At 35.4% G+C, this 244,820-nt stretch overlaps 18 protein-coding genes across 22 annotated transcripts in view; 9 read left to right on the plus strand and 9 right to left on the minus strand.

The window, feature by feature from the left end:
- LOC136803730 (serine/threonine-protein kinase 32C-like) overlaps positions 1 to 4,603 on the minus strand; it is a 6,423-nt gene extending 1,820 nt beyond the window's left edge. Inside the window, exons 1-7 of the mRNA XM_067060449.1 lie at positions 4,486 to 4,603; positions 3,627 to 4,008; positions 3,018 to 3,055; positions 2,532 to 2,725; positions 1,856 to 2,203; positions 404 to 486; positions 1 to 38 (exon numbers count right to left, since the gene is read on the minus strand). The exon at positions 1 to 38 is cut by the window's left edge and continues 1,820 nt beyond it. Coding sequence (XP_066916550.1) covers positions 1 to 38; positions 404 to 486; positions 1,856 to 2,203; positions 2,532 to 2,725; positions 3,018 to 3,055; positions 3,627 to 4,008; positions 4,486 to 4,552 — 1,150 coding nt within the window. The 5' untranslated portion in view covers positions 4,553 to 4,603. The remainder of the gene's footprint in view (positions 39 to 403; positions 487 to 1,855; positions 2,204 to 2,531; positions 2,726 to 3,017; positions 3,056 to 3,626; positions 4,009 to 4,485) is intronic.
- A 22,557-nt stretch (positions 4,604 to 27,160) lies between these two features.
- On the minus strand, positions 27,161 to 35,690 carry LOC136803731 (sialin-like). Its single transcript, XM_067060450.1, has 9 exons — positions 34,343 to 35,690; positions 33,921 to 33,954; positions 33,275 to 33,474; positions 32,663 to 32,846; positions 32,206 to 32,327; positions 31,291 to 31,440; positions 30,667 to 30,796; positions 28,408 to 28,646; positions 27,161 to 27,441 (listed from the first exon to the last, which is right to left on the minus strand). The coding sequence occupies exons 1-9, from the start codon at positions 35,225 to 35,227 to the stop codon at positions 27,298 to 27,300; spliced, it is 2,088 nt and encodes a 695-aa protein (XP_066916551.1). The 5' UTR covers positions 35,228 to 35,690; the 3' UTR covers positions 27,161 to 27,297.
- A 6,708-nt stretch (positions 35,691 to 42,398) lies between these two features.
- On the minus strand, positions 42,399 to 55,247 carry LOC136803732 (palmitoyl-protein thioesterase ABHD10, mitochondrial-like). Of its 3 annotated transcripts, none has more exons than XR_010846196.1 (3): positions 55,224 to 55,247; positions 43,687 to 43,810; positions 42,399 to 42,801 (listed from the first exon to the last, which is right to left on the minus strand). XR_010846196.1 is itself a non-coding variant. In XM_067060452.1 (3 exons), exons 1-3 carry the CDS (start codon positions 47,150 to 47,152, stop codon positions 42,438 to 42,440), a joined length of 774 nt encoding a protein of 257 aa, XP_066916553.1. In that variant the 5' UTR covers positions 47,153 to 47,215; the 3' UTR covers positions 42,399 to 42,437. The 3 variants fall into 3 exon arrangements, 2 of the variants coding, with proteins under 2 accessions (XP_066916553.1, XP_066916552.1); XM_067060452.1 differs by lacking the exon at positions 55,224 to 55,247 and adding an exon at positions 46,867 to 47,215; XM_067060451.1 differs by lacking the exon at positions 55,224 to 55,247 and adding an exon at positions 45,189 to 45,824.
- Positions 48,248 to 50,057, minus strand: LOC136803733 (palmitoyl-protein thioesterase ABHD10, mitochondrial-like). Its single transcript, XM_067060453.1, has 3 exons — positions 49,777 to 50,057; positions 49,376 to 49,499; positions 48,248 to 48,811 (listed from the first exon to the last, which is right to left on the minus strand). Exons 1-3 carry the CDS (start codon positions 50,039 to 50,041, stop codon positions 48,490 to 48,492), a joined length of 711 nt encoding a protein of 236 aa, XP_066916554.1. The 5' UTR covers positions 50,042 to 50,057; the 3' UTR covers positions 48,248 to 48,489.
- LOC136803735 (ribose-5-phosphate isomerase-like) lies at positions 53,054 to 55,173 on the minus strand. Its single transcript, XM_067060454.1, has 2 exons — positions 54,873 to 55,173; positions 53,054 to 53,620 (listed from the first exon to the last, which is right to left on the minus strand). Exons 1-2 carry the CDS (start codon positions 55,107 to 55,109, stop codon positions 53,159 to 53,161), a joined length of 699 nt encoding a protein of 232 aa, XP_066916555.1. The 5' UTR covers positions 55,110 to 55,173; the 3' UTR covers positions 53,054 to 53,158.
- A 13,792-nt stretch (positions 55,248 to 69,039) lies between the features above and the next one.
- On the minus strand, positions 69,040 to 76,044 carry LOC136803736 (exodeoxyribonuclease-like). Of its 2 annotated transcripts, none has more exons than XM_067060455.1 (11): positions 75,955 to 76,044; positions 75,740 to 75,805; positions 74,938 to 74,996; positions 74,693 to 74,750; positions 74,239 to 74,328; positions 73,827 to 73,927; positions 73,446 to 73,561; positions 73,075 to 73,105; positions 71,756 to 71,868; positions 70,069 to 70,249; positions 69,040 to 69,258 (listed from the first exon to the last, which is right to left on the minus strand). In XM_067060455.1, the coding sequence occupies exons 1-11, from the start codon at positions 75,967 to 75,969 to the stop codon at positions 69,138 to 69,140; spliced, it is 951 nt and encodes a 316-aa protein (XP_066916556.1). In that variant the 5' UTR covers positions 75,970 to 76,044; the 3' UTR covers positions 69,040 to 69,137. The 2 variants fall into 2 exon arrangements, with proteins under 2 accessions (XP_066916556.1, XP_066916557.1); XM_067060456.1 differs by lacking the exon at positions 69,040 to 69,258 and adding an exon at positions 69,610 to 69,689.
- A 19,603-nt stretch (positions 76,045 to 95,647) lies between these two features.
- Positions 95,648 to 114,572, plus strand: LOC136803737 (transcription elongation regulator 1-like). The gene is made up of 17 exons (XM_067060458.1): positions 95,648 to 95,880; positions 96,047 to 96,337; positions 97,060 to 97,286; positions 98,055 to 98,278; positions 98,876 to 98,989; positions 102,167 to 102,385; positions 102,627 to 102,678; positions 103,030 to 103,240; positions 103,644 to 103,852; positions 104,611 to 104,761; positions 106,350 to 106,514; positions 107,064 to 107,390; positions 110,222 to 110,398; positions 110,836 to 110,919; positions 111,191 to 111,288; positions 113,817 to 113,877; positions 114,095 to 114,572. Exons 1-17 carry the CDS (start codon positions 95,662 to 95,664, stop codon positions 114,236 to 114,238), a joined length of 2,973 nt encoding a protein of 990 aa, XP_066916559.1. The 5' UTR covers positions 95,648 to 95,661; the 3' UTR covers positions 114,239 to 114,572.
- A 720-nt stretch (positions 114,573 to 115,292) lies between these two features.
- Positions 115,293 to 125,487, plus strand: LOC136803770 (zinc finger protein 701-like). Its single transcript, XM_067060497.1, has 2 exons — positions 115,293 to 115,415; positions 124,221 to 125,487. The coding sequence occupies exon 2, from the start codon at positions 124,255 to 124,257 to the stop codon at positions 125,485 to 125,487; it is 1,233 nt and encodes a 410-aa protein (XP_066916598.1). The 5' UTR covers positions 115,293 to 115,415; positions 124,221 to 124,254.
- Positions 125,488 to 131,239: 5,752 nt separating this feature from the next.
- LOC136803738 (gastrula zinc finger protein xFG20-1-like) lies at positions 131,240 to 133,037 on the plus strand. Its single transcript, XM_067060459.1, has one exon. It carries the CDS (start codon positions 131,278 to 131,280, stop codon positions 132,676 to 132,678), a length of 1,401 nt encoding a protein of 466 aa, XP_066916560.1. The 5' UTR covers positions 131,240 to 131,277; the 3' UTR covers positions 132,679 to 133,037.
- Positions 133,038 to 133,887: 850 nt separating this feature from the next.
- LOC136803739 (uncharacterized) lies at positions 133,888 to 140,206 on the plus strand. Of its 2 annotated transcripts, XM_067060460.1 has the most exons (4): positions 133,888 to 133,989; positions 135,666 to 135,792; positions 136,498 to 136,853; positions 138,709 to 140,206. In XM_067060460.1, exon 4 carries the CDS (start codon positions 138,774 to 138,776, stop codon positions 139,974 to 139,976), a length of 1,203 nt encoding a protein of 400 aa, XP_066916561.1. In that variant the 5' UTR covers positions 133,888 to 133,989; positions 135,666 to 135,792; positions 136,498 to 136,853; positions 138,709 to 138,773; the 3' UTR covers positions 139,977 to 140,206. The 2 variants fall into 2 exon arrangements, 1 of the variants encoding a protein (XP_066916561.1); XR_010846197.1 differs by lacking the exons at positions 133,888 to 133,989; positions 138,709 to 140,206 and adding an exon at positions 137,289 to 137,778 and having other exon boundaries at positions 135,681 to 135,792.
- Positions 140,207 to 148,366: 8,160 nt separating this feature from the next.
- On the plus strand, positions 148,367 to 149,281 carry LOC136803772 (beta-1 adrenergic receptor-like). Its single transcript, XM_067060498.1, has one exon. It carries the CDS (start codon positions 148,367 to 148,369, stop codon positions 149,279 to 149,281), a length of 915 nt encoding a protein of 304 aa, XP_066916599.1.
- A 5,587-nt stretch (positions 149,282 to 154,868) lies between these two features.
- LOC136803773 (uncharacterized) lies at positions 154,869 to 160,925 on the plus strand. Its single transcript, XM_067060499.1, has one exon. The coding sequence runs from the start codon at positions 154,869 to 154,871 to the stop codon at positions 160,923 to 160,925; it is 6,057 nt and encodes a 2,018-aa protein (XP_066916600.1).
- A 22,442-nt stretch (positions 160,926 to 183,367) lies between these two features.
- Positions 183,368 to 194,954, plus strand: LOC136803743 (cathepsin O-like). Its single transcript, XM_067060464.1, has 11 exons — positions 183,368 to 183,694; positions 184,332 to 184,440; positions 185,059 to 185,221; positions 185,498 to 185,534; positions 186,195 to 186,208; positions 186,690 to 186,840; positions 188,616 to 188,689; positions 189,176 to 189,220; positions 192,826 to 192,920; positions 193,689 to 193,859; positions 194,828 to 194,954. Exons 1-11 carry the CDS (start codon positions 183,392 to 183,394, stop codon positions 194,863 to 194,865), a joined length of 1,200 nt encoding a protein of 399 aa, XP_066916565.1. The 5' UTR covers positions 183,368 to 183,391; the 3' UTR covers positions 194,866 to 194,954.
- Positions 194,955 to 195,450: 496 nt separating this feature from the next.
- On the minus strand, positions 195,451 to 213,910 carry LOC136803742 (major facilitator superfamily domain-containing protein 10-like). The gene is made up of 11 exons (XM_067060463.1): positions 213,403 to 213,910; positions 205,990 to 206,093; positions 204,324 to 204,482; positions 203,878 to 204,069; positions 202,862 to 203,061; positions 200,618 to 200,673; positions 200,164 to 200,216; positions 198,874 to 198,964; positions 198,345 to 198,392; positions 197,879 to 197,968; positions 195,451 to 195,772 (listed from the first exon to the last, which is right to left on the minus strand). Exons 1-11 carry the CDS (start codon positions 213,623 to 213,625, stop codon positions 195,654 to 195,656), a joined length of 1,335 nt encoding a protein of 444 aa, XP_066916564.1. The 5' UTR covers positions 213,626 to 213,910; the 3' UTR covers positions 195,451 to 195,653.
- A 5,462-nt stretch (positions 213,911 to 219,372) lies between these two features.
- Positions 219,373 to 221,054, plus strand: LOC136803740 (FERM, ARHGEF and pleckstrin domain-containing protein 2-like). Its single transcript, XM_067060461.1, has one exon. The coding sequence runs from the start codon at positions 219,418 to 219,420 to the stop codon at positions 220,585 to 220,587; it is 1,170 nt and encodes a 389-aa protein (XP_066916562.1). The 5' UTR covers positions 219,373 to 219,417; the 3' UTR covers positions 220,588 to 221,054.
- Positions 221,055 to 222,190: 1,136 nt separating this feature from the next.
- Positions 222,191 to 237,163, minus strand: LOC136803741 (progressive ankylosis protein homolog). The gene is made up of 13 exons (XM_067060462.1): positions 237,021 to 237,163; positions 236,304 to 236,523; positions 235,444 to 235,562; positions 234,795 to 234,878; positions 233,734 to 233,901; positions 232,681 to 232,833; positions 232,233 to 232,325; positions 231,065 to 231,145; positions 229,275 to 229,404; positions 224,770 to 224,893; positions 224,078 to 224,189; positions 222,818 to 222,849; positions 222,191 to 222,539 (listed from the first exon to the last, which is right to left on the minus strand). The coding sequence occupies exons 1-13, from the start codon at positions 237,120 to 237,122 to the stop codon at positions 222,482 to 222,484; spliced, it is 1,476 nt and encodes a 491-aa protein (XP_066916563.1). The 5' UTR covers positions 237,123 to 237,163; the 3' UTR covers positions 222,191 to 222,481.
- Positions 226,418 to 228,132, plus strand: LOC136803746 (S-crystallin 4-like). Its single transcript, XM_067060465.1, has 4 exons — positions 226,418 to 226,630; positions 226,966 to 227,183; positions 227,566 to 227,679; positions 227,859 to 228,132. Exons 1-4 carry the CDS (start codon positions 226,495 to 226,497, stop codon positions 228,000 to 228,002), a joined length of 612 nt encoding a protein of 203 aa, XP_066916566.1. The 5' UTR covers positions 226,418 to 226,494; the 3' UTR covers positions 228,003 to 228,132.
- A 5,463-nt stretch (positions 237,164 to 242,626) lies between the features above and the next one.
- On the minus strand, positions 242,627 to 243,860 carry LOC136803747 (transgelin-2-like). Its single transcript, XM_067060466.1, has 2 exons — positions 243,558 to 243,860; positions 242,627 to 243,309 (listed from the first exon to the last, which is right to left on the minus strand). Exons 1-2 carry the CDS (start codon positions 243,634 to 243,636, stop codon positions 242,810 to 242,812), a joined length of 579 nt encoding a protein of 192 aa, XP_066916567.1. The 5' UTR covers positions 243,637 to 243,860; the 3' UTR covers positions 242,627 to 242,809.
- Positions 243,861 to 244,820: the final 960 nt, after the last annotated feature.

The following is a 244,820-nucleotide window of genomic DNA, read 5'->3' on the forward strand; positions in this document are numbered from 1 at the left end:
CCAGCGTTTCACTTGACATATCTTCCGATGAATTGAAACTAAAGGGGGGAGAGAAAGAAGAATAAAATATAATGAGTTACTCTTAGGAATGTGACTGAAATTCATATCGTCAGACATTACTGGAATATTGAAGTTATTAGCCGAGATAACGCCAAGATACTATTCAATTTATACTGATTGTAAAATAGAAAAGTCAAAGATAGATCCAACAGTCAAGAAAAATACGTCAATCGGTGACTGATCTCAAAATATATCGCATTGATTAAAGATTATTCCATCACTTCATCACTTCCAGAGTGCTTTGAGTATATTAAAATTTGTTTGCGCAATCTCAATATCTTGAGTACGCGCACCACTGGAAAAATGAACATACTTTAGCAGCTACTAAATTACTTTTACTTACTTTCCCCGTTGAAATGAAGTAAATTTATTGGTCAAATTTTGTATTGAAAGGACGACAGGATCATCCGATGGAATGATTGGAGTCTAAAAAATTTAGAAAAAAATAAATCCGTTATATTTTGTATTAAATTATGGCGTGTAGACAGCATAAAAAACACATTTTAATATCTCTTAAGTGTGATAGCATGGTGATAGGTGCCGAAGAAGAAGTGAATTTCTTGTCTTGGGATAGTTTTGTGTTGGTTTTAATTTCAACGTCGCCTCAATGCCTAATGGTGGTATCAAAAAATATCTAAATAACTAAATCAAGGGTTTTTTTCTAGCTGAAAAGCTTTAACAAATCAGGGAAATATAAAACACATATTGCTATTTTCACAATATTTTAGACTTCCCATATCGAAAATATGTAGACCAGACCAGACGGTAAAAATATATTGCTCTAACATTACACAAAATGAACTTCCTCATCGTAGATGAAGTGTTGGCTAATGGCTTAAATTGGAGTATAATTTGTGCAATTCAATGAAACATTTGAAAATTGGAAATGAGTTTTAAAGATAAATTCAGTTTTCTTCTTCAATATTGAAGGCGAACAATTACCATTTTAGAGAGCAATACACGGGTTGCAAAATTATATCAATGCAGTCAAAACATGTGATTACTCGAAAAAGTTCACGTGATTTTATTCCCATGTTACTTGCTTTACAACTTACAGCTGATAACTTCATTAGTGTCAATAAATTCCAACCAATCAGAAATGAATGTCATGTAACAAGCGCATAAAAATTTCGAGTAAAAGCGTGATTTGTCCTTAGACTTTAATTTTGCAACATGTGTATTTCTTCAAATTTTCCGTAACAAGCCCTTATATGAGAACCTATGTTTGATTTTTTTTTAAACTAAGTACCTCACTGAAAAAAAGGTATCCTGATGGTTAGCATCACACCAGTCACAGATTTATTAAACCCGAAGGGCTAGATGTCGTGCTTTGGTTTAAAAGTGTACCGTATTTCGGTAGAAAATCCTACCGAGTTCACGTGACATTACAATAGAATTTCGCCACTTGACCTATCAGAAGCTGCCCTGGTTTTCGAAAATAGCAGCAATATTTTTTTTTGCGATATTCACTTTTTTTTGCTTGTAAAAGCTTAAAGCACGACATCTAGCCCTTCGGGCATTACAGAAATCTGTGATCCCAGTACCTATTTTCAAAATTTTTGAAGCCTTGGGATGTTAACTTTTTGAGTTTTAAACCTAAAAATGTTCTTTAACTTTTCGCCATTTTTTGAGTATTTTTATCCATTTTCCTAAGAAATCGGATGTTTTAGAGTCCACAAAGCGTTAAAATGTTCTTAAATTGCTCTTAACATTTTGGCCATCGAAGCCTTGTTCTTATGTTCTTATATAGTTTGCTCTTATAAAAAACGTGTACTTAAGCATTAAACATACTTACATTACTTTTCCTTCTTTTCCTGCGTTTCTTTTTATGCAACGGTCTCGATTCGATCATGATTTCTTCCAATTCATATGTAGGATCACAATTCAATCTATCATTACTCGGCGTAAATTTCGCTGCAACTAATTGTTTCTCAACACTAGTAAAATCTAAACATTTCAACGCTTGATAGTTTTTCAGTTTTTGTAATGAATTTAAACGTTTCCTTGGATTTGTCTGTAGAAGATCTGTTAGTAATGTAACCATGGATACCGACAGGTTGCTTGGCATCAAAATCACCAAGTCTTTTTCGAAAAGTTTACAGGTTGCCTCGATTTTGCTTGATGAACTGATGTGGAATGGACGCTGTAAGGAGAAAAATAAAACTTAAAATCAAAAAAAATTCTGGCAAAGGTATGGAGCTCTCCCATTTGTTACATTTGATAGACAGCTAAAGAAAAGGGAGCCTGCGGGTCGTCCACGATGTATAGTCATAAACTTTTTTACTACTTTACTAATGACAAAAAGCTATTATGAACGTCGGATGAGCGTTATTTTGAGAATTTTGATCCACTGGCCATTACACCAAATCAAAAGGTGGTCTCTTTGAAATGAATTTAGATAAGCTGCGATTTCATGTCTTTTTTAGTAAACACTCGAGTAAATTACAAACTATCAAAATAAACATTCTCACCTTTCCACGGACGAGTTCACAAAGCGTGACACCCCAGCTCCACCAATCAGCTTCAAAGGAATAACCTGGTACTTTGCCGATACTTGATAAGAATACTTCAGGTGCAAGGTATGGTCGTGTTCCACTTAAAGATATTGCAATCTTCCCTTCGGGAACGTATGTGGCAATGTTGAAATCTGTAAGATGGATATGGCCTGGAAGAAATAGAATGTACATTTAAGAATATGCTAAGAATTCAATGAAATTTAGCAACTGAACCCAAGAATACCTGTATATTGACAATTAACACTAGAAATTAAGACTTTCACAAAAATGCCATATTTTTCGTTTGAGGTAATGTTAAATTTAGGTTGAATTTGGATCCTAACCCTAATTTATACCGTATTAGATTTTTTTAGATGAATTTTCCCTTAAAAGTTTAGACTAGATCCATGATGAAATGGAAAACACAATTCATATAAAAAAGCGTGAATTAGAAGTTCTTACCATTGGAGTCTAAAAGGACATTGTCGGGTTTGATATCTCTAAAAAAAGAAAATAATATGGTAGGCTATTAATTTGAGAAAAAGAGGTAATTTGAATTGTGTGTGAGAAAATGGACTCATTAAATATACATCAACGCCTTAAGGGGGCAACAATATTTTAGATTTGTTTGGCTCAAGTCCAATAAAAAGTCAATTTTGTGAGTGGTATGAAAAAAAGTCATGTGTGTGTCTTGAATCACATGCCAAAAGCTTTTTTTATATAAGAACTGTACAAGAACATAAGGCTTCTATGGCTATAACATCAAGGACTAGTAAGAACATTTTAAGACTTTGCGGACTCTAATTTTCTGATTTGCTTAGAAAGTTGCTTAAAAGTACTCTAAAAATGGTGTAAAAAGTACATGTTTAAGAGTATTTTTAGGCTTAAGAATTCAAAACCGGAGGTTTTAAGAATTTCTGTTTCTCATGTAAAAAGATGCGTGTATTTTTATAAGAACTTTTTTCTTAGTAATAAAATGAGAGAAGATCCAATCATTCTTAATTTGTTCTTAGGTTCTAAACCAGAATTGTTCTTATTTAAAAAACATGTGTGAATAGTTTTTATATTCACCTGTGGAGTATACGTTTACTGTGCAGATAATCCAGCGCTAATCCCATCTCAACAATATACAATGCAATCTCTTCCTCGGAGAACAAATGTCCTTGGTTCAAATGGTATCTTAAATCACCACCCAACATTAAGTCCAGAACCATAAACATATCCTCGTCATCTTGAAACGAATAACACATATTCACCAGGAATGGATGATGTAACATTTTTAAAATTTCAACTTCTTTTAAAACGTTTCTACTGGCCGAACGTTCTATAATAGCACGTTTTGACATATATTTCAATCCATATAAATGTTTAGTATCTTTCTTCTGTATGATGCAAACTTTACCAAATGCACCTCTGCCCACTGATCTTAGTATATGGAAATCTTGAAGACATACTGAAAAGAAAGAATATAGTAAGTTCTTAACCCTTGAGAATTACCAGGCACGAATTTGATCGTATCCGTTAGAGGAAGCAAGCAACTAACACACCCCCTTCTCACAGATCCGGTAGGATTTTTCCAGCCAGTGGGAGTTAAAAATAACGGACAAAAAACTCGATGGTGATCGATTTCCCATGCTTTTTATGGCTGGGGATTTGAATTCCAATGTTCTCGAGCCGGAAAATTCAGTGGGGGTTTGAAAAATAACACAATATTCTGCAGTGATGATTTACTTAGGGGTCTCAATGGTTCTGTGAGCAGGGGGTGTCCTAACGGATCCAAGATAAATTTCCCTCTTTTCTGGCCCGCCCTTGCGGTGTCAGTAAACTTCAGCCACCCCAATATCAAAACACTTCCTACGGCACTTTGAATCATTATATATGATGATTCGGATAGGTTAAAAAGAAGCTGAAAGTAAAGAAAATTACTTACCTTGCTTGGCACCTTTGCTAGTGTGATGGCTATTCAGTTTTTGATTGGAATTTATTGCACCCATCATTACAAAGGTTAACAATTTGTTTTTTTTTCTATTGGTTCATATTATGTGTTTCTACTGAAAATTTAAAAAACTTCATGAATTATTATGATTATATAATAATATTCCACAGTTAAAGTGAACTGCTTTTGTTTTGATTTCTAAATCCCCTTAAAGCAGTTTGTTAACATACTGTTAATATTCACTTGCCCCGCAGATTCTGGCGCAAAAGGGAGATCTCGATAAAATCTTTAACTTGAAAGATTTTATGAGTGAAGGTAGAGAGTCTATCACCATATATCCCTAACACCCTGCCTGGAAGAGCTTGGGATTCGAACACAGTCCATTACGGTGAAAGTCTGTGATCGAAATCTTCATTGAAAGATTTTCTTTTCCCAAATGATTGTTCGAGTTATAGAGACTATTGGGTTAGACAAGCATCAAGTCCATTTCAATGCTACATACACTCTTTGACAAATAAACTTGAATCTTATTTCCGAGGAGATTCCGATAAACGTCGCACAGCACGTATTTAAATGTCATGGTTCCGTAAGGAGGTTAGGGACTGCTTTGATATTTTCATGTAGGTTTTTTATGAATATTAAATGAGCCCTTTATCACCATGATTTGCTAAGGTAAGACCATAATACCATACCACATTCCTTACAGTGTGGTGTGAGCAAAAAGGATGGATGTTTCTTTTTTCAATAAGAGCAAACAATATAAGAACATAAGGCTTCGATCACCAAGATCTTAAGAAAAAACTAAGAACATAAGTCTTTGCGGAACCAATTTCTTAAGAAAATGGACAATAGTACTCAAAGAATTATGTACTTATTAACTTTATTTTCATTTAACCCGTCAAGCTTTTAACTCTAACATTTACTTTCGAGAAACTCAGACAGAAACCAAAAATCAAGCTACACATCCGACTCCCATTTTAACCATCCAACCAACACACAAGAGGCCATTAAGCATAAAACTAAAAATGATTTTTATGACGCGAACTTTAAATGAAAAATCTACAATCTGATGATTGTGAAATATTAATATAATATTTAGAAATCGATTGAAATAGAGATTTACAACGAAATATATAAACAAAACAAAAAAGAAAACGAAGAATATAGTGAAAAAGGAGAAGTGAAAACTAATAGCCAAGAAAAAGAAATGAAATTAAAAAAGTAAATCGCGTAAAATAAGGGGAAAATGAAAAAAAGTGAAAAATTCCATCAGCCTAGGGTTCCATTATAAAAATTTTAAAATCAGTTTTTTTTCAACAGCTATTGCTCAATAACAGTAATACCATTAAAATCAAATTATATTCCATTAGAACGAACAGCTCTTCTTCACCTGTCTTCTAAATCTTCTATCTCCTAATAAAAAAAAACAAAAAAAAAGGATGAAATATTCCATGTCTTATAGCATGTACATGACGAGCTCAGGTTCAGGAGCCTTGGAAAAAGAATCCCCTTAATATTAAACTTCCTTTCATGAGATAATTCCTTGTCATGCGCCAGATTAACTAAAACATACAAATATCAACAACAGGCCAGACTGCCGACAAAAAAAAAAACAAAACAAAAACAATCCATGAACAAGAGAGAGAGATAGAAGAGTTTAATGATTATAAAAGCAAATTTTGTTTAGTGTTGTCTTTTAAAAGAGAAAAAAAACCTTTGATGCCAACTAAATAGAAGCAAGGTATGAGCAATTAACATCTAAATCTATTACCTCGTTCATAATACCATGAAAACAATAGAGAACAATAGCCTACTCTTTCCTGTCGTTCACAACCTCCATTATCCATTGCGAAACAATTTTTCAATCATTGATACACGTTTTTCATAAGAACATAAAAAACTTTTGAAGCCTTGGGAGGGATGTTCTTAACTTTTTGAGTTTTAAGCCTAAAAATGTTCTTCACATGTTCTTATTTTCACCATTTTTGTGAGTGGTTTTGTCCATTTTCCTAAGAAAATCGGTGTTTTAAAGTCAGCATGTTCTTAACTTGTTCTTAATATTTTGGCCATCGAAGCCTTATGTTTTTATATAGTTTTTCCTTATATAGCTTGTTCTTATAAAGTTTGTTCTTATAAATAAACGAGTACACGTCTTTGTTTTTATAAGGAACAAGCTTATAAGGAACTTGAGGCTGAAAATGTTCTGAAAAATAAGGAATTGTTAAAGAACTGCTCAGGCTGAGAGTAAGAAAACAAGTTAAGGAACAGAGAGTTTAACTTGAACTTGCACACATTTACAAAAACCTAAACAAAAAAGATGGCAAATATTGAGGAAACATCATTCATACCTAGCTTTCCAGCAAATCTAATTTAAGCAGCTAAGTAAATAAGAAACTACTACTACTAGACTGAAACCCCAGGAACCCCGGAGCCAACTTAAGGTTCCTTATAAAAAAACGTATATGTGGCTTTAGTTATACTAACTACTATATACCAATAGCTATCGATGAACAAAAAAAGGAAATTAAGAAAGATCTTAAAACCAATTAAATAAGGATTAGACAGGAATTTGGGCGAATGGTATTTAGTGTCATTGTGATTGATTGAGAGTATACAAAGAGACAAAATGATGATGACAATTAAATGTGGAAGTGTGGGTTGGCTAGATGGTTTTTTGAATGCGAGTTAATATTATTTTAAGACGAAATAAATTTTTATTTTTAAAATAGTGATTAATTATATCATTTTACTTTAACCCTTTCAGTGCCACAGCCCTTTTTTCTAAGTTTTTTAAAGAAAATCGCTAGTCTCTTCTTTTTTTGGGCGCCTTCAGGAAGGGCGGGGTGGTCGGGCAGGGCAGTGGCTATGGGGGGAGGGGGTAGGTTAGGGGAATTAAAGATGCGCGGATATGACTGAATGATGGAAAGTTGCCCAGTATTAAAACTTCAAATTAATTCGCTAGAGGACAGAATCAAGTAAAGCAGGGCCAATTTGGAGCTTCTTGGATCACTCGTTGACACCGAAAATGGTTAAAATCTCAAAAAAGTGAATTTTTGTCAAACTTTTGCATTTCTTTTGACTTTTTGGCTTATAATCTCGCTGGAATCTCCCTCTTTTGATTGTTTATTGCTTGACCATGAAGCTCAGTCCAATTCCTACGAGTTAGACCAAAAATTACGATTACTAACTCAAACTCGGCATTACAGAAGGGCAGCCCTCCTGTATAGCCCATGTGCCGATACACCCGACATCGGCAATAAAAGTGTTAAAAAACAGTAAATTTGGCTTATTTTCTATATTTGAAGCTTTTTAGCCTTAAATTTTTCTCGTTAGCTTTACTTTACCCCTTAACGACGATTAGAGGCACTGAACTATAATACACTTATATCTCTCATAAAAAGTTTCCCAATCTTTAATGCGCCCACTCTAATTAATGATGAAATACTCCGCCCATTTTTTTAACATTGGAAACCCACTATTAATGATCATGTAATCATAGTGTAAATACATATGTTACATCGTTTAGTAACCAAAGGTCAGAACAGGAGAAGGTCCACGCCTTTTTATAAGAGCCTTTTGGCTAATGACCTTTCATCACAAATGTTAACTTCTTTCAAACAAATACTTTTCCTTTTCAAATGTAAAATAGGTCTTTTCAAACTCTTTTACAAATACGTTTACAGACATACACGTTTTTTTAAGAACAAATTATATAACAACACAAGGCTTCAATGGCAGAAATATTAAAATAACAAGTCATTTTAAGGCTTTGGGCTTTCACAAAATAGTGAAATTAAGAACATTCTAAGAATATTTTTAAACTTAAAACTCAAATAAGAACAGCTTCAAAAATTTTGGATGTTCTTATAAAGAAAACAACGCGGAATTCACCCAACTTGCTTAGCCTTTTAACTCTTAAAGTAAGATTTGTTACTTCTTATAAAATAGTTTGTCTATCAAAAGTTATGACGCATACAGATTTTCCTAGATACTGAATTTTATATTCATTACATTTAAATATGATGCAATTAAAATCAAAAGCATTGCCTTAAATCATTCACAATTTAAACCTAATTCCATGTCGGTTTATCATAGATAATGACATCATCGGACGTTCATTAGATGTTCTCTCTTTGGCATCAACTCTCAATAGTATGACTACAGAACTTTAAACGGTTATGAAAATCCATTTTGGCAGTGTACAATTAACTGTAACAGATATTGAGTAACTTTTGAAAATATTGCGAAAAGAAATGCCAAAAGATCAACTATACGTGAGTGACATGATCGTCATTCTATTCTGCAATATCGAAAATGCATTCGATTGCAGCGATAAAGAATGTTTCAATGACAGCCCCGATGGAAGTTTTGACCACAGCGGGGACTAGACAGACTTTCTATCCAAATCCCAATGGATATAGAAAGTCTATTGCTCAAAGCTAAAAAAATCCAGTGGTTTAGGAGTGGAAATTTTTTCATCGAATTTCGAATGGAGATAAAATCAGGGTCAATTCTCAAAAGAAGGGTCCATAATCTTTGCACCAGGGACGAAATTTTGACCAAATTATCCAGTGGGGCAGCGGGTTCACTAGGTCTGTGATACAGGGTTGCTCATTCAGGTTATGCAAGTTTATGTATAGACGGTGTTATCGTCCGTGCGGGAAAATATTATACGCGCGGAGTTTACTGCCGTTTAAGGCGGTCGGTATACGGAAAAAAATCGTTGAGAGAGTTTCGAAGTAACGACTGGCAAACTCTTTTCGGCAAAAAGCCTGTTTGCGAATTTTCTTTTGCTTTTGGGCTTATTTCTTAGATAGTGATTTGTTTTAGACTATAGCATAGTCTAATTTATGTAAATTGTAAAAAGGCAGTTCTCCTTATGAAAATTCAAATGCTTTATACCATAATGGCATAAATTATATATGTTAACCAAACCTGAAAAACGTCCATTGACAAGGGAAACTATTTTTATGAAAGCGCCTATAATTGAAAATTAAAGCTTCAATTCCACAGAGATCTTACAGACGACATGACCCATTTCATCAATCTAGTAAAAACAACCATGGTTATAATCATTCTATGTTACATAACCAGCATAACGAACCACCATTTTTTATAAAACTGTCTTTAGAAGAATACGAAAGAATGAAATACCTTGCATCATTTTCACAAGAGCAAACACAAACAAACTCAAAAAGTAGTTATTGCCTACACATATCAAACTTTGGCGTGATCTCATAAAACATCCTTATCACTAACAGCTACGCGACCAAAAACAGTTTTATATCACTCTGGCCGACCAATTTCATCTTTTTATTGTTTTGAAGTAAAGACTTATAACATTCTTAGTGTACAGTATTTCGCTTGGGATATTTTTTACCGCGTAAAACACACATGAGGGAATTACGGGGGACAAAAACGTAATGGGACGTGATATAAAGGACGGTCACATATAATATAGTACTCGAAGGTAGAGCATTCAGCTATGATGCGCAGGATCTTGGGTTCAACCCTGACCAGATTATACCAAAGACTTAGTACAAAAATGGTAATAGGTGCCTCTCTGCTCAATCATGTTCATAAATTAAGGAAAAATATAAGTGTAATTGGAGCAATCTACATAGTGACAAAATACTTGGCACAAAAGGGAAATTCACCGGGGTGTTTTGAAACCACAATCGATTTGTAAGTTCTCTAAAGTAGGTTCGAAGGGTAGAGTTTTAACTCTGAGTTTTAACACTAGACTTAAGAGACTTCAATTTTCAAAAAAAGGGAAATTAGCCAAAAGTGCCAATATATGATGGCACTGATTGTAGAGAGAAATAGCTACGCCAAAGAGATAGTTATCGAAAGAAGAGTCTTAGGCTCGTCTCCGACTGCGATCACAGACTTACTTACTTAGAGGATATGGGAATAACCGCGAAAAATGTAAAGTAACATACTTTTAAAACCACTCAGTTTTTATTTAGTTTAATTGAAGAAGTTTTTGAAGCTGAGGTGGCTTAAAAGAACTGATTCTCAGTCAAGACTAAATCAATGTACTATTCTTCTAACAGGTAACAGGCATTTTAATAAGTATTAAATAAACATTAATAAAATTGTATTGCCTCTATTAAGTAGCCCTGTAAAAAGGTGCACAAGTTTAAGAATGAAATTGCAAATATCCGAGAACAAATTAGGAATAATCCACAGCCTGCAAGTAAAATCGATTTTAAAGGCTTTAGTTTTACATAAGTGTTCCCGTTTCATATCAGACACATATTTCATATCAGGACAGTGTCTTGCTATTGTTATATTATGCTGATGTAAGCAAAAAATGTTTTTCTTTTCCTCTTTCAGATCAATCTTGCTCCACATCTGTGTCGATCCAATATGAAAAAGCTTAAGAATTAAAATTGATGAGTAAGCAAACGATATCACTCTTATTTAAAAACAAAACATTTTAAGCATCTTCTAAAATCTTTAAAATTAGAAAAAAAGAGCCGCGGCTGAACCCAAATCTACTGGTGCTTAAAACAATTATATCGTTTAGTTTAAAAATATGTATTTCGAGGCAACTTTAAACGACTGTTAATAACAAGTTCAAACTGTCGGCATCATCTCCAAACCACTGAGAAAGACAAATATAAATAAGCTTTTCTCCTACAAACAAACAAACGAACAAGCAAGGCTCACAAACAGGCAAACAAGGATAAACCTTTAAAAAACAAACATGCATGCGAAGCGAATCCAAAGCGATTTTAAATTGGGATAATTAATTATTGTATCATCCATAAGTACTATATAAAAGTTCAATACAACACTCCCTCCCTCCCTCTTTATACGCAGAGAACAATAGAAATAAAGTCATTCCACTGACCTTTATATATCCGTCATTAGGGTTACACTTTTCAAAAAAAACTCAGATCAAAAATTTTGCTTGGTCGGTATTGAGAAACTTGGTCCAAGGTTTATTAAGGTCAGTGAGTTAACCTGCTTAACCTGCTTCTCCCCCTCCCCGCTTGGAAAAATTCTGACTAATTATATTATAGACATTTTAAATAAAACCATCTCTGTGAACCAATACGAGCCTTGTCTTTTTCTAGAACCGACATAATCCAAATCTAGCTAAGATTTTTAACTAACTGTATCAGCTGTTGCAGTCTTTGACATAGTGTTCATGGGTGATAAAAATAAACCGCTTCCTTGTTAAATCTTAAAGAAAGAGCCCTTCCTTCCTAGTACTAAAGTGAAATTAATGAACTAACTTTGATAACGATAAATCATCAAGAATTATGACATTGCATTAAAACAAGAAAAAATTTGCATCATCGTGTTAATTTGATATCTCGCATTCTTCTTCCTTCTTAAAAATCTACGTTAAAAAGAACTGTCTAAAATAATCGAATCGGATTAACTTTCGCGAGATTAAATATTTTCGCGAAATCAAAACTCGCGAAAACGCGTGAGATTCCTGACTCGCGAAATTAAATCCACCACAAAATCGCATTTTCGGCGGAGAAAGCAGTCTAAAAAATGGCTATTTTTCAGCTGTTTTCAGGCTTATTCGCGAAATTAAATCCACGCGAAATTTTGCAAACCCCCGACTCGCGAAATGAAATCCAGATAATTTCGCGAATTACCTCATTCAATCCCAGCCGGCACACAACATCAAAACAACGTCCATGTGACATTCATAACGTCCAAATAACGTTATTTGAACGTTAAAACAACGTTGTGTGCCAGCTGGGAAACTCAACATGAGGTAAAAACTAAACAATAAAAATATGTTTGCAACACTTCTTTTGTCAAAAACACAAAACACTAGATAAAGCTGCTCTGCCCCTAACTGAGGCAAAATCATGTGTTATATCACCTGCTGTTGCTTGGTAAATACAGAGTAGCTCTATCTAGTGTTTTATATAAGATATCTATGCTTTCATTTGCAAAAAAATAAAACATCATGATTTAATTAATATACCAGATTATGTATCTGGCAATGGTAGTAGTTGAAAATTGTTGTATATGGTGCATGCTTCAACGAAACTAAAAATTGATTTTAAACATCCACCCACGTTAGTTTATTGCAACCAATTTGATGAATAATCTATTTTACTAAAACACCCTTTACCTGCTGTAACAAACTTTAAGCACACAGAAATATACCGGTATAGCAATCATTCAAAATTGGAAATAATTATATAAATCTAGTTTCGTTTAGAAATGAGGTTAAGACTGGAGTTATCGAAACTATCCACTGCAAAACAAAACCCTTAAAAACCTAAACCAGGCCGTGCATTGCCAATGAATGTTATAAACAACGAACTGCGATAATTGAAGATCATTAATGATTCATAGAAAGTGCCCACCACACAAACACAGTGTACCCAGAAAAAACCCTTATTTTAAGCGAGACTTTCCAGATCTGACATGAAACTAATCTCATAATGGATTTTCCAGGCGGAGCATACCGGGGCGAATGTGACAATCTGACCTAGTTGTTGAGTCAAAACATTCAAAACCACGTTGCTTCTTGCTTGAAAACGAACGAGAAAGCGACTGGGTTCTAAAGTAAAATTTACGTTTGTGATTGAGGTTTGTTTTGATGCGATTCTTTTTTACTTTTATGCAATAACTGCAATCTAAGGCTCATTTGGTACTTTTCCAAGTTCTGTATAAAAAAGCTCATAATCTACAAGTCTATCTTCTAAGGTCACCTCCTAAAAATAACGCTACAATTCTTCCAAAAACTCTCCTAATCACAAGCATCTGTGAACACATACCATGGCAAAATTCGCGCTGTCATGCGCGGCAGAGCAGTTACACAGTCAGTATAACGGTGCTGCTCCGCGTGGCATAGAGTAAAAATACTACGAGGTAAGGCTCGTTGAGTACTGTTCCAAGTTCTGTATAAAAAAGCTTCGGTCCGACCTGGCGCCCGACCTAGGTAGGTAGATAGGTATAAAACTCAAGCAGATTCGCCAACCCGACCAGATCGCTTACGGAAGAGCCATGGCCTTTATAATACGTGCTAGCGTAGAAAAATCGCAATGAAAAGTGAAAGCTCAGAACAGAAATATTTTCCAAAACCACAAAAATTATCATTTTCAGTATAAGGATAAAAATAGCTGACAGATGCACAAAAAGAGAAAAATATTTTTAAAATGACAAGTAACCCTACCACGTTTTTGACGACATAACTGATGAAATCCTTCAATGTAGTGTCACCATACTGACATTGTTTGAAACATTCCCCATCCAAGTATATAAATACATATGTTTTTTATAAGAACATCCTAAATTTTTTAAGCCTTTGGATGTTCTTAACTTTAATGAGTTTTAAGTCTAAAAAATGTTCTTAACGTGTTCTTATTTTGACCATTTGTTGACAGTTTTATTTATTTTCCTAAAAAACCCCGAGTGTTTTAGAGTCCGCAAAGCCTTGTTTTTAATATTTTGACCATCGAAACTTTGTGCTCTTTTTATAGTTTGTTCTTATAAAAAAACGTGTAATGAATACGAGAACTAACAAGCTTTATGATGCTTACCATACAGCAAAATTTCGTGTGTTTCATTTTCCCAACTTCTGAATAGGGGACAAGCGTCCGATCACAGCTTCCTTTTCTCTTCTCATCAATTCTATTGAATTGATACGAGCTGACGAGCTGATTCAAAATAATTCTTTGTAACGCTTTCGTGTGAAAATGATAATTCGTCCCATCCAATTCAAGGCTTTTTTTCTGAGGGGGATGGGTTGTAAATATTTCTGGAACCAATGATTAAGAAATTTGAGAATATTTGAGGAAAATATAATCGTTATATCACTCTTGTAAAATTTCAAAATATAAATTGCGTAAATGAAAGTTTCAATTTTTATTCCAGTTCGTGTTACGAAATACTCTCTTTTGTAAGAAGCAATAATTTTGCGAGAGTCGGATGTTCTAAGCCTCCTAAACACATGATTGTTCTAATCGTGAACACCTAATGTGGTCCTTGTGTTTCTATTAATTTTTTCGGAGGCAAATTTGTAGCATTATATGCTTTATATCCCAGTTATATCCCAGTTTTACTTTCTCATTACACCCTTCGTTTGGTTTGAACATAGACATAATAACATAGAGTAAATGTTCATATGTCTATGCTTTGAATTCATCCATTGGGCTATTCCAGAAAAAAAAAGGATATTGGGGGTGGAGGATATCACATTTTTTGGAAATTTACTCCCCCGAACAAGCATCAGTTGACCCCCCCCCACCCCCGCACACTAAAAATCACCCCTAATCAGAGAAAGTTTGCCCCTAAAACAAGGCAAATTTTCCAGATTTTTCACTACCCCCGGGACAAAATATCCAATATATCCTCCATCACCCCTCCCGTGTACAAATAATTTTCTAGCAGAGCCCATTCCAGACTAACTATAAATGTTTTCCAAATGAATCTGTTTTATTAATTGCCATTTTGAGTTCAAATAAAACAATCTGAAGGTCAAGTGGCCGCAGTTTTAAAATATAAAAATGAAACGAACTGAAGCAATTGCCCGAAATCATTGATCAATACACCCCTTCTCACAGGCCCACTGGGGAACCCTTCCCAATGGAAAAATTGGTTAAAATATCATCCCCACTGGAACATTAATACATTATTGTCCCCGCTAAAAATAATCAGATTAGCAAATCCTCACTGCAAAATATTGTGCTATTTTTTCCATCCCCCACTGAATTTTCAGGCTAGAAAGCAAGCGCATTAAAATCCCCAGCCACAAAAAATATGAGAAGAATAATTCCCATCGGTTTTTGGTCCGTTACTTTTACTCCTATTGACTGATAAAATCCAACCGGGTCTGCGAGAAAGGGGTGTATCAATCTTCTTTACATTATTACAGAATAAAAGAAATGTTGACCTCTTGTAGAACCTTTGCAAAAGTAAGAGCTGGAACTAGCGCCAACATGTTATATATGAAAGAAAATTCATAATTTACAACCGTAACACAATCTCATAATATTATCATATGACAGAATACTATGAATTATATCATATACTTGGGACAGACATATTGAAGAACTACTCAAATTCTATTGTCCAAAAAAAAAGGTGTAAACTTTCATACGAAAATGATAAATTGATAGCCTTTCTTCTCTATACTTTCTACAAGGTTACACGTTTTTTTTTTTATAAGAACGTCAAAAATTTTTGAAGCCTTCGGATGTTCTTAGTTTTTTGGATTTGAAGCCTAAAAATGTTCTTAAAATGTTCTTATTTCCAGCATTTTTTGAGCATTTTGATGTAATTTCTTAAGAAAATGCATGTTTTTAAGTCTCCAAAGCCTTAGAATGTTCTTAGAATGTTCTTAAATTTTGGGGCCTCGAAGCCTTATGTTCTTATATAGTTTGTTCTTATAAAAAAAAAACGTGTAGATAAAGTGAGAAATAAGAATAGAAGTGGACCAAATTAATCTAAGGTATTAGAACTACAAAACTTCTGAATTTAAGACCCTTTAAGCAAATAAGATGAAGAGTAAGTGTAAAAACCATTTTAAGAATACTCAGCATTTAAGCCAAAGAGTTTTGAAAAAAGTATAATAAATTTACCAAATACTATTCCTAGGGGAGTGCTAAACACTCCAATCATCACAGTCAAATATTAACCAGAGATTTCCTTGCAAGTGCTCAGTTGCACAGCCAAACTTGATGCTTAGTTAAAATTTACTGGTGTGCTTGTACAAAAAAGGGTGTTGCAAGTTTCGGAATTGCGTTTCTATGCTATAATCTTATGCAATACTTAAAGTTATTACAACCGATCAAACAATCAATTAATACTGCTATTGTATACAATATCATTCGAAATTGCACCACCCTTAAAGAAATCTATTAAATTGCTTGAAATAATTAAGATAAGCTGCACCCAGACCTACCAGAAGTCTTTTTAACAAGCCAAAATGACGCTTGGCTTTTTGGGCTCTAAAACACCTGTTTTCTTAGGAAAATGGACAAAAATACTCAAAAAATGCTGTTTAAGGCTTGAAACCCGAAAAGTTTAGAATATCTGAAGGCTTCAAAGATTTTTGATGATGTTCTTATAAAAAACGTGCACCATTTACAATCTACTGAGTTTAGACTTCTAGGTAATTGACACCTTTAGGGAGCGAAATGGACCCTCAAAGTCTAACGTCCGAAAAAAAAATTTAAAAAATTGACATACAATGCATTTTATTCTTCCAAAACAAAATTGATCAATCGATTTTCGTTTGATATTCTTTACCATCAAATCAATTTTGGTTTAGAAGTGATTAAAAATGCTGCTACACGTTTTTTTCTATAAGAACAAACTATATAAGAACATAAGGCTTCGATGGCCAATATGCTAAGAGCAAATTAAGAACATTTTAAGGCTTTGCTGACTCTCAAACGCTCAATTTCTTGGGGAAATTGACAATACTCACAAAATGGAGAGAATTTTTCACTATAAAACTCAAAAAGTTAAGAATAAATCCAAAGGCTCCAACAATTTAGGATGCTCTTAAAAAAACGTTCATTAGGCAAATACTAATACTGCAGTCGAGCCAAATGATTAATGCAATTCAACATTGCGTAAAATATAAAACAATCAATTTGATTGATTCCAATAACAAGCGGTCCCTTTGTGGCGAATTAAGGACGTCTAAAAGACATTATGCCTAATATGACGACAATGAGTTACAATGGGAAAGGCACATAATTGGTTGGTTAAAAATTATCAAGAGATGACGTAATTCTTGGTTTTGATTGGTTGGCTTTGATGAGAAGCTAAATTGCGCAATTTCAAATTAAGGTTAAGGTTTCAGTTCATGGAAGTTAGTTCTTTTTTTTGATTTGGAAACAATTTTCCATGTACTCTTTTGGAGTGATGACGCATTTCACTTTAAAAAGGAAATTAAAAAATTGGCCAGCTTATACTTTTGTATGAAGAGAAGTTGATGTTGCGTAATGAATTTCCAAAATGTCAATTTTTGGAAGAGACCTTTCGATAAAGTACTCGCAACTAATCTTGATCAAGGAAATTCATATGTCAAGGACTAAAAGGATTGCGCGGACCAATGGATGTTGAAAGTGACCCTGAATGACAGCGGCTGAACCTGTCCGGATTTATAAAGGTTCGACAGGCACTCCAAAGGGAAAAAAATAGTGCTACCTTTGCCAACTTTTTTCTTATGGCCTTTAGATTGGGAATACTGGAAAAATACTTATCTGTTTAAACAGTTCTGACATAATTTTGATCAGAAAGCGATTGTTCAAATTTCAACAACTACACAGTACACGTTTTTTTTTTATTAGAATCTAGTTTATAAGAACATATAGGCTGAAATTCGTCGAAAAATTAAGAACATCTTAAGAACATACCCTGCCTCACTTTGGAAAAACATGACAAGAAACTACAATTTTTTCCTCTTTTTAAGCAGTTTTAACCGAATTTAGGGGTGGATCTTCAAAAGTCGAGAGTCAAATATTGTCCAAATTTTGCCAAATTTAAGTGCTCTTTATTTTGTATCATATTGTCGATTTAGAGTAGTCTGAAAAATTAAGAACGCATTAAGAACATTTTAGGCTGAAAATTACTAAAAAAATAAGCACATCCAGGCTCAGCCAAATTTTAGGTGTTCTAATAAAAAAAAAACGTGTAGTGACTTGCCAAACATCGTCAATCGGAATCTGTTTGGTAATCTTTCTTAGAACTACCAGCACAGAACATGGACTTTGAACGTTTATGCAACATTATTTGGATGTCAGAATGTTTTCTGATGCCAGCTGAGTTCCACTGGAAGTACTAGCGAGTATAAGTGGGCGATTTTGAAACAGCTTAACAACTTACAACAATGACATGTTTTGTCATCATCATCAGGCAGCACACTTTTTTTATAAGAGCATGCAAAATTCCCGAAGCTTTGGGATGTCCTTAACTTTTATAGAGTTTTAAGTCTTAAAGTTTTCTAAATAAATTGTTCTTAATATCACGGTCATCGAAGCCTTATTTTCTTATATAGCTTGTTCTTATAAAAAAACGCGCAATATAAATGTTTTGCAGTAAGACAAGTGGGCATAAATTGAATTATTCGCGCTGAAAGCTAAACTCTTAAATAAGAATATCAGCAACAAATACACTTTTGAGTAACTATGAGGATATTTCTGGCTTTTCAGTAACGCAAAGGTTCGAATGTGTTTTGTCCTCTTGTAGGTGTAAAATGAAGTTTTTCTAAAAAAGCAATAACGCTTATGGTCGTAATTTTCCTCGTCAGCTATACCTTGAAACTTAAACTGCAAAACTCCTAGTCTGAATCGCAGACCTCTAAAAAACCGCAGGTAGTATAGGGAGTCTATTATAAGGAGCAAAAATCCGTTAGTGGATGCCAGCAGCCTACAAAACGCCTAGATCATTATTCTGAACGTTTGTATCAGTACAACTATATCGACATTACTGGCCAATTACATATTTCGCAAGTTTCTCGAGTTTTCTCGAAGACTCGCCAAATTTGATCCTCGTGAAAATTAATTATTCACAGTTTGCCCAGGTTTGTCTCCTGAAATCTCAAAAACCCTTAGGAAATTGAAAGAAATTAGTCAACAAAAGGCATCATCTCGCGAAAATAAATCCCCTCAAATGTTAGTCTGAATCGCAGACCTCTACAACACCGCAGGTAGTATATCAATAAGAAGCACAAATTCGTTAGAGAATGCAAGCAGCCTACTCAAATGTTAAAAAAAAGTTTGCACTCTACCACGAAGATTCAGGATATTTTCTCTCATAAGAAAAGCTTTAAAACGTTTGAAATATTCGATACGAAGTGCCACACGCCGAGAAAACATTTTTCTTTGTAAATTCATTCAATCTTCTCATAAAAGTCGACCGTTATTGGTTGATGGGTGGATTAATGGTATTATGACAAAAAAGAAAAGAAAATTAGGGTCAATGAAGAAGGAAGGCTAGTTTAAACCGCATATTACAACAAATTTACACACAAAGTAGAATAACTTCTATCCCAAGGATTGCCCTCTAATTTCAATATACGCACGCACACGTGACCCTTGTCATTAAAATCAATTTGTCAAAACGACTGTAAATTAAAGATTTCGTAATAAAGGGACGATTATAAGGTGAAACAATTGTTTCATTACATGGTGAGATGGTTTGAGTGGTTACGTCACTAGGGTTAATGCTGAGTATAATGACTATTATTAGAAACCATTAAGCCAAGGTGAATTGGTAAAACCGATCTGTTACCTTGTGTAATTTCTAGGTATATCCTTTATTGGAAGCTAGGTGGGTCGGATACAGGAGGTAGACTATCTTATTCATGGAGAGTAATTAGTTTCCATATAAGGTAATACGATAATAAAGTGCACTCTCCTCTATTGGTTATAGCCTCCTTCTGTATCCGAGTCTGTTAAGTGTTACAAAAAAAGTTACAGTTACGGAAAGTTTTTGGTTGTTCTCTTAAAGGGCACTTTGGTTGTATTGTCTTAAGCAAAGAAACTTGGTGACTTACTAAGGCTTCTAAACTTAAACCGCCTCGCCATGTGCATGAAATCAAACTAGTAAGGGTCAGAAACTTTTGGAAAAATGCACTGTAAGGGTCCGATTTTGAAATCCACTTTTTTGGAGGCACATGCCGTCGTTTAGAAATCGAGTGCCCCCCCCCCGGGCATCAATATAGAGCGCTCCGATAAAAATTTATTCGATTTGGAATATTTTAGATAACACACTCTTTGAGTATCTTCATACTGACGTGCTCCTTAACTTTGACAAAAAGCTCGTTTAGAGTTCGGAGAAAGGAATATTTCACCCTCCCTTGCTTATTTAATAATCTAATACCCATTGAGTATTTGAATACAACGCCTTAAATTTCGTACCGGGCTGAGGTAACAAAAATTACCACTTTTTCGTGCACTTGAAAAAGAACACTCACATGAAAATTATGCGCGGACTGCCAATTTTTTTGGAACAGACTTGTGTCTAAAACGTCTAAAGTCGCTTATCTCACCTTGCAAATCTTACGAAAGAAGAAAAATCTTCAAAAATTCTCATAAGTTTGTTCAAAAACCCAAAAAAAATGAAAGTGGTTTACCCCTCTGTGCCAAACCATAATTTTAGACAATCGTCATGTTAATATACCAAGTGTCCAACATTTTTCATAAACCAAATCAATATAGACTTTTGACAAAAACCAACCAACGTCCGTAACATCAAAAAATAATCCAAAATGAACAAAATTGCAAAAGTAAAAGAACAGAGAAAAATCTTCGCAAATCGAGAAGACAAATATTATATTTGATCCTCTTTTCATATATAGAGAGGCTTTACCAAAAGACCTCTTTTATTCTTTCATATCAAAAAAATCATTTTGACTATTTAGGCAGATCTGAAAAAATATACACGATTTCTGTTAATTATAAGAATCAATTCACAGTTAGGTTGGCACTATGGTAGAATGTCTAGCTTTTAGGTCGGGGAAAGAAAGAATGTTTTTATAGTCATTACCTGTCAGGACCGTCCACATATCTATGATAAATCAAAACAATTTCTGACGTTCATATCTAGACTATGCTAGACAAATTAATAAGAAATAAACCCAAAGCTGAAGAAAATTCGTAAAAGGGTTTTTTTTGCTGAAAAGACTCTACCACAGTTTTTTCCGTACCCGGCATGACGGCTGTAAACTCCGCGCATATATTTTCCCGCCTTTACTATCCCCGTAACAAACAATAACATCGTCTAGTTTATATCTGAGTCGAAAATAAAATAGAATTCTTATAAATCGAGAAAATCATATCAAAGCTAAGCTTACGAAATTGTATTATAAGCCGTTTTACTAAAGACTATATGGTTAAAGCGAAAGGTGTTCCTATTTTCCCCCCAAAAGATGTTGCAATAACCTTTTTCTAGACTTATTATGACGTAGGGCTTTTGCTGGATGAGTACCGCTTAAGAGCTTTGGAATGGCAAATTAGAATGGATTTTATTATATCGAACCAGACAGCGGGGTGTCGGGGTTTTGGTAAAAGATGAAAAGCAATGACTCAGGGTCATTGGAACACATGATGTTGAAAGAATACACTCTCGCCAACTCTAGTCACTTCAAATAAATCTTTTATCTTATAGTTATGATAAAACATCTATTTCAACTATAAATCTTTGAAGTTAAAACATAATATTTTATAGAAAAAAGAAAATTGGTGAAATTCATATCGTTTAAGTTCATTACTAATTTGAAAATCTTTCTAGAGCGAAAAAATGTTTTTTTAGCCAATCTTTCTGATTCAATTCTATCCGGAACGGAAGAAATTTCCATTCTTAGAACGCATTTATTTTTGACTCATTACAGTACAAGACACCTTATACTGGTCATTATCATCTATAATTGCGGTTATCGACTAGGAATTCACCAATGCTCTAAACTGAAACATTTTTCTCTACCCAGGTGAAAATCGAGTTATAAAAGTTCTCACCCCATTGAAATTTTGAGATGTCAAGAAAGTCAAACCCGGTAAAATCTCATCTCATTGATGGATTTTACATCTTCAACGGGTCACTGAGACAGGGGTGTAGAATCGATTATCAATCAATTTCACACCCCTGTCTCATTGTCGATTTTGCATATCCCTATCATCATTGATTAAGAAAGATGGAGGTGGAGGTCAAGGAGAATCGCGAGGATCAATTTTATTTAACCAACAACTTTGACTGATTTATGACACTTCTTTAACGTCAATACACGCTAAAAAAAAACGTTCCAGAAAGCCAACAGCCATCCGACCACAAAAAATGTACAAAAAAATGTCATTTCGGTTAACCCACAATTATCCAACTAAGCAAAATGATCAAAACATAAATCTAATAAATGGTGAAACAAATCACAATTTTTTGACATGACCGGGGGTAAAACCTGTATGCGTATTAAACGACCTCAATACTTCCATTGCCAAACTGTAAACATAAGAATAGTAATACCTAAGGAAGGAGGACTACGAATAAATAGTACACGTTGCTTTTTAAGAAGATCCAAAATTTTTGAAGCCTTCGGATGCTCTTAATTTTAAGAGTTTTAAGTCTAAAAATGTTCTTAGCATGTTCTTATTTTCATCATTTTTTGAGCATTTTTGTTCATTTTCCCAAGATATCTGGTGTTTTGAGTCTGCAAAGCCTTAAAATGTTCTTATAACTTGTTCTTGACATTATGGCCATCGAAGCCTTATATTCTTATATAGTTTGTTCTTATAAAAACAAAACGTGTAAGGCGGCTTACGGAAGTAGTACCATTAGTCTTCGGGCCCTTGAACTTTTTTACCCTTGCTTAGAGAGGATTCGGTAAAGTAGTGTCAGTCCCCTGAAAGTACTATTTACCCGGATTTAACTGAAAAACCATGACACCAGCAGGGCAGTCGATTTTTCTTGGGTTGGAGGGGGGGGGGGAGTTGAGGAGGTTTGAAAGTTGAAGAGGGGTTAGTGTAGTCTCCAAATTTAGCACAACTTTGATTTTTAACCTTTAGTTTGAAGTTTTTTAGCCAAATGGATAATTATGATATCGAAATAACACATTCAAGAGAGGAGCTAAATATGTTAGAAAACTAGGTGGTTGGATTTTGAACACCTTGTATCCATACACCCCTAACGACCAGATAATTACACTGGCATAGATTTCTAGCTTATTTTACCTAAAGAATCAAAATTTGAGGCTTGGGTTTAACTTTGTTCTTAGATTTTGACCTATAATTCCAGCCTCATACATGTTATTATGAAATTGTTTTTACGAAAAAGGCGTGAAAAGTTTTCAAAATATTTCGAAAACCTTGCAAACTGAATTGACCAAATCACAGACATCATGTGATTATACATCAGACTATTGAATACACCTTTTCGACCGTGTTGCACGGTTAGGCTCGTGCTATTTATTATTTAACTTACCACCCTAAACTCGATCCAATACTTTTTTGACACTTTTTTCTATTGTTTTTAGGTGCTAAAAAGGACAGGGACGGTTTAAGGGTGGTAAAACGGAGAAAAAAAATGCCCGCGCGGCAATTGGCAGCTACGGTCGAAAAGGTGTATTTAAAAGCTTACCTTTCCTTGCAAAAAATTAACATGGCATGGATAGCACGATATCCTTGTATGTCTTTATGAAGTGTAGTCGACATGGCAAATTGAAAACAAGAGATTTTTCCAATGATAAAAAATAGTAAATCCGCGTAGGAGATAAGAAGAGGATGTGGGCGTTCCACTGTACAGCCTCTTGGGAAATCCCCAATGAAGGAAGAACAAAATATGATACGTGATGTAAACTTTTAATCTCTGATAAGAAGATTATTTTATACTTAATCAGGAATACACGTGGTAAGGAAGAAAGATATAAGTTTTATTTTCCTATTCCATATAGGGTCATGTCCAAGCCTTTTATGGTGATTTGAATTCCAAAATTGGAGATTTTTCATTCTAATTCTTTTTAGTGTAAGGAAGACAGTGTATTGTCTGATTTATTGTTGTGCATAATCATTATAAACATAACTTTAAATGAGAAGAATGATTTACACAAACAAACAAATAAAAATCCTGATTTCCTATCGGATTATATTTTGTATTCATAGTATAAAGGTATAAAGGAATAAAGTTATGTAAGATTATTCTAAGCTTTTCCAGAAAATGTTGGTAGCTTTATGAGTTTGATATTATCCAGGGGTAAATTTGAACCATCCAGTAGTATTATTGGTGGCATGAAGAGGTTAGAGGGGCTATGTGGTCCTCCCGATTTTGCAGTATTTTTTACAGTATAGTATTCAATAGTTATACTCTGCTTCACAGAGGATGAGAACGGGTGCATGTCTTTTTTTAAAAGCAGGCTCACGTTATCCTTGATGTTCTTTTAAACAATATAGTCATTGTTCAGGTACCGAAAACTGAGCCTGCATAAACGTTATGCTTACAGAAAAAAACTTAAACTGATCCAAAATGAAACTCTCTATTTGGGGAGGAAAAATATGATCAATTCGCATGTAGGCTGGCTTTCATGAAAGCTTTAGCTGGATCGGTTAAATGATCAAATTTGGCAAAAAAACATACACAGCGAGGTATTATTTGTTTACGCTTGTTCATAGATTGCTGGTGACAATGTGTGTGGGAGAAAAAGAGGTTGTTAATTTATGTTTTAAATACTTAAAAGGAGCAATCTCGTATTAAAGAAGAAAATATTTAAAAGCGTGGTATTTGGTTGGGTATTTGCCAAGAAAATCAAATGCAGTAGAGAGTGGGTCGGGTAATTTTTTTCACAAAAGACATTAATTGAGAAAATGAGTTTTCAGCAAAAAAATACATCTTCTTTTTAAAAGAAAAATAGTTTTATATTCTAGTAAGAAAGACTTGAAGCAATCTTATAAAAAACAAAAATACTAAATTAGAACTAAAATTATTTACATTCTCATTAATTATAATCAAAAAAATATTGGAGTCGGGAATGCTTAAAGTATACAATGTAAATCTAGCGCACCGCGCTGAATCTAAAAATAGATTTTATTTTTGACCACACCCTAGGGTAAAAAGCGGAAACCATTTGGGCCGACAGGGGTGTGACGTAGAGGTTGGAAGAAGGACCTTAGATTTTCTCGGAAAAAGGTGAGGTATCATCCTGAATATGAGACAAATTGTCCAGAGGGATTTATTGGTCAGCCTATCTAAGCTGAGCATTCAAATAGGTAAAATTTTCCAGTTCCACCATAAGACGACAAAAAAAAAATCCGATTTTCCGATCTCACTTTGATTTCTAAACTTTCTTCCGATCGGGTTAACTTTTTGGGTACTTTTAGCGTGCGTTGTTTTTACAGGTCATAATGTAGTGTTTCAAGATGGCGGGCGGCTCAAGCGATAAAGTCAGATTTGATAAGTCAGTGTTGTATCAAAGTATTTCCAGTGTAAATCTGTTGCAAGCTTCAATTTCTGTCATTTATTTTTTTAACTCGGAAAATCAAACACATGATTTTCATCAAGGGGATTCCTTTTCTACATCTTTTGAAGGTTTAAAGCCGTTTGCTCAAGTTTTTGTTTATGTTGAATTTTCTGATACTTTCTAATTCTATTGCTGCTTTTTGATAGTTTTTGCAATAAAAACATATTTTTCTTGTTTGCATCTAGGGGGATTGATGGTGTTATAATGTTATTGGAATTTGATAAAGTTTACAAAAGTACAGCTACTGTATAAATTTGATAAAGACTGGATCCAATCGTGCTTTTTTGGACTTGGTTTGGACGTGTTTGATAAGGCGAATCGCAAAAAATTGTTTGGTTCCCGTCATTTCTACTTTAAAAAGTGCGGGGTCATTCGGTCGAAAATATTTTTCTTTTAAGAAGCAGCTACATCTTGTTGAAAGGGAATCCGTGTGGACTGATCCGAATTTTAAAATTGAGAAACCGTAGATAAACTGGTTTTCGGTTTACTCTCAATTAGCATGCGGCTCGCTACTTCGATTTGAAAACTTGTAAACACAGAGCGTGCAGAGGTCGACAGTGGAAATCCAGCAAAGCAGCGGAAAAGCTTTCCGACTCTCCAACTCTACCTGCTGACCGTAAATCAGGGTCAGTCAGATGACGGGAACCAAATGATGACATCACATCTCCTATTATTGGACTTGCAAAATTATGACAAATGGTCTTTGGAATTTGATCAATTATATTAATATTAATACATACAGTTCTTGTTGAAATTGATCAAACAATTTTTCACGCAGTTCCGGACGCAGATTGTGTTTTTCTAACCTTGGCGCACGTTTTGACTGAATGATGGAATGGAATGAATGGCGATAACAGTTTATAGATATCTCTTATCAGACTTGCAGAAAGCGGGCTGCCGTCAAGTTACACAACATGCACATTCTGGTCACAACTTGCACAGCCATAACAAACAGATCAAGCTGGTCTTCATTTAACATTGTTTTAAAGTTTAAAAAACACTGCCCGTGCTTGGTACAGAAGAGAGGACTCCCAGTTGAAATTAATTGCTACACCGCTGCCCTGTTGAATTTATTTATTATGGTCGTGTGTTTCTTCCGCCAAGGCGGTAAATCAATCGCCCAAATTCATAGACCAATCAAAAGCGAGTTTAAAGCAAAACGGGGGAAAAATGAGCTAGTTATGAATATTAAGTTTTGCTTTCGATTATCATTTGCGACCAGCATAGTCTTCAAGATGGTTGTGTGCATGTTGTGTAACTTGACGGTACTAAACTACAAAATTTATTTATGCAGACTGCTGACGTTTTGGCAATTTTCTTATTTATTTCTAGTACAACACTTTGGTCAGATATGGATATTGTCTACATCCAACAGAAAAAATGTATCATAACTGACTGGAATGAAATTAACAAAAAGTTTAATTACACTATGTTTCTCTTTTATTTTGTAGTAATGAACTATAGCTTAATTGTTTGATGTCATAGAAACAGTGCTACAGTGCTAAAGAGAAGTATACTTTGAGCTTCTCGTGGGGGGGGGGGAGTTGGAGGAGCTCTCAGGCTTGTTTTAAATAATTTTAAATCAAGTTATCAAATGTTTCACATTTTGTACATTATTCAACATTTTTAGTCTACTCTGTTTCAGTACATCTCTTACATCTGTTAACCCACTTATTAAAGCTATCTAGCTAAGCTCTATTGGCTGACCTTCCAGCCTCGGCTGGTTTATTTCCTTTGTTTTATGTGTGTTTGATGTTTATGAGGTGAAATTCTTCTGTGACCAGGGACGAAATCCCAAACTTTTCGCCTAGAATTCAACCCGGGAAAATGCTACCTGACATTACCCATAATCCACTTTATCATGGCTACATATTATCTCTAGCTTCTTCGTCTTCATCATCCATAGACCAATGTTGTGCTTCCCCTGACAACATTAAACAATACAAAATGGTACCAATAACGTAAATAAAAAATGTCAACCAAAATACGACGATCCATTCTGAGCGAAGCTGAAAATGATAAATGTAAAGAATAGGTGAATGAAGATGATCTCACTGACCTTTGTATACCCTAAATTTGGTATCCCTGGACCAAATTACGCAATGCCGGCCAAGCAAAATATTATGATCGGAGTTTTTTTGAAATTGGTACCCGCGGAGAGAGCGCTAGATCTAGTTTCGCTTGTACACTAATGATGTAGCACCGTTTATCGTTGGGCAAAGTTTCAAACACTACAATGGCTTCTTTGCGGGTACCAACAACTGACCTTTATATACCCTGGACCAAGTTTCTCAATCTCGGCCAAGCAAAATGTTTGATCGGAGTTTTTTTTAAAGTGGTACCCTAATGGCGACACTTCTCAATAGCGGTGTAAATGCATCGAGGGTGCTAGATCTACTTTACCTCGATAGCTTTTGATGATGTTAATTTTTTTAACACTGTAATGGATTCTTTACGGGTACCAATTCAAAAAAAATTTCGATCAAAGATGGCGGATATAGCTTGGTCCAGGGATTATAAAGGTCAGTGGTACCAACTTTAAAAAACTTCGATCAAAGATGGCGGATATAGCTTGGTCCAGGGATATATAAAGGTCAGTGGATGATTTTCCCGATTGCTCTCCGCCCCACGGTAAATTTTTTAGAAAGACAAAAGTCTAAAATCAGTAGTTTTTAACCACCAAAGTAAAGATATTTTTAGCTAGGAGGCACTAAATGACAACTTTGGAAACTTGTCCCCCAAGTTTTCTCCAATTTTAGTCGAACCGCGGTATGTTGAGTCCTTTAATTCTTCAACCAATAGAATAGAAACGACACGTCATTTTGGGCGAGCCACCAAGCTACTGGATATGTAATAGTTTGTCTCCACTCGATTCATTTACAGTGCGCAAAAGGCAATTTCAGTTCAAAAACAGTAGAAAAGAAATAGAAAGTAAGTAGAGTCTTTTGTTTCAACCACTAAAATAGAAACCTCACCTTATTTTCTGTCATGAATCCAACAAAAAGCGGGCTCAAGAATCCAGTGGTGGTTCCGGCAGTGTTCGTAATACCCATTACGATACCAGACAACCCAGGGGCGATATCCAAAATATTGACCTCATAACCACTGTGTAATAAGCCAGACATGGCCACACCCAAACACATGCTGACCACTGCAATAATTGGCGAATGAGAGTAACCAGTGACAACAATTAAAATGGCAGCTGATATTGAGCCTGAATTGAAAAAAAGATGTGGAAGTATTAATCACGTGTTTTTTTCTAAAAGCATATACACGTTTCCAACATTTATTGAAGCCTTCGGAAGTTCTTAACTTTTTGAGCCTAAAAATGTTCTTAAAAAGTTCTTAATATTTTCTTATTTTGACCAGTTTCTGAGCATCTTTTGCCATTTTCCTAAGAAATCGAGTGTTTTTGAGTCTGCAAAGTCTTAAAATGTTCTTAATTTGTTCTTAACATTTTGGCCATTGAAGCCTCATGTTCTTATATACAGTTGACGCTCTCTAATTCGATCTTCAAGGGGAATCGGATTTTCATCGAATAAGGGAGGTTATCGAATAGTAGAACGTCGTTTATGAGAGTTTCTTGTTGACGGGGACTTTAAATTTCATCGAATAAGGGAGCCTATCGAATAGTAGAACGTCGGATAAGAGAGCGTCAACTGTAGTTTGTTCTTATGAAAAAACGTGTAGCTTATTTACTTTAGACGGGTCTCTGCTGTTCTAATTTACAAGTTACTTTACCTTTAGATGAATTAAATGATCAGCCATTCTAGATATCACAGTAGAGTCTCTTTGACTCAAACCTCTATAACTCAAGCCACTATAACTCAAATATCTCCTTAATTCGAACAAGTTTTATGGTCCCATTCAGTTAACGATGCCTTATAAAACTTTACTCCATAACTCAAAATTTACCTAAGGGGCCGTCCACATAGTACGTACGCAGTAAAATTTCGAAAATCGAATACCCCCTCTTTCCCCTGTACGCAAGCGTACAGAAATGGCTATAACCCCTCCTGGTAAGTATGTACTTTTTCATTCACCCCCCCCCCCCCTCAGTTGAAGAAAATTTCAAGTTCAAATCGCTTGATTCGGACCTTTATTTCATACATGAACTCGATGTTTATTAAGAAACTTTTTCTTTTCATTGATGCGTATATGATTAATGAAGCGTATAAAAGTCGACAAAAAACAAGCAAAAAAGGGTTATGAAAAATTTTTCTCTGCGTACGTACATTTTCCTTTGACCCCTCTCCTCCCCCTGTACGCAAACATACACTTTTAAGAAGACCCCCTCCCCCTTAGTGCGTACGTACTATGTGGACGGCCCCTAACTTGAACAAATTGTGGTCACCATACGTGTTCGAGTTATGGAGACAAAAAATTTTTTTTGTTCCCTTTGCTCAGCATTTTCCTAACTGTTTAGTTTCTTAGACTGACAATGCTGGTGTTCCAATACTATTATTCGTTAGTAAAACATGCATATTATGCAACCCATTTGTTTGAGACCGATATGTTTAAAGGTGTATTAAGAAATCTAGGGACAGGCAGTAATCGAAGAAGTGCGTTACACACAGTGCAATATCTCTCTAAAAAGCATCATTGATTTGAAATACAATATCTAATTTGACCAAGATTGAGGATGACCGCATTTGGTTAAAATTAGTAAAGCTTTAACAGGTGAATCAATTAAAAGTCAAAGTGTTCAATTAACAGAACCAAAAAGCCGTAAAGATCGGTTAAACGAGGCAGTACATGCTTGCGCAAAAGGTCTGGTACAATCCAGGCAAAATTCATTTTTGACTTTGTATTCCTACCTACTTGATCTTCCTGCCTTTTAGCCAAAGCCATTTGGCTCACCCTAATTTGTGCAGCCCTTGTTGTTTATGTTTATGGAATATCCAGGGGGTACCTAGGAAGGGTACCAGTGAATGGTACAGATATGTGCCTTGTGGAGAAATCTCAGTCAGATTAAGGGTCGGAAAATATCCCTAAAAACATCGAAGTTTGGCCAAATTAGTCCTAATAAGAGTCGTAAAATTCACAACATTTTCCAGTTTTTCCTCCTTTTTAGTCCCGTTAAGGGTCCTAGGGTCGAAAGTTGGGCGGCACATACCCGCCCGCTCACAACGATCTAGTACCCTCTCCTCCCCGGGTGGAATATTTTCAATCGAAATTCTTCAACTATTGTTCACATACTAAAGATTACGTCATGAATATCACAAGAAACTTACCGAGAGCGAAGAACAATCTTCGGACGTTGATGGTAGACATGTATTTGTAACGCAACAAATCAGCTATCACTCCTCCCAATGGTCCAACGATTGCTTTCAACAAAAATGGTAGCGATGCTATGAAACCCATCTATCAAAAAGAGACAGTATTAGAGATACTAGTATTATGTAAAGAAATCAAAAACCTAAACGAAACGGGGTAATGTTACTTGTTTGACGGTTTCATTTTTTGGCATTTGAAAGTAACAATTGAACAACTGAACCATCAGAAAGTTAAAATTTCAATAGGCTAGTGAGAACTACATTTCAAGTGCCAAATGTGGCGATATGGGGGAAAAATCAAATGGTCTATCAGTGGATGTATAAAAAATACAAGAAGAGTCGTTGTGATTGTATCCCCGTCATTACTTTATCGGCCCTTTTTACGCCGAGAGCCTAAAAATAACGCCAATAAGGGCCGGCGTAAAAAGGGCCAATAAGGTAACCAAACTATATCTATTTCAATTACTCCAAAATGTTTGCTCTCATTTTCTAAGTTCTTCGTTGAAAAGTCAAAATCAGATATTAAAATGCTGAGTTGTCAAACCATCATAATCCACATTAGATTTTTCCAACCAAACTTACCGTTTGAATGTCAAATTTCATGATGTCCATAAGGAAGATCGGTAAACAAATCAAGATGGTGTACAGTCCCCAATCGTTGGTGATGTTACCGATGATGACAGCCCACACAGCTTTGGATGATAACATCGTGCACCATGGAATATTTGTGCTCTGTAAAAAATTTAAAGGAAAGATAAAATATACGTTCTGACAACCCAGTTATGAATCCGGGCCCGGGGGTACGGGGATGTGCCGCTGGTCAGGGTACCTTATTTCAACTTTCAACTCCATGTGTCCCACGTAGGGACGTAGGGTCACTAAAACACCAAAATAAAAAAATCAGTCCCTCGTAGGGTACCTTTTTGGGGGAGTTTAAGAAAATTATGAAAATTTGAATAAATTTTTGAATTACAATCCCATTCAGGGTCACTTTTTTTTCACAAAAAAAAACGAGTCCCACGTAGGGTCCATTTTTCGAACTTCAGCGGCATACCACTGTCGGTCGGCAAGGGTAGTACCCCCCCCCCTCCGGGTTATGGATATCTTTTCAAAATTTTCAGCCAAGTTTTATGAACATGGGTTCAGTAAAGTTTCCAGTTAAACCTGACAAACTTTGGTAGCCCGGACGAATTAGGTCCCCTAGAAGATTTGGCTCGAGTTAGACCTCCCCACACTGACAAAAAGATTTTTCTTCAGTCATTCCTAAAATCTTCATCTTGCGCATCCAGTACTCGTTTTACATCAAGAGTCACCCATGATGTTATCTACTTTACGGAAACATATGAAAAATAGCGGGCGTTTGCCACCAGTTTCATTATTTAAATTCAAAACTGATGACAAAGGCCCGTTGTTTTTCGGGTGTTTCCGTATAAAAGATTACGTCATGAATATCAAGAATTGCCAATAAAATTCATGAACAATCTGTTTATGAAATACCTTTCTAGGGACGGTATGATTTTCAATGTATTGTCGTTCTTTCTTGGAGATGGTTGGATGAGTTGCAGGCGTGGAATGAACCACCAAAAACCATAAAATGTACCACACGATACCAAATAAACCTGAAAAGGTGAAAAAGATTTTAACTTAGTGCCATTAAACCACAAATTAAAAGTTTTAAACACATTTTGTTTCACGGACGCAAGCCTTAAATAAGATATTTTCCCACTTTCTTCTAAGATTTTATTCGGGCGGGGTCAATGGGAACAGGGCGACATATGAATTTTTGCGCTGATAGCTGATGATAGCTGATTATGTTAATCTAAAAAAGGCAAACACAGAGAGTATAATAGCAAAATTCTTTGTAATATTTTGGGAAGGACCCTTACTTTTGAAACTTTTCAAATATAATCAAAGCCGAGATACGATTACAAAGAGTATGTAAAACAGTTAATACCAAAACAGTAGAATACGGAAGCCCAGCCACCATCAAATCCATACTTTGTCAACAGTCCTGTCAACGGCATAGTAACTACTGTCCCTACGTTCATTCCAGCAAGGGCAATGGTAACGAGGGTGGTCCTCTCAGGTAGTGGCGCCCAGCTCGCCCATATCTGATGGTTACAAGGTAACATGACACCCTATGGAAAAGAAATAAAATATACAATAATGAAAATGGAATAGAAAGAAAAGCACCAGTTTTCTGCAAGAGCATATATCAATTGCATGATGACACTGGCGGTCTTGGAATACATGTTTTAAAGGTTTTGTTTTAAAGATTTTGTCATGTGATTAATAAAACTCGCTGACAAAAATGAACGCATGGCCAAAGTATAGATAAGTGTAACAAATTGAATCGCAGAGAAAAGGTTTGTGATATAAATGACGTTGCTCGAAAGACAGTAGTACTAAATTTAACCAATTTGATCTGAACAGCCCCTAACAGCCCCTAACAACCCCCTATAGATTATGTAATCATTTTAGTTTATAGTCGAGCACTCTGACATCATCCATTCGTCTAACCTTGATGAACAACCCCCTTATAAAAACATAAGCCAGACAAACTCACCAATACTAAACCTTCTAATATTCTCAACACAACCAGTGCCCAAACACTGTAGCGTGTTGCGATCGGTGTGAAAATGGTTAGTATGGACGCTAACAACACACCGACACCAAAGATGCGTGTCCCACCGAACTTGAGAGCGAAATAACCACCCGGAATTTGTAGAAACATGTAACCATAGTAGAATGATCCAAGCACGACTCCTGGAAAATGAAAACAGTTCATTGGTGAAAGAGTGTTTATGTTTACACAGAGAATGGTAAGACAGAAAAATCCTCCACGCTAGAAATCTTTTTGACGCCTGGAGAAGAGACCGGCGTCACTATTTATTTACCATAAGTTGGTCTAATACCAACATCCCTCTTCTAATTTTGACACCCTTCTTTGCAGATAGGAATAATAGGAAGGTCGGGATTGCTGATAGAAACTTTTTTCCCTTGCTTAGCTATCAGATTGGACAAAATCTTTTGTCTATCAGTGATCCAGACCTTCGGATCATTCCTATCTATAAAGAAGGGTGTCGAAATTAGAAGGGTGTCGATATTACGGTAGTATTAAAGGGGAAGCAATCTCCTCACATCAGCTTTGGCACCAAATCTCGTCTTTATTCTTCTGGTAGATAGGGAGAATAATATGGAGCTTTACTGACCTTGCAGCCTTGAGGACCAGTTGAATTCTGGAGCCTATGGAGAAAACGAGGAACAGTTTAAATGTAAAAGTTTAGGAAAAATCCAATGGAACAAAGTGGAAGTACTGAAACTGCAATCCTCACCCGATCATAAAACTCTGAAAAAACGTTAAAATACCCAAAAGTGCCAATATATTTCGGCGCCGATTGTAGTCCTAAGGCTTAGGCTATCTTTAGATTCATTTCTTTAATCACCTTATAACTCATACAAACAGAAAAGATAACAGAGTTGTTCGAGTCACGGAGTATCCATTACTAGTAGAGTGTCGTTCATAAGGAATTCTATACTCGATAAAAATAGTTCAAAATATAAAGCTTCGAGCTGCGGAGGGCTAATTGAAAGGGTCAGTTAAAATCTTTAAGAAATATGATTTCTAACATACCACAGTGATGGCGACACCATTTTTCACGACTGTATGATTGTTGACCATTGCTCCTATGGCAACGTTCAAATTGACACGCACAGCATACATGTTGACAAACCCCATGAACATCATGATGGCTAGAATGTACCGTTTCGGTAAGAAAACATCCGGAGCTTCCGCATCGTTAATAGAAGACGATGTACTATCTGCCCCAGCGGAAGTACCCGGTTTCCGGTCTCTTTCCGGTGTTCCGATACGCCGGACGGATAAGAGTTTAGCGTTTTCTCCGGTTTCGTCTATGTTCGTTGGTGTTGAGTCTGAAGCTGACGAATCGTTAGCCCCTTTTGTTGTGTTTTTAGAGTTTTTTGTGTCATCCAGGCTAACTTCCTCTTCTTCAACAGGTTTTGAATTTCCGTTTTCGATTTTATCGTTATTATTTTTACGAGTTTTTTTATCGCCATTGTTTTTATTATTTTTTTCACTTTCAAATATACCTTCAAAAGCAATCGAATTCGATAGTCGTCGGCTTAGGTGTTCTTCAACAGTTAGCCTTTTGTCGGGTATTATAGGCAATGCGATGGAGTTCGATAGCTGTTTATGAATCACTCTTCTAGGTGATCTTCTCTCTTCTCCTGAGAGGTGACTTCGCTTACCACGAGAAGTCGAATAAACATTTCCAGATCCTGGGCCTCGCTTTGGTGACCTACTAGCCTCGTTTTCGCCTTCATTGTAATATGTTTTAGTCTCATAAGTACGGTTATGTTCGGGACTTGATTTTGGTGATCTGGTCACTTGGTTTGTCCGCTCACCCGTGCTTCTCCGGGGACTCTGATCATAGTAATAATACGAAACACTACCATTTGGTGTTCGAATCGTACGCTCAGGACTTCTTGGACTCGACATTGTATCAGGTATTTTTCATTCGCATATTAAAACCATATCAAAGTCTTTAAGAAGTTCTGAACAATAAACCAAAAAAATGCCTTCGTATCAAATATATTGAAAAAAATGCCGGTACGAACAAAGCTTTAATGTGTACCACTTTAAAGATTTTGACTAGAGAATAATCTAACTGCAATCAAATTAAGAAATTCCAAAACCTTTCAAAATCTCATTTAAAACAATTTAACTAATTTTAAATCCACCTGTCTCTTTCGCGAACAGCTCAACATTTTTTTCAGTCCACTTTAAAAGTTTATGCGCTTCATTAGAGAAACATTAGTTTGGTCTGTTTCGCGTCTTTTGTGCTGAAAAATAGTAAATTTCTACTATGTTAAAACTTTCATGAAATACCCTGATACGACTTTTTGCAAGCCCTAAACTACTCCGCGAGACAAGAATAACTCCAAAAAATTCAATTTCAAAGTAACTAAATTTGCAACTTTTAATGAAAAAAATTAAAATTATATTAAACTTTAAAATTTAGTGAATAGGCCACTTTGATCTTGATAATTTGAATCAATCAATGCTGAACATGAGCTGACTTTTTCAATTTGAAACTTTTGAAACAAACTATTTTATAATACCGACCGCGCGAACATTGTTAATTACATTTTTTTGCCGCGCGGTCCCTTATTTCAGACTCAAACAAAAGAAAAATGAAATTGATTTATAGTTCTTTTAAGCAATCCAAGCTCTTTAATATCACAGATATTCTACACGTTTTTTTATATAAGAACAAACTATATAAGAACATAAGGCTTCTATGGCCAAACTTTTAAGAACAATTCTTAACTTGTTCACTTCAAGGCTTCGCGGACTCTAAAACATCCGATTTCTTAGGAAAATGGACAAGAATACAGACAAAATGATGAAAAAAAAGAACATAAGAACATTTTTAGGTATTAAACTCAAAAAGTTAAGACCATCCGATGGTTTCAAAAATTTTCTTATAGAAAAACGTTGTAAGCTAGATTATGAGCAATTTCAGGCTCAAAGTGCCAAAAAATAAGAATAGCCAAGTCTTTTCAAAAAAAGTACTGGTGAGTGGAGTATGAGTGGGAAAGCCAAGTTTACCAGAAAACAGAAAGAATTGACTTTGAGTCTTTTTACTTTGCACAAAGGGGGTTGAACACTAGAGTATTGGGAAACGCCTTGATGTGAAATAAAGGCCGAAAGGTGTGAACGAAAAACAACAATGAAAATTTCAAAATACAGTACCATAATTCACACCTAGGCGGTTGCACTAAAACAAACAAAACAACAGCGGGAGATTTAGAAGATTTTTTCATAAGAAAATGTTCATGTACACATGGTTTCTCAAAAATTTTAGATTTTTCCAAAACGGTAGTATGTAACTTTAGGGTGAAATTGGTAATCTTTCGTTAGAATGAAATACACGTTTTTTTTATGAGAGCATCTAAAAGTTTTGATGCCTTCGGATGTTCTTAACGTTTCGAGTTTCAAGCCTTAAAATATTCTTTTTAACTTGTTCTTAACATTTCTGCCATTGACGCCTTATGTTCTTATATAGTTTGTTCTTATAAAAAAACGGTTTATTCTTTTTTTTCGTAAAACAGTCATTCTGACACGCATAAAAAACAATTAAATAATATTGGATTTTTAAACTTAAAACTATAAAAAATATATCTTAAACAGACCTCATCTTCGTCTTCTTCTTATAAAAAGTCTAAATATAATCTTAGCATCTACAAAGGAGAGTTAGTCTGAGAGAAATGGAAATAATACTCTCCCTTACTGTATAGAAAATTACGTTTCCTTATTGCAGCTATTCACTCCAAGGTGTGAAGTAAAATAAATATGTATATCTTTGATAGGCGACAGTTAGGTGTGAAGAATTTGATAAATAATCGTTCCCTCCCCTTTGTACATAGAGAAAATGTTTAAATTTTTTAAAAGATTCTGGCGCCGGGGAAGTTATGCTTTCACGCCTGGTAGGCAATGCGGTGTCCTTGCTGAATAAGATGTCTTTTAAAAACATTGTGTTACTCAATGTAGTCTATCACGTAACCCTGTTTACCAGCGTGTGGTTGAAACTATTGAAAAACAACGCATGCTCCAATGAAGAAATCGTCATTTCCCTTGTTTTCACACGAGGTTGTTAGTATAAATTTCGTAACGAACTGTGTCTACATTTGTGAGAAGTGTTATTGAACATCATGGCAGCTGCTCATATAAGTAGGAGGAGATAGGAAAGTTAAAATGTTAAAATAATGTATTTTCTTGTTGAAGAGAGTTTATGGTTGGTGGTACTGGTAGAGGATTTTAAAACTTTAAGAGTCTTCTCAGAGAAGAAAGAAAAGAATTCAAGTGCAAGTGTTAGGCGATTTAATACAGTTTTTGAAACATGTTGATTGCAATCGAGAAGAAATGTAATTTTATAAAAGGTCTATATGGAAGGTGTGATTTCAAGTATGGGAACATTTTCAACATCACTTCAAAATGTAACAGCAAAGAAGACTTTTTTTGGGAATCTTTATAATAGAGTTTACTGTATTATTGGGATTTCTTCTCGATTTGTTTATTAAGTAAAAGTTTTGCACGAAAATGGATGATCAAGTTCATCATTATACACGTTTTTTTTTTTATAAGAACGTCAAAAATTTTCGAAGCCTTCGGATGTTCCTAGTTTTATGGATTTGAAGCCTAAAAATGTTCTTAAAATGTTCTTATTTCAGCACTTTTTGAGCTCTTTGATGTAATTTCTTAAGAAAATGCATGTTTTTAAGTCTCCAAAGCCCTAGAATGTTCTTAGAATGTTCTTAAATTTTTGGGCCTCGAAGCCTTATGTTCTTATATAGTTTGTTCTTATAAAAAAAAAGTGTAATAAGTAAAAGTTTTCCAGGAAAATGGATGATCAAGTTCAATCATTATAAAAGCGTACAAGTAGGATGGGTTGGGAGTGGTTTTTACACTTTTCCTCGAACCCATCATGTACACGTTTTAAGCAAAGAATTGCAAGTAGACTTTACTTGTAATTCTTTGTTTTAAGTAAGTTCCCTTCTTTCCCAGAGAATTTCAGCCAAGTTTCCTTGTCGGGTTTTGTATTAACTTAGCTGCTTTAGTAAATCTGTGCGAATTCAAGATAAACTCGTACTTGTTTTCTTATTCTCAGCTTGAGCAGTTGCTAAAAATTTTCTTATTTTTCGGACCTTATTTTTCTTTATTAAAAAAAACGTGAAGGTAAAAAAACAAAAGGCTGACCGAGATAAAAAAACTCGATCTCTTTTCTCAGGAAAAAGTTAAGTTAAATTTGAGTTTGAAATAGATTTTGAGATTTTGAGATTTGATTTTGAAAATAAAATTCGAGAATTTCAAAATTTCAACAAAATGTCAAACTGAAGATTTTATCGTTAAAAGAATTTTGTTTGTTTACAAGAAAAAGTGAGTTAGAATGTGAGTCGAGTAAACTGTATGATTAAAAATCGAACGTTTGTTTGATAAACTCTATTTGATTCGAACGAATTTGTAGATTTTGTACAATTTCAATAATATTTGATAGAAATATGATAGTGTTTTCGAGAATATATTCTGTCAATTAATAAGAAAATCGCTTTGGAGACATAATAATTTTTCATTATTTTGTGTGAAAATCTTTGAATAATCGAAAGAAGAAAGTGAAAGAGAGAAAGAATGTCTTAGGTCATATGGGAGCCAACAAAATTACGAGTTGTTATTCCAGGATGAAAGAAAAAAGTTTCAATTCTCAAAACAATTTTCACTAGATGTGTCAAACCGATTATCGGTTAGTAATTAACATCCTTTGTCTATTATAATTATGTGAAATTAAAGTGTTCATTACATTCATCTCCCAGAGCTAGAAAAAGTTTTGGAAAGATTGTAAATGGAACAGTTAGTTAGATAACATTGCAGACAGTAAATTTACTGGCAATAAAGAATTTCCAGTGTGTATTTTTATAGATCAGTATAAAATTCGTAAAAGAAAAAAAAGGGTCAGTATTGAAGGACTTTCAACAGAATCATTTGGTCGTCTTTTACAAGGTCAAACATGAGTCGACTTTTGGTACACAACAAAGTCATGCATTATGGGGTTGTAAGAGTTTACGCGATACTTTAACCTGAATGTTAATCAATGGTACTGCTGGAAAGGTTAAACATAATTTCTAATATTTATAAATTTTAGAAAAACAAAACAATTGAAACAAAATGAGCCCACCTGTACCAATGCACATTCTTTTACATCAGTGCTGGACAGAACGCTTACATCAATGTTGCCAGTATTGTGGTGAGATCAATGTCCAACACTCACCAATCACCAATCAAGGGAGATCTTCCACACATCCATATCAACACCAAAAACGTCAGCGTACTCAGCGGCGACACCCTGTGGGAGCAGAACACGAAAATGACATCACGAATCTGATGAACGACGATGAAGAGATGACGAGACACAACTATTTAGAAAGGTATAGTTTCATGAAGCTTCTTGCGAAAGCGAATTTTCAATCAGGGCCCGTAGAGAGTATTTTTTATAAGAACAAACTGTATAAGAACATAAGGCTTCGATGGCCAAAATATAAAAAAAAGTTAAGAGCATTTTAAGGTTTGTGGTCTCAAAAACACCCTATTTCTTAGGAAAATGGACAAAAATATTCACAAAATGGTCAAAATAAGAACATGTTAAAAACATTTTTAGGCTTAAAACTCAAAAAGTTAAGAACATCCGAAGGCTTCAAAAATTTTGGATGTGCTTATAAAAAAACGTGTATCATATTCATTTATGTGGTCTAGAGTGAAGTTAACCCTTTTAATAAACACGATAAAAAATATGCTCTATCAATTATGAAAAAAACACCTTATTTCTGGAAGTTTGTATCGTCATTATCTTCTTCACTTTGATTTCTTCAGCATCTACCAGGACTGGGAAGAGCAACCTGTACAAGCAAAATCGAAAGCAAACAATAAAACTTCATCGTCTGTCGTAAGGTACGCAAGGTAAACATTTCCTTCGAAAAAAACTTGCCTGAAAATTCATCTCTTTGAACTCAACGACCAAGATAGCTTAAATCTTAAGCTTTCTTGGCTCAAGCAAAAAGCGAAGATATCCAATGCTATGAGAAAAGTAATATTTGATAAGGAGGGGTTTATTCAGTTTAACTGTTTATTGGAAAAATAGATTAACGACCAAGATAGATTTAGATCTTAAGCTTTCTTGGCTCAAGCAAAAAAGTGAAAAATGCTTCCAATGCTAAAAATGATTATGAGAAAATCAATATTTGATGAGGAGGGGTTGATTCAGTTTAACTGTTTATTGGAAAAATAGATTATTTATATTTTGATTGCCTTCATCTTCAGACTGGTGTATTCCAAACAATCATACAACAATTACCGAAAAGAAGCTGAACAGTTGTTAAATCAATTACCATTCCCTGCTCGTTACGAACTAGTCGATGATGACACATCACAAAACGAAAGTCTTGATGAAGATATGGATTTGATAGCTGATCTCTTGGATGCATACGATTTAGAATCTACTTCAATAACATCCAATATTTCTAATTTTAATGACCAAGACGCTGAAGCTCTGAGAGAATATCTGGAAAAATTGAAACAGAATTTATGATGAGTTCTTGAACCTTCAATAATTAGTTCAAACAGTTTTTTTGTTTTGTTTTTCGCTACCATTTCTAATTTTAATGACCAAGACGCAGAAACTCTGTGAGAGAATATCTGGAAAAATTGAAACAGAATCCATGATGAGGTTCTGCTGGTTGAAAGCTTTCAAATACAGTTGTCTCTCTCTAAATCGATCTTCAAGGGACTAAAAACTGTATTCGAATTAGAGAAAGTTTAGTAATGAAAATCACTTCTCAGCTGAGGGGACCAATATTTAGTTCGAATTATAGAAAGAATCGAATAATAGAGATTCGAATTAGAAAGAGTTGACTTTATTACTTTTGTTGTAACCTTTCAATATTCGGGATTTTCAAAAAATTAGTATTTGCATGAATACGTCTGTGTCTTTTGCATTAAGGGAATTTAAAAGTTTTCAAAATTAAAAGTTCTAATTAAAGAATCTTTCTGAACATTTTAAAAAGGAAATCAAATCTTGACTTAGCTTAGGGGTTCAAAATTTTTATTTAAAATTAACATTTTAATTAATTCCTCTTAAAAGAATACTTATAATTTTAGTCACTTTTACTTAGGTAATGTTTTTAATTGTCAATATTTATACAATGATTTTTAATTATAAATAATTCGTTTGATAGTTGATGTTTATGCAGTAGTCCGTTAGCTTTTTTGAATTGAAAAAATAATATTAAGATTTGAACGTAACTTACACCTCTTCCTTGCTTGCAATGATGATATTAATTTAATGTCTTGATTAGACATAATTTTCTCCTTATTTTTGTGGTCTCTTGTATGACATTGTTTTAACTATCTATTGAGCATTTTTTACTAAAATAAGAAAAGAGCTTTATAATCCTCAGTTTTGGTAAAAAGAGAAAGGCAATCCCACAGGAATAGACCTTCCCATGTATTACGATACGAACATCATTTGCCTCGTTTTGAAATTATTGCCATGGTGATTAACTTCCAGCGGATTTTATTAAAACTAGTTCCTATTCACAAAATAATCATTTAATGTCTCGCAAGAGACATAATCATCACGTTAAATATTTGAATAGGAAAAGGTCTATTTCAAGGAAATTTATTAGGGTCATCAAAAATCTTCTTCTTCCTCTTCGAAGCTGATGATGGTATAAGTGACAAGGTAAATAAAAGAAAAATTTAAACGCAAAAAAATGTTATGGTCATCTTCAATCGTTGACGTGAAAGTTTGTCTATTCATATTCATTTATTTACAATTTTTGGAGATTTTAAATGATAAAATATTGTACTCTTTTAATTAGATCTAAAGGTTAGAGCCAAATTCGATAAATGATTTGGTTTGCTTTTTGTAAAAAAAAACAATAATACCTAATTGATATTACTGGTTGCAGCTTAAAATTTTAAAAATATGTATAGAATAATGTGTGGCGTTAAAAGTTTTAGTAAGTTCACAAAGTCTATTTATCATCTTCATCAAAACTACAGCGCAATGCTTAGTGAAGGAAACCATCAAAAAGAAAAAAGAAAAATGGGAAAAATATGTAAATTTGAAAATCATATTATTAGCATTACAATACTTTTACAATTTAGATTTATGGCTATCCATTCCAACCAATTCATTCAAAGTCTCTTTCAGTATATTCAACTCGTTTTTAGAATTAAATCCATGTTTTGCTGTTTTCACCAGTTGAACTTTGACATCTTGACTAACAACCTTCTTGGCTAACGCCACAGAGACTTTCCAATGTATAGTTGTATCAGACATACCATGCAAGAAACGTATAGGACAATTCAGGGCGATTTCTTTAACAGAGTCGTGCACGAGTAAGTGGTTTTTACTGTCAATGCACAAGTCATAACAAACAACATGATTTACTCTGCTCATGAAGTAACCTTTATCTTTGACCATTTGTCTCTCTTCATCAGTTCTGTGAATATGAAAGCTATGAAACAAGAAAGTATCATATGAAATTTGTTCCTTTTTCAAATTTTCGTTTTGGTCAGTAAAATGAGGTGTAAAATCCAGGGTGGTCAGTAAAACGAGGTAAAAAATCCAAGGTGGTCCACAAAATGAGAAAAATAATCCAAGGAGGGCTTGATACTTGAAAAAATCCAGGAGGTCACCTTTCCCAAAAAAAACCTCCACAACATTAGGGGTACAAATTTTTCTGGAATAGCAAGCCCAATGAAAGTACGACACGATTACAGCGTCGATATCCTCCAGAAATTTTCCATTTAAAATTATCCAGTTCTAAAAAATTAAGAAAGTGTGGAAGAGATACTCGCCACAAGGCTCTACTTCTTTACATTTTGTCAAAAAAAAAACCAAGAGAGAATGAAATTTATTCCTCATAATTCACATGAATTGATTAGTCCCTCTTTTCAAAAACACATTTTTATTAATTATCTTTGAAATTAATTTTCAAGATCTCCTTTAATTGTGAAAATAAACTCGGTATTGGTAAGTTTTGGGATTTATTATTCAACAAAAAAAATGTATTTGGGCCTGGTAGAAAGTATAATTTGTCTTTTTGTTGAATAATAAATTGTCTCGCAGTCCCTGTAAGAAGTTTTCTCACAATGAGAATTTTTCTTACAGTGGGGATGAAAATTTCTATCAAAATCTCAATTGGGATAGAAATTCTATTGTTCCAAAGTCGAAAAAATCCAGTAGGTGTTCTTTTGAGTGCAATTCTTTCCCTTGAATTTCAAATGGGGGATAAGACCAAAGTCAATTTCCCAATGGGTTAAAGTTTTGGCAAAATTATCAAGTGGGGGTAGGGGTCCCAGCAGGTCTGTGTCACAGGGGTGTTGAAGGCGATTCCTACTTGTTGTAAGTTGCATCAGCAGCATTTGAAATTGAAATAATGCTATGGATTCTCTCTGGTCGTTCCAAGGCTCCAACAAATGAAACCAAACCGCCAATACTAAAACCAATGATGATTTGTGGGCCTAAAATAATAATGTTTGTGTTATTTCGCGCACTTTTACAGAAATTGATACCTATAAACCGGATCGGCAAAATCCAGTTATGGAGTATCTTCAAGTAAACCTCACGCAAGCTATCTGTTCCTTATTGATATAAATTTCACCTACAAACAAACAAAAAACTTTATTTCCAAATGGAAAAATATTATAAGACTTTGAGCTATCAAGGTTTTACTGAATCATCATGTACATATTCTTTCTACCATGTCCTAGAAAAATGGCTAATTGTTGGTGAAAATGAGGCCACATGGAACCAGTCTATTAAGATCATTTTGAAACCACTTTTTAACGGTTAGTGTAAAACGCAGGTCACAGGTCACAGGTCAGTGTTGACAGGTCAGCTTTGATTACTGTAAAACACAAAGAAAATGTTTGAAAAACAGTTGTTAATGTCAATGATATAATTCCAAAGGTATTTTATTGATCTAGAACTATTTTAAAGCTAAAATTCTACCCACGTGCTTACCACGTGATTTTGCGTTTTATGCCGTGTATAACACGGACCTGTAATACTTGTATTATATATTACATCTATATCACACATGCAAAAAAGTTATCTTTTCAATGTTATACGCATGTTACGAATGTTATATACAAAGAATAAAGAAATATTCGAATATCGATCTCACCTTTGCCTTAAACAGCTCCTAACAGGAAAATAGCTATTTCACGATCACTAATGTCATATCTCATTTTATCTCCTGCATCACCTTGGGTATGATAACAAGAATTGATGAAAATAGCGTCAATGGGATTATATTTTATAAATGTTTTAATATTTTTATCCCCTGCTTAGTATTTTTGATAAAATGACGTCACTATTTTCATCTCTCTAAAACAGCTCTCTTGGAGTATTTATTGTTTTCAAAACCTGTCAATCTATATCCACTTGTAGCGTCGGCATCCTATTACGCATGATAAATATTTTATTGTTAATTGGTGTACAAAACCTCATACTTTGAGATAACATCATTATTTACATAATTTAGGTGTCATTTGTTGTCAATTTTTGGGGTTGATGATTTGTCGTTTAAGTCTTCTAAATACCATATTTTGATATTACATTTCCTTTACATATAATATTTTCAGAAACTTTTGTTATGAGTTGTATGTTATGGGTTGTATGTTACGAGTGCGTTACAGTTTTCCGGTCTGTAATTTGTATGACCTGTGACCTGTGACCCGTGACCTGTGACCCGTGACCTGTGACCTGTGACCTGTGTTTTACACTAACCGACTTTTTAACGTGAATAATCAGAAATGATTATGCTCTTATAACGACTTTGGACGCCTTTGATTATGACCCCCAACAAAACCTTGAAAAATAATGAGAATACATTACCCTGAGTTAACTTATCCAAAACATCAAGAAAATTTTGTTTCATTTTAGATAACGTCAAATCATATAAGGTACCACTCGATTTTCCATGACCATAAAAATCAAATCTTACAAAAGATAAACCATTGTCAGTACAAAATTTGTCTAGAAATCTAGCTTGTCGGCAATTAGAGTGGGATTCATAACCATGTACATAAATAATCCCATGTCTGGTAAAGTTTTGGCTTTTTCGCTGGATATAATGGATATAATCTCCATTTTCCAGTTCTAATCTCCCTTCAATTGACATTCTTAATCAATCACGCATTTCATTGATTGTTCAGATTGATTCTTTTTTGAAATTTAAAATGATTTCTTGATTTTTCTAAAAATGAATTAATGATTTTATCATCACTTGTAATCGTTAAAGGTTTTATTTTTGCATAAGTGTTTTCGTTTTATATCAAACCCATTATTTCATATCAGGGCAGTGTCTGCCTTTTGTTATATTATGCTGATATAAGCGAAAAAATGTTTTTCTTTTCCTCTTTCTGACCAGTCTTGCTCCACATCCGTGTCAATACAATATGAAAAGCTTGTGAATTAAAAATGATGAGAAAGCAAACTTTATCACTCTTATTTAAAAACAAAACCTTTCATCAAGGTTCTAAGTTGAGAAATATGCTGCATATTTCTCTACAGATCACATTGTGTACCCTTTCATGATAATTAGGAATAATCAAAGCTTAGAAGGTGCTTGTAAATAAACATCAGAATCCAAACCAACCTTAACCATTTCGTCTAAAACTTTGCTCAACAATGCCAAGGCTTCATCAGAGTTCATCATGTGATCAAAATGTTTCACCAAATGAACTTCAATATCATTACTGGAAATCATTTTGGAAAGTTTCAATGATACTTGATATGGAACTACATCATCACTCATTCCATGTAAAATACGAATGGGACAATAGATTTGAATCTGCTTTTCCTTTACAGTCATTAGCGTATTATCAATACAACTTTGTAAAAAGTTGTACCCAAATACAGAACCTGTTTTTGGGCCAATCCAATACCCTTGTTGCTTTATGGTGTTTTTCTCGTCTTCTGAAAACTCTTTAAACCTAAAGGCAGAGCGTGTTCTTTGTGTTAAACTTTTGAATATATCAATTTTTTTACAGTGTTAAAAGAAGCTAATAACTTGGAAAATAAGTTTAGGGCAACTAGATTCAAAATCTGTGCAAACTAAAAAATATTAATTGCTTTTATATGAGCTAACCTATGGTACATTGTATCAACAGCACTTGCAATTGAGATTATACTATGAATTCGATTTAGTCGATCAAGAGTGCCAAGTATAGCCACCCAACACCCCATGCTTGAGCAAACAATGATCTGCGGACATGGATAGAAAATACACTTTTTTGGATGAATTTAAGATATTCAAACAGTAAAAGAGAATTTAAATTTACTGCATTTAAACGTTAGAAAGAATCTAATTTCTAGCTTCACTTTCTTTATAATGTTATACACACCAAAAATTATAAATTGAATAAATCTTGCAATGGGCTATTCCAGAAATAATTTGAATATGGGGGGGTGGAGGATATAACAATTTTCAGTGATTTACCTCCCGGACAAAGTAACTTTTGGCCCCCCGGACAGAGCAAAAGAGCCCAATAGATAGCTAAATTTTAATCACCTGTTGTTAATTTGTCAAGAATGTCAAGAAAATTCTGTTTCCATAATGAAAGTGTTGCATCTACAAGATTTCCACTTGAATGAGTATGACCAGAATAATCAAATCTCAAACAAGATAAACCATTCTCTGCACAATACTGGTCTACATGTTTGGCTTTCTTACAATTCAAGTCAGACCCGTAACCAGCTAAATATACCACACCAGGTTTTGAAAGATTGATAGCTTTTCGTTGTTTGTAAAAGATAAAACTGCCATCTTGAGAGAGCAATTTGCCTTCAACAATCATTTCAAAATAACATATTATTAATGTATCAATAGTCCCATTAAAATTAGGAAATATGTTTATTGTTCTAAAACAAAGCTAAATAAAATTAATGAAAGGCTATGCATTTAAAAAGTGGCCTACAGACGAAAAAAAAGGGAAAGCAAGGCAATGTATAAAAAATGATCAGGTTGAATAATAATTTCTACTCCAGACAGAAGAGTGAAGAAAATCAATCAAAATGCCTCGAAGCTTTAAATTTTGCTCAATTTTATAAAAATTTAGCTACTTTGGTGTTCTGTGGTGTTGACTCTCTCCCCTTTTGTTTGAGAGCTAATAATTTTGTCAAAGTTTTAAAAAATCGTTATAAGTTCGTTTTGAGAGAATCATAGAGTGCAGAGGGGTTGAAGCCCCCCCCCCTGAAGGTTCAGCCCCCCCCAGAGATTTAGCCCCCACCAAAATTCGAAATAGACAGCCCCCCTACCAAAATACACAAAAAACAAAAATGTTAGAATGGAAAAAATTTCAAACAATGCAGGGTCTTCATTTTGCATGTCCACACAAGAGAAAGAGATACCAAATGTATAATGTCTTCTTTGAAATTCTTATCAACAAACGTCAATAGTACGACTTCATTATTACACCCGGGGGGGGGGGCACTCAAGGTTTAAATGCCTACCATACGTTCGGCCCTTAAGGGTAGGTTTTTCATAGTTCAGCTAGTGCACTGTAAGGGTAGGAAATTACAAAACTGCACTGAACTGCACTGTAAGGGTAGGAAATTGTGATAAAAGGCCGATTTTTTGGTAAAATTGGTACAAAATTGGTCAATTTCAGAGGAAAAATTCCACATTTTCTTGGAAAATTTTGAAAAAGTGCACTGTAAGGGTATCAAAAATAAGAAGTAAGAAAAATTTCTTAGTTCTTGGAAAAAGTTGTTAGGTTAGCCCCCAGTCAACAGACCTAAACAAATAGCCCCCCCCCTGAGTAAGTAGCCCCCCCCCTGATCTTAGGGAAAAAGAGCCCCCAACCAGAACTTTAGGCTCTAGCCCCCCCCTAAGAACCAGGGGGGTTGCATTCTATGAGAATGCTACGGAAAATGTTATCACCATGGGTAAAATATCTTTGACCTATAAAAGTTCACCTGAATTTGCTTTTGGCTGTGGGATATGTACAAAACACTATGTTGAACTAATATTTGCAAAAAAAAATTTATACACACGTAGAAATTACCTAGATATATTTATTAAATTCAATATATTTATTTATTATGAATAATTCTTTTAGACCATCAACTCCAACTGATTCCAAACAAAACTTCACTTCACTTCAACTCGACATTATTTGAATAATATCAAAAATCATAAAAGATCATCCAGAGTTCTGCTCAGCATTGTCAAATTTTCCATTGTACTCATTCTGTGATCTCCATTTTTAACAAGTTGAACTAAAACATCATCACTTGCAACTTTTTCTGCAATTTTTAAAGAATTTTGATAAGGGACAACATCATCAGCCATTCCATGAAGCAAACGTACTGGACAATGGATAGGGATTTTATTTTTTGAATCTAAGAGTGTGTTTTTGACGGTATCAATTATGAATTCATATCCTATAGTAATGCCATATCTTGGATCAGTGTAACATCCAACCTGTTTTATTGATTCCAATTTGTCATTGTACCTGATGAAAAAAATATGTACGCTGTAGTTAAAACCACATTACAAATAAATAATTCAAAAAACAATTCTAAAGGTAGGTAAGTTCTCATCATCATTGGCTACTATGTAGGAGTTGACAGTTCTATTCCCACTAGGTGAAAAGTTTCACTTGGCAAGTGACTAAAGTTAACCTCATGTCAACCCATGATGTAAGAGGGGTTGACCAAAATATGGCATTATGGTGTATGGCGGCACATCTTTTGCTGTGCGTATATACTACTACTACAAAATTGGCGCCAAAGAATATTGGCAATTTTGGGTATTTTAATGTTTTTCAGAATTTAAATCTTAGACAAGAACTGCAGTTTCGCTACTTTCACTTTGTTTAATTGGATTTTTCGATTTCGGAGGGGTTAAGTGGCTTCCAGGCTATATTCTCAGCCTTTTTAGAACATTTTTGAGCATCTAGATCCTGAGATCCTAAGATCCCAAGTCTTTAAGTCTAATGTTAAAACTCAGCTAAACTTTGTTTTATTCTTCTTAAGAGTGAGAATAGTCAAAGTAAACAAGAAAGCAGCATTTATACCTGTGAGACATGAGATCAGTTGCATTTGCAATTGAGACCAAACTATGTATTCTATCAGGACGCTCAATTGCACCAAGAATGGATACCCATCCACCTATACTAGAACCAACTACAATTTGTGGACCTAAATTTAATAAAAAATCAATTGTTTTACAAAAAAGATCAATTAAGTAGTTCAAAAGTAGATAAATAGCAACAACTCAATTCCAATGTTTGAACTTATTGGTATAATAAGTGAATGATTCCAAAGAAATTTCAAGTATGTTCAAATCTGAAAGAAAAACACATTCACACCATAAAAAAATCTGTTATAACCAGTCCTATGCTGGTGCCCTGTCCTGTTTTACCGTTTCATTGCCCCCTCAATGCTACTGGAAATAGAATAAGGTTTTCATAGTTACCTGTTGTAAGCTTGTCAAGAACGTCAATAAAATTCTGCTTCCATTGTGACAGTGTAGCTTCCACAAGTTTTCCACTTGAATATGCATGTCCGAAATAATCAAATCTCATATAAGACAAACTTCTTTCATTACAATAATTGTCTAAATATTGAGCTTTATTTCCATTCAAATTAGACTCATAACCTGAGCAAAATATGATTCCTGGTTTTGATTGGATGCCCTTTCTTTGCTTATAAAATACATAATTTCCATCTGGATATTTCATCTTTCCTTCAGTTGACATTTTCAAGATTCCCTTTGAAATACTTGGACGCGTTTGTCTTGTTAATAAAAGAAGCTTCCTTCTAATAATCATCTTAGCATCTTTAACAAACAATTTTTAAATGAGAATAATACAAATCATTTCAATTTATAATTTGGTTGAAAAAATTAGAGGTATTGAGTGATACTAAAAATGACTTTAAATTATGCGTGGTGATGTAAAAAACAAACAAACTCATAGAATCATTTTTAAATAAAATTAACAAAGAAAATAAACAAATTATTCTTCTTGGTGATTTCAACATTAATCTTCTCAATGCTCCTTCCGATTCTAACATATTATCTTACCTGAACAACTTTGGATCACACTTTCTTATACCTAATATTTTCCTTCCTACTCGTATTACTGACCACTCTATGACACTTATTGATAATATCTTTTCCTCAATTTCTGAAAAACACAGTTTTTCAGGTAATCTGCTTTATTCCATCTCTGATCATCTTCCCCAATTTCACCTTATCTGTGGTTCTTCTAACAAAACCAAAGCCTGGTAAATCTTCTAGGAAAGATTGGAAAAATTTTATTCTAGACTTTCTTGGCACTGATTGGGCAAACAAATTATATCACATAACAGATGTTGATCAAGCTTTCAAAACATTCTATGATCTAATTCAAAACCTAATTGATCAACATGTTCCAACTGTAATTGTGACAAAACGCCAACAAAAAACCAGAGCTAAACCATGGATCACCCCTGGGATTATCAAATCAATTTCTCAACGCCAATATTACTCAAGGAAATATATCAAAACCAAAGACCCAATTATGAAAACTTTTTATTATCAACGGTACAAAACTTACAAAAACCTCATAGTTACTCTTACACGTAAGAGCAAAAATAATCATTATTCCAGGTTTTTCTCTGTCCATGCTACTAATATTTTGAAAGTCTGGGAAGGTATCAGAGAGATCATTGGCTCAAATTCTAAATCATCTCCCTCGTCTATTCGTGTTAATGGTCATCTTACCTCAGATCCAAAAGTTGTTGCCAATGGCTTCAATGACTTTTTTACATCCATTGCAGAGACTGTTCGCTCCAAAATTGGTCCAACCAACCATCACTTTTCCCATTATCTTAAGAACCGCATCAGAAATTCTATTTTTCTTGACCGTGTCACCCAGCTGAAGTTTTATTAATTATTAAATCCCTTCCCCTAAATAAATCATCTGGTCCCAATAGCATCCCCCAAAAAATCCTTCGCCTTTTAAAATTTGACCTTTCTGGACCGCTATCTTTTCTTTTTAACCTTTCTTTTGAATGTGGTTCTTTCCCCACAATGCTTAAACTTTGCAAAGTAATTCCTGTTTTCAAAAACAAGGGCTCCCCTCTTGAGATCTCTAATTACCGCCCAATTTCTTTACTTTCCAACATCGAAAAAATTCTTGAAAAACTTATGTACTCTCGTATCATTACTTTTCTAGATTCTCATCGCGTATTTTTTGAACGTCAATTTGGCTTTCGTAGATCTCACTCAACAATCCACACTTTGCTTAACATTGTTGAACGTATTTGTAAATCTCTTGATAGTGGTGACTTTGCATGCGGTGTGTTTGTTGATTTGCAAAAGGCTTTTGACACTGTTGATCACTCTATTCTGATTTCAAAATTAAATCATTATGGAATCAGAGGCAAAGCTAATGAATGGTTTAGATCGTATCTATCCAATAGATCTCAGTTTGTTTCCATCTCCTCCACTGAGTCTTCTATTAAAATAATTCCTCATGGAGTTCCACAAGGCTCTGTTCTTGGACCCCTTTTATTTTTAATTTATATAAACGATCTTCACAATGCCATCTTTTCAAGTGAAACTTTTCATTTTGCTGATGATACCCACCTCTTACATTTTAACCCTGATCTGCTTTCATTATGCAACAGAGTCAATCGTGACTTGAGATCCCTCCAAACATGGTTGAAAGCGAATAAAATTTCCCTTAATGCAGGGAAAACAGAATTTTTAATCTTTAGACATTGTCGCAAACCTCTTCCTTTCATCCCTTTTCTTAAAATCGGAGGTAAGAAAATCTTTCAAAGCTCCCATATCAAATATCTTGGTATTTTGATTGATTCGCATCTCAATTGGAAAGCTCACACCACTTTTTTGTCAGCCAAACTTGCTCGAGCAAATGGTATCTTATCTAAGCTCAGGCACTACGTTCCAACAAAAACTCTAGTTAACATCTACTTCGCTCTATTTCACTCTCATCTCCAATATGGTTGTCAGCTCTGGGGCCTCACTGAAAACACCACATCCAAACCTATATTTATTCTTCAAAAGAAAGCCTTACGTCTCATGACTTTTAATTCCTTTCAATGTCCTTCTTCTCCACTCTTTTCTGATCTTAAAATTCTTAAAATCTTTGACCTAGTCAAATCTCTTAATATTTCATTTGTTCACAAATTCTTGAACAATAGATTACCCCAAGATCTTCTTAATTTTTTTGAATTTGTTCAGCTTGAAGCTGAAGGTGACGATAATCAAGGTACCAGAGGAGCAAGATTGAAGCTCCTTTTTGTTCCTTCCTACAATACCATTACTTTTGGTAACAAATCTTTTTCTAAAATCTGCATAATACAATGGAATAGTATTCAGCGATCTTATCCAAATATTACTCTGAGCTCATCTGATTCTAGCTTTGTCAAATCTCTTGCCTTTACTCACTGTGTTAGGGAATACTGAGCACACTCCCTACCCACAGCTTATCTTTAATCCGTAAATAAATAAAAATTTTCAAATTAATCTACTGAAATAATTTATGTATTTTACAATTGTTACTTGCACTTAGGTGGCCGCATCTTTATGATTAGTCCAGGCTATAAGGCGGTCTCCATCCTTTTTTATTTTGTGGATACCGTCTCATGTATTTTAAGTGTTCAAATGGTAAATAAATAGTTACTTACTTACTTACTTACTTATGTAAACATTAAAACATTTATCAAATCTACACAAGGTCTCATTATACTAAACAACTTTTTTCTTTGATTTTCTAAGAAAAATAAATAATAGCAAAAAATAAGTCTGAATAAAAAAGATACAAATTTTAAAACTCAAAATATATATTCTATAGATTTACAGTAGTTATGGAACCATCCTGGTTTCCAAAAATGGCACATTTGTGCATCTTAATGAAAAGTCCAGTTTCTACAACACCTGGTATGTTGATGATCTTATCATTCATCGATTTCCAATCTGAAATTTCATCGAATCCAAAATCAATAATAAAATTTCCATTGTCAGTCACAAGTGGTCCTGCTTTGGATTTTGCCATTCTTAAGATTGGTTTCAAGCCTAATTGTTCTAGTTTTAACATTACAACTCTGTATGCCATAGGTAATACTTCAATTGGAACCCCTTTCTTCCATTTTTCCCCAAGCTTAGTAGAACTTTTTGTAGAATCAGCAATGACAATGAAAGTTTTTGCACATGATGCAACTATTTTTTCTTGGGTTAAGCAACCTCCACCTCCCTTGATACAATTTCCCTCTATATCAACTTCATCTGCTCCATCGATTGCAATGTCCAGCTACAGAATAAAAAAAATAGAAGTTATTTGATATCGGCCATCGGAACCTTTGCTATGCTGCAGTGAGAGAGTCAAGTCTGAAAAAAGCTCTCTACAATAATCCTATTACTTTGGGATATTAGTTTTGGACAGGGGGGGTCAGTACTAAAATGTAATACATACATGAGTACTAAAAGGATTTTCGCAAATTTTTGACATACCCCCACCTATTTTTCAAAAATGTTATTTTAGGACACATGTACTAAAATTATTTTGAGCAATTTAACATAGATACCACCCATTTTTTGCCCTTTTACGGCTTTAAATTTACTAAAATGGGGTCATTGTTACAAAATTATTTGAATTTAGTGCATCAATCTGCAAAATAATATAATTTTTTTACTAAACTGTGCTGAACTGTACATAAAAATATTTTTAAAAAATATTTCAAAAATTGGAAAAATTCTGAAAGATTTCTGAAGATTTTTTCGAAAAGTCCTCAAGAAAAAAATCAATTTTTTTCCAATTGTTAAAAAAATGCTCCATTTTGGCTGATTTTAGAACAAAATACTAAGATTTTTCAAAAACTTCTTTTTAAAGGGACCACCCTTTTTGGTATTTTAGTACACATGGTACTGAAATTATTTTTGAGCTTTTTTGCAGTACCACCACGTCACTAAATGTCATGATGTCTGAGATTTTAGTACCGACCCCCCCCCCTGTTTTGGAAATATGTAAAAATTTTATTTAAAAATCTGCAAAACTTTGTCCCATCCAAAATTATATTAAAAATAATCAAAGCATGATTACATTGAACCTGATAAGTTTGAATAATATCTCGAGTGTCTTGGGTTTAAGTATTCAAGAGCATGTTTTAGAACATGTTTTTTTTTCACTGCAAAATATTACACATTTTCCATCCACACTGAATTTTCTGACTTGAAAACAATTAAGAATTGACATCCCTAGTCCAGAAGCTGGAGCTCAACTACTTTTGCCTTTAAAAAATCTGATGGGGGGATAAGTGAGCCGTTAAAACAATAAAATAAAAACTTGTTTATAAAAATGGACTTTATATTCCATGTACCATGATGATTTCAGATGGGCTGGGACACCTTTACGTTTGATGATTGCGCTTTGATGCAATATCAGTTTGAAGCTTCTTGTTTGATTAATAACGCTCTAAATCTTAAGAAAAATTGATTGGAATGCTCAAATTTTTCTTGAAAGAATGATATGTTCAAACTGATCAAAAGAATGGAAAGCTTCATACCTCTAGGGTCTGTTCAAGGTCACTCAAAAACAAATTGTTTTCTGTTATCAATTGTTTTGCTTGAAATGATGTTGGAACACATTTCACTTGCAAATTTTCTGCAGTAACTCTTTCAGCCAATCTCTTTACAGCGAACACGATGGTGGATCCACTTCCTATCCCAATGTTTTGGTTGTTTGTGACAAACTTATTCACTGCTTCAACTGCAGCTGCATTTTTGCCCGCATTCAAAGACATTTTTCAACAACAAGCCAACATAAACAGAAGTTTCCTATTTTGGTTTCGTACAGTCATACATGTAAAAGATTGATTGGGAGAAAAGATTCTTACAAATGAAAATATAATTCTTACTTCAGATTACCAGACTAAAAAGATGAAGACAAAAAAACCTCGTCATGATGATGATCAGCTAAAAAATTTTGATCCTCGCGTTTGATTGGTAGGTGATAACTACTATCCGTATATCTAACACTCCTTCTACTCCTTTTCCTTTCCTATCTTTCTTCTGTATCTTTGCTTCTACTGACTGTTTGAGACTGAGTTTCTCATTTCTGACTAAGTTTTGATACCTGTCAATCATTTTTCGACCAATCAAATCATCGCACCGGGTCGGATTCGAACCACCACTAAAGAAAGACCTTCGGATTCTGAAGCCAACACGCTAACCGTTGAGCCACACTCGCACAGCAGAAGACAAAATTTGGAAATACTTATAGAATGACAAAAAAGACGGGGGTAATGTTATCATAATATGGGTAAAAGTACCCTTTTTTTAACCTGACTGAAATTCGAGCCGTTACTAGCAACCCTGCGGGGCCCAAGGCGCCGAGTATGCACCCGGCACAGTGACAAACCGTTACTAGCAACTCTGACCCTACCTAACTGTTAATGACCCAATACCCCCTGAAAACGGAATTACGGATAGGAAAAAAAATCGTGCTAGATCTACGGATAGTATATATCCATTTTGTGCTTTTCAGAATTTCCCTTGCGTAGCGGCATTATAGATTACTTTGTAGTCTAGCAAGCTAGACGACTAATTCAGACTTATTAGAAATGAAGCAAACAAGCCGTATATGTATAAAAGTTGCGAAGCGTTCCAGAGCCTCCTCGATTCGCAAGTTGCAAGCAAAACATTTAATGAAATACAAACACTGTAAATTCAACGACGCGGCATTTGTGCAGTTTTCCTTTACATTTGCTGCAGTCTTTCCGAATATCCTATCATTTGCAAATTTTTTATAGTCCCTCTCTGTAAAAATGACATCTGTAGATTATCTCTCATTGAGAAAAATGAAGCTTCAACCGTTCTATTTTTCATTTTCTAGAATAAATAGCAAAAAAGTTTAAAAAAGAAACAACAATATAGAAACAAAGCAAGTTATTTCCGTTGCAAAGAGTGCTCGATGTCAACAAAAAGTCGAAGAGCTGTATCAATATCATAATTTTATTTGTCAGTAAAAAAAAAAAAAAAATTAAACTACTGTCAGTTTCACGCTGAACGATTGTCAAGAACAACAATATAAGAAGATGAAAACACTAAACACACTCAGGGCATTTTGAAAATAAAAACAAACTGTACCCTTATAATCATAAAGGTTGGTGAGTCCAGTCAAAACACAGATTTGATCTGTAGCATCACGCTTCACCTTTACAAAAAGGAGGATATCATAAAATTTTCTCTTTGAAAACTTGACCTCTGATACTCAGGGTACCGGTTTGCGTCAATTCAAATTTTTGGAAAAAAAATGAAAATTCAAAAAAAGAAGAAAAAAATCGTGTTGGACGGTGTTGGATGAAGTTTGATCGCCATCAAACATTTCATCCAACATTTGCGGCGAGATCAAAGAAGCTCTCTCATTGGATTGTGTAATTTTTCGTGTTGGATTGGTTTGGTGGTACTTTTTTCTTTACTTTTTGAATTTTCATTTTTTTCCAAGTCATGTCGGTTTGCCCCGGCCTTGATTTTTGCTTCATCCAACGCAAGTTTTTCCATCAAACATTTCATCCAACATTGGAAAATCATGTTGGATGAAATGTTGGACTGGTTTGCCCTGGCCCTTAGTTTAAGTCAGTATAAAAACAGCAAGAATAGGAACTGCCCCCTCCTCACAAACCCACTGGAAAATTGGCTTACTGTATCAAAGAACGACATATCACACATCACCATCCACAACCCCGACAGAAAGTGACTGTACCACACAGATTCATTCATCATTGTTTGTCACGGGAATTAACTACCGTTAGATTGGGTAACTTGCTTGCATCAGTGGAGGCTAACATGCATTGCCCTCAAATGAAAGACCTGGCTGGTCATTAAAATACAAAGTTAAATCAAAACAAAAATTGTAGAGTAAAGATGCGCGAGCAGAGCTGCGTAGTTGTATTTTAAAGACCAGTCAGGTCATTCATTTGAGGGCTGTGCATGTTAGCCTCCACTGATGCAAGTTACCCAATCTCACGGTACATGTGGTTTAAAAGAACGCAAAACTATGAATGCGTACAAGTCTCTATTAGGGTGAGCTGGTTGACAAACAAAAATTTTCCATGTTTTAAAGGCTTGTCAAAAGTGTGTTGACAACAAAGGTTTTCCACGTTCAAAATGCACAAAGAAAATTTACTGTAAGAAGTTGTGCATAATCTGGGTTCTGGGTTCACCTCGATTCAGCCGGTTTACCAGATGAGTTCACCTCCGTTCTCCTTGGTTCCCCTAGTTCACCTTTTTCTAATTCAGTTAAGTCAATATTGCAGAAGAAGAAGATTTTGATCTAAGGTTGAGTGAAAACTAACCTAAGTCAGTGAAAATTACAAAATTGTCCTTTTTTTGCAAGAAATTGGCATCTCTCATTCCAACCATCAAAATGGGAAACATTTGATTCAGGAAAGAATGATAAGTACACTACAACATAAGCCATTTCTTGTGACAATCATACAAAAATCTTGATCTAATTCAACTCATTAATAGCATGAACACCAAAGACAACAAAGTAAAAGAGAATAAATAGCAACAACCTTCCAAGTTCCATGTTTGTTTTGATTTTTGAAAAAGCATAATGGCATCACTTTCGCTTTACAATAGATTCAAATAATATCAATTTACTATAACGGAGGTAATTTGTTTTATCATTTCCCGGGATGTTCTTCACGTTTGTTATCTCCTAAATAATGACTTCACGGGTCACGGAGGGTTAACTCGTTCTTCGTATCATTCTGACGTATACGTCAAATTTAATATGACGGAGATAATTTATATTAAATTTCCCGCATTATCCTACGTATTTTATCCCCTAAATATTTTGGTGTCGCGCGACTCGGAGATACGAAACGTTTTTCCCCTCTCCCTGCCTTATAGAGAGTCGAAAGGATAGATAGTTAAAGGTACGCACACACGATAGCAAAACTGCTTCGCTCATGTACATTCGCTTCGCAAAAAGTAAATTTTAGTCGTCTAGAAACCTTTGTGCACTAACTCCAAACAAAAAAAAAAGTGTCAATATTGCAATTAAATTTTTTTCCCGCTCAAAAAAAATTCTTAAAAATAAAATATGTGTGGATTTGTGTGTTAAAAATGTTTCATTTGAGTTGATTTTATTTTGAGAGTTTGTTGTTGCTTAATAAATTGTTTTCTCGCTACGCAAGTTTCTGCGTAGCTAGGCCCAGTATCTATAAGGCTGGAACACCGGATTCTTCCAGTCGTTTATACAAACTAAATCCCGTATCATTATTTGTATTTATTATTAGTATTACATGCATTATAAACGACTCCAGTCTAATTACTTTGCCGAATGAAATGAACGTTAACAGTTAAGTTACACATTTTGCGTTCCGTAAATTGCTCAATAAGAGTTTTTTTGGGAATTCCCGGACCACAAGTAGACAAATCACTAAATTTGAAATGACTACATTGCTGTAGATTGCCCCTTATAGTCGGGAGCCAAGAGTGCTAGACACTTCAAAAGCTTAGTTCGGTTTGATTCAGTTCACCAGAACATCCTGCGAGGTGTCATTTCATACTTACAATTTCAAACACGGTACTCCCGCTGCCGCCTCAGGTGTCGCACGGTCGAGAACCACTCCTAAAGCACCTAAAACTTTCGTTGCAAGTGTTGATCGGTATAAAGCGATGATCCCATAAACGGTGATCGCGCTGAATTCGTAGGTTCCCAACGGCCCTACCATGTGGGTAGCATGCCATGTTTTTCTCATTTCATATTGTTAACAGTGGCGTTGTGGGAAAATTTTTCTGGAAGGTTCAAAGTCAATTTTTTTTGATGAATGCACTGTAAGGGTGGAAATTTCAGCAAATTTGGGAAAAATTGCAAATTTTTGCTCGAAAAGAGTTTAAAATTTGAAAAAATGCACTGTAAGGGTATGAATTTCACCGATTTTTTTCTGCACTGTAAGGGTGCGATTCTAAAAGCCATTTTTTTCGCCGCACATACCGTCAGTTGGTAAACCCACTGCCCCCCCGGGGGTTTTCATAGTTCAGCTAGTGCACTGTAAGCCCGGGGGGGGGTACTAGGGTTGGTGAATGAGGGGTATGTGCGGACAGGACCTCCGAAAACCGAACCTTAGAGAGACCAAATTTAAGTGAAAAAGTGACCCTTAGAGAGACTTTTTCGAAAAAATTTTCTCCGATTTTCAAAAATTTCCTACCCTTAGTGGGACTTTTTTGTAATTTTTTCTCTCAATATCAAAATCAAAATTTTTTTCTAAAAATCGTGATTTTTTCCACTCTTAGAGAGACTACTTTAAAATTTCCTGATTTTTGTAACCCTTAGAGAGACTTTGAAAGGTGAAAATCCCGACCCTTATCGTCCGCACATACCCAGCACCTATTTTTGCCTAAGTACCCCCCCTCCCCGGGACTGTAAGGGTAGGAAATTACAATACTGCACTGTAAGGGTAGGAAATTGTGATAAAAGGCCAATTTTTTGGTAAAATTGGCACAAAATTGGTCAACTTTGGAGGAAAAATTCCACCATGTTCAATGTTACTATGAAATATCATTTAGTCAAAAAAGTTGGATGGATTCTCAAAATCCTAAAAATAGTTGTAAAATTAAACAACGTTTTTCGAGGGAAGTAGCTTCTAGTCGTTGAAATTCAGAAAAGAGACGCAACTTCACCCTTCCATCCTTTTTATTTGGAGCTTGAATTTTTTGTATCTGGGTCTGTTTTCAACGACTAGTTTACTAGTCTAGGAAATTCACTGCACTGTAAGGTACTGTAAGGGTCTGAAGGGTCCGATTTTAGAAGCCAAATTTTGGGCCGAACGTTTGGTCGTTTTCAGATCGAGTGCCCCCCCCCAGGCCCCACCCACCAGTTTCTAAACTTTTACTAATTCATTTGCCTAGGCATAATGAGGAAGGAAATATTTTAGTGGACAAGAGTAGATATATCTTTGATGAATAGAAAAGGGGAAAACAGGCCCCACCATGGTTGGGGCCGTCTAGAAAATTTTGAAAATCGACTGCCAAGACACCCTAAATCACTAAATATAAATAGCAAATTTGACACTAGACGATCCTATCGTCTACACAAGATCACTAAAAAGGGAATAGTTTAGGAGAGGCGTGATAAATTCGGGTGGAGTAAGCAGTGGCCACTTTTTCCCGTAAACCGCCCTCTGACGCCCTAACTCTTTCTCGCATTTACTTTAAACGGACGATGATAGCATCGTCTAATTTGACACTTGCTAGAGTGAAAAGAAACTTAAAGAAAGAATGTGTAATGCGAGCGAAGTGAGCGAAAAAATTGATGTTTTATGATTTCACTATTGTTGTCAGCAAATTGGTCTTTGTTGACTTTATTAACTGTATTGCGAGCGATGCGAGCGAAAAAAATTGCAAGTATTTTAAAACTTTCTCAGTAAAATCGGTCCTAGGACGCAATTTAAAAGGCGCATAAAGTATGAACTTTAAAGTCCCGCTAAGGGTGTTCGGATGGTCGAAAGTTGGGCGGCGCATATCCGTCAGCCTTCTAGTACCCGGGTTTGATGTATCTGTGTCTTTTTTTTTTGCGACGGAGACAGACGGTATATAGGTATAAGCATCTAAAGTGTATCCAGATATAATTGGCAGTGGAAACAAGATAGCCTGAAACTTTGATAGTCCGATATAATTTCGAGGATTTTTTTTCCTTGTTTTAGAGAATAAAAAGCGCTATATTTGAATGTATTTTTGGCTGAAAAATTCGCGATTTTTAGCGGTTAAATTTGCGATTGCAAAAATTGAGCTTTTTTTCGACTTATGCTACAACGTTTATTTTTACACCATTGGTAGTTCAATCAGGTTAAAAGGTTGTGAAATTTCAAGGCACACGGAAAAGTCCTTTGGAAGATATGGGACCCGAAATACCCCTTGCCAGCACTTTTATTTTCTGTGAAATATCAAATCTCCTAATTTTTACTTACCAATTTTTACTTTCCTAAGATAGAAATCGGGTGATTAGAATCCGCAAAGCCTTAACATGTTCTCAGCTCATCGAAAATATGTTATTCCTATAAAAAAAATGTGTTATGCCCCCGTAATTTATATTCCCATGTGTTTTTATTACTTGGGATTATTGAAATTCATTGTGTTCGAGGTTCGAGCTTAGTGGGGATGGATTGGGACTTAGCTCATACCCAGGGCACTAGGTTTGAGAAATGACGGGTATATCCGAACCAAAGTTCGAAAAACGACCCTTTTAGAGCAGAGAGACTGAATTTTGTCCATTTTTTGACGTTTTTGCCAACCTTAGGTTAAGAATTTTCAAATTTTAGTCCAAATTTCAAGAATTTATAACCCTTTGAGGGAGTCGTTTTGAGATTTTGGTGATTTTGGAACCCTTACCTCAATTGCTTTTAATAATAGTTGTTTACCCCTTTGAGGGATTTTCGGAGGATGCGACAAAGGGACCCTTATGCCTCGCACATACCCGAACCCATTTTGTCTAAGTCCATACATATAATCATGTCAACACGCTTCTTTATGAATAAGTTGATATGTTATGGGTGTTAACGGTGCTAAAAGAATTATGGTAAATTTGGACGTTATTATGGCAATTTACCGGAGAAATTGCCTTAGTCATTATGGAACTAATTTCTTGTCTCAACAACACAACAAATTTTAGTTTATTCAGGGTAAACACATTACACATATGTTTACTTCTTAAAAAAACTACAGTCTGTTTGTTTATGTTTAGATGATATTTTTTCTGTAAAAATACTTGCAAGAACAAGATTGAATTTGAAATCGTGCTAACAATAAAAATGAATTGGACATGTTACCGGCACGTATTACTTAAGATTGAATACCAGGGGCTGGGTACTAGAATTAGAGAATTTCGGGTATATTGAGACTGAACCTTTGAAAACGGCCATTTAAATTAAAAGACTAAATCTTTGCAAAAAAAAGTGACTCTTAGAGGGAAACAATCTTTGAAAAATAATTACCCTTCAAAGCACATAACTTTTATTGAACGGGTTTAAAATCTGAGTTGCCAGAAAATAACATCACCACTAAAGAAAGCTCGCATTTTCAGCTATTATGGACCATCAAATAAGATTGAATTTTACAGGGCTAAACTATACTGTTTAAAAGAAGTCTACCTGGCAGTAGAAAGCGTTAAATAGCGGCGTTGTGTAGAAAAATCACTCGAAAAATCTGATTAGCCTTATTTTAATATAGTACTTTTAAATTTGACCTGAGATGAGATTTGTGAACCCGTTTAACCCCGATTTTATTCACAAAAGACACTAAATCCTGAAATTGTTATTTAAAAAAATACTCGAGTAGACAGAGTTGTCGATTGAATTCCGCCCTACTTGTTATCTTAGATAAACATCAATCGTTTCACAATTCATTGTGAATACTTATAGACTACGACACGTTTTTTCATAAAAACATCCAAAATTTATTAAGCCTTGGGATGTTCTTAGCTTTTTGGCTTTCAAGCCTAAATATGTTCTTAAAATGTTTTTATTTTCACAATACTGCGACTTTTTTTACTCATCTTCCTAAGAAAACAGTGTTTTTGAGTCCACAAAGCCTTAAAATTTTCTTAACTTGTTCTTAACATTTTGGCCATCGAAGCCTCGTGTTCTTAAACGTGTACGTCGTCTGCAACATTTAAATGAAATCTGAAGTGTCGGAAAAAAATTAAACTATATTTTTTTCAAAAATTAAATTTTCTAAGTAGATACATAAATACAAACTAAGCGTAAAGATGTGAAAATTATGAAAAAGATCTTTACATAAAATACGAATATTCGCTTCAAAACTTTTAATCAAAGACTAAATTCTTGATCCAGCTGGGTTTGGAGAAATTTAGACACGTTTTTAAAAAAAATCTAATTTACATTTGCATATTCAACAAAGAAAATAAAGGAGCAACTATTAACTGATCAAACATAACATATTTCACTAATACAGTTCAAAAATATTAACATTCAAATTTAATATGTTGAACGGTCAACGGCTTTTATAATTATTTGACTTTTTCCCATATCCAGAGTCTGAAACAGTTTAACTTTAATTTTGGGTTCATTTGAATCATTTTTGCCCAAATATTTTCGCGTATAAGCCTGTAAGCACAATCATACGAATCTTTTATCTTTTCCATTTTTCTTCATTCGTGACGCAAGTCAAACAGCTTCAGAAAATTTTTATCCATTCCAGAAAATTAAGAAATGTTCAAAAAAATCTGCCAGCAAAAGAAAAAGAAAGGTTACCCACAAATGTCTCATCACAGAAATTAGGCAAACATGAATTTGGTCATAGCAGCTACCAATGAACCAAAGAATAGAGCACTTGATAATGTAATGTAATTGGATGAAGAAGGTGTGGTGGTGGTTGCACCAGTGGTCATTGTGGGTCCAACACTGGCAGACATCGATGCTGAAGGCTGCATTGATTTCGATGGTGAAGGAGATACAGACATTGGAGACATTGATTGAGATGCTGCTGGAGATGCTGCTGCACTTGTGTGCATTTGTGGGTCAACTGCTGAGGTTGAAGCATCTGGTGATACTGACATCGTTGGTGTTGGTGCTGCTATTGTTGATTGTGCCATGGTGTATCCAAGAGCCAAAATAAAACACGATAAGTAGACTAAATTCTTCATCTTGTATATAAATTGTACGATTACCTAAAAGCAGCGTTCAATCACTTGTAGAATATTTCTTGAAAGAAGTTTCACAATAAAATTAACAGCAGCTAAACACAAATTCTTGTTTCGTTGTTCGATTCAGACGAGATGATACGATTAAGTAGAGAGTAAAAAAGAAGGCTGTTTCTTTTAAACTGTGATTTATAATCACGCTTTCTCATGTTTTTCTTTCTTTTACCATTGCGCGTTTATGATTGGTCTAAACATAATTGATTGCAGCCATATTTGGTACACATTACGACATTTTTAAGGACATATCAAATTCCCTAAAGAAATAACAATAGAGAAAATATATTCAAAATATTTTTTCCCCTTTGTTTGTTTTGATTGTGTAACTAAAGGTTGCTAAGGGATTTTGCGTTAAAACGCGCATTCCCTTGATAGGAGGTTTGAAAATAGACACATATATTTCATTGTTAAACTGTCTGACAATACTTTCTTTTTCGATTGTTTAACTTATGGCAATATTAGCACAGGTCGAAACAGCTTTCTAAATAGGAGGCAGATGATGTTATCGCATCAACGTGAAATTAATGAGAATTGGCGAACTTTTAAAGTCTATTCACTTGTTCAAGTGCGTGAACTTTGTCGCGCGTGCATTTTTTGTCCGTTTTACCACCCTAAAATCGATCCGATCCTTTTTTTATACTTCTTTATATTGTCTTTAGGTGTGAAAAAAAGACTGGGACGGTTTTAGGGTGGTAAAACGGACAAAAAAACGTATGGTTGAAAATTAGAAATCACAGAGTAGTATTCAGATATAAGTCTGTTGTTATTGTTTTTGTTATTGAGAGCGTCGTTTGAGTCAGTGATTGGCTCTTCCAGAAAAAAATTGAATATGGGCAGGGGTGAAGGATATAATATTTTATGGAAATTTACCCCCAGACTTGTGACTTTTGTCCCCCCTCGAACAACATATCTAATCTCCTGGACAAGCATCAGTTGACCCCCGGACATTCATAATTACAGCAACAAAGCGGCTTTGCCCCCCCTCGAACAAAGAAAATGTTGTAGATTTATTACTAACCCCCGGACAATATATTCAATATACCCTCCACCCCCATGCACAAAAATTTTTCTGGGCTTGGAACGGTATATCATGCTTGAATGCCAATCTCATAACAGGCCATCCATTCTGCGCGCACCAAGCTCTAAACGTTTATTTTTATATTGGAAATTGTATTTTTATATAAATTGTATTAATGAAATCTTAAAATTCATTATATTCATGACGTAATATTTTCTATACGGAAATACCCCGGTTTAAGCCAGTAGTGGCAAATTTATATAGACAAAAAATAAGATTTGCGACTACTGGCAAAAACCCGGCTCTTTCCGTGGAATACATTACGTCATGAATATCATGAATAGTACTAACGAAGGAGAACCATATATATGAGTCATTGCGAAGAATGCATTCTCTTATTTCAAATAAGTGGAATTTGAGAGGGCTCTAAAAATGTATTTTTTTCACTAGAAGTTGAGATGTTTTGATTTGTAAGTACAGGTTGCAACAAAGGAAAAAGATCTGTCAATGACCAGAATGACGTGTGTAAGATGGAGTACACACAAATCACAACTCACGAATTTGCATAAACACAATGATCAAAGGAAATGGTAAAATTGCGAAATAGATAGATTCTCTTTAAAAATTACAAATATTTTTCGTCGATTACGATTTCGTCGATCATTTTCGATGATCTAGACCATTTCCCCTTATCGGGGGAAAAAATGTTTTAATTAGTCGAGTAAAAATTTTGTCACTTGAGAAGCATTTTCGTCACCTTTTCCCGACATTTTTCCCCGATAAGGTAATAGTTTTGATACAAGTGCAAGAGAGATAAAAAAAACTTTTCTAATTTTGACCTTACTTGAATTCTTTCCCGTAAGAAGCAATTTAAAATTTTCTATGCAAACTGAATTTATTATGAGCGTTTCCTCGACTCTGACAAAGAAAATTCAACAACAAAACTTAGAACAATCTACTAGCAAACTCCGCCAAAAAGATTTCACGTACTTATATCAATTAAACTGTGTCAAATTGAAATACATTTACCAGGGACTTTACCGAGCTCTTAAATCTTGGAGATTAATATTTAGGTGTATTTTTTAGAATGGTTTGTTGACCATGACACTTAAGCGTATTTTCTTCAAACTAGAAGGGTTTGTTTTTTGTATTTGATCCCAGGGGTGGCATCTGAAGATGTTTTTCATTTCTTCAAACAATCTTGAGTTTGAATTCCGAGATTATCATTTAAGTAAGTAAGCAAGTCTGCGACCGCAGTCGGAGGCGTCCCGAAGGCTCCTCTTTCGATAGCTATCTACCCGAAGGTAGGGGAAGGGGGCCACTCTTCCTCCCTGGATTGCTCCACTTACCCTTAATCCTTCTCTTAATTGCTGAGCATCAAAGTAGAGAGGTATCAAGTAACATTTTCATGACCTGGTTGGGGGTTGAACCCACAACCGTGCGAACCGTAGCCAGATGCTCTACCACTGGCCTACGGTTGATTACCATTTAACTGACATTAAAACAAAAACATATAAGTTGCATTTCTTCACGATCCTTCATATTTACTAAGTAGATGAGGAACAATAAAATCAAGACTATGTCGAGAAATACAACAAGCAATAGAAAGTAGAAGCGTCCAGGGCTATAATCTCTTCATCAATAAAAAAAGACATTAGGCAAGGGAACCATGTTGAAACAAAGCCCAATCTTTTTCCTTGCGTAATCAGCTTTTTGACACTTTCTGATGGCGTCTATCAGTAACGTAAATAAAAGCCTTAGGAATACACTGGGGCGAGGTTGAATAAAGCATATATTTTCTACAGAGTCCTTCAAATTCATAACATAGTTAGCCGAGAATCTCTTAAGAAACAGATAACAAACCTCTCTTATTCCAAAATGACAAACAACAAACAGAGTTTGCCTAGTTATGACGTTTCTAGATGAATTTTTTTACGATGAGTCTTCAGTTATTCATTGGTTTCAAAGAAAAATCATTATTCTGTGTTTTGTTGGAAGTCACTGAGCACGATTTGTCATCACAGGTTGTATTTGGGATTTCAAAATATCGCATTATGGACTATGTGATGAAATAAGGAAGTAAAATAGTTCAACCCCTATGCATAAAGGCCGGTCTCCACTTTCGCGCGACATGAGTGGAAACTTTATGACGTTTTTGTGAGGTCGGTTGAAAAATAAAGCAATTCCATTGGTCAAAATTGATGTAACGGATGAAAAAAGTAGAACTTCCAACTTTTTTTTCGTTCGCGCGAAACTTTTTTATGATGTAATCTTTTCTTCAGGCAAAAAAGGTTAAGAAAAAAACTGTCGCCCATTTCGCGCGAAATTTCACATTAGGTTTTCATTACCTCATAAACAAGCAAAATATCTCACATGAGACTCACATGCCTGCGTGTTATTTTCGATCAATAAATTTACCTTTTGTAAATACACAAACAAAGTCAATGTTATTCTGCAGTATCTTGCTTTTCTTAGACACATGCACACATAGGTCAAGGCGAGTTAAATTATCTCTTGGCTTGCGATTTTATTATGATTTCAAGCATACTCAGGCCCAGACCTTTATTTAGATTTTTCATGATTTTGATCGATGTCAGAGCACATATCCTTATGTTAAACTCAAGCAGATTACATTAATCTATATTTCCAGTATCAAGTGTGCACCAAATATGAATAGGCATTTTTGGGGAATATTTCGGCATCATTGATGACGTCATCATTCTTTGAAAATACCGAAAGTAGGATCCCCCTATAACTTTTTTTTCACTCTAATTTTCTTTGCTCAAATTTTGTAAGGCAACTCCACGTGACATGCTTTTTTGGAGCAGAGGGTTAATTTTGTGCCTGTTTGCATAGTACTTTACAGACACACCCTAAATTTCCCTTTTTGTCCTATGATATTGTATGTGATTGGAAAAAGCTTTTTGACTCGAAATTTTGATAAAAGTTAGCTATTGATGATACAAGCTTGCAGACGAAATTTGAGCAAAATTGGACGAATGGTTATGCTGAAAGTGAGCATTTTAAGTAAGAAACAGTCATGTCTGTAAAATACCAACCGCTCACGTGACCATAGCGTCAGCCCCCCTGCTGGTTAGGATGGAGGTTACAGGGGGCTGGAAGTACACCACTTTTTTGGGGGGACCTAAAATCTCATCTTTTAACGTGGGGGCTAAAATAATTCAGCTTAATAGTTAGCTTCAATTAATCAAATTGAAGCTCATGAATCTGAAGTTTTTTTTGCATGCGGCCCAATATTTTTATAGAAAGTGCAAAATATTTTATCTTAAACTAAGAACTGAACGCAATTTACATCGGAAAAACCTTTTTTACTGGATCAAAGTGTCCTGGGGCTAACAAAAAATACATAAATCTTTGGGGGGACTTAAAACTCATGGGAACCAAATTTTTGCCTATTGGGACCTAAACCCAGGCTGACGTTATGGTGATTGAATGAATTGAAAATTTTGCACTCTGTCTTAGATGGTCAATATAATCACGTCTGAAAATTTCAAGTGAAAAGCTCCAGTAGTTACGGAGTTCCCACAGGTGGTCAACGTGTATTTTACAGACCGGTCTGCAAAGAACCAAATTCTCATGGGAACAAATTTTTTTTAAATGTCCATGATGTTTCTACTTGATTATCGATCAGCTATGGGCCTAAGGATTCTTAAGAAGTCACTTTGAACTCGATCTTTCAAAAAACTTTTGAGTAAGAAGTTATGCTTTAGGTTTCCCAGTCAAAATATTACACACCCCCTGTGTCACTGACTCGTAGGCACTGGAAGATTTGGCCAAAATATCGGCCCGGTAGGAAATTGACTTCGATTTCATCCTCATTGCACTTCAATACCATACTGCTGAATTTTTAGAGCTAGGACAATAGAATTCCTATCCTCGTTGAAATTGCGATAGAAATTTTCATTCCCATTGAATTCTCGAAAGGTTTAAGATTCGGATGTGAGGAAGTAGAATCATAATTGCAGTATTAAAAGTGAAAACGAAAGGTTTTATTTACATTTTATGATATAAAGTGATATTTACAAAAGATCTAAAGAAGATGATAAGGAATCGTAAGAAACCGTATTACTTTATAGCAAAAGTAGCAACTATAGGACAATGGTCACTACCCATAACTTTGGTACGCATGATGCTATCGCATAGGTCTTCTTCCAATGATTTCGATAGAATGAAATAATCGATACGCCTGAATGTGATAAAAAAGAGAGAATGATATTCGCAGATTGAATTCCGAAAACAGTAAATTATTATAGAGATTTCAGGAGAAGAACATTAGGATTGTTATTGGTAGAAATTAATATCAAATTTTTGGAAAATTTTTGCGTACGTACTATATGGACGGCCAGGGACGGCCCCCAAACAGTAATCAAAAATTATAACGGCGAAGAGTAGGGCATCAACATCCTAAAAATCATTTTCGAAAACATTCACATTAAGTTTTATCCTTGAGCCCACCAAGCATTAATGATAAATACACATAATGTCCAGAGTTGCCTGCAATGTACCTTCAACGACACGCCGAGAAGAGCCCGCCTCACAGCTATCGATGTGGTAAAGACTCGATGAGAAAGACTGAAAAACCTTTTACAACTTTGAAAACCGTCATACTAGGAGACACTGGAAGAAAGAAAGAAAGAATTAAACAACATCATGAAAAACAGAAGCTTGGAGAAACCTTGTCAGAGCTTCACCCTCTGGAGAGGGACGAATCTATGCATGTTAAATGTGAAGAAGAACATTCCTTCTTGCCAAATTTGCTTTTTACCTTAACCTAAACCTTTTTAAATTGTTTCCCTCACAATATCTTAGCACCGAGTTTCATCAAATGGACATTATTATATGCGATTTTTTTTAAATTTTTAACCTCGCCTAACCTTACTTCTTTTATGGCACAAAACTTGATAAGAAAAGTATTCGAAAGATTAACCCTAAAGTGTCCTTATTCCAATCTATGTCGATTGCTTTTTCAGGTAAAAAATTAATTATTTTCTCTTACCATCCGACATTCTTTGCTCTTGCATTTGCCATGTACGTCCAAAAAGTATACATCTTTTCTTGATCAGGGTATAAGGAGCGGTACGAGTCAATGTAACCTTCGTTTAAGAGGTCAGTCATGTCTCCTCGTTCTTCATCAGTGAATCCAGAATTACGCTTATTTGCTTTAGGGTTGGCAATATCTGAAAAGGAATTGTTTTCAACTTCATAATGATGATCAGTTTTTACTAGAGATTAGAAGATATACAATCGTGGTCAAAACTGGTGTCCGATGACCTTTTTCCACCGGCAAGTCCCCCCCTTTTTTCTCCCCCCAAAATCAATGTTGGAGTTGGATTTTTTATAAGGACCAGGAAGTTTTTGGCGAGCCTTGGCTGTTCTTTTTTTTTCTCGCAAGTTTGAGCCTTTAATGATTCTTATGATGTTCTTATCACTTCTAGGGAAAACTGAGGTTTTTTAGGCTATTTTTACTGATTTGACCTTTCTTTGATTAGAATTCAGGCATTCTAGGCTTGGCATTGTTTTTAAATAGTTCATTTTGAGCCTTATTGTTGTAATAAACAAAATTAGAAGAGGAGCGTATGCCCGAAATTTCGCAAAAAGTAACTCTCGTAAAATTGAAATCACGACCTTTCCAACCAACTATGTGTTGTTCATCAAAAATTATGTATTCATCAAAATTATGCCTCAAGCAGGGGCCGACCCCCTCCCCCGGTCGGTAGTAAAATCTCAGACATATATGAGTAGTAAAAGGATTTTTACGAATTTTTACATACCACCACCCAGACTCTTGGAAGATGTACTTTACTACCCTGGTAGTAAAAGTTTTTGGGACAATTTGTCATGGAGACCACCTATTTTTTGGTTGCTTTTCGGACTGATTTTACAAAAAAAGCTAAAAAATGATTATTTCTGTGACACATTTTTCACTTAGTACAAAAATTAATGTTTTGCTCTTAGAATTAAATTCTTTTTTATATTGACAAAAAATTTCGAGAATTTTTTGTTTGCAGCAAACAACTTCCCAACAGAAAATGTTTTAAAATTATAAAAATTTTCAGATTTTTTCAGAAAAGTCATCCAAAAAATTAAAAGAATAACCCAAAAAGCTAAAATTTGCTAATTTTACCAGTTTTAACTACCCAGGTAGTAAAATCTTTTCAACATTTAACACATAGATACAACCCATTTTGGTATTTAAGTGCCCTGGGTAGTAAAAGTTTTTTTCGATTTTTTGTCACACCACCACCGTAGTAAACGTCATTATGTCTGAGATTTTACTACCGACCCCCCTGCCTCGTCAAGGAGCACGCATTTTTTAATAAGCAAAGGGAAAATCGGGTCGGGGCTCAATATGCTTAGCAAAATCTATTTTCAGCCTTAATTCATGCTTATTTATATGCCTAGACTTCGATTTGTTGATTTTTCTTTGGGTTCATGAAAATTTCGAAAGGCCGGAACATTGATTCGGCTCAAAGAATGAAGGTTTTCTTTGTAATTTGGCGCCGCAGGCGAAAATCTTTGGTCTAAGAAAGCTCAAACAGCTTTAAAAGTAACCCTAAAAAGGTCAGCGTTTTTAAAAAGCTGCAATCTTTTTGCATTTCAGCTTGGAGGGATGCTTAGCATTATGCTTATCTTTTACCAAATGACAGCTTGTAATACAAAATGAAAACACATTTTACACATACCTATTTCTTGGTGAGCGACATTTAAATCTCCACAAAAGACAACTGGTTTCTTTTCTTTTAGTTTATTCAAATAGTCTTTCAAATCTGTGTTCCAACTTCGCCTGTAATCAAGTCTAAAAGAAAATATTTAACAGGAAGATAATACTTTAATGGGATAAATTTTCGCGGATTTCGCAGATTTGGGTGTCATCCGAGAAAATAAGTCCCATTGGAGATTTGAAAAAGGCCCATCCGCGAAAATTAGTTTCCGCGAAAAATTTGAATGTTTTTGGCAATCCGCGAAATTTCTATTTTTATCGTTTTTTATTTTTTTTCTACATGAGGGCACGCAACCCTCGAAAAAGGTCAAATCCTCGATATCGTTTTCCTCAAAATTTTCTTCACAAATTTACAAACTTGGAAAAGGTATTGGAAATTTTTTTATCTAAAGTGATCGCTTATTGTTAAAAGCTTTTCAATGCAAGAGGGTAATCCAACTGGCTTGAAATTAAACATTTAAAAGGATATGTAAGAAAAAGAGGGAAAACGGAAAACAAAAGAATTTATTTTCAATGATAAGAAAGAGTGAAAATAACGAAACAACAATTTTAAGTCATTTTATTTATCTCTCTTTTTCTTCTTTTAACACCATGGAAGTTCAAATTCAACTTTTGATAGTTGTAATACATATCTCCTCGCCCTATTCCAAAACACCCTCTTATTACTTGAAAAAAAAATTCTTAATTTTCCTTTTTTTTTCAATGTTTTGACCCTTTTCAAAAATTTTAATTTGTACCCCAATCCGCGAAATTAAATCCCTGCGAAAAATCAGGAAATCCCTCATCCGCGAAAATTAATCCCCGCGAAATCTTAAAATTTCGCGGATGAACTCAACCGCGAAATTTAATCCCCGCGAAAATTTATCCCATTTGGTCTTTCCATAATTTTGATAGCAAGCAAAAACACTTGATTATAGATATCCTCACCACAAAATTCTTAAAAAAATCTTAAATATTCAGTAAGCTGGACACAGGGACAAACATGTGAAATAGTTGAATCCTCAATGGGCAAAAGCAGTTGACAGGACTGTAAACGCCCTAAAACAAACTTAACACATGCATACCACAAAAAAGGAGGTGAGTGGTTATGCCTTCTCTAAAAATTGCTGAAAAATACTTTAACAGCATAATTGCCAGCCCAAGATATCTTATATCTGGTCAGTTAACCCATGTATAATTTTCCAACCCGTAACCTGGAACCTGTCGACCTATAGCTGTAACTTAAAAATTCTGTTTTAGAGATACAGCTTATTACAGGACACTATGATATTAATTAAACACCTCACTAGCTTCTTTCCAGAGTTTGGCACATCTAAAGAGAAATACAAAAACATTTTTACAAGCAATCAATAAGTCACAAATTTTATGATTCTGACGCAGGATGTACTGAATTATTCTCAGTTGCCTAAAAAGCACATCCCCTGTTTGTAAACCTTTCTGTATCTTTATAACCACCGGACCTTAAAAGGACCTCCATTGGTATAAACGGCCGTTTATTAAAATTCAAATTTGTTCCGTTTCTGAGCAGGGACATATAAAAATTAAATGAAATCTTGTTTGGCCAAGCAATGATAAAATCATTAGTCATGATTCCTCAACATGAGGCTCATATCAGTTGAAACGAAGGCTCATAACGGTGAAAAAACACTTACATGATGTTACAACATAGTATTTATCAAATTCAGCAGTAATCAGACGTCCTTCATTATCATGTTCCTCTTTACCCATTCCATTCTTTATGCTGACTGGCTTTGTTTTTGACCATAAACTGAAGTGTGAAATAATAATTTCAATGTAGAATGTTTCACAGCATTTAAATCTAACTTAGGCATGACATTCTTAGAATAAAATGGTCCTTAAATTGATCAAAAATCCCAAAAAAAAGACAATATTTCAAAACATTTATTATCGACGTAGGTATAATGCTGATAACAGATGTGAGGATTGAAGCATCTAAACCAATTTAACTGAGGACAATTTATCATGTTCGTGAGGAGATCTGATCTAGGAGTAATTTTCATTGAAAACAATACCTGACACCACTATATCCTTTTTTCTCAGCCTCATACCAATACATGTAATATCCGTCTTTCTTTGGTAGTATAGATGGCACTTTCTTGTCCAATTGAGTAACCTTAAAAGAAGAAGGTTAGAAAATGACACCTAATTAGAAAGTTTTTTTTTTTAATTTTGGCAAAATAGAAAAGAGGAGAAGTTACCCTAATGGAAGAAATTTTGGTGAATTGCTTTGAAAACTTGCAAAATTCATTACTACTGTATCCGCTAAAATTAAAACTAAAAACTCCTTCTCTCAAGGTATGCTGCAAAGCAATGCCCATTATCTTAAAAAATGGCCTCCCGAACAAGAAAGGTATTCCGACTTAAAACCTTTAATCATGAAAGATTTATCAACAACTTCTATATAATATTTGAAACCTATTATACCTCTCCAGGGATTTCTTTTTCTGTGACTTTGGTTTCTTGTAAACAAACTATATCAGCGTCTTCTTCCTTAATGTAATCAAGACCAGCTTTCTGTAAAATAAAATCATGGAAGATTTATCTAACAACAAGGTAGGTAACAACAACAGTTTCAAGGCACCTTTTTCCTCTGTGTCTTTTATTAAATTGATAACGTTTACAGTTTTTTTTCTTTGTGTGCCATTATTGCATTCTTGTGATTTGTAAATAATTACAGTTTGGATTGCTAGTGAATTTTTTAAAATAAGAAATAGAAAAAGATAAACATATTTTCTACTCAAATTGTCTGACACGGTACTTTTACTTAGACTAACCTGTATATCCAGGTAACAGAAAGCTAAAGAATGAGGAAGATCTTACAGCGAAATTACTTCAAAACTCAAATAATTTGTAAAAATTCACATGACATTTAAAGTACCTTTAGACATGCTCTCAGTCCTGCTACATTCCAACTACAAATCTTCAAATTTGAATCCCTGTCAGACAATTAAAAGATATGAAATTTAAGACGATAAAAAATATTCTTTATACTAAATGACGAATAAAGATCATCAGGGCAACAACAAACGTTCTTTTTAATGTTTCACACAAAAATAGCATAGTTATAAACATTGCAAAATTTTAGGAGGTAATGCTTAGAAGATGATTTATATAAGTACATACCTTCCATCTTTAGTTTTTGTAACAAGAGAAAAGTTTTCCTTTTGATCGTTTTCTTTCTCCTAAAAAAATGAAGATTGACTTTTAGAATATTACCAATAAGAACCATGTTCAGCAGTCTAAGTTGAAGATCTAAAGACCTACTACTATTGTTTTTAATGAATTTTGAGATTTTTGGGAAGGTCAGAAGTTTTTTTAACATAACTTTTGAATGATTGAGGCGATTTTAAATTTCAAGTTCAAGTTTTTGCAATAAAAAGGATCCATAGAAAGTTCTTATATTATGTAAACACAGGATTTTCTTATGGCACACCTGGTAAGGTTTAATCATAAATATGAAATAGTAAAGGTCTTGTTAGACGATAACATTCGGTAACATTTTTGTGTAACATTTTCTAAAAATAGCAAATGTTGTACAAAATGTTACTGTGTAACATTGATTAACATTCAGAAACATTCAAATGTTAACGAATGTTACGCGCAGATAGCAAATCAAAAAAAAATGATTTGCTCTCGATGGTTAACATTTTGAATCAAAGGATGCCGCCATTTAAAGGGAATTTAAAAGGATACTTCAAGTGCGCACGTGTTTTTTCGCCGATTTTTCTCTCTTTTTCTCTCTTTTTTAATAAAAAAAATCAAATGTTACACACAAAATGTTTGCGTGTAACATATGTTAACATTTCTTGAGCACACTTTTGAAATCTTCTATTTTTAGAAATGTTAGCAAATGTTACACAAAAATGTTACCGTCTAACAAGACCTTAAGAATTTTAAAATTCAACAATTTTAGTCAACTACTTACAACTTCATCAACCTTTTCATCTTCTTTTTTGGACTTTTTACTGGCTGCCTGTTCACCTTCAGTGCTCTGTCGAGAGAAGACATTTTGGTATAATAGAAGATGAATTGAATTTATCCTTGTTCTGTTTTGAAATGTTATGTAGCAAGCATTTTTTATTCTTAATGACATGGTTTTCTAAATAAAAAATGTTTTGTTAAGATAAGAAAATAAATTACCTTTCTTTTTGCCATGCTTTATATGTTTATTATGTGTGGTTTAAAATATCTAAAAAAGTAAGAATTACATTTAGTTTCATTTAATCACGCTTTTCTGTGTTAACGTTTTGATTAGCTGAAATGTTGATTGCCCCCTGCTTCCCCTAATGATTAAAGTTACATATAGTTGGTTTAACTGCAGTTGTGGTGATCTTACTGGCAGGCTAGCTCTAAAGCTCTAAAACAGCATCTAATAACATGAAAACCAGAAAATGATTCTTTAATGGGAATCAAAACTATAAAGTGCACTTACAAACATCAATATGTCAGATCTTAACAAAATTAACAACGGCACTGTCATTATTGACAATAAAACAAAGGATTTTCTGTCAAGAGTCTTGTAAACATTCCAACAACTTCCATCAAAATGATCTGTCAGAGCTGAGTGTACCATTTTTAACACAGTCTGAGGATTGAGCCGAGAACGCTTGCAGAACGCCCGCGCAAGTGAAAAACTGTCAATCATTTTCTCAAGCGAAGAGTACGCAAAGCGATTCTAGCTTTACGATAGTGCCACGGATCATCAGATAATTCCCTCTATATTGTAGATACTAAAATTCTGAAAAAAACTCTAATTCTTAAAAACATTTCATTGATTTGTTACAATGCTTGAAAATATGGTCTAATTTCAGAAATTGAAAAGCAGGTTTGATATTTAAGAAATTTACATTTTATCTATTATCATCATCATTATAATAGTCATTTGGGAGAATGTGGCGTGACAGTCTTTTCAATAACTAATTATTCCAGCATAAATATTTCTTAATGATAAGGCCAGCCCCAATTGATAGTTTGGTTCGTGTCCTCCGACCGAGTCTAAATTTTTTTGAAAAAGTGTTTTACTTTGATTTTAGAAAAAGTGTTTTACTTTGATTTTAGAAAAAGTGTTTCACTTTGAGTCGGAAAAATCAAAAACATTTACCTCCTTTTCACATGATAACTACTATCTCAACATCCACCTCGCGCACAGAAAATGTCCCAGTGTAACCCGTACTTAAAAACAAATTTTAAGCACCTAAAAGCAGAGACTTGCAGCTGTATTCCTTTAAGCACAGGCCGCGAACGCATAGCTGTCAACTTCGCCTCACAAAAATGCGGGAGAGCTCCAAGTAGGAAAAATTTTCCCCGATAATCCGATTTTTCAAAATTGGAAAATCGGGAAATCGGGGAAATTTTCTCGTAAAATCCGATTTTATTGGAAATTTTTTTCGGGAAATTGGGGAATTTTTCGTTCCGATCTTTCAAAATCCAGAAATTTCGCCGTTTGGTTTTTCCAAAATCAGAAAATTTTTTGAAATGCGGGAGATGCGGGAGAAAATCCCAAAAATGCGGGAGATTTGGCAGAATTTTGTTCACGCGGGAGAAATCGTTGACATGCTGGAGTCTCCCGCTCAATGCGGGAGAGTTGACAGCTATGCGAACGCCTTAATCTCGGACGCGTGCCTTTGTGGATCCAGGCTTTAGGCTATTTCTTTACATTTGCGTATGGATTCCAGGATTACACGATTGCTAGAGGAGTTTCAAAAATTGAGGTTTTTGTGGGAAAATGAGAAAAAGGTTCCAATTTTAGCTACCCACCGACCCATTTTTCAAAGCTTCTAGGACACGAACCAAACAATCAATTGGGCCTGGCCTAACGTCATACTGTAAAATTGCTTAGTCTTCTACAACATAGCTGTTACCGTTCTCCTGTTTTTACTGGCTGAGGGACAGTAATGTATGCTGATTTGTTATTCAATAGATCGACCGTCTTAAACGACCATAGTGCCCTCAGGGGTCTCAGCCCCTCAGGAAAAGCAGGCGACCCCTTCTACCTTGGCCCTCCCCCAAAAAAAATTCAAAATTTACCAGACCTCCACCCCTCCCATTTTTGGCAGGCACCAGTACTTTGGACCATCCGACACATTGAAATTTAAGAAATTGGTCATAAATTTTGCTGATTAATGAAAATTTAGCACTTTTTTAGGAGGCCCCCCCAGCGGACCCAAAATTCACGCCATCACGCCAATTCTTTTTCGATTTCACGCCATCACGCCTGAAAAGTTTGATTTTCACGATCACGCCAATTTTTTTCGATTTCACGCCATTACGCCTAGAAAATTTAGTTTTCACGCTCATATTTTGTTATATAAACTTAATTTTTGCCCACATATATGTGTGTTTGGTTGTCAATCAGTTTTTCGGCATTCTCATATGCGTAAGTCAAGATTATATCATTTTTCACCCGAAAAATCTAGATGAAATTTGACCTCTGTTTTTCTATTTTTGACACAGGGGTCAAATTCAAAAGTTTTTTTGGGTGTTTTCGATAGGAAAAATGACGTAGTCTTGACTTATGCATATCAAAAATTGTTGGACAACTGGTCACATCAAAGGGCACCAGTTTGAGGGCTGAGGTATATTTGAGTAAATTGACAAAGCCCACCATGGTTGGGTAACGGAGAAATGTTTTGAATTTTGAAGGGTTCAAAGTGCTATTTTAGGACCCATTTCAATTCAATTTGAAAAATAATTCATGTAAAAATAATAGAAATCTTTTAAAAGTACAAGCAACATGAGTGGCCATGCCCCCTGGTCCCCCCCCGTTGACGTGTCCCATGGGCATTAATTGTGAATTAGCGTGAATAGTTTTCAAAAGGGGAACGAGGAGGCGCAACCATGGTTTGCGCCGACGGGAGAAATTTTCAATTTAGTATGGCTAAAATCGCCCTCATTTACTCTCTTTTTCCAAAATATGGTTTAAACATCCGGAACATCACAGGATTCCTTTGATCAATCTGCTTAAAATTACACCTCATAATAAACCTGTTGCTTCTTTGTGTTTAAGGATTTGCTACAAAATGTATGTTTTCCTGAAATAAAAGACCTGATATCTTTGATGCATCTATAAGAATAAGCATCTAGGAAAGAGAGGAGAATGTTAGTTACGGAGGAAGCGCAACCATGGTTTGCGCTGACGGGGAAAATTTTCAATTTTCGACCCTCTTATAGCATTCGACTTTATTATTTTGAAGACTATAGCTAGCAACTGCTAAAACAATCGGAAGTTACAAGGATAAATGGCAGATGAATAGAACTGTTTGCACTGTTTCTTTTATGTTTTAAAATGAGATCTATAGGAGACCCTATAGGAGGCCCGCCATAGTTGGGGCCGACCAAGAAAATTTTGAAATTTAAACCCTCTAAATTAGCTAAAATGGACATACGATTCAAGTAATAAATATAATTTTCACGATCACGCTGAACTGCAAATTTCACGCCATCACGCCTAAAAAAACTCGATTTCACGATCACGCCGGCACTTCATTTTCACGCCATCACGCCGTTTTTTTCAAAATTTCACGCCATCGCGCCACGAAAAACCCTCCATCACGCCATCACGCCAACCGCTGGGGGGGCCTCTTTTAGGGTAAAACATACTATTTATTTAAACAAATGATTAAATTTGTGGCACTTGGCAGTCTTATGATCACATCAGTCCAAAATCTCTCAATCCCCTTCAGGCTCACTCAGCAGGGAAAGACGCGACCCCTTGCCTTTGGTCAGTTTTGTTTGTATGAATATATGGCACTTTGTGATGGAATGATTAGCCTTCAAATACTGTAAATTTTCAAAAAAAGTATTCTGCGATGGCGGTGCGCCCAATTGTTCCCACTAGTAGTGACAAGATTAAAATGGAAAGTTCCAATTTTTAATTATCACGAAATCAGGAAAACCGGTGCGGTCCACCAGGTGGATAAAAAAATGTGTGGAATCTAACCTGACTGACAGTTAGTCACACTAGTGTCCCGCTGAAATGCGGAACAAGGCCTTAAAAATCGAAGAGCTGTCTCGGGAATTGAATGAGAAATTTTGGTAGGTTGATTTTGGCTGCTGCACGTTTTATTTTGTTTCAAACTTTCAAGTTTTAATTAATTGTCTTGCCAACTTGATTCAGGTAACTCTCATCCTTGTTGTTGCAAATACATCCTGTAGATGACCTGAAGGTGCCGTGGTATAGTGGTAGTCGACCTTGGCTTCTGTGCAGGAGGCCAGGGTTCGATTCCCACTCACGACAGTTCACTTGGCAAGTGAACATTCCTTCGCCCGGGTCAACCCATGCCATGTGAGGGGAATTGGGTAGTCAGTTCAAGGTGCTGACGGGACGCTCATTAGTAAGCGTCTATAGTTGCGAGAATAGGCCTCTAAAGCCTCCTGCAACTCAACCAAATAGAAATAGAGATAGAAATAGAAATGACTGATGTTGTTTTTTCTGAAAGCTTGATTTCCTAGAGTGTGACTTAACTGCTGACAGAAGGTTTTCAACAAAATTTATTTAGATAAAGCTATAAGAGGTTCATTACTTGTAAATTTGAACCTATGTAAGAAGCACACTATTAAAAGAGAGGAGAAACAAACTCCTGGTGCCTGTCTGGGATGGGGCTGGGTGTTGGACCTGGGGCTAGGTGCTGGGCCTGGGGCCACAGATATCTGTAAAGCCCGAAGGGCTAGATAGGCAACTTTAAACTTTCTCCAGCAAAAAAAGTGAAGCTAAAATTTGACTTTTTAAATTTCGTGCCGATGGATAGGATCTAGCATTTTAATTGTTTTCGGAGCGCGAGATAAAAAAAAGTAGGCGGCAAACGCTATTTCACATCTCTCAAACCGGTGAAATTGCATATTTTAGTCACGTGACTTTGGTAGGAAATCCTTCCAAACCTAGGCTTCACTTTTCGATAAAAGCCCCAAATCTAGCCCTTAGGGCTTTACAGATCTGTGCAGGACCCTGCCGATGCCCCGGACAGTCCGGGTAAATGTCTGGGGTCTGAAAAAAATAACTTTTTCCCCGGACCTACGTCCTGGGCTCCAATTTTTGCGCCATAAATTTACCCCGGACGTATATCGTATATAATTAGAAAAAAGCACGCGCGGTCAGTGATTCTATAAAAAGCGACCGCGCGGGCTGTCTGGGGCGTCCGGGGTAGTCTCTCAAAAACAAATAATACGGACCCCAGGCACGCATCAAAAAAACCCCGGACTGTCCGGGGCATAGGCAGGGTCGTGACTCAACAAACACCGGACATGCGAAAGTCCGGTGTAAAATGAGAATTCTTTTTACCACCGGACAATCTCTACACCGGACTTAAGGAAGTCGTATGTCCGGTGTCGGAGAAGGATATTTATTTCCACCGGACAATCAAAACAGCGGACATGACCAGTCCGGTGCGTCCGGTGTTTCTTAATTTTTTGTTTCGTAAATGTCCGGCGTCCAAAATTCCCTGTATGCAACACCGGACTGACACCGGACTTATTGCGTCCGGTGTAGCGAAAGGATACTTTTTGCCACCGGACAAATACACCGGACAGTCCGGTGCGTCGGCAGGGTCCTATCTGTGCCTGGGTAGCGACTCCAGAAGTCATGCAACTTTCGTTGACGTCAAACCAAATGTTTCATTTTTCGGTGAACTTTGAAACCTTGGAACTTTATTTCTATGTAATGCTAAAGCGTTCAGGTTTTTACTAAATGAAAGCCCGTGATCTTAGCTTTCCAGCGGTATATAACACTGTAGACACGGGCTAGACGGCAAATTGGTAAAATGCCGAACGTTTTGCAACATTTTGAAAATTGTTTGCCAACGGGAGAAAAAAAATTAGCAACTATCGAAGAACAAATGTGTCTGGAAACGGAGGAAAATGTATTTGGAGGCTGAAACTTTGTATGTTTATCAGAAAAAGGGTGAGGAATTCAAAAATCACAATCGCTAATTCTAGTTCTTTCATTTTCATGTAGTTTTTTTCACTTTTTTGCTTCTTTAGCATGGGAATGTCCCAAAAAAAAGTTTTTATTTCTGCCGAAATGGATTTTCTTTTCATTTGGGGTTTCTCCTTTCAGAAAAACTTATTCTTTACTCATAAGTTTTTGTTCCTCCATTTCCAGAGGCCCCTTGAAAATGGGTCCTACCACCTTTTTTTGACTCATTTCAACCTTTTCCAAGCTATTTTCTTCAAAAACAAAAATAAAACAATGCAATGTCTTCTTTTTTCAAAAAAAGATATATCTTTCGTTATTTTGATAAATATACTAAACATTTTACAAATATTTTTATATAATAATATTTTAAGACCATCAAAGAATTCTCCCTCCAAATTTGAGGTCTCTAGCTACACTAGAAAAAGAGATATGCAAAATTTAAGAAGCATGACTGGAAAATTTCTTTTTTTTCTTTTTTGACACATTTTTCGAATTTTTTCAAGCTATTTTCCTAACCTTTTTTTTGACATTTTTAGTCAAATTTTTGACACTAAAATTTGAATATCTTTACAACCACTAATCCTCTGGAGACCTATGACCCCTCATTTTCTTTCTTTTTCAAAGCTCTACAAGATGGATAGATTTTGAAAAAAAAATTAAAACTTGAAAAATCTTCTGGAGTTGCTAGCCTGGGGCGGGCGGGGAGCTGGAAACTCATTCATTGTTAGTATCCCCCTGCTTGGAAAATCTGAAAAATGGTCAAAAACCCCTTGGAAAATCAAGGCTCAAACCCCCCTGGAAAAGTTCGTCAATACCTCTGTCTGGTTTAAAAGAAGAATAGGTAATTTCATGAAAAACGAAAGATAGTTCACGCACCTGGCATATGTCATGTTCAAGACGCAAAAATGTCCTCGCGGCTTCCTCTATCATTTTTCATTTCATTTCATTATGTAATCAAAATTTCAGAAGTTTTGATTGGTTTATATTTTCGCGCCTTCTGCATTTTTCGTGGGAAATGAAATGAAAGCGAAAGTGCCAACATTACGTCATACTTCGATATAACCGGGTGTGGTTCAATACGGAAATGTTTTCCATTGCTGTTTTCGGACTTTATGGAAGCACTACATGCTGAAAAGGAAAATGGCGGCACAGAAACCTCTCAAAAATTTAGGCAAAAATTGGAAAAATAAATAGAAGAACAGAAGTTTCTGTTTGTGAAAACAAACTAAAAAAAAACAACTAAAGCTAAAAGTGGCTGCAAGAAGAAGTAGTGAGATAGCGAAGTAGCGAGATATGACTGAAGCTGAAAACACCACCACAAGGATTTATTAGTATGTACAGTCAGGCACATCCTGGCAAATGAACGGGGTGAGCATTTGCATGGGGTATTCGTCACCCAGTGTTAGCAACTCCAGAAGTCATGCAACTTTCGTTGACGTCAAACCAAATGTTTCATTTTTCCGTGAACTTTGAACCCTTGGAACTTCTTTTCTTCTATGTATGCCCAGACGATCTCAATCGAACGGAATCGACGATTGAACCAATCGAACCAAATCGAACGCAATCGACCGATTGAAATTCGATTGTCGAACGCAATCGAATCTCAATCGAACGTCAAAATTCTGGGTAATATTCGATTGGTTCGATTGTTGTTCGACTGGTTCGATCGTCGATTCCGTTCGATTGAGATCGTCTGGCTTTATTCTTGCAGCTTCCCAACATCCAAGCTCTCAAACATCTGCACAAGCCGAATAAAATTACTTTCGATTTCCCGTAGAAATTATGCGATGAACAATCCGGGGGTCAATAATCGACGATCGAACGCAATCGAACGCAATCGAACATCAATCGAACGCAATCGAATATCAATCGAATATCAATCGAATCTGAAAATTGCGGTAATATTCGATTGAGATTCGATTGCGTTTGACAATCGAATTTCAATCGGTCGATTGCGTTCGATTTGGTTCGACTGGTTCGATCGTCGATTCCGTTCGATTGAGATCGTCTGGGTATGCTAAAGCGTTCCGGTTTTTACTAAATGAAAGCCCGTGATCTTAGCTTTCCAGCGGTATATAACACTGTGGACACGGGCTAGACGGTAAATTGGTAAAATGCCGAACGTTTTGCAACATTTTGAAAATTGTTTGCCGACGGGAGAAAAACAGTTTGCAACTATCGATGTATAAATGTGTCTGGAAACGGAGGAAAATTAATTTGAAGGCTGAAACTTTGTATGTTTATCAGAAAAAGGGTGAGGAATTCAAATATCACAATCGCTAATTCTAGTTCTTTCATTTTCATGTAGTTTTTTTCACTTTTTTGCTTCTTTAGCATGGAAATGTCCCAAAAAAAAGTTTTTATTTCTGCCGAAATGGATTTTCTTTTCATTTGGGGTTTCTCCTTTCAGAAAAACTTATTCTTTACTAATAAGTTTTTGTTCCTCCATTTCCAGAGGCCCCTTGAAAATGGGTCCTACCACCTTTTTTGACTCATTTCAACCTTTTCCAAGCTATTTTCTTTAAAAACAAAAATAAAACAATGCAATGTCTTCTTTTTTCAAAAAAAGATATATCTTTCGTTATTTTGATAAATATACTAAATATTTTACAAATATTTTTATATAATAATATTTTAACACCATCAAAGAATTCTCCCTCCAAATTTGAGGTCTTTAGCTACACTAGAAAAAGAGATATGCAAAATTTAAGAAGCATGACTGGAATTTTTTTTTTTTTCTTTTTTGACACATTTTTCGAATTTTTCCAAGCTATTTTCCTAACCTTTTTTTGACATTTTTAGTCAAATTTTTGACACTAAAATTTGAATATCTTTACAACCACTTATCCTCTGGAGGCCTATGACCCCTCATTTTCTTTCTTTTTCAAAGCTCTACAAGATGGATAGATTTTGAAAAAAAAATTAAAACTTGAAAAATCTTCTGGAGTTGCTACCAGTGTAAATGAGATAGGACGTCTCAGGCTAAAAGCGTAAAAATGAATAAAAATGAACTTCAAACTGAAAAAGGGAAAAAAGGAAGAAAACTGGGAACTTTATTTTTTCGTTAAAAGTTTCTTCAATCTTCGAAGACAAAATTGACCCATGGAATAAAAAATTCATCTATGCAGTTCTTTGAAATAAAGCAAAATATTTCCAACCCGGTTCAATTAAACTGGGTATTCGGCTCTATTACGTCACTTTCGTTTTCAACCCCGTTCATTTGCCAATGGTCGCAAGTGAAAAATACCCCGTTCATTTGCCAGGATGTGCCTGACTGATGTAGTAAGCGAGAGGCTAAGATGTGATAATGTAGACCTGAAAGACTTGATGAAGTTAATAAGATATAAAATATACATTTAAATTTTTATATAATATATAAATATGATTACTTAAAATTAAATAATGAATAAATAAATAATGAAGTGACCATGAATGATAACTTAACAACATTTTCTGACGAACTTAAATCTCATTTATCCTAACTATATATTTTTACAGCTATAGCCTTACAATGAATCTTTACTTCCACTTTCAAGTCTTAGCACCTTACCCTAGAACAATCTTTGTGCCAAGTCTTAGCACCTTCTCCTAGAACAATCTTTGTGTCATTAATTCATTCATTCCTGTTTAGTATCTACTAATCTCTTGCATTATTTCTGAGGTTTACTCAATACTAGGAAGGAGTTTTATTTTATTTTATTTTGTATATATATCAATAAAAATTTTTACTTAGCACATTAATTCATTTTTCATATCACTTTTCTTATTTTTAAGTACTATAGCCTTAGTCTTAGCCTTAGTTAACTTTGTTTAACTCTTGCTCTAGTATTTATATTCTTTCCCTTAATTTTAATAAAACTTGTACATTATAACAATAATATTTATTTTAAACTTTAAATTTTATATGTGGCGAATATGGGCTCACGCCTAATGCTACTTAATTAAATAGATAGATAGATAATATTATGATTCAGTATTATGTTTAATATAAGCTAAAAAGAAAGGAGTTTAAACATTAATAGTAATGATAACTTTTGCCTTGAATGCACGACCTAGCTGCTGAGTTGAATAGAAAAAGAATAGAATTAGTGAGAGTTTGAGATTAGAGGATGATGACTAGATTGAGACTAGATACTAAGGCACAGCAGGAATAGAGCTAAAATAAAAAGCTTAAAATCAGGAGGAGTTATGAGCAATTGAAGGCAAAATGTAAACAATTAAAGTGATACATACAAGTTAAGTATAGTGCTCATTGACACCTTTACAAAAAGAATCATAATTTAACTCAGATATGAGATTCACGGGTAATTCATTCCACAGGCGGATGGTTGACGGGAAGTAACTGAATTCATATGTTTGAATCCTTGCATTGATTGGAATAAGTTTAAGATGAGTGTTACGTGCACGAGGTGCAAGAGCGGATAAAGATTCAACTTTGCCATGAAGAATTTTATGCATGAATTTAACTTTATTTGCTGTTCTCCTGGTTTGAAGGGTTTTAAGTTCAAGATTACGAAGCATCAATGAGGGACTACTCATTTGCCGCCAGTCATTCCAGATGAAGCGTGCAGCTTTCCTCTGAACCATTTCCAGCTTATAGATGTTGGAGGCTGAGTGAGGGTCCCATACGACTGATCCATATTCCAGGATGGGTCGGACATAGGTTTTGTAGCATTGGAGCTTTGTATTTGGGTGACATGATCTGAGATTCCTTTGTATGAAACATCGAGTTTGGTTGGCTTTCTTAACAGTATAGTCGTTATGGACATTCCAGGAGAGCTTTTTGTGGATATACACACCTAGATATTTCACTGAGTCAACAACTTCAAGTACTTGGTTGTGCATTGAATATGGTTGAATGATAGTATTACGCTTGTTGGTGATTCGTAAAACTTTACATTTGTCCGGGTTGAACTCCATTGACCCAACGATGTAAAAATAATAGATAAACAACTTACCTTGATTCTCAAAAAACATCCGTGTTACAGTTGTAAAAATATTAATGACATTTTGCATCGTAAAAAGTGCAATTAAATAAAAACTTGCTTCATTTGCAACCTTCTATTGGACAGAATCGATCACGTGATGTATATTTTTCCAAAATTTGGGTTAGAAAAAGTGTATTTTCCTATAGGCAGCCTCACAGAAGGAATCTTTTAATTAGATATTATTGTTCTATAAACATTCATCTGTTTATTTTGTATCATGCAACCTTCATGCACTTTTCATACGTGAGATATCGCATTTCAAATCACACATATATTTTTCAGATAACAGCATTTTATGAGCGTTTATTTATCCAGATGAAGATTAAGTGGTATCAGGCCGATCCGTAGTCAATTTGTCTAAAGATTGGTACCTTTATCTTTTGAAAAAAATTCCAAAATTTGCAGTAAATAACAATTCAAGTTTTCTATCAATTCAGTGGATGTCAAAAAGTGTGTCAAAATCTAGCTAAAAGCATAACACGCACTGCACACAGAGCTTTTTAATAGAGTGCTCATTTCAATAGGAAAACAATGGTTGTTCTCTTGGGAGAAGTGCCTTCTAGAGGTAGTTGGTTATCTATTATTTTTACATCGTTGATTGACCATTCATGTTCCCAATTCATGAGTTGGTTTAAGTCTTCCTGAAGGCTTATGGCATCATTAATTGAGTCAATGACTCTGTAAATGAGTGCATCATCAGCAAACAATCTTATTTTACATTTAACCAATTCAGGAAGATCGTTTATATAAACTAAAAACAAAAGAGGGCCGAGGACTGTGCCTTGAGGAACTCCAGAGATAACATTAGCTTTTTCAGATGACTCGCCGTTAACGACAACAGTTTGAGTGCGATCGGAGAGGTAGTTGGTGATCCAAAGAGTTTTACCCCTTACGCCATAATGATGAAGTTTTAGACAGAGTTTTTTGTGGTCAACTTTATCAAAAGCCTTTGAAAAGTCAAGTAGAATTGAGTCGATTTGCTTAGCTTCGTTCAGGGACTTAGCAAGGTCTTGGATGGTTGTTACAAGTTGTGATTCACATGACCGATGTTTCCTGAAACCATGCGGGCTATCTGTCAGAATGTTGGTGTTGTCAAGGTGGTCCATAATGTTGCTGTGTAAAATATGCTCCAAAATTTTACAGGATATGGAGGTAAGACTGATAGGCCTGTAGTTACAGGCTTTGGATTTGTATGTTTTACCAGGTTTGAACACATGGGCAACCAGGGCTTGCCTCCAGTCATCTGGGATGGAAGACTGTTTGAGTGAAGCTTGCATCACTAAGGTAAGACCAGGAGATATTTGGTCAGCAAACTCATTGAGAAATCTTGATGAGACACCATCTGGACCAGCAGCTTTGTTAGGGTTGATAACGTTAAGGAGTTTCCGAACACCAGGTTCTGTGATATTAATTTCTGGCATGGGTGTATTCGCTTGACCCTGCAGGGGTGGGATTCGATTGTCAGGAATGGAGAAGACATTTGAAAACTGTTTGTTGAGGATGTTCGCTTTCTTGGTGTTATCAATGTGTAAGCTGCCATTGTCTCGCAGGGGTGCTACTCCATCATTTTCACATTTACGGGATTTTATGAATCGAAACAGTTCATAGTTCGGAAGGGGGTCACTACCCCCCCTACCCTAGAGCTACCCCCCCTACCCTAGGTTCTTCCCCCTTTTAAAATTTGATGCTACCCCCCTCAAAATTTTAAAATCCTACCATAATTCTACCGGTGAAAAAGCAAGAACATTCAGTGTAAATAAGCAAATAATTGCATTGTAAATTAAACGTTACATTAGACGTTGCATTGTAAATTAAAAATAAAACTTCTAATTTGGGAAAACACAAAAAAAACATACCACTGACATCTTACCCCCCCTTTCTAAATGAACCCCCCCTTTCTGAAAACTTCCCCCTTTCTAGAAAAAATTCTCTTACCCCCCCCTTTCTGAGATTTTCTGAACATCGCTACCCCCCCCCTTTATAAAGGGGGGGGGGGGTGCGAACTATGCAGTTTCTTAGGATTATTTACCCCATCTGGGCTTACACAGTTTTTGACAAAGTTATTGAATGCTGATTTGCAAGCTTTCCTGCATTCGTTTGTTAGCTTTTTGAAGCGATCCCAGTCTGCAGGTTTTGATGATTTTTTGGCTCGCTTGTAGGCCCTCTTCTTTCGCCGAGATAGCCTTTTACATTTCTGTGTTATCCAAGGTTGAGAATAACGACTTGATGTGTATTTTGAAGGGACGGATAGCATGGCATTTTCGATAAGAGCTTTGAGGGCTTTCCACATGTCATTAACAGGGGATTCAGAGTTGTAAGTAGTGGTAAACTCAGCAATTTCAGCAGAGATTTGATCTTTGATGGACCCAATGTTTGCTCTGTTCCACAGTGTTTGCTAGGTTTGGATCGAATAGGATGACATACCATGTCAAGAAGAACAGCTGTTTCGTGGTCACTGAAACCTGGGTGAGGGGCTATTCTGCTGACAAAAGTTGGTCGATTTGTTGCGATGATGTCAAGAGTGTTTTCCTGACGTGTAGGAAACTTGACTAGCTGCTCTAAGCCACAATCGTCAAAAGTCTTGAGGAATCCTTCGCTGATGTTCTTTTTGTAATTATTGCTAACAATAGTGTTATTGTTCCAGTCTATATCTGGAAGAATTGTATCACCACCAAACCAATGTGGAGAGTTTTTGAATGTGTTATTCAGATCTTTGATTTCATTACATATGTTGGTAGCTACAAGAAGATTGGAATCAGTAGGTCTGTAGCACGAAGTGATGATCACTGGGTGTTTATGTGTCTGGATTTTGATTGAGACAAGTTCGCATGTCTCTGATTTTTTGACCTGTTCTGCAATGAGTTCTCTTTTAACAATTATGATCGCACCACCTTTGGAGTTATCTTTTATTCTGTCACGGCGAAAGCACTTGTATGTTTCAGGTAAAAATTCATTATCCTTGATACAGGGATCTCAGTGGGTTTCAGATCCAATGATAACATCAATGTTATCATCGAATAGCGCATCTTCAAGGAGTTCTTTCTTGTCCCAGATACTACAAAAGTTTATGCATAAGATACGGAGTTGTTTGGCTAATAGCTTTGGTGTGTTATCACTGGCATTAGAGATGTTTGAATCAGTTGAGGAGTTGAGGGTATTGTCGAATAATGATGGGCTGATATTTTTGATACCACAGTTGCAACATTCCCAGGTGAGATCAGGAGTTGATTCATAAGCTTGGTAGATAAGACTGTTCATTTCAATACAATCTTTGTGGAACCATTGGTCACACGAGTCACATGCTATTGCTCTTTGACCCCATTTCACAGCTTTGTAACACTCGCCACATGGAAATTTAATTGGACGAGCTGGTCCTGGGTTGGTTTCAATTTGACCACTAAGGATCAGTAACAAGTTGATCAGATGATATGTAGATTGTTTTCTGGGCTGAATTTTTGTATGGATCATGTTGTACGAAATAGTGAAGAACACTTCTTTGGTGAATATATCCCCATCAGGAATGAATGTAATGTCAGTGTTGAATACATATCTGTCTTTGATGTTGTTAGGTTTCAGCCAGATTGTTGAATACAACACAATCGTCAAGAGCTTGTGTAAATACATTGTTAAGATCAGAACAAGAACTTTTCGCTTCAGGAAAGCGCAGGTTGATCGCAACCCTGGTGATGCTGGCTTATTATTGATGGGTGTAACACAGCATTTACCCATGAACTTTTCGCTTCAGGAAAGCGTAGGTTGATCGCAACCCTGGTGATGCTGACTTATTGATGGGTTTTACTTTTACAATAATTGCATCATGGATATCCAGGCAGAAGTCATGCAACTTTCGTTGATGGTTGACGTCAAACCAAATGTTTCATTTTTCCGTGAACTTTGAACCCTTCTAACTTTTTTTCTATGTATGCTAAAGCATAGACCTTTTCGCCTTTCCATCCGCCATCTTGAATTGTATGCAAAAATAGACAATAGAGGAACGAAATGAAAAAGCCGTGGTTGGATTTAGTTATAATATGCAAGTTTACACAAAGATTAAAAAGACAAAAAAGCATCTTATAAAGAAATATTATAATCATTAGAACAATAAAAGATGGAATTTCTTAATCCAAAAAGAAATATTTACAGAACAACAAAAGCCTTTTAGAAATTTGTTCTTAATTAAAGACATTGTATATTCTGTTTTCATGCCATTAAAGGATTCCACCAAGACGGAGTACACACATCAAACTTTCAAAACACGCAAACTGAAAGCAGTAATTATGACGTCACACATTCAGCGGGTTCAAATCAATGTTTTGATTTGATCATCTGACGGTTCTATTCCCAGGAGAATAATTTACCGTCAGCCGAATAAGGAATACCGTGAGAGGTCCTAAAGCCGACAGCCCAGCCTAATTCCGACCCCTCCAAATAACTGTTATGAAAAAAATTCTATGTTTACAAACATTCCCTCTCCAAGTTGAACGATAAACTATTGCTAGAACTCTTGAAACAAAACATCTAACAAGATAGCTGTAATGTCAAGATGTCAATTAATGTAATTAAAAAGTGTGAGTTGTAAAAATAATTACCTTTTATTATCGATCAGTTGCTCATGTTTAAAACGATTACAGTTTTGTAATAAAAGTGACTTGTGCGGGAAAAATACGAAACAACTTGGACTGGTTTCCATCATAAAACAAACAGACTAAATTGTAAAAATGGCGCGAAGTTGAAAAAGGGCGGATGCGGTAGCACTAATTTGAATAACAAACATCGAATCAATGAGGCGGCAACTATCAACGCCCTCTTTACCACCTATATAAGTCCGGATGTTTATTTACGGAAGGCCCGCAATGGGATAGCTCTTCATTTAAGTGTACTCTTTGACGACATATATTATCTTTACTAGAATAGGAGCAAGGTGTCATGTAATACATAATAATTGTAATATACGTCGTCTATATGTATCCTTACACAAAGTCCCAGCCCTGCAATCAAGCCAAGTGCCAGTGTAAAGAGTAATAGAAACCAGGCTTGATTACGTAACGTTTCAAAATGAGCACGCTCATACACAGACCTCTTTTATAATTTCGTGTGCTTTGGAAAATCAAAACATCTCATTACTTTTTATGATGCTGTTACTACTGTTGTCATTTATGACGTTGTGCATATTGCAATAAAAAAATATGTTTTGTTATAAGAAGCAATTATTGTTATTTGTTCAATTGGTTCAATGTATCAAATCTCTCAGTTTTAGTTGACACTTTGGTATCTTCATTGCGTCACAGCGAAAGGTTTGTTTTTATTTTAGTTTGTATCTTTGAAAGACCCCATCGGCTTTAGGCTGGGCTGTCGGCTTTAGGACCTCTCACGGTATTTCTGTCCTTTCGCGGGTGATTTTTCAGCTTAAGTTTATGTCTAATGTTATGGTTTTTTAAAGTGCTTGTTCTAAGAGATGAGTGAATTTGATTATTTCTAGTTTTCAAAAGAAGCAAATTTAATTCCAAATTTCCTTAAGCTATTTTCTTCAAAAACAAAAATAAAACAATGCAATGTCTTCTTTTTTCAAAAAAAGATATATCTTTTGTTATTTTCATAAATATTCCTAATTTTAAGAATTTTAATCATCGCAAAGTGTCGTAAAATTCAAAGTTATTGAAAATTTTATCAAAAATCCCTTCAAAAAATCAAGTTTTTCGGACCTAGAGATTACACAAATTAATTTAAGGTCATAAAACTTATACTTTTTAGGTACCTATACTTATGGTAGGTACAAAAAAGCATTTTCTTCTCCATGGTTACACCCCAAAGAAATCGTAAGGCCCTCAAAGTTCTATTTTAAAGCTCATTATGGTACAGTAGTGGCCAATAAAATCTGAAAATCAACTTTCTCAAAACATTACAATGGGGTCTTTCAAAGATACAAACTAAAATAAAAACAAATCTTTCGCTGTGACGCAAGGAAGATACCAAAGTGTCAACTAAACTGAGAGATTTGATACACTGAACCAATTGAACCAAATAACAATAATTCCTTCTTATAACAAAACATTTTTTTTATTGCAATATGCACAACGTCATAAATGACAACAGTAGTAACAGCATCATAAAAAGTAATGAGATGTTTTGATTTTCCAAAGCACACGAAAATATAAAAGAAAGTCTGTGTACGAGCGTGCTCATTTTGAAACGTTACGTAATCAAGCCTGGTTTTTATTACTTTACACTGGCACTTGGCTTGATTGCGGGCCTTCCGTAAATTAACATCCGGTCTTATGGGTGGTAAAGAGGGCGTTGATAGTGCTTAAGTGCTACCACATCCGCCCTTTTTTCAACTTCGCGCCATTTTTGCAATTTAGTCTGTTTGTTTCTTGATGGAAACCAGCCCAAGTTGTTTCGTATTTTTCCCGCACAAGTCACTTTTATTACAAAACTGTTATCGTATTAAACATGAGCAACTGATCCAGAATAAAAGGTAATTATTTTTACAATTCACACTTTTTAATTACATTAATTGACATCTTGACATTACAGCTATCTTGTTAGAAGTATCAACCCTCCCGTTACGTACATAAATTATGTAAAAAATGTGAACAAAAAATTGAAATCGAAAGTGGAAAAAGGACTTACAAGTATTGTTGTTGGCTGGTTAAAAAGTTAAAACCCGTTTTTATTGTTTTGATTACATCATAGCGACGGATAATTAGTGCAAAATTAAAATCAAATTTATGCGTTCAAAAGCTGCCATTATTTGTTTACCACTTTTCACACAAACTGCGCGAAACAAATCAAATTTGATTTTTGTTTGGTGGAGATTGAGAATTTAGCACTTTTAACACAAAGAACACAAACGTTCATTGGGAATTAGGTGGCAAAAAAATGTAAGCACTTTTACAGTTTAATATTTGCAGCCTGGTGGCACTTGGGGCAAAAATGTAAAAAAGACCCATGAAAAAATTTCCCTCAGTGTTTTCATTTTCGATTTCAAGATGAAAATATTTAAGATTTTAAATTCTTCTTTTATTCAATGAGTTTTTATCTCGCATCAAATTCCCGCTTTATCAGTTTCTTCAGTAAATTGAAGATGAGAGAAAACCTAAGCCTTAGGATCACGGATTGAAACAAATACCGTGAAGTCGGATAACTTGCATCATTGGAGGGAAACTTGCATAGCCATCAAATGACTGACCAATCAAAGCAGCAAAATTTCAAAACAAAAGAACTTCGCTCGCAGTTCTACTCTACCATTTTTGTTTTGATTTAACTTTGTATTTTAATGACCAGCCAGGTCATATAACGTTAATCAATGAAGATACATTATAATATTTTATAGTATTTTATCATTACCCACCTAAAATTCACAACTAATCTTACTTCTTAGCATTCAAATTCAACCAAACTCATAAATAATCTCATAACTTTTTGAATAAATCTCTTAGTCTTAAGTCTTACACTTTCAACTCAGCTTGGACACACTTATCACCCCTTTTCTTTTTTAGCCCTTTGATTTTTAGAATGATTTTAATATTTATTGATATTTATGAATAAAATTATTTTATTAAACAATATTGTATTTTATATGTAGCAGAAATGGGCCTTCGGGCCTGATGTTACTTAAGTATATAGATAGATAGATCATTCATTTGAGGGCTATGCATATTAGCCTCCACTGATGCAAGTTACCTGATCTCACGGTATATGAAAGGTGGGATTTTACAGCTGCTGCCCGTCTTGCAAGGCACTGAGAGGCCTCCGGTGCCAAAAAGAAAGGCCATTTGAAGTGCAGCAACCTCATTGGTGGAAATTTGATAAACAGCTGCAAAGGAGCGCCGGGAAGCAATCAGTAGAAGAGACCACTTTCGTTTTTGTTGCAAATTTCGATATAAACTTCTCTCAGGGATTACTTGTCAATGCGTTGTGTCAACTTGTCTGCATTGTATTGTTGCAAAGGGAAAAAATAATAAGAGATAATACTTGCCTAGTTTTTAATCCTGATTATAGGAGTTTAAGCTTAGACTGGATGGGCTGGGGAAAGCAACTGGAGGTCAACATGAACTTTAAAGCCTGCAACAGGAAAGGGAAGTTTTGAAGAACTAATTATGTACAAAAGGTTTTAATATTATCCAAATATTATGAAAACTAGTGACATTTACATGGTTGATCTTTATAAAGTTTGCTTTGACGGTTTGTTGTAAAGAAAGGTAACCCCCGTGTTGGTTTTATAATCATATTTTTGTGAAAAGACAAATGTTATTGTAAAAAAAGATTAAAAAATTAACTAAAAATAAGCCATACAGACAGATATGAAGATGGAAAAATTTGGTCTGAGCCATCTTTGAAAATTAATTTGAAGAACTGCTTCCCAAGAATAAGATCTATGGAGCAAAGAGACCCATCTAAATCCTCACACCCCAAAAGAGGCTATTTCCTGGAAATTTTGCCGGGCCTCAAACACCGACTCATTTACATGTGCAAAATTATTTTTACTTCAACGTTTAATTAAAGCCTAAAATTGAAGCCCTATCTGAGGAATAAAATCATTAAATAGCAAAATTTGGTTGGTTGACTTGTTTGGCTGCTAAACGTTAGCAATCAGTCATTTTGTTTCATTTCAAGCTTTCAAGTTTTTTTAATTGTCTTGGGATCTTGAACTTGATTCAGGTAACTCTCATCCTTGTTGTTGCATATACATCCTGTAAATAACTTTATTTTTAATATTACTTTTTTCTGAAAGCTTCATTTCCTAGTGTGACTAAATGCTATTTAAGACATTGTGTTAATGGGAAGGAAAAAAGAAGTAAGTCTAGCCTAGCTTAACTGTCAGCTATCAGGGTGTATCATGGGGTGGTAATTTTAAAGCAATGATGATTTCACAGTCTACACATTCCTAAAACAATATCAAAACTAAGTTTACTGTATTATATTACCCAGCAATTTACAAAAAAGAAAATGAGTGAAGATCAACAAAATGAACAAAATGAACAAAATGAGCAGAACGAAAATGGATCAAATTTCCCTGGACAAAACCAGGGCCCGCCACCCATGGAGCAACGTTTTCCAGGACCACCACCACAAAGACCAATGATGCCACCTCCTATGAGACCACACCATGATGGACCACCGATGGGGATGGGAATGAGACCACCACATGGAAGATTTCCTCCACCAGTAAGATAATTTTTGTGATGAATAAATTTTTTCACTGTTTTGTTATATCCAAATTACATCATTGAATCAAAATCAAACCAAAAAATAGAATAATGAAAGAAAGAAGAATAACCTAATGGTGTTAGTGCTTATTAAATAAAGTTTCAATTTACATTCTAATTTCCAGTTTGGACAAGGATTTCCCCCAAATCAAAACTTTCCACCAAGAATGGGAGGACCTCCTCCCTTTGGTGGACCCCATGGTCCTCCTGGTCCTGGTCCTAACATGCCACCTGCCAACACAACTTTACCCAAACCACCAATTTTTGATAAAGATGGCCAAGCATGGTTAGAAGCTTGTTCAGCTGACGGAAAAGTGTATTATTTTAATGCCAAAACAAGAGAAACCAAATGGGAAAAGCCAGACACTGGCGAGAAGAAAGATGAGGAAAAGAAGGATGACATTGAGGAGAAAAAGGTATAATACATTTTCTGGAACTACTTGATGAATTTATAATAGTCACCACTTATTGGAATTCTTAGATTTTACAAACTTTCTTCACACTCTTTTCACAAAATTGATGCTTGTCACGATACTGTTCTAGCAGAGGTTCTATATAAAAGAGCTGTATTAATGAAGTCTGTCCCCGATTAGTTTCACTTTTCAGTTCAAAAATCAGCAAAATCAAATTTGATGTTTTCGATAGTAGAATTTAACTACATTACAATTTTATTACCTCTATAATATGGTTTAGATTTTTGTTACAGACAAGAGAACATTATCATTGTAAGCAGTTGTAAGTCATGTTTAGAAATTCGGTAAAAAAGAAAGGCCATTCGGATCCAATGTTATATTACACCTCCTCACAGGCCCAGTAGGATTTTTTCAGCAAGTGTGGATAAAATTAATTGACTGAATTATCGATGTCCCCATATTTTTTATGGCTGAGGATTCCAATTATTTTTTTTTTTTCAACTCAGAAATTTCAGCAGAGATGTAAAAGATAGTATAGTATTTTACTGTGAAGATTGGTTTATTTGATTATTATCAGTGGGGACAAAAATTGCAAGATAATTTCCCACCAGGGACGATATTTTGCACAATTTTTGCCAGCGGGAAGGGTTCTCAATGGATCTGTGAGAAGGGGGTGTTATATTCTTCCACAATTGGCAACATTTTTATTGTTTTCTCTGACACAGGAGACTGCAGATAAAGAAGATGAACCTATGGAAGAAGATAAACAAGAAAAACAGCCTGAACCTCCTCAACAACAACAGCAACAACAACAACAACAACAGCAACAACAACAACCACCAAAACGCCCTAACCAACCACCACCCAACATGTTTCAAAGACCACCACGTCCACAAATGGGGCCACCACCTGGAATGCCTCCACCATTCCCAATGATGGGAGGACCTCCTGGGTTCGTTTTGCTATATAAATATATGTCTAGTTCGAGTAAAGAAAACGAGTTTTAAGTTAATTTCATACTCAAAGTTTCATGTCATACAGGATGGCAATATTCAGTGAAAATCCTGTATGACACGAAACTTTGAGTATGTAATTAACTTAAAACTTGTTTTCTTTACTCAAATTAGTATAAAGCTCTTGTTATCATTAAACATGGGTACTGTTATTGGCTTTCGCTTACACAAAGTGAAATTATTATGTTATTATATTCACGTTGCGTTCCTTCATTACAGTTGCGTAAAAATGATTATTCCTGAGGCCGAAAAATATTCTGAATTTTAAAGATGAACTAGACAATTTTCTTCTAAGCTAGTAGAGTTTTTCTATAAACTATTAGAGTGATTCCCAATCAAATTCGATGAATCATAATGCTCTTATTTCCGAATTCTTTTGATTTTTCCAAAAGTCAATAAACGATTCATAAACAAATGTACCAGTTTTGATATAACAAAAGGAGAGGGAAAATTCTTGATTTGATCGTCGGAAAAATACAATTAAATATATCAAACCAAGCAGAAACATGATTGAGCTCATCAAAAGTTTTGATAAAGTGATGTTAAGCTACCTCATAGGTCATATCAAGACTTAATGCAAGTTTCTATAATAAAATAAAAGCCAAAGCAATATTGACTTTATGTTTTTTGAATTCAAATGATTTCCTAGTTCTATCACGTCTGAATATCTATATATGAATTTTTTTCTGACTTTTTCTTTTCCTTAGTATGATACCACCAGGTTTCCCACCAGCATTCAACGGACAGGGACCTCCACGATTCCCACCCTTCCCTAGCTTTTCACCTCTACCACCTCCAGATTTCTTGCCAAAGACTATTGGTGATTGGACAAGACATAGATTGCCTGACGGTCAGATTTATTACTATAACAACAAATCAAAAGAATCGAAATGGGACAAACCTAAAGAATTTGAAGACAACGAAAAAGAAGGTATATTATTTTTTCTCCTATCAAATCTTATAGGCGCATTAGTGTAGTGGTCATCGTTCTTGACTTTAGTGCTGGAGGTTAGGGTTCGATTCCCACTCGGTGCTGCGACTCACTTGGCAAGTGAATCTACCTTGGCCTGGGTCAACCCATACCATGTGAGGGGAATATGGTACCATCACACTCTGATACAAGAGTATGGGGAGATATGCTGGACATTGATATGTTCAGTACCTGCGAGAATGCAAGGTTCTCCCGTACTGTCCGAGTATCATCATCGATACAGCACGGCTCTGGATGTGTCGCGAGCACAGAGTACAATGTCTGGTAAGCACTGTGATTTCCCTATCTAGGGGTAGGAAACTATCCCAGGATAGGGCCCAGTCCAATGATATCGGAGGGTCAGCTTCTCAAAACTTATCGAAACTATTAGGTCAATTTACATAGTTTTCTAGGTCCAGTTTGCATTCAGCTTTTATGATGTTCCTGAAATATCAATTTATCGAAGAATTAATTAGGATGGTGGTATATTTCATTCATCAAGTTTTCAATTTCGTTGAGGCCGACTTGTACAGTAAACATAAATATTTCTTTCTACAGAGAAGAAAGATAAAAAAGATGGCAACACCAGTGATTCAAAAGACGACAAGAAAGAAGGTTCTAAAGAAGGCGAACAAAAGAAGCCAGTTGCTTCACGACCTATTTCTGGAACAAGTAAGCATTTCTTCATTATCATCCTTCACCATGATTTCACAGTTCAAAAAAAACTTGTGTAAGGTTACAGGCTCCACCTTTTTAAACCTTTCTTGTAGCCAAGATATATAGAGTAGGTAGACCAGTTGGTGGGCATGGTTGAACGCGAGACTTTCAATCCAGAGAAAATGCAAACTTTCAAGAAAAATCTTTTGCACCTTTTTTGCTTTCTGGGTGGCTACTTCTCTGGCTAGATTAATTAGCAGGAAATAAACTATTCTCATCTAGGGCGTGATATGATAATATACGAGTTGCGAGTTACGAGTTACGAGTTACGAGTTGCATTTAGAACCACGAGTTGCGAGTTACTTTTTACGAGTTACGAGTTACGGGTTGCATTTTAACAAAATAAAATCGCGAGTTACGAGTTACGAGTTGCATTTTAACTCACAAAATTCGCGAGTTGTAAATTAAAAGTGCGAGTTGCAAAATAAAAGTGCGAGTTGCAAATTACAAGTGCGAGTTGCATATTAAAAGTGCGAGTTGCAAATTAAAAGTGCAAGTTGCAAATCGAAAAGTGCGTGTTACAAATCGAAAAATAAGTAAGAGTGAAAACTTCTATTGATAAAAGGAAAGATATTTTTTAAATGATTAAATGATTATTGCTGCTCACTATTATACATAAAAAGAGCAAATATTTGGTGGAGAAAGAAAGAAAATGTACAAAAAGTATGTATTTACATTGCATGAGTGTAAAGAACTGTAGAGAGAAGTGCTCCCGGGCGGGGGTAATAGGTTTGGATGCGTTGTTACTAAAAAGGGTAACATGGGGTAACACAGGGTAATAGGGGGTAACAAGGTAATAGGCTGAGAATGATGGCTCTGAGGGGTTGTTTCACCTACAGTAATTATAAGATCACATGCAAAACGTGTACAATCATGGTCGTAATATTTTAGAAAAAAGGGAAATTCCCACGAATTTTCAAAACTAAAAACGATTTGGAAGTGTCTAAGTTAAGTTGGAAGGATGAGTTTTAACTCTGAGTTTTAACGCTAGATTTAAGACTTTAGGATCTGAGGATCCAAAAGCTCAAAAATGGTCCAATACGGCTCAGAATATAGCCTAGAAATCTATAAACCCGTGCCAAATTGAAATATCCGATTAAATTTAAGAGATGGCCGAAAATCTGACCCGAACTCCAAATTTTGAAAAACAAGGAAATAAGCTAAATTCTCAATAGATTTTTAACAATCATGGTTGTAGAACAGCCATTTGAAAGCTATTGAAGCTTGAATAGGATGTCGATTTCTATCCTTTTGTGTTATCAGCATCAAATTTATAAGTGACAAAAACTTAAATCAGTCTCAGACTTGTGATGATCTCCTAAGATCAAAGAATCTCTCCAGTGAAAATGAAAGTTATAGCACTTTTCTACAAGATCTTCCTTTTTTTCTTCTTCATTTTCATCTTCACTTTTAGAATTTTTTAAAGATTTTTTTATTTCAAATTGTTCCACTTACTGATATCTTTCCAATGATACCAAATTTATAAAGATTGAAGAATTCCTTCAAAAGTTATAGATAAAAGAAAAAAGAGTGCACACTTATCGTGAATAATCTTTAGCTGAAACTTTCTCTAGACCTTCTCTATAGGATACTTATACCTCAGGAAAAATTCCCCTGAAATCCCACTGGTGGAACATCCATTTTTTGGGACATTTCTTTTTTCCCCAAGCAAAACCCTAAGGGCGAAATTTTTTGAAAATTTCAAACTCATTTTCAGACATTATCGAATATACCATTTGAAAGCTCTCGAAAAACTATATAGAAGACTTTTAAACGGGTATAGCCGATTTCATCTAGAGAAAGTTTCAGCTAGATCTTATTTTTTTCCTACAAACAGCCTGTATTTTTGTAACACGATCACACTATTAAGAGATGGCCCAAAATCGACTGTCTCGCCCGAACTCCAAATTCAAAAAACGAGAAAATAAGCTAAATTCTCAATAGATTTTGACCATGATTGTAGAACAGCCCATTTGAAAGCTATTATAGAATAATTGATTAGAATTGTATTTCTACTCTTTCTCTGAACTACCCTTCCCAGTGTTTGCCTCTTGACGATATTTATCTATTTATATCAAAGGCATCTCATTCGGTACAATCAAAATATTTGGTGTAATAAAACTTGCTAAGGGCCTTAAGTAGCTTGTCAATAATTTTGTCAAAAAGTGTCACTTTGTCAAGAAAATGACAGGTAACGTCCACGTTATTAAAAGCAACATTAAAGATGTTTTTCGTGGAAGAAGCACGCGCATTTCCTCTCAAAACTTAAAGTTATGTAGTAATGCTCTGCTGATACAAAAATGAGCGAAAAGATGTATGATTTGAGTGGTTACACAACTTTAGCCACAAAAAGTAAACAGTTTGGCTAGGTTTTCCATGCTTTGCTTTGGGTTTTAAGCTTTTTTTTTGTCCTATTATTATTTAAGATAACTGGCTCAGACTTGTTTTTAATTTGCAACTCGTACTTTTAGATTTGCAACTCGCACTTTTAATTTGCAACTCGCACTTTCAATTTGCAACTCGCACTTTCAATTTGTAACTCGCGAATTTTATGTGTTAAAATGCAACTCGTAACTCGCAACTCGCGATTTTATTTTGTTAAAATGCAACTCGTAACTCGTAACTCGTGAAAAGTAACTCGTAACTTGTGGTTCTAAATGCAACTTGTAACTCGTAACTCGTAACTCGTAACATTAATGTAAATTTCCCAATTTCAAAAAAAAATACGGCTTATTGCAGTGGTCTAGTGTACACCATTCTTATGTTATTGTAAGCGTATTTTTCATAAGAACAAACTATATAAGAATATAAGGCTTCGATGCCCAAAATATTAAGAATTTGAAGTCCCTGGAACACGTATTTTCTTAGTCCTAATGGGCGAAAATACACACAAAATGATGAAAATAAGTCATCATTTTATTTTTGTTATTATTTTCTTAACATGTTAATGTTAAGAACATTTTTAGGCTTTCAACTCAAAAAGTTAAGAACATCCGAAGGCTAATAGAATTTGGATGTTCTTTATAAAAAACTTATTTATCATTCGGCGCCATGGGTGAGAAGTATCCTAAAGTAAATAAAATCCAAACCAATTTGTATACAGCATTTCTAATTCAATTTTTTTCTTTTCAGTTTGGCATTTGGTTTGGACTGGTGATGGGCGAGTATTTTTCTTCAGTCCATCAACAAAAACTTCGATATGGGAAAGGCCTAAGGAGCTGGAAGACAATACTACAATCGACGACCTTTTGAGGATGGGACCACCAGGCAAAGATGAAGAATCTAAAATAGATAAAAAACCTGGGATCGTTGTTGATGTTGGACAAGAGAAGGCTGAGCCTATGGACACTGGTAAAAGAATCACTAGATATTGGAGATTGCTTCAATAAAAGTCTATTTTAGAGAGAAATGTAATGGAAAAGAATGCCAAAAAAAACTTTGGAAAGACTTCATTGTGGTATACTCCTGCGAAAGGTGCCCTTTAGGAGTACACCCCAAAAAGGAACTCCTCCTGCTCTTCTTGGTTTATAGACACCCTAAACAGAAGATTGTTTAGTGATTTTATGAAATGTTATTTTGTTTTTTTCTTCAGGGTCAAACGAATCCAAGATAGAAGAAATTGAGCCAGTACCTAAAAAGAAAAAGTAAAAAATTTTTAATAAGTTTCTTTTTTCCGAACTAAATTCATCTTTGTTCAGCTGATGACGTGAATACATTTTGCTACTGTACATTGATAGCAATTTCAAAAAGCAACCCCTATAATCAAGTTAGCATATTTTCAGTCTATAGCTCTACTTCATAGTTATTGATGTTTACGTTGAATAATTTTTGGCATTTTATCGAACCCTTCTCTGTTGGTTCATGGGAAGGATGACCTAGAGTTTTAAAGCTTTAGACCTATCAATCAAAAAAGTCAAATTTATTACTACTCCCTGTGAAATCAGTTTGCCACGCTGTACTTGTAGTAATTGTTAGCCTGTTTCTTCTCTCTGTAGACGTAACACTCATGAGCCGAACGACATTAGAACGTTACCTATCTTGCAAGACAATCAACCACCACCCCAACAACAACAACAGCAAAACCAAGGGAAAGGTGGAAACAACAAACAACAGGTCGACCCAATGAAGGAGGCCGATGTCAAACGAAGTATTATTCCATTAGAAGAACGAATGACCATGTTTACTCAACTACTGAGAGAGAAACAGGTATGTAGTTTGTATTTCGGTATGATATCCTACGTGAGCAATTTAGGTAATGTATTGGGTTATAATCCCTGAAAAAGCCTTCAAGAATCCAAACATATTCACCAGATATTTCCACAGTTTATTTATTTGTGCTTTGAATTCTTACAGTGTTTTAGCCACCTTATTTCATGTCTAAGCATACAAAAAGGTCGAAGATGGTTCCGTAGAATGACGGCAGAGCATCTAGTGCATCCATATACGGTGCGCAAGGTTGTTGGTTCGACCCCCAACCAGGTTATGCCAAAAATTGTCAAAATGTCATTTGCTGCCTCTCTGCTGGATCCCCATCAATTAAAGAGTCGAATCTAGGTCTCGACTGCGGTCGCAAACTTACTTACCGATTTTTTTCCATATTTATGTTTAGGTATCTGCATTTTCAACATGGGAAAAAGAACTTCACAAAATCTTGTTCGATCCAAGATACTTACTGTTGACAATGAAGGAAAGGAAGAACTGTTATGAGAAGTACGTGCGAGTGCGCGCGGTCGAGGAGAGGAAGGAGCGCGTTCAAAAGCTGAAAGAGAAGAAGGAAGAATTCAAACAATTATTAGATGAAGTAGTCAATTCGTCGAGGTATGAAGTTTGTTTTACAAAATAATTTTATACAGTTGACTCTCTCTAATTCGATTTTCAAGGGACAAAGAACTTTCTTCGATTTAGAGAAAGTACGAATTTTGTAAAGGATTTTATGCGCTTTTCAAGCTGAAGGGACCAAACATTTGAAAGACGTCCGTAGAACCTCGTGCCAAGATATACAGTTGATTCTCTCTAATTCGATTTTCAAGGGACAAAGAACTTTCTTCGATTTAGAGAAAGTACGAATTTTGTAAAGGATTTTATGCGCTTTTCAAGCTGAAGGGACCAAACATTTGAAAGACGTCCGTAGAACCTCGTGCCAAGATATACAGTTGATTCTCTCTAATTCGATTTTCAAGGGACAAAGAATCTTCTTCAAATTAAAGATAATATTCAAATTACAAAAATTATTTTATACAATTTTACGGTTGAAGAGACCGAAGATTTAGTTCGAATTATAGTAGCTCGAAGTAGAGAGGGTTGACTGTATTATTTTCTTCAAAGTCATGCTGAGAGGCTTGTTTTCAAGCATAGACCAAGATGTAATCATTCAAGACTTTACGATAGTTTCAAAATATGACTTAATCCCTTGAATGAAGGATGTCGCCACCGAAGAACAGCTTCATACTCTGTGCGGCAACTGTTTTAAAATTAAGTGGTAAGTAAGACTGCATCTAGTCGATTAGCCACTGAAGTTTTCTTTTGTTTTTAAGATGAATTGACAATTTTTTATAATTTCATTCATCTGTTTCTAGGCTATCGTTCAGTGACTTTGCATCGAAGAACTCGAAAGATTCTCGATACAAGGGAATCGAGAAGATGCGAGAACGAGAGAACCTTTTCAACGAGTTCATGACGGACTTCCGGAAGCATGAAAAGGAGAGATTGCGCGCGCGCGAACAGAAAGTAAGTGATTTTATGTATCCAATCTTTCGTCGTGTGTTGTGTGTCTGTGTCGCGCATGTACAGTTCCTCGGTCTTCTTAAAGCTGCACCGTGAACTAAGATAGGATAGGAATTAGTATTGTAAAAGATATTTCTGAATGTTTAAAGGTTTTGAAATGTGAGTTTTGAAAGTCTTATTTTCAAGAAGTCCTTCTTTCCGAAATATCTAGTTCAATACTTTCTGTTACAGTAGAGTCTCTTTAGCTCGAACCTCTATAGCTCGAACCTCTATAGCTCGAATGTCTCCTTAACTCGAATAAATTTAACAGTCCCACATTGTCTTATAAACCTTACTCCAGAACTCAAAATTTCCTTAACTTGAGCAAATTATGTTCCCCGTGCTTGTTCGAATTATAGAAAATCTACTGTATTATAATTTGAAATAATGAAACAAATCTGATGCAATAAATTTTAAAATGGATGTCAGCTGACCGACTAACTGTCTTGCGCGAGATAGAAAGTGAGGAGTGACAGATTATTGAAAAAGAGAACCCTCTCCCCCAAATATATTCAACAAAATTTATTAATGACTGAATTTTGATTGCTCTTTGGGTTGGGATTGTTGGACCTTTATTTTTTAAGTTGCTTTCAATAATCTCGTGTGTTATGTGAGCCATGCAACCCTCTTGTCATTTCTGAATGATACCGAATAATAAGTATGTGGGGTTTTCCAGATTAAAATCGGCAACCCCTTTCTTGAGGAGGTCGTCCTAGGGCGTCAAAGGGTTTAAGGTTTGATGTTTGGTGGCATTCTATATGATTATTTCTAAAGCCGTCGGAAATATCGAAAAAGTTGTTATAAGCGAGTATGTTGCAAAAGATTGAACCTCCTCCAGGGGTCTTTCCGTTTTTTTTTCTGGAAAAGCCCAATTTAAGTGTAATAAGAGTGTAGAATTTTACTGTAACTTCTATTCATTTTACCGTTGACATAATGTTCATATGATAACTTTAACTGACTTTTCTTATCTTCCGTTATTACGTAATGTTATAGCAAAGCAGAAATGCGATCGCAAAACTTCCAATTCATGTCTTCTTGTTTAATGAGTATTACATATTGTACATGGACGGAAGGTAAAAGAAATTTCATTCTTCTAAAAAAAAACATCTAAGTTGCTCCACACCACCTTTTCTTTAAAGGAACCAAAAAAAATCAAAATAAATATGAATGCGATCAAAGAGTAAGAGAAAACCATATTTTGAGCTATGGTGCTAAGTCTTTTTTTCAAAATATTGTTTTTATGAGTGAGTGAGTCAGCCAGCGAGTAAATCTGGTTTTGATATTTTATTAAAAGTCAAATAAATTTATTGTTAAAATTCGGCTATGAATTCAACTGTGCTTTTTCTGGAAACCTCTCCCATTTAATATCTCTTTATTACTGAAATTCAACTTTCTTGCCTAATTATACCATCGCAACGGGAACCTCAACTGTTGAAGCACAGTTGAATTTCTCAAAGTAAAATCAAAATGATTTTTTGCCCAGGTAAGTCACCTTTTCTTGTTGCTATATCAACAAGACTAACATTCTAATTTCTCTTTCACCGATCACTAGTTACGCACCAACTTCTTCGAACTTCTCGGCGAACTCAACAACTTGGACGAAACTTCAGAATGGCGTAAAGTGAAAGGCTCCCTCGAAACAGACAAACGTTACGAGTTGGTTGGCAGTTCGAGTAAGAGAGAACAGTTTTTTAACGATTACATCAAAGAGCTTGTCGTAAGTCCTTACAATTCGATAAATCAGCCCTGGTTTAGACGGTCCACTTTTCGCCCTGCCTATTCTTATTATGATTTAAAGTGGGCAGAAAGTTGACTGTCTAAAATCAATGCCCTCTTTTGATGCAATGAATTCTTTCAATCTTTTTCAAGTAAAGATTTTAATTGCCAAATTTGTGTCCACATTTTGGCCTACTCTAATAATAAAGAATATGCAGGACAGAAAGTCGACCGCCTAAACTAGAGCTTAGCATTGATAAGGAAAACGATCATTTTTGAACACTTGGACAAAGTTGGACATGATATTTATGATATCGATACTTGAAGCATATAATCGGATGGCATGAATTATAAATCTCTCCAATCTGCGAAATACAAATTAACTTTCTGGAAGGGAATCGGAATCGATGAAAATTGAGAATCTATCCTCTCAAAAATTTCTTTCAAAAAGTCATTTTCTAAGAAGGTTTTTCGACTGAATTCATTACATCAAAACCAACACCTGAAATTACTCTTTCAATCCTTAATTGTCCTTTTTTTTCTGTTGCAGGAAAAGAAAAACCCGGAGACAGAAAAAGAAGACGCGGCGGAAAACGAAAAAGAAGAAGGAGAAAAAGACGAAAAAGACGAAGAAACGAAGGACGGAGAAACGAAAGATCAAAAAGACGAAAATGCAAAAGAAGCACCCCAAAACGAAGAGGCTGATGAAGATCGCAAGCTAGATGAAAAATACGAGCGAATGGAGGCTAGTTTACGAAAGCGTGAAGAAGAAGTGCGAGCACAGAAAGAACTTTACGAGAAAGATCGTGAGAAGGAACGCGGTATTCATATGCACGATAAAGCTGTTCAGCATTTCAATGCACTTCTTGCTGACATGGTATGTGTATCCCTTTTTTGTGTCCAGTCATAAGCATTAAAGGGCAGTTCGTTAAAGTAATATAAATTACGTTAATACTTTGAATTCGACAAAGTGCTCATTACCGAAACTGGTAGAGCGGCACCATACTTGAAATCAATCGTAAAAGGGGTTACGCACGGAGAACGAGTCTCGTGTTCGCAAAGCGAAAGGGATTCTATAGATGCTTCGAGCCCGCCACTAGTTATGTAAGTTAAGGTCGAGGCTATTAATCCGCTGCTCAAAAGAATATCGTACTTTTTTCCCGAAAATCCGAAATCCCAAAGAAATTCCGAAAAAATAAAATTCCATAAATCTAAAAACTCAAAATACTGCGAATCTTGTGATGATGACGTTTTTTTGGCCCTAAATGACGTCTACGAAAGGGTAATAAATAAACTTTTAACTTTACTGAAATCGATTTCTAATTGTTCCGATATATTCTCGGGATAGCTCGGTTTTTTTCGCAACTCGGTTTTTTAACTCGGAAAAGATAACTCGAGAATTCTGTGTCTTTATAATTTCGAATGTTTTTGTTCGAAAATCTTGTTGAATCGAACGCCAGATTCGAACGCCGAAAATATGCACATCAAAAATCAAAATAAAGAAAAAGTTTTTCGATCCAGAAGCTTCAAAGTAGATGCACGAATGCAGCATCTTTTTCAGAGACGTGAAATTATTATACAGTACATTACAGTATACACAGAAAAAGAGGATGTATAGTATTTTTTCGATTTAGAAGAAATTCTTCATTGATAAAACTTTCGATATTTTTGTTTCGATGCATGGATGAGAGAAAATGCATACTGTACTGGTTTAAATAGCTATAAATGGTCCGAAACAACATTTTTGCAACAAAAACTAATTGGGGAACTTCTCAACTTTCAACTATCGTCAAGCTGTAAAGGTGTCGAATTTTTGAAGTAAGAAGTGTTCAAGATTGTTGAAGAATTGATGCTGAAAAGTCACAAAGACACAGTTTTGTAGAGAATTGGGGAGCGGAGACACGTCACGAGAGACTTTTTACAAATATTCCTCGTTACCTGGTTTAATCAAAAACATTGAATTTCCCTTGTTTTGTTATGGAAAATATTCTTGACAAGTATAAAGAATTTCAAGTTTTTATGCATTATGCATACATTGATAAAAAAAACTGTTTGGCTTTCACAAACGAAGAAAGTGCCGAAAGCTGGATTTATTTGCTTTGGGTCGTGTCACGTGTGTGTCGAGTAGTTTTGTAATAATTTTCATCAGTTTTAATTTCACTGACTTTTTGGAAAGAATGGAGTAAGAGCTCATCAAAAAATAGTTTTTTTTGTGTTTTCCGATTATTTATTCCGAGAGTTCAGTTCTTTTCGGCTGTTTTGTTTTGATTTTCTCACGCTGCTTACCCAAATGTTAACCAATTTTTATTTAAAGTCGTCCTAAGGCCTCATAACACCCCTCTCTCGTTGCATTCTCGATAAATTTCCTGATCCAAAGAGGGGTTAGCCATTTCCAAACTCCTTTCCAATCTCGAGTTATCACATTTTTTGTTTTGATGATGTCATCAACTGAAAATGGCTAAAGATTCAGCCAAATTTTAAAGTCCTACTCAAACCGTATAAACCTTCCCATCTCATTCCCCATAAAGTTCTCGATCTAATGAGGGGTCAACGACCTCTCAACTCTTCTTCAAACTCGAGATATCGCATGTTAGTGATGACGTCATCAGCAGCTGAAAATGGCTAAAAATTCAGCCAAATTTGAAAGTCCTTCTCAAGCCTTATAAACCCACCCATCTCATTCCCCATAAAATTTCCGATAAAATGAGGGGTCAACGACCTCTCCACTCTTCTTCAAACTCGAGATATCGCATTTTGAAGTTTTTCCAAAAACCCGTGACGTCATTGGGTCCCTTTACCCCTAATGTTGTCAACGGTCAATTCGCGAATTTTGAAATTTTTGCGGTCAACAGGTACCTTATGCCCCAAGGGTCCCAAAAAAACAAAAAACGTCAATTTATTCCAAGGGAAAGTGGGTTTTTAAATTTGCGAAAGATTGACACTGCAGTGACTTCTTCTTAAAAAACGCTAATTTTCACGAAATTTTCAAAGTTGAAACATTCCAGAGGCTAAACACAGCGGAATAGCGGCTAGACGAAAAAAAAGGTGAATTTCCATTTTTAGTACCCGCATATCATTGAAATTTTGTAAATTTTGCTTACGCGCATGCGTTTGCCAAAAGAGTCGCACTCCGCTCGCTTACGCTCGCTCCGTGCGTAATGAATGGAAAAACTCCATTCCAATACCAATTGATGACTGCTTGAAAAGACAAGAAACTTTAAGTATTGAAAGAAAAAAGTTTCTCCATTTATTTAAAGCATAAACTGCTTTTCAAAATCGTACACTTTTAGTGCATTTCCTCTTGATTTACCCAACTCTTATAGTGCACTAAATTTCTCAGCTGTAAATCTGCGTAAAATAAGAAGCTTGGGAAGTTTTCTGTTTCAAAGGAAAACTGAGAAAACTATTCTTGTCAGCTGTAATTACCACACAATACTTTTTCAAACAGACGAGAAGTAAAAACCTTTCTTTTTAACACTATCGTAAGGTCATTGGTCGGTTGGAAAATAAAGCAATTCCATTGGGCAAATCTGACGTAACGGTTTAAAAAAGTTGAAATTCTTTCAACTTTTTATTTTTCCGCTCGAAAATTTTTTAATGACGTAATCTTTTCTGCAGGCAAAAACGATTAACAAAAAAAATTTCGCTCATTTTCGTGTGAAAATGAAGACTGGCCTTAAGATAATTTTTTCGATCACTATTCGACAGGTAAAAGATACTCAATACACGTGGAAGGAAACGAGACGGACGTTACGTAAAGACCCACGTTGGTCAGCTCTTGACGTGTTGGACAAGGAGACAAAAGAATCATTGTTTGAAGAACATATCAAAGACATTGGTGACAAACGTAAAAGGTCCTTCCGCAGGCTGTTAGAGGAAGCTGATGTAAGTTATCAATCACCAGTTGTTGAATGTTTTTGTTAAAAACACGTTTAATGAGAAAACTACTTATACGGGTTCCTATTGAACGCTAACTCTAAGTGGCGTGTGTGCCGATTACATGATAAGGGGCCAGTCTGAAGAACGCTGACCAGTACGAAGATTCAAGACTTTTTACGTGCGATGTTACAAACTGACTTCTTTCACATTCTGAGAAAAAGTAAAATATCGACACGTATAAATGTAAAAATCTAAATACAAATCAATACGGAAACGGTAAGATAAGATGCACCTAACAAATTATAATGAAATAGAAACGCATACCAAACCACTGTGGCATACATCAAGAGCACAAAATTACTTTCTTTACAGAAGATATACAAGATCTTCTTGACTTTTTGAACGCCCTTTTTGAATTTAATTTTCTTATTTTTCTCCCGTAGGTACCCTTAGACGCATACTGGAGGGACGTTCGCCGTCAAATCAAAGATGATCCCAGATATGCTAAATTTGGAAATAGTGAAAAGGTAAACATCTGGATAATCTGATAGCATAACAATTTCTTACATTTGGTTTGTAAAACCTCATTGGTCGCTAAGGTTATGTAATAATTTTGGCTAATTTTTGGATTCAAAATGGTATCGTGTTTTACAAAAGGTCTATGTCATCACTACGTAACTTCAAACTAATTAAAAGATGCCATACTCAACTTCTTATTCGGGCGGGTAAAAAAAACCTATAGACCTATTTATAATTCTTATACTGGGTCTACACTGAGAACAAACATATTTTTTCCAGCGTGAGGAACAATTCGAAGTCTACATACGAGAGAAAACGACGATGGCGCGAAACGATTTCCGTGAGCTGTTACGTGAAACCAAAACAATAACGTACAAGTAAGAGTTATAAAGAAGATCGTAAATTTTTTTTGTGGTCGGGGCGTAGTCGATTGGTAGGACGCTCGCATCCAGATTGGACAGTTCCGGGCTCGAGCCCCATACATATCGGCCACATAGTAAACGACCCTGTCGACGCATCGGACAGTCTGGCGTTTTGTCCGGTGCCAAAAAGTATCCCTCAGCCACACTGGAAACCTTTTGTCCGGTGTTAGTCCGGTGTTAATTTTTCGAACTACTGTACACCAGACACGTGTGTTTCAAAAATAATGCGCACTTTGCGTGTTCGGTGTTCGTAAAGTCCGGTGCGTCGGTAAGGTCGCCATAGTAAGGTCACACCTCTCACACTGATAATCGAGCGAGCCTTGTATAATCTCCTTAGATTGAAGTGATATTTTTGGACCTACCGGGAGGTCCTTTAATTTGACCGTTGTCCGTTCGTCTGTTACAAGCTTTTCTCGGGATTGGCTCATTAGTTTTTTTTAATTTTTTGCACAATGATACAAAATGGCAATGCCTGAAAAGTGACGGAGTCCGATTTTTGAAAAAAATTTTTGGGGGGCAAATTTGGGCCAAAAACTACCTAAAAATAAGGTTTTTTGGACTTTGTGCAAAATTGCTTCATTAGTTTTTCCTGATTTTTGGCAGAAAGATAGAGTGCAAGGTACCTTAAAATGTGGCTGAAGTAATTTTTCTCGGAAAATTTTTTTTCGTCGTCAAATACGGATTTTCGCAAATTTGGGCCAAAAACTACCTAAAAATAAGGTTTTTTGGACTTGGTGCAAAATTGCTTCATTAGTTTTTCCTGATTTTTGGCAGAAAGATAGAGTGCAAGGTACCCTAAAATGTGGCTGAAGTAATTTTTCTCGGAAAATTTTTTTTCGTCGTCAAATACGGATTTTCGCTTTTTTGGGGAAATTCCCTTTTACCATTTTCCTGTTAGCAGCTTTTCTCGGGATTGGCCCATTAGTTTTATTTTTTGCACAATGATACAAAATGGCAATGCCTGAAAAGTGACGGAGCCCGATTTTTGAAAAAAATTTTTGGGGGGCAAATTTGGGCCAAAAACTACCTAAAAATAAGGTTTTTTGGACTTGGTGCAAAATTGCTTCATTAGTTTTTCCTGATTTTTGGCAGAAAGATAGAGTGCAAGGTACCCTAAAATGTGGCTGAAGTAATTTTTCTCGGAAAATTTTTTTTCGTCGTCAAATACGGATTTTCGCAAATTTGGGCCAAAACTACCTAAAATAAGGTTTTTTGGACTTTGTGCAAATTGCTTCATTAGTTTTTCCTGATTTTTGGCAGAAAGATAGAGTGCAAGATACCCTAAAATGTGGCTGAAGTAATTTTTCTCGGAAAATTTTTTTTCGTCGTCAAATACGGATTTTCGCTTTTTTGGGGAAATTCCCTTTTACCATTTTCCTGTTAGCAGCTTTTCTCGGGATTGGCTCATTAGTTTTTGTTAATTTTTTGCACAATGATACAAAATAGCAATGCCTGAAAAGTGACGGAGCCCGATTTTTGAAAAAAAAATTTGGGGGGCAAATTTGGGCCAAAAACTACCTAAAAATAAGGTTTTTTGGACTTTGTGCAAAATTGCTTCATCAGTTTTTCCTGATTTTTGGCAGAAAGATAGAGTGCAAGGCACCCTAAAATGTGGCTGAAGTAATTTTTCTCGGAAAAATTTTTTTCGTCGTCAAATACGGATTTTCGCCTTTTTGGGGAAATTCCCTTTTACCATTTTCCTGTTAGCAGCTTTTCTCGGGATTGGCTCATTAGTTTTTTTTTATTTTTTGCACAATGATACAAATAGCAATGCCTGAAAAGTGACGGAGCCCGATTTTTGAAAAAAAATTTTGGGGGCAAATTTGGGCCAAAACTACCTAAAAATAAGGTTTTTTGGACTTTGTGCAAAATTGCTTCATTAGTTTTTCCTGATTTTTGGCAGAAAGATAGAGTGCAAGGCATCCTAAAATGTGGCTGAAGTAATTTTTCTAAGGAAAATTTTTTTTCGTCGTCAAATACGGATTTTCGCTTTTTTGGGGAAATTCCCTTTTACCATTTTCCTGTTAGCAGCTTTTCTCGGGATTGGCTCATTAGTTTTTTTTTATTTTTTGCACAATGATACAAAATAGCAATGCCTGAAAAGTGACGGAGCCCGATTTTTGAAAAAAAATTTTGGGGGGCAAATTTGGGCCAAAAACTACCTAAAAATAAGGTTTTTTGGACTTTGTGCAAAATTGCTTCATTAGTTTTTCCTGATTTTTGGCAGAAAGATAGAGTGCAAGGCATCCTAAAATGTGGCTGAAGTAATTTTTCTAAGGAAAATTTTTTTTTGTCATCAAATTTTCAAAAAAAGACGACCAAGTTACACAATGATAAAAGAAAATAAATCAGACGTTTTTGCATTTTCTAAAACTTATCGTGTTTGCTCAATACCAATAGTAAAATATGTAGAATACCTACTTTTATCTGATATTGATCAAGGTAGGTCCATTCAGCATGTTGCTTGTTGTGTTTTTTTTTAGATCGAAGAAATTGGTGGACGAAAGCAATAGCTATTGGAAGGATATCAAAGAAGTCTTGAAGGTTTGACTTTCCCTAATTATCCTTGTGTTTCATACTTAAAAAACGATGTTTTAAAGATTTCAAAAAAGAAAGGTTTTTACCAATGTCGATCATTTGATTCAGTTTGATTTCATAAAGATTTCTTCAACTTTTTTCGTATTGCCAGAAGAAACATGCAAAATCTTCAATATTATCCAATGCTTAACGCAAATTTTTTTTTCAACTTTCCCATTTTTAGAAAGATAAAAGATATCATGTGATGTCCAGTTTAGCCAATGAGCGTGATCGTTTAATTATGTCCTATATCAGCGAACTTCACAAACGAGGCCCACCGCCGCCTCCGACGGCTACGAACCCTGCAGCTCGTTATAAAACAGATTAAGAGCAAAATATGAAAAACAGGAGTTGACTGGTAGTTGAAAAAACGAATGCTTGGGTAGTTGCAGGGCACTGGAGTTTTTTATGGAGCATTTTAGAAGCTTCGAAATTCTTGGTAGAAATGATGACGTCAGAAAACGTTTGAGAAAATAGCAAATAACAAACGTATCGTCAACATGTGTTCCACTGACAAGACATTTGATGGTCAAGGGATGATGCTTTTGTATGTATGTTTACAATAACGTCAGCAAATAAGAATATAATTAAATGGAATATTTTTAAAATTTTATGATAACTTCAGGAGAATTTTTTAAAATAAAGAATGTGTCAAAATTTCATTTGTCTTTTCTGTTGGAATTGACCCATCATTGACCACTTTAACTAATGGATTAGAATAGGTAAGTTGAGCCCTCATTTTGCTCCCAAGAATGACCCATTGTCTTCCCATTGTCTTTCCATTGTCACACAAAATATCTCTAAATGATTCTGTGCACTCCTCGTTTTTTACAACTTACAACTTTTTGATAACAACTTAAGACTATACACACGCTCTTTTTAATAAGAATACACTTTATAAGAATGTCCATGATGAAAATGGCCAAAAGATTAGGAATAGTGCTAAGAATATCGCCATCGTGGAATTTGGCTACTCAAGCTAAGAATGCCATTTTTAAAGCATTTCCAATCATAAATTGCCAATTACCCCCAAGTAAGGCTCACTCCTTAATAAAAATGCCATTTTATGCTTGAGACGTATGTACTAAATGTTAAATCTAGTCTGAATTAGGATCCTAACCTAAGAATACTGTAAGAATATTTTAGGATGATTTTCCCAAAAAAAGTTAAGAATATCCATGATAAAATGGATTTGCACCATTCTTATAAAAAAAAGCGTGTGTACAAATTTAATCTCTAGCAAACTCGCAATTATGTGGTGCTGCTTATTTGTTTGTGGTTTTACTTATCTTGGAAGTAATCTCAATCGAAATAGAATCGAATTCAACTGATAATTAACAAATCACAATATTGTAATAATTCTTATATCATTTTTTGTTTCAGCGTTAAAATCAAAATGATTTAAAAAAAATTAACAAAGACATTGGTTTGGCTTTTGGGTGATTGATAAATGTAAAAAAAGGAAGTCATTTCCTTGAAGAGTATTTTGGTCGTTTTGTGAATTGGTAAGTACAATCATAATTATACAGCTGGCACCAACCATTTCAAGAAATTTCAAATCCTTTTCCTTTTTTTTAAGTTTTATAATTATATAATAACAATGATTTAATGATAACAATAAGAATAACATAATAATTATTTAACTTTTTTTGGTGAAAATTTTGTTCCTTTTTTCAGACTCTTAACACCAAATATTCATTTTTCTCTACTGTTTTCACAAGTTTCAAACTGAAGAGCTGTTCCAAAATCGAAAATGACGTAACAGGACAGATCTATCACCTTGTATCCACCTGTATTACTCGTAATCCATTCTTATCTACGATTTTCACACATTTAGACAGAAAGGCTTTTCCTGAAATCAAAAGTGACGTAACAGGAGAGACCTATCACCGTGTATCCACCTGTATTACTCGTAATCCATTCTTATCTACACTTTTCACACATTTAGATAGAAAGGCTTTTCCTGAAATCGAAAGTGACGTAATGGTGTGAGATCTATCACCGTGTATCCACCTGTATTACTCGTAATCCATTCTTATCTACGCTTTTCACACATTTAGACGGAAAGGCTTTTCCTGAGATCGAAAGTGACGTAATGGTGTGAGATCTTTCACTGTGTATCCACCTGTATTACTCGTAATCCATTCTTATCTACGCTTTTCACACATTTAGACGGAAAGGCTTTTCCTGAGATCGAAAGTGACGTAATGGTGTGAGATCTATCACCGTGTATCCACCTGTATTACTCGTAATCCATTCTTATCTACGCTTTTCACACATTTAAGACGGAAAGGATTTTCCTGAAATCGAAAGTGACGTAATGGTGTGAGATCTATCACATTGTATCCACCTGTATCACTCGTTATACATTCTTATCTACACTTTTCACACATTTAGACAGAAAGGCTTTATTTCCTGAAATCGAAAGTGACGTAATGGTGTGAGATCTATCACCATGTATCCACCTGTATTACTCGTTATACATTCTTATCTACGCTTTTCACACATTTAAGACGGAAAGGATTTTCCTGAAATCGAAAGTGACGTAACAGGAGAGATCTATCACCTTGTATCCACCTGTATTACTCGTTATACAATCTTATCTACTCTTTTCACACATTTAAGACGGAAAGGATTTTCCTGAAATCGAAAGTGACGTAACAGGAGAGATCTATCACCTTGTATCCACCTGTATTACTCGTTATCAATCTTATCTACGCTTTTCACACATTTAAGACGGAAAGGATTTTCCTGAAATCGAAAGTGACGTAACAGGAGAGATCTATCACCTTGTATCCACCTGTATTACTCGTTATACAATCTTATCTACGCTTTTCACACATTTAAGACGGAAAGGATTTTCCTGAAATCGTAAGTGACGTAACAGGAGAGATCTATCACCTTGTATCCACCTGTATTACTCGTTATCAATCTTATCTACGCTTTTCACACATTTAAGACGGAAAGGATTTTCCTGAAATCGAAAGTGACGTAATAGGAGAGATCTGTCACCATGTATCCACTTGTATTACTACAAATCCATTCTTATCTACGCTTTTCACACATTCAGGAAGGAAATGATTTTCCGTGAAATCGAAAGTGACGTAATGGTGTGAGATCTATCACCGTGTATCCACCTGTATTACTCGTTATACATCATTATCTACGCTTTTCACACATTTAAGACAAAAAGGATTATCGGGAAAACGAAAGTGACTAGGAATTGGAGAGATCTGTCACCATGTATCCACTTGTACTACTCGTAATCCATTCTTATCTACACTTTTCACACATTTAGACAGAAAGGCTTTTCCGTGAAATCGAAAGTGACGTAACGGGAGATTTCTATCACCGTGTATCCACCTGTATTACTCGTTATACATCATTATCTACGCTTTTCACACATTTAAGACTGAAAGGATTATCGGGAAATCGAAAGTGACGTAATGGGAGAGATTTATCACCCTGTATCCACCTGTATTACTCGTAATCCATTCTTATCTACGCTTTTCACACATTTAAGACTGAAAGGATTATCGGGAAATCGAAAGTGACGTAATGGGAGAGATCTATCACCGTGTATCCACCTGTATTACTCGTTATACATTCTTATCTACGCTTTTCACACATTTAAGACTGAAAGGATTATCGGGAAATCGAAAATGACGTAATGGGAGAGATCTATTACCCTGTATCCACCTGTATTACTCGTTATACATTCTTATCTACGCTTTTCACACATTTAAGACTGAAAGGATTATCGGGAAATCGAAAGTGACGTAGCGGGGTTAGATCTATCACCCTGTATCCACCTGTATTACTCGTAATCCATTCTTATCTACGCTTTTCACACATTTAAGACTGAAAGGATTATCGGGAAATCGAAAGTGACGTAATGGGAGAGATCTATCACCGTGTATCCACTTGTATTACTCGTAATCAATTCTTATCTACGCTTTTCACACATTTAGGAAGGAAAGGATTGTTTTGAAATCGAAAGTGGCGTAATGGAAGAGCTCTTGGATGCGGACAAAACATATCAAAACGAACATTTTAAGTTTTAGAATTTTTAAATTTTGTAAGAACTTTTTGTAGAGCTGAAAAGTCATATTTTTAATGTTTTTGAAAGAGGTATTTCTCGACTACTGTTCTGAACACACGCTTTGCAAAAGCTCGAGTATATCATAGTGTAGATCGAGTGTGATAAGATGTTATTAAGGGTGAAAGGATGTGACTAGATTTCCACTTTCGATTTCTCAAATTTCTAGTTTCTTTCAAACCTGTGAATAGTGTAGATAGAGTGTGATAAGATGTTATTAAGGGTGACAGAGGGTGACTAGATTTCCACTTTCCATTTCTCAAATTTCTAGTTTCTTCGAAACCTGTGAATAGTGTAGATAGAGTGTGATAAGATGTTATTAAGGGTGACAGAGGGTGACTAGATTTCCACTTTCTATTTCTCAAATTTCTAGTTTATTCCAAACCTGTGAATAGTGTAGACAGAGTGTGATAAGACGTTATTAAGGGTGAAAGGGGGTAACTAGATTTCCACTTTCGATTTCTCAAATTTCTAGTTTCTTTCAAACCTGTGAATAGTGTAGATAGAGTGTGATAAGACGTTATTAAGGGTGAGAGAGGGCGACTAGATTTCCACTTTCGATTTCTCAAATTTCTAGTTTCTTCCAAACCTGTGAATAGTGTAGACAGAGTGTGATAAGACGTTATTAAGGGTGAATGGGGTGACTAAATTTCCACTTTCGATTTCTCAAATTTCTAGTTTCTTCCAAACCTGTGAATAGTGTAGACAGAGTGTGATAAGACGTTATTAAGGGTGAAAGGGGGTGACTAGATTTCCACTTTCGATTTCTCAAATTTCTAGTTTCTTTCAAACCTGTGAATAGTGTAGATAGAGTGTGATAAGACGTTATTAAGGGTGAGAGAGGGCGACTAGATTTCCACTTTCGATTTCTCAAATTTCTAGTTTCTTCCAAACCTGTGAATAGTGTAGACAGAGTGTGATAAGACGTTATTAAGGGTGAAAGGGGGTGACTAGATTTCCACTTTCGATTTCTCAAAATTCTAGTTTCTTCCAAACCTGTGAATAGTGTAGATAGGGTGTGATAAGACGTTATTAAGGGTGAAAGGGGGTGACTAGATTTCAACTTTCGTTTTCCCAAATTTCTAGTTATTTCTAAACCTGTGAATAGTGTAGATAGAGTGTGATAAGACGTTATTAAGGGTGAAAGGGGGCGACAAAATTTTCACTTTCGATTACTCAAAATTCTAGTTTCTTCCAAACCTGTGAATAGTGTAGATAGGGTGTGATAAGACGTTATTAAGGGTGAAAGGGGGTGACTAGATTTCAACTTTCGTTTTCCCAAATTTCTAGTTATTTCTAAACCTGTGAATAGTGTAGATAGAGTGTGATAAGACGTTATTAAGGGTGAAAGGGGGCGACAAAATTTTCACTTTCGATTACTCAAATTTCTAGTTTCTTCCAAACCTGTGAATAGTGTAGATAGAGTGTGATAAGACGTTATTAAGGGTGAGAGAGGGTGACTAGATTTCCACTTTCGTTTTCTCAAATTTCTAGTTATTGTCAAACCTGTGAATAGTGTAGATAGAGTGTGATAAGACGTTATTAAGGGTGAAAGGGGGCCACAAAATTTTCACTTTCGATTACTCAAAATTCTAGTTTCTTCCAAACCTGTGAATAGTCTAGATAGGGTGTGATAAGATGTTATTAAGGGTGAAAGGGGGTGACAAGATTTCCACTTTCGATTTCTCAAATTTCTAGTTATTTCCAAACTTGTGAATAGTGTAGATAGAGTGTAATAAGACGTTATTGAGGGTGAGAGAGGGTGACTAGATTTTCACTTTCGTTTTCTCAAATTTCTAGTTATTGTCAAACCTGTGAATAGTGTAGATAGAGTGTGATAAGACGTTATTGAGGGTGAGAGAGGGTGACTAGATTTTCACTTTCGTTTTCTCAAATTTCCAGTTTCTGTCAAACCTGTGAATAGTGCAGATAGAGTGTGATAAGACGTTATTAAGGGTGAGAGAGGGTGACAAGACTTCTGGTTTGGATTTGTTAAATGTTCTTAATGTTGATGAATAGTATATAATAAATGTTTATATGAAATTTACAACTAATTGTAGTAATTAAAAAAATTCAAAAAAAGTTAATTTAAATAATTTTTTATATAGTTCAACTAGTAAATATTCTAAGAAATCAAGTTTTTAGCTTTTGCTCTTGTCATGAGAGTAGCGTTTGTTCGTGAAGGGTGAAAACAAAATTCTGGATCTTTAAGAATGCGCGTCCATTTGCCTTGGCCATACTTCCTCAGTCCTTTAAGAATAAAATCGTCTTCTTCTGCTGTGAAAGAGCTTTTTGGCTTTCGTTCGGTTGGTGAGCGTTGCGTGCTTTTTGGAGGTTTGGCTGTTGATGTAGGTTTCTTAGGTTTTTGAGATTCGACATTTGGTGATTCGTCGTCTGGTTGAGAATTATCGTTAGACATGTCAATTGTGTTTTCAACGCTTACCTTCCTATTGTCCTGATCGTCGGTGATGGTAGAGCTAGGACTGTTATTGATCAGTATTTTCATGCATTCGCTGGCCTTTCGCGCAACATCTCGAGATTTTTGTTTTTGATAGTGGACTTTTGCAACGTTTGATGTGTGTTTTTGGTCCAAGCTGATGATTGCCTGTTCTTCTGTAGTCAAACGTTCTGCGCTCTCAGTTTCAATAATTTGTCGATATCTCGTTGGATTCACATATTTTCCAATCGCTTGATAGACCATTCTGCCAAAGATATCACCAAGATTCTTCAGCTGTGTACCATTTCCGTTCACTAAAAGATACTGACAACATGGTTTGAAAGTTGGTCTCACAATTTCAACATACTGTTTCACTTTTTCTAAAACAGTTTTTTCAAATAGTAGAGAGTCAAATGCATATGTTGAGTTTGTTTTAAATTTTGTTTGGTCAATCATACCATCCTCTTTGATCGAATTCATCATGGGAATCGTTATAAATTGGTAAGTCATTGGCCTACTTGACTTTACTCTCAGGAACAGCATTGCAACGATAAATGAAGTGGCAAATGACAAATCCCTAGAGGAATGGTTTTTAGTTGTTATCAGTTTCAGTATCTGTTCATATCTAGTTTCGTGGTATGACAAAACTGTTTGAAGCTCTGCCAAAGTGGCCCAGCTGTTTTTGCTCTCAAGTGTTTCAATACTGAATAACGTGTTCCACTCCACTCGCATTTGTCTCCGTAGGCATTGTTTAGCACGAGATAGAAATACTTCACTCGTCATGAAAACTGAAAGTTTTGTAGGGTCTACTCCCTTGTATCTCATAAAGTCAAGGCAATGAGAAAGAGATTGTAAATATGAAATGATACCTGGTTTACCCATTTTGCATTCGTTTCAATAAACACAACAAATCTCTCGATAAACTGGACGCAACCAATGCAATATTCCATCATGACTTTGGTCAGTTCACACGAGTCATCAAGATCTGAACAACAGTATTTTGCAAATTTGAGTATTCTCTTGACGATTTGTTCAGCTTGAACTTTGTCTTTTCCACCACCACCAGCACTGCAAATCCAATTAACGAAGTCTTGAGCTAATCCACACTTGTTTGAAAAGGATGGCATATCCCAGGTCTTTGTTCTCAACGGTGAAAGTTTGGTTGCTGGATTCAAAAGCTTCTCTGGAAATTTATCTTCTATCTTGGGTTTTTCGTCAAAAAAGAAAAACCAGCCGTGTTTTTCTGTGACGTGTTTCCGGCAACCTCTCTGACTTTTGTAAGCGTTGCTGTCACATTCACTGAGTGGACAAAGATAAATACCATTGATATCTGGTTGTAATTTCAGTCGTTTGGCTTTTTCGCTGGCACCCTCAACATTCTTCCACTCTTTTTTATGAAACGTCCTCTTCATATTGACTGAGTCTAATGATTAGAAAGAACGAATGATCCCTCTATTTATGCACAAAATTCCTTTTGTTTGATTGCACGATTTCATTGGTTCTTTTCAATGGGTTCAAAGTCTAAATGATACCATTAGTTCCATTTAACATCGTTCCACTTTAAATTGGCACTATCAAGTCCCCGCCAAAATTTGCCTTTTTCCATTGGTTCTTTTCCAAGAGCTACAATTGCGCTGATTGTTAACGGACCAATCAGAACCCAATTTTGTATTTCTCTTTTTGTTTTGGGAAAATAGGAATAAACCTAATAATATTCCTTATTTTTGACAATGATATTAAAATCCTTCTCTCTAAAAAATTATTTAGTGTTTATAGTTTTTTAAATATGAATAATACAAATATAAAGTACAAACAGTTACTTTATAATTACAACATATAAAATTATTTATTGTAAAAATCTTAAAATTAATTGTTCCTTTTTAAATTTACCCTTTATATTCCTTTTAAAAAGGAACAACACTTATATACAGCATAATATGTTCCTTATAAAAGGAATATATCATTGTATAATATTATTTATTGTAATAATCTTTAAATTGTTCCTTTTCAAAATTACCCTTCATATTCCTTTTACAAAGGAACAACACTTATATACAGTATCATATGATCCTTATAAAAAAGGAATACATATATAGTGTATGATATGTTTCTTATAAAAAGGAATATATCATTGTATAAATTTAATTATTGTAATAATTTTTAAATCATTCCTTTTAAAAATTTCTCTTTATATTCAATTTTAAAGGAACAACACTTATATACAGTATGAGATATTCCTTATAAAAAAGGAATATGCAAATAGATATAGTGTATGATCTGTTCCTTATAAAAAGGAACAACACTTATATACAGTATGATATGATCCTTATAAAAAAGAAATATGTATATATATAGTGTATGACATGTTCCTTTTAAAAATTGAATAAAACATTGTATAAAAATACTTATTGTAATAATCTTTAAATCATTCCTTTTAAAATTTTCTCTTTATATTCAATTTTAAAGGAACAACACTTATATACAGTATGAGATATTCCTTATAAAAAAGGAATATGCAAATAGATACAGTGTATGATCTGTTCCTTATAAAAAGGAACAACACTTATATACAGTATGATATGATCCTTATAAAAAAGAAATATGTATATATAGTGTATGACATGTTCCTTTTAAAAATTGAATAAAACATTGTATAAAAATACTTATTGTAATAATCTTTAAATCATTCCTTTTAAATATTACTCTTTATATTCAATTTTAAAGGAACAACACTCATATACAGTATGAGATATTCCTTATAAAAAAGGAATATGCATATAGATATAGTGTATGATCTGTTCCTTATAAAAAGGAACAACACTTATATACAGTATGATATGATCCTTAAAAAAAGGAATATGTATATATAGTGTATGACATGTTCCTTTTAAAAATGAATATACCCTTGTAGAACATGATTTATGGTTATAATCCTCAAATCATTGTTATAATCTTCAAACATTACCCTTTGTTCTCTCGTAAAAGAATTTCCTTATTCATATTAAATTTTTTTCCTTCAATTTTAAATGAATATTATGTTCTCTTTTAAATGAAAAAGAACATTTTGTTCTAATTTGAAAAGTTCCCAATCAAACAATACCAGCACTATTTGTTCAATCAAAGGGAACTCATTGAATACTTTTGAAGGACCATATTCACGTGCACTGTTGGCCAAATTGTTCCCTTGAGAGAGCATTGCAGAATATAATTTGTCAGAGAATCCTTTGTTCCTCCGAATCAGTTCTGAATTATCAATTAGGAACCTATTCCAAGATCAAAGGGGGGTAATCCCATTGATTTTAGGTAGTTTTCACAAATCCATAATTATGTTTATGTAGATAAAGGGTCATTTAGATTGTTTGAGTAGAGTCTGTGGAGTCTTGATTTTCATCTCAAACAAACGCTTGAAATAAAAAGGGTTTACTACTTTTGATTCCAATCAAAGTGCAGCAAGACATGGTAATATTAGCTTTTTTCTCACTCTTGATTATCTTTTCAACGAACACAATACGGCTAGAGGTTCTATTAAAAGTTATACCAATTTCTCTGTCGTGAATTAAATTAAGACAGACTTAACTTATTTGACTTTTTCACTACAGAAAACAAAACTTGAAAAAATCTCTTACTGGGCCAAATAACTTTGAATAAAAATGTAAAAAAAAATAAAATACTATATGTGTTGTATGTGCATTGTGATCATGATGAAAAGAAGTCATCGAAACGTCAAAAAAATGCAAAAATCTATATTTTTCGTCTTCGCATTTTTATTTACAGACAACAAAGTTTAAGAAATCGATACAACATAAAGATGGGCGGCGATTCAGAGGAAAACACCAACAAACAACTTAACGAGTGCATCAGAAATGCAAGACAGATGCTAGATGTGTCCATCAAAGTCGCTAATAAAAAATTCAATGAATCAATCATTAATGCTAGAATGAAATTTGAAGAATCCATTGCTAGTTCCAAACATATTCTAAACACCTCAGTAACCATCGCTAAACAGGCATTAGAAGACTCGATAAACGAAGTGAAAATGCATTCAACAACGACAGATAATGAAAGTTTTAAGATGAATTCCTCCAAGTCCTTCCAACAGAACACACAAACAAGAAATGAGGGAAATTCAAATGCGCCACACCATTCTAATAGTGAATCCAGTATTTCAACCTCGAATATCATACCTAACAGTGCTGACAACGGTAATATTTGTGACAAAATTAAGAGAGAAATAATCGATTATGCTAACGATGGAACCATCGAAAGAAGAATTTTATTCAGCCAAAGAAATGACTGCAATAAAGAATCACCAATGAACAACATAAAAATGGAAACTGAAGACAATGTTTGTGGGATGAACAACCCATTTTTAACTGTTCAGCCACAAGAAGTAAATAGGCTGCAAGAGAATCTAAATTGTCGTAATTTCGAGGTACCTACTACTGTTCAAACACCATCAAAAAGCAACTATATCGATGTTGATCAGGACAAACTACAAGAAAGATTAAAATGTACTACATGTGGTATCGCATTTCTCACAAAATATCTTCTGGATAAACATACTTGTCGCCCTTTGATTTTAAATAAAAATCTTTCTAGACCTCATCTTCGCAGTGACACAAAGCGGTTGGGCCAAAAACAGAATACTTCAGTTTTAGAATCTTTCGCTGCTATTGATCGGAAGTTCAAATGTGATTTCTGTAAAAATGTGTTCCCAAACCAAAAATTTCTCAATAACCATGTAAAAAGAAAGCATAACCCGAAAGTACAATTCAAATGTGACATTTGTGAAAAGTCTTTTGTTAAACAAGCTAGACTTAATCGACACCTGAACGTGCATAAAGGAATTAATTTCACGTGCAAGGTTTGTGGTAGCTCCTTTGCACGAAAGGTCCATCTTAACATCCATAAGGGTATTAAGCCATTTAAATGTAAATTCTGTGGTGATTCCTTTCGAAAGAAGAAGGCTTTAAAAAAACATGAAGAGATGCATGCAGAATTAAAACAGGGTCAAGTCGATAGTAAATTGGCGAATACTTAAAGCACTTGATGGATGATTCTACTAGAGGTGAAATGTTTGTGGTAAATCGTTCTCCTCAGAAATGGGCATATGGGAAGCATTCATTTCATGTACAAGAAATTCCGAAAGATCAGCTCGTTTCGAATATGATAGTGTCAAAAACCTTTCGTGTATATTTTCTTCAATTCGCGTTATTATATATAAATTTATCAGTTTTTCGAGTTCAATCTACATGTTTGTAACTTTTTGTCGTTAATAGGAGTTAATAGGAGCTTGACCCACCTGCTCATTTTTGGACCTACCTCCGGGTGCCCCGGTGGAGGTCCTTTAAATTAACCCATGTTCGTCCGTTCGCTCGTTTGTTCGTCTGTTACCAGATTTTCTCGGAATTGGCTCATTACTAATAGCAATGCCCACCATCAAGCATGTTTCAATTTTCAATAAAATTTATTTTTGAAGCCGGAACTATTTAAAAATCGCCGGAACAACCTATTTTCGCCGGAAAGACAGTATTACTTAAATTTCTCGAGCTGTTCTTTATATTTTTTTATGAAATTTTGCACACTGATGCAAAATGACAATATCTAAAATGTGACAGAGCCCGATTTATTTTACGATATTATTTTTGGGTTTCAGAAGTACAATTTCCAACCCCCCCCCCCTTTATTCGAACCCAACCCCCCCCCCCCCCCCCGTTTATTTGGAACCTAAGAGTATGCATTTTAACTAAACGCTATGTTTTCTGACTGTTTTTTTTTCATTTTTCTCCTCGCACTGCTATCTAACTTTCATCATCAGGTAGGTCCATTCAGCATCTAGCTTGTTGTTCTTATAACAAAGGGATAAAATTCTTTATGCGGGATATCATCCTTTTCGATGGTGTTGTCACTAAGAGGCGTCTGACCACACATTCCTTTACAAGAAATTCTGAAAGATCCAGAAAGATCAGCTGGTTTGGAATATCGTGTCCAAAAACCTTTCGTGTATATTTTCTTCAATTTGTGTTATTATATTATATATATTTATAATATTTGTATATTTACTAGTTTTTCGAGTTTGATTGACATGTTGTTTTTTTTATAATTTTTTGTCTTTGTCTTTTAAAACTATTTAATAGGTTTGGGACTCAATTTGGGTAAAACCCTCCGATTGAAAAATCTTTTGTTTCTTAAAATTGGTAACGACCTTAGCGCTAAGATTGAACTTGACATTAACACTTTTATTAACGTTAACATTACTTTTAATCTTTTTTATTTTGCTTTTTCAGAATAAAAGGTAGAAAAATGGTTATGTGAATACGCCTTTTTCTGGTTAGCCGTTCGTATAAAAAGTCACCGAAATTTCGAGTAAATAACCATCCCATTGGCTAAAAGCAAAAAAATAAACAAAAAAAATGTGCAGAGTATGAGAAAAATGTGTTTTCTGTGCTCTTACTCTGAAAGTTTTTTTGTTTATGTTTTTGCTTTTAGCCAATGAGATGGTTTGTTTACTCGAAATTTTGGTGAACTTTTATATGAGGCACCTAACCGTAAAAAGGTGTATTGTGTATGGAATAAAAAAAGTTGGAAGTTCACTTGTATGAATGGTTGTTCGAATGGTTGATATGGCAAATATTAATAAAGCTTTTGTTGGGGGATGTTTTGGTAGACAGCGGTTTTTGTTATGGCATTGTCAAAATTGAACCAGAAAGTCCTAAACTCGAAAATCCTTCCTAAGGGATCGGTGTTAAAGTTGCTGAAGACTTATCAAACGAATATTGGAATGGAGATATTCCACCAGACAGCGAGTGGGTCAAACTTCTCCTAAAGACAATTGGAATTCAAGTAAAAAATGATTTAGCTCGAGAACAATCGGTAAAGAACTACTTAAACAGCAATCAATTTTAAGTCAACATGAAAATAATTATTTTATGAAAATAAAAGTTGATTTTTTAGCGAATGACAATGAAGAAAATGATTCGAGGAATTTGAAATCACACCCAGAAAGTGATATTAATGTAGAAGTTACGTCTGTAGTCAACCATTTGAACGGAAATGCAATCTGGAAGTTCATCTCAAAATGCACGAAAGAACTATGCCACTTAAGCGTAATGTTTGTGGTAAATCTTTTATCTCTTAATCAACACCTTAGAATTCACACCGGAGTTAAGTCATACAAGTGTGTAGTTTGTGAAAAACCTTTTGCGACTAGAAGCTATCTTAGAAATCATCTTCAAATTCACAGCGGAATTAATATTCTCAACTTCAGTTGAGCTAGAATGTGAGAATGTGTGTCTGTGTGTCTGTGCGTGTGTATGATGTCCCAAAACTTTAGGGCAGCCTGAAGACTTTAAAAATGGTCGGACTTGGCTGAGATTTGGCACACTTGTTCCTTGGGTGAATATCTGGGGGTGCTTTTTTCATTTTTCAAAGTTTGATTTTTGGGGCCTGGGGATGAGTTTTTCGCCACAACGAGGCTAAAACTTTGGGGCAGCCTGGAGACTTCAAAAATTGTTCCATTTGGCCGAAATTCTGCACACTTGTTCCTTGGGTGAATATCTGGGGGTCTACAATTGGGCCTATGAATAATTTGAAGCCACTGAAGTTAAGCCCAGTGCGTTGCACACGTTCGAATATCTTAGAAATCATCTTCAAATTCACAACGGAACTAATACACCATACAGGTCTCATGTTTGTGGTAAATCATTTTTTACTTAAGGTACTCTGAAAAAGCACCTTAACATCCACCATAGTACATAATACATCCACAGTCTCGGCAAAAGGAATCAAAAATGATGATCCTCGTCAAAAATAGAGGGGATATTTATGAAATTTTGTTGAAGTTTGTTTAGGTTTAATGTAAGCTGGATAAAAGGTGCTATTTAAGGTTTACAAAAAGAAACTTTGGTACAGTCAGGCTGAGTAAATTTCTCTTTCATTGTTATAAGTATCTTTGCCATGGGTTGACTCAAACCCAAGATTATAGTCCGTTTAAGTTGGAGCAAAATTTGTGACACTTTTAGGCTTCGTGACACCCTGTAATTTATCTTAAGAGTGGAGTTTTCAAAATGCAAAAACACCAAAAAACCCTTAAAAATGGGACTGACTTCTTATGAAAACCATTTTGGGGTTTACCTTTGTCAAGAACCATTGGGATTAGGGTTGACTTTTAATCATCCTTTTCAAACAAATTAATTGTTACAATTGTTTGAAAGTTTTTTATTAAAAACATTGAGGCAAACCATGTGATACTGATGGTCAATTTTTGAAAAGACGAACTCTCTTTTGTTGCCAATTTTGAAGCAATTTATAGAAGTGCCTGAAAATGAAACACTTTTATGCGTCTTCGAAGCTATTCAACTCAAAACTTAGCTATTTTAATGGTATTGATTGAAATAATAAATTTAACTTTACCTTTAATGACCAGTGTGAACTCATTTGAATATTCTAGGTCCAAACCTTGAAGTTTATGGGTGCATTTTATAGCATTAAATTTGTCAGCCTCAAAACCGGCTCGAATGGGAAATCTTTGCATATAACACTTGGCAGGTTCCCTGTACTTTTGAGAACCCCTTTAAATAGTTTTTATTGTTCTACAATATAGAACACCGAGGTTGACATTTTCTGAAAGATGTCATATTTGATCAGTAAACCTCAAATATCACTTTTCATTTCATTGGACTCTCTAATGTTGCTCTACAACCTCTGAAAGTTTTAAACGTGGTAATGAATCTAAAAGGTTATTGGCAAAAGTCTGAAATTTCAATATTTTTAAATAAAAAATAATGCTACACTATTGACCAGGATCTGTCTGAAAAGTTTCGTGCATGGGGGGGGGGTGGAGAATATAGGAATATAGTGTCCAGAATCTACAAATATGTAAATTTCCAAAATTGTTATATACTCTACCCCCCCCCCCCATAGAGGGGTATAGTGCCCAAATAAATTTAAACTCTGATTTAAAGCTATATTTTAGATCCCCATTTAACTTGTACTTTCGGAGGATGGGAATTAGTAAGTAATACGAAACAAGTATGTATTAATACACCTTTTTACGGTTAGCTGCTTCGTATAAAAAGTCACCAAAATATCGAGTAAACAAACCATCTCATTTGCTACAAGCTACACAGCAAAAGCATAAACAAAAAAATGTCCAGATTGAGACCACAGAAAGCACATTTTTCTCATACGTACTCTGCACATTTTTTTGTTTGTGTTTTTGCTTTTAGCCAATAGGATGGTTTTTGACTTTTTGTACGAAACGGCTAACCGGAAAAGGATGTATTGTTTGGCGGAATTATTGGCTAACTTATTTCTTCGAAGACGACTTTTTGTTATTTTGTGTAGCCTGGAGATCCATGCTATGATTTCTTATTCTATATACTGATGGCGAAATATATAGCATGGTATGGGCTGACAGTTTGAATTTCCCATATCCTAATAACGGTTGAAAACACAGCCAATCAAATTCTGTTATTGTTTCACTGGTCACACTTTCTTAAAGAAAGCGCAAGTTCCGAAATTTGGTTTTTATTGTAGTAAGTGAGGACAGCGCTAAATTCGAATTTCCCACTGTAATTTTTTTGAGGCCAAAATTGGACTCACAGCTCTGACCCGTCAAGTATTCATCAGATTAAAAAAAATACGCAGACGGGTTCCTGTCTATATTTTGTGTGGATATCACATTAGCATTGATTCGTTTCATAACCTCTTCAATTATTGGCTAACTTATTTCTTCGTAGACGACTTTTTGTTATTTTGTGTGGATATCACATTAGCATTAGGCTACGTCATATCTTCCTTCGTTTCGAGCGTAAAACTCCTACTCTTCGGGATATGAGCACTGCTCTTGTTTTGAATATTGAAATTCTTCTGATAAATCGCATGCGCACTGAGGTTTTAATGATACAATAGAGAGTTTCGAAACCTAAGCCAGTCATCTGTGTTTTAAACATTCTTTTATTTGAAATCTCTATTGATAAACATCTTTTGTGAAAGTTGTCTATTACATATGTTTAAACCTATTAATAAGCGATTCCCGGTGGGGGCTACTATAGTGGCCGCCTATAGCAGTGCCTATAGACCAAGAATAAGGCCTAAAAGTCCTAAAAGCCTGGAGCTGTCTATTGGGTAGACTAATTAGCAGTGATTCGTTTCATAACCTCTTCAATTATTGGCTAACTTATTTCTTCGTAGACGACTTTTTGTTATCTTGTGTGGATATCACATTAGCATTGATTCGTTTCATAACCTCTTCAAGAATTTCTCCTATTTGAGGCACAGTTTCTTTGTTTTTCGTTTGTAGTGTTTGTAAATCAACACCATACTCAGTGAGTTTTTTTCTTAAGTTTTGCGATATTTGAATGAGCTGTACATTTGATCCCCCAGATCTTTGCATTTTTGTAAAATTTGTCTGTACACAGACCCAGTATGTACGGCTTATTTCAAAATTCATTGCCGTATACTACGAAGCGATAAACGTGAGATACGCTCTGGTACAGAGTATTGTAAAATTTGCTCGTTAGAAACCATGATTGAAATTATAGATAAAGATAAAATTCTTTCTGGTGAAATAAAACTTTTTACACCAGTCTGTACTCAGCAGCTTTGCGAACGAAGCATCGAAGGTTTCGGTTTCGGTTTCCCGATTGGACGGGGTGGTTAATTTGCAGAATGCATATGAACCCGACATCCAAAGCTAAAGGGCGGAGGGGGGAGGGTGTGTAGAAAAAAATTTAAACTCTGATTTAAAGCTGTATTTTAAATCCCCATATTTTATTTCTTATTTCAGAAAAAAAATTAAAAAAATAGAAATACTTCTAACACAAGACACATGGACAGAGAAAAAGGAGAGAATGTCAACAAAAGAATTTACGAATGCATTCGAAATGCAAGAAAGATGCTGGATGTGTCAATCAAAGAAGCTAATAAAAATTTTGAAGAATCAGTTACTGATGCCAGGTCGAAATTTGAGGAGTCGATTACTAGTTCAAAACTCATACTAATCACTTCAGTGGCCATCGCTAAGAAGGCTCTGGACGAGTCCATAAAGGAAGCTGAAATACATTTAGAGGAGTCAGATAAAGATCAACGGTCCTTAGCAGCAGCAGGGACGAAAGGAATATCCAATAAAATTTCTCGTTCTACAGATCCAAAGCATCAAAAAAGTACCAATGTGTTATCACACAAACTTAAGAAGGATTTCAATAAAAAGGTAATCTCTATTCGTTATCCGACAAACAAAAATGTAAATAATCGAGATTTGGAGAATTCTATCCCAATATCTTTCCAACAGACACCGGTAATTGGTTTATCTTCACAGGGAAACAATAGCAATGTTTCAAACCTAAATGTTACCACCCTTGGGCTCTCGGAAAGTATGTCCTTTATTCAAAACAATGGAATTTCTAGTTCTAGTAATAAGACAATAGTAGAATGTGCCACTACTCAAGAAGGTACGAATTTCCAATCTTCGTCGTGTGCTCTTCAGAAGAACAAGAGCGAAGAAGAAGGTTTTTCAGATTTGGTAGAAATTAAAATAGAACTTGAAGAAAGTGGAGATGAAGGTAGCTTCGCTGTTTCAAACACGAATCAAATCGGTGTTCAACCAGAAGATTGTGGACGCGGAGATGCGAAGGATCAAAATATTGACATGACTCTTTCTGATTCAGTATCTGGTTGTTTCGAGGAGCAATTAGAAACTGAAACCAATCAAGATCAATTTGAATGTCATGCATGTGGTATCAAATTTGTCACAAAATATCTTCTGGATAAACATTATTGTCGACCTTATCTTCGTATTAAACCAAAACCTGTAAAAAATTCTGATGCAGAAGGAAACGAGACAGTTATCAACTTGAACTTCAAATGTCCTCTATGTGAAAATGCGACTTTTTCCAGCCTAAAAAAACTAGACCTTCATAAAAAGAGGGCCCACGAAACGATATTTCAGACACAATGGAAATGCGACATTTGTGAAAAGTTTTTATCAAACAAAGGTAGCCTTTCTCGACATCTCAAAATGCACAACGGATTGAGGCCTTACACGTGTGCAGTTTGTGGTAAATCGTTTTCACAAAAGTATCACTATCAATACCATCTTAATACTCACTCTAAACCATTCAAATGCGAAGTTTGTGGAAAATCATTCTCACAAAGACCATCTTTGAATAATCACTTATATCAACATACCTTAAGAGAAGATATTTTGGCGAGAAGAAATTTTGGCGAATGAGCCCTTTCGCCAATTTTAGTGCAATTTGGCTACCGCCATAAACTACGGTATTTTGGCGATTTAAAAAAAATTCTAAATTTGGCGAAAATTAATTTTAGCGAACGACCAATTTTTATTCAATATTAGCTGAAAAAAGAGGGAAAATAGGGTTTTTCTAAATTGAAAGAAAATTAAATTTGGCAAGAATTTACTTTTGCGAATGACATATAAATTTAAATTTGGCGGAAAGAAATTTCTTCTCCTAAGGTAATAATGCAGAAGATGAAAATAAGTGATAGTTATCGCACACTGTTTCGTAATATAGAAAAATATAGAAAACTATGAGAGAGAAAAATATAACTAATATTGTACGAGTAAAAGTGTGATAACTGGTTTATCGTCAACTTGAAAAAATATAAATTTTGATATTTTTAATGACCATTCGAATCATTTTCGAATGTTTTAATGGAAATCTCGAAAGTGCCACGTTTTTTTTCTTAATTTTTGAAAATTTAAAATATGAGACATTTTATAAATTTCAAAATTTGAAATTAGAAAGATCGCCTAAATTTGCAATTATGTAAAAAAAGTTTTTTTCAGATTTTCTTATTTGGGGAGATCCCCTTTTATCACTTTTAGGGAGAATGAGCATTTCTCGCGATTCACCTGTTTTTTTTTTATTTTTTGGACAATGATGTAAAATGGTAATGTTTAAAAACTGATGGAGCCTGATTTTCGAAAAAATAATTTTTAGGGCAAATTTGGGCCAAAAATGCTTAAAAATTGGGTTTTTTGGACTTAGAAATTGCTTCATTAATGTTTTTTCTTATTTTTTACACAAATGCAAATCTTCAAGTTTTTCAAAAGAAAATTTTTTTTAGGCAAATTTAGGCCAAATTTCGGATTTGTGGAAGCTTCTTCATTCAATTTTATCTTTAGTGAGATACCCGGACCTTTCTAGGACCACCTGCTCCAGACCCTAAGGAGTCAAAAAGCCCCCCTTTAAAACGGCACGAGATGGAGTTTTTACAAACTCTTATTTTGGTTGGTCGTTAACCAGTCTTTTTTATTACTTCAAATGACCAAATTATGAAAGTATATAAAAACTCCATCTCATCTGCTTAAAACGCTATTTACCTCGTCATTCCGTTATCTAGAGATGTTGAGGAAAATTAGGAAAATTACGTACCCAGGGTAGTCTTTGTCTCATTCTTTTATTCTGTTCCCTTTAGACAATAATAAAAGAACAAAAAATATACAGAAAGAGAAATATAAAAGATAACCAAAGTGCAACCAATATGAACCGAGAAAGCACACTTGAAGAAGCAATTTGTAATACCAGAAATTTGTTGGACGTTTCAATTAACCTCAGCAAGAAAAGTTTGAACAATCTCTTTCAGATGCTACAAACAATTCGAAGAAGCGATAACACAATCAAAACATATTTTATAATAATAATAATAATAATGTATACAAGTTCAAGGCACACGAGGGCCTCTGAGAACCGGATCTTGATTACAATTGTCTTGTCTCGAATCTTTTCGGATGTTTTTTCCAAGCTTCGTTGAGTCTTTCTTTAAAGATTTTGACAGTCTTTGCCTCTACAACGTATCTTGGTAATCTATTCCAGTTTGGTATACTCCTGTAAAAGAACGAGTTGGTTTGTGCGCCTCGGAATCCATCTTTACCAAAATTTGGTATCAGCTCATCTTTGTGTCTCCTGTTCGGACGTGTTCGAGTCGATAATTTACTTGGAAGAGTATTTTTATCGTAGTAGTGGAGATGTTTGTATACTTGGACCATATCACAAAAGAGTCTCCTGAATTCAAGCGTGGGGAGGTCAAGTATGCGCAAGCGTTCTTCATAGGACATATCTTTGCAGATAGGCACGAGTTTTGTGGCGCGTCTTTGTACACCCTCGATCAAATTAACATATTTTCGAAGTTTAGGTGACCATACCGACTGAGCATACTCCAAGTGCGGACGGACAAACGAAGTATATAGTACTAGGAAGATGGATGGATTCAGATGTTCAAAGCTCCTGTTAATCACTCCTAGTATTGAATTTGCCTTCTTTACCTGCTTTGCAATATGCTCCTCGAATGTAAGTTCTGAGTCGATCACAATCCCAAGATCTTTCTCTTCAAAAACATGTTCAAGCTGATTTCCATCCAAACAATATGGATAGGCATGTTTGATGTCAGAGAATTTGCCAATAGTTAGTACGTGACATTTGTCGGGATGGAAATTTAATGACCATTCTTTCGACCACTTAACTAGCGCGTCTATATCCTGTTGGATGGAAATAGAGTCTTCGATAGTGTTGACCTCTTGGAAGATTTTGGTGTCATCAGCAAAAAGGAGTATAAATGATGATATCACTCTTTCAGGAAGATCGTTGATGTAAAGAACGAACAATAACGGTCCAAGGACACTACCCTGTGGGATACCACTAACCACGTGATCCGTTGTCGAAAATGATTTATTTACTTTTTTAGAAACATCAATCACAATTGCAAGGAGATCACTTGAAGATGTCATTTCACAGTTATCTTTAAATCCATCATTGACTCACACCAATGTCAATTCAAAGATAGTTTTAAAGGAAGACTCAGATGAACGGGAATTGAAAATTCCTAGACAAGAACGCTCTTGTTCTGAGCACGTCCAAAACAGCTCATCTACGGGTGAGAATTCGATTAATCACAACAACCTCAGCACCACTATAAAACAAGAGTTTGCAGATGATATTGATATCTCAACCACTAGTGATCACATTCCTTTTAGTCAACAACAATAAATCAATTTGTACTCGATTACTCGATTACGGTCCAAGCTTGTCTGTGATTGCTGATCTCTAGGTTCCACTGAAGGAGTTAGTAGTTCATTTGCTGGACAGTGTTGACTAAGGGGCGAGTTTTCTTCACTGTATAATGGCATTGAAATGTCTGCCAAATCTTGTTTTTGGGATGTCTCATCATTACGTGGGGTATACTTAACATTCTCAGCAGGTCGGCGTGCACTCTGTCACCAAATAATATCGGTTTAGAATTCCGTCATAAAATGGTGCATCGCTTGAAAGATTTACGGGAAGCTTACACAGTTGAAGAACTTCAAGCTAATGGCTCAGAAAAGGTATTGTTTAATTTTTAGTTAGGGAATTACATGTTTTTCTTTCATAAGCAAAACGTTTATGAGAATATAAAGGCTCAGTTTTTGGTACCTTAACAATGGCTCTATTGTTTGAGAACAATAGAATGCTAAGCATAATGCGAGCCTGATATAGGGACAGACACTTGCTTATAAAAAAAATGTAAGTGTTTATTCCTGAGAAAATGTTATTCTGTTTACAGCTAAGGGTAACATTTTATAAGCAGTTCACTATAATATTTGTAAACACGGCCAGTCTTACATTTTCATCTTAAAACAACTTTTCTGAAGTGATTACTTACGGATTTGAGGCCAACAAATTGCTTGCACTTGCCGAATTGGACTGGCAGAGTTGTGAAGTCTTTCAGGTTTCTCAGAGGATACTCACTGTATAACAAAGAAGGAAAATTGTCTTTATGGAAGAATACAATCGATTTTGAAAAGGTGGCTCTTTATCCAAACCGAATGATTTTTATTAGTTTTTTTTTCATAAAGGGCGGGTGAATGTGACTAAGCCAAACCTGAAAGACTTCCAGTAGCTTAGACAAGAGGAGCCACAGTACATTTTATTTTTATTTTACGAATGGATAAAAACAGTGTCATGAAAATCTGCACACAAATTTTGCGCCCCACTTGTCTTCGCTTCTGAATTTTTATCCCCAGAACAAGTCAATTTTCTTTCCATTTCAGTTTAATTCAACCAGATTGGAAAGTATTCTATTTTTCAATGGATTGGTTGAACATTTCTGCTAAGAAAATAAAATCGAGATGAAACTACATATTCCAAACAAATACAAGTCATTGTATGAATGGATGTGTTTTACTTCGCCTTCCTTTGAAAATGAACTATTAGATGAAGTTGATTCAAAGATCTTCCCAAGGAGTTCACTTCCCTTAGAGAAGATGAAGAAATACCATGGTCTTGAGATGAAAGGTACCATTCCATTGAAATATATTGCATTGGTGAAGTGCAATTAGAAGAGCATAAATCGTTGGATAGACATTTATCACAGTTACCGAAAACGTTTGGTCGCACTGCCATGAGAGTAAGAATACTTTACCAACTTCAAATATATCTTATACGATTTCATTGTTGTGAGGTGATTTTCTCATTAGAGATGCTTCAGACCCGGTGGAAGCAGTGAGACTGGGGAGACTCCCCATTGTTGCGTAAATGAGATTTTTCCCCTCAAATTCCTAGCGAATTTTATCTCATTTTGAGCCTTCAGCCTGCTCTCTCTTACAGGAGAGGAAGATTGTGATCTTTTAACAATATAGTGAACGCAGGTTCTTTTCCCTCCCTTAGATAGTCTTAGTATACGAGTATTTCCATCAATGGTTTTTACCATACCATTGATTTTGTGGTTTTTGGGATTGTTTTCTCTAGTTTTTAGGTTCAAAACTTTCTTTTGGAAAGGTGGATTTTGGTCTTCAACAACAAAACTGCAATGCTTTTTTCATGTCTCTCTTAACCCTTTCAGATGGCCCAAAAGAAGACTTTTAAGGTCTTTAACAATCAAATTGAAAGTTATTGTAATAAACGGGTTCTGAATATCCAAGAATTTGTTAAAAATATGAGAAAGAATAAAGAAATCGAAATGGAAGATGCACTGTCTAATCAAGATACAGGACATATTATGGAATATAAAAATGGTGTCTTCACTGGTGATGTGCCAAAAGCAAAAGATAGCATTGAGCTGATCAATCACTGTAGCCCATGGTATCTGACCTGGTGATTTAGCCTTCAATTTGTATAATCAGAATGTTTGTACAGCTTTCAGATTTGTATGTCTGTGGCTGAAATCGTACTTTGTGTTATACAGGGAAACAAAAATGGTGTCTTCACAATCAAGTCTTCCAAAGGAGAATGGATCCTATATTTAGCAAACTAATTGAACTTATTTAATCATGAAACAGAAATTTAATTTAGTGGATGGTTAGGAAAAATGGGTTTAGCGCGAGTTTAATTCACGAGATCGAGTTTTCTTCTCTTTCCAGCAAAATTAGAGGGAAAATCGCTCTTGATTTTAAAGATGCTCTTAAAAATAAAGATGTCCTTTTAAATAGGGTACCGTGTCGTGTAGGGATTCTCATGCTTGGTTGAGTTACGTAATTTCGGTCATTATGGGAGCAAACATTCGAATAGGCTCTTCCAGAAAATGGAAAGATATATTGGATATATGGTCCGGAAAATAGTCAAAAAATTCAAAATTTGCCTTGATTGGGGGCAAAACTGCTCTGTTTAGGGGTATTTATGAATGTCCGGTGGTCAAAAGTCTCAATGTCCAATCCGTAGATGCATTCCTTACGCAATTCGTATGTTGGCTACAATAATGGTGGAAATTACGTAACTTTATCAAGCATGAAAATCTCTCTACGCAACGGTACTCTATTTAAATGGACGTCCTTCTTTTCAAGATGCATCCTTAAGATTAAGGACGATTTTCCCACTGATTATTACCAATCTCTTTTCCGTAAACGTTGATTTACTTTAATGGGAGAAATTTCTACTGGGAATAAATTTCGCGGACTTCGCAAAAAGGCCTTTCCAAGGAAATATTTTTGAAGAAAACTTAAAAATTCAAGTAACTACTTTACATATTGTTTACTGGTATCAAAGGAGTGCTAATAGTCCTTTTTTCGATAACCAACATGCATAATTTGGCAGTTAAAAGGGAAAAAACCTTGAAAATATTATCCCTCAATAGTGTCATCCATGAAATTAAGTCCCCGTGAAATGATAAAATTTCGCGGATAAGTTTAACCACGAAGTTTAATCCCCGCGAAAATTTATCCTTTTGAAGTAACAGTCTTTCAACCTTTTCAAGTCCTAGCATCAGAATTCTCGGGATATTCTTTGGATCTTAAACATTCTAAACCTTACTCTCTTTTCTTAACTAGATAAACAACAACAAAAAAAAAACACGTAAACAAAAGACCAATTGTGTTCAAAGAATCAAGCTCAAATGGATATCAATTTATTACCAGATGAGATACTAGAAATAATCATTGCGTTCTCGGAAAAGGAAGATGCAAAAGCTTTATCACGAACATCAAAAAGAATGTATAATCTTACTATTGAACGAATTTGGTCAAAACCAAGATTTTATGGGAGACGAGATCATTCCTTCTTGACAAAAATAACGAAATTTCCGATTAAAGAATTGCATACAAATGAGTTTAATTGTCTTTGGTCTAATATTTGCGATATCGTTTCTGGGCTTGAGTTAATACATATTGATAATAACAACAATAATGCAACCTTTGAAGACGGATTTGACGATATTTGTGAAATCGCAAAACCACCAATTGTTCTGCACACAAATGCTCTTAATATGAAATACAGAGACGACTTTGATTTGTTTTTGAACGAAATTCTCGGCGGTGTTTGTTCGATACGAAAAGTGATAATCAATCACAAGTTTAGTAGCGATGAAAGAAGAAACTGTGCTTGGTCACCTAAACAACTTGAAATGGTCAGTGAAAAAGTTTACATTGAGGAAATTTTGTTGAGTTCTTTATCGATCACTGATTTTGATGAGCTTGTTAAAGTTTTGTGTAAACTTAAAGGAACACGTGTTAACATTTCCAAAACAAGGTTCAATAACCAATATCTTTTAACTGTTGAAGATTTGGATAAACTTGCAACGAATAACATAAAAGTTTTCAAAATTGATTGTGTTGCCCTTGAATATGGTTTGTCGAGTGATGGCCTTACAAAGTTTGCTCCTGTACTTTCAAAATTTCAATCTTTGGAAGATTTTAACATTCGTCATGCTTACTGCAAAGATCCAATACCTATTCAGTTATTTACCGATTTACCGATAATTACGCTTTCTACAGCACAGATTCGTTGGGAAGCTGGTAAGATTGCAGAGATTGTTAAAATATTATCTGAAATCAAAACCCTGACCAATTTAGGCTTGGAGGTAAATAATCATTCAGATTATAAGCTTTCCCTTGCGGATTTTGAACGTTTTAAAATTTTACCAGTAGTAATGTTTTTAGACTTGGAAGCTTTAGATTTGACAAAGGAAAACGTTCCAGAATTTCGTAAAATCATGCTTGAGATGAAAATTGAAGATATTTACTGGTCTTCTACGGGTGAATATTCGAATTTTGATATTTCTCTAAAATCACATGGACCAGATGATTACAAAACCATTTAAATCATTTAAAGATCAGGATACAGTATGCCATGCTGATAAGGACGGTATGCATAAACCTGCCACCCAAATCTTCCGAGTGAATATAGTTGGACAGAAGTTTTTATTTCTTTAATTTTTATTTTATTTTACTGATGATTGTTGTCTGAGCACCATGTAACTCTGAGTTTGAAACATAGATATTGTGTCAACTCTTTATTAAATTTCTTTAAATATAGATAGCATGGACGAAAGCAGCCGGTGAGGCGACTTATTTCTCTCGATGTGTTCTTAGAGTATGTTTCAGTCAGATATTTTGATCTGTTCTGATTAAAGATTTGTAAATTATTCAGAAATGATTATGTTTTCTAACGCGAGACACGGGTATAATCAAGGTTATTGAGCGCGATCTTGTTGCCTAGCAACCCAACTAAGTTTCAAAACACATCTTTTGTGGAAAATAACGAATGTCTTGCAAGTACTCTCTGGTACCTAATAGCTGGGGGGTTTGAAATAAGCGAAGGGTTTGGAAAATATCTCAACACTTGATAAGCGGGGAGGAGGGGGTGGCAATAAGAATGTCGTAGGTGGAAAATTTTCAAAAAGGAGGCTAATATATGGATTGCCATAGCTGCTATAAGTGCCCTTTACGCAAGACCTCTTTTTTCAATTTCCAATGGAAGTTTGAAAGGGACTTTGCTAAAAAATATTTTTGAACAAAACTTAAAAAGTCAAGTAACTACTTTTCATATTATTACTGGTATCAAAGAAGTGCTAATAATGCTTATTTTAACCGATATGCTTAATTTGGCAGTTAAAAGGGAAAAAATCGTTAAAATGTAATTTCTCAATAGTGTCATCCGTGAAATTAAGTCCCCATGAAATGATAAAATTTCGCGGATAAGTTCAACCGCGAAGTTCAATCCCCGCGAAAATTTATCCTTTTAAAGTAACAGTCTTTCAAGGTTTTCAAGTCCTAACATCATAAATCTCGGGATATTCTTTGGATCTTAAAAATTCTAAACCTTTCCCTCATAAACTTGATTTTATATGAAAACAATTTGAAAGGTATTAGAAAGACATCTGGAAAACTTTATTAGCAAAACACTATCCTGAAGCAATTGAAAAGCTATCCAGGGAGATGGTTTATCGATGGTTTAGCTCAGATACCTTTCAGATTACAAAAAAACCATTTCAAAGCAATCGACTCAGATGGCTTTTGGAATATCAAGTTTGGATGCTTTATGGATGTGTTTTGTCTTTGAGATGTTTTTAGAAAAGCCATTCAGACCCCATCTAACTTTGATACTTTGATTCGAACATTCGAAATTAGAATCTCTAAAAAACAAAAACAAAACAAAGTCCAGTTCCAGAGAGAAGTCACAAATGCGAGGAGCTGCTCTTAGAGAAAATAGCGAAAATAGCTGCATAAGAACATTAGTTTGAAAATTATATTTCTTTCAATGAAAAAAGAGAAGACAGCACTTAGTGTCACTAAGAACCACCAACCGCAAACAAAGTGTAAGTTACTCTAAATTTGTTTCTGAAAAGACCTTCGGTTTTACTTTAATTCTATTTCTATTGAACACTGAAGGGAGTCAACACTGAAAACTCAAAAGACGGGACGGTAGCCTGCTTTCAAAAATCCATATTATTATTATTATCGTATTATTTAACTACTGCTGAAAAGATTTGAGAACTCAGACCAACCTAGGCACAGATTTTTAGAATATTTTTTGAAAAATCATCTCATGTTGGAAACTATAGAATACTTCTAGAATTACTAGAACACTTACAATTTATTTTTTGGTTTGCTGTATGATTTGGTGCATCTATATATCTATAGTCTAATATTGCGAAAAAGTATGCACTTTTTATTGAAGTTTTGTCCTGGCTGACTGACTGACTAACCCAAACTTGTTGACTTCAAAGTTTGATGACTGTCTGCCATCTTTAACATGTGTCCAAAAATAAAGCATCATGGGATTAATTTGTATGGCTTTTCGATTGCTTTATAAACTTTGTTATAAAGCAATTTGAAAGATATCCGGGATAGCTTGTGGATACCTTTTTTGAGAAACAAACATAAGGCATCAATACACCATCCAGGATATTTTCCAAAAGCCATCCAATTATTGCTTTGAGATTGCTTTCGGGATTGCTTTGAGATTGCATTCCATTTTTCGTCAGTAACGCTATCTGAAAGCTATCAAAGAAAGCAATCTAAAAGCCATAATTGAATTGCTTTCAAATAATCGCTGGATAGTTTGTGGATGTGGTTTTTACTCCTTCTCTAAATTGTGTTCTGACACTTTTGAAACTGTTTACAGATGGCATCGTTTTTAAGCTATCTCAAAGGTATCTCTGCTCACCAGGGTTCTCTGTTTTCTTAACTAGATAAACAACAAAAGAATTACTTAAACAAAAGACCAATTGTGTTCAAAGAATCAAGCTCAAATGGATATCAATTTATTACCAGATGAGATACTAGAAATAATCATTGCGTTCTCGGAAAAGGAAGATGCAAAAGCTTTATCACGAACATCAAAAAGAATGTATAATCTTACTATTGAACGAATTTGGTCAAAACCAAGATTTTACGGGAGACGAGATCATTCCTTCTTGACAAAAATAACGAAATTTCCGATTAAAGAATTGCATACAAATGAGTTTAATTGTCTTTGGTCTAATATTTGTGATATCATTTCTGGGCTTGACTTATTACATATAGATAATGACGACGATGATGAAACTTTTGAAGACAGATTAGACGATATTTGTGAAATTGCAAAACCACCAATTGTTCTGCACACAAATGCCCTTAATATGAAATACAGAGACGACTTTGATTTGTTTTTGAACGAAATTCTCGGTGGTGCTTGTTCGATACGAAAGTTGATAATCAATCACAAGTTTAGTAGCGATGAAAGAAGAAACTGTGCTTGGTCACCTAAACAACTTGAAATGGTCAGTGAAAAAGTTTTCATTGAGGAAATTTTGTTGAGTTGTTTATCGATCACCGATTTTGATGAGCTTGTTAAAATTTTGTGTAAACTTAAAGGAACACGTGTCAATATTTTGAAACGTTCAATAACCAATATCTTTTAAATGTTGAAGATTTGGATAAACTTGCATCGAATAACATAAAAGTTTTCAAGATTGATTGTGACGCTCTTGAATATGGTTTGTCGAGTGATGGCCTTACAAAGTTTGTTCCCGTACTTTCAAAATTTCAATATTTGGAAGATTTTAACATTCATCATGCTAAGTGCAAAGATCCGATTCCTCTTCAGTTATTTAGTGATTTACCGATAATTACGCTTTCTACAGCACAGATTCGTTGGGAAGCTGGTAAGATTGCTGAGATTGTTAAATTATTATCTGGAATCAAAACCCTGACTGATTTAGACTTGGTGGAAAATAATCATTCAGATTATAAACTTTCCCTTGCGGATTTTGAATTTTTCAAAACTTTACCAGTTGTCATGTTTTTGGACTTGGATGCTTTGGATTTGACAAAGGAAAACGTTCCAGAATTTCGTAAAATCATGCTTGAGATGAAAATTGAAGACATTTTCTGGTGTTCTACGGGTGAATATTCGAATTTTGATATTTCTCTAAAATCACATGGACCAGATGATTACAAAACCATTTAAATCATTTAAAGATCAGGTGCAGTATCTTTATTTAGCTTCGAAATAACATAAATTTGACACCTAAAAATTTTCACACCTTGAACATAACGACATTTCTGACAGTAAGGTGTCACAAAAATTGACAAGTTTCCAGTACAAATTTATTTTTATGTCAAATATATCGTTTAAACCGTAATTTATTGAATATTTGGGATAAAATAAGCATTTTAGACTCAAGGAACCTTTTTCTAAAGCTCTTCATAGAATAAAATAGCTATTTAAAAGAACGAAGAAAATTTTCGGTTTTTGCTCACTTTAGGCATGATGAGTGACGTCATCAAAATAAAATTTGTCAAAAATTACTATATATGACAAGGATGTTGTGTGCCAAATTTCATCCAAAAAACCCACTAGATCAAAAGTTAAGTGGTGGTACAGGAACAGCCCCCCTAGTTTTGGACCGCCCCTAAAAACTTAGTATAAATAGGGTTAAGGACAATTTTCCCACTGATTATAACCAATCTATTTTCCGTTAACGTTGATTTACTTTAATAGGATACATTTTCGCGGGGATTAAATTTCGCCGACTACGCGGATTTAGGTGTCATCTGCGAAATTTAGTTCCAATGGAAATTTGAAAGGGCCTTTCCCAAAAAGTATTTTTGAACAAAACTTTAAAAGTCAAGTAACTACTTTTCATATTTTTTACTGGTATCAAAGAAGTGCTAATAATGCTTATTCCAACCAATGTGCTTAATTTGGCAGTTAAAAGGAGAAAAATCGTGAAAATATTATCTCTCAATAGTGTCATCCGTGAAATTAAGTCCCCGTGAAATGATAAAATTTCGCGGATAAGTTTAACCACAAAGTTTAATCCGGCTGCGAAAATATATCCTTTTAAAGTAACAGTCATTGAAGCTTTTCAAGTCCTAGTGTCATAAATCTCGGGATATTCTTTTGATCTTAATCATTCTAAACCTTATTCTATTTTCGTTACTAGATAAACAACAAAAAAATTACGTAAATAAAAAGACCAATTATGTTCAAAGAATCAAGCTCAAATGGATATCAATTTATTACCAGATGAGATACTAGAAATAATCATTGCGTTCTCGGAAAAGGAAGATGCAAAAGCTTTATCACGAACATCAAAAAGAATGTATAATCTTACTATAGAACGAATTTGGTCAAAACCAAGATTTTATGGGAAACGAAATCATTCCTTCTTGACAAAAATAACGAAATTTCCGATTAAAGAATTGCATACAAATGAGTTTAATTGTCTTTGGTCTAATATTTGTGATATCATTTCTGGGCTTGACTTATTACATATAGATAATGACGACGATGATGAAACTTTTGAAGACAGATTAGACGATATTTGTGAAATTGCAAAACCACCAATTGTTCTGCACACAAATGCCCTTAATATGAAATACAGAGACGACTTTAATTTGTTTTTGAACGAAATTCTCGGCGGTGCTTGTTCGATACGAAAATTGATAATCAATCACAAGTTTAATAGCGACGAAAGAAGAAACTGTGCTTGGTCACCTAAACAACTTGAAATGGTCAGTGAAAAAGTTTTCATTGAGGAAATTTTGTCGAGTTCTTTATCGATCACTGATTTTGATGAGCTTGTTAAAGTTTTGTGTAAACTTAAAGGAACACGTGTCAATATTTCTGAAACGTTCAATAACCAATATATTTTAACTGTTGAAGATTTGGATAAACTTGCATCGAATAACATAAAAGTTTTCAAGATTGATTGTGTTGCCCTTGAATATGGTTTGTCGAGTGATGGCCTTACAAAGTTTGCTCCTGTACTTTCAAAATTTCAATCTTTGGAAGAGTTTAGCATTCGTCATGCTTACTGCCAAGATCCAATACCTATTCAGTTATTTATTGGTTTACCGCTAATTACGCTTTCTACAACACAGATTCGTTGGGAAGCTGGTAAGATTGCTGAGATTGTTAAATTATTATCTGAAATCAAAACCCTGACCCATTTAGACTTAATAAAAAGTAATCATTCAGATTATAAACTTTCCCTTGCGGATTTTGAACTTTTCAAAATTTTACCAGTAGTAATGTTTTTGGAGTTGGAAGCTTTAGATTTGACAAAGAAAAACGTTCCAGAATTTCGTAACATCATGCTTGAGATGAAAATTGAAGATATTTACTGGTCTTCTACGGGTGAATATTCGAATTTTGATATTTCTCTAAAATCACATGGACCAGATGATTACAAAACCATTTAAATCATTTAAAGATCAGGATGCAGTATGCCATGCTGATAAGGGCGGTATGCATAAACCTGCCACCCAAATCTTCCGAGTGAATATAGTTGGACAGAAGTTTTTATTTCTTTAATTTTTTTTTATTTCACAGATGATTGGTTCCTGAGCACCATGAAACTCTGAGTTTGAAACATAGATATTGTGTCAACTTTTTATTATATCTATTTAAATATAGATAGCATGGACGAAAGCAGCCGGAGAGGCGACCTTTTTTTTCCAATGTGTTCTTAGAGTATATTTCAGTCAGAAATTTTGATCTGTTCTGATTAGAGATTCGTAAATCATTCAGAAATGATTATGTGTTCTAACGCGAGACAGGGGTATAATCAAGGTTATCTGACGTGTTCTTGTTGTCTACTAGGTAACCCTAAAAAGAACAACATCCTTTACGGAGAAAGGGTTATAATCATGGAGGTAATAAAGATAGATGGAGAGTCCATACCTTGTGTTCTCTTCTGATTTATCATCGGAAGCAAACAGCTGTTTGGTTGCTTTAGGAATAAGATGATTAATTTTGGGTATACTCGTGGGAATATTTAAGATGAATGAAAGGACATTATATTTTTAACAAGTATATTGAAATATAATAGCCTTGTCATGAAAAATTGAAAAAGACTTCACATAATAAGCACAATACTCCAAACTTCTAGGGGAAGCTGCCCATAAAGCCATCGATAGATTTAAAAAAGAATTACGTGTTACGATTAGGAACCTTGTATCGATCATTTTGTCAGAGTATGAAAACCGCTGCCCACTTAGACGTGGAGATTTTAAGATAAGGAACTTTCAATGATAATGTGATGCAACTCTCAATATTAACAAAATGCCAGCCCAAAAATCTGTCCATATGAAATTAATATACTCTTTTAGTCTTACATCAGTTGAAACTATTTCGAATCGCATTTTAACAAGGATTTTCGGCAAAATTAAGTTTTTCAAAATCAACCAAACAGTCTCTTTCTGTTCTTATAAAGTTATAAATTGATGTTTTTTGCTTCCAATGATGGTACATCAAAGAAAAGCCGCTTTGAATAGATTTATAAAATATTTCAACCCCGGGGGGACTAGGGTTGCGAGCTGACGGGTGGGTGTCGCCCGACTTTCGAAATTTGGACCCTTACCGGGACTAAAAAAGAGAAAACCAAGGAAAATTTTGTGAATTTTGCGACCCTTGGCGGGACTAATTTGACCAATTTTGACCAAATTTCTATCTTTCAGGGGGTAAAAAGTTGAAATTTTCCTATTTTCCGACCCTTAGCGGGACTTTGGAAGTCCAAAAAAGGTACCCTTAAGGGCGGCACATACCGTACCCTCCATTTGCCTATGTACCCCCCCCCCCCGGGATTTCAACGACCATTTAGATCATTACGGAGACGTTTTCTCTCCATCTATATCTTTATTACCTTCCTGGTATAATCAAGAGAACGTTGATGTGATCTTGTTGCCTAGCAACCCTACAAAATTTCAGAACACATTTTTTTCGTGGAAAAAACGAATACCTTTTCTCAAAAATTATTTTGGTGAGAGGTGAGAGCTTATGCTAGGGGTTTCTTAAATTTCTAAAGGTTAAACTTAATTATGTCATATTACATGGAAAACCCGAGGAAAAGCTCGGGAAAACCGATTTTCTTATAAAAAATTCAATGTAATGACATTGGGAAATTGATCTGAGTGTCCCAGACTAGGGGTATCCCAGAATAAAGTCCCGCTCTTTAAAAGTGAGATTTCTCGCGTTCTATCGACTGTTAAACAACAGTTCATAGAACGCAAGAAAATTCACTTCAAATACGGGGACTTTTTTCTGTGACACCCAGTAGAATATTAAAAAATTGATATTCGCTTGAAAAAAATTATGGATTCGGAAGTAATATTTTTAATTACTTGAAAGTGATAGTTTTTAGTCACAATTTCCCCTTCCGTTTTATTCATAACACTTGGTTTTTTATTATAAGTTCGATATTTTCACTTATGGTGGACCATTAGTGTAGAAAACACAGTAAATATAATTAAAAATATATCAATAAGATATTTTGTTCTAAGTGATCTTTTCATAGAAAAGGTGAAAAGGGACTAAAATATTAAAAATGGATAATTTCAGCGCAGAAAAATGAGTTTTTCGTTCACATCATTAACTAAGTTTTGTCGTTTTTTTATAAGAACAAACTATATAATAACATAAGGCCTTGATGGCCAAAATGTTAAGAACAAGTTAAGAACATTTTAAGGCTTTATCGACTCTAACATAAAGGCTTCAAAATTTTGGATGTTCTTATTAAAAGAAACGTGTAATACATTTTACAATTATATTCCGGTCAAAAAAATGAAATATGGAAAAAGTTCCAACGTCATAGTAACGTAATAATAACGTTCTAAAATGTCCACTGTAAATATATAAAAGGCTTCAATTGGTAAATTTCTGGTCGAAATAATATGATAGTCTCCACCAAGATTGTTTCAACAAGCAATTCAACAAACCACGATGGAATACGGAGAATTCATATTCGTATGTATGAGCCCTGCAAATGCTGCAACGGCAATTTTACTCAATTTGTTGGTGATGTTCTACATATGGAAGATGAAATTATTGGCCAAAAACAGATCAATAGTTCTCTTCGTGAATTTGTCATTGGCTGATATTCTGTTAGGCTTGACCATAAGTGCAATTAAAGTGATTGGTACATTCAAGCTACCTCCTGATCATATTCTAAATCTGGTCAAACAATATCTAGCCAGCTCTTTCATACAAATCTCATTGCTGGTATCTATCTCAACTAACATTATTGTTACCTCTGAGCGATTATTGTTGGTTAAGCAACCATTTATTTATCGTCAAATCACCAAAGGTCATCGTGTATTAATCTGCATTGCAATTTGGATTATCACCATTCTAGCAACTGCTGGTTTCTACTTTACCAGTTACACATATGAGCTTCAATTCATCATCATTTCTACCATCATATTCACCAGTCTACCATGGCCAATCATTTGTTTCGTTTGGATCAAAATCATCATGAAACATCGGCTCTCGTCAAAAAATCAAGCTGACAAAAATGACGGACCCGATAATGTTGCTACTGCGTCAAGAAACAAAGAAGAAGAAAAATTCCTGACCCTCTGCTTCCGTACCTTTATCGTTTTTACAATCTGTTGGGTACCATATGCTTCCTTTGGCGTGGCTTTATACTTCAGCTACTCTGTGGAACATGATGCTATTTGGCTTGACATACAATACACTGTCCATTTGATAGCTTTCGTCAACTCAACCATCAATCCAGCTGTCTTCTTATATACCACAGGCTTGAAAAAGAAAATTAAACAGTTCTTCTGTAGCCCGGCTCCTTTGGATTATTCGGAGAATTCGGTTTCTCAACAGACTATCGATACCACTTTGTGAATTTAAATCATCATTTATCAACCAACTGGAAAATTTGGCAAAGATTTCTACCCCGATGGGAAAAAATATCCTACAATTTCAGCCCCACTAAAAAATTGACTTTGTTAACTATCCCAACTGGATTTTTTGACCTGAGAACAGCTCAAGCTGTGAGACAGCATTTACTAGATTTTAAATTTAAACTTCGAAAATAAAATAACTATGGTAAAAAAAATCAAGTATTACAGGCAGGAATGGGAGTAAAACTCTTATAGAAACCGAATAATCTGTAAATTAAATCTCCTATTTTTATTTTTAAATTGTTAAAGATTGATATATCCTGCAGTTTATCTTTGAGGAAAATGCATACCACACTTCCCAACGTAGCAGGAAAATACAGTTTTGTATACGATAAAGTGTGTACCTTAAAGGAAGAAATTTTGGCGGGAATTTAATTTGGCGGGTGGCCGAAAAAGTTTTTTCAGAGGAAATTTAATTTTGCGGATAGCTGAATAAATTAAATTTAGCGGGAATTTAATTTGGCGGATGGAGAAAAAAAAAGATTTTGGCGGGAACTTTGGCCGGATTTTGGCCGCCAAATCCACCAAATTTTCTTTCCGCCAAAATTCCGTCCTTTAAGGTATCTTTTTCTCTACCATTCGGGAAACCAGCCTCAAGGATTCTTTTTGATAAAACTGAGCTGAAACGGTTATCCACTCACTGAGAGTAAAGAGACTGGCTTTATCGTCACATACTTTTGTTAATAATGATAAATTTAATAATGGTCTTGACCAATCAGATATAATTGAATGCTAGGGAAGAATCTCTAATATGATTTAATACCACTTATTTTCTTTATGAGTCTCGCGGCCTTCTCGCTTTTCATTCATATACCAGATTCAAAGAAAAATTTACCGCTATAATTCGAAAAAAAACGCATAAACTAAGAAAAAAAGTTAAATTCATCAATCCGTCATTCTAAAAACAGCGCAAATCTGATGCAGGTACCACTTTTGCTTGCCATCCTTCCGGTTAAAGATTTGTCTGTCCTTGCCTTTCGGCTATATATCTCATTGGTTATGACTCTGTTAAGGTTATTTGTTATTATAAACATTTGTTTAAATTAAAAAAAACTCAAAAAATATGCTACAAACAAATTTGCCCAGGTACCATACGATCCGCCGTTTTTTTACCGAATAACAATACTTGGCGGGTGGTTGTGCCCAAAGAACCTCTTAATTTTAACAATTCCTTAACTAAGATAAGATTACAATCAACGTCAAAATATTATGAGAACCTTGGGTATTTCAATGCCTAAAAGTTTGGGCTGGAATGGCGACTGTACTTTACTTATAATTTCATTGGATATTTCGATTTTGGAGGATTTCCAGCCTATATTCTCTACCCGGCTGACTGGCCGGGTAGCTCAGTCGGTAGAGCATTCGCCTTACAATCTAAGGGTTGTGGGTTCGATCCCCGGTCACCGCCAACTCAGCGGATAAGTAGCTTAGATTGGGTAATCTGATCTAGGCGGTAAGTTACTGTTAACTAAGAGTTGGTGTGGCGCTCCACCTCAGCATTCGATCGCCAAGGTCTAGCGCAAATAGAAAAGGGGATAGACTCCCTCACTCCCGGCTCCGCCGACAGCCACCAGATGAATATACTTACTTACTTATTCTCAGACTTATTTTAACATTTGTGAGCTCTAAATCCCGAGATCTTGGAGTTGAAATTTTGAATTATCCAGAAGTAAGTTTAAGCATTTTTAAGGCCCCCTTTTTTAAAGAATCATTTTTGGCTCTTCTTCTAAATATTTTGACTTTGATTGACTCTGAAATTACAATGAAACCTCTAAAACTTTAAATTGGTTATTAATGAAAAATTTGACCTTTTCAAAAGGTCTAATTACGTAAATTCAAATTCAATCAAAAAATCAACCTGGTCAAAACCATAATCAAAACCAAGCACGTTAAAAAGTCTTGGTGCATGATTATATTTATATATAATCTCCCCAATGTGATTATTATAGCTGGGCATCATTTTGTGCTCACTGAATCTAAAGTTGACTCTCTCTCATTCAATCTTCAAAAAGGATCAAAAATTTTATTCCAGGGGGGAAGAAATTTTGGCGGAAAGAAATTTAAATCTATAAATCATTCGCCAAAATAAATTCTCGCCAAATTTAATTTTCTTTCCTAGTCTTTATTTCTCCTAAAGTAAAAATCCTTTTTTCCTCTTTTTCCAGCTAAAATATTGAACAAAAAATGGGTCGTTCGCCAAAATTAGTTCTCGCGAAATTTAGAAATTTTATTACATCGTCAAAATAAATTCTGCCAAATTGAACCAAAATTGGCGAATAGGCTCATTTGCTAAAATTTCTTCTCGCCAAAATTTCTTCTCTTAAGGTAATCTAAACTACTTTCCAGCTGAGTGGATCAGTATTTTATTTCGAATTACAGAAAGATACGAATTATATCCTAATTCACTTCGCTCAAACGGATATAACTATTTTCTTTTTGAACAAACTAGGGAATCAAAGTACTGTATTCAATATGGATTGTTGTGTATTTCGAAGTCACTGAACACGAGTAAATATTCTTGATATGCGTAAGTCAAGATGACGTCATATTTTTTAACGGAAGCACCCAAAAAAAGCCGGTTTTTGACCTCTGTGTTTCTCTTTTTAGTAACAGAGAGAGAGGTCAAATCCCGGCTTTTTTAGGGTGTTTCCGCTAGAAAAATTACTTACGCATATCAAGAATAACTAATATATTGGAAAAAAAAGAAAGAAAACCTGTTTTAAAATCATTCATGATATATAGAGAAATAAAAATCTATAAAATTTTACAACCTTTCAGGCGTCGTTAGCTGAATAGATCTTTTTGCTAATAGACCGTCTTCACCCCGGATGAAAAACCTGTCTCTCCACGCAGGCGAAAATAGGAGTTCTCTTTTTGAGCTATTTTGACAGGAAAACCGTAAGTTTGCTAACGCCCTGCTAAATAAAGAACGTAAATATTATTATACAAATAATACAAGTGTTTCAACAAAACAAAAGTACAACATGCTAAATATTTTGCTAGTTATCAAAAGCCACTTTCGATTGAGACTGGAGATTAGTAGGCTGCACACATCCCCTCTGATAAGTTTTGATATAGGGGATGCGAATCAGGCTCACAAAACCATTCCGAACTTAGCAAAAAATCTGCTAACCAAAAAAAGAGTTGAATGATAGAGAACTTTGATTGACAGTTTGTCGTCTTTTGTTATCTTGAGAGTTTTGTTTGCTAATTCAATTAATTTCGATAAACAAAAAGAAAGAGAGGAGAAAGAGAGATTTCTAGCCATATGTTCTTTTTATTTGAATCTTTTTTTGATTTCTATTTACGTCATCAAATAACTCAAACAATACACATCGAGTTTTTTGAAAAATACAAGTCGCCAAAATTCTGCAAAATACATAGCTATTCGGTAATTTTCTCGGAAGCGATATCAGGGCCCGATTCGCATCCCCTATATCAAAACTAATTTGGGGATGCATGCAGCCTAGGAGATTAGGGTGTGTCAGTGGACGAAAACACGCACTGATGAATGAATTTTTTGTTGTTCATTTATCTTGTAAGAGGATACGGTTCAGTGATATCATAAAAGATACCTTTGGAAATATTTATCATATAGCTTTTATTCATATGGGACTTTATTAGTAATTTTTCCTTTGTAGATTGTTAAATAACAAAAACATTATCTGTTGACCATAAAACTTATATTCATACGGGACTAATGTTAGAAATCGCGAAAGTTTTGTAATTTATCCCCTAGTGTATTCATAAAAGAAAATACATTAAGAGAGACTGTAAAAATTATATATGGAATGTTTAATATGGTAACAGCTTTTCGTCAGGGTCTTCATTCCCACAATAATACCAAAGTATTCTGCAAAGGTGACAGGATAGAACAAAGATTGACGTCACGAGGAAGAAGCTCTCAAGCTCCTTACATGATGCCTGAAAAAGAAACAAGCAAATGGTTTATGTGCCTCCTTTTGTATAAAACAAGATTCTAATTCGTTTTAAAGGGACATAACAGTACTTATGAAATTTGTAAACAAACTGTATGCAGCGGGATACAAAAGCAAAACAAATGTCACATGTCAAAATAAAAATCAAACCAAATATGGCTAATTTTGATTGTTCAATTGTTTTACAAGTTTGCTTTGGACAAGTGATTTTAATTGTTCTCTTTAATGACACGTGGTTCGCGCAATGTTTGTAAAGATTCTTACATCTGTTACATAATCTGCGTGCTTTTCGCGCGCTTACAGTTTCACGATAATCGGAATGAGCCGTCGGGCGGATGAGGCGGAATAGATTATATCGACTTTGTTTTCTATTGTTATTTTATATTTTATATTCTCACTGAACACTGTAGATATCAGATGTCTTAGATTTTATATCATGTAAAGAATCATAAACTACTATATCAATCGCTTCACTTTAATCCAACCCAACAATTTGTACATGGTCCACCGAACAAAACATCACTAATATGGTAAGTATTTTCTAAATTACAGTCCTCACTCCTTTTTTACAGCAGTTCAAGGGGGATACTTTGTATTTACGCTGTTTTTCAGCAAGGCATTTTATTGTTTCCCTTTTTATTTATGACATCCATCTATGGATAATCATTTGGGAGGGTGCATTCCATCTATTTTTGTTCTTTGATAGTTCATTAAACCTATTTGCTCAAGAAACCCCCAAAATTCTTGCAAAATGTTTCCTTCTATCGGTGTTTGTTCTGTCTGGCTCAGTTGATTGTAGTGAGAGTCGCTCGACACCTCTTTGGTTCTTTGTGAGTATCTTCGGGTCACTGGTTTTGAAATTAGACTCTGAAATAATTCAAAACATTCAAATAATTTGTCTGAAGGTCTTTCTCTTTCACAAAACATTTTTCCCTCTCTCTTATCAACAAAATTCTCTCAAGGATTTCTAAAATATTTTTCAGAGATTCTTTAACAAAAGGATATTGTGATTGATTTTCTTCTCTTTTCCTTTGTTTAAAAGAAGTGAAAATTGTGAACCACCTTTCTCCTTTTGATCTCTCAATTTATTTAATTGGATCAATTTACTGTGAGTGTTCTAAATGAATCTGAATTTTCCTACAAATTTGTGTTTTTTCTGTCTCGTGGAGACGTCTTTTGGATTGTCGTGAAGACAAGGCCATAAATTCATTTCTTTTTTTTGTCTCGTGGAGACGTCTCTGGATTGTCGTGAAGACAAGGCCATAAAATTCATTTCTCTTTTTGTCTCGTGGAGACCTCATTTGGATTGTCGTGTGGACAAGGCCATAACATTTCATTCTTCCCTTTTTTGTCTCGTGGAGACGTCTTTTGGATTGTCGTGTAGACAAAGTCATAAAATTCATTTCTCTTTTTGTCTCGTGGAGACGTCTTTTGGATTGTCGTGTAGACAAAGTCATAAAATTCATTTCTCTTTTTGTCTCGTGGAGACGTCTTTGGATTGTCGTGTGGACAAGGCCAAAAAACTTCATTTTTTCACATTTTTGTTGTGTGAACATACCATAACTGTCTTATCTATTCAAATATTGTATCATGTCTGAAACTGAAGATGACAAGACATTGAGACTCGCTCGTCGAAAACGAAATGGTAAGAAATCGACTTGTCATCACTACATCGATGACATCGAGAAACATCTTTCGCAGCTAGATCAACTTGAAGAGTCAAAACAAGTGACAGTCCTTGGAGCTCTGAAAACCTTAAGGGATTCTCTCGTCGATTTGAAGTCTGAATTCTTAGCATTGGATATGGAATATTTAAACCTTCTTGAAAGTGACGATGATTACGACCATGCGTACGGAGAGTCTTCTCAACTGCAAGCAAAAATCGACGTTACCACGGGCTCTGTCACCAATCTGTTAGATTCGTTGAAATCAAAAGCTTCCAACACCTCTATCTCATCTCATGAACACAAGGTTCCAATTTCTGTGAAGTTGCCAAAACTTGAAATTAAAAAGTTTAGTGGAAATCCAAGTCAGTGGAGATCTTTTTGGGATTCTTTCCAAGCTGCTGTAGGGAAACATTCGTACATCGAAGACGTACAAAAGTTCAATTTTTTGAAGGGCCTCTTAGAAGGAAGAGCTGCCATGGCTATCTCTGGGTTAGAACTTTCTGATAAGAACTACAAGGAAGCTGTGTCTCTTTTGTCAGATCGTTTCGGAAGCAAACAAGTCGTGATCACCCATCATATGGACACGCTTTTGCAGATTCTGCCAGTTAAAGCAGGTACTGATGTCAAACAACTCCGTGCAGTTTATGACAAGATCGAAATCAACGTCAGAGGATTACAATCACTTGGGATAAAACCTGATCAGTATGGCTGCTTACTCGTCCCTGTCATTATGAGCAAGGTTCCTGAAGACATTCGTTTGATCATTTTAAGGCAATTTTCTTCAGAAAATTGGACATTCGAAGTCCTCTTAAAATGCTTCAAACAAGAGCTAGAGGCACGTGAGAAATGCGAAGCAGTCTCCAAATCCTCAAAGTCAAAGGAACCCCCAGCAGACAAGGGTAGTGGTAAAGGCAACAAGGGTAGTGAAGGTAGTCAAAATGGTGGTGGAGGTGGCAGCTCCCGAAATTTGCTTAATCCCACCGGAAGACAAGACAACAAGATCAGGTGTTCATATTGTCGAGGTGAACATAGCTCTGCAAAATGTGATATCGTTCAAGACGTAAATACCCGATGGAAATATGTGAAACGCAATCACCTCTGTTTCAACTGTCTAGCAAAGAACCATGGCTTGAAAGAATGTACGAAAAGGAGTTGCAGAAATTGTGAGGAGAAACATCATGAAAGTCTGTGTCAGGGAACGCCTTCGACTGGGCTGATTGCAAGGGCAAAAAAGTTGACACTCTTACAGACAGCGAAAGTAAAGGTCTACCACCCTAACGACAACAACCAAGTAAGTAAAGTACGTATTGTATTCGACATGGGATCAAATGACAGCTATATCACCAAAAGTATCAAGGACAAATTGAAACTACCCAATCTTGGCAAACACAAGATGGTCATCTCAGGTTTTGGTGGGTCGTCTAAAGGCTCGAAGGAGTATGACATGACTGCTTTAAATTTAAAGAGTCGTTTTGGTGGTGGTTCTTTTCCTCTCTCTGCTTTAGTTGTTCCGACGATAACATCTTCTCCCTTAAATCCTTCTGTAGAATTTCAACATCATGAACATTTAGCTTCTCTCGATCTTGCAGATGACTTCACTACACCACAAGAGGAGATTTGTGTGTTGATAGGGGTTGATCAGTACCATCGCTTTGTTAGTGGAGAAACCGTACGTCGTTCTTCTGGACCCGTTGCAACTAAATCTGTGTTTGGATGGTTAGTTAGTGGTCCAATAGAGGGTACATCCTCCTCCTTCTCTAACTCCCTTCTTCTCTCTTCCCAAACTCCTTCTATTGACGAACGTCTTTCTCGCTTCTGGGACCTTGAATCAATGGGTATTGTTGATGAGTCGATTGAAGATGAGGTAATGACGAAAGAATTCAAAGACTCCATTGTCCATAACGGAGAGAGATACGAGGTTCCTCTTCCACGAAAGGATGTACATCCTGATCTCCAGGATAACTTTTCTGTTGCCAAACAACGTCTTTTTGGACTGAAGAAGAAATTCAATCATAACCCTGACCTCAAAGCACAATACAACCAATATTTTGAAGATCAGCTTGAACAAAATATCATCGAAAAAGTTGACACAAAAGACCATGGAAAGCAAGGCTGGACACATTATCTTCCACATCATTGTGTCATTCGTGAGGAACGAGAAACAACAAAAATGAGAATTGTGTTTGATGCCTCCTGTCAATCGAATGACAATCCTTCTCTAAATCAGTGTTTAGAAACTGGTCCATCTTTAAATCCTGAGCTTTTTGATATTCTTTTACGTTTCCGTCTTTTTCCAATCGCACTTGTTAGTGATATTGAGAAGGCTTTCCATATGATCAGTGTTCGACCCGAAGATCGTGACGTTCTGAGGTTTGTTTGGTTTGACCCAAAGGATAACAACAAACTTGTCACTTACCGTCAAAAAAGAGTTTTAATGGGATTGAATGCAAGCCCCTTTATTCTTACTGCTACTGTTCAAAATCACCTAGAGAAACAGAAAGGAAATGACTCGAAATATCGGTCCCTCGTTGAGGGTATCACAAACTCCTTGTATGTTGATGATCTATGCACCGGTGAGTTTGACGAAGAGGCTGCATTTCAATTCTTTAAAGACTCGAAGAAACTCATGGAGGAAGGCCAGTTCAACCTTCGAAAATGGAAAACGAGCTCATCTGGAGTGTCAGAGAAGATGGTGAAGGAGGGTGAAACATTGGGTAGTGATGACTGCAAGGTTCTCGGTATTCCTTGGAATCCAAGATCTGACGTTTTCTTCTTTTCTTTACATGAATTTGCTTCGAAATTTCTTGATATGGTTGTGACAAAGAGAAATGTTGTTTCGGTAGTGGCTCAACTCTTTGACCCTCTCGGTCTTCTTTCACCTGTTTTTATAACAGCCAAAGTTCTTCTCCAGAAAATTCACAAGTCCAGCTCCGACTGGGATAAGGTTGTTGAGAAAGATCTCCAAGATGAGTGGAAAGACTGGCTAAATCTTTTGATTGAAATTGGCTCTGTCAAGATTCAACGCTTCTATTTCTTTGGGCTTGATTCCTTCAGTAGAGAATCTCTCATAGAGCTCCATGGTTTCAGTGATGCCAGTGCTGTGGCTTATGGAGCTGTCGTTTATGTTGTCGAAAAATCTTCTAGAAGAGCAGTCACAGTCACAAGCAAGACAAGAGTCTCTCCTCTAAAAGAAACCTCAATCCCTCGTCTTGAGCTCCTTGGTGCTTACATTCTTAGTGTCCTCATTCAGAGAGTTGAACAGGCCATGTCAACTATGGTGAATGTCGATAGTATCCACTGTTGGACTGATTCAATGGTGGTACTCTATTGGTTGGACAGTGGCAAGGAGTTGAAGCAGTTTGTCCGTAACAGGGTGAAGAAAATCAAGAAACATACACAGGAAGGAATTTGGAGACATTGTCCAGGCAAAGAAAATCCATCAGACATGACAAGTCGAGGTGTCTCATCAAAGGAAGAGTTCGAAGAAGGTCTGTGGTTTCGAGGTCCAGAATGGCTTTCTAAAGATCCAGAACACTGGCCTAAACAGAAACTTGAGGTGGATATGTCGGTGAAAGAGAAAGCAATGAAGGAAGTAAAAGTAAGTAAGGTATTGCTGGCAAGAGTAACCACTGTCCAACTGATAGAATTTCAACGTTTCAGTGAATTCAAGTCACTTATTCGGTCAGTCGCTTGGGCTATTCGCTTTTGCCACAACTTTGAGGTTTACCACGGTTCTCGCCTTTCTCTGGGACAATTAAGAAAAGGTCCACTCACTGTCGATGAATTGAAAAAGGCTGAACTTGACGTTCTACATCAAGCTCAAAATCAACTCTCTGACGACCGTTTGAAGGAGCTGGAACGTTCTCTTAGCGTCAGGTTAAATGTAGATGGTCTTTTGGAAACTGTAGGTAGGCTCGAAGAAGCTTCATCTTGCAACCGTATCCTCATCCCACGTGACAGTCATGTCTCAGCGTTGATCATTCTGCGGGCTCATCAAAAGGTCAAACATTCAGGTGTCGCAGCAACTCTAGCTGAAGTCAGATCTAGATTTTGGATTCCGCAAGGTCGTCAATTCGTGAAGAAAATCTTGAAGAATTGCATCGTCTGCAAGAAACTCAACTCAAAGTCGTTTTCAACCATTGAAGGGTTGCTTCCTGAGTTTCGAATTGATAAAAATGTCACTGGTTTTGAACACGTCGGCTTAGATTATCTTGGTCCACTGTATGTTGTTGAGAAATCATCTTCTACTTCTGTAGAAAAGAAAGTCTGGGTCGCTCTCTTCACGTGTGCAACTACTCGCGCAGTCCATCTTGAGCTTGTGAATGATATGACGACTGACTGCTTTCTCAACTCTTTTCGGAGGTTCTGTGCTCGACGAGGTATTCCTTCTTTCATTGTATCAGACAATGCCAAAACGTTCAAGGCAGCTGATAAATACCTCTTAAAGTTGTCGAAGGAATCCGAGGTCCTTGACTATTTTTCATCTTTGAAGATCACCTGGCACTTCATTCTCGAAAAATCTCCTTGGTGGGGAGGCTTTTGGGAGAGGATGGTCAAGTTGACAAAATCATCTTTGAAGAAAACTTTGGGTAAAGTGAATGTCTCTTTTGAAGGGTTGCACACCATTTTGACTGAAATTGAAGCCGTGTTGAACTGTAGACCGTTGACGTATGTTGGTGCCGATGATGAGATCGAATGCCTGACACCATCACATTTGATTTGTGGGAAAAGAATCATCAGCCTCCCAACCGGACAAGTCGTGAAAACGTTGGAAGAAAGCTATCAACACGTCAAAAAATGTTTTGAAGATGCGCGGGAAAGATGGTACCGAGAATACCTCACAGAGTTGAGAGTACATCACAAGAAAGTCAAGAAATTCGAAACCCCAAAAGTTGGGTCTTTAGTTTTGGTTAAGGATGAAAACAAAAAGAGACAACTATGGAATGTGGGTAAGATTGAAAATTTAATTTTTGGAAGGAAAAATGTTGTTCGAGGAGCCTTGATTAGTTTTGGCATTGAAGGCAAACATAAGGTCAAACGTCCTCTTGAACTGCTGTACCCCCTAGAGGTCCATGGGTGGGATTCTTTTCATTTTTCAGGACAAGAAACATCAACAGGATTACCAAATGAAATGCAACAATCTAAGAATCATGTCAGTGTAGAGAAGGAATCCCAGCCAATTATACCGGCTGTTGTTCAAAATTTAGTTTTTTCTCCTAAACATCACACATCTATCTCTTCTAAACCATCGATTGTTGCCTCTTTTGAACCTTCAATTGTTGCCACTTCTGGTCCATCAGTTCCTGTTGTCTCTGGTCTATCAGTTCCTGTCGTCCCTGGTCCGTCAGTTCCTGCCGTCTCTGGTTTATCAGTTCCTGTCGTCTCTGGTCCGTCAGTTCCTGTCGTCTCTGGTCCGTCAGTTCCTGTCGTCTCTGGTCTATCAGTTCCTGTCGTCTCTGGTCCGTCAGTTCCTGCCGTCTCTGGTCCGTCAGTTCCTGCCGTCTCTGGTCCATCAGTTCCTGTCGTCTCTGATCTATCAGTTCCTGTCGTCTCTGGTCCGTCAGTTCCTGTCGTCTCTGGTCCGTCAGTTCCTGCCGTCTCTGGTCTATCAGTTCCTGTCGTCTTTGGTCTATCAGTTCCTGTTGTCTCTGGTCCGTCAGTTCCTGTCGTCTCTGGTCCGTCAGCTCCTGTCGTCTCTGGTCCGCCAGTTCCTGTCGTCTCTGATCCGCTCATTCCTGTCGCCTCTGGTTTATCAAATTGTTATCAATATAATCAAGATGAATTGATTGCACTTCCACGCATTCCAAAAAGAGAATTACGAACAATTTCTACTGGTCCATCGACATGTAAACCAGTACATACAACAAGAACAACGTCCAATGAACAACAATTGTCAAACAGTAAAACAAAATTGAATCCATTAGCAAAGACTTATAACTTGAGATCGTTGCGATCCAAAACTTCTTCTTCGGGAGTGTAAAGATTCTTACATCTGTTACATAATCTGCGTGCTTTTCGCGCGCTTACAGTTTCACGATAATCGGAATGAGCCGTCGGGCGGATGAGGCGGAATAGATTATATCGACTTTGTTTTCTATTGTTATTTTATATTTTACGGGGAGATCGAGATTAGCTCGACCCTTCTCTCACTGAACACTGTAGATATCAGATGTCTTAGATTTTATATCATGTAAAGAATCATAAACTACTATATCAATCGCTTCACTTTAATCCAACCCAACAATTTGTACAATGTTTACATTTTACTACTTTTATGTCCCTTTAAGTGTGCAACAATCTTACTCTCGATGGTCGTGTTCAGACCTGAAAGTTTAAGTTTAAGGTTTAAGTATTACTTTGTTGATATGGGAATTCAATTATAATCACTTTTCTTTTGTCATCATCGATTGGCGATCTCGAGGAATCTCCTTTCCTAAACTTGAAATCATGTCATCTTCTCTCTTGAGATACTTTGAAACTAAAAAGACTTCAGGGAATCCCTCTGCAAAACACTAATTCGTGTTCGTTGAAGCCATTGGCTGCGTTTAGACCAACTGGCATTTGTAATTTGGCATTTGCTCATGAGTGAGTCGATTTTAATAGCTTTTCCATTGTATTTTCTGTCATGGCATTTAAGGAATCGTCCTTTTAGAGTCATTACTGAAAAGGTGATTCCTTCAAGTTCAACTTTGACAGATCAAACAATGAAAAGCATGGAATTTCTCAAAAACTGCAGTCATTAAGACTGAAACTTTTTGCCGTAGGGCTAGGCTATGGCAAATCTTGCAAATTTTACAATCTATAGAAAGAACTGAATAAAAAACGTGCAAATACTTTAAAAAATCAAAAATATCATTTTTTCTCTTTGTTTTGGTTCCTTTGTTTGATTTGAAATGCCAGAAAAGGGGATTCCTTTGCTCAAAATGGCATTTCAAATGCCAACGAAATGCCAACACGCTGTCATCATTAGGCGTTTGACAAACCGAACAATTGCGCGGAACAATAGAATTCAAAAGAATACTGCAAGCAATTACAAATGCCAGGCTGGTCTAAACGCAGCCAACACTGCTATAGATGCTCCGAGCGTCTCTAAGTCATAAATTTCACGTTCTTTTTTCTTCATTTACAAAAGAAGCATGCTTTTCACTTGCGAATTCTGATTTCGTCTATTCAGAAAACTGTAACGAAATCGTAAAAACTTTTTTTTTAAACCAGAGGGTGATTCCTTTTTAAACTTTGGTTTAATTAATGAAGAGCGTGCCGTTAGATACAAAAGGAATATAAAAGAAACATGTAGACCTAATTGCTTTAAACCTTGGTCTGAACACGACCGATGGGTGCTTTTTCACTACGCTAGATAGATAAGTGGTTCTCATCAACGGTCCTTTTCATAAATTTCTAAGGGTTGTAAAAAATATACAATGAAGATTCGTGCTTAAAATCAGATTTTGATCGCTTCATATCAGCATTCCAGATTTAACGTCGAAAATTGGTCATTAAACCTTTTTTCCTCCAAGAGAGGGGTAGACCTCTCTTGGCTTAATGACCAATTAAGCGAAAAAGGCAGCATAAATAAATTGGTTGCCATAAAAGTAGTAGAATGTGCAGTGGGATTCTTTTGTAAAAAATTGGTCATGTGGGAAAAGCGTTTTCTTTCCCGATAGAGTTGAAGAGCAAACTTTCATCTGTATTGATTTGATACAAAAGACGAGGAATCTTGACACAGAAAATGTTCATTAGAAGGCTGTAATTCTAAATCCCTTGATATGCAAGTTGATGATTTTCAATAAAATTTTCTTCAAATTCAAAGGGTTGTAAACGCTTTGACAACTGTTTTGGGAGTCAGTAATGCTTTCCTATCAATTTTCTCTGTTTCAGCTAATCGATTTTCGCCAGACAGTCTCAGTGAAAATCCACCCGATGTGTTTGTACGAGTTCCAATCCCATCAACCTTTGCGTTAATCTCTTTTGCACGTTAATTGCATCATTTGACAAAAGATATATAACAACTTGCACGTATCTTTAATTGAGCCGCATTGAATTGTGGGATTGCAACTCGTACAAATGTCAAAAAAAGTGAAAAATAATAATTATAACGTATGTGTTGCTGAGCGCTATTCTAATAGGTTTTTTTCCACTGACGGCTTAAGCTAACTGGATTAATGTATTCATAAAACGATGAATAACCCAAACTATTCTTATAATTTTTGGATGAAAAGAGATGCTTCATATTACCTTTTTATCGAAAATAAAGTTGCTTTTTTGTCCCCCCGCCCCAGCAGTTTGCGTAAATGTTTGAATGGGCTTTCTTAGCTGTGTAAATGCGTAAATTGAAAAAAAAACGTTTTGATCGCATGATTGATTGCTATTTTTTATTTTTCTCGATTTTCAAATGTTTCTGGTCAGTTTTTACTGAAAAATTGAAAATCGAGTTAGCCTGAAACTCAAAAAAAGTTTTCGTTGATTAATGCGTGAATTTGGAAAAAAATATGCGTGAATGCGAGAAATTCGGGTCCACTCTTGGCGCCTCTGTTATTGCATTTCACTTTAGTAAATTCCAAGACAATAAGAGACTACGCGTGTGATGTGATAAATTAACCTCCACGTCATTGCAATACAGGGTGTCCCTAATTAAAGTATCGAGTTTGAACATGCGATTGAGTAGAAAAGTTTGTGCGTGTTATCGCTAAAATATAAGAACGTTCTCCATCACACAGGCTTATTACAAAAGGTAGTTACAACGTATAAATTAATCGTAATGACTAAGAAAAAAGACAGAGAGCTTAAAATACAATTTTGTGAACACGCACATAAAACTTTCTACTCATAGTTGTGTTTCGACTCGATACTTTAATTAGGGACACCCTGTACAGCAACATACCCCTTTTGACTTTTCACAGACTGCATCCTCACCAGAAACAACAAATGGAATGATGAATTCGAAAAGATTCATTAAAAACGTTGACACTGCTCTTTGCAATCTGTTCCTTTGATAATTCTTCTCGAATTCACTATAAAAAAGTAATCGGAATCATAGTAAGAAAACACTGTCAGCGATTATGAATCATCTGTTTGGAGCTATTAGGAATAATATGGTAGAGGACTGTAATTTGAAAATGATTAAGAAGACTTGGCCCGATTCACCTATCCTACCAAAAAGTTTGGTTTCATAAGATAAACCTGTCTAAATTAATAGCGCTTATTGACTTACCATGAAATTTTCTAAATTTGTGCAGGCTACTGTTATTTTTTTGTTTTATAAAGGTTTTTTGTCCAAAAATATGCTGTTATATCCTCAAATTAAATGCCCGTAAAGTTGATTTTTTCCAGTTAACCGCCAAATTGAATAGCCGCTAAATTTTTTTCCTTTTAAGGTATCAAAATATACAGTATTTTTTTGTTTCTTATGCAGATTATATTGAGACAGACTTTGCCGTCTCTTACTATCTTACCACTTGTATGACATAAAGGTAGAAAGAACAGCTAGTAAGTAACAAGCGATAAGCTTGTGGAATCCCGCCTTGTATCCGCCATTATCCAACAAAAACACTATTTCCGATAATTCAACGAGACTTGTAACGAAGAAGACAATATTCCAATTTGATGGTTTCATGATTTTTAAAAATAAAGAAGTTATGCCCTGATGCTTTGGTATTGAATTTTACGAATCCGATGAAATAATAACTTTTATTTTAACCGTCAATACCGTCTGATAAACTGTTTTTCGGAATAAAATCTGTTTCCCCTTTTTTATTCGAGAGCTATGTCAAGTTTTTGTGTATATAGCAGATAAAGGTTATTTCCGCCATTGACATGCATGTATAATTCTTAGAATCGAGGAATCGTATCCATTCGATACATAACAAAAAACATCGAGTTATATAAATTATTCATATCAAAATTCATTTATAGATTTTTAAATTTAAATTTACCAAAATAAATTTGTTTGATTTAGCTGTACACGCTTTTTTTATAAGAATATCTTCTATGAGAATATCAGGGTGAAAATTGGCCAAATTGTAAGGATACCCTAAGAATACCCTCTAGGGTGAGTCTCACAGAATTAGATAAGAATACAGTCATTTTGTATTTGTTTAACAGAAAAAGATGCTTCCTTTGTTAGAGATAAATTGAAGCTTTTAGGAAGAAATTTTAACCCAAATGTTCACTCAAAAGTCCAAAACTCTCAAATACCCTCACATTACATCACATCAGATTTCACTTGATTCCCGCCTTCTGCGATGGAAGACAATACAATGATACTGAACGTCGCTTGATGGCTTTGCCGACGAAATTCGGGGGACTTGGTATCATAAATGTAATAGAAGAAGCGAAATTCCAACATGAAACGAGTCTAAGTGCGACGGCCGAATTACGAGATCGTGTCGTAAAACAATGTGAAGAGCCCGTTGATTATACAAGTTCAATTTCAATAATCAAAACAAGAAAAAACCAACGACTAAAGGACTATGAGAAAACCCTTCGGGAAATTGAGCCTTCTTTACATCCATTGAACGCAAAGCACTGGAAATTGCTCAATGTCCGGGTGCTTCATCGTGGCTGACGACTCTTCCTTTGAGGGAAGAAAATTTCATATTGAACAAGCAAGAATTCTTCGATGCGATTTTCATGCGGTACGGTTGGCAGATGAGGAGACTACCGGTCAAATGTGCATGTCAAGCATCCTTCTCCATCGAACATGCACTTTCTTGTCACCTCGGTGGTTATGTCATTCATTGTCACAATTGGACATCCGCTATGCGTTGGCGATGATGTTGAAAGAAGTTGCACATGATGTGAAAATTGAACCCACATTATTGGAACTCACAAGAACTGATAGTGCTGATTTTAAGAAATCAGATATTTGTGGTAATGAGGCAAGGGCCGATGTTAGTGGTAACGGTTTTTGGACACGGTTTCAGAGAGCATTCTTTGATGTTAAGGTTTCAAAACTTCTAGCTCCGAGTTATCGTGAAAAATCTGTTTTAATTACATTAGCAAGCTTTGAGAAGCAGAAGAAAAGAGCTTATAACCAACGAATCCAGGAAATCGAGAGAGGAACTTTCACACCATTGATTTTTGGTGCTACTGGTGGAACTTCCCGTGAATGTTCGATATTTCAGAAATAGACTTTCTGACAAAATCTCAGAGAAGCAAAATTGCATGAAGAGTGTCGTGATCGCCGGGATTCGACGCAAAATTTCCTTCATCTTGATCCGATCAGTTGTTGCTTGTCTGAGAGGTGAACGTGCGAGTCGCACATTTACCCCAGACCAAGTAGCACTGAAAGATCAAAAGCTGAACGAAGTCTTGTCGTCTTTCCGTGAGTGAGGTTGTGAGGTGTGATATTTAAAAAATATTTTTATTTTTATTTATTTATTTAAAGACAATTAACTTTTGTAACACAAAAGACCCGTGCCGGGACTGGCTCCGGTAATAGTATATACTATATATAGCAAATTTGAAAAAAAATTTAGTGTTTGAAAAAAAAAAAAAACTCTCAAATTGATCATTTCTCATGTTTGTAAAAAAGTCTAAAAAGTAAGAATACGTTAGGAATATTTCACCCTCAATTTTGGCACTTTTCTAAGAATACTTGACCTCATCCAAAGTACATTATTCTTATAAAAATAAGCGTGTACTTCCCCTTCGACAATCGATGATTCTGAATTGCGCCATCATTATTTTTCTTCAACAGTGCCGAAGTTAACTTTTTGGAACTACTTCTTCTTTGCCGATCACGTCATCGCGCAAAAAAAGGACTAAATCACACCATCAATAAAGCCGCTCGGGTGGGGGGGGGGGCTGGGCTTGTGTAAAGTTTATAATAAAATGAATCTAAAATGAACTACCTTAAGTGGATTAATTTTGGCGGGGACTAAATTTGGTGAATTTGGAGATTTGAAGATACCCGCCAAAATTTCAAAAGCCGACTATTCGCCAAATTAAATCCCTGCCTTTATTTTTGTCTCAAAATTAGCATTTCACCAAATTAAATCCCCGCCAATTTTTATGACATTCATCAATCGCCAAATTAAATCCCCGTCAAAAATCGTATTTTGGCCAATCGCCAAGTTAAATGCAGGCTAAAATTTATCCAATTAGGTAGTACAACTTTTTTAAATTTAGCAAACAGTGTGTTCTTGGCTGGGTATCTTTGATTGTTTGTTTGCTGACAATATCGTCCTTCTTGCTCTTGGTGCCCATATTCACTATCTTTGCCCCAAAAAAAGGCATGATAGGTGTAAAAACGGAAATTTATGTTAATTCCTTTCAGGAAAATCAGGATAGTCACTTCAAACAATATCTTCAATAAATTTCATGATGCACCTTATCTTCTATAAAATACTGAAATAAGAGAGCGACCTTCTAAACACGAGGCCGTTATAAGTGAAAAATTAGCCAATAAAAATAAGTCACAAAAGTCACGTGATAAACTACCAATCAAATAATAAGAAAATTAAGTACATCGAAGCGAGCGCTTACGGCGCGTGCCAAAAATAAAGAAAAAGTAGAAAATTATTTATAAGAAAAAATAACTGTAAAAGTGAGGTTTTTACATCCTCAGCGACCAAAGAAATAAAAGTTCATGAAAAATTGATATGATATTGATTTCGTAATCTTCGCAGGTTCTGTCCCTCGATTGCAGCCTTTCTCGTACTGGTTCTCCCCCCGATTATGTACTACTTTCTCACAGTTTGTTTTCAACCATTTTGAGCTGGTTCGGTAGCGGTGGGTGAAACAGGTGTCTCAGGCGTCTGTTGATGGTTATCGACGATTTCAAAAGGAATGATTTTGGCCAGTGGGCGGTGAATGGATCCTCGTTTTCCATTCTTGGTGACGGTAGATAACTTTGCACCGCGGATGTTGCCATCTTTTCCACTGACAAGTTCTTCAACTTTAGCGATGGGCCATCTTGATCTCGGAAGGTGTGTGTCGTCTTTGACCAAAACTATGTCTCCGACGACGAGTTTACGTTTATTTATCCGGTTTGTTGGTCTCTCTGTACATATGTGATTGACGGAGTTCATTTATATAAATCGACGAAAAACGGTTACGGAAATGTTCTAAAATTTTATGTAAGTGACGAAGACGTTTTAACTGGAACGAAAGTGTTCGCAGAAACAAAAGAAAAATTATCATGAATGTCAGTTCCAAAAATAAGATGATTAGGAGTGATGATGGTTTCGGTATCATCCTCGTTAACGTAGGTTAGTGGCCGTGTGTTGATGGAACTTTCAATTTCAATCAACACAGTCTCAAGTTCTTCATAAGTAAGGAAAGAAAGTCCTAAAATCTTTTTAAGTGAGGATTTAACAGATCTCACAAGTCTCTCATAAAATCCTCCCCACCAAGGAGAAGCTGGAAGAATAAAACGTTGTTTAATGTTGAGCGATGTCATAAATCTTTTGACGGTTGACGACCGGAATGTTTTTGCATTGTCACTAATAACAAGCGAAGGCGTACCCCTTCGGGCGACGAAACGTTTGAATGCACGGATGAACGATTCTTTTGACAAGTCCGGTACCAACTCTAAATGGACTGCTCGAGAAGTAGCACACGTAAGGAGAAGAATGTAACATTTCAGACTGTCCTTTTTGGTTTTTATCATTATCTAAAAAATTTCTAAAATAAAGGGGACCTGCAAAATCCATGCCAACAGAATTAAATGAACGTTCGTGAAAATCAACCTTAAAATCGGGTAAGTCCGGTGTTGGAGGTGAACGCAATGTTCTACCTTGAAAACGAATACATACGACACATTGTCTGATGGTGTTCTTCACGGCTTTTCTTCCTTGCACAATCCAATATCTTCTTCGAACGTCGGCCAGTGTTGAATCAATCCCCTGATGCTTTGTCCGTTCGTGTGAATTCCAAATGACAAGCTTCGTGAACGGGCTGGTGGCGTTGCGAATCAATATTGGATGCTTTTGGTCTGTGGTGATATCAGCATTGTCAAAACGACCACGGACACGTAATAAACCGTCTTTCTCGAAGACACCAAGTGATTTCGTCAGCTTTCGATATGTTGGGATGGACTTCATTAGGCGTTGTTCCTCCTTGATCCAGTTGGTAAGAGCAGCTTCTTGTTCTTCAGATGAAATGACATCTTTGATAACATGACCATTGTTGCGTTTAGCTTTGATGTTGGAGACGAAGCGGTATACAAGTGCGGTAACTTTAATTAATTTTTGTAAGGTGCTGTATCTACCAACATCAATGATTTTGCTCAGGCCGATGTCATTGTCAGATTTGTCAGTCGTAAAAAGAAAAGAAACGCTACTCAAAACTTCATCCTTGCACTCAAAAAGATCATAAGAAGAACGACCATCAAAGTCAACAAAACGATTTCGAGCTTCAGAAAGAACGTCAGACTTATCAGTGTCGAGAAGAGAAGATTCGTTAGAAAGAAAAGAAGAAAGCTTATCTCGTCAAAGAGTATCTCCGGTCCTTTAAACCATTCTCCACAAAAGCGTCTTTAAACTGAGGAACCATCCTTGTAGGGATAATCCGCAGGATTATCCTTTCCAGGGATGTGATGCCAATCCTCCTTCTGAACAACCTTTCTTGCAGACACTACACGGTTCTCAACCCAAGGCTTCCAAGTCTTTCTATTCCCTTTTATCCAGCACAAGGCAACCTTCGAATCAGACCAACATCGAGTAGCATCAACAGAAATACGACCGGAGAGAGGCAGATCTAACATTATTCAACAAATCACTCAACAACACACAACTAAGAAGTTCAAGTCTAGGAATCGTCACCTTTTTCAAAGGAGCAACCTTACTTTCGAAGTCAAAAAGAAAACACTGATCCCAGTCTCGGAAATCACTCTCAAATAAATAATAACACTACAATAAGAGAATCTCAGAAACTATCACAAAATCCATGCAACTCAACTCTTAAAGTATCACTGTTGCAGGAAACAAAAGCAAATCTATCAATTTCAACAATCTTCACACTTTCCAAAGCGTCTAAAAAAACCATACCAAGCACAAGCTATGTCTGGTGGAACCTTGTCGTCCCAACCACACTTAACTTTGCAAACAAGCTGAAAAATAGTCTTCACTCTAGCAGTGATAGGAGTCAAAATTCCTAAAGGGTCGTAAATAGAAGCAGCAAGACTCAAAATGGTTCTTTAGTTAAGGTTATCGTTCGACCCTTTCCAGAAATGAATCAAACCTAAAGACAAATACATCTTTGGAAATGTCCCACTCAACACCAAGTACCCTTTTGCATTCATCCTGAGATTGAAATTGGGATTGAGCAAAAGAGCTATCATCTTCAATACACTTGGGTTGTAACGGCGGTTCTTTAAATGAGAAAAATTCTTGCAGTTCAGCGTCATTGGAAGTCCATTTCCTTAACTGAAGTCCTGCATCAGACATACTAGAAAGTGCTTTTTCACAGAAAATCTTACCACTTTCCACGGTATCAGTACCAGTGGTTATGTCATCGACATACAAATCAGATAAAAATTGTTCAACAAAAGCTTTGTCAGACTCGAGGTACTTCGACATGTGTTGACGAATCGTACCATTGAGTAAAAAAGGACTAGACGTCAAACCAAAAACAACTCTCAAAAAACGATAGACAACGATTTCTCTATCAGAGGACGAAGGGTCTCTCCAGAGAAATCTCAAAAAAGTCTCTATGATCAGGATGGATGCTGATATTCAAGAAAGCTTGCTTGATATCAGCTAAAATACCAATCTTGTTCATTCTAAAACGTAGTAAAATGTCAAAAATCTTAGCAAGTAAATTTGGACCAGGATAAAGGCAATCATTCAAAGATACACCATTGACAGAACAAGAAGCATCAAACACGGGCCTTATCTTAGTGGTGACCTTTTCTTCACGGATAAATGGTCTATGGGGAATGTAATGAACGGTACCCTCCTCTTTCGCAATCTGCGCCTCAGGCACACGTTCGATAATTCCGTCTTTCTCATAATCAATAAAAATTTTCTCGTAGTCAGCATTGATACCAAGACGATCGAGACGCGAATTAAGGGATTCCAGACGTTTCACACAGGTCGAAAAGTTTGTCAGGCACACTCTCGTGGTCAGGCTTGAAAGGCAGTTTCGCGACATACCTAGTACCATCATGGTAAATGTCTTTGGTAAATTGGTTAATCACTGAGTTATCCTCGGCACTCTCTGCCTCCTCTATCTGCCAAAACTTATGGAGCTTGGCATCAAGTGGATCAACAGTTTGTACCTCAACTCTCATTTGATGACTATAAGTCCCACTTCAGTCAAACCTTTGAAAACAACAGATCCACTCAAATCCAACCAAGTGAAGATTCACAAGCCACAAACACCTTCTTTGCTCTCACGTCTCTTACCAGTAAAGAAGCGAAAATAAGAATCGATACCAACCAATACACCTATACTCAAGTCAAACTCCTCGGAAACATCTGCAAACACCAAATCAGAGAATTCATTCAACTTCTTTGCACAATCCAACTTCTGATTTGCAATCGGGCTACAAATGTCCGGAACACAAAGAGCTTCAACTAAAACGTATTTAGAAGACTTCCGATGTTTCACTTTGAATTGAACAACTTCCAAAGGTTTGATTTCCGCATTATTCAAATTTCCAAAGGTCTTAATCACTACATTCTCTTTTCTCACGCACTTTAATTTTAAACGGTCTTTTAACTGTCGTAATGTAGCTTCTTTGGCTTCCAGTGTCGAACAACAATCTTGTTTTCACACTGTTGTGTGACAACTGGAACCAAAGAGATCTCACTAGTTGCAGTCTGCAACAAAACGCTACGTGAAGAAACTTGAGCACAATTTTGAGAAACAGGAGTAGGAACAGAGTTGCAACTACAACTACAAGGAGCTTTGGATTCAGACTGAGGCTCACTATTTGCATCGGTCAAGATCGAGATCTGATTGTTAGAAATGTTATCAGCTTCAGATCTTTGTTTTACCTTCATCGCAAATAGGAAATGTGATGCCTTGTTACAACCTATTACATGAGTACTTATCTCTACAAGCATTGGAACGATGTCCACGAGCCAAACAAACAAAACACCTCTTTTCTCTAATTAGAATATCCCGACGTGACTGTGTATTTGTGACCTTTCGACCATTTAGCAGAGCTGTGACTCTTTTTTTACAAAAGACACAGACGTTCTCTTCTCAGTATTAGAAAAAAGACCAAGGGCACTATAAAGTGGATCACTCTCATCAGTTCGCTCAGCTTTTCCGCCACCAGAATTGGTGCAATTTTCCTGAGCTCTAAGTTCTTCATTGAGATAAGTGAGCAATAAATCTAGTGTCCAGATGGAACTTCCAAACTTCCTAGAGATCACAATTTTAGCTCGTCAGGGAGTTTTTCTTTTAAGATAGGGATCAAAAGACTGCCATAACCTTTAGCTTCGAGCTTCAAGGCTTTCAAATTTCGCACACAGCTTTCAACGTGGTTGTAAAGCGTTCGAAGGCTCTTTATGTTGTCTTTTGATCTTATCTTCTGTATCCTCAAGAGGGATTGCATGTGTGACGAAATCAAAACTTGCTCGTTCCCATACCTCTCTCGCATAATATTTCTATGGCTTCCTTGTAATTATCAGAGTTTAGAGTCAAACCTTTAATCGAATCCAAGGCTTCGCCAGCCAAATATTTTTTCAAAAATTAAAGCGGTCAATGTCGTCGTTTATGCGCTCATTTTCGTGGATGGAAATCTTGAACTGATCCCAAAACCCTTGCCACTTGAGCGGATCACCTTTAAACGTAGGGAGCTCTATCTTTGGAAGTCGAGAAACACTAGTCCCAGAAGAAACGGATGCAGTTGGCAACGAAACAGACGCGGAGCCATTCGATTTTGCTATCTCCCAAAGCTTAATGTCAAGACAAGCATCGATCTCAGTTGCAGGAAGCATTAATCCCATGCTTTGAACTACATCGTCACTGATCTTTTCAGGGTCTAAAAGTGGGAGAATCTCTTCATTGATGTCGGAAAGTTGGGCACAAGTGGAATCTAGCATAGACTTAAAGGATCTTAACTTTGCCTCAGAAATGTCATGCACCTTTAAGATACTTTTCGATATTCTCCATAGTGGATTTTAAGAAAGCTCTAAGGCCTTCTCTCCGCTTGAGTTTTCGATCCAGTGTCATGGTGATATAAAAGACGGAAACTTCAAACAAAAGCCAATTAAATCAGAGAAAGAAAAGATTTGGAAATTTTCCGACGCGTGCCAATCAAGGAAAGGAAAATTTCAACACTAAATCAAATTACCAAAAAATAAATAAAAAATCTCAAATACAGCTATCAACAACAGCTGATCTAAAAACGATGGGGAAACTTCAAACAATAGAATTCCACCAACCCTCACCTTTTGAAAGAAAAACTCTAGCGAAACACAATCACAATAGCCAAGAGTAAATAGAAAGAGAGATTCACTATAGCAAAGCAGGAAACTTTAAAATTGGACAAAAACGAGAAAGTCAAAAAAATCTACTTTAAACAGAATTTCTTGAGTGCAAAAAATCAAAACAAAAAAAATATCTGTCAAAAAAAATTGTCAGTAAAATGTCCAATAAAACTACGAATTCAGACGGAATTTCGAAAAAAAAAATCGTCAAGAAAAAATTCAGAATCGCAATTCAAAACTTTATGTTCTCCTCTTCCCACAGGAGAAAAAAAAACAACCGGGAAGAATAAGGAAATACTTTGAACAGGCCTAATCCTATGGACCGGAGATACAGAAACAAAGCCCTTTCACCACCCAGGCAGAAAGGAAAAACGAGTAAAAACACAGATCTTGGAGCAAAAAGTCTCAGGAATCAAAGATAAAATCTTGGAGTAATGGTCTCAAGAATTATAGAAAAATCTCACAAATTCTCAAATATCAAGAAAAAACGAGACAAGAAAAAACTTCTCAAAATAAAAAAACTCAGAATGTCGAGTAAAAAACGGTCATACGTTTGTAAATCGTAGAGTCGTATAGCCAATGAGCTTTAAATCGGATGCGGTATCAACCAGTAACCAAGCTGCTGTTGCGCCATGTAAAAACGGAAATTTATGTTAATTCCTTTCAGGAAAATCAGGATAGTCACTTCAAACAATATCTTCAATAAATTTCATGATGCACCTTATCTTCTATAAAATACTGAAATAAGAGAGCGACCTTCTAAACACGAGGCCGTTATAAGTGAAAAATTAGCCAATAAAAATAAGTCACAAAAGTCACGTGATAAACTACCAATCAAATAATAAGAAAATTAAGTACATCGAAGCGAGCGCTTACGGCGCGTGCCAAAAATAAAGAAAAAGTAGAAAATTATTTATAAGAAAAAATAACTGTAAAAAGTGAGGTTTTTACAATAGGAACATACATTGTGTGATTGCAAAACCCTATCTAAATTAATCAGAGAAATACAAGTATCCAGTATAATATCGGTTTCAAGGAGTACTAAATACCGAAATACCGGCAAGTTTTTCCTGAAGTTTTACGAGTAAATACCGAAATACTGAAGCATTTTTAGGCCATTTACCGTCACTGGCAGCATTTCAAATGCCGGAATACCGCACTTTTTTCCTTAAAATACCGATAAATACCAGACGCAGATTTTCGATAGGCGATCCTAACGTCTACACTACGACACTAGATTACTAAAAAGGAAATAGTTTAGGAAGCAGAATATATTTCCTAACGAGTGGCCATCATGAGGCGGAGAAATCAGTTGCGGAGGTGTTTACAGTGTTTGTTCCAATCAAACTTTTTACAATCAACACTTTATCGATGGGTTAGTGTTGATGAACAACGACTTTTCTCAAAGCTCTCCTCAGTCTGTCGTTCACCCGTTGTTCGAGCGTCGGTGAACAACAGTCTTTTAGAAAATGATTTTTAGCGTTGTTCACTCGTTCTTTGTGGAGTCAATGAATAACGGGCAATTTAAAGTCTTTCATCACCGTTATTCATCCGTTGTTTGAATGTTGGTGAGCAACGGTCTTTTCTATATCAATTTTTCACATTATTCAATGTCTTTGATTATTCGGGTTGGATAGCGTAAATACTTTCTTAGAACACAGCCCAAACTGTGAACACCAAAGTGGGAAAACACTTAAAAACTTATTACTCCATTTTAAAGCAATACAAAAGGTCCGATTTAATTACTGGCAATTTATAGCTGACAGTTGTGATATTATGACGAAAAGTGCCTACAATGCAACTAACCAATCCATAAGTCCGTGGAATTGAATTGAATTAACTCAAATGAATTTTACTGAGCACAGTCATAAACAGCCGAAGCAAATATCATTATTGACGTCAGAACAAAAAGAAAAAGAAAATTGGATATAAAATATCGACGTCACTTTATATCAAATCAAAAGTTTAGAATTTCTTAGTCTAGCATGCTAGACGACTTAACTCAGTAAAAAATAGGAAGTAGAAAACTTGACAGGAGCATCAATATAGTCGTCTAGAATATTTTGTGCACGACAAACTTTTCATAAAAATTTTCTTTTTTCATGTTTTTGGATAACATTTTCAGGGGGTCTTGTTGGTTTGTTTTGGTTTTTTTTTTTTTTTCTTTCACTTAGAAATTCTCATTGGCTGAAATTTTTATTTGTTTATATATTTTGTTGTATATGATTGTTTTCTCACCCCGCAGAAATCTGCGGGCCCTGCTGGAACTCCCGTAAGCTACGGAAACCACCTTAGCCCAGTCGTTTATTTTAACCATATCCCGACATAAAAATTTCCCGCTTTCAACAAAAACGTTATAAACGACTGGATTCCCAGTCTAAGAATTTCTTCAAAAAGGAAGTTCTCTGTTATCGATAAAAAGTTGTAATTTTATTGTAAAAGTGAAGAAAATTATTAAAAATTACCGTTAAAAATGAGTAACATTACTTTAGAAGCATCAGTAAATGGTGCTAAAGATGTTACTCCAGTTATTTGTGACGAATTACCGCGTAGAAAACGCGCATGTATGGATTTATCGGTTGAGGAAGAACCGCATCGATCCTCACCAGTGAAGCTCCGTGGTAGAAGTATTGGTGAATCTACTGCTGGTGATTCTATTGGAGGAGCTCCAAGCTCAAAGAAAAAACGTCGCCCAGGATCTTATGATGAAGGATCACCTGTCAGACAACAAGCAGGTAAATACCAAATGGTTTATGAATTTGAATATTCAAAAAAACACTTTTTAAATTTCAAATTGTTGACGCTATGCAGTTAGGCAATGCATCCACAATCTCACAAAAAAGATATAAAAAAATTTGGACAAAGGAGCAGAAAAATGTTTAATTACCTTTAGAGGGTTATTATTCTTGGTTGACTTTCCACAATTCATTAAAATTTCTGAGCTATTAGTCATCACGAACGTTCTGAAAGTAATATTAAACATACTGATCTTGGAAATTAAATTCTTTAAGTGGATTATTAAGTAGCCAACTTACATATGGTACAACTTGACAGAATAAAGTTTTCTCTAAAAATAGAAGTATGGTATAGTATATAGAGAACTAGACGATGCTATCGTCCGTATAATATTTTATTATGATATAACATAGTTTGTATATTATATAAAACGTAAATGTTTCGCGGGGGATAGAGTCTGTTTTTAACGAAAATCCAAAATTTCCGCTTTTCTGCCAAATTGATATAGTCTAAGACAACAGCTACCCCCGATAAAAATTCCCGTCTTCACGTTTGTTCTTCTTAGATGAAACTCGTCTTAGACTATAGCATAGTCTAATAGAGAACTCGAATGGTTTGTAAGGGCCCTCCCCAGCGGTTTGCGTGAATGCGTGAATGGCCATTATCGGTTGCGTGAAAATTGAAAAACAAAGCGTGAATGCGTGAATTGAAAAAACTTGCGTGAACGTTTGCGTGAATGCGTGAATCTGGGCTAATTTGTGCCTGAGTACGTGAATTTTGCCTTTTTCCACCGATTGTGTTCCCGATTTTCCAATGTTTCTCCAATTTTTCCCAAAAATTTCCCGATTTTCTGAAAAATCGGGTTATTGCGTGAAACTCGAGGAAAATTTGCGTAAATGCATGAATTTTGAAGAAAAGAAATTGCGTGGTTGCGTGAATTGAGAGTCCGCTGTGGGGGGGGGGGGGAGGCTCTTATAAAACAACTTCAAAATTCTTAAAGATATCGCTTTGGACGATCCTTTATGAAACGGTGATATCAAGTAAAAACAAAACCCTTTAAAAGTTTGAAGTTTAAAATGTATAATTCTGTTCAGTTCCACCAAGGAATTTTATAGTTTCAAATTCTAAATTTGTTCTCTATTTTCAGGTAAAATAGGTTTTGCATCTGATGATGTCATTGAGAATTACAACTTAATCATCAAACAGATCTACAAGAAAGTGACACCTGTCAAACAACGTCGTGTAGGATGCTCACGAAACCAGTACCGACAAAAAGTTGCCAAAGAACCGAAACTAAAGAGTGTTTTCAATGATATTTCAATGTCTGAATGTCTAGATTACGATGATGGATTTGGTTATAATGAACCATCAAAAGACGCTGATCAACTGGCTGATATGTTCACAAAATTAACCATCCATGATTTGAAACAACCACGTGCAACTTATGTAAATATCAATATTCATGGTGAACGTACACGAAAAGTACACCGAGACTTGGCAATGCTTGTTGATGGTGATGAAGATGATGTCTTTGGTGGTGGAGAATGTGAACACGTGACCAAACGCCGCTGCATGATGTGAAGTAAAATTCACATCAGAAGTATCCTCTCGCGCCCTCTAGTGAACATCTCGATGGCCCACCACTAAATTCACACCCTCCCGCCCTCTCATGAACATGTCGATGGCTCACCACCAAATTCACACCCTCCCGCCCTCTCGTGAACATCTTGATGACGCCCCACCAAATTCACACCCTCCCGCCCTCTCATGAAGATCTCGATGGCCCACCACCAAATTCACACCCTCCCGCCCTCTCGTGAACATCTCGATGGCCCACCACCAAAATCACACCCTCCTGCCCAATGAAGTATAAGCCCGAAGGGCTAGAAGTCAATCTCTTTGGTAGGATTCGAAGCCAACAAATCCTACTAAAGTTGCGCGGCCTTGAGCGACCCGCCTGGTTTTTACACAAATGACAGATTGAAACTAAAATTTACCGCTTAATTTTGAAAAATATATCACTCAAAAACCAAGGAATTGCTAGATTCAATCCGTCATAAAAAATACGGCGCATATTTTAAGGCTTCAATTTTTCTTGCCTGAGAAAGGTTAGAGATTGACCTCTAGCCCTTCGGGCTTGAAACTCAATGCTCCTGCCTTCTCCGTGAACATCTCGATGGCCCACCACGTGCACCACCAAATTCACACCCTTCCTGCTCTCTCGTAAACATCTCGAAGGCGCACGCACGCACCAAATCAAATCATATCGTAGTATTTGCTCGCACCCTAAATATTTCGATGGCGCACGTATCAAATTTACACCTTCTTAATACCACCCTCCCGGCCTCTCGTGAACATCTCGATGGCGCCCCACCAAAATCACACCCTCCTGCCCTCTCGTCAACATCTCGATGGCGCACCACCAAATTCTCAAGCCACCCGTCACTCATATCGCAGTATTTGTGCGTACTCTAAACTTTTCAATGGCGCACGCATCAAATTTACACCTCCCACCCTCTCGTAAACATCTAGCGCAAGCACCAGTCCACACTTGTTTTATTTACATCACGCCCATCCGCATCCTCGTGAACATCTCGATAGCGCACGAACCAAATTCAAACCTGTTTTACACCACAATTTATCGCCCTTTCGTGAACATCCCGATAGCGCATAAACCAAATTAAAAAAGTTTTACATGCACCCATCGTTGCTTATTCCCGTTTGCGTTTTCTCTCCTGAACATCTTGAAGGTGCAGACACAAGATTTTTGTAAACTAAATATTTGAAAATATATCTATCAAATAAAAAATTTCCACTGTCTTGTATTTCGGAAAAAATGAATCTATTCCAATTCAAAAGGCTTAGTATTTTTAATATTTGAGGAAGACAAAATTTCAAATAGTAAATTTTCCAATTTTCAATAGTCGGGACGAGAGAGGATCTGAAGATCGAAAAGTTCAAAAATAGTCCAATAAGGCTCAGAAAATAGCCTGGAATTCTGCCAACCCCTCCCAAATTGAAATATTCGATTAAATTAAGAGATAGCCCAAAATCAACTTTCTCACCCGATAACACCAAATTTCGAAAAAAGAGGAAATAAGCTAGATTCTCGATAGATTTTGACAGATTATTGTACTGCGAAGCGATAAGCAAACGTGAGTGAGATATAACTCTGGGTAGTTGGGTGGTACAGACACAGAGTATTTGGCAATCCGATCATTAAAGATCAAGCTTTTTTTCAGCTGAAACCTTTCCATCTCATAGAAATATAAACCAAGTCTGAGTGGAAAAGGAGCTACTAAGCTCCAGTAAGCTTTAAAGACAGACACATATCCCCAATCGGTCTTTCTTGGAACGTCATTTCTTCAGAGCGGGCGTAAATTAGCTACCACTTGCTTATCCGCCCACCATCCCGCCCCTATGTTTTTGTAAAAATAAATTACAAAACGAAATCGAAAGTAGAGAAACAAAAATGGCGGAAAAGTTCTGGATTTTTTTTCGACAGTAAAACTTTCAACTTATTTTTGCTGCTTTACACTTTACACCACCCACTTGCTTTCTCTTTTCTTCTTGAACTCTGGTATTTGGTAAGATTTTTTGATTCACTAAGTTGCATTGAGTTTAAAGATCTGTTAGTGAATATGGCAGAATTCTTTTTGACCAGGGGATGTCAATCGAAAATTTTGATTGTCGAACCAGAATAGAAGTGATTGATCGAATAGATTGAATCCAATCGAAGACGAGCGAAGATTTACATCTTTTTCCCATTTTGATTGAATTCGATTGTTCAATCAATCACTTTGATTGAGTTCGATCGATTCAAACAATCACTTCGATTTAATTTGATTAAATTCGGACACGCGAAAGTCCGGTGTAAAATGAGAATTTTTTTTACCACCGGACAATTTCTACACCGGACTTAAGGAAGTCAGACGTCCAGTGTCGAAGAAGGATATTTTTTCCCACCGGACAATCAAAACACCGGACATGACCAGTCCGGTGCGTCTGGTGTTTCTTAATTTTTTGTTTCATAAATGGCCGGCGTCCAAAATTCCCTGTATGCAACACCAGACTGACACCGAACTCATTGCGTCCGGTGTAGCGAAAGGATACTTTTTGCCACCGGACAAATACACCGGACAGTCCGGTGCGTCGGCAGGGTCCTACCAGAGGTGAGTCTGGTGCCATATCAGAAAGTTTTTACCACCAGACACGATGATACACAACCCACGGCATGGTCCGAACATGTTCGGGCCTCTTTAATTAATAGACCTTTTTTCAAAGAGGACGTCCTGTTAGATAATTATGTAGTCCAGCCATAAAAACAATGATAGAGCCATGCATAATTACTGTATCATGCATATTGTAATAATTATGCATGGTTTTATCATTGTTTTTCTGCTGGACTACATAATTATTCAACAGGGTGGCCTCTTTGAAAAAAGGTCTATACTTTTTTAAAAATGGCCCGCGCGGGCCCGCGCAGTTTCGGACCATGTTTGGGCCAGATTTTCAAAAACTTGCTACGATCGCGCGTGTAATTTCAGGACCCAATATTTATATTTTAAATTCCTTATTTTAGCCCGAACATGTTCGGGCCATGCCGTGGGTCGTCACGATACACACATCGGGGACACACATGAATTCAGTTTTTTTGGCTATTTTTGGCGGGTGCACTAATAGGCCCGTTTCATGTGACATCACATGTTTACATCGACTCGTTACGACCTGCAAAACAGCCCGACTTTCAGAGGCAAAAAAGACAACAACATTAGCTGGAGGCACGCAGTTTATGTCAATTTTCTCAGGATCTAGAAGGAATTTTGAATAGAAATTTTAGTATGTTATCTAATAACTATATAAAATTCTTATACTAAAATTTCATGAAATTCTGATGAAGAGGTTTTGAATAATAAAATTAAAACTGCCTTTTTCCAGCAAGCGCTTCGTGTTTTCTGCCTCTGAAAAACCGTAACTATTTTGGCGGTTGCGCATACAAACGCGAAAAATCTAAACATTGAAATGGCTCTATAGACCTTTTTCTAGAAACGCGATACCATTCATTTCATCTCATCTTCAGTTATAATTAGAAAAACATTATAAACATAATAACCCCACACGATAGCCAAGCCTGATAGAACAGTACAGACTAAAACTCCTACCGTGATGTCGGCATCAGTGGAGGCGTGCGCCAAACAATCATCTAAGCTTAAAGTTTAATTTTTATTGGTTCAATTGAAATAGGGAATTTGGAAAATGTTTTTTTTTTTTGCAACTGTAACTTTTGCAACCTGTAACTATGGGCAAGCACCCCAGTGCTAAGATGTTGGCTTGAAATCTAAAGTGAAACCACTGAAAACGAAAGTAAAATTGGCTCGCCCTCCAAATCCCGTTTTAAATAAAAACTTCTCACAGAGATTACTTGTCAATGTGTTGTGTCAACTTGTCAGTATTGTATTGTTGTAGATGAAAACATAAAAGAGGTAAGACTAGCCTAGTTTCTAATCCTGATATTATATCATCACTTCTATAATAAACGTAGTCGTCTTAGAAAACAGCTATTCTTTTTTAGAATCTTCCTTACAATCTAGTTTTTATATTCAGCGAGTGAGCGAGCGATTCTTTGTAAGAGAATCGTCAAATAACTTCTTTCAGAATCATTGAACTTCTCGTTTTATACTTTAAAGGCAGAATGATAATTGATTTCCGGGTCAAAATGTTTGACACTTGATCCAATCGTTTGCTTATCTTTCTTGCGTGGTCGTTATTTGAATTTCAGTATTCAATGCTTATAAACAGATCATAGATTCGAATTGAACGCGTAATTACTAATAACACTAATAGCAATTAACATTACATAACGCGTTGATATCTCTTCACTCTCATGAAAATGTGATTCAAAATTCAAGTGATGAGCACAAAAACAAAATCAAGAATTGGAAAATTGGACATCTATTGTGATCGAACTCGGAAACCCATGCTTATGAGACAGACGCTCTAACCACTTGAGCTAACCACGCTTGGAGAGTATGAGGGAAAGCGTGAACTAATAAGAAAGAAAAAGGAAAGAAAGAAACGCGAAGAAAATTAGTTCCCGCTTTGATGTTATTATCGAAACATAAGGATCAATCACGCCGACATTCCTTTCCACACGTCAGCAATCTAGTTTTTATAAATATGAAAACTAGAATGTAAGGAAGATTCTAAAAAAAATAGCAGTTTTCTTAGACGACTACGTTAATAGGAGTTTAAATCTAGACTGTAGAACTAGAAGATCAATTTCCATGTGTTTAAATTTTTATCTTACTGTGATTTCATATAACTAATAGCTAAGCCTCTGCGCTCAAGGTTTAAAGATACACACACAAACATTAGGTTATAAAGTTTAAAAATGTCAAATAGCCTAGGGATTGTGTATGTGTCAAACACTAGGGAAAATGAAGTTTTTGTACATTTGCAACATTATTATTTATTATTGTGTTGTCAGCCAGGACTTGTTTTTTTTTGCAATTTTGATTTTAAAACAGCAGGGGTTTTTCCAAGCACTAAGTAATGCCTCTGTTTGTACTTTCAAATTGAGTTTTCAACAAAGGTGTAAGCTGCGATAGTAGAGGCTGAGGGTCTGGGGCGCTTTGAGCCCCTGAGCATATTTTTACTTTTACTGGCACTTTAAAATGGTTAAAACGGAATGCATTTCTATTGAGTTCAATTTGAATTGAGTAACAGGGGCATTTGAGTGATTGGAAAACCATTGAATGCAGGCTTCTTGAAGATGATTCCTTGAGAATTGAAGTTTCTTAAAGATTGAAGACAGCTGCTATAAAAGGGGTACAGTAAGCATAATAAACATCAATACAGAGGTAGTCATTCGAAGCTAGCCGAATCGAAGAAATAAAAAAAAAAACAGTGTCAAATGATGAGGACAGTATGTCCGAGTTTGAAAATCAACCCTTAGAGAGACTTAATTTTGACGTTTTTGCAACCCTTTGAGAGACTCTTTCTTATTTTTCCTATTTTGTCCATTTTTTGACGTTTTTGGAACCCTTTGAGAGAGCTATTTCAAATTTTAGTCCAAATTTTTTAAGAATTTATGACCCATTGAGGGAGTTGATTTTTTATTTTCGTAATTTTGGAATCTTTAGTTACATAGACTCAATTGCTTTTTAGTCGTTTTTTTACACCTTTGAGGGACTTTTGTGTGCGTGATAAAGAGACCCTTATGACCTGTACATACCCAGTATCCATTTTGCCTAAGTACCCCCCAGGCCCCATTTCTATTATATCGATCCATTGCTTTTTCTCAAAGAGAATCAGAAAAAAAAACATGAAACTATCAGGCATTTTACTGGTTCTAACCTTGATAAATTTGGTTTGCTGTGTCCCTTTGCCATTAATTTTCAATGAAGATGATATTGAAACGCATGGTTATGAATCATGGAAGATGAAGTTGAATAAACTCCAAAAATCTGCAAAAGATTTGTCCAAACAAAGATCCTACATTGATGCAGATATGCTGGATGGTGGTGTTCTTCTAAAGTACAAACAACTTTTTGAAGAGTTTGTTGGGCTGTTTGGAAGAAATTATTCTGATGAAGATGAACATGAAAGAAGATTTCTATTATTTCTGGTTAGTCTTTTTTACTGTGTCATGCCTTTTTTAAACTTTTATAGTAAATAGCCCTAAATACAGAGCAATTTTTTGTTTGGACTCTCAGCTTTTATTGCCGAATATTGTTTAGTTTTTAGGTTGTTCAAAATCTGTTCGAATAATAAAATTACAGTAGATTCTCACTCTATTATTGAAATCTTTCTATAAATTCGAACTTATTCCAAGTCTTTGTCAAGGAGAAACCCTCTTAATACACTTTCTATAATTCGAATCTCTCTGTAATTCAGACTGATAAGATTTCCTGTTCGAGTTTGAGAGATTATGGGTATTTTAAAGTTAGAGGGGTTTCCAGAAAATGGAGATCAGAAGTCTTTTCTTATGACTTTCAAGTTGTCAACTTTATTTCACTTTTAATGACTTGATTTAAGTTGTTTTTTTTGTGCCTTATATTTAAGCCGGTTTATCCGTTCATCCATATCCTTCCAAATTGATAAGTATTGACCTATCGAATTTAAAAGCAAAAGTTACTTTTTAAATTACTGTACCTTATTTTTTGACAAAAATGGAGATAAATCTCTTTATTTTTCAAACCAATGTAATTTGGAAGACGAACAAGAAAATTTGCTCCAAATTGTTTATATTTTTACCCTTTCAGAAAAGTTTGGAGCGACATCAGTTTATGAATGAAAGAGAGCGTGCAAATAATGGAACAGCAGTTTATGGGATCAATAAATTCTCAGATTGGACAACTCAAGAATTTAAAAGTAAGATGTTGTGTAAATACCTTAAGAGAAGAAATTTTGGCGAATGAGCGCATTCCCCAATTTTGGTGCAATTTGGCGGAATTTATTTTGGCGAATGACCTATAAATTTAAATTTGGCGGTAAGAAATCTTGGTCAATTTGGCGAAATTTTTAGGTAATTTGCCAAATTCGCCAAAATTTCTTTCCCCAAAATTTTCTTCCCTTAAGGTACCTTACAGTAGATGATATGGTATCTGAATATTTTTAGAAGATATTTTAATCTAATAGTTTTTTCCGGCGTCCTGAAAAATGGAACAGCTCAATTCATAAGTGAACTTTTTAGAATTGAATCCCTCTCTACTCCTCTCTCCATCTTTTTTTAATATAGAGTTTAAAAAGGTTGAAATTACCTTCTCCGAATCAAAAGGAGTAATAAAACCAAGTGGTATAACCCAAGGATAAGGTTCTCGCTTTTTTTTATTATTGTAAACTGAAACTTGGGGGATTCTACTCAGCTGGGGGATTGGAAAAGCCAATTTACCTGTATCTAGCAGTCAGACATCAGTCAAGAATGTCTGTCACGTAAAGAATATTGATTTCTAGGATGTCTTATATTTTACTGTACTAAATCAATTATAGCTTTAATACTTTCATCCACACAACAAACGTTTGAAGAAGAAGCCGCCCATGCAACGCCCATTGCCGCCCGGGAAACACCTATCACCGCAAAACAACAACATAAGGACATTAATGACCGTGCATGCACATATTATTTGAAGCCATACCCTCAAAAAGTTGACTGGTAAAAGAACTTAATGGTACCATTCATGACCGTAATGTTTTATACGGGAGGCTACTGTTGAGCTTTTCTCGCTTTTTTTTTAATTCGAATAATAAACTATTAGTAAAAAACTTTTTGTCACTTTATCCTTTTATACTTTATCCTTAAATTTCAGTGAAATGATAAAGGAAATATAAATTCCCAGTTTCAAGACTTTTTAACTTGGGAGCAACTTGTAAACCTCCGTTTATTTTTCCCAAAAATAATTAATTAAGTTATTACTTTTCCTTTCTTCAGGAAGGACAAAGTTACACGAATAAAGAATCAAGGCTCGGTAAGCCCTCTTTTAAAAAAATGAGATTTTTAAAATTATTTGTCTTGAGAGGATAACTATTTATTCTTCATTTTCAGATCAATTCTGAAAAGAAAACTCACTTACATTTATTGAATATGTCACAATTAACAATTATATTCAATATAATTAACAATAAACTATATTCTAAGAAAACAATCTCTCTAAGGTCTCTTATTCGTGAAGTTGGGCTTTTTGCTTCGTTAACATTTGAAAACGTGACGTCAAAACCTCGTCTCGTCTCGTCTAGTCTCGTCTTGTCTTGTCTCGTGGAATGACAAAATTAACATGATGGTTTCGGACCCAACTAAAATTTGTCTTGTCATCATGCAAAACTTTTATGACGTTATTTTGGCTAGTTTTGATTGTGACATTTTAAAAATTTTATAAATTGTAAGTGAGAGTGAGGCTTCTTGTCTGAATTCGTTGCTCTATTTTAAAACATGCCTATAATATTAGTGTTGTATTAAAAGACAGGAAATAAAAAGTGGTTTTATCATTGACTTCTGTCATTCCTTTAAATGCGACCACGAGTATAAATTTGAACGTAAGAATCTGCAGCCTATCGTTTTCATCACATAGTGAAAATCTTATGTGCCTTTTTGGAATTAAATCTCGTTTCCCCTATTTTTTAATTTTCAGTGTGGCAGCTGTTGGTGAGTTGAGTTTTAAGACACATTTGCCGGTTACAATGATAAGTAGGACCCTAAATGTTTCTAATAACTAAAACATACAATGTTCTTAAAGTTATTAACGCAAATTGCCTACTCTATGTCGTTAACTACAACCGTTTAAAAAAATTTGAGCTGATGAAATTTTCGAAAACCCTGCCTTTCGCAATGAAAAATTGTCGCACTTCCCACGTTAAATACTTGACTGATCAATTATAAGGTATGTTGATACATCTTTTGTGGAATTGCAGCGTTGCTATGAAATTAATACTGATTATTTTAAGCCTTTTCTTCCGGATGAATGAGACAAACTCGATGCCTCTGGAGGGCCCAACTTGCATTTATGTGAAACATACGGAGATTATTTTTGTAGAGGGTTGATGATATCAATTTATTTAAGCATATGTAATTTAGTGTGAAAAACCCTTAATCGAGTAGTCCATTAATTTTATATTATATTATTTAGGGCATTTGTTGGATCAGAGCAGATTGAAATGTATTGGGCCATCAAAACAGGCACCCTGGTGGAGCGCAGTCCGCAAGAACTTTTGTCCTGTTCTCCATCGCTGGGTTGTGAAGGTGGAAACACTTGCCTTGCACTTCAATGGCTTGAAAAGGTTTGAACGTCAACTTTTTAAGAAGACAAGAAAACGATAATTGTGTACTCTTTTTTAAAAAAATCACGAAAACGTTCTTGTACCAGCTTGTACCCACAATAAAATTACATAATTTTGCAATTAGACGTGAGTGATCATAAAACTTATATGATTTTTTGAATATTCATAGAAGGGTTGTAAGCTCCAAAAGGAGGTCACTATGACCATATAAAAATGAAGAAATAGCGATAATAAAAAACGACAATAAAAACGACATATTTACCTATCCCAACCATGGACCCCCGACCTTAGAAGTGATACAACCCCTACATTTCAAAACTTGGTGATATTAGTAGGGGGAAATTTGTAAAATCGCTCGATTTTTTTAGTCAGAGCACTTGTTATACATTTTTGGAAAGCTAAGGGGTAGGGGAATCAAAATAACTTGGGTGCCAATTTTTTTTTCGGACACTGGTGTGATTTTCGGACAAATACGACGGTCTCAGGCCAAAATCATAGGGTGAAAATTTAATGAAAATTTTCGCTTGAGAAAACGGAGACCTGTTGTTTATTTTTGGAAAGCTCTCAAAAAATTAAGGTTAGTGATATATTGCGGGTATAGGTGATTTCAGTACCTAACTCGAGATTTTGAGCTTCCAAAAGCGCAAAAACTGGACAAAACAGCTGTTTCTGGCTGAAAAACACTGAAAACACTGTTTTTAAGGATTAATATCTCGAGTTAGGTAAAGAAATCACCTATACTCGCAATATATCACTAATCTTATTTTTTTGAGAGCTTTGTACTAGTAATCTCATGGTTATAAGGGAAATTCGGGATAAATTTCCCGAGGTCAATTTTGAAATCTTTTGAAATTTCCCGAGTGCATCGAGGGAAATTTAAAACATTTCGAAATTTGACCGAGGGTAATTTATCCAGAATTTCACGAAAACAAGCATGGGATTCCTGGTTAATCTCATGGTTTGGATTGAAATTCTAACAATTCTGAAAGACGTCAATTTAACACTGGAAATCAATCTGAAAATTTAAAAAGAGGTCTCAAAAAAGTCATAGAAATGCGAATCGAGTTTTAATTGGATAGTATTCCATTTACTTAAGCCTTTGAAGTTAGTAAGAAAGTCGAAAAAGGTGATGAATTTCCAAACGATGAAATTTCACCTTTGCGGGAAATTATACAAAATCTAGAAGGGAAATTACAAAAGCTAGGAGGGAAATTACAAGTTCGCGGGAAATTACAAATTAACGTAAGCAAAAACGTCAATCGAATTTAAATCAACCATGAGATTACCAAAAATATACAACAGGTCTCCGTTTTCTCAAGCTAAAATTTCCATTAATTTTTCACCCTATGATTTTTGCCTGAGACCGTCGTATTTGTCCGAAAATCACACCAAAGTGTTCGAAAAAAAATTGGCACCCAAGTTATTTTGATTCCCCTACCCCTTAGCGTTCCAAAAATGTATAACAAGTGCTTTGACTAAAAAAGTCGAGCGACCTCAAAAAAAAAAAAAAAATTTCCCCCTACTAATATGGAACATTTATACGCCCTTCAGAGCTCTAGAATTTTTTTTCATTGCACATGCTAAACCTGGCTTAACAAATGCATTCGCGAGATCACCTCAAGTACCGCGGTCCTCTTTCGTTCGGCATTCTATAGAGCGTAGTACTAAATAGCGAAACGATATTAGTTGCACATTTTGCGATTTTTATATGCAAGAAACTCTGAGTATATGAAACTGTTCTTTTTAAAGTGTATTTACTTTTCATTCAATTTAAGACTCGGATTGTTTTGGAAACAGAGAAGAACTACCCGTACGAAGAAAAAGATACGGCTTGTCGACAAGTAAACAAGTGAGAAATCACAGAGGGTTTACAACTAAAACTTATGATTATATACCTCCTCTGATGATATTGAATAAACGTTATAGAAGGGGTATATTTCCCGCTAGATTTTCTCAACTTTAGTTGAGCTAGAATCTGGTAATGTCTATATATGTCTTTCTGTTTGTATGTCTGTCTGTCCGAAAACTTTGGGGCAGGATGGAGACTTCAAAAATGGTCTGATTTAGCTAAGTTTAATTAAGTTAGGCACACTTGCTCCTTGGGTTAATATAATAAGGTATTTTTTCATTTTTTCAAAGTTTTCATTTTTAAGGGCGTGGTCACTAGATTTAGCACCAAAACGAGGCTAAAAACTTTGGACAGGCTGGAGACTTCACAAATGGTCAAATTGGCTGAAATTGTTTTTATACATCGATTTTACTATGTATGAGTGAATCATACAGGAGTGGTCAGATTTAGCGTTTAATATTCCTTTAAAAAATTTTGATTTTTCAGGACAATGGAAGGCCCTCGTGTTGATGCAGTATGTGGGTGTCAGAAGTGAGGTTTTGACTTTTTTATTTCATTTACAGTATTTTGAAAGTTTAAATTTATAAACACCCCCTTCTCACAGACCCGGTAGGATTTTCGCAGCCAGTGGGGATAAAAATAACGGACTGAAACTCGATGTGGATCGATGTTCCCATATTTTTTATGGCTGGGGGTATAAATTATTTAGTTTTCAAGTCAGAAAATCCAGTGGGCATGGAAAAACAGCACAATATTTTGCATTGAGGATTGTTTTATTTGATTATTTTCAGTGGGAACCAAAATCGGAGGATAATTTTCCACCTGAGACGATATTTTGTAATTGTATTGAAAACAAATTAAGTTAAAAGATTTATAAGTATAATGAAAATTTTGAGACACAACATTTTTCTCTGGCGGCTCCGGAAATTGTTTTTCCGTCAGCGGACGCAGACCTGATTTAGCGGCCGAAGGCCTGAATAAACGGCCGAAGACCTGAATTAACGGTCGAAGACCTGAATCAACGGCCGAAGACCTGTTTCAACGGCCGAAGACCTGTTTCAACGGCCGAAGACCTGATTTAACGGCCGAAGACCTGATTTAGTAAGTCACCGGCCGAATACCTGATAGATAAGTTAGGGTCAGTTAAACTAGCTTGAACCACTCGGCAAGGCATCAGTTGCGATGGTCCAGTGGTTATTGCAGTGGTATCGAAAACGGATGGTGGGTAGTTTGAGACGAGTTATTGGCATTAATTCTCATTCTTTTTAGTTTAAAATCTTTTAACTTAATTTGTTTTCACTACATAGTCCGGGAGCCAAACCCAAAAAATGGCATTTTGCTTAACCCAAGATTCTACAGGATAAACTATACATTTTTGGAATCCTCAACTATCCTAGTTTTGGAAATGGTCGGTCCCCAAAGCTAACTCCTGGTCAATTTTTTATACTGGGACCGAGTTTAGGGGGTACTTTTTACCCTTTGTAAGGATTTGTTAAGGAAAATGCCATTCCAGGGATGATATAATTGCTGTATCTAGTCAATCAGTTGACCAATTGCTTTGAAACTTTGCAAAAAGTTTGAAGGTAGGCTGATGATTATTTTCGGCAAAAAATTTTTGTGAAAAATTGTTTTTATAGGTTTGCCTGGGGAAAAAAGGGGGAAATTTGGGTATTTTAACTAAATTTTGACCCTTTTTAAGTCTGGGACCTACCCAAACAACTTTTAATGAGACACAAACTAGGTGTTATGATAGACTTTGATGCAATACATCAGAAAAAATTTCAAAACAGACAGTATTTAGTATTATTTCAGGGCTGCAGGGGGTAAAATTGCCCATTTTTATGGGTTTTTACCTTATTTGAGCAATTTTCACCACTAATTTTGGTTAAAACGTCATCAAAAATAGTTTTAACTTGATTTTCGTGTAATATATCCTGAAAGATTACAATGCTGACTTAAAACTAACAAAACCAGGGTGCAAATGGACAAACCAGGGGGTAAAAATGCCCATTTTAGGCGATTTTTATCGTTTTTGGACCTATTTCACCCATAAAGCGGTTTTATGGTGTACCAATTTTATTTCTGACCACTGAAACAAGAATAATTTTTTAGTAGGAGCAATGGGAAAGTTATTTGTGGTTTTTATTGTCTGTAATCAGGGCACTGTGGGCAAATTAGGGGGTAAATATACCACTTCTTGGTAGTTGTTGCCTGAATTTGGATGTTTTTATTGTATGGTAGCCTCAAATTTATGAAATTTTGAGATGGAAACCAGTTATATACCCTTCAGTCATTTCTTAGTACTTTTGTTGACAACTACACAAAATAATGACGGGTTTAAAACTTAAGTTATGGCCAAATTATAACATTTATTTGACGTAATTTTGTCACTTTTTGCTTTGAGATTCCACTATGTTGCTATTCAGAGCTTCCCAAAATGGTCCCAGCTACTTGTAGAATTATTATCTTGAGACTAGCTACTAATAAAAGGTCAGTAAAACGGGCAAAAATGATCAGTCAAATTATGAGTATGTAGTACATTATGAGTATGCAGAGGACCGTTAGTTTTGTTTTCACAAAACGATTAGAAATTTTTCATCAAACAGGCCCTTAACAATGACACATCACTTTTATTTCTACCCAAGTTAACAATATTTTACAAATTATTAGGCTCCAAATAACTATTCTACTTAAAAACCAGTACAGGGACCATTTTTGGAAGCTCTGAATAGCAATAAAGTGGAATTTCAAAGCAAAAACTGACAAAATTACGTCAAATAAATGTTATAATTTGGCCATAACTTAAGTTAAATCCGTCATTATTTCGTGTAGGTTGTCAACAAAAGTACTAAGAATGACTGAAGGGTAAAATAACTGGTTTATCTCAAAATTTCATAAATTTGAGGCTACCATACAATAAAAACATCCAAATTCAGGCAACAACTACCAAGAAGTGGTGTATTTACCCCATAATTTGCCCACAGTGACCCTGATTACAGACAATGAAAACCACAAATAACTTTCCCATTGCTCCTACTACAAAATGATCCTTGTTTCAGTGGTCAGAAATAAAATGGTACACCATAAACCGCTTTAATGGGTGAAATAGGTCCAAAAAATAAAAATCGCCTAAAATGGGCATTTTACACCCCCTGGTTTGTCCATTTACACCCTGGTTTTATTAGTTTTAAGTCAGCATTGTAATCTTTCAGGATATATTACACGAAAATCAAGTTAAAACTATTTTTGATGACGTTTTAAACCAATAATTAGTGGTGAAATTTGCTCAAAAGGTAAAAACCCATAAAAATGGGCAATTTTTACCCCCTGCAGCCCTGAAATAATACTAAATACTGGTCTGTTTGAAATTTTTCTGATGTATTGCATCAAGTCTATCATAACACCTAGTTTGTGTCTCATTAAAAGTTGTTTGGGTAGGTCCCAGACTTAAAAAGGGTCAAAATTTAGTTTAAATACCCAAATTTTTTTTTTTCCCCAGGCAAACCGAACAAAATATTTTCACACAAAAAAATTTTTGCCGAAAATAATCCAAGCCTACCTTCAAACTTTTTGCAAAGTTTCAAAGCCAATGGTCAACTGAAAATAGACAATACGCAAATTATATCACCCTGGAATGCAGTTTTCCTTAACAATCCTACAAAGGGTAAAAAGTACCCCCTAAACTCGGTCCCAGTATAAAAAATTGACCAGGAGTTAGCTTTGGGGACCGACCATTTCCAAAACTAGGATAGTTGAGGATTCCAAAAATGTATAGTTTGTCCTGTAGAATCTTGGGTTAAGCAAAAGTGCTTATTTAAGGACATATAGGATTTGGCTCCCGGACTAACAATTACAATTTGATTGAATTTATAAAAAAGATTTCACAAATTTCCACAATTCATTTTCTCCAGGTCTTCGGCCGTTAAAAAAGGTATTCGACCACTGCACCAAGTCTTCGGTTTTTAATTCAGGTCTTCGGCCGCTAAATCAGGTCTGTGACCGCTAATTCAGGTCTGCGTCCGCTGACGGAAAAAAAAATCTGCGGCTACTCCATTTACTCTCTGCCTAGGTCAATTTGCTACCCTATGTTATGTATTCGCTTGCATCTAGATAAAATTTATTTGTTTTTTTCACAGTTTGGTAAATAGAGAGGATGCTATGTTGAGAATTTTGGATCAAAAAGGACCATTGAGTGTCAATGTGGATGCAGTACAGTGGCATGACTACATAGGTTTGCATTCTTTGATTCTCCGCACTAGAATCAGCGCCGAAATATATTGGCAATTTTGGGTATTTTAACGTATTTCAGAATTTAAAGGTCGGGCGAGAATTGCAGTTTCAGTACTTTCACTTTGCTTCATTAGATTTTTCAATTTTGGAGGGATTAAGTGGCTTCCAGGCTATATTCTCAGCCTCATTGGAACATTTTTGAGCTTTTAGATCCTGAGATCTTAAGGTCCTAAGTTTTAAGTCTAATGTTCAAACTCAGAGTTAAAACTCTACTTCCGAACTGTACTATTCAAAGCACTTAAAAATCACTTGCGGGTTTAAAGTTTTGAGGGAATTCCCCTTCACATTTATTTTTGACAGAACAATCCTGGTTCAAGATTTAAGACAGTGTTATTGAAACGTGAACCCTTTAGCGACGGGGATGTTTTTCCTGGATTTCTTAAAAACGAAAAAGGTCCAATTCTCAAAACTTGGAGGAAATGGAAACTCGTTTATAGGGGACAAACTTGGGAAACGATTCGGGACCTCCGGACCTTGGGACCTTGGGTTAGTAAGTTTTTTATTCAGATTAGAATATTGAGATTTTTATTTCAGGGCACGGTTTTGATATAAATGTAGGTAGATAAGAAGAATCAGGCCTGATGTACAATGTATTATATATTCTCATTGGTTATAGAGTTAACGCGAAATCGGAAGTGTGGGGATAATCTTATCAATGATAGAGCCAAAGTTTGATAAGACGTCACCATTATTCCTTGTCTTTTTTCAGGAGGAATAATTCAGCACCATTGTACGAACAAGAACATGAATCACGCCGTTCAACTTATCGGTTACGACCTCGTCAGTGGTCCAATCCCTTACTACATAGCGCGTAATCAATGGGGAAAATCTTTCGGTGAAGATGGTTACGTTCGAATCAAGTATGGTGATAACCAATGTGGTAAGCCTTTATGCAAACTCGTCCCCAATCCCCCAGTTCGTTTTTTACGGCTCTGATGGCGCGCTCGCGATTCCACAAAGGGCGACGCATATTTCTTTCCTTAGACAGACGGAAATATCTTTGATAGATGGAAATATCCTAGGGTAATTGTCGGAAATATCGTCCTCTAAGGAAATAGGCAAGGGAGACAATTTACTTTAATGAGTAATTTTCTGACATCAGAGTTTACTTCAAAAGAACTAATTTTGGCGAGAACTTATTTTAATACAGGCAAGTAAAGTAATTCTTTAATTTTTGGCGAGCAAAGTTTTTTTTTTTGGGTGGCTTATTTAGGTGGGTAACATAACCTAGTTACCCATTTTTTTAATTTTGGCGAAGGGCAGGGTACATCAGTTCCTTTTTGCCTAAAAATGAGCGCTTATGCATAAATCAGGGGTTCATTTAGAAAATTAAAAAAAAATGGCTAGAACTTATTTTTGCGAGGCAGCAACTCGCAAAACTCGCCGAAATTAGCTCCTGTATAAGCTATCAAAAAATGATGAAATTGGTGTTTATACTTATGGTTCAGTGCTGAAGGTCCCAAAAAAAATCTATAAGGGGGGAGACTCCCGATACTTAGCAAGGATATACTCTTCATCTCACAAACCTAGTTACCCATCCCTCCAGGCACTGAAGTAACACACTAATCGTAAAATAAAATGTAATTCCCTTAAGGGAACTAATTTTCGCGGAACTTTTCGCCCTTGTGTATCACAGCCTTCATTTATGTTATTGATTGACGCCAGAGAATATTATCTAGCGCTTTCAGTAAGCATAAAAAAGCTGATAATACGCAAGGAACGGGGTTGGTTCCCACATAAATTAGTTCCCTTAAGGTTAGCCTATACTAGACGTTACCCGGTGTTTAGTGAGGTGCTCGCTACCTTAAGGTAGTATGCAAAACAAAGAGTTTTTCATTTTCATTTTAGGTATCGCTCAACAGCCTTCGTTTATCCAAGTCGTTTGATGAGAAGGTAACAAAAAGTCCATGAACACACACAAGTAAATTTATATTTTCGAAATTCGTGTTGACCAATTTCACCTTCTTTTTTCATTTGACAGACATGACAGAACTTCAAGTTCGCCGTAAATTATTGAACATATCTGAACATATTCAATTTTTTTCTATCCAAAATTTTATACGCATTTTCTATTAGATTTTTTTTTTTAATTTCATGTGAATTTCAATAGAGTTTTATATCATTTTCAATTGATAACGCAGTTATTTATTTTGTTGTCGATTATACACTCAGTAACCTCTCTTTAAACTTGGAGCTTTTCGGCTAACTTCTCGTTAATTCGGTTAAACCCAGCTGTTTGTTAAATTTGAAAAAAATGTTTTCAAAAGAAATTTTGCTGACTAAATGGGCAGAACGCGTCCCGTTCCAGCAATTCTAAGGCAAGGGAAACCGTCCGTTTACGATTTTTTGTAACGAATTCCTGTTTTCCAGCCACACGATTCTTATGCTTTTGTAAAATGGGGGCGGAGTTATGATCCATTATGTATAGACTATTTCAGTGGACTAATCCTATAAGAAATATTTTCGAACAGTTTATTTTCCTTGTATTCTATTACCGAAAAGGTGAGTAAAAATGCATATATCATTCCAAAAATATAAATATATCATTTACTAAAAAAAGTTATGATGTTACAAAAATACTGAACACAGCAATGATTTAAATTATCTAGAAGTTTCTAAAAAAGATCTACGTACAATTGGATACATTGACTTTAACCACCTAACCAAAATCGAATCATTTTGACTTTTTCTCCTCTTCTGATTCCACTGATACTCTACTCAGAAGGAACAATGGTAGGATAAAAAGACCAGCGCCGATCAGATAGCAGGATACAGATCCCAAACTCCAATATACTATAAAAAGAAAGAGAAAAATAATTTTTCAATTAATTTTCTGTGCGCCCTTTCCCCAACCTCGCCCCCTGTATTCCAGGCTTGATTTGCGTTACTGACTGACGCCAAAGAATATTATCTAGCTCTATGCTATCAGTAAGCATCAAAAAGCTGATAATACGCAGGGAACGAGGTTGCCCCGCCCTAAGGTCAGTGGATAGGCCGCATAAACATGTAGTGTAGATAGGCCTTTAATTCATTCGAACGTTTTGGGCATTCGAATTACAAAATGATTCGAATGTTTTTGTTCGATTTCGATTTTGAACAAAAAATAAAATCAAAAAAAAATTTTCAGTTTCTGTTTTATTGGAAGGAGAGAGTTATTCATCAAATTTTGAAATTATGGCATCAATCACTGAAGAAAAACTGTCTCCAGATGTTGACAGAACTTTTACGAAAGAAAACCATTCAATGTCTCCTGAATCGGTAAAGGACAATATTGAAATCAAAAGTGATGCTGTTTTAGATGAAATTGCTGCCAAAGTTGATGCTTTGGATTTTAACAAAAAAAGCGACGGAGAAGATGATGATGATTTTATAACCGAAACCGAGACTGAAGTTCAAACCATTAATAGACAATCAGAAATCATTAAGAAACAAGCTGAAACTATCAATACATTGATTCAGCAATTGCGTGTCATGTTTGATGAATATAATGCTGCTTGCCAAGAGAAAGAATATTATGAAGATTTGAGTGAAGCTTTATTTCGTTACATCGAGATTTGTGAAGGTAATATCGTTATTCAAGAAGAAGTTTGTACTCAAAGTGGAGATGATGAAAATATTTCAAATCTAATCACCAAAGATCAAGATGAAACGACCACCGAAAGTGGTGATGGTGCTACGGATCCAAAACCGACCCCAGATCGAGTCGAAAAACAAGCCGAACCCACTACAACAGACCAAGACCAACCAACTGAATCTATGGCGGTTGATGATTCTGAAACAACCGCCCCACCACCACCACCACCCAAACAACGTATTTCTAACAACGAGTTAATCCGATTAAATCACATCCTATTGAAAGAATTGATCGAGTTACGGAATGAGCGTGATATGTTACGAGAAAATGTTTTCTTTTCTGGAGATGATGCCAGCGAATCTTCAGATGCGTTAACTGAAGAAGAAGATCATGCTTGTGAACATTGTTCTGAAACTGATCTATCTGCTTCTTCAATGTCAAAGAAAATAGATAATGGTGATGATGATTACGAACATAATGATGATAATGATGATATGAAGAAAATCGAAAATGAATCTGAAGAAGACACTGAGTAGAGACAATCTTTATTTTTGTCTTCTTGAATTAGAGTCTTGTTTCCACACTGGATGGAGATCTTAGACATCATCTCTACAGGGTTAACTAGGGGTTAGAATGGGGTTATACTTTCAGGCTTACGTATAGGTTATTTCAAGAAAACTGAAGGGAATCGTGTCAAATTATCTCTTAACAATGTTTATCCAGAGCTGTTTATAGTCAGCAAAATATGTTGCTATCAGTTAAAAACTGCTCTTTAGAAAGCCCATATCAACAAGCCTACGGGGTTATATCCTTATGGGATTGTCCAAATTTTAGCATATTTATGTTTAAAAAATTCATTTAAAAATGTAAATAGAATAATTTCGTATGAGTTCGTACATTCCAAATTAAATTATTTTTGAAAATTTTGATATCTTGTAAAGTAGTTAAAATTTTGATTATTCTGGAAATCTTGAAATATTTTTTGCTGAATGCAACTATTGAATTGAAATTTCGTTTTGGTCCGGTATTTTCAAACATTTCTTAAAAACGCAATAACGATAAATTAACTCGATTTTGTATTTAACAGTTTTTGCACTCCTATCTCAAGTGGTTCAAGTTAGTTGGGGGGAGGGTTTAATATAACAACCAGGGCTTGAAAATGAAGGATGGATGTCAGATTCCATTTTTCTATTCGCACATTTGACCCCTGCCTTAGTTATACCTTGAGGAAACTTTTTTTTTTCTTTGATAAATTTAAAGGCCCCCTTTAAATAGTTCAGGATTCAGGATATTCCCACGATTTCTCCTAAATATTTATAACTTACGTGTGCACGTTACGAAAGGTGCAATAGCTCTTGCCAAAGCTCCTGCAGATCGAAAGATTCCAATATTTTCACCACTATTGATATTTTCGGCTGAAAAAAAAAGACCAGAAAAGATTTGTGAAGTGATTCTGTAAAAAATTTGAGATACGTAACACATTGGGTAGAGAAACAAATTTTAGAGAAGAAGGGGACTTTACTTATTTAACCTATATTCTGGGAGTGCATTGGCCTGTTTTAGTCAAAATAAAGCTAAATTTTTGGGCAGCAAAAATACTCAAAGAGTGGTCTTATTTGGCTGAAATCTTTCAAATTTTTCCGTAGATGGGATATAGCTTTTAATTTTTAAGATAAGCTAATCCTTGTGCGTATCGCATGTATTTAGAGCTAGAAGGTGAATATTTGACACATCCTGTCATAATCAAAATTGATGCAAATAAAATACATAATTGTAATGTTATAAACTTACAGTGCTGGGAAAATAAAGCAGTCAGACATGGGACAACGGTACCAGCACCTGAAAATTGAAATGAAAAAGGAGTAGAATAAATCATACAAAGATTATTTTGTTGTCTGTCTTTCAGGGCCTTTCTATGTCCGGAAATGGGGGGGGGGTGGAAGAGCCACTAATTATTGATATGCGTCCATACGTCATTTTTCCTCTCGGTAAAACACCGAAATTTGACTCATGAGTGTTACTAAAAATAGGGTCAAATTCCGGTTTTTTCGGGTGTTTCTGATATGAAAAAGACGTAATCTTGACTTATCAAGGATGTAAGATGGGATAATATGGCGTACTTCTGGTCAAGGTAGATTTTTAATAATTTTTTTCCATTTTTGTTGGAGAGAAAATTTGAAACACTTAACAGGGTTCATATTCCAATTAGAGCCCATCGTTTTTCCTGGTTGACCATCAAGGACAGTGTCCTTTGTTTTAATTCAGCCAATCAGATGTTACATTATATATACAAAAAGGAGTAAGGGAGAGGTTTTCTTACCGAATGAGTAAAGAGCTAATGCAATATAAGTGTAGCGAACAGTGGAAGCAAATGCGATTGTTATCATTGCTGGTATCATAGCAAACATGCCCTGAAATAAATTGCAGACCCATTATTCAAAACATGCCTGAAGTACCACTGCACTTCAAGTTTGTACTTACTTTTGGCTACCATGCAGAAACCACGTTAACATGACGAGCTAATCCCGGGGGGGGGGCACTCGATTTCGAAACCACGGTATGTGCCGTGCGAAATCTGCTTTTCAAAATCGTACCCTTACAGTGCGTTCAATATGGCTAAAAAGGTACCCTTTCAATGCATTTTCTCTTGATTTACCAAACCCTTATAGTGCACTATATTTCTCAGCTGTAAATCTGTGTGAAAGAAGAAGCTTGGGAAATTTTCTGTTTCAAAGAAAAACTGAGAAAACTATTCTTGTCAGCTGTAATTATCAGTCAATAGAAACTTTTTCAAACAAACGAGAAGTAAAAACCTTTCTTTTTAACAGTTATTTTGAATTTTTTTAAATTCGACCCTTGCAGTGCAACTCAAAGAAACACACCCTTACAGTGCATTTTGGGATGCTGAAAAACGTTAAGAGGAAAGAGCTCACATTTAGAGCTAATGGGCTTTATTTTCCTTCATCTTTTATTTCTGACACCTTAATTGGCTCTTTTTTATGGCCACATTGGCGTAATTTTTTATCACTAGTCTTCCCATATACTTTAATGGGATAAAATTTTGCGGGATTAAATTTCGCAGTGTTGGGCCTATCCGCGAAATTCAAAAATTTCGCGGGGAATTAGTTCCGCGGGTGGCACTTTTGGGTGGCAATATTTTCACGATTTTGTATCTTTATACTGTCAAATCATGCATATTGGTTGTTGAAATTCACATTTTTTGCGCTTTTTTGATGCAAGTAACCATTCAAAAAGTATCTTATATGGAATATTTTGAATTTTGATTAGAAATATTTCGCGGATGAGGCCCTTCCAAATTCCATTGGGATTTAATTTCGCGGGTTTTCACGGATGACACCCAAATCCGTGAAATCTGCGAAATTTAATCCTCGCGAAAGTTTATCCCATTAAAGTAGATGATTTAGGTTGCGACACAGTGGCCAAAAACTTTGAAAATAATAAGTTGATTTTTTCCTGCAATTTTATACCATTGCTTTTAAATTAACTCAGATCTTCCCCCAAAAAATTATTAATGCCAATAAAGGTCGTTAGGGGTAATCAAAAACTGAGTATGGAAGTTTTTCTACCAGTAGAACGGCAAAGATAATACCTGAATCGCTATTTTCTTCTCATTCCTATGCTTCATTCGACGTACATAACCACCTAAATAGAAAGGTAGCAACATTCATAATACTCTTGTAGAATTTTGATCAAAGTGGGAAAAAATTTAGTTAAGAACGTATTACATTCCATTGGAAAGATATTTTTTTGAAGATTAAGAGAAACATTAATACACCCCTGTCTCACATCCTGACGGCCCAATGGGGATTAGAAATTCTTTTGTTCTCACTCTGGTAAAAAAGTCGAATGGGGATGGGTAAGGAGTGCTATTTTTTCAATTGAATTTTGAAATGGGGATAAATCAAATTCAAAATTCCAGTAGGTGAGGGTCACACCAGGTCTGTGACGCAGGAGTGTCTACAGGGTCAAAGTTTTTATAAATTCTTGCTTGAATGGAAAATGAACTTTCCTTGTAAATTCTTAGAGAGTAATAGAATATGTACCTTGTACTAGCATCATAATGATACCAGCGAACAAAAACAATTTTCCTTGTTGCATACTGTAAAATAACAAAAGGAATACGGTTATAGTTTCGAAAAATGTGAAGTGTAGTTGATACGTTACCAAGTTATACATCCCTCGATACATCCAGTCAGGGAATTTACACGCTTTTTTTATAAGAATATATTCTATAAGTATATTAGAGTGAAAATTGGCCAAATCGTTAGAATACCCTAAGAATACCCTCTAGGGTGAGTGAGTTTCACAGAGTTTGATAAGAATACAGTCATTTTGTATTTGGTTTTAACAGAAAAAACTGCTTCCTTTGTTAGACTTGAATTTAAACTTTGAGTCAAGAATGTAATTTTAGCTCAAAATGTTCATTCAAAAGTCCAAAACTCTCAAATTGATTATTTCTCATGTTTGTAAAAAAGTCAAGTCTAAAAAAGTAAGAATACGTTAAGCATATTTCTTAAGAATACTTGACCCTTATCCAAAGTACACTATTCTCATAAAATACTTTTATGGACCTACCTGGTTATGCATTTAACACATATATAATTGATATCTACGTGAGCGTGACCATTAAGCAATCATTCAGAACACAAATAGTGACGATCTATTAAAATTAGTCGTTTATTTCTTATAAAAAAAACGTTTAGAAACCAAAATTTCATGCTCTTGAAATATTCGTGAGCAAAAAACATCTATCTCATAAAAAAATTGAGTAACTTAACTAAGAACATTGATGTATGCTTATTAATAGTGATTCTTATAGATAAACATACGTATTTTTAGCCAACAAAACTTTTTTGCAAAAATCTGCTTGAGCCATCTTTTACCTATGATATGATGGTACCCTACTTTCATACAAAAAATCAGAAAAAATTAATGATCCAATTTTTAACAAAGTCCAAAAAACACCTTTTTTAGCCGTTTTTTGGCCCAAATTTGCCCAAAAACATTTTTTTTCGAAAATCGGGCTCCGTCACATTTAAGGGTTTATACCCGGGGGGGCACTGGGTTTGTGGACTGACGGTATGTGTGGGCCAAAAATTGGCTTTTAAAATTGCACCCTTACAGTGCAGCAAAAATCAGTGAAAATCATACCCTTAGAGTGCATTTTCCCCCAAATTTTCGATCCCTTTCGTGCAAAAAATGGTCAAAATTCTAGCATTTTTGGTCAAAATATCTAGATTTTTCAAGAATTTTCTGAAATTTCTACCCTTACAGTGCATCTCTAGTTTTTCCGACCCTTACAGTGCATTTTAAACATATTGGAAAAGGTACCCTTAGGACCCGCACATACCCGTCGGTCCTTTTGCCCAGCTGCCCCCCCCCCCCCCGGGGTTTATTGTTATGCATCTTTGTGCAAAAAATCATAAAGAATCAAAGAGCCAATCTCGAGAAAAGCTAATACCTAAGTAATTGATAATGTGCTTATAAATAAATATCGAATTTGGCCAGTTTTTCTATAAAAACACGCCAAGCAACCAAAATTTTATGTCTAAACACACACATTCTTCAAAAGTAAGCCCTCATGAGCAAAAAAACATCTATCTCATAAAAAAAATTGAGTAACTTAACTAAGAACATTGATGTATGCTTATTAATAGTGATTCTTATAGATAAACATGCGTTTTTTGAGCCAACAAAATATTTTTGGAAAAATCTGCTTGAGCTATCTATTACCTATAATGGTACCCTACTTTCATGCAAAAAATCAGAAAAAGTTAATGATCCAATTTTTTACAAAGTCCAAAAAACCCGTTTTTTAGCCGTTTTTTGGCCCAAATTTGCCCAAAATTTTTTTTTCGAAAATCGGGCTCCGTCACATTTGAGGGTTTATAGTTACACATCTTTGTGCAAAAATCAGAAAAAACTAATAAGCCAATCACGAGGAAAGCTAATAACGAATGAACGGACGAACGGACAAAGGTTAATTTATAGGACCTCCACCCCACCGGGGTAGGTCCAAAAAGCGTGTAGTCCAGTGGGTTCAACGTTCAAGGTGTATTTGTTTGCTAGTAAGAGGCTTTTCGAGTCACCATCACAACTGAATAAAATCAAACACTTTTATCTGACTGCCAAGGTCGCGAGAATCCCAAACTCGAACCTAGTCCCTTAGTTCGCTTTTTATGATAAAGGTTGTATAACGTTCATCAGTAAAAAAGTAGCGTAAGTGACTCTTGGCACAAGATTTCGAAAATCTAGAAATATCGAACATAAAAATATCTTACTATTACCTTGTAAAGTTGAATCGTTCATGCGTCACAAAAGTTAGCGTAAATTCAAGACCAGAAAATATCAGTAGATAAATGAAATTGATGATCGTGAATTGATGTAAAGTTTTGGAAGATTTGCCACTTGATTTTCCTCCCCATAATAGCGATATTGGATTTGTGTATGACCAGATTTTGGATATCAAGGCTTTCACATCGAATTCCTAGAATGAAAGTATGAATATCAAAAAATATTCATATAAACCTCCTGCTTATCCTAAAACTCGAACCAGGCCCCTTAGTACGCGATTTTTATTCATTCTAAGTAGCGCTCACGATTGTAATCACGTTGTAAATTTTAAAAGTGGTTTAAGTGGCTCTGGGTATGAGATAAATCTATCACGTCCTAACTATGAACTTATGATAGTCCTTGACTAAAGGAGGGCGACTTGCAAAGGTTACCTATTTTTCACTATTTTTCACTTATATGATTGTGAGAGCTCCCTGGTACAAAGATTACGTTACAAGGATATTCTAACAAGCCAAAGGCTTTAAGGACAATCAGGAGGCCCTGGGTGCACTCAAGATAAACAATCTACCATACGTGCAGCCCTTAAGGGTCCCTTTTCCAAGCTTTCCAAAGTCCCAAAGTGCACTGTAAGGGTCGAAATGAGCAATGATGAGAAAGATTGCGCTCTAAAGGTGTAAAATTTTGAAAATCTGACCATACCTTATCGGGGAAAACTTCGTTGGGGAAAATTTTCGTCGGGAAAAATTTTCATCGGGGAAAAATATTCGTCACTTGCTGGTAGTTGGTAAACGCATTAAGGCCGGGGAAAATTTTCGTCGGGGAAAAATATTCGTCAATTGGCCAAAATTTTGTCACTTTTCCCTGATGAAGTTTTCCCCGATAAATTTTGCCTAAAAATGGACAAAAATATTCAAGAAAGATTTTTCGCCAAATTTACTCAAATTTGGCTAAATTTTCTCTGCACTGTAAGGGTTCGATTTCAAAGTTCTAATTTTAAACCACCTTGTACCTTTTTTTCACCTATTGTCTCGTCCAATAAAAACACAGTAGCTAATAATGCAACCAGCTGTATCACCATGGCAACTTGAGCTGGTAAAGCGAACGCATGTGTTAGCGTATCAACTTTGGCTTTCGATACGAAGTAAGCTCCTATCATCGGGCCGGTGATGAAGCCAAGTGAAAATCCGAGACCAATAAAAGCCTAGAAAGAAAAGAAGGATCTCAAACTCTGTTTGGTAATAGCTTAGGTATTTGAAGGATATGCTGGTGGTCATAAGATTAAGGCATAAGATTTTTGGAACTTTACGAAAAAGATATCGAGGATAAGTTAAAGAAAGTAAAAGAAATAGGGAAAATTGTAATTATCAGAAAGATAATAGATATAATTTTCAGAAAGAGTTTGAAAACTTTAAAACTGAACCATGTAAATTTACATGACAATTCAACAATACTTACCATTCCTTTGCCACGATTTTCTTTATTAGTGACGTCAGACATCATTGTAGTTGCTATGGTAACTGAACCTTTCAGTAAGCCGCCAACGATACGAGATACCAAGAATAGGGTAAACGTCTCAGATTTCCACCAAATAAAATATGAAGTCAATGTACCCAACTTAAAAGAGAGATATAAGAAAAAAGTAGATTGAATTTCTCGGAACCTTACCCTTAAGAATCAAACCCCGGGGGGGGCAGCTGGGCAAAAGGGCCGACGGGTATGTGCCTCAGGCAAATTAAGGCCTGTCCAGATTTTTCAAACTTACCTCAATTTTTTATCACCGTTTCCACTTATCATAGCATATCACTTCATATATCGAAAGAGGCGTATTGGAGTGTAGATCACTGGAATTGCTGTGCCATAATTAATTTTTTCACCCAAAAAAAGATATTAGACAAAAACCAAAAAATGCTGACGTCAGCAAAACTTGTTTTTTGAATAACTCCAGTTTGGCTTATGGTATATTCATGAAATTTGGACAAAAGTTGCATATCAATAATAGGAACATTTTTGCATAATTTTTTTTTGCAAATTTTGCTGACGTCAGCAGAAATCAGCAAAATACGAAATTTTGCAATTAAGTGCTGACGTCAGCAACATTTCAAAATGATCCTTTTAATAGTGTGCAACTTTGGTCCAAATTTCATGTTTTTACCATAAGCCAAACTGGAGTTATTCAAAAAACAAGTTTTGCTGACGTCAGCATTTTTTGGTTTTTGTCTAATATCTTTTTTTGGGTGAAAAAATTAATTATGGCACAGCTATTCCAGTGATCTACACTCCAATAGGCTTCTTTCGATGTATGAAGTGATATGCTATGACAAGTGGAAACGGTGATAAAAAATTATGGTAAATTTGGACGTGCCTTAATTTGCCTGAGCGGTTCCTAAGGGTGCCTTTTCCAGCATGTTTAAAGATGCACTGTAAAGGCAGAAATTTCAGAAAATTCTTGAAAAATCTAGATATTTTGACCAAAGATTTTTTGCACGAAAGGGATCAAAAATTTGAGGGAAAATGTACTCTAAGGGTATGATTTTCACTGATTTTTGCTTCACTGTAAGGGTGCAATTTTAACCGTCAGTCAACAAACCCATTGCCCCCACCCCCCGGAATCAAACTCAGATCCAGTCCCTTAGTTAATTTTCGTTCCGGGAGCACACCCGTAGCCCCGGTGTAATTTTTTCCAACAGCGCGGAATAAAGATTCCTATTGAAATCCCAATTGGGTTGGAAATTTTATTGTTTCAAGGCATTCCAAGCTCCAAAAAAACAGATTCAATATGCTGGGGATGGTTTTAGCAATTTTTTCAATACCGGGTCTGTGTTACAGGGATGTCAGAGCCACTACCACCACGTTTTTTATTATTTCTTGTGGATTTTGGTATACAATCGTACAACCATTTGTGATAGAAAAGCCAAACAAGAGCAAAGCTCAAACCCAGTCCCTTGGCTCACTTTTTATGATTCTGATAGCGCCCGCGAAAGATTGTACGATTGTATATCAATGTCCATGCTCAGTAAAATCAAAAAATGTTACAAGGGGCTCTGGGTACGAGATTACCTTAGAGTTAGAATAACAATAAAACCCTTTGTCATGTATTCAAAAATAAAAATGAAAATCATACCATACTAAAGACGAGAACTTTTTTTCTTCCCAAGACGTCTGACAAAAATCCGATAGTTGGACTACATATGAACTGAAGCAGGGAAAATATTGACCCCAAAATTCCTAGAAAGAAAAAGAGTTGTAAAGTTACAACAGACTTAATCAATAGAAATCTTTTTCCGAACGAAAAATCCGCACTGTTGTAGATTTTAGTTTCCCAGTTTAGGTTTTGAGGTTGATATCTCGGGGCTTTTAAAGTATTCTACCTCTTTTATCAATAAACCTGCTTATGGTATCTATGGTTAAAAATTTGAGTTATATCAAGTAACGTCATTCATTATCGTTGTAAAACGAGCTTCGAGAATTTTTTCAATGAACAGGGTAGGAGCACTCCTGTCTTACAGCCCCGGTGAACCTTTTTTTCTACAGCGGGGATAAAAATTTCGATTGAAATCTCAATGAGGATAAAAATTATATTGAACAGGATGTGACCAACAATTTTGTATTTCTCTTATATTAATGATATATTTCGAGATTTGATTCTCATCTTCAGATTAATATCTAAAAAGAAAAATATAAAAACAGTTTTAAAAACAGTAAAAAATCCAAAACATGTACATCTTCGTAAAAAAAACCTCCTCATACAACACTCGTCTCATAATAAATGTCTACTGTAAAAAATAAAATCGGAAAAAATCAAAAATTGAAAAAAATCAGTAAAGCGTAACGAAATAATTAAAAACATTTTATTAGAAAAAGGACCATTAAATTTTTATAACTAGTGCTCGGCTTTTGTATTCATCCTTTTTGTTTAGTTCAGGTTTGAGATCTTTAATGAATAATGCCTCAAGAGTCATTAAATGTTGTTCATTTTTTGTCGACATGCCAATGATAGAGAAATTATCGATTGAAATCTCTCTATTACAACTAAGAAAATGTTTTCCCACTGGACTTCTGGAATGCTCTTTCGAACGCGTAATTAGATGCCGAACGGTTTGGCCGACATAGCGCGAGTTACATCGCGGACATTTAACAAGGTACACTACGCTGCTTCTAAGAGGCTTTTCAATTTGTGGCTTTAATGATTGTAAAACAGAAAAAATTATATTGTTCCAAGGTTAAAAAATCCATTGGGGATGGTTTTGGAGTGCAATTTCTAAACAATATGAAACGTGAGTATCACAGGTCGAATATTTTCTCAATAAATACATGGACTACTCAGAGTAAAATTTTAAATGGGGATGAAATCAAAGCCCAGGGGGCTACTCGATTTCGAAACGACGGTGTTTGCCACGCAAAATCAGATTTTCAAAATCGTTTTCGAGAGCTGTCGGCCTTTTTATTAGGTCATAAGCCTCAGAATTTTGACCATCCTCAACGTGTTCGCCGTAACGAAAACTGTCAAAAAAGTTTTGACAGATCGAACACTAGCGGTCTCTTTGATCTCCACGAGCCCAAAAAAGAGGTCAAAAAAGGGCTTAAATTTAGGTCATGAGCCTCATGTCTAAAATTTTACAGGTGATAAGTACAACCGTTAAGGACAATGAAAATCGAAAATCTAACCAAAAAATCCGGTTTCTTGACCTGGTCAGATGCCCAAAAAAAGAGGTCAAAAAAGGGCCTAAAATTAGGTCATGAGCCTCATGGCTGAAATTTTACAGGTGATAAGTACAACCCTTAGGGATAATGAAAATCGAAAATCTAAACAAAAAATCCGGTTCCTTGACCTGGTCAGATGCCCCTGAAGTTGAACAATTTGAGAATTTTCGGGGGGTCGAAAATGACCCCCCTCTTAGACGAAACTTTCTATAGCGTTTGATCTACTCAATATTTAGCGATGAAATTTGGACAGTGTGTCAATAACATCCAATTACACTTTGTGGGAAATTTATGTCATCATTTGATGACGTCATTGTGTCGTAATGACGTCATCAGTTACTCAAAATGGCCAAAATTTTAGACTTTTCTTACTTTTTACTCATTTGAATTCAATTTTTTTATATATCTGATGCTCCCTTTTTCATTCTCCAGTGTGTCCATAACATCCAATTACACTTTGGGGAAAATTTATGTCATTTTTTATGACGTCATTGTGTCGTAATGACGTCATCAGTTGCTCAAAATGGCCAAAAGGGGAGTCATTTTAAGTTCGTCTTAATTTTTACTCATTTTTTCATAACAGATACCACTTTTTCATTCTCAAGTGTGTCGATAACATCTAATTACACTTTGTGGGCAATTAATGTCATTATTTGATAACATCATTGTGTCGTAATTACGTCATCAATTGCTCAAAATGGCCAAAATCTTTAGTTTTTCTTACTTTTTACTCATTCTAATTCAATTTTTCTAGATGCTCCTTTTCATTCTCCAGTGTGTCCATAACATCCAATTACACTTTGGGGAAAATTTATGTCATTTTTTATGACGTCATTGTGTTAATTTGACGTCATCAGTTGCTCATCAGTCGCTCATCAGTTGCTCCAAATGGCCAAAAGGGGACTCACTTTTAAGTTGTTCTTACTTTTACCCCTTTTTCATTCTCCTGTTATCTCATTGGGCTTGTAAAAAATAGCCTGTTTGAAAGACGAAGTGGTGCTCTGGGTTTCCTCTTACACGCCAGACGAGTTTTGAATCAGTGATTCAGTATTTTCTTTTCTCTTACCTGTTTCTTTTCTTTGATATTGAATCTTCCCTTATGCAGAACCTCTACTTAAGTGAAGAAATCTTTGCAGAATTAAATTTCGCGGTTTTTGACAAATCCACGTTATTAAATTCCGCCGAACACTAATATCCTCAAGATTTAAAAATCACCTCTAAAATTGGTCTTTTAACGAGAAAATAGGCCATATTGTAAACAAAAATTATCTTAACCGTGAAATTAAATTACGCGAAAATTCCGAATTTTGAGCTGTGAACCGCGAAATTAAATTCCGTGAAAATTCCTTTCCATGAAGATTTCTCCACTTAAGGTAAATAAAGGGAGCATCTTTCATTTTATAATGATTCCTCATTACGAGTCGTTTTGAAAATGAGACTAGGATTGGTGTGATATATCTCTGGGTTACAGCATTTTCAAGTCATCGTGGAGTAACTAATGGAGTGACTCTAAATTTACGGATCCCACAACATTTTACCCAATGCCTAACTAGAGTATATAGCTTTTTAATTATAGACGTACGCCAATCTATGAGTTGATATCATTGCGCTGATTATGCCGTAAATGACGCCAAAATTTGTGAAAATCACAAATAAGGCTAAAAGAAAATCATCAAATCGAGGATTTATAGTAAAATTACATTGAAACTGCTGTTTTAGTTAAGTTATATGGATTTGGAGAGACAAATTGGACAAATTTGACCAGTACGCAGGGTTTCCAGAGGAACTAATTATTAAGGGCTCTGACCATAGTGAATTTTTCATAATTGCCGTGTTTAAATTGTGTTTTATGACTGATGTAACCAACAAAACTATAGCATGTTATACACTTTCTGTTAGACAAACTATTCCTGAATCTGAAAATTCAAAAATTGCATTGAAAATTTTTGATGAGGAAGAAAATGAAGACTTTTGCGAGGAAGAGTATTTCAACTTTGAAGAGCTTAGTTTCGGCGAAGAAAAAACATTTTGAACAATTTTTCGTAGTAGATGGTGTATCTTTTACCGAACAATAAAAATTTTTGCGGAAAATTTTTGTAAATGCTTCTTTGTCTCTAAATCTTCAAAATAGTGGTTTTTCATCAATTTTTCATCTGGATTTGGCTTAAAAAAACAGTCATAACTTTTGACACATCTTTTTAGAAAAATTTTCCGCAAAATTTAAAATAGTTCAATTCTTTGCGGACAGTGTAAAGAAATTTTGAAACAAAAAAGTTAATTACCCATTAAAACTAAGCACTTTTTGTAAAAGAGGGTGATGCAACATATTATCAACATCTTTTTAAAGTTCATAACGTCATTTTTGGACCTACCTCCGGGTACCCCGGTGGAGGTCCTTTAAATTAACCCATGTCCGTTCGTCTGTTCGTCCGTCCGTCCGTTCGTTCGTCTGTTGCCAGCTTTTCTCGGGATTGGCTTTTTGTTCAAAGATGCGTATTAACAATGCCCAAAACATGGTCGAGTCCGATTTTAAAAGAAAAAAATTTTCCGACCGAAAATGCCGGAAATATGCCGGAAATCGCCGTTTTTCTGGATTTTCATTGAACTTTTTCCTTATAATTGGTCGTATTTTCATTCAAAAACATTATTAATAGCAATGCCCACCATCAAGCATGTTTCAATGTTCAATAAAATTGACTTTTGAAGCCGGAACTATTCAAAATTCTTGAATTTCTCGAGCTGTACTTTATATTTTTTTATGAAATTTTGCACACTGATGCAAAATGACAATACTTAAAATGTGACGGAGCCCGATTTTCGAAAAACATTTTTTTCCGGCCGAAAATGCCGGAAATATGCCGGAAAAACCAGTTTTTTGACATTTTCCCGAATTTTCATCCTAATTTTTCTCTGATTTTTTGCAGAATGATGCGTATTCGCAATGCTCAAAACATGACCGAGTTCGATTTTTGAGAAAATGTTTTTCCGGCGAAAAAAGCCGGAAATTTCCGTTTTTGCAGATTTTCATTGGATTTTTTCATGTCTTTGTTTTTTTGCAAACAAAAGCATCATTTATAAGAATTTCCACGATTAAGCATGGTTCAATTTTCAATGAAACTGATTTTGGTACAGGAACTAAATATCGCCAGAACAGCCGAGAATCGTCGGATTCCATGAATTTCTTGAGTTGTTCTCGTATTATTCTGCATTTTCATACTATTGTTCTCATTTTTCAATTGTCTTATTAGGTCAATCTTTTAGGTAGGTCCATTCAGCATGTAGCTTGTTGCTATTAAATTCTTAATTACTCTTAAGGGATTCGATTAAAAAGCAATTTATAAAGGCAATTCCCACCCATGAGATTTCTTACTCGCCCTTCGGGCCTCGAATTGAAGTAAATTAAAGCCATCTTAATTTAGATCACTTATTAACAACAGACGTTGGTACAATCGTGAGCGCTATCAGAATCACAAAAAAGCGGGCTAAGGGAATGGCTCCGAGTCTGATATTTCAATTTTCGAAGTCTAATTTTCAGCTGAGCTTACGGTAACTTGTAGGTAAATTACTGTGCACATCATAATAAATTTTTTCATTGTACGACTAAGATTTACAGATACCTCAATGATAAGAAGCTCTCACGATCATAGGTCTTAACCCGTGAAACTCTGAAACTTTAATTGATGATCTGTTCCGTAAAGTAACCGTATCTAACGATACAAACAACCTGTTCTTTACAATTTCAAAGATTTCAGGAGAATGGAAAAGATAAAATATGTAAAAGTAAGAAAAACTTAAAAGGGGTCCCCATTTTGGCTATTTTGAGCAACTGATGATGTCATTACGACACAATGACGTCATGAAAAGTGGAATCCGATGTTATGGACACACTGGAGAATGAAAAAGTGGTATCTGTTATGAAAAAATGAGTAAAAAGTAAGATGAACTTAAAATGACTCCCCTTTTGGCCATTTTGAGCAACTGATGAGCAGCTAATGACGTCGTTACGACACAATGACGTCATCGAAAATGACATAAATTTTCCCCAAAGTGTAATTGGATGTTATGGACACACTGGAGAATGAAAAAGGGAGCATCTGATATATAAAAAAATTGAATTAAAACGAGTAAAAAAATTGAATTAAAACGAGTAAAAAGTAAGAAAAACTAAAGATTTAGGACATTTTGAGCAACAGATGACGTCATTAAGACACAATGACGTCATGAAATAATGACAAAAATTTTCCCCAAAGTGGAATCGGATGTTATGGACACACTGGAGAATGAAAAAGTGGTATCTGTTATGAAAAAATGAGTAAAAAGTAAGATGAACTTAAAATGACTCCCCTTTTGGCCATTTTGAGCAACTGATGAGCAGCCGATGACGTCATTACGACACAATGACGTCATAAAAAATGACATAAATTTTCCCCAAAGTGTAATTGGATGTTATGGACACACTGGAGAATGAAAAAGGGAGCATCAGATATATAAAAAAATTGAATTCAAATGAGTAAAAAGTAAGAAAAGTCTAAAATTTTGGCCATTTTGAGTAACTGATGACGTCATTACGACACAATGACGTCATCAAATGATGACATAAATTTCCCACAAAGTGTAATTGGATGTTATTGACACACTGTCCAAATTTCATCGCTAAATATTGAGTAGATCAAACGCTATAGAAAGTTTCGTCTAAGAGGGGGGTCATTTTCGACCCCCCGAAAATTCTCAAATTGTTCAACTTCAGGGGCATCTGACCAGATCAAGAAACCGGATTTTTTGGTTAGATTTTCGATTTTCATTGTCCTTAAGGGTTGTAATTATCACCTGTAAAATTTTAGACATGAGGCTCATGACCTAAATTTAAGCCCTTTTTTGACCTCTTTTTTGGGCTCGTGGAGATCAAAGAGACCGCTAGTGTTCGATCTGACAAAACTTTTTTGACAGTTTTCGATACGGCGAACACCACGTTGAGGATGGTCAAAATTCTGAGGCTTATGACCTAATAAAAAGGCCGACAGCTCTCGAACTAAGAAGCTTGGGAAATTTTCTGTTTCAAAGAAAAACTGAGAAAACTATTCTCATCAGCTGCAATTATCAGACAATAGAAACTTTTTCAAACAAACGAGAAGTAAAAACCTTTCTTTTTAACAATTATTTTGAATTCGACCCTTGCAGTGCAATCTCACAGAAACACACTTTTACAGTGCATTTTGGGATCCTGAAAAACTGAACAACCCCACCCTTAAGTGCAGCACATGACGTAGGCCAGATCATATGAGTGCCCCCCCCCCGGAATCATAAAGTCAATTTCTCAGTGGGGCTGAAATTCCAGGGTATTTTTCCCACCGGGACGAAAGTTTTGCCAAATTTTCCAGTGGAGCTGGGGCCCCAGCCATAGCAACATTTAAAGGGTGGTGAGCATTGCTTGTGACGAAATTTTGAAAAGGTCTAGTAAAATGGCGTCAAATACTACACCCTCTTCTCACCAGACCCACTGGGAACCCTTCCCACTGGAAACATTAGCCAAAATATTGTCCCTAGTGGAAAATTATACTTTGTCCCCGCTGAAAATAATCAGATAAGCCTATCCTCACTGCACAATATTATGCTAACCTTTCAATATCCCCACTGAATGAAAAAGTCAACAATGGAATTTAAATCCCCAGTCATAGAAATAAGAAAGCATTAATCCCCAATGAGTTTCAGTCTGTTATTTTTACCCCCACTGGCTGAAAAAAAAAGAAAAAATCCTATTGGGTCCGTGAGAAGGTCGTGTAACACTGAAACTGAGATAAATAAACGTATACCGAAAATGCGGGATGTAACTTACCTCCTACAAGAACATTATTGTATCTTCGTCGATCAGGCATTCCCAAAGTTGTTTTAAACCATTCCATACAATCGTGAATTTGTCGTAAAGATCCATCTTTTGTTGTCGATGTTTGTTCTTTATTGTCGTAAAATTCGATGATTGACGGAAAAAGCGGTAAAATGATCGTAAACGCAATCAAATCCAAATACAGGATCATAAATATCACGTAAATACTTTTCATGTTTAAGTTTGTTATATTTTTACATACAATTTATATTCATTCAAATCTTTCACAAAGTTTTTGATCTATTTTGTAACCAAAAAAACTGGTTTTATAAATCCTCCGATGAACCGTTGTCAATATCCAATTAAATTGTGTTCAACTGCAAAAGACATTACATTACATCTACTCTAAAATGAAGGATTTTCTTTTTATTTATTTTCTATAATGATGATGAGGCAAAACCAATTAATACCATGCTCCTTTCTCTGCTAATTTATTTAATTTCTCTCTAATTGTACTTCTAGTATTAGTAAACATAAGCCACAAAGCGAAAGCATTTATCGTGCAAACAACCTAATAGCAATGGTAATATTTATGGAGCTTACCATTTTCATTTGTTAATACACGTTTTTTTTATAAGAACATTTTTGAAGCCTTCGGATGTTGTTAACTTTTTGAGTTTTAAGCCTAAAAATGTTCTTATTTTCACCATTTTTTGAAAAATGTTGTCTATTTTCCTAAGAAATTGGGTGTTTTAAAGTCCCCCAAAGCCCTAAAATGTTCTTAACTTGTTCTTAAGATTTTGGCCTTCGAAGCCTTATGTTCTTACTTATATAGTTTGTTCTTAGAAAAAACGTGTCTGCTATCTCGAGTTTTCAAAAATTACATATTTAGACAAAAAACACGAGGTGAAATTCAAATGAAAGTAAAGATGGTTTTGCAGCGGAGAGAAGTTGATTTGTACTTGTCAGATTCAAATTCTTAGCGATATAAAGTTGGTATATATCATTCCTCTGTATATATATATAAGGAAAGTTTGTAAGCTTTTATTGACACTGGGTCACTGCAGTTTTATAGTGTTTTAGTCTGTTTGTTTGATTCTTTGTTCTATGAAATGTTGACACCTGACTAAACAAAACTCTTGAAATTTCTTTGAATATTTGTTCAATAAATCAGTATCTAATTAGCACTGTAATATTTATAGAGTTTTTTTTCAATATAGGTACAATTTCTCTCCCAAGTTCCCTTCTAAGTCAATAAGATCGGAGGGATTCGGGTCAAACATCGAATCGAAAAGCCGAAAAGGTGGGTGGTTTGGACAACTTTTCAGGAATTTATCCCGAAATCAACAATCTTGTACCTAGAGCCACTTGCACCACTTTTTGAGTTTCCTTCGTCGTTAGAACAATTGTCTTTCCTTTTTTGGTATAATGGTTTTTATTACGGCCCTAGCGAAAATTCGATGGACCAAGTTTAAAAACTCCTTCCGAATTGAAATATTCGAATAAATTTATCAATTACACGTTTTTTTTTATAAGGAACATGTTTATAAGGAACTCGAGGCTGAAAATGGTTCAAAAAATAAGGAATTGTTAAATAACTGCTCAGGCTGAGAATAAGTGGATTTGAAAATAATGTACCTTATCTGGACTAGTTTGACCAAATTTTGATCTTTCAAGGGGCAAAAAGTTCAAAATTTCCTATGTAGTAAGGAACTCGATAAGGAACTTTGGAGACTGAAATGCTCTGCAAAAATAAGGAACTCCAGGCTCAGAGCAAAGTTAAGGTTCCTTATAAAAAAAAAACGTGTAACCCAAAAACGACTTTCTCTAAATTGCTAAAAACGAGGATTTAACCAAAATTTTCAATATGTTTTGACCAAGATTGTTATTATCAACAGAAGGACTTATTGAAATAAAGCTAAGTTCACTGGGAAGAAGAGTTCTCGTTGAAAGTTTCGACAATAGATTTTTCAAACTCACTTACAAGAGGAGCATCGCAGCTCGATTTAGGGAGTCAATATTTCCTGGTGGACAACTTCTGGCTAAGAACACCACTTCAAATATTCATCAAATCATTATCGTATAGTATAAACACAAACCATTTCTAGATCAAAAATCATATTCCAATGTTCAAAATGACATATAGCTTCCTCTCTCGACAACAATTATGTCAAAAATCACATTTAACATTTAATAAGATTTGCTTTTAACTATGACAAAAACCTTTTAAATAAGCTATTTTCATTACTGTTATATTATAAGTGTCAAATTTCATTACTTTTTAAAACGAGGTATTATTAGTATAAATGACAGTCAAATGGCAGCCTTATGTTGTGATACAACTGTATGTAGGATGCTTGTGCCTGTGGTTCGTTTGAGGGCAAGCCCCTGGGGGGAGGGCACTCGATCTGAAAACGACCATACATTCGGCCCAAAATTTGGCTTCTAAAATCGGACTCTTACAGTGCAGTGAATTTCCATGAAAAATCATACCCATCAGTGCACTTTTTCAAAATTTCTCAATATTCAAAGAAAATGTGGAATTTTTCCTCCAAAATTGACCAATTTTGTGCCCATTTTACCAAAATATTGGCCTTTTATCACAATTTCCTACCCTTACAGTGCAGTTTTGTAATTTCCTACCCTTACAGTGCACTAGCTGAACTATGAAAAACCTACCCTTAAGGACCGAACGTCTAGTAGGTCATTTAGCTTGGGTGCCCCCCCCCCCCCGGGGGCGAGCCCCCCTAATCTAAATTGCTAATCAATTTGATTGTGTCACCACACTTACGCCACAAATTTTCTCAATTATCTTTTGACGTCTATCAGCAGCCAGCAGGGGCTAAAAGTTTTCCTCATAATTCTAGGGAATTATCTTTTACGATACAGTCAATTCTCTCTAATTCGAACACCTCTATTCTTTGAATCTTTCTCTCTGTAGTTTGAACCCAATTCGGAGAAGACTTTTGGTCATTTGAAAATCGAATCAGAGGTAACGAAAAATGTCTTTCTCAATCTTAAACTGCCACAAAAGGGTTAAAACCTTGGTGCCGCTAAAGAAATGCAAAAACCTTGTTCCCGCGTATATCCCATACCCATACGCTTAATGCACGTTACTGTTTAACGCTAGATGACGGCGACATCTGTATCAAAATAACCGTTACCGTTAAATACGCTGCGAACGGAGTCGATAAAATGCTACTTATATACATAGTTTTAGTTTTACCTGTCAACTTAGTAATATCTTATATCCCGCCTTTTCATCAAACCAACATGCCCATCCGTAATTTTTATGTAGTTCGAATTGACCAAAACGTGATTCCTAGCAAAGATGCATATCTATATATTTAATCAATTTGTTCCTTGCGAAAAATACCACATTCGTCTATATGACTTTTATTGAATGCGAGATTCATCTTTATTATTGAAAGATTATCACACACCACACATCGAAATTTATTCTTTCGCTATCAATAATTCAAAATAGATAACAATTCCGTGTCGTCTAGAGAAATACCTCTTATCAATATTAAAGTTCGTTCCTTTTATAATACGATAAAATCGTAAGTTTCGATACTGACAAAGACAATGCGGTATTTCTTTCGCCCCCGTATTGCGTGCTTTTATGACTTTCTATTTCGTTGTTTCGTTATCAGATTTCAAGACATAAAAGCACTTTTTAGTCATTTGGTAAGAAATTTTTGACATTAATGGAAAACTGGAAAAAATGACGCTGCTGACATGGACAAGCGAAATTAGATCATTATCGACCGCCGGAGGCGGTTTCTTTCATCGACCGCGGAGCGGTGTATTCAGAGACGTTTGTATGGTGAAAAATCTCGCATCTTTGCGCGCGGTAATCCGTTCTCTAAAGTCATGGAAAGCTGACGAAATCAACAATCTCGTTTCTCTATCTTTGAAGTCTCTGAATAACACTCGCTCGGAAAAAGTAATTATCTTCCTTAGATTTTTGTATTTGCAAAGTATTACGGAGATAAAACAGTTTTAAAGGAAAAAGTACAATATACTCCATAGTCTTTCGACCCGACTGTACAAATTCATAAATTTCATAAGATTTAACCGCGGTCGCCTCAGTGTGTTACACTGTGACCTAGTAGTGGTACGCTAATCTCGTTTTGCCTTGGCTCGTTACTTTGTCTACCATTTACTATCGGTTTTTTTAACTAGATTACCCAGGTGTTTCTCTTTTTTTTGCTTGAATGTCTTTTATTCGGAATTGAATAATCGAGACAAGAAAAATGACTATATTGTAATCTGTTTTCAATGAATAATCTAAAATGTACTGCAGATGACATGTAAGCGTTAATAATGTGCGCGCGCTCTTTTGCGAGCGTGATGCGTGATGGAAGGCGGTCGTTTCAGTGTGGTTTACATCCACACTGTGACCTAGTTCAGCTTCAGGGGCAGGGGAATATTGGTATCTGAAAACTGAAAGTAATATAAATTCCAATTTCTTTGCTACTATGTTGGAGTCAAAATAGCTTTTGTTGTTTCCTAGGTTTTTCTTACTAAAGTCTTTTCTATTATTGTTGTATTTATTTATTCTTAGTAAGTTAAACCACGAACATGAAAACAAACCAGCGTCGATAAACTCAAAATAGTAGGCGGGAAAGAGATAAAGCAGAGAAAGCTTGATGGTTGGCTTGGAGAAGTGGATAAAAATGTCTAAATGAGGAAGTAAATCTTTTACATAGAAAGCTTCATTACATATTAATTTTCAGCTTATAGGAGGTTTGCATACAACCACTTAGTAGAATAAATTAGAGTGTTCTGTCTTTTCCCTTTTCTTTTTCCTTTTAATTTTTTTTAATCAAAATAAAAAAAGGGAGGGTGGGAGGGAGTTCTTTATGATTCATCTTTTTAGCTAGCTAACAAATTAAAGTTAAAACATGGGACGTTTTAGAGATGAGCAAACAAACTCAAATTGAAATCTATGAATCTATGATAGTACAGGTTTGATCACACTACTGTTCTCCTGATTCTGATTTAAATGATTTTAATATTTTTTAATTAATCCATATAATCTTTGGTTTTGGCTTTTGTGGTTTTGGAATATATCCTACTGTCCTAGTCAAATTTACAATACACCATATGATTGTATTTTATGAAATGCCTTTTTAATGGTATGAATATTACAGACTTGATTTGCATTTGCCATTCCTGTATGTCCTATATGGTTAAGTCTCAGCAGGAAACACACCTAAGTCTGTTGTGTCAAAAAGGTGTGCAGTGTTTTTATTTTAGGCCATAACACGGTCCAACTGGTTGGCATATGATGAAAACTTTGGGTAGTATTAAGCTTTTAATTGATGTAAAAATCATTTTCTAAGCACCACCAATCAAAAGTACAAATTCTCTTTTTCCTTTTTCTTCATTACCGTAAGATGGTCTAAATAAATGTCAACATCCCTCTTCTAATTTCTTTAGAGATAGGAATGACAAGAAGGTCAGAATCACTGATAGATTTTTTCCCCTCTGATTGCTAAGGAAAAAAATATTTCTATCAGCGGGTCTGACCTTCCTATTATTCCTACATTAAAAGAATAAATTTTGGCGGGAATTTAATTTGGCGGATAGACGAAAAAGTTTTGTCAGAGGGAATCTAATTTGGTGGTCAACTTGGAAAATTAAATTTGGCACTAGACTTTACCGTAACTTGGTCGAATGTCGACTTCCCTTCTCTAATTCCGACACCCTCTTTATCAGCTGAAATTGATAGAATAGGTTGCAACTATTTTCTTTGCTCAGTGGTCAGAGAGGAATAATCTTTTTTCAATCAGCAATTCAAGCTTTCATATTATTCCTGTCTCTAATGAAGGGTGTGGGAATTAGACGAGGGATGTTGAAGTTAGACCAACTTACGGTAGTTGATCACTTCTATTTTTTTGTTTTGCCAGGTTTCTGCTACCACATTGTATACAATTTTTATTTTGCTAACAATATCTTTTTTTTCCTTTTCAGGTGAAAAAGTTTTAAAATGTTAAGCTAAAACAAATCCAATACAATATGCTTGAATTTCAAATTATTTTGCCGACAGGCCAGTCAATCAACATAATCCTTAAGTCTAAAGAATCAACTGGGAAACATTTGAAAGAAAGTGTTTTTAAAAGTGTAAACATTCTTCTTGATGATAAAGAATATTTTGGGTTGAAATATTCCGATAGAAATGACGATACTCCGTCTTGGATGACTGATACCGATAATTTGAAATCAATGAGCTTTTTAAAAGCAGACTCAAAGCACCCTTCCATGCAATTGTCTGTGCGCATGTATCCACCCAATCCTGATTTTGCCATGTCAACACCAGAGTCAAGAAATCTTTTCAGATGCCATATGAAAAATCTGCTTGTATCTAACAATCTTGGTTGTGATTCAAGAACTCATGCAATGTTGGATGGTTTTGTGGCCCAGTATGAATTAGGGGATTATCATGAGGAAACTATGAAAGCAGAGTATGGCAAAAAGATGAATAAGATCAATATTTATGCACCATCAATTCTCAGTGCTGGAACCCCGATTGGTGAAGCAGAATATATTCAATTAGTTCGTAGCTACCATAGAAAATTATCTGGAGTGAGACCAGCTCAGGCAGATATTTTGTATCTTGGTATGGTGCAGAAACTCCCACTATATGGCTACAAAGTCTATAACATCTCAGACAAAATAAACAAAAATTACCACATGGCAATCTCAGCTCAAGGAATTCATTTCTTTTTTGAATCAACTCTTGAAACATTTACCATTCCCAAACACAGAGAAGCATATCCTTGGGCCTGTCTGGTTTTTGCAGAACAGGAAAGAAATAAAGTGAAATTGGGTTTTTTCAATGACAAGGGAGCATTTTCAGAGCGTTATGTCAAAGTTTCTGGAAAATTCAGCAATAGAAGTGGAGCAAAACTGGTCCAAGATGTTGAGCTTCATAAAGCAAATTTCCTTGATAAGATTGATGGAACCCAAAGTATTGTTTACGATAGCAGAAAGAAGGCTCAAAGAGTCCATTCTACAAAAATCCCAAGAAGAAATTCAGCTTTTAATAGAACAGTGAACACTTTAGGAAGATCGATTAGGTCTTCTTTGAGAATCAACAAAAAGAAACGAATTTCCAGTGAGGCTGACGCGGATTCAGGAACCGTAGATGAATTTGAACTTTCATCTAGCGAAGTACATGCTGATTAATAAAAAAAAGGTTTAAACTCTGCAATTCGTTGGAGAGAGTTTAAAATTCAGAATTGCGGTTTTAATCTTATAGTTTCTTATTTTATTTTCGACAGTTTTTGCCTGTTTTGATGATTTTAACATGCGTTTGTTCATTTTGTTTGATAAAGAAAAAGGGGAAACATAATTCCAAACATATTTTTTATATAATGTTGGTGGAGCAAATTTTTATGTTTTCAAAGCTTTTTCTAAATCCACATTTAAAAAACTGTTTTAATTAAAGAAAAAAAAACAGCTTGAATGTTTAGATTTCTTGCAGTGTGTATTTTTTCCACATGTCATCATGTTCCTAATATAATTCTGTGTTCATAATTTTTTTCCTAATTTATGAAAATTGACACGTTGCATATATTTTGAAAAGTAATTTATTGAAAGACTAAACTTTGCAAATTTTAGCATATTTATTTTTAGCATGTAAGATAATTCATTCCATAAGAATTTTATTTTTTTCGTTTAATGAATCCCATGGACGTTCATTTCTTTTGACTCTCTTTGAAATTATCGTCGAACGTGAAATCTCCTCTCGCCTCAATTATTGGGTAGCCTTGATAGAAGCCTTGTAAAAAGCCTTGTATTGTACTGTAAGGGTGTGAATTTCCTTGACCTATTTGCTGCACCGTGAAAATAGCAAAATTTGCAACAACCAAAAAGAAAAGATTATACTTTTTTCCGTAAAGTGGCTGAAATCAATCTTTTACCCCTTGAAATTTAAACTAACTCCTGAATATTTCAAAATAATTTTTAGTTTTAGTAAAGTAGGCTGTATATGTGGTTGAGTATTGTGGTTCTGTGTTCACTCGTTCTGAATTTTTCAGATGTTAAAACTTTGATTTTAGTTCGTAATTTCTAAGTATAATTTAATAGGATAAATTTTCGAGGGGGTTCAATTTCTTGTGGATTTGGATGTCATCCGCGAAATTAAATCCCAATGGAAATTTTGGTAGCCTTATTCTCGAAAATCATCAAATATTTACCAACACGGAAGGATTGGCGTATAAATGCACAAAATAGTGAAAATATTCTGTGAAAAGAATATAATTTCGAATTCTCGTATACATTATAAAGGAAGAAATTGTAGTTAGCAGCTGGCGAGGAGTGCCTTAATAGATCTAGAGAAGAATCTGTTGATCGGGGTTTTTTTTTCATTAAGCATAAAAATGTTCTTATATTTCACAATTCCCTGAGAAATTGAATGTTTTAGAATACGAGAAGAAGCCTTTATAGTTTGCTCTTATAAAAAGCGTTTAATCTCAGCAAGGTACAACCGGAGGGTTGAAAAATCGTCCTTAATTGAGGAGCACTTGGCCGGATTTATTAAAGTCTAGAACCATAATTCATTAATTTGTAGGAGTCTCGTATAATATTTTTGAATGTTTTAATATAATTTTGTGAAAATTAAAGTTAAAAATTTCAAGATTGCAATAAACCTCACTGGAGCGTCAACGTCATCATAAAAAAACATCAATAAGCAAAATGCAGTCGAAAGTAGTTAGACACTAGTCTAGATTCACAGGCGCCTCTCGATCGGGCTAACGTGCTCAACTGATTATGGAGAAAAGGATCGATCAAATTTTAAAATTTAATTTCTTTCTTTTCCAGTAATAATAGTAGAATGTTAAAACTAAAGGTGAATAAGACCTGTAGAATAGATAAAATGTAGTAAAAACTATTTACAGCTGAGAAAAGTAAAAATATATACAGTCATGTTGCGGTAAAAAAATAACTGATAAAACAAAATTTATATTTTTCAAACTATTCATCGTTTTTGCAGTACAGTATTCAAAATTAAAATTTTGTTAATATGATTCAACCAAAATCATTTGTGTAAGTCAATATTTAGATCAGGATCAAGTAACTAGAACAGTTCGATTTCCTCGTTCTTTGTTTTTTCCAACGAGTTACCATTGGACAACCTGAACAAAACAAACGAAAGAAAATCAATTTAATTGTAATTCATTATAGCGTCCTTGGTCTTGCGAACGGCCTTGCAAAATGTAAACCTAAATTTAAGCAGTGTCTTAAGGGTTCCTCTGTTTGAAATATTCCCAAGTTTTTCTTTGCCCCCCCCCCCCTTTGCAACCCGAGAGTATGATTGTGGTCACAAAAGCAGAGTACTAAGCTTCTAACAATATTTCGAGTGAATTTCTCAATAAACAAATTTCTTTAAAAAATTTAATTTCAAAAAACTTACTCTCCCTCTTCGTCGACCAAACATTCTCTCCTCTGAAGAAGAAAGAAAAATAAAAGGAATGGTTTAATACATTTGCATTAAAAAGAACGCCGTTTCACATACCCCCTGTACTCTTAGGTGCCAAATAAACCCCCCCCCCCCCCCCCGCTTGTGTTAATTTTTCGAAAATTTTCCAACCCCCCCCCCCCCGGACCTTATCAGGGGTCCGTTTATTAATTTTTAAAAATATTTTCAGTTAGCAAAAAGAAGTCGCCTTTATTTTGCTCCAAAAAGCCTGATTTTAGCCTATATTTACCTTATTTTTGGGTTTTCAGAATCTCCCCCGGCAATTAGGTCCCCCTGGTTAATCAAAATTTCGAAAATTTTCCAACCCCGTTTATTTGGCACCTAAGAGTATGTAGCAGAAATCATACTCTGTATCCAGAGTGTATAACACGTATAAATTTCCGCAGATATTGGGTCTGTTTACAGACAGAATACCCTGTGGGGTTGGATCCTCTACCTGCAGGAAAAATCGGTCGTAAGCCTATACCCCAAACACACCACCCAAACCACGGGCACAACACCCACCACCTAACCTCCAAGCAGCTCTTCGTGCTCCACAATGGTTCCGCAAGAAGCGGCATCATATCATAGTTATGAGCGAATTTAGTCGATATTTCGCCATCCATCCGGCTCATTTTCAAAATTGGCGCTGGCGTGATTCTGATATGAGGAGGGGTACCCTGTCTCATTTTTGGAGTTTTATCAGAGTGTCTACGAGAAAATCGGCTCAATATGCTTAACAAAATCTCATTTTCAGTCTTAATTTATGCTTATATATGCTTTATATGCTTCGAGTTGGATTTGTTGATTTTCTTTGGGTTGAAGAAAATTAATTTGGCTCAAGGAATGAAATTTGGCGCCGCAGGTGAAAACCTTTCGTCCAAGAAAGCTCAAACAGCTTTTAAAAGCAAACCTAAAGTCAGATTTTTAGAGAAGCTGCACAATTTTTTTGCATTTCAGCTTAGAGGTAAGCTTAACATTATGCTTATTTTTTACCGAATTTGAGACTGAATATATGCTTATAAACGTTATGCTTATAAAAAAATAAAAATGTATGTGAGAAAGAAATTTATTCTTAAGGAGGTTTTTACTGGAAATTCGGTACGAAAATAGTACGCTTTTAGACTGTAGTAATGAACTGTAGTAATAGACTGCAACAACAAAAGGTTTATCGAAAAAAATAGACACATATACTTGTCATTTCAGATTCCTTACCTTTTTCAGCTTTTCTTTTCTTCCAACATACAAGCAAATAATGACCAGAGTAAAACTGCCAGAAAATATTGTAGTTGCTAATGCTGAGATTCCCATAGTTGCTCCATACAATCTAAAACGTATCAATGAAAGACTTGTTAACTACAATCCCACAGAAAATATTTGAGACAAAAGAGATTTTCCCTGTGAAATTTTAAACACCACGAATGATTTTTAAGCGCATTAAACCAGAGTTGGAAAGTAAAGTTTTAACTCTGAGTTTTAACACGAGGCTTAAGATAGGACCTTAGGATCTCAATATTTAAAAGTTCAAAATTGTTTCGATCACCGAACCCCTCAAAAATCAAAGTATTCAATGGAAGAAAGTGGAAGTGCTAAAATAGCAATTCTCGCCCGCACTTTAAATTCTGAAAAACGTTAAAGTACACTAAAATGTCGATATATTTTGAGCAAGATTGTAGATTCAAAACAGTCTATGCTTTTGAATATTTGAGCTTCAACATTAACTTTTTGGGAAAAATGATCCTGGATTATTCTTACGGTATTCTTTGGTTAGGATCTATATGTAGCATGCAATACATACATCAAGCAAAAATTTGATATTTTTGTAAAACTTTTAGCGAGGGAATAGTTGGCAATTTACCGGTAAAAATGGCCGAAGTTTTCTGGACACAAAAGGGATTGAATCTTACCCAAGTTTAGGATAAGAGACGACTACAACGATCAATGTGATAGTTCTGATAACAATGCCAGGATATAAAAGATGATTCTTTCTCTTCTTGTACACCCATCCTGTCAATAAATCTCGAAAGCCAGCTGAAATGAGACGTAAAAAGTAAATAATTCACCAAGTTTCCAAAAAAATCGCCCATTTTAAGAAAAAAACCAAAACAGAACTGCCCAAACAGATAATTATATTCTAAGTGCTAAAAAAGCATCTACCCTTAAAGGAAGAAATTTTGATGGGAATTTAATTTGGCGGATGAACGAAAAAACTAAATTTTGCGGGGATTTAATTTGGCGGATGGCGGAAAAAAGAAGTTTTGGCGAGAAAATCCCTTCATATTAACATTCCAGATTTAACGTCGAAAATTGCTCATTAAACCTTTTGTTCTCTTGGCTTAGTGACTAATTAAACCAAGGATACACCGAAAATAGGTTGTTTGCAATAAAATAGTATTCAGAGCATCAACATTTATCAGCAGTGAAATTGTTTGGTGTTTGCATAAAATGAAAGAACTGCCTCCACTGTTGAACTGTTAATAAAAACGACTGACTTATAATTACTTTCAATTAAATCTTGCCAACCATGCTGCAATTAACTCCAAATTCAAAGGGTCGTAAACGCTTTGAAAACTGTTTTGGGAGTCAGCTAATTCCACTTAGCTAATCGATTTTCGCCACACAGTCTCAGTGAAAAAGCACCCTAAAGTCTAGATCATTCTAGAACATTCTGGTCGTGTTCAGATCTGAAAGTTTAAGTTTAAGGTTTAAGTGGTACTTTGTTGATATGGGAATTCAATTATAATCACTTTTCTTTTGTCATCATCGATTGGCGATCTCGAGGAATCTCCTTTCCTAACTTGAAATCATGTCATCTTCTCTCTTGAGATACTTTGAAACAAAAAAGATTTCAGGGAATCCCTCTGCAAAACACTAATTCGTGTTCGTTTAAGTCATTACTGCTAGAGATGCTCCGAGCGTCTCTAAGTCATAAATTTCACGTTCTTTTTTCTTCATTTACAAAAGGAGCATGCTTTTCACTTGCGAATTCTGATTTCGTCTATTCAGAAAACTGTAACGAAATCGTAAAAAAACGATTTTTAAACCAGAGGGTGATTCCTTTTTAAACTTTGGTTTAACTAATGAGGAGCGTGCCGTTAGATACAAAAGGAATATAAAAGAAACATGTAGACCTAATTGCTTTAAACCTTGGTCTGAACACGACCTCTCTTTCTAGAACAAAATATTTTGTAATTGCCAGATGGATATAAGTTGTTTGTTATGCAATATTTTTTATGAGAATATCCTCTGGTTGTTCTTGACTTTTTAAGTTAAATGTTCTTAACATGTTCTTATTTTCACCATTTTGTAATAATTTTTGGCCATTTTTCTAAGAAATCGGGTGTTATAGAGCTTGTAAAGCCTTAAAATGTTCTTAATATTTTGGCAGTCAAAGCCTAATGTTTCTTTATATAGTTTGTTCTTATAAAAAACATGTAGTATAGAACATTCTAGAACATTCTCTTTTTAGAACAAAATGTTTTTAATTGTCATGTGGTTATAAATTGTTTATTATTTTGCTGAAGTAATCTAATCCGTTCTTGTATAAATAGACGAGCTACAGAAAGGGGAGGCATCTCATTTCATTACAAACTTTCTAACTAACAGACAACATTTAGTGAGTATCTTTCAAGATGGTGAAGTACACGTTGAACTACTTTCCAGCAGCTGGACGAGGAGAAGCAATCAGGTTGATGTTTCATGCTGCTGGAGTTGACTTCAATGACAACCGAATGGCTGGAGAGGAGTGGGCCAAAAATAAACCAGATGGTAAGTTTTGACATTTTGAACTTATCTTTTATACTGTTGCAGATCCACTCATACACCCTGTATCGTTGACCCAGCCAGAATTTAAGAGGGTCAATTGCTGTTTGTGTAGTTCTAGTTAGTTTTTAAATTTACTTCTAAGTGCTATCAAAAAATAAGTTACACGTTTTTTATAAAGCTTAGGGTAGATTTCTGTGAACCTCATTATGCTTAGCAAAATGAATTTTTGAGCCTCGATTTGCTTATAAGCGTTATACTTGAAAAAAACGTGTAACGTGTTTTGATGGTTCGGTCAAAACCTTAATGTTTGACCTGAAGTGTTTTTCATTTCGTTTTAGCTCGAAGATTTCCACTCCATCAAATGCCTACTTTAGAGGTCGATGATAATGTCATCTGTCAATCAAGTGCTATTGGCCGATTCGTTGCTAGGGAACTTGGTTTCTATGGTAACAGCTCATTGGAACAAGCTGCGATCGATCAAGTTTGTGAAACGTTCAATGATATTGGAGCAGAAATAATCAAAATTATGTTTGGAGGCCATGATGAGGAAACTAAGGTACCACAAAATATTCAAATTTTTTACCCCTATGTTACAGAACCGGTGGAACTCCCACCCATCGAAAAATTTGGTCGAAAATTGGTCACGGTAGAAATATACCTTACAATTTCAGCCCCACACTAGAAACTGACTTTGCTTTCATCCATATTTGAAATTCAATTGCACTCTAAAACAATCCTGATTGATTTTTTTTTTGACCTGAGAAAACAGTATTTTTATTCCCAATGCGGGAAGCAGTTCCAAAGGGCGCCATTTTAAGATCTATGGAGGGCGGACAAAGCACCAATCCTCTTCAGATATCCTTACAGCTTGTAATTTTTGAGTCTATGAGTCTAAACTCGAGTCTAAACTATGAGTCTTTATTGTTTTATCTTTTTAGAAAACAAAATTTGAAGAATTTTACGCCTCAGACAAATACAAGTTGTTGATGGGATTCGTCTCGAAAACTTTGAAGAGACACAACGAGGGAAAAGATTTCATGATTGGAGAAAAGGTAAAATTTAGTTTATTTCACTATATTGTTGACCCCTTTTCAGAACTTATATACTGCTCTTGATGACCCCATAAGTTTTCATGCCAACCTGAGCAAGAACAGTTCTAGAAAAAGCTTGAATTGACTTTTATTTCTACAGGACTTTTTCACTTGAGATTGATTTTCTACCTGTTTTTTAGATTTCCCTGGCTGATTTCGTTTTGGTTGGAGTATTATGTATGATCGAATTAGATTTAAAGGAGTTTCCAGAAATCACAGCTCTTCGTGAACGAGTATTGAGTATTGAGAACGTCAAAAAGTACATGGACACACAGAAAAAGTAACTTATCATTTGTCACGCTATTTATATTATATGTTTTGAACGAATTCAAATTAGGGATTTTTCTGTTTTTTATTATGGTGATATTTGTATATAACGCATTAAATATATTATAAAAAAATACGACAAACTGATGGCATCCGTGTCTGCCTTAAAGAAAAATCGTGACTGGAAAAATTTAACCAGTTACTTTCCTACCGGAAAATTTTTTTTTTCCGCTATCCACCAATTCAAATTCACGCCATGTTTAATTTATTTCATGTTTTCCAAATGTGTGCTCTTTCAAGGCTTAGTTATTAAACGAGTAGGTTGATTGCTAATATAACGATTTTTGGCCAAAAATATCAGTTGTGACTAAATCCTATAGTATTTCCCAATATTATTTCTTATCAGGTTAAAAGTTGAGTATCGGTACACGTTTTTTTTAAAGAAACTAGTTTTACCAAACAGCCTCAATGTTTCTTAAGGAATTGGCCTTTTGAGCGTTAAATGTTTCTTACATGTTCCTAAACATTTTGACATAATCAGCCATAATCAGTTTTGATTGGAAGATTCTTAAAAAAAAATGAGTTAAAAAATGTTATTTTCTTATTCTCAGCCTCAACATGTTTCTTAAATGTTTCTTTTAGTTTTTAAGCATTCTGAGCCTCATGTTTCTTAAAAGTGTGTTTCTTAAAAAAACAAACGTGTATACAACCAGCTAGATTTAGAGTTGGAGCTCTCAAGAGTTCGCTTTTAAGACCCGAAAAAAAAACCCCTCTTAAAAAAATTTAGACTATCCCTCCACCGAAATTTTCTTTTTGAGGTATTTAAGAAATATTTCCGAGATTTTGTTGACTACTACCCTTACGCACTTTCCCTACCCACCCACACACCACGCTGGTCATTAAACAAGCGACCGTAGTAATGAATTTCGGAACCTGACTGAACTTTTTGACTGAAGCAGATATTATGTAAAGTCAATGATAAAGTAAAGCCAAATTTTTAAGATTGCACTTTAAAGAGCGGAAAAAGATGGACTATTCCGTCACAAATACACACGGAAGCATGTTTTCGACTTTTTGACTTCACGAAGTGAATTCTAGGCCCAGGAGTTCTGTGATACGATCCAAGATTAAAGTTATTCATGTTAGAAAGATAAATTTCAGAACTTTTAGGAGCTATGATGGATGTAAAATTCCAAAAACGTACTCAAGGTCAGCCTCATCCCCGTGTATTCCAGGCTTTATTTACATTACTGTTTGACGCCAGAGAATATCATATACTCATAACTTACCAGTGAACGAGAAGACGACGGAGAGTTTCAAAGGAGTGACTGTCAACAAAGCCACATCTTCAGAAACATTGGACACTTTGATGACCAATGGAAGTAGGATATCCGGTATCCAAAACAAAATCAATTGCATCTGTAATCAAAAATACAGGGGAAATAATTCATAATCTGCATGATCTTTTAAGGCGGGTGGAAAATTTTAAAAGTTCTCAGAAAACTCTCCAGTGGTGCATATCATGAATACAGTAGAGTCTCTAAAACTCAATCACTCATGGAGATAACAAATTTGTTCGAGTTAAGGAAATTTTTAGTTATGGAGTAAGGTATTATAAGGTATTATTAACTGAACAGACTAAAGTCTATTCACGATAAGTGTGCACTAAATTTTGCTTTGCTTGTTACTCTTTGTCTCCCGAATAGACGGGGGGGGGGGGGGGGTCCGAATAAGCAGGGGGTAGGAAAATTTTCTAAATTCAAATAAGCAGGGTGGGGGGAATAAGAGGGAGGGGGTAATTTGAAGACAGCATTTTTTTTAACTGATATCAATTTCAACAACAAAAAAGAAACTTCAACAAATGAACACGTAAAATAAGTACCAATACTACGAATAAAAAGGAAATTTTTAACAAGTTTAAGGTCTATCTACACTGTAATAAACTATTGAACTATTCAAATTTAATTAGCGGGGGGAGGAGGGTCTTAATAAGAGCGGGGGTACGTCTATTCGGGAGACAAGAGTATTTCTCACTCAATGCTTTGTCACGCCCAGAATCTTTTCAGAAAAATCTGTCAATCTACTTTACATTCTGTTGAATATTGCAAATTTTTAATTATAATTCCTAATATAAAAGTATATTTTTTGTAGTATTATTTTTCCTAGTAAAAGTAGATTTTTTGAAATCGCCAAGCTTTAAGCTTTCCAAAGATGTAAAAATAACGTTTATACGACCTATCTATAAAAAGTTGAATCTTTTCTTCTTTATTTTTCTTCATGTTTTTTTCAAATTTCACGGAAAAACTAATAGTAAATTAATAAGCTCCTTCCTACCTTCCCAACAATACGAAACTTTTTAAGATTGAAGGATTGGTTGAGAAATGACAAGCAAAGCAAAATATAGTGCACACTTATCGTGAATAGACCTTAGAACACTTATTCGATTTAAGGAGATATTTAAGTTATAGAGGCTCAAACTATAGAAACTCGACAGTAATTCTTGTTTTCAACTTCTGATGACAAAAGAATATGGGTTACACTCGGTAGGGGGGTTTGTAGGGGTTCGAAATACCGTTTTCCCGCGTCAACAAATACCGTCACCGTCTGATTTTAAAATACCGTTTTCCCGTCTTATTTTTCGTCAAATCCCGTAATACCGTACTAAAAAAGGGCCAATCCCGTCACACCGTAAAAGTACAACCCCCCCTCGGTAAACTTCCAACATCTGCTATTTTTTTCGGATGGGAGATGAAACAAGTTCGTACTAAGGTATGACAAATCTAGAGAGTATCACATAAAAATTTGAAGATTTCATCGCGTTTCATAGTTGGTTACCTGTTTTAACTACACAAAAGTGTTTTAAAAACAGGTGAACAAATATACTAAAAAATGGCTATAAATCAAGATCCTTTCGATACAATTCATGATATGCACCATTGCAATGACATCACAGACCCATTAGCTGATTGGTTGTAAGTGACGTAAATTCAGTAAATACGATACTTTCAACCAACCAGCTGTTGGGTCCACAGAAGACAATGTAATGGTGCATATCATGAATAGATATTCAAACACTTACCGAAGCTGAGAATAATGTACAGCAAACACCAAAAATTCGGATGTTCTTTATGCTTACTTCACGGTGACCATTTTCGTCTTTCTATGGAGAGGGAAACATAAGATAAAGGTAAATCATCTGTGAAAGTTAACCCTTTCCGTGCCCATGGCATGTATGTGTTTGACATTGCGAAAACGACAACCCTTTTGCAAAGTAATATTTTCTAGAATCAATTGAGCAGCTGCACAAAAAAACTGGGCAAAAATTTATGAGTCATGTCCCGTATATTTGACATTGCGCCTGGTGGCTAACAACTGGTGATGACAAATATAAATGCCATATCGGCTGCTCAAAATATTTTTTTTCATTTTCTCCCGCCGAAAACAACTGCATCACCTCGAAAATTTTTGTAAATTTTTTTGTAAATTTTCTAAACCATTTTTTCCCCCGTGGGCACGGAAAGGGTTAACTGGAGCTAGACTGGAAATCCAGTCGTTTATAACGTTTTTGTTGAAAGCGGGAAATTTTTATGTCGGGATATGGTTAAAATAAATATATTGATATATAACTATATTGATGCTCCTGTCAAGTTTTCTACTTCCTATTTTTTACTGAGTTAAGTCGTCTAGCATGCTAGACTAACTGGAGCCGGCTTTTTTATGGACTGTGGCACTGATAAGACTGGACTCGGCATCGCAAAAATCACCAGAAAGCTAAGATCAATCAGAAGTAGACTGTAGTCTAGTACTCTTAGGTGCCAAATAAACGAGGGGGGGTTCGAATAAACGGGAGGGTTGGAAAAATTTTTCAAATCAAATAAACGGGGGGGGGGACCTAATTACCGGGGGGTTGGAAAATGGACTTTTAAAAACCCTAAAAAGGGTCTAAATAGACTATAAATTTAGGCTTTTTAGAGTAAAACAAGAAACTTTCCATTTGGGAGCTGGGAATTTTTTCAAAAATTAACAAACGGGGGGGGGGGTCCTAATAACGTCCGGGGGGGTTGGAAAAAAATCGAAAAATTAACAAGCGGGGGGGGGGCGTTTATTTGGCACCTAAGAGTAAAAGTTTTGATGAAACCAGTGGATCGACAGTGAAAAACTGAAAATTAACAAATACGTTTAGTTAATGTAAAAAAAGTGCGTTTACTGAAATTAACAGTAGTGAAAGGAACAAAGTTTGAATTTACCTTTCCGAACGTTGGTTCAAGAGCTTTCAATTCATTCAACCAGCTATACGGTACTCGAGGTACTGAGAAGCAAATAGCTAGGACAGCAAGTTGCTAAAATAGAAATAAAAGATTCAACCTGTGACTTACTGACGAGATTTGGAGGAGTTTTACTCATCATGTGAAAATACCAGTGACATTTTTAAAAACCGTTGGTTTCACTCAACGACTAAGAATCCTCTAACGAATTTGTGCTCCGTATATTACCTGCAGTATTATAGAGGTCTTTAACTCAAGCAAGGGAGATCTCGCATGAGGTTGTTATGGTGAATGCTGATTCAAAAGAAAGATGACTTAATTTTTAACTTTTGTTAACTTTTATTGAGTAGCAAAGTACATGGAAAAAGGTAAAATGGATCTGATAACCCGAGGTAGAATAAGGAAAATAAGGTTTTGGATTCAAACTAACCTCAACAGAATAAGATTCATCAGTACCAGGTGGACGTTGCCTGGATACGAAGACATTGATGACTGGTCTAGTACATCTTTGAACCAAACGCACTGCCAGTAATGGGAGGAACATCTTTAAAATGGTCCACATTTTTAAATCACCTTCTTCTTGCTGCGAAAGAATGGAAACTAAGGTTATTTGAAAATCTTATCTCGAATCGTGTGAGTTGAGGGAAGTCTAAAACATATTTTAACCCAAACACACAGATTCCTTGGGCTCTTTCAGAAAATGTCCGTACATGGGGGTGGAGGATATATTGTCCGGGGGGAGCGAAAAATCATCAAAATTTGCCTTGTCTGGGGGGTAAATTTGCTCTGTCAGGGGGCAATTTGGGTCGTCCAGGGGGTCAACTGATGCTTGTCCGGGGGGGGGTAAAACCCGTTGTCCGGGGGGGGGGGGCCAAAAGTCACTTTGTACGGGAGGTAAATCACTGAAAATTGTTATATCCTCCACCCATCATATTCAAATTTTTTTTGGAAATGCCCCTTTAGTTTTTTCGCTGCTTGCCATAACATCGAAATAACGCTTCACGCAAAATATGTTGTGAACTTGCCGTAACTCACAAAAGGAGTGACAATGAGAATTATTACAGTCACAAAGCTGACAAAGAGATTTTTGTTTAATGACAACAAAAGAACAAAGCAAGGTCGTCCAATGGAGTCACTCGAGGACAAAGTTACAAAAAAGTTTAATGTCACTAAAGAAAAATCCTAACGTTGATCACCGATAGTCGTCGTAACGATGATCCGGCTAAAGCTGCAAGTACAAGTAAGTACATGGGGATATGATTTAAAAAAATCAAATACTACCCCCTGTAGAAGTATACGAACATAATGTTCGCAAATTCTTGGGAAATGTTTTATCTGGCGGATAGTATTCGATAGAAAAATGCATAAGTAAATGAAAACAGTAGGAAGAGTAAAGCAGTTGTTAAGGCTGGTGAAAGCCTAGATAAAAGTTGCAAAAATAAAGGAATATAGTAAAACCGAAGAAATGTCAAAACTTTCTTACAGTTTGAGGGTCAAATATTCCTTCAGTGATTTCTTTATTGATGTATTTGTAATAAGCTGCCAAAATGATGGTCCCTCGAACGAATTGTGAAATGTAAGCAGCAGTGATGGCGATATATAAAGTGTTGATTTGAACGTTCGCAGAAACGAAGATGATAACAACCAATACCTTTGTTGGAGAAAAAAATTAATTAATGTTCGCAGTTCAATAGATAATGAGTACCTTATCGGGGAAAAAAATTTCGGAGTTTTATTTAATCGGGGTTTTTTTTCGTCGGGGAAAAATTTCGTCACCTAGAGGCATTTTCGTCACTTTCCCCCGACCAAAATTCAAATTCGTCACTTTTCCCCTCGACCAAATTTACTATTTTAGTCAATTTCACCCAACTAAATTGTCCAAATGAAATGGTTTCCTTCACTAGCTCGAAAAAAGATCTTGTAATTCGACGTTTAAATCATTAATTTCGGTTAATAAAGGTATAAAAATTTTAAATTTTAATTTTGCTTGGGTTTAGAAAATCGGGTAAAGTTTTTGTCGGGGTTAAAAAAATCGGGTAAAAGTTTTGGTTGGGTGATAAAATATCAGGGAAGGAATTCGTCGGGGGAAAATTTCGTAACCCCCTCAAAATTTTCGTCACTTTCCCCGACATTTTTTTTCCCCGACAAGGTATTTAGACTACCCGTCTGAGATAATCTCTGAGCAGATGCATCCCTTTAAAGGGACTTTAAGGACTTTAAAGCATAAAGTTGTGTGCACAGAATGGATTATGAAATTACATCTTGTGGGGGTAAATAACTATTCACTCTCTAAACCTCATACTCTCATTCATCAAAGTTGATCGCCCCTTCGAGAGGGAGGGAGGTTTCAATATGGGTTGATGTGATATTTGATTCATTTCAAAAGTGGGATGAACAATATTTCTATTGTTAGTCATTTAACCAGGGTATGAAGACGGGAAATTTCATTCAATTGAGATTGTCATTGGAGTCGACCCCACTTGATCGTATAGAAGGGGTGTTTTGTAACCAACTGGGCAGCTTGATATTATTACAAAATTTTACTTTAGTGGCGATGTCCATGACACATGATAAACCAATCACCAGGCTGTATTTGAATTTGCATAACAATCCGAGGTGTGGCCAAATCTGAAATAAGAGCATTACGTCATTATAAGCTTTAACATACGTCAGGTTTTGACGTAATGGAATATATAAGAGTCACTCTTTAAAGTTGTTGCTTATTATTTCTAAGCTTTTTACAGACTCTGAGGCAGAAATTTTACACCCTTAGAATGCAATTTTTTTTCTCATCTGATTTCGAACCTTACAGTACACTTTGGAAAGCTTGGAAAATATACCCTAAATATACCACGTGTGGTAGGTCATTTACCTTGAGCCCCCCCTGGAAGCAGTTTCTCAATCGCCCAGCCAAAGCAAAATCTTTTGATAGGTGTTTATTTGAAAGTGGTGCTCTAATGGTACTACTACTCGATAATCACCCATATGATTGAAGTCGTTTGAATCAACTTTCCTAAAAACTTCTATTAAATATGGCGGATATAGCTTACTCCTGCGGGTTTATAAAGGTCAGATTTTATTAGCCCCCTGTAATTTATTTTCTTTTACACAAAGTTTTTTCTAAGAATAGTATATTTAGTCAGACGACAAACTCTAAAAAGTTAGGAGCAGCATCGTACAAGTATAAACTTACAAACGAATCAATGACAGGATAAGCAGAGAGAAGCAACATAGCTTTCCTTGTTTGAACCCCCGTCTCTGTGTCCACTTTATGTAATCTGTCCACTACATATACGCCGAATTCTGTCGTACCTAGAAATATAAAATAAAGTATTTTTTTAGTTTTAAAATTCTGAACTGATTTAGAACGCCATTGAGGTGCTCCCTTGAAAATTCTTTTAATTTCATTTTAGATATCTTTATACACCTATTTGAAAGTATGTTTAAAAATGATTCCGTACCTAGAGAAAATAAAGTCTTCTTTAGTTTTGCACTTTGAAACTGAAAAGTTATGTCGTCGAGTTGTTCATTTGAAAAATATGTTTCCATAAAATTTCATACCTTCGTTGTATAACTAGGCGATTTACATATCCCCCTCATGACAAGACACACCCTTCTCACACACCCACTGGAACCCCTTTTCACTGGAAAAATTGACTAAAATATCGTCCCCGGGGGAAAATTATCCTCCAACTTTTGTCCGCACTGAAAATAAACCATAAATTAATCCTCGGCAAAATATAATGCTATTTTTCCCATCCCCACTGAATATTTTGACTTGAAAACAAAACCAAAAGGATTTAATCCCGACTCATAAAAAAACATGAGAATATCAATCCTCATCGTGTTTCAGTCCGTTATTTTTAACCCCCCCCCCCACTTGCTGAAAAAATCCTACCGGGTCTGAGAGAATGGAGTGTGATGAGAAAGAAGATGGTTCTAAAGTGTCCTTTGATAGAGGTTCCGTTCGAGTCCCAACCATACTCCGTATTTTAAAAGTAAAACAAACAAAAGAAATAAGAAATCATAAAATCCTAAAAAATGAATATTTACCAGATACAACTAGTAAAGATGCTGACACCAAAGCCAATAGGAAATTGAAGAATAAAAGTTTTCGACGATCTTTTTGATTTCGTACCAAAACAAGATTCATATATTTGGAATCTTCTAAAGCACCAATGAGGAAATATAGGATTTTGTATGCGATTGTGAACGCAGCAAGTGCCACTAAACCTTCTCGAGTGGATTTAGCCACCAAACTTCTGTTCAAAGCCTACATAAGTGGGAGCATAATGAAAGTTTAGTTTACGTATTTCAGATGATCTATGATGTATTACAAACCTTAAAAAAGTTATTTAAAAGCGGATCCTAGATTCGTTATCTTAGCCCATTTCTTTTGTTTTAAGGAAATGCAGAACACATAGTTTGCATGTCACTGCTTTAGAATAGAAAATAAAATAATATCTTAGTTCTTCTTATTGCTGCCTTGATTACCAACAATTAAGGTAGAAAAAAGCCAAACAGTTTTTCATCACTGCATACAAAAAATTTGAGATTCTTGAATGTTTGCCAATATGCGAGATTTCTGATAACATAAGGGAAAAAACTCTTACCAAAATGTTAGCTCCAGAAATACTGGAATTTTGAATCGGAAAGGGATCGCCATGGATGCCATGCTCTTAGCTGCTGCTAGCCAAGGTAATGATGGCCTCAGACATACTATGATGCAAAAAAGGATCGGAATAAAAGAAAAGCCAAAGAAAATTATACCTGCTCCCCGACATCTTGTACAGTGGCAGTCAACGCAAGCGGTGCCAGAAATTTCGTCAATTTCCAATACGGATTTTTTGATAAGCCATTCAGAATATTCATCTTTTCTCTAAAATGCTACAAATAGCAGAGTGTTCCCAGCTGGTACATAATGTTGTCTCAACGTACATTTAATGTTTTATGGACGTTGCAAGCATTAGAAAAACGTTAAAACAACGTTGTGTGCCAGCTGGGTTAGCTTGATCAGGATTCGAAATGAAATACAAGGTTAATAGAAATCGGAACTTGCTTTATATAAAACAATTTTGCAGACCTATGCAAAAGTTTTCGGACAAATCAATCAGCATGGCCAAGGTTAAGTGAACTACTAAAGAATTTGGACAAGTCAAACATGTGCATCAAGGTACTAGTATAAAACAATTTAAAAGGAAAACCCTCTCTCTATGGTGACGATTCAAAGAAATGAAATCTGGAGATAAATTTATTTATTAAAGTCTCTTGGCATTATTGAATGAGCTACATATATTTAACAAAATTGAATAGAAAAAGGTATACACGAGAATAAAAAATTTAGAAGTCATGTAAAATTCAAAAGCTCGCGTGTAACTGAACCAAGCAAACCTAACTCTACTAAATTTCTACAAAAATTGAAGATAAACGCAATGATGGATTATGGTAATTGAATTAATTACATTGACATTGTCTTATTACTAGTGCAAGTAAATTTGCTTCCATCATTACAAGAACACAAGTCTTTATTGCGTAAGCCCAGCTGGCTCTAGCAAGATCTTGCTTTACTGAACATTATATTTTCAAATGCGGAACATATGCAAACTACGATATGGATCAAAAGCGCTGACTTAGACGATATTCGAATCATGAATAACTTTATGCAGTAAATATACACTGAAGCAAAACAGCAATATTTTCATAGCAATACTGGGTCTTTATTGTGTAGGTCTACCAGGGATAACTACAAAGTACATGTTGTAAGTATCAGTGTTTAGTGCACACGTGACTGCTAATCCTGGTTCTATTCATGAGACAGCAAAAGTATCTAGGCGATTTTTGATAATCTTTTAAGTCTAAAAAAATCCATTAAATTTCAAGCTGATTGCCAGGGAGGAATTTTCAATCAGATAAGAAAAAGTGTAATCTCTGAGTAGATTGGGCAAATCCAGAAAAGAATTGTACCCCCTATGTTAAGGAGGTCTTTTTTGGGAAAGGTGACATTTTTTGGACCGACCTGGATTTTCGACCCCATTTTACTGACCAGCCTGAATTTTTGTACTTAAAAAAACCACGTCACACCCCTTAACATAGAGAGTACAGACTTTTTCTGGAATAGCCCCTTCTGATTATTCTATACGGCATTTATGCACTCTAAAGGCAATGGCTCCGTAAGATCTGATCACATAAAAAAAGATTCAACTCTATCCCTCGGATAAGCTTTATTGGAAAAATCGTATTATATCTCAAGTCTATACAAGTTTCTTTATACAATATATGAAAAATCAACTCCAATTATTACCAACTTCTATGTACTATTTCCTCAAGAAAAATCTTTCAAGATTATTACATAAAGGTCAGATGACTGTCTACAGCTGTGCCTGATGCGTAAATGAAAAATCACCCCACATTGTAAGACTTTAATAGGATTATAATGCGAATTCAAGGGTAATTCTAATGAGACATAAGCAGTACTACGGAAAAATTGATTAGTCTAGTAATTGTGTAACATGCGTTTGAAACTTTGTTTATCGAGGGTAGAAGTCACGATCTAGTTCACGTGATCTTATAAAAATTATGCAATATTAGATGGGTATTTTAGCAGAGACGTTTAACCCTTCGAGCATCTTCCTATTTTTTTACGAGGGGAAGCATCTTGGGTGGGGGCCTCGAGCCCTGAGAAAGAATGCTAAGCAACCTCCACATCCCTGACCCGAAAATTGGAATTGCTTATAAAAGTAAATGTGTATGGGTTCAAAGAATAATATAATTTGAATCTCTAATTTAATAAAACTTTAAAGGCCATGTCTTTCAAAGAACCAAAACGGTGAGCTCATCACCAAATAAAATTGAAAAAGTCAAATAAAAAAGTTAACGAAAAGGTCAATCGCGGATTCCAGTACCAAAAAAGGAAACATAGTAATGAAAGTCATCGGCAGAATTGCGAGAGAAAAATTAGCTAATTAAGCTGCTTGTTTTAGTAGTAACCAGGGTTTGTAGCAAACCCTCTAAAACTCAGACATTGCTAAATACATTACGTGAAAGTCTCCAAAGTGTCCCAAAATCACAATTCTTTATCATACCCCTGTTGCACAGCCCCGGTGGAACTTTTTTCATCAATGAGGGGGGGGAATCCCTATTGAAATCTCAATGGGGATAGAAATTCTATTGTTCCAAGGTTGAAAAATCCAGTGGGGATTGGAGTGAAATTTCTAGACATTGATTTTCGAGTGGGGATAAAATCAAAGTCAATTTCCCAATGGGGCTGAAATTCCAGGGTATTTCCCACCGGTGACCACATTTTTGCCAAATTTTCCAGTGGAGCTGCGACCCCAGTGGGTCGACACAGGGGTGTTTTATCCCAAAAGCTCATGATTTTCAACAAACTCGACAAACTTACAGGGAAAATCTCTCAATCTATCTAAAGGCGATTTTTGTCTCGGTCATTGCAAACCTATTCTTCCGGCCTATAGCTATAGTCAAGTTTACTAACCTAGAATTAGATCTATTTGAGAAAGGATGGGAAAATTTATGATTAATTTTAGAAAGATTTTTAAGGATCTTAAATGTTTGAGATCACTTAAAATCTGACCTTAAATGAAGACATGAAGTAATTATGAAATTTCGTCAGTCACGTCTTGTTTTTATTTGGAAATTCTCTCATTCGAAAAGAATTTGTGTCTTGTGTGACCTGGAAGTATAGCATATTTCAGATTTTTGAAGTTTATAGCCTTAAGAAGGGAGTATTTATTTTGGTTAGATTTAAGCAGATTAAAATCTAACTTCATAAAGTTTTGATTCGGAACAAAATCTTGAAAATGAAAATAAACTTTCGAAATGATCCGACTGATATAAAAACACTAGCGGAATGGTAAAACATATGTTTAAGATGTTTAGAGATAACATATTTCTCAATCATGATATTCCCATGACGTCAGCAATGAGTCAAATTTAGTACATATTGCGCTAGAAATAATTCGAGAACGAGACTACTGATTTTGTCAAATGTAACTGGGAACCCCCTTCTTTCAGCAAGCGGGGTAAAAAATAGCAAAACTCAATGGGGGAGTGATATTCCCATTTTGCTCATGACTGGGGATTTGAATTCCATTGTTTTGGAGCAAGAAAAAATAGCACAATAATTTGCAGTGAGGATTGGTTTATCTGATTATTTTCAGCGGGTACAAAAATTAGAGTAAAGTTTTACACCGGGGACGATATTTTGGCAATTTTTTCTGGTGAGAAGGGTGTTCCCTGTGGGACTGTGAGAAGGGGGTGCAACTTGGGGGGTGGTTTAGGTTTGATGCTAAAAAGTAATTTCCTATCAGGTCTTCCTTACAAAGGGCAAGAAGTACCCCCTTGGCAAATGTAATGGCAATTGACCAGAAATTTAGTTATTGGGACAGACCATTATTAAAACAATGATAATTGGCTTTTCCAGAAAAAATTTGAATATGGAGGGTGGAGGATATAACATTTTTTGGAAATTTACCCTTGGGCATTGTGACTTTTGACCCCCCCCCCCCGACAGCAGGTCTAAACCCCCGGAAAAGTATTAGCTGACCACCTGGATATTCAAAACTACCCTCAAACAGAGCAAAAATTAAGAAGAATCAAAATATCTGATTTCATAAATGGCTATAAAAATGTTAATTTTAATTTAAGCTACTTTTAGGCCAATAATCAAGGAGCACTGAAGCTAAACATATTACGAAAACCAAGAGCAGGCATCGATCAAACAAGAGAGCATGCGAAAACTTGGGAAAATTTTGTCAAAAAGCAAAGGAATGCCGACATATGCGATTGGAACCGCAAGTCGCCCCTAAAAATTTGTCGTTCTTTTTGTCTATTTTTAGCAATGCAGGATTTGTTAGATATACCCCCTCTCTCGATGACGTATAGGTCCAAAGAAATCGAATGACCTTTGTAAGATTTTAAGGCACGATTTTGAGTTTTTACATAAACGCCACCAGAAATAACATCGCTAGAAATTCCAATGGAGATTTATTGTCCAAGGTTAAAAATTCCACTGGGGATGGTATTGGAGTGCAATTTTTGAACATTGAATTTCGAATGGGAATGACATCAAAGTCAATTTCCCAGTGGAGCTGAAAAGGGGGGGGGGAGGATTTTTGCCAGTTTTTTCCAGTAGGGCTTACAATCAGTGCCATAATATTTTGGCACTTTTGGCTAATTTACCATTTTTCAAAAATTGAAGTTCGAGCGAGAATGTCAATTTCAGGCCTTCAACTTGATTTCATCGATTATTTCGATCTGGGAGGGATTTATTGGTTTCTAGGCTATATTTCAAGCCCTACTGGACCATTTTTGAACTTTTGGATCCTCAGATCCTAAGGCTTAAGTCTCATGTTATGACTCAGAGTTAAAACTCTACCCTTCGAACCTACTTTAGAGCACTTACAAATCGATTGTGGTTTCAAAACACCCCGGTGATTTTCCCTTTCCCTTTCCGAACAAACTATGTAACACCGTTTAGCTTCGAGGGCATAGACAAAAAAAACATTTTGAGTCTATACTAAGGATTTGTGAAAATCTCACCAAAAATACTCAGAACAGAAAATAAGAAGACATTGATAATAGCTTGGCCTAATATTTAAAGGGTTTACATCATGCCTGGTGTGTGGTACGAGCATAGGTCATAGTCAAAAGAAAGTATTATGCAGCAGTCCATTACAGTGCGGAACGCTTTGGACTCAACTTCCAGCCAGGTCTTACCGAGGACTTCAAATACATGTTTTTTTATAGGAACATCCTAAATTTTTGAAGCCTTCGGAAGTTCTTAACTTTTTGAGTTTCAAGCCTAAAAATATTCTGTTCTTACTTTCACCATTTTTTTAGTATTTTTGTCAATTTTCCTAAGAAATTGGCTGCTTTTGAGTCCGCAAATCCTTAAAATGTTCTTAGCTTGTTCTTAGCATTTTGGCATTCGAAGCCTTATGTTCTTATATAGTTTGTTCTTATAAAAAAACGTGTATGGCACTTGATCCATCTCTGCTCAATGTTCATGAGCTACTGGAGAGTCTTCGAGTAAGTGGAGCCTAGCCTACCTTCTGGTGGTAACTATGCCCTAACTATGAAGAGGGAGCCTTTTGGCCCCTTTGGGTCGACTGCAGTCGCAAATTTACTTGCTAATACAGGTTTGTTTGACCTATGCAAAGGTAAAGTAACATTCTATAGACAATTGTCAATACATATAAACAGAGTCTGGCCTTTTTGCTTTTATTATGATAGTAAACATTTATAAAGTGGTTTCAGTCAACAGATTGTCTTCTTGCTCAGATGCCAAAAGTCATTATATTTGTTCAAATTGTGTCATTTGTACACAGAGAAAAGTCAATAAAGTAGACAATTTCATGTTGACTTATCAAAACATCACAAATAAATTTTATTTACTCTTTTTCTGTTAAAAAATTGATCTATATACATGAAAGAACAAAAAGAACTCAAAAAATATTACAAAACAAAAAGAATTGTCTAGAAGGGCGTACGCGTGCGGTCGCGCGTTCATATTCAAATAAGGAATAAATTAAGTATGCGTTCTAATCAATGATGGCGCGCGTTTTACCAAAGTTTTGTCCAGATTGATTAGCAAATTTATTGGTGCCAGCTTGAAGTCCGATTTGTGCGTCACGTCCTTGGCGAATCTGTTCTTCAGAAAAGTTACGTTCGTTCTTGTTCGACTCTTTGGGGCCAATACCGGATTTTCCCTTAGCGTTGGCTTTGCGTCCCAAAGCGTGGAGGCCGTTAACAACTTGAGCCATATTCGTTGCCTCATATAAATCAACTGTTTGGAACATATCGGTTTTGTTGCATCCGAAACGGTATGAGAATTCGAGGAAGAAATTAATATTTTCCATTTTCTTGAATGCCATTTTACTTGTGTTCATTTTTGGGACAGCTCTTGATTCAAGGGCGTTGGCTAATTTACATAAGATGGTACCATCGTTAAGTTTTTCAGCAAGCGCTTCAGCACCGTATTCTGATTGGTCAAGACCAGAGTCTGGGACGAGAGATCGAATCCAGGCAATTGCTTCACGTTCTATGGAAATAAAAATTATAAAATTAAGTCAAGAGTGAAAATTGACACTGCTTGAATCTAAATCCTTAAAAAATACGATATCTGTATCAATAGGAGTAGGAATTAATAAACTGTTTCAGATATTGCTTCAATAGACACTATACTTTCAAGCTACAAAATCGACATTGACATTATTATTTCAAAGGCTTGTACCAAAGGTCGGTTAAAATTCACAAAAAAATAATACTGAACAAATTAATTCTAATTACCTTGGTTTGAGTCGTATTTTCCAGCAATTTTTTCTGAAACTTCAGCAGTAAAACCGTATCCTTGTTGACGTTCAGCCATTTTGTGTGTGTTTGAAATTTGTTTATAAAAAGTAAAGAATAGATTTGTGATGTCTTGTCTTCACTGTTCTCTAGCTTTGTGAGCTCTGTACCAAACGTTAGACCTTCAGTCGTATTTAAATGATTTTTTGTGTTTAGGTTTTTGTGGCACTCCCTCTAATCAAAAAGTAAACACTATCCCTTGTTTACTTATTGACGTCACATTTTCCGTTTTGTTCTGCCTCGATTAATAACAATGTTGAAATGTAAATAATGTCATATTTGGAGTTGACTGATAAAGACAGAAATGACGTTTCGTCGGAGCATGTCGTTACAAAAATGCTTCATCTTTGATTCATTTGAATGAGATCATTTATACATGTTTTCTTATAAGAACAAACTATATAAGATCATAAGGCTTCGACGGCCAAAATGTTAAGAACAATAAGAACATTTTAAGGTTTTATGGACTCAAAACACTCGATATCTTAGGAAAATGGGCAAAAATGGTCAAAAAATGGCGAAAATAAGAAAATGTTAAGAACATTTTTAGCCTTAGAACTCAAAAAGTTAAGAACATCCCAAGGCTTCAAAAGTTTTCGATGTTCTTATAAAAAAGAAACGTGTACATGTCGAAATTGCGTTTTTCGAAATGTTTTATTGGTATAATTTATGAAAAGCTTCATGCTATTAAAATTTGATATCACAAGAGAGAAAAAAAAAACGATGCCGTTTTTGGATAAACGGAAGTTAACAATTATGGCAAGATGACGCTATCCGTTTAATAACGATGACTGCCATATAAGGATATATTTGGTATGAAACAAAACACGGCATTATGTTAAGGGTATGGTGGGTAATTGATATCGCCTTATACGGTTATAAAATGTTTTCTTTGCATTTGAAAGACCGTTTGATCGCCTCTACGATTTTAGAACATGAATGACACAGAATGGTTGAGATTTTTGACATTCCGTTAAGGGTTTAGGAAAAAGTACTATAATGTTTATATGTTGATGTTTATGTAAATGGGAAATGACTGAAAAAAGAGAGCAAATGAGAAATCTCGACCGATTTGTCACGTTTGAAATGAGTCCACGAGGTCAACATCGTCACAAATTCTTTAACGATAACAATCGTATTTCACAATATACAAGACACCCACCAGTCGATTGGAATTGGTTACTTAGTACCCGATATGACGAG

This window comes from Clytia hemisphaerica, unplaced genomic scaffold (assembly GCF_902728285.1).
Source record: "Clytia hemisphaerica strain Z4C2 unplaced genomic scaffold, Clytia hemisphaerica genome assembly, whole genome shotgun sequence".
Lineage (NCBI taxonomy): Eukaryota > Metazoa > Cnidaria > Hydrozoa > Leptothecata > Clytiidae > Clytia > Clytia hemisphaerica.

Coding starts and splice junctions, on each gene's coding strand:
- LOC136803731 (XM_067060450.1), bottom strand. CDS start 35,227: ATGTCGAGTCCAAGAAGTCCTGAGCGTACGATTCGAACACCAAATGGT. Junction 33,475..33,920: donor CTGGTCCTCAAGGCTGCAAG/GTCAGTAAAGCT, acceptor TTCATTTTCCAG/GAGTCGTGCTTGGATCATTC. Junction 31,441..32,205: donor ATCATACCGTCCCTAGAAAG/GTATTTCATAAA, acceptor AATTTTTTACAG/AGCACAAATATTCCATGGTG.
- LOC136803732 (XM_067060452.1), bottom strand. CDS start 47,152: ATGATTGTTGAAGGCAAATTGCTCTCTCAAGATGGCAGTTTTATCTTT. Junction 43,811..46,866: donor TCTTGACAAATTAACAACAG/GTGATTAAAATT, acceptor TTATTATTTTAG/GCCCACAAATCATCATTGGT. Junction 42,802..43,686: donor GCTGATGCAACTTACAACAA/GTAGGAATCGCC, acceptor CTTGTTTCATAG/CTTTCATATTCACAGAACTG.
- LOC136803733 (XM_067060453.1), bottom strand. CDS start 50,041: ATGAAATATCCAGATGGAAATTATGTATTTTATAAGCAAAGAAAGGGC. Junction 49,500..49,776: donor TCTTGACAAGCTTACAACAG/GTAACTATGAAA, acceptor TATTAAATTTAG/GTCCACAAATTGTAGTTGGT. Junction 48,812..49,375: donor ACTGATCTCATGTCTCACAG/GTATAAATGCTG, acceptor TTTTTTCATCAG/GTACAATGACAAATTGGAAT.
- LOC136803735 (XM_067060454.1), bottom strand. CDS start 55,109: ATGTCTTTGAATGCGGGCAAAAATGCAGCTGCAGTTGAAGCAGTGAAT. Junction 53,621..54,872: donor ACCTTGAACAGACCCTAGAG/GTATGAAGCTTT, acceptor TTTATTCTGTAG/CTGGACATTGCAATCGATGG.
- LOC136803736 (XM_067060455.1), bottom strand. Junction 74,997..75,739: donor ATGAAAAGGTTGATGAAGTT/GTAAGTAGTTGA, acceptor TCATTTTTTTAG/GAGAAAGAAAACGATCAAAA. Junction 73,562..73,826: donor AAAGGATATAGTGGTGTCAG/GTATTGTTTTCA, acceptor TTCACACTTCAG/TTTATGGTCAAAAACAAAGC.
- LOC136803737 (XM_067060458.1), top strand. CDS start 95,662: ATGAGTGAAGATCAACAAAATGAACAAAATGAACAAAATGAGCAGAAC. Junction 96,338..97,059: donor ATGACATTGAGGAGAAAAAG/GTATAATACATT, acceptor TCTCTGACACAG/GAGACTGCAGATAAAGAAGA. Junction 102,386..102,626: donor GGCTGAGCCTATGGACACTG/GTAAAAGAATCA, acceptor TTTTTTCTTCAG/GGTCAAACGAATCCAAGATA.
- LOC136803770 (XM_067060497.1), top strand. CDS start 124,255: ATGGGCGGCGATTCAGAGGAAAACACCAACAAACAACTTAACGAGTGC.
- LOC136803738 (XM_067060459.1), top strand. CDS start 131,278: ATGGACAGAGAAAAAGGAGAGAATGTCAACAAAAGAATTTACGAATGC.
- LOC136803739 (XM_067060460.1), top strand. CDS start 138,774: ATGGATATCAATTTATTACCAGATGAGATACTAGAAATAATCATTGCG.
- LOC136803772 (XM_067060498.1), top strand. CDS start 148,367: ATGGAATACGGAGAATTCATATTCGTATGTATGAGCCCTGCAAATGCT.
- LOC136803773 (XM_067060499.1), top strand. CDS start 154,869: ATGTCTGAAACTGAAGATGACAAGACATTGAGACTCGCTCGTCGAAAA.
- LOC136803743 (XM_067060464.1), top strand. CDS start 183,392: ATGAAACTATCAGGCATTTTACTGGTTCTAACCTTGATAAATTTGGTT. Junction 184,441..185,058: donor GACAACTCAAGAATTTAAAA/GTAAGATGTTGT, acceptor AATCAATTATAG/CTTTAATACTTTCATCCACA. Junction 185,222..185,497: donor TACCCTCAAAAAGTTGACTG/GTAAAAGAACTT, acceptor TCCTTTCTTCAG/GAAGGACAAAGTTACACGAA.
- LOC136803742 (XM_067060463.1), bottom strand. CDS start 213,625: ATGAAAAGTATTTACGTGATATTTATGATCCTGTATTTGGATTTGATT. Junction 200,217..200,617: donor CATTATGATGCTAGTACAAG/GTACATATTCTA, acceptor CTTTCTATTTAG/GTGGTTATGTACGTCGAATG. Junction 195,773..197,878: donor ACCTTTCGTAACGTGCACAC/GTAAGTTATAAA, acceptor TTCTTTTTATAG/TATATTGGAGTTTGGGATCT.
- LOC136803740 (XM_067060461.1), top strand. CDS start 219,418: ATGCTTGAATTTCAAATTATTTTGCCGACAGGCCAGTCAATCAACATA.
- LOC136803746 (XM_067060465.1), top strand. CDS start 226,495: ATGGTGAAGTACACGTTGAACTACTTTCCAGCAGCTGGACGAGGAGAA. Junction 226,631..226,965: donor GGCCAAAAATAAACCAGATG/GTAAGTTTTGAC, acceptor ATTTCGTTTTAG/CTCGAAGATTTCCACTCCAT. Junction 227,184..227,565: donor GCCATGATGAGGAAACTAAG/GTACCACAAAAT, acceptor TTATCTTTTTAG/AAAACAAAATTTGAAGAATT.
- LOC136803741 (XM_067060462.1), bottom strand. CDS start 237,122: ATGAATATTCTGAATGGCTTATCAAAAAATCCGTATTGGAAATTGACG. Junction 232,834..233,733: donor GAATATTTGACCCTCAAACT/GTAAGAAAGTTT, acceptor ATTCTTTCGCAG/CAAGAAGAAGGTGATTTAAA. Junction 222,850..224,077: donor GAAAAGAAAAGCTGAAAAAG/GTAAGGAATCTG, acceptor TTTCTTCTTCAG/AGGAGAGAATGTTTGGTCGA.
- LOC136803747 (XM_067060466.1), bottom strand. CDS start 243,636: ATGGCTGAACGTCAACAAGGATACGGTTTTACTGCTGAAGTTTCAGAA. Junction 243,310..243,557: donor AAAATACGACTCAAACCAAG/GTAATTAGAATT, acceptor TTATTTCCATAG/AACGTGAAGCAATTGCCTGG.